Genomic DNA, 288,358 nt, shown 5'->3' with positions numbered 1-288,358 from the left:
GGGCGGCGGCTTCACTGCGCCCTCGCACTCGCACATAAGTGCTAAAAAAAAACTTCACCACCCTGAACCTTTTGCCCTCAATGCGTAGGCGCAAGTCTGTACATCATTTTTATAAAATAAAACCAGCGAAATATTCGCGCGTGTAACGAGGAAAATTGGTGAAATTTTTCCGACCTCACGGTTGGTTTGACGTCAAACCCGCGGCTTCCAGAGTAATAAGATTTACAAAAAATATTTTAAATTGAAGCTTATAATTCATTTTATGCGGATAGTGCATAAAAAGTTACATTTCTTTACAGAAATGGAGAATAAAGTAAATTATAAAAATCGGGATCATGCGTAATGACGTATTGGTAGAGGCGCTGTGCGTTGACTGATATTAAAAAAATATTGATGTACTATAATCGTTCGAAATATATGTGAAAAGATAGAGGATCTAATGTTCTTCTAGTAGAGTGCATAAATGTGCAATTCATTGCGCGCGTGTCCTGAGCGCAGCAGATCTGAACCCCAAAAACGTTTGCCCAAAACGCACTTTTTGTGACAATCCGTGTATTTTTGGAGTCTACTCTATTTTATGTTCTATTTTTATTTACTTTAAAGATAGATTATAAATTATTAACAAATCCATAAGAATTAAAGAAAAACCTTATTAGAAAAAAATGCAAAAACCTGCTATCCAATGGAAAAAGGTCTCCATTGTTTTGACGAAATGGTCGACTTTTTAGAAATCCCTCCTTTAATGTTTTATGGTAGGGTTTATTACAATTAATATAATTTTAATTAATTAATATAAACAATAGATGATTTAATAAATAATTATTTATTATGTAATGGCATGTAATAGCAAATTAAAGAAAAGAAAAATTAAACCCACAAGGCGACAAAAATGATAGAGGCAAATATTTTTGCATTAGGTTAAATTAATTTAAGAAACATAAACTAAGTTAAAGAATAGAACTTGAACAAGATGTACTCAAGAGTTGTTGAAAGGAATTTCGTTGGAAACCTCAGTTATTATGATGAGGTATTCTGAACAGGAGAATATCTCTACGGTATTTCAGGGTCAGAGTTTACAAGAATGAATGAGAGAAAAATTCAAGAATGAATCAGTAGCAAGTCTTGTCTTTTGATGGTTATCACAAGATATTTTATTGTACCTAAGTAAGTACTACACACAGCTGTCATTAGATATAGATTTGGATAATGCACCTAATTGACACCTTTTAAAAGAAAATAATTTATTTCGAACAAACTGGAATAATTCTGAATCAAATAACATTAGAATAGTTTTGTTTTAAGGCACGTGTATGGGCCAAGGAATTTTATCAGCGGCAGAGCGGTGTGGGTGAGATTCCCGGAATGCCGGGAACTAATCCTAGAGGCGCGAACACACACCGCCTCCCTGACGCCTGTGCAAGCGCACCGCACAACACACAACTACCAGGAATTTTTGTTCTTCACTGATAAAAAAAATATAACAGTAGATGTCGGGAACATTTCCAATATTTTTTGTGAAAAAAGTTGTCTTCCTCGACAATTTTGTAGATGATTATTTTTAGGTTTTCTTAAAGCCTGTTTTGCAGGAAAAATTGTTCAGCAATTATTTTTGTTGATTTAAAAATGAATTTCTAAAATATATCTATTTATCTTATGTTTACACTTTGGCGCCAGTGAAAATGTAAGTAGCCCTTGTGTTATTAAGAATTCTAAATAAAGAAGGGTGAACATAGATTCACAGAAATGCAGTGACATCGATAACATTCGCAGTTAGCAGCGCTACCCTATTCGCATACCATTAGAATTTACACTAGAGTTGCAAGAATATCAGGAAAAGCAAACAGATAACTGAAGAATTTATTAGAAAAGCTTGAAATGTTTGTTTTGAGACCACTTCATATTAGAAATGTGTTTTTACTGTTGAATTACAAATTGTTAATAAGAATTGAAGGCAGGCTTTACAATATCAAAAGAGATCGCTTAATAATTAGACTGGTATCCACTTGTCCTTTGATCTGTTCTCTTCAAACAACAATTAAAATCGCATAGAAGAATTAAGTACATCCGCGCACATTCCTGCAAGATTGTTAGCGCATAATGCTGGCATGCTTGGTGAAACATCACAGGTTGGCGCTATAGATTAGCCGGCTGCCGAACAAATGAACACAAACGTGATGCAGATTACACGTACTACAAGTGTCTATTTATACGATGTGGATAAAATTAATTATCATACAGTGGGGAGAAGGAAGGGGTGGAGTGCGTTGACCCCGGAACGGGAGCCTCTGCCTTAGCAATTGTTATTTTTTAATTTATCATGTGCAGGTGCTGAGTGGAATTTTGACGGCATTTTATTTTACAGAATAATAAATTAAATTGAGTCTGGTAAACAGGCCAGGTGGCGCTTTTTTATGTTTGATGAAGAAATTAGCCTTCGATGGGTATTGTAGGATTGTGCGCACGCGCGTAGCTTCGGTTTATAGAGTTGCACGTTGCACCTTTGCACGTGGCTCCAAGGTGTCATAGGTATAGACGTCCCGTCAAGTAACGCGACGTGCGTGTCTATGTGTTTAATTATTATAATATTTTAGCTTACTTTATCGCCAACAGATCACTATCGTATCATATTTTTCCATCGGTAATAACGCAATAATTGCTATTAAATATTTTAGAAGCCACCTATTGGTTTGGTAGCAAAATATGTTCGACTAATAATAAAATGAATTAGTTAGTTTTAATATCCAATAGGTAATTAAAGTTGGAACTTGCCAGTCCACCTGGAAATCTAAACCGGCTGTTGCGGTTCATCTTTTCCAAATGATATTTTATTTAATAAAAATAAATGACCAGAAAATGACATAGGTACCTACATGAGTACTTAAGAATTCATAGGTCATAAATATTGTTTTACACCTACTGTCACACTTGATGTTTAATTTCAGCTTTTTAATGAAGTGGCAGTTACTTCTGTTTCACAGTTTTCTGTATGACTGTATGCATCAAAGGTTTGTTTAAAGAACAAAGGTCCCTCTCAGTTAATTAAACGTGGTTTTCAACTTTATAGACGTTATTAATGTTTACGGTAGCTCCTTGTTTCCACAACTTTGCCCAAAAACTAACGAAAGTTTGTATTAATTCATAGCTAACCTCCAAATAGGAAAATGAGCTTTCTCTATTGGCATTTAAGGTTTAAATTCGATAGCCGATCAGCTAAAGCAAATAGGACCTCTTCGTTAATTATAACGTCAGTAATTAAGTAAGACTTTTATTGCTGTCCTTGGCTTACCCAAGGGAAGCGAAGGGCGGAAATAGAGTTTAGACACACGTGTTCCACATGCGACGATAACGATGCTTTATACTACTGCTGCCAAATATTTCCCACGAAACAAATAAGAATGTACCTTACACCGTGATGATAGAGTTAGAATTTCTTTAAATTGGCGTACATTCGATAACAGAATGCACTGACAAAGGGAAAATATATTTGTCGTTGTAAGCGGGTAAGTAGAGGAAAATGATACCGCCTCGTGGCTAGGTACCTACATAGGTGATGCACGTGGAACCACTTCCAAGTATTGGTGCACGGGAGCTAAGTATGCACGTATCTATAGCGCGAAATAGCTGACGTTGGCGATGGCCGTGCGAACTATAGCTACCTAATAATACTGAACTAGCATGTTTTCCTTGTTATAGTCAGTACCTACATTTTTCGATTTTTAATCACTGGAGTTCTTTATGTATGACATCATGTAAATAACCTTTTCCAACGCATCTTTTCAGGGAGGCATTAGTCAGGTTATGAGTATTTGTAAATTTACAACTCGAAGATGGCTGAATATGAGAAATAGGTTGTCAGCATCCATTTGGATACTTTAGCAATAGATCAAAGTTAGTCCAACCATGGATGGCATGTAAAAGATGCCAAGAAAGACATGGATGGTGTGCTATTTTCATGATAATATAGCCTGCATATTTTTGGCATACAAAATTTAACTGTTCATTAATTTCTAAACAGTGTCATTATGGTAAGCGCTAAGCCACTGAAAACAACGCAGGTCACACAACAACCACTTAATCGATAATATAATTAATTTAGTAAAAACTGATGAAATACCCACATCTACCTACTTTCAACTCTTGACGCTTTCAGATTAGGAAAACGGAAAAATATTAGCCAAGAACAGACCACATTTTCGCCACAAAGGGAGCCTGAAAGAGCGTAGATCTGCCAAATACCTAATTGGGATAGGCTCAGTTGTATGATGATGAAACATGCTAAAAAAACTGTGTTGCGGTGGAGAAGGAGAAAACCGGAAGAATGGATAGTTTGCCTTAAAGGGGACAGATTTTAAAAGGAAGATATTGCACCGACCTCGAATAAAAAAGGAACAGGGCATAAAGAAGAAGAAGCTCATCATCACCTCCGAGCCTGGGGTCGACTTCCAGTCTAACCGGATTCAGTTGAGTACCAGTGCTTTACAAGAAGCGACTGCCTATCTGACCTCCTCAACCCAGTTACCCGGGCAACCCAATACCCCTTGGTTAGACTGGTGTCAGACTTATTGGCTTCTGACTGCCCGTAACGACACAGTCATTGGTGTCTAAGATATACTTAGAAAAAGAAGCAATTGTATCACATATAAGCTGACTTGGTCTTGTATACCTACTAGGTGATTACAAAGAAACAATAAGTAATTCAGTTAGAAAACTATTGACTATACCCCAGGTTAAACCAGCAAATGAGTTTGAGGTACAGATTCGGTTTTCCTTGCTTGCTGGCTTACATTTCTGTCATAAACTGTCGTGTTTCAATTTATTGTGAGAACAGACAAAGATACATCAGAAATTAGTGGTAAGGCTTATTCTCCTAATAGAAGATGAAGATAAAAGCCATTCATTCAAAGCAGGTAGGCTGAAAATCAGCAGTTTTTGGAGGTTAATTTTACAAAAGGCAGTCCCCAAAAGCGCCCTCCCTTTAACACTTCCTATGTGTCTTTGGTGAAAAGAAGAAATGGAAAAGAATAAGAAAGAAGTGTGTATGTCAGCAGATTTGACGTCTTTTCCCCTATAGGAGTTTAAAATGTGCCATGAGTAATTTCAATTCTGGTGGGAAAAGTGCTTGTTTTCAGGCATACTTACTACAAGTTATGATATTATTTAAATGGGTGTTTCGGTGTTAAATGTGTGTAATGTGAAATATGGTAAAGTTACACATAGATATTGCGCCTACAATAAAATAAAAAGATCCCGACGAATTGAGAACCTCCTCCTTTTTGAGAAATCGGTTAAAAATATTATGGAGATGGTAACCAGATCATGATAGACACATGGTTCTATTTTATTATGGTTCTTAATGTACTCTGTTTAAAGCAGCTGAACGTTTACTTAATTTTCAAAAGCTTGAGGTTTTACAAGAACTTAGAAGGACTGGGCTACTAAATTAATGACAATTTACCATAAGTGTTTGATAGAATTTCGCTGAAACATTTTAACGCCACTTATCCACAGGTAAAACTTGACATGTAGAATTTATTGGATCTAGAGATTCTCTAAAAAAATCTAGTCAAACGATTAAATCACATTAAGCGAGAAAATTTTAAAAATATTGAAACAGACGTTTTAAGATCTTTTATACTTATTTATTTTAGATTAAATACTTATCTTTATCGTAGGTTAAGATTAGATGTAGATCACTTACGCACACAATATCAACAATAGGTAGGTACATATTGATTGGTCGGGCATCGATATCTTTGTTATCTATGCAAAGATGTAAATGATACAGGTTGGCGAATTTTGCGACATATCTGTATATATTCGATAAAACAAAGATACTGGGTAAATAAGCTAGTGCTTATAACAATACCTAGGCATGTAATCACTAATCACCCGCCTACCTATGTGTTTATCATATTTTATATACTAGCAATACCTATAGTGTATTTTATCGTCAGGTGTAATAATTTTGACGGTTGCTGTAACTGTTGCATCCTACAATGTTGCCAGTTCGTTACGATACGCAACTATTTTCATATTTTTTCTTGTTTCTTTATGTTTTCTTGATTTATTACTGAAAGAACATGTTGTTTTAATTGTTCGCATTTATATTGCAACATTGAGAATGTTAAATTTCGTGTTTTTGCGATGTTTTAGCCGTGCACTACGTGTAACGTGGTGTCAATGTTAAGCTGAACGCAAACTTAGTTAGGTTAGATTTTTTTATGTTTTTAATTGATGTATAGGCAGAGCTAGCAAATATTAAGGTACATTGGCAGAATTGTTTTGATAAAAGCATCTTACAATACCTAGAAGACTAAACGTAGAAGTAGACATTATTGAAATAATGAGCAACCAATTAGTTTTGTGGGTTATTCAATTTGATTTTTAAGAGATACAAGCAAGAATGTTGGATATTTTGTAATTTAATTAGAAAATGCATTAAAAATATATTCGTTCATAAGAAGTTACCAAGTCACGAATGTTAATAGAAGGCTTGATATAAGTTAATCTAAAAAGTCGTACTGTGTTGCACATTAAAATTGTTTCTCTAATGGTGTATTGGTATGTAAAATATTTAAACAAGTAGTATATTGCGACGAATCAATGGAATAAAACTCACAAATGAATATGGCCGGTGTGACCTCAAATAATATTTAGTGTTTCCTGGTTATATTCAACGGTAGTTTAGGTATTCACAATGTGTGCGGAAAATTAGATTGGTAACTCATTAAAACAAAACTCTTTACATTTGCGTGGTGGTTCCAATTAAAACAATAGATTGCGAGTAGGTGCGTAGTCAATTTCCCTAATCGGTCGGCAATGTGCGCGTGCGCCGGCTACCTACTTGGGGCCGCGAGGGTGCCGTTACACACGCTGACACGCCTCCTAACGCACACCACACATTTATAAACCGAATATTAATTCATAATCGTATTAATTCTCATCTCAAACAAGTGTAATTCTCATCTTATTACAATCTTATTTGATACAACTAAGCTTGCTTGCATATTTTTCAGCGAGCCACAGCGAGAAGCACTGAAAACTTTTCTCGGAAAGTTCGGCCTCCTTACGCACACGCCGCTGCGTGAACCAATGGTTGCACATATATATTACTCACATATAGTCAGTTACGCACACATGTACACATTCGCCCCGTAGGTAGTTATATTTCTGCCATAGCGAGGATCGCGCAGAGGCCTCAGCAATATTAGTTACATTGAGTGGAATGTTCAAACCTTTGCGACAACGGTCGTTCATAACCGTTCGTGTATGAATTTCAATTGTAGAAAATATGGATTATGGCAGTGAGCAGCGCTCGGGAGGCGGTGTGAGTATGATCTATTAGAGCGCGCTTGTGTGAGTGAGGCCCACCAACTGCCACCGCCGAGGTTATCAATTTATGAATCGTAAAGTAAAAAAATGCGCATAAATGCGTACTGCGATCATGAATAGTGTCTGATCACGATCATCTAAGTATTATTTACAAGCCGTTACGTGTCAATGCTTGAGCTGAGCCGATATCACCGACCGACGGTTTTGTGTAAAGGACACGCCACCGTAAAGATAAAGTAATCACGAGGGCCTCGCATTGTAGGTACTTGCCGTCGTTATTTTTAAATAAATAAAACTGAAACTTGCGGTACTTAGGATTTCCTAGAGTAGGAACAACTCTTTAAATTACTTTAGAGAGTGTACAGTCGGTGTCACAACTGTACATATTTTATTTGCATTGCTTAACACATAACGGATTGAGCGTACCTATTTGAATAAAATTAGAGTAAGTACATATTCATAGAGAATTCTTCTAAGTAGTTTAGAATCATTGTTTTAATGATGTGGAGAATTTTGAAGTTTTATAGCAGCGCAGATTTTGATCTCAAAGCCGCATTAATGGGCAGTGTAGCTAGGTCATCATATTTAAAATATATTTTGTGAAAACATAACCGAAAATGTTCTTTCTATTCTGAAACCTAGTGTAACTGTTTTTTCTTAATGTGTAAACAATTCTTCAGCATGACTAAATCTAGGAGCCATACCTACAATTATATTCAAAAGTAAAACTTTAAGCTGAGCTTGGTTTATTGAATTGTCTATAAATAGAACATAGCGCAAATTCCATAAAGTTGTCGTGTTATCGCAAAGGACGTGTGACAAAGTCGAATGTGTTGCAGGAACGCGAGCACGATTAGAGGTTGCATCGCTATGCAGGCGGTGGGGGCGCGGGGCGCGGGGCGCGGCGGCGGGGCGCGGTGCGACTGCGACGACCGCCGGAGGAATGCGACAGGTAACCAATTCCAGGAAGGCCGCGGCCCGTTACCGCGCCGAATATCTCCGGCAGTCAAACGCGCCGACAAGTGCGGCGGCCACTTGCGACAACACCGTCCGATGCGCCCGCGCCGCCCCGCCCCGCGCCCCCGCGCCGCCTGCCACCTGCATTCCACACGACATTGAGTTAGAAACCAGTCGAACGGACTCAGCGCATTCTATCTGCAGTACCTGGTGCACGCACCCGGACCTCCTTTACCTAATATCGCTTTACTATCTGTACTTCGGCCCCGACGGTCACTGTGAACCTGACACCACGCACCAGCTATGATGACTCACATCTGAGACCTACAGGGACGTAGTCGACTGTTGGCACTCGATATCGAAATGAGTTCAAATGCACCCCGGACGGAAACGGATGCCTATTTTGTTATTGCTTTTTTTAATTCTCCAAACTGATAATAAACTCTTGTGAACCCATTAAAGGAATGGTTGGCGTGCAATAATGACATTGATACCCACTAAACGGGGGTACTTAGGCGTTTGCGCAGTTTGTTTGTTTTAGCAAAGTCGTCGCGCGCACATTTGCCACGGTCTCGATACCTACGTAAAGCACTTTAAGCACCCATTAAGGAAACATCTTTACGATGCTAACTTCGTACTTCTATTTATAAACAGTTTTACATTGTATACAAACTAGAAAGCGGAGCGCGTCTTTAACATTTCAATAAAAATGTCACTAAAGAATTGATCGTACACTTTTATCGGTAGTAAAATCAACCAAAAAGTATATTGAGAAGTTAAACGTACATGTCTGGGACGACATCGAGAGGGCCCCGGACGCACCCGAACAAATTCATTCACATAATAATCATTCATAAGTCACAAGGACACGTCCAAGGGTCGTTCATTCATAAACGACCTACGTTTTCTATTTTGATGAAACAAAAAATGTAATGAAGCTTGTGAGCCAAATGTGTGGGGAGTAGCTCGGAGGTGGTGAGTGGTGTCGTGACATGGCTGCTAGTTATCGGCTAGTGACAGATGTAGCCTCAGTTCCGAGTCCAGATGTGTGGGTACGTCACCAGCGAGGGAACTGCACATGTGGCGCCCAGCTCGCAGGAAACGTCTATTTGTTTCCTGATTACATTATCACATTGTAATTATGAGAGAGGAAATTGGAGAGCCACGATTGACTCGCTGGGAGAATTTTGTACCATTGAAACTATTTAATGAGTGGCTAGAGCATGAGATATGGGTCCAATTGTGAGATCCTCAGTAGAGAAATATTTCATGGTTTTCAACTCAGTTCAATTCCGAATAGTACAGCTTCCTACTAATCAAAGAAAAGGAATATAATATTGATTCTGTGTCCACCCTTACCTTCAATAGGATGATTCAATAAACATGGACAGAATAAGAGCACCTACTAACTCTGGTTAGTGATGTTGATTAATTAAATTTTAGTTTGACTGTCTCTGACGTTTGGTTTTCATTTGTTTTAGGGTTATTTTCAGCGATTAGAAATCCATATGGATGCTAAATCCCGAAACAAGGTGTACCTATAACAATATCCTTATTCTTGTACATATTTTAAGGAGGTACCCGAATGATGCAGGTAGGTATGCAGCAGCTAGCATATGAATCTTTGTTTAACTACATAGAGTTAAGTGAGAGACGTCACTGATTTGAAGACTTAGTTCTAAAATATTATTTGCTTAATCTTATAGGTAACTAATTAGATTTTATAATTATAATTTGAGGACTTTATGTAGTAAGTTGTCGCTACCATCATAGCATGTGTTATGAGAAGAGGCATTCACAAAATTACTTCAACTTAAGATTCAATTAACTAATCCTGATCTTTTAGGGTTTTCTAAAGTAACGTGGTCAAAGACAAATATTATTTTTGAATAAGCTTCAGCACATTCTTCAAATTCACATTCATGTCATTTAATGTTCTTGAAATTAGATGAGAAATAGTTTCACAATCATCACCGTCCTCCCTCCTTTATTAAAATGTTATCCATACTTCTTTGTCTGATCTTAACTGATACAGAAACATAGTCTAAAGATATTATTATGACTCCTAAATATTTGTTGTTTTTTAGTTAACTTTAGTCTTCTGACTCTTTATTTTTAATTTCCAATGAAACAAAAGACCAAAGGCACCCAAAATCCTAAAGGATTATTCTCAGTAAGAAGACCGCTACGGTTACTTCATTCGTAAGTACCTACAAAAGTTGTTTACAACGGATTGTTTTTCTCCGACACTAAGTTATTTAACCTCTTTAAGTGAAAGCGTCACAGTGCGTAAACAAGGGACGTCATATCGACGCATTTAAGACCATTTGAGATAGTGACAGACTCGACAAAAAAAATATGGCGCTGTGTTAATGAACTAACAATCGCACCAAATATGGTCACTTTAGAAAACGCACCTTCTACTCATTTGTCTCTGCCGTCAATTAATTTACGCCAATTAGAAATTGTAATTTAATTTTAAGGTAGCAATTATAGCGGAGTGGTTGTATTACAAAGTAACGCAGTACGTTACGACGATTAGCCGTGCTATTGTGTTGTTATGTAAGTTAACTGCCCTAACAGAAAACGTAACGACAACGCTAAACAGAGATGGTGAACTTTTGGTGTAATTTTTTAATATTTTTTGCATGGAGAAAGGTTGGCCATCTCTGGTCGATTGTCAAACTGTCTAGACCTATTTACCGACGGAATCCCTAATATAGTATTAGAGCAACAATAGCCCATTCACATTAAAAGTTTATTTTGTTAGCTGTGTGATCCATTTACGGTTTATTGAAAACGAAGCATAATCTCACACAAATACTTCCCCGTCGATTAGTCACCACACATGGCGCGTCGGAGCTAAGTTTAAAGGAGCAAGCTATTTTGATAGTAGGGAGGAACCACCCCTGATTTATAAATATTATAATGACAAAAGCGAGCAACGGCACGGCTGCCACGTGGTCGCTGGGACCGACACACCGGATATATCATCGCGATATATTTTGAGAAGAGCGCCCCCTGCGACGCATCTCAATCATCCACTAATAAGCAGACGGAAGGAAAGTAATATAGACAAAAGTTTAAAAATAAGACGTCCAGGAATAGATCGAAAGGTGAGCTTGAGCGCGCCGGCCCCACGGGTTAAAAATACGTGCGTGTGGCGACGCCGAGCGGCCTACGCGCCCTACCGCCCCGCAGCACCGCCGCAAGCACCGGCCCATAGACTCGTGCTTTATTTAAATAACTGTTCCCGATTCTATTCATTATTACTATTCTACTATTTTCTATTACCCTTAGAATAGGTAGGTACACAAGAACGAAATGGGAAGAAAAATCGGTGCACGTGCGTAGCGTGTAGCATCAACTGTCAAAAATTTAAACCATCTTAATTTATGGAGATGTAACGTCTAGTAGCCGCCCAAAGTTTAACTTATCAATTTAACTTAATTAGAACTATATGTCCTGAAGAAAAGAAGTGATCTTCATGAATTCTGGAGGCTCTGACATAAATAGTGAGAAAGAAGCCCTCTGAATACTTCTGTTACAAAACTTCAGGGCGCAACTTTATTGGATACCAAAGCGTGTTTTATCTTCCAAAAATGAACAGCGCCAATTATATCCACCCATTCGAATTGAACCCTACATAGGACTTACATACTTGGGTCTCCTATGTTCAGAACAATGTAAGAAAAAATTACATGAGAGATACAAAAGTTCAAAAATTACCAACAAAACAAAAATTGAAGATGCCATGTGTTTTTAACCATACTAGAGCATTGTTGTAGCGTTGTCATTAAGAAATTAGGCAATCATACGTATGTATATACGTAGTATGTACCCGCGTGCCATATCTACGCGAACTCATTTCGTATGAAATTAGGACAACGCGTACGTATCGAACGCACCAAGATAGTTTTATAGGTCGAGTTTAGTTTTATATTTATAAATGGATAATAACACGCATCTTGATATGTTTATTATGTTTTATAAACGTTTTTACATGATTGAGAAATGTTATTTTGATACAGAAACGTAAAACTGGCACAATCCCACTTCGATCCTTTTTCAAAATCGTTTTTTGACGAATACATATAGCAAAATTCGAGGAAATTATATCAATTTCGAATTCTTATTGAGCAGTGTTAATGATTTCTGAAGGGATCGGTAACTATAATTTCAATATAAAACCTTGACTTTGGCAGAAAATAGATCCATTTCTATTTCAGCACCTATTCATATTTGACCTGAAAACATGGAAACTAGATTCTAATTTTAGTGTAGTACGGATAAATCTTTTTATAAACGAGAAATGAAGAAAATAATTTGACATTGAAATGGTTTCTAAAGCCATTTCGCGTATAAAACATGAAATTACAAAGTTATATGCATTTAGTATTCAGTTAACGATATTTCAGAACTGCGGAATGAGCAAAACATTTAGAGTAGTATTGAGAACATTTCAATGGTTACAGGAACTGCCTTGATCAGGGTCTCAATAAACTATGTGAAATAGTTTTAATGCATGCTCAGAATGGTGTTAACATTTCTGTAATTCCACAAACTGTAAGAGCAACCTGATTTATATAGTTGTGGCAATAATGGTCTTTAAAGGTTTCCTCAAAGTTAATCAAGAGTTTTAACCCCGTAGGTTTTACAGTGAAATTGACCTGAAATGAACGAAACTGTGTATCTGAAAGTTCAGCAAGGTAATTTGTCTCTCAGAAGTCTCTTGTTTATGTCTTTCAGTTTTACACTTAAATTATGTCTAGAAGATTGTTGGTGGAAAACACGCACATCTCCGATTGTTGACGATTTCCACTACTTTTCTTAATATAAATTGAAAGTAGTTATAACTGTTATGGAAGGATATCAGCAGGCAATGCTCAACAGTTCAATATTATACTGCGTGACGTACACCTGTCCTGGGCAGCCTACGATGTTTCTGCCTGTTTATTATTTTTGACCAAAAAGTCAGAAGTAGGTACGTAAGCTCCATTGCGCGCTATGATCGTAGTTTGGAGATGGAGATTGAAATATTTTTTTTTGCAATTTCATGCATTTTATGAAGTGTGTAACTTTGTGTTATGATAGCTCTTGCAGTTAGTGCAGTTGGAGGGAGTGTTAGACACCTTTATTAACTATTTGTTCCTTCTGAATCCCCTTTAGTACGAGGGCCGCGGACACGTTTTCGGACAATCTCGTATCCCCGGCGGGGTGTTCACTTAATGGTCTTGCCTTCTATTTAAAGGATTCTAGGCTTTGAGGATCAGTCTTGGGAATTCATAGACGGATCCTCGCATTCGCATTTAAACCTCTGTTTTATTATTTGATGTTCGTATACGAAAGAAGTGATTAGTGTGTCGTACTTATGGGCCAGTGGGATGGTCGCGGCGGTTCGCGGAAGCCATGGTGTCGCCTTCCGTGTTGGATAGCTACGCGCATTTGACACGAGTGCATACGTCACGACTCGAGCCACATTGTTGAGATACTTCGCATTTTAACTGTTCTCCTTGTGTATATCACTCAACAAAGGAGAGGAAGAAATTGAGAGAAGCAGTTATTCTGGTGGCCAGTTGATTCGGCACTATTTAATTTTGGCGCCCCAGTGAGCCTTCCACATTCAGCGACAGACACATCCTAAATACTGTTAACCAATACTTAAATCATTGTTAGATGATTTACAATTTGCTTTCGGCAACAAAACAATTTATTATTTTCATTGCATTGAAAACCCTTAAGAACCCTGTTTACATTTTCCGTAAATGAAACGTTAGTAAATCAAGAAATAATGCTAGCAAAGAATGCAATTGGCTTGAATGCAAGCAATCCCACCCTCTGTTTAATCAATTTGTCGCTACGCTCTAACGCTCGACCGAAGGGTGATTTTATCAATCTATGACCATTACGTATTGCTTCCTCAGCTTTGAAGGAATTTCATTGTAATTATTGTGGCTTAATAACCCTTACCTTTGTACAATGTTGTGCAAAATAAGGGCACATACTTTCTTGATTGTAATAGTATTTCAGCGGCATTGCCACACAAGCGTTGAAGTATTGAATGCAGCTTTGTTAACATGGTGTTACAGTAATTAATAAAAAGGTGAAGTTATATCTGTACTTTATCAGATACGACTGAAGTCTAAAGATTTGTGTCCTTTTTAGGTAGAATCATCAATTTCTGTGCCAACCAAAAAAACTGCAGTATTTAATACTCCTAAGTAATTTCCATTTCTTTCATCACTACTCATAATAGGTCGTTTATTTTCCAGTACACTCCATTTTCTATTCATAATAATACTAGCATCCGCTAGTTAATTCCTTTTTACACAGGACACAGTTTCATAGGTTTTAGATTGTATACATATTGTTTACTAATTGTTGACCGTGCGATTATGGGCGCGCTTCGTGCGGTCTCGTGGGAGCATAGATTTTCCCATATTTTTATGTAGCTGTGAGACAAAACAAACTATTCGGTATTTTGGCGGAAGAACGCTCATTCATCGGACGTTTAATTAGGCAATGTGTTTATTTAAATTTCAGCTGTAGTAATTGGATGATTGATTGCTAAGCGGTTAATTTAGAGTTTGTGAGGGTGGCGCTGTAAAGCTATTGAAGAATTGGTTACTTCTCGCCTTTTCTAGAACAATAAAGACAAAGCGTACAAATTGCCGTTAAACTTGGTTTGCTTATTGAAATGGGCCATTTGTTATATTCTACTTCATCAATTATTATTAGTAGAACGCTGGCAAATATATAACGAATCCCTAGCCGAATAAAGTATAATATAGCGTGTCAAGTGTTGAGTTGTTATAGTTTCAAAATTCAAACGAACTAATCAGAGAAGGCGGTTTCATACTTAGTGATATTTATATTTATTCCAAATACCTATATTTTAACAGGCATCTAATAAAAACTGAATTTATATAGAATACTTAATTATTCTTATTTCTCATGGATATACCACAGTTTTATAACATTTACAATACATTTAAATATTTTGGATATAAATCAGGTACCTACTATTCATTAGTATTGATGTCTATGTGCTTCAGAATGAACCGGATTTTCCACAAGTATGGAATACATCCTTTTGTTCTGAACAGCACATTAATCTTGCAGGCTGCCGCGTGAAATTCAAAGTATTCAGTTCTCACGGAAACTGAGTCCCACACAAAAGGTACGATTTTCAAAATGTAAGTCAAGGATGATTAGTGTTACGATGTGTCTAAGAACCGTGGGAGAGTTAGTCATCCCGCACGCCGCCGTACGTGACTAATACCTACTCAGCTGCTAGAAAAATTGTTGTCAATAATAATTGTGAACTCTGAAAGGAAGAAAAATAATGAGTAGTAGTAGGTCGCATGGGAAAGCGAGCTCGCCCCGCCCCGCTCGCTCCCACTAATATCATTATACGTGTTTCATTCATCTTGTCTTACAACAACGACATTTTATCTGGCTTTGTTTATGCGCGGCTCTCCGCATTTTGATGTCTTTTTTCTATTTAGGTATCTAGTATTTAATTATATTAGCTCCGTTTTGTGAACAAGTTTTGGCGTCGAGTTACGAGTTTTGAACGGAGCACTAGAAACAAGTAGCAGATATTGCGCACTCCGTTACACTCATAGTTTCGAAACTGTAGAGATAAGAAAATTAACACATATCTCCTAATATTCCTATCTATAGCATTGAGATTCAGTTTTATGTTAAAATGAACCGAAGCAATCTGTAGATACGCTCAGCTTGTGCGCAGTAAGTTGTCACCCATTGTGGCGGCAGCATTGAATGTAGACGAAGGAGAGCGCGCGGATGTAAACAGACTTAGTGAGGTTCATTCAATTAGAGTCAGGACACTCGGGAGTGGGAGTCAGGGGACGTCATTGAAGGGCCGATGGTGGCGCGGGGCGCGGGCGGCGCGGGGGCAGCCGGGAGCAGGAATATTCAAAGCGTGAGAACGCCGCGCGACCCGCATGCCGCGACTTCACATATCTCACGCGCAACCTCCACGCCCGCGAGCCACGCTAATACCAACTCTACGAGCCACATGTAAGGCTGTAATTCGGTTCGAGCCAGATTGTGGTTATCGCTTGGAACATCGAGGACAATACTTTTCTAGTTTAGGTACGGCGGTGTCGGCTGGCATTGGCCTGGATACTGCCGATGAGTGCGCACGTCCATTCGCTACTTACTGCCAACGAGAAGGATTCCTAATACCGCATTGGAATGTCTTACAGATGTCGTTACGGAATTGCAATAACTTATCTCATTCTACTTTAACCTAGTCTACTTTAAAATGTTCTAAAGTTTATTAGTCACGGCGGCGTTGAATGTCACGATATCCTAAAATAGTCCTCTAGATGCCTGATCTACCACAAATTATGTGGGCAAGGTCTACGTCAAAAACTGCGAGCCGACAATAACTATTGTTTTATTGGTTGAACGTCGTGTTTATGTGTTCGTACACAGTAGGCGTGTCATAAAACATTTTCTTTCGGCCTCAACAACCGACCGGGATAATCTTATTTTTGCGGTGAACTCAACGATCAACGTTCCTGGAAAGACAATATCTGGGAGGGTCACGGGGCGGCTGCGTGCCTGTGCGCGTTGCAGTCAGCTCCACTCACCTTGAGACGGAGACGCACGGCTCCTAAATATAGGCAGGGGAAGCAGCGCCGGCGGGTGAGCTGCTGCAGCAGACGTTGGCGAAATGGGGGAATTTGTCAGGGGGTCAGGGGTGCGGCACGGCGCAGGGCTGCGGGGGCCGGGGTCGGTTTCGGCGGGCCCCCGGCGGGCGTCGACCTCGTGAAAGGCGCGCGGCGGATCCGCGCGCGCGCCGGCCGCTCGCCTTTTTACGCGCTCTTTCCCGCGCCGCGCGCCGCCGCCGCCGCCAACCCCGCGGGCCCCCGGCGCGGTCGCCGCCCGCAGATAGCGAGCCAGCCGCGACCAACCGATTCACTGTCTGCACCGCTTGCATTTATTTTATACTGACTGATGGTATAATTTTCGAGAAAATTTACAGTTTGACTTTTCAGCGGCCAATTAATTAGCAGTATATTAAGATTGGCAAGTTTTAAAGAAAATTTTCCTGTTACGGTGAGGGCTTAACAAGTTTTTAAGATCTCTTTAGGCAGGGCCTATTTTTATCAAGTGGATCGATCGATATCAACAAAATTAAACATGGCGCCTGGCCGTAGTACCGACGGGAACCTAATTACAAAATTATAGGAAATCTGAAAATCACTATTTGTACCATTTTGTACGTCATTCGTATTGAAGCAGCGAATATTGTCTCCGTGTATTATGAAATAAAGCAAAATATAAATGAAAGTAATATTTACATGTAGGTTCATGTAGCGGGCCGCACGTGGGTACCCCCTGGCCGCCGCTCCGCCGCCGCTTCGCCCTAATTAAACAATAATCGAAAAACTACAATGAACGGGCGCGCGGCTCCGCGTCCTCGGTGTCCCGCGCCCCCCCTCGCCGCACTGTGGCGTGACGTCACTATTGCACTCCTCATTATCGCCTCTCGACTCGAAGACACACTCACTAATAGATCCGACCGAAATATTCAGACTGGTTTTTTGTCAGATTTGTCTGCGAATTCGCGATGTATCGATGAGAACGCGCTGTGTGCGCCCGCGCACCGCACGCTCACGCTCGCGCGCTGCAGCTGATGCGAACAGCTGTACGCGACGCTTACAATTTCTGATGATTTATATTTCTTTAAATATTACATAATAAACGAAATTAATCAATAATATGCCTGTAATAAATGTAAGAGACTTTTTGAAGAAATAATTTTCGCGAATTGTCTTACAAATTTCCTTTCTTACTTCGATAGTACAATTGAAACATAATGCTCATAACATTTCGTTAGAAACAATAAGAAACTTGCAATGAACTGAAAATTTGGTTAATAGCGAAGAGGGATCCCATAACGACAATGAATTATTTTATTAAGATTTCATAAACTCACAAAAGAAAATGTGGATTATTTAAAAAATGCTTGAAAGATACATCATTATGGGGAATTAATCAAATCATTATCAAAATGCTTGTTCCGTCACGGGAGTGCGTCGAGAGTCGATAGAGCGACTATTGTTTGACATCTATTCCGTCAATCAATCCGTTACGTCACATCACGGCTGTGAAAACCTTACACCTTAATTAATAAGCATGTACATAGAGATTATGTGAAAAGCGGTGTGTTTGTCGACGCTGGGATTTACGCAGTGTCGTCACACACACAACGGTGACGCAATCCCAGCTGTAATGTATTCCTTCACTGCTACACGCATTAGTATGCCCAGTACGATGCCTCACTTATAATGATTTAATTACACTAACAATACAATATACCATAATGCCATTGTAACCGCCACAATAACTCAACGTAACGAAGGGTGTGAATTTTAACTAATTACACATCAGTTCGTGCACGTACATGATTCGAATTGGCTTGAGAAATGTTTGTGACATAAATACATAGAAAATTTTTGAAGGCATGATGTCATCACGCTCCAAATAGATGCAAATGAATCGATTTAATTATAATTAAATAATTAATGGAAACCATGACCATTCTAAATTATTTTTGGGTTTGATTCATTTATTTATAAATATCCTACACTTCTAGTATTGATAATGCCGAAGTAAGAAAGAGGAACAGTATGTGTTTCCATTGTAGTCGGACACATAGCTATTTAAATGTTGTCAGCGCAGTATTTGTCTTAGCTTACTTACTTGTCTGGGAATTTAGCATATACTACGTTCAAACGAAAATAGCTCTTAAGTTTCTAGCAATAAAGTTCATAATCAATATTTAGATTTTGTCTGAACAGTGATAAAGCTTCAACAGATTGAAAAGATGACGGCTGGTACTTATCAGCATTGTAATCACTTTTCACGACTTTGATTATTTTCCAATAAACATATTAATTGTACAGGAAATCATTATATAGTCGGATTAATACAATTTCTATAAAGTACGTAGTATCAAAATTATGTTGGCTCTAGTTAAATAATTTTAATGATATTTAAATATTTTCTTTTACGATGGAAATTCTAATTTCTGATAAAAGTCAATGATTTACATAACAATTTTCTTTCAGCATTTTTCTTATTCAATTTTGATTCACTAGTTTATCTTACTGAAAAGAAAGGAAAGGGAAAACATGCAAATAAATATATTTACGTCAAAAATGATTATTAAAAACTATTTCTAATAGTATTAAGGTCTCATTTCTCATGTAGTTGTCCGGTATGCGGTCGCACGACAAGGGTACTGCTATCATCGATGACGTCACAAGATATATTGTTCGCCGTTCATAACCTCGGCTAGGCCGTTGATCTACATCTAATACGTTTCTAGACGATATGTACGCTGAGTAGGAATTAGACAACGTGCCGGTTTGTTGATGGCGCTGTTGCTACGAAAGTGGAAAGTAAGATGTGATTTTTTTTAGGGCTACGGCTATATCTTACGGTTGTTAATTTAGTTATTCTCTTGACTAAATGAAATAATGTTTTTCAATTTTAAGCAGAAAAAAGGAGAAAATAAAATAGAGATTACCTAATAAAAAAAAAACTAAAAAATACATGAAAATATGACGGAATGACATGGAAATAGACAGAATGCTATTTTAAATGTGTTATTTCTGAAAAAAATTTCTTGCGCACTATCCTAAATCAGAGGCACATCATTCTGATTCTGATTTGACCAATGATCTATACATTGACGTTCGTCTGATTCATACTCAGAGGTATCATAAGTACCTCAGCACAGACGGTGGGGGTTCGCGAGTGTGACGCACTGGCTGCGTCCGCGCAACAGCGTTAGACCATTGCTTATTCTGTACTAGTCACTGTCCGCGGCGTCGCACCACTTTTTGTATGGGAAAACATATTTTTTCCTATGTAATTTTCAGCAAGGGAAAAGGTTGCGGCATCTCTGTTTTTAATGTCTGCTGAAATCTCATAGTGAGTTTAACAGACGTTTCAGAAATATGATAAGTATAAAATGCACTGAATTAAGGAACCAAAAATATACACATATTTTTTTGTATGTGTATTTTTGTCTTATATAAAAAATATATATGTGAATCTATTATTAGAACAGCAAAACAGACAATTTAACTTTATATGTTTCTTTCTATTTACCTATTTACCACATAACTAACCTTACATCATAAGTTTTGGAAATGTTTTACCGCGATAATGTATTTCGGATGAAATGAGACTGTAGTCTGCAGTGCAACGTGACGTTTCGTGATTTCTTTTTTTCTTAAATCGTAAATTATAATACCTCAATTACAAGCACCTAATGCTTGGGTAGTTTCAGAAGGATCTATGTATTCATTGTTCTCGCAAAACTAAAGAAAGGATTTAGATGAACAGTGGCAAAAAATACTTTTTTGAATACGATGGTTGTCATTTTGGGTATCTATACCTATAGCTGGCGTCCCCGATCTGGTCCAATGGCAGTCATTATTAAAATTCCACGTCAGAATCCGTCAAGAGTTTAGAAAACTCTAACAATGGAGTTTGGGGATTAAATCCTGCAGTTCACTCAATAAGAAGAAGACAGAGAGGAGGTTGAAACCAAGAACTAAACTGTACTTGGAAGTGAAGAAGGAATAGGCTAAACAAATCAAGGTACTCCAGTCTGTAAATCCCAATCAACATTGAATCTTATTCTTTGGGGATAAAGTTGAAAATCTACTAAAAATGTCTGATTGTAGCTTGAAGACAAACCATACCTAGGTACATCTGATCGTGATTGAAAGAGGATCGTCGTCGCCATCAACTTGTAAATTAGAGGAGACGTCTGTCTGTGGTACATAGGTACAGTGATCTATGTGAATCTCATTATCACCTCAGATAGTTTTTGCGCGGAGGCCCCGACCGAATATTCAGTCGATTTTGACGTCACAATGTACCTACAATTACATGTTACATGATGTCTGTGAATTTTGTCACGATGCCGTCTAGAACCTGACGAATTTGAAAATTTAAATATTCATTAATTTTTGCATGTTCGAGGCATACGAATCATGTGTCTCTGTGCAAGAAATGTCAGGCAACTTAGATGGTAAATGAGAGACCGAAATTCATCCCCAAGGTAAGTATCTCTAGGGTTTCACAATATCAAGCGTTTTTTTACTGGTTTCTAAATATGTGTACGTAACCGAAGCAGTAAGCAATAGCTTTAATCCCAGGAAAATTAATTTCATAGACGCAAAAGTTGGATGAATGCGACAGGGCAACAATTCTAGACTAGTTTAGATTAGGTGCAGTATCGGAGATAAAGCAACACAAACACACAAAGTTGAAGGCTAGCGTTTACGTCCTAAGTTATAATTAGTTATGATTTTAATAAAATATATTCAGAAATATATCACAGTGTACATATTCATAGAGACACTGCCATGCTGACACTGACATGCTCTTCAAAGGAAAAGTTCTCTGCAGGCCCGCGTCCCGAGGTAACTACGTCCTCATCAGGATAAATAGTACCTACCTTTCTCGAACTCTAGAATATATTTAGGAACCAAATTCAGTTCTTATGTAATAAATATACAAGTAGGCATACTACTTCAGCTCGCATCCCAGAATCTTGATTCAGAACCCAAGCCAGTTTCACCAAGAATGGGCTCAGTTTAACAATATACGGAAAACAAAAAAATGCGTTGATGTCTTTTGTTTTAATATAAATTTTTGCACCCTTATTTTGAGGTAATTTTGGACCAATTTAGATTTTTCATGAAATGTTTATCCATGTGTAGAATGTTTAGTAATGCACCTGATTGGCGTAAAGCATGGAGTGGAAGCCCGTTCCGATGCGAGTTTTTAAGAAAATTGTACCATGTCCGATGGAAAAATGTAATTAATCTAGCTTGAGCTTAGAGACTAGCATTCATGTCAGTCATTCATGTAAGTCAATGTTCGGCTACTGAACCAATGATTTTCTTTTGTTTCCTCGACTTTACTAAAAAGACTAAAGGGTTGTCATAAGGAGTTGTAGTTCGGCCTCGCGTTTGAGGACAACATGCTTATCTTGCGATTTCTCACTTACATCATTTGATGTAATTACCTACATCGCTCAAAAAAACTGACGATCTGTTCATACATTCTTCGCAAGCTCTTACCCTCAAGTTTTGAGTAAAACAAGGGTCGATTAGAAACCTCATAAGTCATAAAATAGGTATGTTTATTGGTTGAAGTGTGTGTTTTTTAGTTTGAATTTGTCTTTGCAACATAGGCGCAGCAGAACTGCACTGATCGTTCACATCTATGTATGTATTTGACTATCTGTTACCAACAGTTGTGGTCGTTTAATATATTTTAATATCCAAGAATAAGCTACTGTTCTTTAGTAACTTTTTAACTTTCGTTATGTAAATAAATGTGGAATGTATTGTTTCTACAACGTCAATGAACAATCAGATACAGCGACTGATTACAGTATTATTTTAAGTGTTGTGTTGAAGTATGAACGTGTAGCGTAAACGTTGGTCGTCCATGCCAAATGATTTCCATAAATGGAGATGAACATTATGGCGATGTGAATTTGTATCTATTTACATAGTCAAGCGAGATGCTATCTGCTGATACGTATCTTTTGAACATTCCCACGATGATTTCCTATCAGACGTAACATCTAACATGTTGTAGTTGCACTGAAAAATGGCCTTTAAAACCATACGAAGTAGACAGGAATGTCTCAGCGTTGCTATTTATGTTCGTATTTCCCCGTGACGCAAACGATGCATCTGTTGCAACAGATAGCGCTTAATGCACAATATAAACGAAACAATCCACGTTATAACGCAAATATGGCGGGACGGGCAGGTGTGTGCGCCGGCGCAGCCCCTCAGGGTAGCCCCTGCCTGCTTCGGCGACCACTTCCGACGACGACTGCAACGCAAATTGCGGTTCACTCGCACAGCCGAGCAACTCGAAATACGACCTTCATCCCCACACACAAGGCCCATTATCGAACGAACATCGCACCGCGTGTATTCATTATGTTAACGGTTTTTGATTTAATTTTAATGAAGCTACTAACGTTTAATTGATCCCAAAACAGACTAGCATAAGAATCCTGACCACATTAAAAATTGAACACCAAATATAAGTGAAGACAAGAACTGATGTGACGTGGAGCGACGCGACGCAGTATGTAAACAAACAAACAAGTCACGCATCGAATCGAGCGCATTGTGAAATGCACACACGGGACATGTAACACATGCATAACTTACGTGTTTGTGCGCAGGCGACGGTACGTAAACAAAGCTGTAATAGTCCATCGATCGCTGAGTGCAGGGAACCTAGTGATCGATGGTGGCGCTGGCGCTGTGGCGAGGCAGGCGTGCGCCGTGCGGCCGCGCTCACCTCTATCCCGCACTACGTAAGGGTGAATTTAGTTAGAATGGTGGTTGCGTGAAGTTGGTCGGGATTTAAACGGGTGTAGAACGCGTGCGCGGTGCATAGGCCCGCGGTGCAGCGTGCAGCGTGCGCGGGGCGCGGGCGCGCGTCGCTGACTGCACGCGGCACCCCGCGCCGCCGCGCCCTCTGACCGCCACCACCATACATTGTCAACAAATGAATGGAAATCACTTTAATGGGCTTCTTCACGTTACATCGCCCATCAATGTTTCCGTACCATCTCGCAGTGCGCGCTCTTACATGCATATTTGAATTCCTCAAGTTTGATGTTTGAGAAAGTGTTTTGAATTTAAATGTGGAATACCTATTTATTAGGTAGATATGATGTGTACATGTAAGATAATTGCAATTTTGGTTATGAGGAAAATATTTACCCAGGGATGAAATGTAAAACTTTTAGGTATCGAGACAGATAACAGTGCGGGGAAATGACGAAAAATCCGTAACTCATTTTATGAATACCAATTTAGAGTTGCATTATTTGAAAATTGAAGGGGGAAGATGCATGTGTGTATTGAGTCGGTAGGAGCAGCTTGATGCGGGCGTGATCCTCCAAAACAAATGCGTGAGCGCGCGTGCCTGGCCGGTGCTGAGCCACATGTAGGCATGCCTCAGATTCCATTCAGAGGGTTTTATCGGTGGCGGCGGAGAGAGGAGCTGCGTACGCGCAAGTATTCGGGTGTTTGGGTGCGCGCGGAGGGGTCGGCGACCGCGTAGCGCCGCGCGCCCTTTGAGCGATTTTTCTAATGCGTAGCCGACGATGCACGCCTGAAGCGTACGGACTTCAGTTATCGCTTCACGTACGATAAACTTGATAAAGTTTGTTTTAGAGCTATTCGTTAAGTTCATGTTCCGTTACTTTCTTTTTGTTGATGAGCTTTTTCGGATTGTTTACTTTTTACTTATAATGACTTGGTTATTAAACTTTGATAGCATGGTGGTTTTTTTTTCAGTAACTGATTTTAAAAAATGCTTGGCTTGATTGGTCCTGTCGTTTTGCAAATAATATTTCAGCCCTCCCTTAACTTTACTGAAAGTAATTAATATTATTAGCACCATATACTTTTCCAAGAGTATAAGTGCCTGCAGATTGCTTCTAATAGATTGGTTCTGCTTTCTTTTTACGAACTGAAAATCATAAACTGCTCATCATTTTCTTGGGAACATGACTTCTTTAAATAATTTTATAGCAGCTAAACAACTGTGGCCTTACTACAAAAACTTTAACCACTGTTTTACACTTGTCTATAAAAAATTTAGCTCCAAAATGAACCATATGTCAACGTCATAATTTGACATTTTTTTAGACAAGTCTTAAACTGACGTTAAAAAGTTTTTGTGGTAAGACGGCTGGTGTTTGTAGGTACTACAGTTGTTCACATTCAAGTCTGCCTACCTTTTTGTAACAAAATATGGTCCAACATATAAATTAAAATGATTCAGGATAATATCAACAAAATCCCTAACAAAATATTGAAATAGATCTTATTTTATTTGAAGTAGTTAAAGCTAAATAAATGGAGTCGTCACATGAGAACGGTCTCAGTAATGTTGTTTCCTGTTATAGATTACTCGATTCTCGGAACACTGATAAAATATCCAATAAAACAGTAAGGTTGACTCGGATCACTGTGCTGTTCTAACTATACAGTATTTTAAACCATGTTTAACCAAAATAATAAAATATAAGTTTGTAGGTATATATAGGGACAAACGTTCAACACACACTGATGATTGAGAAGGCAAACGGTATACCTACAGAATTTTGTTTGCGGAATACACATAAGCAATGCTCCGCAGGCAGACAATACCACGGACAGAATCAAGTAAAGACCCCCTTAGCACGGTTCATCTTAAGTTTGGGTCGCTTAAAATCCAGGTTGGGAAGTTGTCCTACGATTTCAGCCAGGCACCCAAAATCATAACTACTTACTGAAATTATCGTCATGCTTTCTATCTTAAAATGTAAACAGTGTTATTTCGAGGGAGAAAAAAAACTCACTTTTATCTTCCTTTATTCTGTTAACTGATAGTTGTGAAAGTTTGTGAGCAGCAAAATAAAATGACGGTAGAATGAAATGTAATTTCGATACAAGTTGGCATCCTTCGGTAAAGTTTAAGTAGCATAACGAACGTTAAATGGACAATCATTGGACATGTGGGTACCTACTTAAAAATATAGCAAAAATGTGTAACATAAAATAAGCTACAGGCATAATAAGCCCAGGTTGACTTGCTAAAAACAAGACAACTTTACACTCTTAGAAATAAAGTCGATATTATCTTGACTTAAGCGAGTCTTACTGAACCGGTGCAACATTGTTGCGTACTGAAAAGTTCATCGTCCCAAACAATTCAATTTGATTTTCAATTGTTTATTGTTTCTATCACCTAGTCACATGTGTCAGAATTTCTCTTGTTCTTCCAAGTCGTGTCTTCAACTTGAAGCAACAGCAAAATCTTGAGTTAAATGATTTCTCTGACCGTCCCCGGTAAAATTAAGATCATAATGGTCCATTTTCTAGTTGCAAGCCGCTTTTATTTATGGATTTAATTGATTTCTATAAAGTTTCGAAGTATATAATTTTACCGGTTTATTAGCTGAGCGCTTGATTCTTCTACATACATTCTTATGTCTAACACAGCCGAAGACAATCAAAGTACTTAGCAAACGGATATGCTCAGTGAAGTTTAATGTCAATCATTAATTATTACTATTAAACGAATACGTACTTACCAATGATGGCTCTTATTTACCGATGCTCCATACAGGTGTCCAAAACTCAAACAAAAATGTAGATTTTTTTATCGCGGTTTGGTATATTAATAATATTCAATCCCGACGTTACGGATCACTTTACAGTATCTATGGTCACGGGCAGACTAAGTTGTTGGTCGTCTTGACATTTTAGTTACATACAGCTACCCTACATTTTGTTGATTATTGTTGATAATCCGATACACGCAGAACGAGCTCACTGTATCCTTAGGTCAAACAGATTTAGGCTTGGATTTGGATTTAATAGTTTCTATGACGGGGTTCCGAGCAGGTACACTCTAGCCATCTCTTCTATTGAAATGGCAACGTCGGGATACAATAATCGATACTAATATTATAAAGCTGAAGAGTGTGTTTGTTTGTTTGAACGCGCTAATCTCAGGAACTACTGGTCTGATTTGAACAATTCTTTCGGTGTTAGATAGCCCATTTATCGAGGAAGGCTATCGGCTACTGCAGGTTCGTGCAGAGGTTCCCACGGGATGCGGGTGAAACCGCTGGCAGAAGCTAGTATAAATATAACCGCGATAAAATCCGTATTAGTAGTTTTATTTAAACTCAAACAAAAATGTTGAAATTCGCCTTAATTAGGTGGTTGTATCGCGATGCGTTTACGTAACTGCGATAATGACGAGCGAATTCCTTCTCTCATTCGTGTTGTTATCTCAAGCTCTTCAAAAGAGCTTTGTGCATCTGCCACGTGTAACTTGATGTATTATTGACTTTTTACTTTCCGTACCTACCAGGATAAAATATATCACTCGATATAGTCTATGTCACTCGGGGTAGCTTCTCCCTACAGTGAAATAATTTTTCAAATATATACAGTAGTTTAAGTTCTATAAATCTATAAAAAAAATCTTCTTTATAATACTTATATGAAGACTACAATTATTGTGGTTTTTAGCAGTTTTAGTTTTTCAGGTCCGCTGACTGACTTGTTGTTATCTTGCGAAAAAGCTGAAATCTGGTCTGTTTATAACAATTTGTTCAAGTAATACAACTTCAACAAATGAATAGGTCCAGATGTTTTGGAAACTGCAAACAAATGTACGCAATTTGAGTTCTTCATGCGAAGGGCGAGGTAGTTTTCGTTCCTCATGAAATGAATCTTCATTGAAACTAAATTATTAAACAGAATGGTCGCTGCTGACGAAGACTGAAAATTATTCACAGTCCTCTTTAGGATACCTACCTACATGACTACCATCAATGGGTTTCTTGAAGAACCTGGCAGGCACTTTAGATATTACCTGTTTTAGTCACCTCTTGACCAAAGTACTTATGTATGTTAGGCTTAGAACTAGATTCTTCCCAACATTATCCACTTGATATGTGACAGCAAATACAAGAGGAAGTGTCGCTGGTACATATCTACAGCCAGGTTTATTAACGACCCAGCCGGGCCCCGTTTATCGGTCCCGTTCCATTTAAATACACTCGATAAGGAAAACTTTTGTTACGAGGTAAAATCACATTCCGTCCGTGGTTCATACATGTTCGGATATTGATGGTGTTTTTTAAGTTATGTAATTTAGAGTTTAATAGTTAGGTATTAAGGATCATAAGAAAACTTACTTACGTCATAGGGTTTTCTATCAAACAAAAGGTTGAGAATTATTGAATATCGATTTACCTAAATAATAAGCGGCGATCATAGATACCCACTGAATTACTTTAGCTGAAATCAGTCTGTTAAGATAATTGAAATTTTGAAATCAAAAGGGTATAAAACCCCTTTAACTCGACTGGTAACCTATGGAAAAGAGAGGAGGTTTTCAAATAAGACCACACAATGACACTGCATTTTGTATTATATAAAAACAAAAGTAATCTTAAGTAACAATGAATTCGGTCTAAAATTGTGCTATTGTGACAAGGTAACCTGACGATGAATGAATAAATGCAAAATAAACACTTTAAATTCACATAAAAACTACGTATACTTTGGAAGCACATAAATATAAATTCAGTAATTAAAATCTAAAAATAATTCAAAAATTCATAATCTTTTTTTGGAATAATCTATGGCCTAATTACATGCGCTAAGGTACTGAGCTCCGTCATAGCTAAATATAAGAAGTGCGTGCATATTTTGATTGAAGGCTAATTTACAGTTATGATTGTTCAAGAGTTTAGTATGAATTTTTACATATTTATACTACGCGTCTGAATAATTTAAAGTGTAAATTATCTTCGAACAAAACCAGAGGAGCTCACCCCTCACTATTTACCCAGTTCTGTAAAATGTGGTGTTATGTACAATTTCAAATTCTGAATATAAATTAGGCTTTTTCATGTCTTATAATAAATTCATATTGTCTTTTATTTTTTATACTATAGGTATCATTAAAATTTCAAATAAGGCCTGTGTCTGTCACCGTCCATTCGGATAGTTTTACGAAATCGTATCTGGAATGCAATCGTCTAGCTCGTTCATAAAACAAGCGTTGTTTTCGAAGAATCCCGCACAGACATAGTTTAAGGAATTGTTAAGTTCTGTGAATAGAAAGGTCTGTCACAGCTATTTTGAACAGTGAAATCATTGACTTAATTGACTTAACTGGGAACATGCATATTTATGCGTTCGCGTTACTGCGTCGGCGACTAGCTGACATGCACAGGCCTTAAAACGTTGGCTTACAATCAATAAAATACTCCTGAATAATGTAATCGCAGTAAAATGTGACTAAATTAAAGTGAAACTAATAAATAGTGCGACAGCACCCGGGCGCAGGAACAGGTGGAATTCGTAACTACTCAATAAATTTATCTACGCTAACCAAAATAACCGGAATACCACAAATATCTTACAGATACTTAAACAATACTTTGATATATAACACGTTAATATCATTTTTGGAATTATACATTTGACCACCTAGCGTGGGATAAAGCTTTCATTTATTTAATCATAAATGTATGTCCCTATGTATTACTTATACGTTCTCAGATATTTTGAACAGACCATTAATCTAATAGGAGCGGCGTAGGTCCATGAATATATTGTTTATGTATCGGGAAAATAAACGAACAGAAGTCAGACTTTCAGTTATTTTTTTATATATCTATTTGCTGAATACAGTGTTATGTAGCTAGCTACATACGGATTTCTCTAATTGGTAAGTTCGAGACGCAATCGATGATTCTAAATTCTGATAGACACTTTCTGGTATTTACAGTTGTCAAAATATACTATTGAAACCTGTTGTGAATGTACAAATACAGGAATTGTATTTCATTAAGTCAATATTATTTTTATACATACAGCGATTATGATTAGGTATATATTGTATATTTCAAAAGAAATATTCACTTGTGAAACTTGTAACCAATGGATGCGACTTACAAGGTTTGTTCATAACATTCAGTAGCTGCTTCGAGAAGAAACTATGCACATGCACCACTACATATCATACACTTTACATATTTACAACGAATTCCACCTTTTAGTAAATAAACATTGCCACAGATATATTACACATCTTTTTTCTTATTTCAAAGTTGAGATAAAGGTTCATATCGATTCTGATATAGGAGTTGCTGAACAGAAGTTATTTAAAACATTTCGATATAGGTATAGTATGTAGGAAGGTAAGTAGGAATGATCCACATTATATAACAAACTTTACTCAATAATTAATTAGTAACGTATTACTAAGTTCGGGAGTCGACATAAGTATCTAAGCCTAAAAATTTCACTTATAATCTGTATAATAATGTACACAAATGATTTTGGATACTATTGACATTCACGTCATCAATAGAACAACATTTACACGGAGACTTTCCTTCTAATATACAAGGCATAGTTTATTAAGTATCATCGGCGTTTGTCCAGTGCCGCTACCTGTAGCGAGCCAATTAGACGACTGAATACAACCAATTATAGAAAACGTACAAAATCAGAGACACGTACACACTAGCCTGTAGTCTGTGCCGCGCAACTATTTCGACCAATGGATTCTTAACCTTTTAATGACCGGCTAAAACTTGAGATCGCTTCATTATGCAATTAAATTATTGAAACATTCCGATTTCAAAGTTTTGATTTGATTGTTTTAAGAACACATTTTGTGATTATATAATTTTTCAGTCAATTGACACATGTGATAATAAATACATTCCTATTATGTATCCAAAATCGAACGCTGATGAGCACATTTGAGTTAATACAAAAATATCTACATCTTAACTTAGAAGGGATACCTCATTTCGTTAATACTAGTCAGCATGTAGTCGGGTGACGAAGGCACGGCGTGAGGGGACGGGGTGCGCTTAGCCGAGCCCCACGTCCAGGCACATCATGACCACGAAGCCGATGATGCAGCCCCAGGTCGCCAGCTTGCCGTTACCACTGAGAACAAACCACAGGCTTACTAAAAAGCTAACGGTAGGACGTTTTGTTATAAAATTGGACCTTCGACCTTCATACATCATCGTTCTGCTGTGAAGTTTTAACCTTATGCTGATCATATAAAATCTAAGATTACAGAATTATGAGTCATACTAAAGAAGGCTGTGGCAAAAGGCTATATTTGAAAGGGCAATAAACGTCAAGAGTTAAATACATATTGTTATTTCCATTCCCGCAGTTGCAAGTATTGCAACACGACATATTTATTATTTGCTGAATTAAGTTATGGCTAATTAAATTTTCCATTCGCGATTCCCTGCTTCCAGATTACGGATTACCAAAACGTGAAGGTTTGTAGGTGTTGATTTGGACAGCCGGAAACTTATATTACAATGTAAACGGACACATCATAAACACATTAAAATGTATGGCTCGTGTTAAGGAGGCAGTAATACGTTTACTGACGCACTTTGACTGTGATATACATAATGGTATGTACATAATAACATATAGGGGTCCGTTATAAAATTCTGTCGTCATACAATGCCGGCCATTGAGAAATAACGAGTAAACGATATTTGAATATCAAATAGGTAGCAAAATTACGATATCGGAAAGGCCGCCGATGGCGCTTGCGTCTCACGCACTCGGATTTACAGAACCCGCCGGCCGGAATACGCTAACTGGAATTACGGGCCATTACATTAAAACGATTCCTAGTACTTAGGTGCCATACCACGGTGTGTACATACACAATTTATTGGAAAATTGAACTCTCTTTAAACTTTACACCGCGCCTTATTAATAATCTAGGAACGAATAATGTTATACATGTTCATCTTTAATATTCACAAGTTTCTTAAGTATCGCGGAATACAAATTTCCCAATCGAAATAGACTGATTTAGTATGAAACCGAGGTATTAGATAGGTACCTACGTTATGCAAAACAGAAGAAGTATGCATGATGTAACTCAGTATACGTAATTCAATCATTTAGTTTATATCTGTATATTTCGGATATATTTTGCCTCAATGTTGTTTTACTTGATGCGCTAGCTCAGGACGTTCATTTTAATTCATAATATTCTAGAAGCGTCTGTTTATCAATGTTTGTAGGTGACCTAATGCCAAGTAAGAATATTAACAGCACCTTAGGTAAGGTGGGTAATTCCCATCGTAACGCTATACCCAATCGTTGTATTACCTAATAGGGAATACAAGGGTCGTTGCAAGAGAGAATTGCCCAATGTGCACAACAGATACGTTTGGCAGTGTATAGTTGAGACATCCGGCTCGTGACGAGGAGTACCGCCGGAGTATGCCATGCTAACGAGTATGACAGCTCGGCGCACATTCCGCTCACGTGCCGTGGGGAACCCCGACTGGACACATGACAAGCACCTAAAAACCGCGGCTGACATCACGCCCAAAAATTGAGGAATTTTCAACAGAAACCCGAAGCTGATGTGAAAACTAATCAAGTGCTATCGTCGGAATGTATATTGTCATTAAATAATTAAGCATTGCACGCACGCCTGAATACGCAATCAGCTTTATTAGTCGAGTATGTAAATGATGAGTGGAATTATCTGAAAACCAACATTCCAGGGTTTTCTTGCGCTAGGTATATCAATTCTGAATGCATCGTAGAGACTTCTAAGAGTGTTTTTATAACTGAGGAGCGATCATTACAATATTCGATCGATAAAGAATATACGTTTTGCGTTAGGTGGGGCTACATCTATTTTTGAAATGGACTTGACCCTTTGATAGTCATAACACAATGTTAATATAGATAAAGCCAAATCCTGCGTAGGTTTTCGACCGAAGAAGTGACGTTGCAGCAATTTGAATGTACAAACTTGAATGGGGAGGTCATATTGATGGTGCAGTACACACGGGGTATGTGCGGTGCGATGTCTGGAGGTAGGTCAGGGAGTGTCGGACGGTAGCGCACTGGATTCCCAGACAGTGACGTCAGCGCATAGACAAACTAGAGCGTCGTCACCGACTTTATCCCGGCAACAAACGCGTTATTTCTTATATTTATTGTTATTGACAGTGGCGAGACGGTGACAAGCCCACGCATGGCGGCGGCGCACCGAATTTACTTCATAATGCGCGAGGCTGCGCCGGCCGCCCTGCGCGCGCGCCGCCCGCCCGGTGCAAATAGACGCGACGCCGCATCCACCGCCACCACGCAGACGACCTCTATCATCACGTCTACGTTATGTTACATGCGGAATTGTCTACGATATTATTTTAAGACCAAGAACGAATCTGATTTTATTATGTTTCAGTTTCAACAGACAACAGATGATCTTTACTAAATTAAAAGTTATTCGTTTAAAGAAGACATTGAAATAAAAACAATACTTAGTATTTATCGAACGTTGACTGAAAGCCTTCGTAAAAGGTTTCTAGCTCCATTTAAACGAGTACACTAGTAATTTCCGCGAATAAAGTTGTCATTTTCTTTCATTTCTCTAAAATAAGTCCCATATGAATACATCCCATATGAATACGTCCAATAATATGAATACATAGCCATAATTTCTTAGAAGTATGTCTTTCAAAAGGATTATCTATTGTACTGAGAACTAATAGTTTTAATACCGTTCTGTCTGTCGAAGCGGTTTTATCTAGTTAGCACTGGTTTTTTCTCAACTTCAACCGTGTTACTGTGACACTATTCTGAAATTTACTGAACTTTGAAAATATGTCCGTGGGATCATTTCAGCAGTTCCTAGAATCATCCCTAAGTATGTTAGTTCCTTATTTACTATGCCTTCGACGTTTCTTAGGCAAATGAGAATCATTCAATCATAGAGCTATTCGAATCCTACAATTTCAGCATCAGTGATATCGAGATTGCTCTGCAATAATGTTTTTATGTTTAACCAAAAATATCTGAAATTACAGGTGTTTTATACAATAGGGATCTTACACCCTTGAAAATATGATTCTGACATCCGACTTCGTTAACAGTCCTATCTTTGATAAAACTAACACTACAGAATTCGCGTTACTTTCAAAACACCCGACTTGCGAACAAGCAGTAAATCAAAAGCAACGCTTTCATATGCACTATAACAAATTACGAGTGGACTCATGAAAAATTGTGTCGTCTGGCGATTTAGTCGTAATTTAAATTTTATATTGTGGAGTAACAAATAGTGGGACGAGTTGGTAGGCAATAAACTTCGGGCTATGTTGTCGCGTCGGCCGAGCGTCCGGGGTGTTAGACGGCGCGCCGCTATTTCGGGAAAGGGTATTTGCGTCCCGACGCCCGTCGCTGCGATTACACTTCACGTGCCGCTTGCAATGCAAAACGCTATTGTCTCACTTGCTATTATTGCAAGCTGGTATACTGCACACTGTATTCAAAGGTTCCACAGTTCATCGCACAAGATAAACGCATTTTCTTTTCGCTGCTGTCTGACTGAAAAACTCAATTTTCAAGGCTGAATTTAAAACTATTGCCTACATCGCCTGCACCCCTCTTTCAGTTTATTGGATACCTCACTATTGTGTTTTGATATTTTAGGTCAAAAACATAAGAGACATAAAAGAAAACTACGGAGACCCTCATGTTTTTATGTCGAGCTTTCGGAAACAGGTAGATAAATACATATATCACGAAATAGAACTGCGTAAAAAAGGGAAATGACAGTATATTCGTAAACGTGCTATAAATATGATTTGGTTAAAGCATTCTCCGTGGACAAGAGGCTCGGAAGAGCACTCTTGGCGAGCAAACAGTTGTCATCTTCTACGACAATGCTAATCAGGCTGAGAGATGCGCGCGCGTGCTTCGCGGGGGAGTGTCAGGTGCTGCGCGCGCGCACGCTCTCTATACACTTATTTATTATTTATTTCCCTTCTTTGACATTTCCAGTGCACGAGTATTGGTCTGACTTTTATTTTGGATAGGTATGATAAACCTTTTAAAGTGTTTTTTAAGAACAATAAACAGTCAATAAATTCTAATGTTATAACGAATCAATTCGGTACTTATCTTTATAAATTACAGACAATCCAGGCCACACAATTTGCTAGATTTCTTGAATTTAATTTGTCTTAACAATCATAATATACTTATTCCACGTTTCATCAAGGATCTGAAACTTCATATGAGAATCGCGAGATCCGTTGAAAGCTTTAATGAAAATATCTTTAGTAAGCTCTCATCATTATGTATTTGTAAATTGTACGTCTAGACGTCGAGACAGTGTATTCAGCAGACCGCAGACATAATAAGGCGAGCGACAATAGCCAGCGTTCATTAAAATCACACGACTTTATCGAAAGCCCATTGGCATCTGTATCTGTCATTCATCTTCAAGCTTTTCCTCGTCGGGGTAAACAGTTAAGATTATTGTCAAAATTTTACAATTGTCGCTACACTTCCTTCTAGCCCAAACTCGTTGTATAAAACAACTTGTATTCATACACAACGTTGTACGCGGTTACCACGCTTTGAAAGCTGTTGTTGCTTGGTCCCAGGACTAAACAATTAGTCAATAACGGGCCTCGACAGACAGGCTAGTCCGGAAGGGAGTCGCGACCGGTCTGCAACAATACTTAGATGGGCAACAATGCTGTCGCTAAGGGGAAGCATGTTCTTCGCTCGCACCCCACCGAACCTCTACATATTGACGGTTAACAATCTATATCGGCCGAAATACTGACATGAATCAGAACAATCAAACACAGACGACCCTCGTCACTCCAATTATGTCAAGAGCCCGGAGATTCAATACTGTACTTTTATATCGATATGTGTAACGCCACCCATGTGTACGTATTTCGTCCTTATGTAGGAAGTTCTCTAACTAAATTAAGTCTCTTATATTCAGCACAACAATGTCGACAGACACTCGCGTGATATCTATTTATGACTAACCCGAAGAAAATAATGCATTTCGTTGCTTTCAAAAGAGAGGCGCACACATTTTTTGGAATTTATCGGCAATATATGCAGGCTAGACTTGCGAAAATGCTTGACGCAGAAAAACTGCCAAAGGGACGTATTGCGGACTCAAAACACAAATGTATCATTTGTTTAACCTATCCACAATCAACAAAACAATCCATTAGAAGTATATGTGTGATTTCGATCAGAATATTTGAACATGAATAGTAAAGAGATGCTAAATAAAAAGCGGTATTATACTAAGCTCAGGTTAGGGGGCAGCGGCTGTCTCACAAGGGGTCTACAACAAAGGTGGACTCGTACTCAAAATCTTTTTGGGTCATCTTCAAGGACAAATCCTTTAATTCGGCATCTGGAGGGGAAACACTGAGATCGCACATCATCTGTGCTAATCATTATGAACGTCTAGTCTGAGGTTTTATTTGGAATTCAAAGAAGTTGGTAGTTTGGCAAATTATTTAATACAGGTTTTGTTCTTTTGTGTGGGGTTCCAGTGAGTTTCTGGTTGTATTGTGTTAGGTGGTACATGTTGCTTAGAATAGCCTACCACCGAATTGTCATCATTAGGGTTCTTCGTAAGTAGTCCTAATTGATACAGATGCAGCATTTAAGGGAATGAAGTATCTTTTCATACGAATGTACATACCATACTACCGAACGCGATGAATGGAGAGGCCAATAGGTACATATATCATTTGCTTTAAGGCGATGCTTATTTAGAGTAATAAGGCTTTTTAAATATTTTGCTAAGTTGGCATTATGTAGGTACGATTGAACCGTAACAAATAACTAGCTAATACTTTAGTGACAACACAATTATGGTAATCCTACCCTTCAGATATGTGTGCTAGAAAGTCGTAACTACTATCCTGCGGAAAACTCTGGATGAGCTCAGATGAGAAGTCTCCACCATTGTTGAATCTTGAGACAAATCTATCTATATAAAAACATAAAAAGTATTATAAAACGTCACTCACGATGCATTAGCTTCTGGTATGATGTCGTCCGCCACGACGTATATCATGGCACCGGCAGCGAAGGCCAGCGCGTACGGCAGTGCCGGCTGTGCCGCGGCCACCGCAACGGCACCCAGCACGCCGAACACCGGCTCCACCATGCCGGAGAGCTGGCCGTACCTGTACCACAAAAATATACTGAAATTATGTAAATGTAATGAAATCGGTAAAATTGGTAAAACATGTGTCAATACTACTTAATTGTATCGCAAATCTAATAACGGACAACATGAGAAATAAGTTTAATGATAATCCAGTAAAAGTTAAATCATTGTAAGGGGATGCCCGATTTTGTAATAGAAAACAATTTAGTTAATTTTAATATACGTTTCCACTACAATATTGATTTGAGAACCACGTCGTTTTGGGCGGGAGTTGCTTTCGATTTATAATGAATACAGATAGATTATTTAAGAGTTTGCCTTAGAGTAGGCATACAAGTAACTATTAGTAATCAAAACTGAACGCATAGCAAAGTAAAATACGAGTAAACAAGGAAAAACAATCCATCATATTTTTCTATCACCTTTGACTGGCTGCGCTCTACTAAATGCTAAGTAAGTACTAAATGCCTTGCCAATGATAGGTTACGGCTCAAAGCCGAAGCCTAGTTGTAACTGTTAAAGCTAGGTGTAGCCAGCTAGAACCAGAGCCATCCCTAACATTAGGGCGGGCCCGGCTCGATAGGTTGACATGACAACGGGAAATGAAAGTCCGCGATGCGGAGCGAGGCGCCATCAACTAGGAAAATTGATTGTTATACAGTTTAGGATGCGTTCCAAGTCTACGTGAACAATTTTCACCTACAATGATTTTCAATGTATGGGCGCATGTGCGCTTGTGTAAGAATTATGAGTTGTTTCGGAGATTTATTTGTAATTGATGGATAATAAAATATTTTCCGATTGCTTTTCCGACTATTTCAGTTCAATGTGATTAATTTACTAACATTAGTCTCCCTGTTGGTACAATTAAACAGTAATTTCAGTCACTATAGTTCGGCCATTCAGAGAATGCGTTCCTGACACGTCGCGATTGAACTGACGACGTAATAACATTCATTGATTATTGATATAATAATGTTGTTTTAATGCTCCTCAATTGTTAAAACGGTAAACAACCAGCAAAAATATTTTTATCGTAACTGCAACGCCATTGCAAAGTTACGTCGTCAGTTCAATCGCGACGTGTCAGGAACGCATTCTCTGAATGGCCGAACTATATCAAAGCAATAAGTTGTCTGTTCTAAAAGCATACGTAGGTATTATATAAACAGATGGAATTTCCAAAAGACCTTTTTAAATCAAACGTTCATACTTAGTACAGAATCGGGTCGGAATCGTGTACACTTTGCTCCATCTGATGCATTCTTAACGGTTAGATTGTAAGCTCTCATTTCAACTTTCTCAACATCCTGTCGGCGCGTCTCAACGCACATTCTTTTATAATATCAATTAATTTGTTATTAAACGAAATATGTAACTAGATGGACGATCTTACGAACGATCGACTGAAAATTACTTTCTGAACGTAATATCGTCACCTACAAATCATACATCTACGGTACAATTTTGTTCAGGATACAAATACTCTCCGGCATGTCACTTTTCTCGTTTTTCATTGTCTAAGATGTATTTAAATCTGTTGCAAATTAAGAGCCAAGGTAACTTCTAAGGAATTCGCTCATATGTATGCCGTTGCAGAGCCGCGTCACGTTTTTGTTCAAAGCAATAACGTGAGCTTTGAATTCTTTCGATGAATGGTTGCAATTTCTATAATTTAATCGTATCGATAACTTTTTAAACATAAACACATTCATAGATCTCGTACCTAATAGATTCGATTCAAAAGCTGTATCTCCCGAAAAAAGCTTTCAATGGTAAACGAACTCAAATAAGCATTATAATGTAGAATATCGACTATCAGACTTTCAGAATTTTGTTTTTGAAGTACACGTCCATGTAAAAGTGCGGCTTGTTTCAGGAACCTAACAAACACAAATATTTAGAAATGCTATAAAATAAAATACTGAAACTGAAGAGCTTCAATATCAAGTATTGAAGATCTTTCAAACTGAAAGCATCGTATAGGTATTGGAAAGCATCCACCTCCATGCTTAATATGTCTGTGTAGTAGATAACGTAACAAACTACTTGATCGTAATGTCGTAGGTATCTAGGGAGCCGGAACTGCAAAGGGCCGTATTCAAAATACTGATCACGACGTCATGTATCAGTAAGTTGTTAATTTTCACGTGTGCGGGTGGCGGGGTAGCGGGGTGGAGGGGTAGAGGCAAGCGCGCGGTGCGATGCCGAAAGAGGCCGCTAACGAATTGTTTTGGTGAAAGTGCGGGCCAGTGCCGCGACCACATTCCGACGAACTGGTCGAGGAGCCGCTGCTGTGGGAAACGCCGCCAGGGCCACCCCACACGACGACCAGCCTATATCTGCCTGCCAGCGATGCCTACCACGCCAACCGACAACTCACTGCTTTCGTACACGGGTACGCCCTTCGGTATTAAACCGAACAGGCTCAGCTACTCTTTTGGGCACCGCCTAGATATTAAAGTTTATCCGTCTCTGTTTGACCATGAATTGGAACTTTAGCAGAAAACCATTCACGGCTGAATAGAAAGTAGCTCAAAAAGAAATGCTTGAACATTTGAAAGTTCGGCTGGTTGTGTAAGGATATGATAACACGCACATAGGGAAGTTTAATTTGCATTAGATAACGAGTAGTGTAGCGGCAGTGCTAGGCGGAATGCGACGAGGAACGAGTTTGATGGAGTGGCGCGGTGCGGGGCGGCGCTGGGCGGCGAGCGCGCTGCGGCGGCGCGGCGGGTGCGCGACGTGATGTTATGTTATCGCATGCATTATTCAGCGGGTGGCGAAAGCGGCAATTTGCGACAATATCCACTGATTCGCAGAATCGCCGACTGTTGAGCCGCCGCCGAGCCATAAAACAGGATACCCGTCACTCAATAACTACGTTGAATTTAAATAAAAGCTCACGAATAAAAGACATACTTTGTACATTTTTACGAAATTGACCATTGTTTATAATGATACTTGGCAGAGATTTTTTGGTGGTGTGGGTAAAATATTACTTTTACATAATATTTTTCATATTTATAACGAGTGAAGACAGAATGTTTATAAAAGTCAGTTCTGAAAGTCTTGGGACTCATTTATTTAGGCAAAGTATGTGGGCTTTGAAGACAGTTATGTTACGTATGAATACCTACTACAACTAACTGTAACTCGAAAACACTGATATTCAAAATATTTGTTTTTGTCTTGTTGATGGTAGAGGTTCTATTATTTTTTTATAGATTATGAAGTTTTCAGCGGTCACGGCTGTTATTATTTAAGAACAAGGAAGTCAGCGGCATTGCAACGCTAAATTCCTGTGCGTGTGGCATGTAGTAGCCAAGGTAAAGCCGTTAGAGATGACTGTATGGGAGAGATGGCTTATCGAATCTTTTTGTCAGTACCTACTGATCATTATTTAAAGTTGAATTACAATTGGTCCGCTTCGAGCAGTGCTCGGGAGCAGCAAACGACTTTTATGAAGGTGAGTTTTTGGTACTCTGTATAAAAATATGTTTGGTTTAATATCGTAGTATAGTATAGTAGCGGTTACTTTGTTAAAGTTACTTAAATATTCGGTATCTCTCTTAGGAAAACGAGGAGAAGCTAAATCTACAACGAGGCATATATTCCATTCTACAATGGCCAAGTCTCCCCAGTTGTGCCAGGAGGGATGGCCAATTGCTTCTCTATTCATTGAGTCGTTTTCACTATAAAAATGTATAGCTCATGTTGTTTATTACAATTGCTGATTATTGTAGAAACAAAGACTTGTATATAAAATAAATATTCTTAATTTTATGGCACTTTGAAAAAACTATGGCCGTCTCTAACGTGTTTGCCCTAGACAATTGAGCATCACCGCATTCCTCCATGTTAAGGCCATATTAGTCATGATGGGTACGATGTCATCGTTAAAGTTAAAACATTGGTGTTGGAGGTTTTCAGGAAGGTGTTCGAGAAGATTAGGCGCGGCAACAACGCAATATGCGGCCGACAAACCGGCCTCGATTGCGCAGAACAGCGCCACCAAGGCTGGCAGCGCCTTCCGCGACGACTTCTTCGGGGCCCGCAGCGGCCGCGCCGGTGCCAGTGGTCGGCGTCGCTCTCTCGATTTAATTATTTAACTGTGAAGGCCGATCGCCCGAGGCGGGCAGCGGGCGGTGCGCTGCGACTGGTCGGACGGGTGCGGTCCGGAAGAACGCGCAGACAGCGCGCCGCCGTCCGCTTGCCGCGCAACGCACCAGACTCCACGGCACCGCAGCGACACATCGCACACCGAGCTCACGCAACACTCAAATTTCGAAATAGACGACTTTCTCGGGTCCAGTTAGCAATGACCATCTGACCAAATAGCGTCGCTTGCGTCGAGAGCGGCCTCCAGACACGCGGACTCGGGCCCGTGCCGGCGACGGTTAGCCGCCGTCCAGCGCGCCGCCCGACCGCTACTCACCGACCGCACTTACGAAAACTTTCGATAGGTAAATGTAATCGGTGTAACATTTTGGATATTTGTAAATCGATTTCATATCGATTGCACAAACCGAAGTCGATAAAAGAATGAACAAAGTCTCTTTCAATGTCTCAACTCTAACAATTTGGTCTAAATAAGAAAAAAGCCGACTAAGCCATTAACAGTGATTTAATTGATTAGGTTTTCTAACGGATGAGGCACCTACTTGGTGCGTAAGCATGATGTTTGCTACGTCACTATGAGTCATATGCGCATGCGGTGAGAAATGTTGACTAGACGCATTGTCTATAACAATGGATCACTACACTGGTTAGACTTATATCTTGCCACAAAAAAATACCTCAAGTTGGTGCGACTAAAAGACAGTTTTTTTTACTAACTATGCAAAGCTACGTTTGTATTAAGTCTCTTTAAATCTCAATTATTGTATTAATATATAAATCTTATAATTATATCGTTCTTGTGTGCTAAATAGATCAGACATCAACAAAGCGAGTGACACAGTAGTCACTTTGCATAGTTTGGTGTCCACGTTACACTATGAAAAGTCCTGTTGGATATAGCAGGGAATAACTAATAAGCTGCGATTCGATTCCAACACAGGATCGCTTAAAATGCCTTGCGTTTTGTAGCTGAATGCTTCTAAACGAATAAGAAGCAGGAGATTTTTTTAAAGCCAGGTAAAGAAGATAACTCAAATCGAAACTTGAATTTCTTACTTTACTTTTTATCTAGATCCGATCTATCATATTAGCAATGAATCGGATTTTTGAAGCCGACAACCAGATTCTAGCCCTTCGTTCATGTTTTCGGTAACATAAGCCAACTCGACGGCTTACGAACCACAATTTTGGTTACACCTTGTTCCAACTTCTTCCCCAATATCAAAAGAGACAACAAAGGCAATTTACATTGTAATATGTCTTAATCCTGGTATTACGCTGTGTAAGTTTTAAAAAATGCGTTTATGCTAACTTTATAAGGAGCATAAGCAAAACAAGCCATCAATTCATTCTGATTGTGACACCGTAGATCGTTCAAAATGTCAATACCGATTTCGAAAGGTGCCTAACGTATAGGTACGGAACGGTGGCAAATGCGATCCCGTATCGGGCATGCGAGTTGGCCAGAGCACTTCTTGCTCAGGCCGCATTCCTCGCCCCTTGAATTCCATACCGCAGACCCTATCGTACACGGCTCTACGTATGCTGTACGTACTAACATGCACACTTTCATTGAAATCAGTTTTAGATTCCGAATAATAAGCAGACATATGTTAAATGTTTTAGGAACATTAAACATTTCGTAAATCTATAGATTTACATAATTTGCCCCTTAGTGATATCTTGATACTCAATATTGAGATCCTAAAGAAGCGCAGTTTCGTATATAGATCGGTTGTGTTCGTGTAGCAGGTCGTCATAAGTGTCCAATTCTCATAACTGTTTCCGACGATGATAGATAAAAATGTATGTTTGACGTCAGCAACATTCACCACATTTTATGCTGCGTCTGCAAATATGTACTGACAAACATTTTTTAGACGGACAATTTTCAGTTATTTATCGTAATGTTGTATACTTAATCGTTTTCAGAAAGGATTAGTAATTCTTGAGTACATGAAAACTCATAGTACCCCACTGATGGAAAACCGTAGGCTAGGATTTAGTTTTACTCTCCCGTGTCCAATAAAAGTCCTCCTCATGTACAAAAAAAGTAATGTTCAAGTTACTTTTTTAGGCGATGTATCATCCCCTTCTAATAGATGGCGATAGAATCTTACCATAGTCGACAGCGTCTCTACACCAAGCACGCTGCTTAGCTACGCAGTTAGATGTAATTAGCAGCCAAGAATTCTATAAATTGCAGAGTAATTGCGTTTCATCGAGTAAATGCTTAGTTGTAAAAACGTATGATCGTTTAATTTTCCGCGGTCGCGTGCAACGTGTCTTAAGGTTGGGGTACACGGCACGAGCGCCCGGCCGGGGTCGTCGCTCGGCGCACATTCCCGGCCTACTCCGCGGCCAGGATTCCCACTCGAGCACATTCTTACAGCCACTGCCAGCTAAGGAGCTACGAAGTAACCACACAGGACTCCGATTTTCTCCTCATTTTGGATGTGCTACTTTGTATTTTACTGAGTTTGCGCCACATATCTACCAATCTTTGTTATTTACTGGTAAGGAATGATGAGACGTAGGACTTCAGGATCTTTTAAGTGCGATATTTTCAGTCTTCAGACCACCTTCATTTCTTTAAACAGAAACCTTCATTTCCGAGATGTTCTCATCAGACATTTTAATTCAACGTTTTGACAGTGTCATCGTCCAGTTGTTACCAAAATGAGCTCTCTTTACAAGTTGGTAGTCTACCAGTTCACAAGTTACAAAACGTAAACAGCAAATCGTCTTTGAAAAGACAATTCGTCATAAACATAACGTATCTCTCTTGAAGGCAGACGGCGAATCCGTTTCCGCGTTCCTCAATAAAAGATTTTTAGCATTCTTTAAAGGCATAACGATTATGTACCGCGTTAGTTTATAAAAGTTTGTTAGCATTCTTCAAAGGCATATCCATTACCGTGTTTCGTAGCTCGTTAGTCGCGGGCTGTGCACCGGCGAAGCGGCGCCAGGGCAGCGGTTCCGAGAACACGACGGAATGCGACTATTTACAACTTTTACCTATTTGGTAACGTTTACAATGCGTGCACGTACCACAATGCCTAAGTAACCTTTTGCTCTGACAATTTAAATTTATTTAGAGTGTGTTCGCTTCATGACAAACGTTTTAGGATAAATCTTACTATATATAATACAGCTTTCGAGTAGATTGTTATACGTAATTAGCAATATTAAAGATAAATTGCTTTTCCCACTTTAGACTTACACAGGTTAAGGAAAATGTGGTAGGTTAAAACAATCTGCATAAGTGTACAAATTTCTAGTTGCCGGAGGGACATCAGAAATCTGTGCGTGTTGAGCTGAGTTGGTCGGGCCGGCAACAGTCGCTAAATGAATTAGCCTGAACAGGAATGGGGTCGTCCAGTCTGGTTGCGTTGGCATCCGGCCTAACGACGAGCGGGCGCATTCTCTAACCGCGCGCCGTGCTCTAACTGCCGCCCGGCAAACTTGCTGCCACCATGTGAACCCTATTCCACAAACCAGTACGTGGAATCTTGTCAAACATTCATATATCATGACTTTGACAATTCGCTAAGTGACCTCTGAAATGTGGTCCTACGTATAACGACAATATGAAACATGAAAGTGAGTAAGAAAGCTTTATCAGAATTATGTTCTTTTTGTATAAACTGAAATGTTTCTACATTTACATAAATATGCAAATCGCGCCAAGACAATTTGAAAGTATTCTCTTTGTTTAAATGTCGTATTCGTGGTACGTCGCTCGCCTAATATGTTTAACTTTTCTTTTAGGGGTTGGGGACATTGACCTCCGTAGCTGTACAGGTCGTGGATAATATTTGCAACTGTTCCTTACCAGAATGCTCTCCAGACGGAGAAGCCAGCAGCTTGTAGCGGCAAGCTGACAGCCAGCCCCTCAGGGAAGTTCTGGATGCCGATGCCTAGCGCCAGATTTCTGAGAACAAACAAATAAATTCAATTACAATAAACACTTTTTGTGACCCCTTTAGTTACCATACCTCAAGAAATGTAACCTATATGCCAATTGTTTTATGCGGACCTTCCGTGAGATCAACTATTCACATATAATGTGTAACTACAAAATAGAATAGTCTGCTGACACCGTTACAAGGCATAAGCTTGACGTTTTCAAGGGAGAAATCGTCGATGATTGCGAAAATGTTTGAGAAATAAAGCGGCGACCTTGTGCGAATGTGATTATTTTATTGCTTTTCTTAGAATCAATGACATGAAATGTTTAGACACTGATTAATTACATGAAACGTCATAATTAGGGAAAAGTTATTTAAAATCATGCCATTAGTAATTATTTTTAATGACATCCTGAAACTGCGTACAAATATAAATGACAGTGTTGGTTTAGTAATAAGTTAACATTAAGTAAACGTAGCACGAATACAGAATAAGATCATAATCAGGAGAACATAAAATGTGTACGATGTTAACATTAAGTAGCATGTATATCGTAACAAATAGAAGCAATAGCGGATATGTGCTGACACTGGCACATTCCTCTGCGCCGCGTCCCCCCTGCACCTGCCACCCTGGCCGCGAACCGCTCTAGGAATGCGACTAACTGTACTCCGCAGCCTCGGTCACCGTTAAACTCAACTGTTCCCGCGATGCAGCTAAAACTTAGCTCTCGTCATGTGTTACGTAATGACGTAATAATATGCTATTCGCTGATTTCGATCGCCTTACTTAAAACGACCGTTGACTATGTCGGGGTACCAATCAAAGGTTCCTTTGTACTCGCTAACGTAACTGTATTACAGTAAGTATTTCAGACCGCCTCGTCTGAATGACGACATAAGGAAAACTGTTTTCTGGGGATTGATTTCAGTGGAAGCGTTAAGTAGCGCGAGTGTTTGTGGAATCAGTCGGATCAAAAGGGTTTATTGTGTGTTTTATTAGGACTCATTTCCGACTACGAAATCTTCGCAGGTTAGCAGTTAGATTATGTAGCTAGCTACTTACATTCGAATGCTTACGCAAGAAAGAGAAGGCCACAAAGCTTTTCATTTAATATGACTTTAACGGGACACATTGAAGTACCATGACAACTAAAAGTACTAATAGCGACGTAAACGGAAGCCTCGGGAATTCCTGTTAAAATGGTTAAGTTAATAAACATGCACGGCGGCGCGAGCCTTTGAGCTCGGTGAAAGCTGCCTCGTGCGCGTGCGACACACCGCACACGGTACAACACTCATCAATTGAGTTTAAACTTCATCGGAACCAAACAGGACAGATGTACTTCAACTATTTATTTAGAAAATCACTTCGAGAAGTCATTTGTAACTGTATTAAATAGGAAGATGGCTAAACATATGAAATGGGAACCTGTGGTATTATGACGACCAACAATGAGCAATATAGGGAAGAAGTCTATTGCAGCGACTCCAAATTTTGGGAACGGGACGAAGAAGATTGGTGATGGATATGGACACCCTTTGTTTCTTAAGTATAAATAGAAACAGTAAATGCATCATCGACATAAAACCTCATAGATTGCTCGTGGCAGATGATACCTAATAGTAGTGAACAAGGTGATGGTACCCGTATTATTGATACCTAGATAGTAGGTACCTTGTACACTTAGCACCGATACCCTTAGGACTGAAGTAGTCCAGAATATGTAAATTAAGTATTCATTTACGCGCACATTAAGATTCTTAGGAAAGAAGCGGAAAGAGGAAGACAAGCCAATATGCTGAAGTCCCCAAAGTTTCAATACCTATGTACTTAGTAAATGCTTCCTACGCCTACAAGGCTACAAGTACCTAAATGGTTATGACTTCATTGGGCTCAACAGGATAAACATCAAAGATCACCCAATTTCAATAAACATGCAATAGTGCTCCTAGTTCTCTCTAGGTGCCTAAGTATCTGGATCTCGTTGTTAGCTTGTTCAAAAAAACTAACGTCACTGAGAGCATTTAGTTGCGTTGATGCTATTATTGATGTTATATCAAAAGATTTCTGGCAGAAGTTCTGCAAGAGTATTCGCTAGGTATAGGTTATAAAGATTCTTTCGATTTGATGAATTGGATACGACTAGTTTAGAGTTCCCAGATTTTATTTAGTTTCAGTCCTTCTAAATCACTTAGCTTATTGAAAATTTAAAGAATTTACCTAAACGACAATCATATTAATGCTTATAAAACAAATTGGTCTGAAGTTATAATGGATTTTTGCACTTTAGGTATATTTTGTGTTATGTAAACTCATGTAACCCCATGTAAACTTATCTTCTTGTAAGATTCATATTTTTCATTCGGTAATTGCAGCAAGTATTTTCCGATCGTGAAGAGATATTATTTATGATACAATTACGAAGCTTCGACTATGAATTACCAATGACTAACTGGCCTGAAGTCAATTGTAAATTCAAATTGGCTTTGTACCGGGGCTACGTCTGACTAAGCTGTTCAGAGAGATATGTAAACTACAAGTTATAACTTATGCAGTAGCGGCAGAAAAAAGTCATCTTACGCTTCATCGCTTCAACTGTTTACTGTGTCACGGAAACGGCTGCGATGTGCGGCCTATTATGTCAACCAATACCTATAGAATTTTATAAGTGAATGGAGTAACGCTGACTCCGGATACATCCGAATTCCAATTACATCACAGACGGGTCCATTTCACTTTCCGACCTACCCGGAAGTGAATTCCTAAGCACGAGCATACGGCGCGGCCGAATTTTCAGCGACGCGAGCGAAACTAGACTTTGTGCTCGTAATCATAGAGCTCTCATAGCAAGCTGCGGCAAAAAGTTTTCGAGGCACGCACGAAACGACGAAGCGGATGTGAACGTTAGCAGACGCCGCTCCAAAAGTGACTCAGTTGTGTTGCACTAAAGTGCAAATTGTGATGGTGGTGAGAGCGACAGTCGCGAAAGTAGTGGCAACTTTCACGGCACGATGGGGGCGCATGAGGCGGCTGCGCGGGGCCCTGCCGACGGCCCATTGACGACACCGTGACCTACATACCGCAGCTCCATTCATACCGTGGCCTCGCCAAGCGCGCACGCACAGGACTCTAGCCCGCACACTTGCCGCTGTTACAGCGACACCGGAATTTCCATCGGCCACTTACACAACTCGTGTCAGTCGCTGTCGCAATCGGACCTGCGCACTGGGCCGAGGTCGCACCACCATCACCACACTTGTTCAATTAGAGCCTCCAATAATATCTTCAATCGACCAAAATGTATTATGAGAAAACTAAAGCCACTCCAAATTATAAATAAAACATTAGGTAATAGCTATTAAAATAGCAATTAGCTGGACCATATAATGATAATTACATAATATTGTTTCAATGTGAAACTGAAACATCTGGCGTGCTAATTGATCATCTAACGAGTAGGTAACGACGAGACAGTCTGTGTCAGCAAAGGTTTGACGTGACAAGTCAATATCGTGTCTCTCACGTCCTAATTATATACAATTTATGTATGAAATTCGCACGTTTTATAATACATGACTGTTAATTATACAACATTGACCTGGCTCATACCTTCGTAAAACTACAATAATCCTAGTAATCTGCAATTGCAGATTGCGTAATTAGGCAAGCATTCATCGCCATCTTCGATTGTAAAATCTGTCTGAGATGCATATTGCATGATTCTGTCGCAATTTCCTGATATTTATAGCAAAAGGGGGCCATTACTAGCAGACCTAGACAAAAACAAAACGATAACGTTAGGATGTTTACAAACTTTCCATAACGAATGTCTCAATTTATGAATGCCGTCGCGCTGCGAAGACTAGAACTAGTTTCATCTATTTCTTGTAAAAGCTCTCCAAGAACAAAGCATTCGCGTCAATGAGTTATCTAAGCAATTAGATTAGGTCGTAAGACGCGAAATATTCTGATTTAAAATAATATTATGATGTATCTATCTAGTCAACCTTGGGAGGTGGCAATGAGTGAATTGTCGACGAGTATTTACTGTACCTAGCGAATATAAGGTGGTAGATGAATTAGCAATACGAGGTGGTTGCGCTAGGTATCGAGGCGCGCGGGGGGCGCAGGGGCGGCGGGGCGGCGCGTGGCTGCCAGACAGCGGGGCTCCGCATGGGAGGCTAGCACCAGCCTCTTGCATCGCTCGCTGCTCAACGTAGCGACAGCTTCACGCGCTGCTCCACTTTGATTCAAATTGCATATTAAGCCACGTTTACACGACACTTTAGCGAACATCATGTTAACTAGCTTGTGAGAACATTTCTGTTGACTAGCCGAATGAAATAGGTACTTTAACACATCATGTCCGGCATAGCAACGCGCCACAAGTACCTATAATTCAAGTGCTTGAGCAAAGATAAAACGTACCTAATACAAATATTGTGGGAATTAATAAAGGAACTAACTATCATTATTGAATTTACAAACCCATCAGCCAACGGCCGAAAGAAGCATTTAGTCTAAACAAGTTCAATACTAAGTCTGTCTATGTATGCCTTTGTTGCCGTATTACATGCTTTGAATATCAAACAAAGAACATAAATATTGAAATTGGGTAATTAAGATTAATCACATGAAAAACTCTATAACTCTACACTATAACTCTACACAAGGAAGGCACTTCGTTAAAAGTCATTTAATGACAGTATGATATTCATATCAATATAAGTTGGCGCCACAGTCTACTTGCATAAACAAAGAATGTGCGATTGTAACGCAATGTAGATCACTGAAACGCGCTTAGAATACAATCCTAAACGAAAACATTCAGTGCATTTGAATACTGCCATCTGTTATTATGATTCTACTCACGAATGCAAATCTGCTTCTAATGACTTTATGAGCAAAAACTTTTTGGATTTCTTTAAACCCTTTATTGTGAGAGATGTATATGGAGAACTGGTAGTCCAACAACCAGTTTAACCTAGGGGTATTGGGTTGCCCAGGTAACAGTACTGAGGAGATCAGATAGGCAGACGCTCCTTGTAAAACACTGGTACTCAGCTGCATCCGGTTAGACAAAGCCAAGGAAGCCAAGCCCAAAATGTTGGGAAAAAGGCTAGGCATATGGAATTGATGGAGAACTATAGGACAGATGAACAGAACCAGCGCCTTGTCTGCTATACACGTACCACACAGGAATGACTAAATGGTGCCAGAACATCAAAAAACAAATGATGTCTTCAACAGCAGATTGTCTTAACAATAACAAAGAAGATTAACCTGAATACTTAAGACTCAGAACGTACATGTGTTGAAGTACATGTGTGTGTATTGTAACAAGCACTCATGAACATTCCGAATGATACCAAACCAAACTTGCCTACTTAACCATACTATTTCCATATGGAGATATGTATGGAATGGTTGGAATGTAATATCTATTGAATGAGAGAGCAATTAATAATCAACATTGGAAAGCGTAAAAGATTACACGAGAGCCGACGAATTCCTTTGCAGCGCGCAGTCGGTTGCGGCGTTCATCAATAGCAGGACATTAACCAACTTCACCGCGGGACAGATGAGAAGCATCAATAACGACAAACCGATTGCCAAACAAAATTTACACCGCATTCAGTTCACTAACTGTAAAAAGGCATCATTAAAATGACTAATCAAACGATCGACGCTCAGGAATCTAGTAAATGTTAATTATATGTCGGAATTTATTGAAATTATTCGAAATAAAATTAATTCTTGTTGTGATATTTAGTAAAAGAGAGGTTTGGGTTGATTTTGGAGAAGTGGAAGGCTCCCACGGACCGGTTGAGGTAAGTGGTCCATCAACCTCTGCGGTTAGACGAACGCTTCGCTCGCCGCCGCCGCCGCCGCTGCCGCCGGTGCTTGGGACCTGAGCCCGCGCGCACAGCCCGTCAGAAGCCCTTCACTATGCGCGCACTTCTAACCGTACACTCATTAGGAAAAACAACAAGCGCATTATGTATGAGCACATTCATAGACACCTGGACAGTTCTTGATTTTACCTCTTTATCGTCTAAAATATTAAGAATGTTGAAATACCAACTAAATTAGCAGAGTTTGCCAACAGGAAAACATCAAGAGAAGGAAATATATTTTTTTAAACATTCTTAAAGCTATCAATATTTTACACAAGATTCATGGCATTTGCTTCTAATTCAATGATGAGCAAACAAAGATAAAACAGTTGCAATGTATAAAATTATCTACCTACTAACTCCAAACTTTTCCCGAAATATAGAAAACCCAAATAGAAGCGCAAAACTGAAGAGACTAATGAGGGTATCAGAATCAGTAACATCAAAAGTTTCAGATCTTTAAAACGAATGTGTCGGTAATGAATGCCACTTTTCATAGACTATCACTAAAGTTGTCTGAAAAGTCGTGGTGGCCTAGTGGGTAAAGGACCAATCTCTCAAGTATGAGGGCGCGGGTTCGATCCCAGGTCAGGCAAGTACCAATGCAACTTTTCTAAGTCTGTATGTACTTTCTAAGTATATCTTAGACACCATTGGCTGTGTTTCGGATGGCACGTTAAACTGTAGGTCCCGGCTGTCATTGAACATCCTTGGCAGTCGTTACGGGTAGTCAGAAGCCAGTAAGTCTGACACCAGTCTAACCAAGGGGTATCGGGTTGCCCGGGTAACTGGGTTGAGGAGGTCAGATAGGCAGTCGCTTCTTGTAAAGCACTGGTACTCAGCTGAATCCGGTTAGACTGGAAGCCGACCCCAACATGATTGGGAAAAAGGCTCGGAGGATGATGATCACTAAAGTTGTCTGAACATAAAAAGGTGAAAAATCAAAATCATTGCCTAGGCTCAAAATCAGAACGTTTTGAACGTTAAAGAACCAGTCCATACTTCAAGGGCCCTAACGCTTTACAACACCCTAAGGTAGCAAAAATCATGATTATGATCTATAGTTTACTGAAGATTAGACATTTGAAACTAAAGATAAATACGACCATGGTAATGTACAGGAGATGTCAGTAAAATACAAAAGGCAGTTGTTGTTCAATCAAGTCAAAACTACACACAGCGAGAAGGACTTGGGAAAACGTTTCATTAAGTACCTAGAAGAACGACACCAAAGATGGCATTTAAATGTTTATACACCAAAATTCATGATTTAATATGAAGAAGAAACAGTCTAAAGAGCTATGTAGACCAATATAAATACCGCTGAACAATCCATTTAGCCAAATACCTCGACTTGCAATGCTTTTCTCTTAGTTAACGGAACAAAACGGACCACTTTCGAAGAGTTCCGTTTAAGTTATAGCTTCAAGTGAAATCGTTACTATGCATCAAACTTGAAGGCACACGCAGGAATGTGGCCGCAAAGTATTATGTTCTCCGACAGTGACAATTGTACCAAAGTATAGTACCGTTTGATGTCGCTGATAAACCGGGAAGGTAAACCAGAAGCAGTTATTTCAGTGTTTTAAAAATATCAACACATAAGGCGCACCTTGATTTGTAACTTTCCCAAAAGTTGAAGAAAATACCGTTTAGGCTGCTATGAGGAACCCAATATCCAGGCGCCATGATGGGATAATGATTTATTTATTTATTTATTCATCTCAAAGTTACTATGCCTTTACAGACTTAATCTAATTCGACATAGTACCTACTTACAATTAATATTTCCTTAACTAAAACTTAAATATACAAAACAACTACTGGTCCTTACAAACTACACAGTAAGTGATTTGAGGCTTTAGACTCAGAAGAACGATTGTATTGCAAATAGTAATGACTTTGACGTAGACCTGTGTACTCACACTTATTATAGTAATAGGGACTATATAGACTAAAAAATAAGTTAATGTTTAAATTGCAGTCAAACTTTTGAAGCAAGTGAGTTAAACAATACGTCTGTTGTCCCTACTTGTATCAAAGACTTCAGAATAGCAAGGATAGGAGGGATTTTTCCTGTATGCACTCACATTGTGAGCAATATATCAGGCCAGCGAACTAAGAACCTATCGATACTTTAAACTTCCGCCCATGTTTTCAGCTGCTAAATAAGCTGTGGCGTTAAAACGAAGTAAGTCAAGGTACCTAATCGTAATAACGCGGTAGAACTGTTTGTGTTAAAGCAAACCCTTCGGTGAAGTGCATCGAGATCGGCGTCGGCGCCGCTCGCGTCACGCGACCGCATTCCATTGCGCGGGCGCCTTCATTCATGTCGTGATACTAGGGCTGTCAGTAATCCAACTTGAATCCCGGAATTCTAATGGCAATGAATAAGTTCCTTGAAGTTATTTGAATTTACATAAATACCGAGAGAACTAGTATGATAAACATCATAAGGTTATTCTGCTCTATTTGTTACTTGTTAGTATTTTTTTCTTTTGCATATTTTCCTTGGATTCCGACTAGTTTGTCAGACTTAGTTGTTGCTCACTTAGGCACCCATTAGAAAGTAAAACAAGCACCTATATTGAGATTGCCAGCAAAAGAGTAGCAGTGATTCCTCTTACCTACTAAATATCGATGAAGCCGTTTACTAAATGGTTAAAGAAAAGTTGAAGTTATGAGAAACAATCAGTTCTATCTGATACTGCGTTTACTTAAGATCACATCTTAAGATTGACATATTTATAACTGTAAAAATAAGTTTATTATTAAATTAGCGCTTTTCAAAATATGCAAATTCCGCGGGACTAGGCTAGGTGTCGGAATGCAAGCCCTATGCACGAGCGAGAGGTCGCAGCGAGACCTTTGGACGGAACGAGAAAGGCGACGTGCGCCATTACCCAGTATGGGAACGCAATTCGTAGACGCACGCGCACGTATTTGATGCCGGACTTGCTGCGTTCCATCTCGCGCCCGTTTCCCGGCATAGCCGCGTCCCTGTCACTCATTAGGAGAATTTCCTTTCGGCGCAGTATCTACTGATGCGTCTGTTTGCATACTAGCGGTGTGATTTGATCGATCCCCGGTTTCCTGTGAGAAAAACAGGTTGTTTGTCAAGTCAGGTGGTGCGGTGTCTTACCGTTAATTCTTTGTGTGTGTCCGGACCGCACGCAATGCGTCTAGCCTATGTGGACTTGTACGGTTTATACGCAATAAAGTTTGTAACGTAAACAATAGTTGGCAGCCAAACAATATTAACTTGCCTTATCTACATCGTGGCTTTTGCGTTCTTATTGTTGTACTATAAAACAATGACCAAAATTGAATCCAATGTAGCTATCCCTTACAAGTGTTCATAGCGAATCATAGCGCAAACTCCAAACCTCATAAACAAGAACAATGCAATAAGTGAGTCCCACTGTAGGTACATCCACACTAAGTATGTGAATGTGAAGCGGTAGACATGCAATATGCAGGTACATAAATAGCGACTGTTACAAAAAGAACCTGACTTCAAATTTTTAGCAGCTCCACGTAACTAGAAACATGAAACGTTTCACGAGCAATACAAGAATAGAGTATTGTCGCCCCGATACAGTTACGCTTAGTCACATCCGCCTATAAACATAGGTACACAATACAATAGCGACAATTCTAAAAATAGGAGCAAAATGAACAATGAGACTTTCTTCTAAGAAACTGTTGCCGCTTAGCGCCTCTCTTATCCATATTTATATATTTATTTAAAGTTTTTCGAAACGTCAGTATAAGCAAAAAACAACAACCTTCCGCGCGCTAGTCATCTCTGTAAAAGCAAGCAACTATTATCTTACATAATTGATTCAAAAGGATCTTCTATTTGGAAATCTCAGGTAGATTAATAATTTATCAAAACCTACTCAAGATCCACATGTACCTATAACTTAATAAGTAGTGACTGACTGCACCCGAAGACAAATCAAATGTAGAAGAAACTAGACAGACAATTTCGTAGCTTCTGTCTAGCTACTCTAAATAAACACCATCTAAAGCAACACAGACACAACAGAATGTGAGATGAATTACTAAAGCGAAAGATACAAAACCAGCACCAACTTAGTACACGAAGGAGGCTTCAATAGCAGCCAGACATTGATAATGAAGGATCATTCGAGATAATAACCGTTTCATATAAAAGCCTGTTACATACCGAACTGTCTGTCGATTGCACTTTCAAGTATGCGACGGACAGTTTATTTTATATCACAACCTGGATTGTTGCCAAAAATGTCACAATAAGGAGAAAAATGTAAACACAGCCGCATTCTAATTCAAAAATAAGGTCGTCTCGTCTCCCTGTCCGTGAACGAGCCGAGGATGTCTCGCCAAAACAAAACTCGTGTTACCTACGAGTGCAGGGATTATTTCTGTGCAGACTCATTTATAAATACTTTAATGCTCTCAGACGACAAGACTAATGCTCTACAATATATTGAGACTAGTGCATGCCGCAACACTATACTCACATATTTATTAAAAGCTTTCTTTCGTAAGTTCCAAAGAGTCGTCACGCAAATATCGCAGTCTGCGCTCAGATCTTAAATAAAACGTCTGCGCCCATGTTTACTTACATACAAAGCATGTGCATGAGTCCTTTCAGGCCACATTTCATTAGCATGTAAACGATGAACATCAGATATGCACCATTTAGCTAGTGTTTAACCTTTCTAATGCTAAGTCTTCAGACCTTTTTGAGCATTTTGCTTCAGCGTGAGGTTGAAACAATTCGGAAACCTAATTTCGTAATATTCATGTTCAAGCCCTTTGTCAATCGCGTCAGCTATGCAAACGAATATGATGTCATGGCTGAGCAATACGCATAGGTACCTATCTGGCAAGTAGTTAAACAGATTATGTAGGTACGAGCGAAGGCGCCATTGCGGATTTCCTTCGGCGGTGCAGCATTCCTCGCGAGCCTCCGTCGTTAGTCAGCATCGCGTTTTACCGATAATCGCGCGAAGGTAATCGTTCGCATGTTGAACAGGTGAATTATGAATGGGACACGTCATTACACCCACGTGCGTGTCCGTGAAACCGCGGGCCCGGTGACACAGCAGGCGCCACCGACTGCTCACTGCACCAACAGAAGTCGATGATACACACGATACTACTTTATAACACGAGGGTAAAAAATTAAAAGCTTTTCACAAGTTAAATTGGCTTATTCAAATTCCCAGAAGCAAATTTCAGCATAACAAATCAACTGCACAACACTTTTGATAGACGATTACATTGACATTTCCTTAAACTTTCATTAGGAATATTGCAAAGTCTTTACGACAGTGATTGTTAATAGCAAGACATTTTCCCTTGGCTCCTACTTAGTATTTAGTCCAACTAGTACAAAAGGCAAGGCGTCGAACCGCTGCTGTTATGGCATATTGATGACAAGGTGTATAATGTGCGAACTGAGTCATTCATTCATATCACCAAAAAAGGTAAGCGGCAACATCGTTTTGGAATGTATAGGTAGATTTACTCACCAATAAGTCTTAATAATCACACAACTTATTCATGCTATACTTGGAAAAACAGTGCATATGAAGAGAACCGGTCCGAGATGGTAAACAATCATGAGTCATGGATATCTGCAGTAAATAATTACTTATTCATATTATAAAAATAGTTGCGGATTTTCCTGTTGCAGGCTGTACGCGAGTGAGACACGAGAACATCAGTGCTGCATTCAGTCGCGTCGTGACTTATTGATTTGGTTCTGTTTGGCTGGCAAAGTACGGCCTTTTCATTTTATTTGGAATGGTTGAATAACATAACAAGAGTGTATCTATAAAAATAAATGAATTGTTTGCTAACGTCATGTCTGAAGTGCAACAATATAAATTGTTTGTTACCGGTGTGTTTAATAGGCAATTAGATGGTGGTGTGACGCGGGCAGCATAACGCATGCGCGTGCGCAGCTGACGTGTGGCGCGCACCCACCACGCACTAATTGATTCAGTTAAACAACGCCGTGTAAGAAACTGCAATGAATTTATGTAACTCATGATCAAGAGCACATGTTAGATGCGCTAACTCAAGTAAATAGTTTGCAAACGCTATGGCACTTCACACATCTATCTGTACACCCACACTAGTCTGCGCAAATGGCCCAGTGCACTATGTTCTATTGGTTCTCAAAAGCTGTTGTTTTGTAAGATTAATAAAAATAGTTTGAATTCTAAAGCCCGTCGATAAAAATCTGTCATTCCCACAAATATATTTGGGTAGTTTCATTTATCCTACGGTGTGAACAAGCTCATATTACTTAAAGCGTTTTGAATAAAAACAAAGCGAACATCGTCCGGCCGTGAGCAGTTTTAGTTCAGGAGCCCAATGTCCGGCGCGCAACGATGCGCAGGAAATCGTAAAAGCTCATATGGAGCATCATCGGCGCGAGCGCATCTTCCGGTAAGGCGCTTTCCGACGTCTCGCGCGCACACTTCCGCCTTCCATCGCACTTTACGATTGAGTCCGACGTTTACTGAACTCCTCTATTTCAGGAAATTATGTTATACGCATTAGTGGGTAACTCGGACCTAAAAGAAGCATTCCTAATTGAAAGGACACTGATAAGCGTTACTTTGTGATAGTTGGAACTGGATTTGAAATAAGCTAGGACCTTAGACCTCTTTATGTAGGTAATTACATACCTAGGTATATCACTTGAATTGGCACTAGCAGTAGGAGTCATATAAAATATCTGCATTACTATCGAAGACCCCTTTTTCGGGAACAGTGTTACAGATTACAATTTTACGGTGAATTCTTAGCGCAGCCATAAAGAGCGCCAATTGAACAAGGCGAAATATTTTAACTGCAATACGAAACTAACCGAGGCCAATCAATATAATTCTAATAGCAAATGCCTCAGATTCTACGGTAGGTTACTTTAACTATCCGTTCAGGATTTAAATGTTGCGAAAAGAATTTAAATTGGTGGAATGTAGGTATTAAGTTTATCGTATTCTAAAGTTGATTCCCTATCTACAAGGTGAAATTAATATTCAAAATGCATACTTTATCGAACAGTCTAAACGAAGTCTCCTTTCTCGAAAACACATTTCAAACAAAGCAAAAAATGTCAATACGTACAAGCGAACACTGTTTTAGAAAGTATCACGTTAGTAAAGAATTCGTTATGAAATAGTATGAAAAGGTATTGTTTGTGGCGGCAAAGAAAAAATGAAAAAGCAAACAGTTGCGCATTCCATTGGCTAGTGCACGTGGTACATTCCAATGGGGTCATGCACCACACGGTGCGCGCGTGCGTAAAACAAGTGCAACGTTCTCAACCAATCCGGCCCTCTGCCTTCGCACATTTCACCCAAACGAGCCACGGCCTAACCGACGTCTCAGTATCAAATCACATCACTAAACGCGAAACTTTACAACATTCGTTTTATTTGCAGATGCACGCCGCAATGTCTCAACAGTTTTCAATGAACATGTGTGCTCTCTACCAATCCTTCAAACTAAGTTTTACTTTGCGTTATTTGATTAACATTAGATTCGATTTTGCGGATGTACTGTCAACTAGTGTGCCAATACATATATGTCCATCAATATAAATACAGCAACGCTCAATAGAGAGGTGTCATTCCGTTACATTTGCATATTTACTCCTACACACAAATTCTGAACTTTTTGCGGCAACACTGCAAACTGTAATGACTAACGCAAACAATGCCATGATTCAATCATGCCAAATATTGATGCAATGCATGCTTGTTCGCATCCATGTGAAGTGGTGGTCGAGCGGTGTTTTAACGCAGGTATCGAAACTTAAAACATAAAGATGGAAAATGAAGAATTACTACATGAATATCTATCATTACTTACTCTTATCTCATCAAATCAGTGACTTTTACTTCATTTTCTAAAACGATAGCATATTAAGAGCCCGATTCTCAATCTACGGATAGAAATGTTTTAAGTCATCGGGATGAAAATTATGAGTGTAAATCAATTTCCAAAACTAGAGCAGGAAAGCTTTAGGATTCCATGTTTATTCAAAGCTTATGTCATCTTCTACCGTTTGCCGTCGTATATTAAACCTATCAACTACTTGACCGTAGACATTTGCGGAGCCTCTTATATTTTTTGCAGGCTCAGGTTACATAACAATGTCCACATAGACTCGTGATACGTATTTCGCTTTCATTCTATTAATACTCTATTTGTTACGCCGATGCGTTGAAAGACACACCTAATGAGATCTCAAAAAGCTCGAACGATTCCGAAGAGTTCCGAGAATGAGACTTATGCCCGTTTTCACCAACGAATACCTAAATTTAGGGAGCATTTACGGAACACTTAATAAGAATTTCATTTTCACCAAAGCCTAGGTGTCAATTTTAACCTAAAAATTTCACTTAAACTTGGGAGCCCGATTGATTCCTGCTTAAACAACCCCTATCATTATCATTACAGAATACAAACATATTTTGAACCGTTTCGTGAAATGTACCTTTATATGTTATGTAACACCAAAAATACCATGTTTAAAAAGCAAAAAAAAAATGAAACGTAAACTTTTAGTAAGTTTAGAAGCTGTGGAGGTTGTGGATATGTAAAATAATAATCATTAGAAGACCACGTACCTATCTTACGTGAAAGAGCAGATGTCTGAGAAAAAAGTACGATGATCATGACTTTTTTATAAGATTATAGGTTATCACTTGCTATGAATGCACTTGCTAGGTCGTGATGTCGCTGAATTATTCAAAAATAGGAAGTCCTGCATGTCCATAAATATACAGACCATAACAGATGCAAATCTGGTAATCACTGATGTAGTTTCGCGGTGGCCGGGATGCATGCCGCTGCTGCCGCGCGGTATGTACTTCTACCCACAGTGGCAGTGGATATCGCTCAGGTCGCTCTAGCCGCGGTATAGTTATCGGCACGGATATTGAGCCCTGACCTTCACCTGCGCAGAAGCCATTTATTGGTTTATTGCCTTGTGTACAGTGCGCAAAGCGATCCCCACTCTTCCGCCGAGAGCTCAATATCCGTGCCGGTAACTATACTTGATACTAAATACCTGAGCGAAACCGGCGCGGTATCTACCTCTACCCACAGCGGCAGCGAATATCGCTCAGGTTTGAATAGGCCTTAAATACCAAAACTGCAGTAGATACCAATGATTCGAAAATGGTGAATATGGAGGAGCCTATCTCCTAGGTGATAGGGGATACCCTCTGGAGGTAAGAAGTAGGCTAACATTGAACATAATAAAACAAAGATAGTAAACAAATATTTTAATATTAGTCCTCATATGATGTACCAAACATTATCATCATCCTCCTGCACCAATTCAATTTGAGGTGGGCTGGGCGCAGCATGTTTTTACACGTCTTTCCAATTTCTCGCACCACCTGAAACTAAATAAATATATAATTTTAACCCCATACTTAAATACATCAACTCATGGAGAACAAAAATACAATGAAGCCGACAGTAAAACAAGGAACACAGTTGTACGGCAATATCTTAATACACTATATTATTATACACAGATATTATTCACATTTACCTGTAAAGGGTTCCTGTCGCATTAAAACTATTTGTGACTGGATCCAAGCTTTGTTTTTGGCTTCGTTCGTGGTCCCATCCGTTTTTTGTTTAATATTGTGTCTCTATGAGACGTCAGCAATTTCCCTAGCTTGTCTTTTTCTTCTGTAAGAAAGGTTTATCCTCGTTTTCTCTTCTCTGCCAAAATAAACATATCTATTCAACAATAATAAACCCAAAATTAACCTCACTCTATGTACACATACACATCAGTCAATTTGACAAACGCGCGAATGACATAGGTAAAAATTCACCTATAGAAAACCTCTTTATTGTTTTATTGCATAAAACATAGCGTAATGTAGTTTAAGTTAAATTAAAATAACATCACAAGAAAAAAAACTCACAGGCTTTAGTAATATATACTCGATAGACGTTTATTTCTTAAGAAGTACAGAAAAATCATTTTATCGATAAAATATCGACTTTGCATTATCGTTTGTAGAACTAGTAATCTGTCACTTACTTAAGGGATCCATGTACAAGTGTGGTGAAAATGAATTTAGGTAGGTGTCAAATTGGGAGGGGTCCTTATTAAAAGTAGCATTTAGATAGGGAAACGGTAAGAGGTTGTTGGTGAAAACGGGCATTAATCTCCAAGACGTCCACAGAGTCAAAATGTATGGGGAAAGAATATATTTTTATGAAATTACCGAAAATATTCAGGCTTTCGCCTATGAAGCACAACTCAATTCAGAAGAGTCTGTTCAAAATTATGTTTGGCAAATATCCTAGTACAATGTGAGTTCAGTATAAGAAATGTATGCAATGCTTAGATAGCATTGGGTATAGAGGGAAAGCGGCGGTCGGCAGAAGCTGGGACATGCGCACAGGGCGGTGGGTCGGAGGCTTCGCAGGAATGCGGCCGCTCCCCCCGCATCACCCTCCAGCGACCGCCCGCCCGCCCGCCGCGCCAATCATTATTTATGGACTTTGTAAACTTTAATCACAACTTTCAGATTCCTTTTCAAGTTATAGAAAAGCTCTTTTATGACACGTGAAAGCAGGATTAGTGGTGGTTGGTTAGTGCTACTTAGTTATTTCAAATCGATTCTAGTGTTCGCAGTTTAGCAGCGTCTTCTAAGGGTTACTGAATTCTTCTCCATTTAGCAACCAAATTCATTATATTCTCATCCAGTTTTAATCTGTACCTCAAATAATGGTTTTCCTCAGTCAATTTATCAATTCGATAAATTACTGGTGTTGCATTCATTTAATTTTCAAATGATATTTCCAACGACTGATCTAACAGATCGTCGTTTTTTCCAACCAACAAGAATTTTAATCGCCGAAAGGTACAAATTAAAATAAACCATAATCAGATATGATGCGTGTTAAGGCGTTTTCTGGCAAGGAGGAGGTAATATAAAATCGACAAAACGGCTCTGCGTCCATGGAAGGAGCGAACGCCGACACATTCCCGAGGCTTGAATCGTAAATTACGGCAGCGCGAGCGGCGCCGGCGCCGGGAGGAGCGCTTGTTACGATATTTGAACAAATTCCCGGCGGTGTTAATCTGCATAATAACAGCGGCGGATACAAAGCGGTTGCCGACTCCCATTATGCGCGGGCGCCACCCCCTCCCGCGCGCTCCCCGCTCCTCCGGGCACACTGCGCCCGAATACCTATACGTGATTACCCACACCAACTACGGTGTTAAATCCACCGCCTTATCGCTTGCCATCGTAATGAACGACCGCTACGAGTTTTCATACGGATTATTTATGAAAAATATGAAGTGATGGATAACGTGTAATTTGTGAAATCGTAGCATGAGTAGCACTTTAATGTAAGCGAACTGAATTGTTGTTCCGGTGGTTAATAATAATTATGCTATCATCTTATTGGTAGCTTTAACTTTTGTTACACCTTTTCACATTCACATGCATACCTAATGGTTAATTTCATTCAAAGAATTAGCGGTTAACGTTTTAGCGATTCTAATCGTATTCATGTAACAATACAAGAGAAGAAAGGTTATCGACGTTGCAAATGTATGCAGGGCTCTCAGTGCTACAAAAATAATTAAACAAACGTTAGCTCGTTAAAGAAGGTCCAATTATGAGTGTAATAAGCGGGAGGGCGATCTGCATAACAAGCGGGAACAAAGGAAACGCCGAGTGCTATCTCGTAGCCTCGTTACCTGCCATTACGCGGGGCGGCCCGACTCGAGCGAACCTACCCGCTGCGCCGGCTCTCACAAAACGCAATCGCTAAATCTACACCTCAATATCAAACTTAATTCCTTTGTATTATGTGTGTTTTAATTAGGTCATGTATTTAGAGCAACAATTTTCTTTAACTTGAATTAGTTTATTAACATTGCAATCAGTTTTAGTACTTCAATAGTGTATTTCTAGATATATCTATGATTTTGCACGAGCGTAGTTTTATTGCATAGTCGACTGTTCTTGTAAGGTAGATCCGTGTGACTATACCAACACGTGTACTAGAGCGCTATATTGCAGTAGTATAAGTTTTGTTTAAATAAGTACATTTCGCTATGATGATAAAAACTATAACGAAGATAGTAAAAGATCTCGTTATAGACACAACAACGGTGAGATTTCGAAAACATTCTGGGAAACTGTAACAAATGAGAAGAGTTGGAATCTTTCGAAAAGATCGGTAACGTCGCGTACATTTAAGTAGTGAGAGGTGCCAATATTTAACAGTTATGAATATGCTCGGAGGCACCCACGCGTCAGTATAGACGACGCGACAAATCGCCAAGGTTGACTTCAATGATACGGCGCGCGCCGCCGGATTTTTCAGTGAAATAGTTTCATCGGGCGGTTTCGGCGGCGGTGACGGCAACGTCTGCGCCGGCGCGCCGGTCGATGCCCCCGTGGCCACGCGATTTGGCTCCACTCGACGCAACTACTAATGAAACGCCGCTGCCAATACTCTCGCTGTGCCACTCGGCCGCGCTTCTACCACCTTTACCAACAGTCTACACTTGCAGTACCTATCACACCGACTCCTAGCGACTACTCCGCTTTCATGCTGGACAAACCAAAGGCATCCAAAATCTGCGAACAACTCGCTTTGGTACATAATCGAAAGTAAAAGCTCATATCTAAACGACCATCAGGCTTCACGAAAATCGGACGGTAGAAGAAAAAAAGCACTAAATGTTTCATAATGAATTGGCAAAATGAACTCTTAATCTGTATCGCAATCCCCATGCCAAACGGCAAGTAGGCGTGTGACGACTCATGCCAAACACTCGATGAGACGAGACGAGACAATTCTCGACACTGCTTATCTTAAACGAAATTATACATTTATTTTTAGTTTGTGGAAACTAAAAACGAATCGTTGACAAACGACGAATATAAGCCCCGAACTATATACTTAATATGTTTGGATATCGATATAAATTAGTCAAGTTGGCGCAAGCAGCTATTGTTAACGTCGAGTAGCGGGTCCGATGCACAAGGCATAGTGCAGCCGTAGATAGCTAGCTGCATCCTGCTCGCGCCCGCAACTTATCAATGAAATGCCTGCGCAGCCGCCGCCGCAACGGTGCCTCGCGTTCCTTCTTCTGACGTAACAAAATGGCGGACAACACATTTACGTATGTACTTATCCTATTTTAGTATTTATAGAGAATTTGCTAGCAGAATTAACAATGCTTACGTTATACGCCATTAAATAAACATAATTCCCGAGAAGTACTGAATTTGAAGTGTCATGACTACGAAATTATGCTGGAAAGCACAGTTACACAACACAATAGATTTTTAAGAAACGACGATGTATTGGTATTGTGCTCTTTTACGTGGATATTGCTTTTAATTTTACATTACGAATCATGCAACGGTGCGAGTATTTACGCCTTCTAACACGAGTTTACATTAAACTTCCTCAAATTATTCTAATTTAGAACCGTTATCACAGATATATAGTACTTTTTCTGTATTTTTTTCAATGCATAAAATGTGTTTAGTAACGCCATCTACACATAAACCATGGTATCTGCAAAGTGATTGAAAATCACGACTCGCATTCTAGTACCCGCGAACACAACAGAAGACACAAGTTTCTATAGATCCCGCTAGGTGGCATTGAGTTCAAACGCCGTTGATTTCAAGCATCATTTTATTGTGAAGCTAGATGGCGCTGCTAACACCTACTGATGTTGATATCAATCTACCTAAACTGTTGAAACCTTTCGTTTGATACTTTTTGCTCCTTTCGTCTGGCTTGAATGATATCATAGGAGTTTTTTCCTTACCTGGCTGTGTGAAAGTTCGCCTCGTCGGATGAGCCGGCTGCGGCGAACGACACGCCAACGGCGAGCCCCTCGGGAATATTATGTACGGTGATCGCAACTACGAGAAGCATGATTCGCTTCCATTGCGACTGGCGCGCTTCTAGCGACCTCGTGACGCTGTCTCGCCGGTCACCTTCGCCATTCTCACCAGCTTTCTGAAATGGACAACAAAAGCTTTTTAAAAATATATTCTGGATATGTTTTTGTCGTTTTAATTGAAAAAATAATCATCTTTCCATAATTTTTTTCCCGATTTAGTTGATATGATGACACAATTTCCATAGAATAAAATTGAAGCAGACCTTAACTTGAATATAAAAATGCAAATAAAATGATGATCGATGGTGTAAAATATTATTAGAGTTCAATTAGTTTAAGTAGCTCTACAGATACGGAATGATGAATATGATGCGGGCTGTTGTAGTATTTGGTTCATCTTGTTAAAGATAAATTCAAATACATTGTGAACCACAAACATACAAATCAGCAACAAGGAAAAAAACTAAAATTACAAAACCGCTAACATCGTAACATTTATTTTAAAATGTATTATCGAATTTATGGGGCATTTTGAAGCGCCAAATAATTGGCAAAACGAGTTTTGTCATTTTTTGTGTTCATTTATTATGCATGGGATTGATTTAAAATTAAAATTTTGGCTTTTGGTGACGAATGAACCTTGCTATCTGAAGGTTTCGAATACCTACGACCGGGGTTACAGAATCTTTTACATCATTTTGATAAACATTTATGTACCGATAAAAATACATGATGATGTTTGTAGGGAATTGGCGGTTAATATCGTTCAATCATTTACAAAATTACAAAAGGGGTTAAAGAACCGATAACATATACAAGGGCATGGTCTTAGGCAGTGTCAATGCGCTGCTGAATAAATACAACTTTAAGTACTTAATCATCAGTCCATTAAGGATAACGAATGTGATTTTAAGTTTATTTAAGAATTCTTAGTTTATTCATTCACACATTTACACGGATTACTTATTCAAGTTTTGTAAATATCTGACGACTTGTAAGCGCCCGCGGTTTGGGTTAATAATACTTTCGAATAAAAAAGGTAAATAAACCGCGTCCATAGAAACAGAACAAAGGTTAAGGTGAATGTAACTACTATATAATTATAAAACTAGTTTCTATAACATTGACGTTGTAGAAGATCACTGATCGTGAGTTATATGTCATCAATGTCACCTAGTGGTTATACGGACATTGTTTTAAACCGATCAATAATAACAACTACAGTTAAAAGACTACAAATGTTTATGCAAACTTCTGTAGATAGGAAGTAACAATGCAATATACCAAAGCCAAAGCCTGTTTTTTGTTTGGATACGAAGTTTTGGTCCGCATCCTTAAATACTTAAAAGGACAGATTGTAGTAACAGCCTTTTCCGAACCTAGTTAGGGTCGGCTTCCGTCTGCAGGCAGTTTTACCAATATTTTACTTGGAGAGACTGCATATATATCCTCCTTAACCCAACAACCCGGGCAACCCTATACGCGTTGGTAAGACTGGTTGTCAGACTTTCTGGCTTATGACAACCCGCAACGACTGAAAAAGATGTCAGTCAATATGAAAGCCGGGACCCGTCAACTAAAATTCCGGAACATTATTAGTCACTCAAACATAATACGTAACCAAATATTGAAATCGCTTATTTTTACTAAGTCTCGGTAAATATTTGACACGTAAAAACAATGAATTTTAAAGCGTTTCTCGATTTTCTGATGGACTTATTCATAAGACGGGTACAGTACGCGCAATAAAACTCGTAGAATTTTTAGTAAGCTTTGGCTGCGCAGAAAAAAAATAAGGAACACAATTGCTTACTCCTCGACGGTCTATAAGCTAATATCATGGCTTATTTTGGTAGTGGTACTGACGTGACGTGAAAGTTAGTCAATATTTATATTTTTTTATATGAATGAGTAAGTAACGGACCAGCGAGTGGTGCGAGTGGTGATGTCCTCTTCTCCGCTGCGCCGTGTGCTGGTTGCTGATGCAGTCGGCGAAGTCTGCCGGCTGCGGGTCCATGGTCACGACACTCGTGTTGTTCGACGGCCGCCGGTTCAACGCCGTCATCATCTCTAGGTCCTCCAACTTCTCCTTTGAGTCTTTACTCTTTGTTATAGCTGCAATGTTTAACATACTTCGTAAATACGCTGTAAATTATTCAAGTGTTACGCTACTTTGAAATAGTTCATGGGCGATAATTATTGCGCGCTTAAATAATAGCGATAGGCTCTTTCCTCATCATATTATTAACAAGTACGCTAATGCCTAAATATGGGCTCAAACTAACTTCATAAAACTTAACGATACTCAGTGTGGGACTAAAAGATCATGACCAGCAAATTGCTCTCTAATAATAGCCGTAAGACATTACGCTTCTCGTAAAGAAAATGTTTTGCTTGGGCGCTAGAATACCGATTATAGTGATCATTGCGAACAACTGTATAATAACAATGAATCTATGTAATACTTTGTTGACATGCTCATTCTCATTCAAGTTATCTGCACTGGAGTACAAATCCACGAGTAGGTATTGTGATTTGGTTTAATTTGTTAGCAATGCAGTACAAAACTGCAGCGTCACGCCCAAATACGATGATCGATATTACCTACTTGTGCATTTGTGCAGGTACCGATTCGGCTGAGCTTGAAGGACAACCTGGCTTTATTGCTCGAGCAACTGATGAAGTTTCAATTTGTTTATTTAAAAATCATGTTTAAAATTTATGTTCAAAACTTAGCAATATGTTATCGCTTTCTTCTATTTTATCTTCACGCGATCGTGGTTTTCATCACGTTTCGCCTAGGTATACAATCATAAATATCCGAGTCACAAGCATTATATTTGTTCGTGTGCATATAAATAATTAAGTCAATTTGTTACCATTCTATTATGGCTGTTTATTACTAACTCCTGTAATTTAATCTTATGTAATTAAAGTAAATAGACGCATGTTTGTTTATTGTGATAAGAAACTACCATTTGGTTTAGATATAAGTATAATAACTTAAGTAGCTAGGTCTCGCAGATAACATAGAAATTCTTCATTCTTAGTTTAAAATTAAAAAGGATACACTGGAATAAAATATATAGAATATAATAAAGATAAGAGACACAAGAATTTAAACAAGGTAATCTTTGAATAAATACTCGGTACTTCCTTGAGCGCTAACTTTTGTCAGAAAACAAAAAAAAAGTACTTAATTTATGCCCTGCATTTTTCAATAAAAATATACCTATGAAGAAAATCATTAACACTGCACTGATAGGTACGAACTGTTTGGAAGAATTTTCGCCGCCTGTTTATTTTATCATTTCTTAAAAACGCGTGTCTATTAATCTATTACGTCCTCATTGACATTTATTAAGCAAGTCAGAAAGTTTGGATTGTTTTTATTTTTTGTGTTGGTTTAATCCATTTCTACATTCAGATACATTCAACACGAGACTCAAGAGCGGAAAATTATTTAAATGCTCAAAAGCATTTGACTTTTGAAAGTCTAAAAATAATTCAACTTCTAAAAGATCTTAACGTACGTAATAATGTGTTTACATTCACACTACCTGATTTACCAACTTTTTTATCATTAACCTGCATTTATTTATAGTGTACCTTTATTTATACCTCTGTACTGCGAAGTTAATGAAAATGCGAGACTATCATAGTCTCTAATTTATGAATGCATCTTACATTTCTCCTCGTCTCAAAGAAACCTTCAGTATCAGATATCAAACGTAAATTAATGGACGACTAACTGAACTGCATTGAGAACTGAACTGCCCATTAAAATTAATTGTAATGCCATTCGGAATTTATATCAAACTATTAAATACATATATCTATACTTACTTTTATATAAATATAATATTTAACAGAACACAAAGAAAGATATGATGTGAAATACCCTAAGGCATTAAGTCCGCCGTTGTACATTGTGCAAAAAGTATAAATAAGTCAAATAATTGTATTATCGACTATCACAGTTATGTTTCAAAGTTATCTACCTCTAATAAATAGGCAAACGATAGTTTGCAATCTTTCTGCAAACCATATTTTCGATTTGAATATTATCTTCTAGTTCTACTTTGTAAATTTGACACTCATCGACATTTCCTACACGTGCGATCCACGTAGGTAACATCAGCAGTTCTTACATTATACGAGGTAAAAATAATATTTAATTAAACTGCACAGGCACTTGTTGTTCGGGGGTTACCCGAAAGCGACATAATGAAGTATGCAATCGATTTTAAAAACATGTTGTTATTTCATTACAGAATTACCAGAATTACCTGATTGTCTGCTGAAGGTCAACTAGGTGCACTATGCACTAACCGTAATATTTAAATTATGAATAATACGAATAAATTTAATAATAGTCTGGGACATGAATGAATTAGTTACTGCAGCATTTAGCAAATGTCACTAGATGACGAAATATTTTTTTTGGGGGAGAATATTTTTGAATTTTCATTACATCATTTCAACATCCATTGAAAATAGTTGCTGTGTTAATGTGCTCAACTCCCAATAAAACAAATGAAATCGTTAGGGTGCGTCCACATCTGGCGAATGCGCCGCGAATGCGCAGCACGCGAGCCGATCGCGAGCTGTCCGCGAGCTGCGCGCGTGCATTTTTGTTCGTGCGCCGCTTCTGCGCCGCCCGCGCGCAGCTCGCGCGCGACCTAAGCGCCGCACGCGAGCGGCGCGCAGGCGGCGCGCGACGTCTGCCATCTTCGATAGTACTGAGCCAATATACGGAACTGTAAGGGCGAGAACTGATTGCGCGCAGATCGCGCGCTCTATACGAGCCTTGCGTGAGTTGCGCTAAAGAGGCGCACCAAACTATTGCAGTGACTGCACGCGCGCAGCTCGCGGACAGCTCGCGATCGGCTCACGTGCTGCGCATTCGCGGCGCATTCGCCAGATGTGGACGCACCCTTAGAATTTTAAAAACTATAGCATTCACTTATTTGTTGTGTACAAGTACAACTTAAATTATTCACTATGTCACAAATTTTAATTCATCTGTTTTTTATGCTTTTTGGAATGTATAAATAAGCCAAATATAATGCAAAGGTTATTGGGTGCAGTCCAAAAACTGGTTTAACTTTTTTTAAACTTATTAAAATGAGAGTGGAATACTTTGCAGTTTTGGTATTTATATATCGGGTGTGTCGTTCATAATCAATAGAATTAATATCATAATAATAAATAGAATTGTTATAATATAAGTATTTGAGTACATACATATTGTCAATGTTTATTGGGTACCTAGGTGCTATACATTGACTTTTATATTTTCATAAAGTGTATATTGTCATCAAATATTATAAACAAAACGTTGCTTTTTTTAATGAAAAATTAAGATAGATTAAAAAAATACACTTTATAATATTGAAGCCAAGTGAACTTATTTACTCACTTGAATGGTTCTGGGAAATATTAAAGCAATATCAATATTGGTGTGTTTGTTTACCAAAAAATTAAGCTAGGTTTGTCCCAACTTTTGATCGATATCAAATAACTCTCCTCTACATAGGTATATTCAGATTTTCCTTATATTTTCAACTAGCTTTGTGAAGCAGGTTTTGCCTGCATTCGATCCACAGAAACTGAGATATTTTCCTCAAATCAGATAGGAATTAAGGTCAAATGGCAAATGAACCTTAAATATTTAAATTGCCCACTTCAGTCAGAGCTTCAACCAATTCTAGCCAGGTATAGTTAATATGGTTTGATATAATAGCATTTAATGTCAATATTAACTAAAAAAAAATCATTCTAACATAAATAAATAACATAAATTATAATATATCAAATTGCAAAACTAGCGATTTCTCTACCTCCTTAGTTCAAGAAGGAAAAGATAGGGAATATCCATTAAGTTTATTTAAAATCAAATGTGAACCTTGTTAAACTAATGCAATACTTAACTTGAGACTGTAAATACTGATAATCTTTATCAATGTCTTCTGATCAAAACGATTAACATAATTCGTATTTTATAGCACAATTCAATATTTTACTACTGAGAACTGAACTAAGTCGCAATCGTCACTTCCTGAAAAAAATATGTAGCAGAGAAAAAATCTTGTGATCTTGTTTCATTCATTAATTGATAAATGAAAATTAAATAATTGACATAAACATTAAATTACAACATTTTACCAAGGAGTTTGCATTAACCCATAACTAAAAACGGGAAGTTTTTGGTCAGTGGGTCATCTTAAGGAATAAGCCATTACCAAAATTTGTAAACATACCTAACTAATGAACTTTGTGCCTATTGAAATAAATCTATTTTATTTATCAATAAAATGTTAGCAGTGCCGAAACATAAATAAAAAGAAAAACACTAAACTAAAATCATTGAATACTTACTGATCATCATGCCAGTGGAGTTGATTCCTAAGTAATCCAGGAACTTATCAGTTCCAAAAACAAACACTGCTCCAAACAGGAATCCAAATGCAACTGGTAGGAAGGCATACTGTCCCTCTGATCCATATTTATTTGACTTTTTACACATATTGATGGCTGGCTCCAGCAGAGACCAATATGACGCTGCGGTCATCACCCCCGCCGCGAAACCCAGTGACACGTCAAGTAATTTCCTCTAAAAAATAAAAACAAATCGATGATGCCCAATTTTGTCACTTGTTAGATAACTGTTTACGTATTTTAGGTAATCTGAATAACTTACATGTTTTCCCCTTATAAAGAATACACAACCGGCCCCCACAGCAGTTAATCCCCACGTCAGAAGGGTCCCTAGAAGGGCCTGGGTCACGGCTCCGTACCCTTCTATCATTTTGTACAATTTATTTCTAAGTAAACAATTTCAAGTTAAGTACACCTTATCACATAAACATTTTATGTGCACGAATGTTTCTTAAATTACGCGAACTTAACCATCATATTATCGACGAGAGTCACGACTTAAATCTTTTTATACATTCCACATGTTTTTATCGTAGTTTTGACCTTGTGTTGTGTCAGATTTTGTTCACAGATAATTTTACCACGTATATGTCACTGTCAAAATCTACTAAGTGTTACCAGCACCAACAGAGAAACCTTGTTTTAGAATATAGAATGTGTAAGTAAAAACACTTGTAATAGATACGCACTACCTATTGTAATAGTTTATGTTTAAAATCAAAGAAAACGCTGAATAATCACTGAAAATTTATGTATTATTGCTGAAATATTTCGATGGAATTTACAAGAATTTACTCCTGTCACATCCGTTATGTCAATGTCTCAAATGACGTATACTGTATAGTTCAGAAATGTATACTGTGTGTATAGATGGATGAAAAGAGTTTTATGTAAACGTGTGCAAATGAGTACAACTAACGAAAATGATGTTAAAATTATCGAGAACACTGAATTACATAAAAATAGGACACAAGAGCTTGAAAAACGATGCGTGGTGCAGCATTCAGTATCAGGTCAAAATGCACCTTCTACAGCCTATCATTTTTTTCCGCAGGTCTTTTTTCAAATATTGGTTTACATTACCAAATCCAGGCGGGGTTTTCAACTAGACACGGTGAAATCAATCAATTTATTTACTCGCTACTATTAGTGGCTTGATAATTTCGGACTTGGCACAGGATCGGTACGAGGCTCCCGAATGAAATGTCTGTTTTTTAATACGCTTTCATTTGATTTTGAGTATTTTGGAGACGGTAGGTAGAAATCCCCTATTTCTTATATGAAAAGTGTGCCTCTTTATCTAGTAGGTAACCCTATCTAGTGTCAGATTTTTACTGACAAAAGCCCAAGAGTAGGTATTATGTAGCATATGTATTTTGGTTCTTCAGCTAACAGGGCCCGATATCTCTTTCGAGTCATCCCGGAGCCCTGACCTAGTAACCCTGACTTCTAAAAATATTGTTTCTGTTTCATATTTATTCAGACTTTGTCATTCTGTAGTAATTATTTGCTGGGATTAGGTACGTTACTGTAAGCCTCCAAGTTAATCATACTCAGAAGCCAAGACCATTTTCATCTAACATTGAATGGGTACCTAAACATTGTGTAAATATTTTCTTTTTTTATTGTTCGCACGTAGCTACATAAAATAAAGTCAAGTGAGATAATATCATTAACATACTGTGAACGAAGCATTTAATAAAGAGCATGTTTTACTTAAATAGTGTATGCGCAAATTTCGTCCATATCTGTTTAACCGACTTTACAGTTAAATTAAATGAGTCAGTTGCAGCAAACGCCGTTATAATGAGATGGCATTAATTAATAAAAACACGCAGTTTCGTACAAGTCCTTAGACAAACTATTTATTTTATCGCATGAGATATCAGTCACGTCGACGGCCCACTGACGAAAACTCGGTGTAAAAGTAAACAGCTTTTATGGCCCTTCTAAATTGCGTTAAGAAACAATTAAATAAGTATTTTTAATTGCCGTGAAAATGTACACGTTCCTGATTCTGGCAAGTAGGTAGTACCTACAACTAAATTACAGGCAAACAATAAGCCTAGTAAGTGGTAATAAAGTAGCACATCATTATAATTATATGTGAATCATTATTGTAATTATTATACTTTTGCTTGTCATGAATACTTTCGATGAATAATTTTGATACACTAACCGTTACAATAAAGATTTATGTATTGTAATGTCTTTGGACATATTGTCCTCATTAGAATACTTGCAAGAAACGTCCATGAGACAGTTAGAACACATCGATGTAATTACCGGCCCTGTTATTAGCGACAACCGCATACTTTACCTGTAATATATAGGTAGTACATTTTCCTAAGCAAACAATGACTCTACTCTAGTCTTTGACAGCTGCATCTAATTAATTTTACCGATATTGTAATTACGTAGTAATTTTACAGATTTTATTAGCGTATCGTTGCGACCTCGTCTCAACCCGTCTCTACCGCGTTTTGATCAGCGTAAACGTGTCACTGGACCGTTACATTTTTCACTGATACAAATACAAAGGTAAAATAAAAATAACAGCTTGTAGATTATGTGTCATAAAACTGGGTTTAAGAAAAATCAAACCAATCGTACCGATGTGATTAGAATTTTAAGACAAAGCTTAGATAATAATGTGCTACTCCTAGGTGCCAGTATTAGGGAGGTACAGCTACTTATTTATCTACCAAAGAACATGAAAAAACAAATCCTTCCTTATGTCAGTGATTGCGTGAATTTGCTTTATCATTAAAGTCAATAGGCATGATGACAGTAATCAAAAATCATTAAACTAATATATTTATTAAATTAAACTTGAAGCTTGGAATATAAAACGCGCATTGTTTTCTTTATTAATAATGTGATTAATATGTATTTTTATAAAATAAAATTACGAAATAAGGCAATCCGCCATGATATCTTGAACACCAATCAGAGCTCGTGACGTCATCTCTCAAAACAACTCGCGCGAAAGCGCGCGAACGTCACATTTCGTAAAGGCGCGTACGCACGTACGAACACGAACATAGCGAACACAAACACCAGACCCGAACATTTGGTTCGTACGTATGGACGGCATATTCGAACACGAACGCAAACATAGTTCGAGTCGAGTTCGCGAACAACAGTCGTGAACTCTATCTTAGTAGCCATGACGGCGCCGTTGTAAGTAGTCGATTGTGAAGTAGCGGAGAATTTTTTGATGTTCGCAGTTTTGTTGCGTAACATTTATTAAAGCTCTTCGAACACCGTCCATACAGAACACACTACAAGGATCGCCGCGAACATGTTTGACGAACAGAGTGTTCGATGTTCGATAGTGGTACGCACGTGCGAACCAAGTTGTTGCATATCATGTAACGCAACAAATTTGTTCGTACGTGCGTACGCGGCTTTATTGTGAACTTCCACTGCGATCTTTGTTTTTAATTAATTAATTGTTTATAACACGAGTTATGGAGCCCGGATTTATCAAGGCAAACAGCGCTAATTTGCCTAGAATTGATATCATAATGCTGGGAAAGTTTTTGGCATCAAATAAAGATTTTTGTTCAGCTGAATTTAGAAATGTTAAAACTTCCATGTAAGTATACTAGTTTAATTAAAAAACAATGAGAGATGAAATAGTTATTTACATTATAAACTATGCTAGAATCTAGAGAACCATGTAATAACTTACATCAAAGTGATCTTCACAAAAATAAAGTTGTACCCCCTGGGCAATATTGCTTTTGAATCTCGCCTTGCAAGTTTAAGCCACTTGTTTCGTATTTTTTTATTGTGAGGAACGTACACAAATAACTTTTCATGAGTTGTTTTGGATGTGTTCTTACACTGGGGGACCCCACAACACCTATGCCCTTTCGAATTCATATTTAATAACACCAAAAAACTTAATTATTGCACGAGCGTTGTTTACTTGCGTCTTGTAATTTCAGTCGTGACGTCACAAGTGACGACATGACACTGACAAGCGTTTTCGCGCCGGATTCAAAGTGGACACAGAAAAATGCAATTATTTGATAAAAAAACTTCGCATTTTCTTAAAATTAATAATTTTTCATATAAAATAGACGTATACCTACATCATACAAAGGAATTTAAAAATTTGTCATCATGCCTATTTCCGCACACAATGTATGTCAAAATACTTGACAACATGCACTTGACCAACATTTTCGACTTGCACTTGACTAGTTTTTTATGTCACCTACAGCCTAATGATGAATAACATGTAGTGCGTGCCGACTACTTAAGGCTTGAATGGCGAAATATGCACGCAGAGCCGTCGGCCACAGGCATTACATTAAGCACCGTGCGCTAGCGCAGCAATCGCTGGGCGGTCCTGTCGCGGTGTAGCATTATGTCCCGCATGCTCCACATTCACCACAATTAGCGGGGAGGTACCTTGATACCTCATACAGCCGGCAAACTATATTGCCTCTTTGCCTTCAAACGGCTCTTGATAGCGAACCAGCTATCAAGCAAATAGACACAGCCAAGCAATTACGTCTGAAACTGAAGTGTTGCGCAATTATGCCCTTAGCAGGTACAGCCAAGTAGGTAGGTGTTGTTCACTCAAATAAAGTAATAATTCTCAAATAAAACAAACAAGACTCATGAGGCGCCTTAATTCGGTGATCTAAATCACACAACAAGGGAGCCATATAATTTGATGTTCAAAGCTACGCAACTGTTACAAATTCCCATAAGCGAGTGACGTGGTCTGCGTAGACGCAGCCACCGTAGCGTTAAACGAACAAAACATTCCGCTAGATCGTCATTATTCAAATTTTCGCTGAACTAGTTGCCCGCTTGTTCCGGCCTCTGCTTTTTGTCCTATTTCGTACTAGTCTGAAATTACGATTAGTCCGGTCAAAATGAGATGCGGTCATCCGTGGTGGATGGCCGTGTGAACGGTCCGTTATCCAAACAGCTTAAGCGGTTGATGCTCATTGTCTTGAAGGTTCCTATGGAACGGAAGTAAGCATTTTCTCAATTTTCTTAAGATATGCGAGAAAACACATGCTAAAAGCATTAAAGCAAAGTGTTTTCTCGCATTTCTGGTCAAAACTGGACCAGCAACGAAAATATACCTACCTATTACAATTTTTTTGTATGGTGCTATAGGTACTCTATAGACAGTTGAGTTTGAATTTCGGAAAAAACTGGAACAAACTAAGTATCTATTTATTATTGTATGCCTCTTTTCAGGTCCCTATAGTTACCGGCACGGATATTGAGCTCTCGGCGGAAGAGTAGGGATCGCTTTGCGCACCGTACGCATAAGGCAATAAGGCAGTAAATCGCTTCTGCGCAGGTGAAGGTCAGGGCTCAATATCCGTGCCGATAACTATACATTAGGTAAAAAATGGCTACTAAGTAGGTGAAATGTGTGTGGTCCAGGGACTGTTCTGCTGTCGTTTCGGGTCTTCATAATCAATACACCTTCTATGTTCGACTCACCAAAACATACTTGAAAAGTTCGCCAACATCTTGTGGAAGTGTCAGTTTGTTGCCCTCATTCAGTATCGGTAATCTTTTATACAGTAGCAAACTAAAAACTCTGCTAAGTACACAGACAAAAACTATACTTACGATCAAATAAAAAAGTACCTAATCGGAACTCCACCGTAGCAATTAAAAATTAGTAAGTAGGCTTTATAAATTTTCACGGACGGGCAAAAACGCGAGTTGTTTTATAAATCCAAGAAATCGATTTTTACCTCAATAATTAGTAAGCATTTGTTCCTTTTTCCAATCAGTTTATTGACACCTGGCACGGCTGCCCTTTACCTTACCGTTATGAAAGATCAACTAAAACGCAAGTACTTCGGTATAAAGTATGCGGTTTTACTGATTTCCATGTACGCTACCGCACGCTGTTACATAACGGGGCCACATACCTACTGTTGGGATCAATTTCGGTGCGTCGGCGGATGATCTTTATACAATAATAGGTGTCACTGCAGCATGCGGAAGACCGTAAATCATAAATCATAGAATTGGATTCGCAGCGCACGTCTGCAGGTAATGGAGGCAAAAACAAGCGGCAGCAATAGTCGCGTGCCTGGCATTTCCCGGCTGTAGGCGTGATTGTCACATCACATTGTAACAATTTACTGTTTCAATGCGCTTACATTGCTATTGCTTTATCGCTGCATTGTTTACTTTAATGTATGATTTTCTGAAACATCTGTTTTTATTACATAGCCAGCAATAACTTGAAGATGTAGTTTTTGTTCGGTAAGGAATCTTTAAACCTTTGAACATGTTTACTTCATGCATTGAAAAGGGAGCTGGCCTATTTTTCAAATGCTTTTTTAAAATGTCGACCAGTATGTACTTAACTAACTTGGAGTGGAATCTAAGGTACCTAACTAATCTAACCATCCCAAGTTTAACCATCTTCCAAGGATCGCATCGTCAAGAAAATTGGCAGCTGCATCTGCCTGTGCAGCTCTGATGACAATACAATAATATGGTAGGTACTGAAGATTTGATCTGATGATAGAGAAGGAAGATATGAACTGGAACTTCATGATGGGTCATTGTTTCGAAGGTGTGTTTGGACTTGTTAAAAAAGTCTTTACGTGCATTTATAAGAGCGTTTTTTAAAACTATTAATCGGTATATGTATGTATAAACTTCGTAGGTATATGGTAAAATATTAAAGCCCGCTTTTTAGATTTAATATTAAGACCGAGTTCTATCCGCAAATTAATGAAAAAGTCGTAACACCTGTCAAAAGCCCACTGAACAATGAACATCCATTCGAGAAAATAGCAATTAAAGTGTTAATCAAAGATATTAGCGAAGACTTATCATTTTCTGGTCGACTGAATTCTTTATAATTAGCACGTCTTGTAACTCTTTACAATTTACGAGTAAGAAGTTAACTGCGCTCGGTGTCTATGAACATTTAGGAATTTTACAGCTTTTATTTACAACCTTCTTTGTATCTAAATAATTTTCCCACCCACAATAAAATTAATGATTACCAATGTAGGTAAAACGTTATTTACTTTTAATCAAATATGTAGATATCTACACTATACCTCTATACTTATACAAAAATAAAACATATAGGTATTTATAAAAGAACATGTAGGTAAGTAATTCAAATGCATTTTAATAAGCTAGCAATCTTAGAAATAAGTAGCAACACTATTGCACTACCTGCTGTAATAATGGTCGTTAATTTGACATTTATATGTAAATTAATTTTATTGACTTTCTTGTAGTTTCGAATTTTCTTTGTCATACTTACCTAACAATTCATTTGAAAAAACTAAGTAGGTAGACGCAGGCTAGCCTACCTATTATAACAACAATATTATAACAACTAGGTACCAACAAAACTTTTTGTTCAAACCTAAATATTTCGCAACGGACTCTCCGTTAGATACAACTGGATTATTCATTTTCTTTTAAAAGCAAGTGTACTTTTAAAAGAAAACGTTATGCGAATTACCTACTGGTTTGGAGCTAGACACAGCCATTAGTAAAATAGTTTTATTATACCTCTGTAACTGTTGATGTGACCATGAAACATATTTTAGTTTCAATAAAAATAAGTAAAACATTACTCCGTATTCTTAAGATGGCTTTTACCGTAACAACTTACAAGCTTTTACGGTAAACGTTAATATATGATGTTAATACCTAACAGAAAACCGATATTAAAACTGATTTTGCTATCTGTTTTATTAGCAAACAATAATTAGGTAGGTGCATTTCTTGCGCAACTCGGGCCGAATGGGTCGATTTATTTAACAAAACATGTGCGCATCAAACTTTATATCAAAACGCAATTCAAGTGTAAGAAAGCACGTCACTCAAGCTCGTACTGTGTATGTAAACACAATCGGTGGAGGTTGACAGGCACTGCGTGTGCGCAAGCTTACTACTGACTACTAAATTGACCATCTGTCGGCGCGTCTACGCCACGGTCCTACGTCGTTAGCATAAAAGACACAAACATGGCCAGTGACAGGTTGTGCTGCGATGGAAAACCTTTCAGTTGTGCATCTTCTTCCTTGTTTCATTGTGAGAGCTAGTTCCAGATCGCTTGCCGGTTACAGCCGGCTGTTCTCAGGAGATCAGCCAGCTACGCAGGACATACCTACTTATTATATGGAATTAATTATTTATAGTATTCGAACACAACACAACAGCCGCGGTGGGCAACTTTGATTTGATTTTGTTATCAAATAATTTGCTTCCAATTATACACACTTTAATTTACACATGGTGGAGTTGCAGAATCTGATAACGATCTTGTAATACCAAATAATCGCAAGTTGTTAGTTTGTAAAGTTATGTATGTTAAAGAAACACCCTATTAGTCGGTTGGTAATTACAGCAAATACACGATAAACAGAGAAAAGTTCTCATAAAATATAAATTGTGCATTTCATTACACGATACAGTTACTTTAACTTTCCATAGGGGATCTTATCTCTTGGTTTACGACATGCGCACACTTGTCAATTAGGAAATGAATAAAAGAGAAACTTTAATAATATCATTTTATTAGTAAAGTTGTTGGTTCAATACACTGGTTGTTATTAAGCGAAGTTCAAGTTACTGTAACCACGGCTAATGCATTTCTTTTTACTGCAGCAAAAACTCCCAGCGCCAGTCAAGGGAATGACCCATTAGATAAACTATCAATACGAAGCTTACCACCATGGAATAGATTATTATAATAAGTTAGAAAAACTGAACAATGATTCTGGTTGGAAGTTAATTAATAAGTTCATTCTTTTTATCAACTAACACGTTCATATACTTAGGTAGGTACATGATTACGGAAAATCAAATTTAATTTTAAACTTCTACACTTTTATTTGCTAGAAACATGGTATGGTATTGGTAATACAAGATGTTACAAGATGTTACAATTATTGTTATTTTCATGCGTGCAGTAGTTACAGAAAATCTTACATGAAAAAAATGAGTAAGACCGTCGTAGTGTAACTAGAAACACGTGTTGACATTGCAAGGCTACATAAACTTAATGGTAAAGATACGCACTTGCCGGCACGAGCAGCTGCGGAAATATGCGCGTAAACCTAGATTAGCAAAGCAAGCAGCAAAGCATATTTAATAGGCTATCTAGACATAGATAGCTCCAGCACTTCACTATCACCACGACGTGGAAAGTAGGATAATTTCCCGAGTTCATGTCTCAACAGACGGATGATTGATTCAAATTACTATTGAAGACGACGATGTCTACTGTGTTTATCTACGCAGAATGATAAAGTAGGACTTTTTGATTATTGTTTAAATGTGAAGTGGAGCGTCGTCAATTGCGGTTTACTTGGTCACTCACTGAATAATTCTGTCGAAAAAATACCAAAATCCGTTCCGTGTATTGCACCGCATCTGTTGATAATAATTGGAAACTATCCAGCTGTTTGTTTACTTTGGATTTACAATCGAAACAATTTGCTGCTGACCGCTTTCATTCAATAGTTCACTAAAGAAAAGAACCTATTACTTGGCCCAAATAGATTATTTTGAGACTTGATACAATTTCTGAATATTTCTTATCTGCATCAGTGTTTTGATAACTCCTTCTTAAGTTGGTAAGATCTTAGATACGTAAGTACAACTGCAAATGACCATTGGATTGGTGAAATAAAAAGTTATCTTTTGCTTATCTGCAACTTTGATTGACTTTCTATAGCGGTTTAATTTCATATCGTTTAGATAGGCCCGTGCCCACGGTGCTCACTCGGTCAGATATGAAGCTATTTAGTTATCTTATCTGCCAATCATCTTTAGCAGTCGGAGTCATCTTCAGAGATGGCGACCCAAACATAACAACGATGACCCGATACCGGCCGCAACACCGAAATGCCACTCAATCATTAGGCAGGTACGCCGCAATTTCTCCACGCGAATGTCACGGTAATGAACGCGTCGCGGCGCTCGACGGAGCCCAATTCTCCCAATAATCCGACGCCAATCAACTATATAGATCACGAGATAGTTCGAGGCGGTTCGGTGATCGTGTCGTGAGAACGATAAGACACAGGCGAGCAGGTGGTTCCCTCCCCGGCCATGGCTAACTGTTCCACCATCATCAACGGAGCGAGCCGAGCGCGCCACCGCGCAGTCCCGAGACACCGGCGCAGCACGCGGGCCGCACTCGACTCCACCACCGCTACCGAATTGTTTGCAACTTGCGCGGGAACTTACCGGCGACTGTTGTGTTGCGCTATAGGACTTATGCAGTGCCAGTGAAGATACTTATACTTGACGCATAAAATATCAGTGTTTATTTGTTTGATCGGATAGCTAATCCGAATTGTTGGGCGTATTTTTTTTGTATTTGAACGAGTAAGGTAATCGGGGCAGATAGCATTAACGGTTGGCTCCGCGCTCGAGTGTGGCAGACCGCAAGCATGACGAGCGCCGGCGATTGCGCTCTCGTGCTCCTCCTATTGGTATGTTAAAGAGCTTTAACTACTCACTTATACTTTTGTCAATGAACATATAAATAAACGATACATAGCTCTTTCATTATGTTTTGAAAAATATCACGAATTACGGATACCTACTATTAATCGGAGTGCTTAGAAAGTTAAGTGCATGCTAATATATAATGTATCGACTACACTATTTCCATTTAGCTATAAATCGTTTGATCGCTCGCGGTGTGCTAAAATCTCAATGTTTCGTCCCCATTCTAGAGTATTGAAGACAAGTTTATATTTGAATCCGGTTTGGTTGTAGGAGAGTATAATCATAAACACAGTGTTTGTAATAAGCTCTAAGCTATATCTGCAACTGAACGCTGTCGACTGACCTACAATCGCATAGTTTACAATGTCGCGATCACCTACTCTACTGATCTGCATGCTGAAGTTTTTGTGGAAATCAGGAAGTTTCACTATTTATCACTCAAGTTCATAAGAGAGTAATATCTTTATAATATTGAATTGAGCTGGGTTTTACACCACTTTGTAAGAACTGGTATGATAATGTACCTATTCACATACTCCGTGCCTGGTATCGTGTTTCTGCGTAGAAGAAGCGAACCCTCTATTCAACTATGAATTATCTAACAATGGTAAACAAAAAAGCAAATGTTTTCAACTGTCAGTAAGCCTAGATTATCAAGAGGTACGATTAACAAAATTTTGAGCTTTTCTTCATACAACAGATGAACCGAAGACCCGAATCGACTGTTTGTTCAGGACTTAAAAACTGGGAATTCATGTAGGTACTTAACAAGTTGGATTGACTTTTTGATACTTATTACCTAATTATTTGACGTAGCTCCTACCTAATGCCTGGCTAACAATGCATAATGAAAATGCTCAACAATAAATCAATGCCTGATTTTTCACCTTTCGAACTTTTCGTTGCTTTCTTGTTCTCAGTCGTGAACTAAAACTTGATTCAATAAATTAAGTACATATATCTATACTTCTATACCTACTAATATTAAAAAGAGGAAAACTTTGTTTGTTTGTTTGGTTGTAATGGATAAACTCAAAAACTACTGGACTGATTTTAAATATTCTTTCATCATTAGAAAGCTATATTATCTGCGAGTAACATAGGCTATATTTTATACCGGTGCGGGCAGTAGCTCCCACGGAACGCGGGTGAAACCGCGGGAAAACGGCTAGAAATGAATTGCTGTTCGTTAGTCTCGCTAAAACTCGAGAACGGCTGGGCCGATTGAGCTGATTTTGGTTTAAAAATGTTTGTCGTAGTCCAGGGTAGGTCTAAACGGTGAGCAAATAAGGAAAAAAAATGCGAGTAAGATTCCCGGGACGGGAGTGATTAGACAAAAACCAACTTACGGAATGCCGCAGAACAACAAAAGTAAAGTACTAGGACAGCACAATTCACCTTAGTAAAGTATACCAATAACGAAATTTCGATGCAACTGCTCACCATGTACCAGGGTAGCATAACTTATATGAGTATACCAATACCAAGTGTAGGTAGACGCTACTGCTCACCATGTACCAGAGTGGCAAAAAATACACCGGGCGCGGGTAATACCGCGGGGAACGGCTAGTGTTTAAGAAATTAATTAATTTCCATAAATGCAAAATATTACCCATTAAAATTTAGTTGTCCTACTTGAAACAACGAACAACGGGCAAGCTACCAAAGGGTCAATATTACCTTACAGCTTTTCTTTTTATAACAACTGAATTAACAGTTCCGTCTTAATTATTACTTTACCCTCATTTTATCTGGTAAATATGAGCGATTAAAATGAAACGAATTTTCATAAACTTCGCATCATTTTCTACTTTCTCGCTACGATTCTAATAATGTGTTTCTGATGTATTTAGCTTCCGCATCGATACCGATCTCGGTTTCCGAACGTTAGCAAATTGCTTCTCATCGGCAAGATCTCTCGTTGCAATATATTGGGTATGAATTTCAGATAAAATATAGCCTCAAGTCCCATTATAGAAATTGTTCGTAAATTCGGTGTTCATGGACGGTAACTTTCACACGAACGTTTCAGAATCTGAGCTTTTCTCCGAGTATTGCACACGCTCTAGATTTTTTCATGCTCCTACACGAAGCTATCAATCCTTGCAATTAACTGCGTTTACGCTCTTTGACGTTTTATTGTATTGTATGCATATTCGATTACATGAAATACGAGCCTGTTTAATACTTTGATAAGAAACAGTTTATTGGACTCAATGTTTTTTTCAAATGTATGTAAGTTTAAAAAGCAGGCATACAAGAGGTGGAGGTGCTGACTGAAATTTTTCTTATGTAGAAAGCGAGCCATAAGCATGTGTCATAAAATTAACATACTTAGTTAAAGTCGCTGCTTATGGACATTCGGATTGTGGATTAATGTACCTATGTGCAGAACTTTTTCCTTAAATCGAATCTATTCTTACAAGTACTCAGTCAGAAATCGCGTGGCGCCCAAAATTTGGCGCGGAACGTTTTTTTTCTTAATCGTGCGTAGGTCAAGTTCAAGGCACGCGTAAGTATGAACCCATGTGGAATTCAAGAACCTGTATATAAAAACTCTTTTCCGCAAAGCATACGATTTACGGGTATAAATTATTTTTTTCTTATTATACTAAAATATATATATACATATAATAAATCTGTAAAAAAACTGTGTCTGTACATTAAATATATTAAAAAAATAATAATTGGGTGGGGTTTAGAAACAGTAATGGAGCACAAATCTAAAAAAAAAATTCTGTCTGTATGTCTGTATGTCTGTATGTCTGTATGTCTGTATGTCTGTTTGTTTGTACACGCTAATCTTCCGAACTACTGAACGGATTTCAATGATTTTTTCTTTGTTGTATCAGTATTAAGCCTGGTCAACATATAGGCTATAATTTATCTTCGAAACTTGAAGACCTGATGCAGAACTCCAACAGACCAATAAAACTATAAGAGATACAAATATGGTGCCGTGGCAAAAATTGTTTCATTTGATGAGCATTTTCAGCTGAGATAATGAATTTTAAGATCTGGAACACCTGATGTGGAACCCCAAGAGCCCAGCTTCTCTGTACTATACAGGGTTACTGGTAAGTAGACCGCATCCTTTCAGGAGGTGATAGTATAGGTCAATACGGACAAATTTGACCCTGGGATACACTGGGCAAAAGTTAACCCGTTTCAAGATAATCAAGTTTCAAGATCAGTCGTCTAGGTACACGTATAAATTTTCATTATTAGTCAAAAGTCTCGTTTTTGTGGATTTTTGTGTGTTTTTGGATAGAAGATGAATCATTACATAATAACAAACCATAAAACTGCACAAATCACAGAGGAAATTATAGCGAACAGCAATTACTTTTTTAGTAGATATTTTCTCAAAAATATTACTCTTCATTTTTTTGTGCAGAATACTTAAAAAACATCTACATTTATCTAGCTATCCAAACAGCCACAAAACACACAAAAATCTGCAAAAACAAGACTTTTAACTAGTAATAAAAATGTATACATGTACCTAGACGACTTGTAAAGAAAAGATCTTAAAATTCGATTATCTTGAAATGGGTTAACTTTTGCCCAGTGTATCCCAGGGTCAAATTTGTCCGTATTGACCTATACTATCACCTCCTGAAAGGATGCGGTCTACTTACCAGTAACCCTGTATACAGGTATGACGTTTTAGCAAAAGTTGTTCAATTTGATAAGCACTTACTATTGACTTATACAAATTGAAGATCTAAAACATCTGATGTGGAACTCCAGGAGTCCAGCTAGACTATAGGATATAGAGGTATGACGTTTTAGCAAAAGTTGTTCAATCTGATAAGCACTCTCTGTTGACTTATAAAAATTGAAGATGTAAAACACCTGATGTGGAACTCCAGGAGCCCTGCTAGACTATATGAAGCATATGAAGATATGACGTTTTAGCAAAAGTGGTTCAATCTGATAAGCACTCTCTATTGACGCATTTTTCTATTCTCTCTCACACAAACAAATAATAACGAAGATACAATAACGCTTTAATTTCGTGTTAAGTCACTGCTTAGTACAAATTTTACATACCTAAACGTGGCGTCACGAGCCCCCACTCTCTAACTTTGTTGCGTTATATCTCATTATTATTTTGTATGTCTCTTCCAGACCTCGGGACTACAGAGTTCCGAATTTTTGGGAGGCAAACGTGGGGCCGAAGCCAACACGCTGAAGTCCTTTTGAGACAACTTTAATGAAATGGTGACACAAAACCGACGATTATCCCTTTATACACTATAGAAATCAATCCAAGGACAATCCCCGGTTCTGTGCTAAACTATTGCTAACTACTTGGGCTATTGTGATGGGATGTTAGTGGATGACAATTTATTAGGTACATGTAAAAACGGCAGGTGGAGACTCGCCACCTCACTTACTGGGCCCCCGGGAACCAGTCACTGAATAGCAACAAGAGGGCAACAGGGACATGAGCGGCTGAAGGGTGAGGATACCTCGGCGGACTTTAAACGCAGATTACGCGCTCCCTGTGCTTACCATGAGGCACTTACCCTCCGAGCAGGGCTACTAATCCTGCTCTAGCGACTCCACTCTGGACGGCCAAGCCAAGCCAGAGGCGTGAGACCTACCCCCGTCATGGTTCACTCCGACCGGCCGGAGATGGGGGACAGTATACACTCCCTGGAGAACTCAGTATATATAGCCCCGCGGGGTCGCTACTCCCCGTCATCAGCCTCAGATGTCCTGCGGTACCTATATCTCATTATTATTGTCGTTATTATCTCAAGAGCCTTTGTCCCAATTATGTTAGGGTCGACTTCCAGTCACGATGCAACTGAGTACCAGAGTTTTACAAGGAGCGACTGCCTATCTGACCTCCACAACCCGGTTACCCGCTCAACCCAACACCCCTTGGTAAGACTTACTGGCTTCTGACTACCCATAACGACTGCCAAGAATGGAATGTTCAATGACAGTCGGAACCTACAGTTTAACATCCCCTCCAAATAACGGTCTTTGGTATCCAAAATATACGTAGAAAGTACATACGAACTTAGAAAAGTTGCATTGGCAGGCACTTGCCAGACCTGGAATCAAAGACTCACGCTCATTCTTAAGAGATTGATTCTCTACCCACTAAACCACCACGAATTCCACTAAGTCACCACGACTTTGTCATCTATTTAATGTTTTTTTACGTAATATTTTTGCCACACACAACTTAAATGCGGACGAATTTGTCACTACTTTTATCCCTATGGTCACGTCTATTGCGACTATTCAGATCTTTGATTTTGCTGACCCCGTAGTCGCTGGCATAAGGGACAGGATCCGCGTACGAAGTCGCGGGCAGAAGCTAGTACTAAAATAAATCGTTTAAGAAATCTAGGTTACGTCTACGTGACGTCCTCTAAACTTTCACTGTTCGCTGAAAATGTTTTAATTTAATTTAGCTTTGTTATTTTATTACTTTTTTGGGAAACTAATCCAATTCGCTTTCTTCTTTGTTTGAGGTTCGTAAAAACTAATCGTTTTGTAATCGGTATGGGAAAGGCTGATCATTGTTTTTTGTAATAGATTTAGAAAATAATAACAAAATAATGTGAAATAGAGTGATTGATGAGTCGTGAAAGGCTTGGTTTTTTTGAACAGAACATTAAAAGCCACAACTTGGTAAATAGGTACCATAGGTAATAATGAAATGCAAGAAATTGAGAATTTAAAATAACTAACTCGAACAGATACAATTAAGTTTTATTTTCAGGTTTCTAGAAAACATCAAATTCTGAGTAATAAGGTAAACCCACTGGCCTACTAGCGAGTAGACCACACGGGCCATAAAATATTTACATCTAAAGGAGCAACTATCTAGTGGCACTTATAAAAATAAAATAACAATGCATTTAATGGCGCTTTACAACTGTTAAAACCGTTTAACCTCTTAATAATTTCCATAAAAACTATTTGAAAGAACAAAATTACACGCAGATCGGACATTTACAAGATATTATTATGACGGAAGGTAAAATATACCAGACACAGCTTTCATGCTTAAATTAACTGCTAAGCCGGAGATTAGAAAGTATTTTCTAAATGCTCTATCTTCCTCGACCTACTTATTGTAATACACACAATAATAACTATATCTACAATACAACGATGTACCTAAATTATATTGCAAAAACAATAACTTGGTATGAGAAAAACAATAGGGGCCACCCGGGCCACCACACTCTTCCGTAACAAAACAAGGGCTACCCATCATTAAACTGCCTTCTTAAAAAAATAAATTCTGTTTGTACGCTATGCCCCAATAACATAATAACTAAATCAAGCCAACAAAGCAGTACAGATCAAATCAAATCAAATTAGTATACAATTGTAACAAGTTGCTCACGGCGGTTACTCACCTCACGATCGATCGATCGATGATGATGGGTGTTACAGATCTTGCGCATGCGTGCTTCGCTCGAATTAGCCTGCGCACGCTTTCAATGTCCGCGCCAACCAGACGTAACTGCATACTGCACTAACATTCGCATAAAAATGTCTTACTTTAATTTATGATGCATTAAACCTGATAGATTAAATTGATTCAAACTGATCAACGGTGAATTTATGAGATGTCTGCGAACAAAACCGTTTACGACAAGGTAGCATTAGGAGTTGAAAATATGAGTAATCAATATCACAATTTATATTTTATTTATAGACACATTAAACAGTATACTTAAATTTTCATTTTTGTGCAAGTGGGTCGCATTCCGTCTCCGTGAGCAATGCATCACAGTTTGAATATAATAAGCGTTGAATATGCATTAGGAGTGATTTTTGTGTTAACGAATTCAGCAGATTATTAGATATCTATGATAAGCCTAGAATCTGCTTGAATATGGTATTTTAAAGGAGTTCTACTTACATTTTAGAAAAAGCCTCGCCACCCTACCCAATGTATTTGCGGACAAATTGTTTTTCATACACCTCTACTAGGTACTTACATAAAAAACTGGCTCTTGTTGTGCTATTTTGAGATCTTCGAGTAACCACATAAGTTTAACTTTGTGAACAGGTTTGCAGACAAATAAGTAAATTACGCCAAATATTTTAAATTTTATTTGACAAGGTTTTTTGAACAGTTTGTTTATAAGGAACCTCAAATAAAGCGAGTTACGTTAGTAGGTATAGCTGGTATAGACAAAATATCTTTCAAAATAATTAAGTATACAAGAAAATTTTATAATATCACAAACCGAGCAAACCTAATGAAGAAATAAAACGTAATAAAAATTAAAACGGCATAAAATGCCCAGCCTAAATGGGTAGCCATTACATATAAACAGTTCAGCACGGTAATTATACTTGTACAATAAAAGCAATGCCCTGGGAATATGATAAGGTACCGTGGGACTGTGAGACTGCGTAATCTCTAAATGAAGGAAGTGTTAATTTGTTGCTAGATAGTGCAAACGACTTGATTAGACATATTATGAGAAGATAGTTCTGCGCTTTACTGTAATTACGGCGCGATACTAAATAGATAACTAATGGACATGAATATGGACTTCATTTAGCTGAGCACATAGAAACTGTAATTATGTAGATTGTCGGCGTCTGTAGTACTTGCTTACGGATAGGAGAACTTCTTATGTGATAGATGTTACTTGTAGTTATACTCACCACAGACAGGAGTATGAATGAATCCTAGGTAGGTAATACTTACATTTATTTACATCTAGGCAGGGTTTACCTACTATTTGTCAATTTGTGTCATATAGTCTAAATTTCCACCTTACATAAATCTTATCCAGCATTCTACCCTTATTAATAAGCAGGTTGAATGAGAAAGTGGGTTTGTATGTTTGTTATATTTTCAAGCTATAACAGCTGGTACTGGAACCTATCGAAATAAAATTTGCCACAGATCGGCTACCTCCTTTTAATCCGGGTACTATGCCGGACGAAGTCGGGCCCGAAATCTAGGAATAAAATAATCATGTTTCTAAATAACCTTAAGATTTGATTGAATGCACTACTTACTGGTAAGTAAACTCTAGGTCTGTCCTATACTTTATTTCCTCGACACATACGATATAGACACAATGCGATATAGACACGTAACGTATCTCATCTCGATTCTCGGGGAGGAAATCCGTCAAATCATCCCGATGGGAATTATTTTTCCCAGTGTAGATGAGCTTAATGTCTACTCGTACGTTCAGTGGCACTTGCGCCTGTAAGTAAGTTTCCGATCAAACTGGAATGTTGAGAATAAAAGAACAATTTTACGTTCCGAGTCCAGTGCGTATTGTTTAATTACATTTGTCATAAGTTAAGAACTAGATAGATCATACATTGAATAAAGTACCTAGGTATATAAGTTCCTATGTAAACAGAAAACTAAAACCTTGGTTAATCCATGTGGATCATTTGAATAAATAATGAAATGCTAAAGTGCAATACACTTACTTATATCCAATCCAAGCAGACAACAACGTAACGAAACCGTTTGAAACGCAGAATCAATTAGTTCCCCGAAACAACTCTTCACGCCCAATAATCAGAGTAAAACCGTTTTAGAAAAAAAAAATAACCGTTTAACAGTCTGTTCAAAAATTTACATACAAGCAAGTAAGAGCGATTATCTTACCGGACGTCGTTTCCGCACGAATTTCTGTGCCAACGGTCATCTGAATGACCCGCGTACGTTACCGAAAATGATTCTCAATCGGCACACTTTTATACTAAGCATCTATTGCGTAGACATAAGGCGTGGAAATATTAGTGTTTCATATTGATTCAGCAATGTATATTGCACGATTCGCTATATACCGAAGCAGTTGGAGCATGAACCGTGATAAAGTGTATTAAATCGACTTACTTTCAACGACGCCGCATCAGTCGACCTCACGTTCACGGACCAAATGATGTGGTATGGTTCGCTTCATTTGCAGAACCGCAACCACACTCGTGGCTCTCCTCAACGGCTCACGTTTATGCGATATCTTTATAAAACTGCGCCAGAAAAACAAAGTCAGTAAAAAAACCACGGAGAATAGACAAAGAAGAATATTCTTCTCCGTTCCTATTATTTGTAATTCAATAATTTTGAAGCTTTGCATCTTTGATCTAACTTCTGAAGTGCATCAGTCATCTTTCACGTATTTCTTGAATTTTCTTCGAGTTTGAAATACTGGTCGCAAGAATTGCTCTGATAAAATGCGTAGGCAGGAGCTCTAGGATAATCTACCAATCAGAATCATTATCTATAAACAAAATAAACTTCTAACCAATAACGGCCACTGTCACAAAAACTCTAACAGTAAACATAATCACGTAAAGCATTAAAAATAAAATAATATAGTCGAGTCGACATTCAATCAGCTTTTCCGTAAGATAATCGCAAACATTTTCTTTGTGGTCAGTGTGATCGCTCCTAAGCTACCATTACACTGATTTCTGGAATTATCAACGCTTAAGCGATATCCACTACCGATATATTTTCTTAGAACATCAACATTGGTTTATAAAAAGTTGTGGCCGTGCGTAATGCCACCATTCACGATATGGCTTTCATGAAAAGCAAAACATGCCAGTGAAGCATAGACGGTCTTTTTTGTAGTTTTATTTCTGAAAAGAAGATAATAAAACACATAATAAATGAATGGCTTAAAAATAGTAAGCCTTTTAGGCTTTCAGGCTTACTATTTTTAAAGTCATTCATGATTCCATTTGCATTATTAAGTTAACGTAAAGGTTGATTATTTTTTAACTGTTCTAAACATCAATCTGATAAGCATATATAGATATATTTAACAATGGCACAGGATCAACTAAGATAACCATCAGATAAACTGAAGAATGCTTCTTCTACTGTAAGTCCCAAATAGATCTAGTCGTGATTAGCCTCAGAGTGTTTGTGAACACAATGTGAAAGGAAATTTGTGTATATGTGTGTAACAATACTTACATTCAATTAACCTCCTAATTGTTTGATGGCGTGTTAGTGTTCCTTCCTACAAATTGAATGCTCATTGTTACAGTTGCGGACTGCATTCGCACAAGACTACGATGGTACGTATTCACCGTTATTCATTCTTTTAAACGAGTATATTAGTTAACTACCTCGCTTCGATATCTGTGCCGAGCCTTCAGTTTGATTAAGAGGTCAAAGTTGGAAATCAATCCGAAAGAATACGGAGTCGATCTCTTTTTGATAACCGGAAAGCTATGTATGAAAAATACTTCTTACCTACGTAAGATAGCAATGAAACCCTAAATTAGGTCAATAAACTAAACATGATTTCCACTAACTATTACCGTCGTTAATTCTCATGTTTTACTGAAATTGAAATCTATTTATGATCATAAAACATAACAAATTAAGCGTGGCGTTAATTACTGTGATTAATAAACGACCTAAACACACAGGACCTAAAACTCATTAACTTGGGGTCATGGAAATTGGTAAGCAGCTAATGAGTTCAGATAAATTACAGCTACTATTTGTTTTAGTGACGGATATCCAGTGCACATTTGCGAGCGGAGGAACCGGTTTGCGGGATTCCGTCGCAGCCTTGCTGAGGAAGCCAGAGGGGTTCAGGGGTGCTCCACTGTTCGCCGATGACAGGGCCACGGACCCTGTGGCCGACCCTGTCTGCCAAATCCGACCTGAGCCTGAAGACCCCACTGGTCTCCTGTACAGGCTACGGATCACTGATTTCTCGAGATGCGGCGTTCTCAAACGAAACGTAAGTTGAAAGGTCAATGTTTAGCAACCTTGTATGATAGGTATGACGTTATACTGTGATTGTCTTACACTAGGTTATGGTTTCGCCTTTTATTTATAGTTCGTAGGAACGTACTGCTTTTTGCATGTCACAATTTGCTACGTTTCTGTACCAATCCAAATAGTTTTGGTCGTTAGTGATCGAGATACTCCTATTTTTACGAGGCCTTTGTTTTTTGTTCACACATTAAATTAAAGTGTCGTTAGCAATATATCTGACAGACTATGTTCTGGACCACTTTATTTCGGTGTCGTACCGTGCGAAATACGACTATTGTTTGTCGAGTTAGCGTTAAGTTTCGTGCGGCAGGCGCAGGCGCTTAATGATAACACAGACACCGGGTGTTGTGTCATCAGCAGATAATAACGTATTCCGTTACTAACAGTAGAGGTTCACAAGTGGCCTACACAAGGAGCCCCTCAGCTGATATATTATTAACCGCCGAGACCGGTACACTATTGAGGTAAAGAGAAATCTAAAACACGTGCGTCAATACGGGAATGTTGCATCGATTGAATACAATGCACAGCACTTATCTCGATGCCTACATTCTCGATAATTGTGTCAATCGATCTAGTTCTAGGTTACGGTGATCAGAAATCTGTTTAATGTCGCATAACATTAAGTCGTAACTGTTGTAAAGTACTTAGCTGTAAAAAGGGTTGTAATAATTAAGCATGATCTGAAACTACGTTCTTAGCTACATCTACGTTCCTAAATACTTAGTATCATAGCGTACAGTACAGTAGCTATAGTTTATATTGGGTATCTCTGAAATTATATTCACATCATCCTTGCACAAAATCAACTCAATGCAAAAATAAGTGCAGAATAAGGAAATCAACAGATTAAAGTGGAAAGAATGTAATTATACTGATATATTAAACACTCCCATTGAAAAGGCGAGATAATTGGAAACTGAGGCACTTTAATAAAGTACTTTAATCCTTAATAAAATTAATTAGCCGTAATTAATTTTACCATCGCGATTTGCAAAACATTTTCCTGCACGTTGACAAATAAGTACGAGTACCTAACAAATGTGGGTCCGGGGAAGTACCTAGATACATAAGCAGGTAGTATCGAACTGGTTAACCCGTTTGCCTATAAATACCACGATAATTCACTTCTCGGTTTCTCTCAGGCAACCGGCAACTGGCTGGACAATGATATGCATCATTTGTTAGCAATAGAATCTAGGTACTCCCTAGTTATTATATTAAATGCAAATGTGAGTTTGTTGGTTGTGCTTTTGCTGTTGAAACGAGCCGATTGAAACCATATTCGGTATGGGGATCGGTGTTAACAATCCAAGAGTGGTTAAAGAATTTCATTTCGATGTAGGACGGTCTTAATTTTCAGTTAGTTCGTATTATATTTTGTTAGTTTGATATTAGGTATGCAACATCATCGTACCATGATGTAGGATTTAATACAGGCCTACGTCAGGGTTTTAATTAATTCATATATGGAGGTTAAACATTTCATAATCTCCGGAACTGAAATAGATGTTATGACGTAGGAATAGAAGGATTACAAAATAAATATTACAATAAGGTCGCCTAATTTAATATTTCAACTAGACTAACCGCATCTGGTACAGGATATCGGATCAGAGAGAATCAGTCGGGAAATGCATAATCTGAAAACAAAGCCTAAATGCTTAACTGAACTGGAAACCTAGTTCTAGCCGATGAGAAATAGGATACATCTAACTTAAAATAATGGTCATCAGAGAAATTGAAGCTGGAGACGGTGGAGTATTCCACTAATTTCTTCGACAAATCTTTTACTGTTCTGGCTGTTCGGCTATGGAATGCATTGCCCGTTACTATAAAACAGGCTCAATCATTAGCGGTTTTCAAGAGTTTGATAAAAAGCCACTTTTCTGAGGACTGTAGGATGCTATTTGAACAAAATATCTATATCTAACATTGACATTATTTATAAGTATATATACGTATTTATTGTTAATATTTTATTTACTGCACCAAGATATATACTTGCCCGGCTAGAGCCGCACTACGGGGTTTAGCCGTAACATACCTATGTATAAATGTATGTGTATATGAATAAAATCAAGTAATTTCTTTGCTAGTTCTATAGTTAATTATTCAGCGATTTCAAAGCGGAAAGTTATTACCTCCATTTTATTGCAAGTGAAACCAATTATATAATAATGTTCGCATCTCGTTGTTGAGTGAATTCAGTCATTAGTCATGTTGTTCCTGGTAGTCCATTTTACCTGCAGGCAAAAATAATATTTTTTCTTCTTCTAAAACCTACCTCTTTGTTTCAATATAGGGCTTCGTCCACGTGCGAGTATGGTTTCCGCAATTCCCGGGCGTGGTGATGCAGTCTGACCAGGAGCTGATCATCATGTGCAAGCCGCCAGAACCCACCATCATTGAAAACAAAGCGGCAGGCTTCGCTGGAAGTTTGTAAGTCAATAAAAATATTATTCAGTACATATATCACTGCAAATTAATCGTTCCATTTAGCTTACTAACTAAAACGATCCCTGAGAAGACACACAAAAAGCATATCTTGCCTCTGCCGTCATATAACGCTGTGTATATGATTTTATCGCGTTAATATTTCTTCATCCATGCATTTTTCAATGCAGTAGGTACTTACCCCGATTCTATTTTTAAGTCGTAGGTATTCTCTCCTCTATCTTAATGTATTTTTTCCGCAGTCCCCACGGAGCCCGAGTATCCGGCGTGGTTGAAGAGACGCCAGGCCGCTTGGAGTACGAGGTGGCACTGTACAAGGAGGCGCCTCCCGTGACCAGGCACAACAACCATTCCGTTGACTTGCCTGTCGATCAGGTAACTGGTGTACGTTCCTTTGTTCTCTCTATCTTCGTTTAAGTCCTAGTAACATCCCCAGCGGGGCCCAGCAGGGCCAAGGCCTGCCGGGGCTGCGGGATTGTTCTAAAGAGTTACCGCGGCCCCAATACATAAAAGGCCTACGAAGGAACACGACGTTTTAGTCAGTAAGCGTCTGACACTCCCTCACCACAGTCACCACAGCTTACCCACAGCGGGAGGAGCCATTGGATGATAATAAAAAAAGTCCTAGTAACATTTTAGGACACAAAAATCTGAGCCACGTTTGTTGTGAACAACGTCAGTACCATATTTTATTTTATTTATTATTTATTTATTTATTTATAGTTAATTAAAACGGTGCAACACCAATTACAATAATTAACATGGAAATATTAAACCAAAACAAAACAAAAGTAAAAACATATTATAGTCGACAGCATTTCAATGATTATCTAACTAACAAGGAACAGTGGACGCTCTTGCATACTTTCTCTCACAGAACCCCAAACACACACGCTTCACTTTACTCCACTCATCCACAAACACATCAAATTCAGGGTTGGCAGTCAGAAGGGCGTTGAGCGTCTTAAGAGTACGACATATAGGAGATTCAGCTCTGGCGACTGTTTTGCATGTCGGTGGGGCGAAGAGATTGTGCCTGCAGCTCTGACGGCGACCGATGTATTTGTCGGGGGTGAATAGGCGGCAGAAAAGGCTGTGGAGCTCTGGGCAGTCGATTTGGCCCCGTAAGGTTTTACAAGCTACCATGAGCTGATCAAAGCCTCGTCTTACCTCCAAGGAGTTAAAGCCTAACATCCCTAGCAGATAGTTAGTTGGGTACATGAAGGGAAAAAAGTTGTATAACCTTTTGAAAAAGTACCTCAGAAAGGTTTTTTGCACCTTTTCAATCATGAGTGTTTGAGTAGCGGTGTAGGGGTGCCAGACACAGGCACTTGACTCAAGCTTGCTTCGAACCAGAGTGGTATAGAGTAATCGGATGACATTGGGACTGCAAAAGTCGCGAGCATTGCGCAAAACAAAGCCCAGGCGCCTGAAGGATTCCTTCGCGAGGGAAGAAATGTGGTCTTTAAATGTCAAACATCTATCGAAAGTCACGCCCAGATCCTTTACGTTGGTGACTCGAGATAATACTTCACCACCCAATCTGTAATTGTAATGGATCGGTCGCAACCCTCTGCCGTATGTCATGACGTGGCACTTACCAATATTAAAAGGTAGGTTGTTTACCATGCTCCACACATTAGCGTCATAATAACAAAAATATGGAAAATATGAAGAAATAAAAGACGATCCTGGTCGTAAACCACTCTGTTGCTACATTTATTGCAAATAATAAAACCGTTTAAATTCAGGCGGTGCCAATCGGCACGAAGCTGCAGCTGCGTGCGCGCATCAACCCTGACTCGGCGTGGCGGCATATCAAACTACTGGAGGTGGCCGTGTCACCTGACCCGGATCGCCCGCACGCGCCCGGAGCCGTGCTCCTCGTCAAAGACGGGTAAATTCGCCAAGACATTCACATTTTTAGTTCCTTTTGTGACTCCAATTGGCAACGGCCGAGATATGCGTAAACGTTATGGTTTAGCTTGAAATTGCAAAAAAAAGTAGCTACCTCAACGTGCAAGTTAGAGGCTAGCAAGTCTGTATTCATTTTGAACATAGAAAATTGGAGGAAGCTTTATACCTAATATGATGTTCACCTTCATTTATGGGTTATGAAAAAGCAACAGTAAAAATAACAAAAATGAATTTGAAAATAACGTCTTTATATCGCACTTATTTTGATGGTAATTTCACAGATGTAGGAACCGTGACTTCGCGTCTATCATACCGCACCAGCCGGCCCGCTACCGGGAGCGGCACAACGAGGTGTTCCTAGACTTCGAGGCTTTCCTGCTCGCCTCCATGAAGGAGAGGTCCACACTCTGGATACACTCGCAGATCAAGGCGTGTATGGACGCTGCCGACTGCCAACCGGACTACTGTTTAGACTTGTTCGAACCTTCAGGTAAAACCATCGGTAAAAATACAATATAGAACTATAAATATTACCTATAAATGCGAATGTGTTTGCATGTGGGCATTTTCTATTCTATTTCACGAAAACTACCGGATGGATTTTGATGAATTTTGGTAGTTTTACGTCAGAATAACTTACAGGCTACATTTCGTCCATATGCGGGAAGTACCTAGTTCCTTCGAGATGAAGGAAAAACCGCGTGTGCAAGTTAGAATAAGTAATATAGTGTGTTGCATCCGAAAAAATATATTTTTAAATCAAAACAACATGACATCATTTTCTAAAATTGTCAAGACAATAACACTTGGCACATTACATGTATGTAATTAAGTATTCTTTATTAAATAGGACACGGTCGCCGTCGGAGATCGCTGCCGGATGTTTCCCACAGCCACAACATCACGAGTTCGGCATTAACAGCTGACAACTCCACGACTCCATTCACACGGTTCAAAGAGAACTTGGAGTACTCTGTCGTGATGCCGGGCGAACTGTTCCATAGGACTCCTATAGAAGCTACTTGTGCAACCTCCATGATGGTAGCGGTGGCTTTGGGAGCGCTACTCTTCATGTCTGCTTTGCTAGTAAGTTTTAAATGGGGTTTTGAGCTACGCGTTTGAGCTATGATCTTCTTGGGAAAGATTTTTTGGGGCTTTCCCGCTAATAGAGGATCATCGTAGGTTGATCATCATAGTGATCTTCAGTCTCTAAAATGCAACGTCTTTAGAAGTCGTTCAGCCATTTTCTCATTATAATAAATTTTGAAATAACTTGAACTGTTATCATTTTCAGATGTGCTACTTAGCAACGAAACTCAACTCCACGATGCTGAAGGCCAGTAATCTCCAGTCACCGTCTGGGAAGGGTTTTGAACAGATTCTAAGAGAGCTAGCGCATCACTCATTACCAGACACGGGCTACACCGGTCGTCCAACAGTGCAGTGATATTAGCTCTTCGTACCTAATATTTAGAAAATGTGCTCATTATCTTATTTTAAATCTATTTTCCTGAATAATTACTTCGAACGTTTTCTATTTATCAAAGGCTCTCGAAATAAATTTTACGAAAAAACTAATCTCAAAGAATATGCAAGACTTGAATGAACAAAACTTGATCCAATAAGTACCTACACAATTCGCATTCGCAATTCGCACAAGTCGCATTGGTCAAAACTGCTAGCTAGGACAGCTTTTAGTGCCCTTGGATAGCTTCTGTCGTCTGATATTGTACTCCTCTAAAGATTTAACTAGGTTACCTTCAAAGGCCTTTAAATTAAATCGTAATTTAAAAATAATTTATGTTAGGGGAGATGTTCCTAAAACGGGTACCCCTCCTAAAACGGGTAGGCCTTGCCATTCGAATATTATAGATCTTAGTGTGAACCTGTGAGTGTAGAGTGGCGCACTACCCCCCTGCCGATCACGGTCAGTCGGCTCGCGCACCTGGAGCGAGCGTGTTCGAGGTAAGACGTAAAAAAAGTTTTCTGCTGAACTTATTAAAAAAAATCGAATTATGCTAGTGCTAACTACTCAAATATGGTGTAAGATATGGTTTTCGTAGTTTTGTATTATCATTTTGCATGTTATATGCTTATTAATTGTGAATAATTAGTGGTCTCCTTGTTTACTATTTTATGGTTAAGGTAGTTGAAATTTAAAACGTGCTTTTGGGCAAAACGGGTAGGGGCATAACGGGTGACTATCCGATTTGCCCTGGAATAATGTATGATATGTATTAAGCTGACCAGTGCCATTATTTATCTAATTTGTTTTTTTTTTTTGTTTTTTTTAATTGGGTGAATAAATATAAAAGAAAAACTTTAAATGCTTCGTGGGATGTGGAAGTTATGAAACTGGACCGCAACCTCTTGACGAAGCTATAAGTCCACCTCATACTCCAACACCAGTAGGCCAGTATATTGAAGAACTTCCAACACCATGCAAGACTATAACGGCAGAAACACAAATTCTTAAGGATTTTATAACACCATGCAAGACTCCATCACAAACTACAATCCTTCTTCAACCTGAGGATCATCATGTAACACCAATAAAATAAGGGCCACTTCCTCAATTGATCCCACAGAAAGCTAATCGAAGACAAAGAAAGCCACAGAGAGCTGAAGAACAGGAACAGCGTGAAAAAGTTTTTTTTTTTTTTTTTTTCTTTGATTTTTAACAAAATTATCTGTTGGTAGCATTATAATTTCAAATGTAACATTTAATGACGTAAAAGAGTAATCTAGACTGATCAAAATAAGACAACTGTTTAACATAATTAAGGAGACTAATTAACAATAAAGATTTCCTGGATAATAGGAGGCTAAGATATTTTTTTTAAATGTTTTTTAATTCATTTATCACATATATTCATTCATTACCTGCTTTGCCCAAAGGCTTTACCCGTTTTAGGACCCCCACTAGGGCAAAGCGGGTATTTCGAAGGGGTTTATCTTTTTTGATTTTTTTCAGAATATTGAAGAAGATTACTAAGACTATCTTATGTTTTCCAAAGTTTATTATATAAACAAGTCTATGAGTACAAATACAAGTTGCATGTAATGTTCTTGGTTATTTTATTTAACATCTTTCGTTAGCTTACCCGTTTTGGGAACATCTCCCCTAATTTAATTTATAAATACATTTAATTAAACTTATGACTGAAAAATCGCAAGTTTAACTTCATGCGAATTGCTTGGTAATTTTTTCAGTCATGACTGTCACATGAATAGTATTAATTATTAATTGAATATCTAGTATTTAAGAAATAATTTATTTGGTACTTAAGTTATGAATAGAATAAAGAAAATTAAATGAATTGTTTTTTGGATGTAACATTATTTTCACCCATCTTTGACGAGAAAGTGATCCCCACAAAAAGGAAAACCATTAAATCTTAAATCATCCGGAAAATATACCGACTTGAGAACCACCTTTTTTGCTACACATCTCTATATTTCTGTGTTCATGCACTTGAAACGGTGCTATATCTAAGGGTGAGTTTCACCATTTAACTATAACGGTAACCAACCCATAATCACCAATGAAATTGGCACCCAATGGTCAAATCAGTGATTTGTTACCGTCAGTTGCACAAAGCGCCATAAAAATAAAGCTTTATTAAATCTCTATCTTACTGCTAAAATCCTTCGAGAATTACCTGGAAAAGCAATACACTTCTTGACGCAACTATTTAATTGCATACTGACCAGAGGCATCTTCCAACCGCAGTGGAAGATAGCTGAAATCAAAATGGTTCTGAAACCAGGCAAAGCGCCCGAAGAAACATCATCCTATAGACCGATTAGTTTACTGCCTGTATTGTCAAAAGCTATGGAAATACTTTTCTTAAAGCGATTAACCACAGTAATCGAAGAAAATAAGATCATGCCTGACCACCAATTTGGTTTTAGAAAAAAACATGGTACTATTGAACAGGTCCATAAATTTAGTGGAACTAATACACAGGGCCTTCGAAAACAAAAAATATTGCTGTGCAACATTTCTCGACATATCCCAGGCATTTGATAAAGTTTGGCACAAAGGTTTATTATACAAACTAAAAAAACAACTCCCAGCAAATTATTACATTTTTCTAAAATCGTATCTAGCTGACAGATTTTTTTGTATTAAGCTAGGAGAAGCGATTACTGGGCTGCATAGAATTAACGCGGGAGTACCGCAAGGGAGTGTGCTTGGCCCGATCCTCTACTTGATCTTTACTGCAGACCTACCGACCATGGATGGCGTCGAAATTGGTACCTTTGCTGATGACACCGCGGCTTTAACAGTTCATGATGAACCAACCCATGCAAGTCACATGTTACAGCGTTCTCTAAACAGCATCACGGAATGGCTAATTACCTGGTGAATAAAGGCAAACGAAGCAAAGTCGGTACAGGTGACCTTTACGACTAGACGCGATACGTGCCCGCCTGTAAAGCTTAATGGAGTCCAAATACCCCAAGCAAATGAAGTCAGATACCTTGGGATTTATCTTGATCGGCGTCTCACCTGGAGGAAACACATTTTCACCAAGCGAAAGGCACTAGGGATCCAACTGAGAAAGATATACTGGATGCTTGAAAAAAGATCACAGCTGTCCATGGAGAACAAGCTCCTGTTATACAAGTGTATACTTAAACCAATCTGGACTTACGGAATCCAACTATGGGGCACAGCTGCCAATTCGAACGTGGAAATACTCCAGAGGTTTCAGTCCAAAATCCTGAGGATAATCGTAGACGCTCCATGGTTTGTAACAAATCAGCAAATACACCACGACCTTGAGATCAGGACAGTCCAAGAAGAGATCAAACACTCAATGAAGTCCTACAGGAATAGACTGAAAAACCATCCAAACATTCTGACTACGCAGTTGATGAGCCTTCCATTCGGGAGACTAAAGAGAAAGACTCCTAGAGATTTATAGGGATCTATTTAACATAAAGGGAGCTGTCGCTGGACTGATTGCCCTACAAGACACAGTTTTTAAGTCCTTAACCCTATGCTGAATGTTCACATGAAACAGATTGCAATTAATAAATACAAAAAAAAAATAATAATAATAAATCTATTGCTAACACTTTTTATTTTGTTGACAAAGAAATATTGAGCAATAGATTTAAAGAAGCTTTAACTTTAATGGAGTTTTGCAACTGACTGATAATGTTGCAGTTAAATGGTCTGACGCACCGTTTCGATAAAATAATTAAATACTCGAAACAAAAGAAAGAAAGGCGGTATAATCGAAAGATTTTGACCTGGCGCATTGGCGTATAAAAAAATCAAGACAAACGTCATTAGTGTCACTTGCTGACTTGACAGTGACACTTACAAAAATAAACAAGAATTTACCGATCAGTGACCAGTGAATTCGGTAGAAGTAAATAATTAAATTCTTCATTATTTAAGAAAATACAAATCAAATATGAGTAAAAGAAGTGCGCCTATCGCGTCTGTGAACATGCACTCAAAGAAATCAAATCATTGGTCTTTAGGGCTAGTGGAATCAATGAAGGATCCCGAATGTATTGTGAAAAAAACTAAACAAGCTGTTGTTATTAAAGATAAATATCCTAAAGCTAAGATTCACTACTTAGTACTACCTGATGAAGATATAAACAGTATCTTTAAGTTAGATAAGTCCCACATAGGACTTTTGGAAGAATTTGGAGATGTTTACAACGAAATACAAAATGAAGTAGAATTACCAGTGAAGGCGGGTTTTCACGCTGTCCCGAGCATGCAGAGGCTTCATATGCATATAATTAGTACGGACATGGTGTCACCTAGTTTAAAAACAAAAATTCATTGGAATAGTTTCACTACAGAATATTTTAAACCTTATGCAGGTAAGAACAATTGGGACACTGAATAAGATATTCAGCTATATTATTTCATATTTTACTAATCAAAATACAAAAAAAAAACAATTAATTTAAAAGTTCATTTATTTAAAATTGATTATTTTCAAGGATAAAATAATAATAACTACACCCTTATTTTGTTTCAGAGGTCCTCGAAGAATTAAAAAAGAATGGCTGCATCAATAAAATGTCACCAGAGTTGCACAAAAGTCTCATGGCTACTGAACTGAAATGTAACCAATGCTCATACAAGCCTAAAAACATGCCACAACTAAAAGAACATTTACTTTCACATATTATGAAGTAGGAATTCATTAAATCTCATTGCTCATCACATGTCTTAAAATAATATAATAAAACTACTGTTAATTATGAACCAATCTTTTTTTGTTACCTAACCCTGACTAGACTTGTAAGCGGTTTCTAAAAAAATTGCATAAGTAACTAATGTGGGTTTTAAAATTTAAAATTGAAATTACTGCATACAATTTAAAAAAGGATTATACATTTGTGCATTTATTTTAAGATAATTACATAAGCTACATTAACTACATGAGCAAAGCTAACAACTGTCGAGCCGGACTTACACCTATGTCTGACTGATCTAATGATAATGCAACATTAGAGTATTTTCAGTATATAATAAATTAATGTTAAGATTCATAAATGTTGTATATTATAAAAAGGATCAGGATATGTTACAGCACAATTATATTAAATTCTATGGATAAAATGAATTATTCTAATGGTTGAGATACATTATAAAGAAATTGCCAGGAATCTATGCAATCTTGTGACATGATCATGATTCTAGCTTAAATCTAAATGAAGAGTCTATAGAAAAGGTTAAATCCATGTATAACCCTAATTTTATTATTTATCTATAATTTTTAATACATTGCACTTCATTATTTGCCTAAATTCGCATACATTTTCACTACATACATTATAACATAGAGTTGAGCTGAAATTATATTGCTAGGTAGATCCACACAGGGCCAATAACACCAGGAATGCATTGTCGGCGTGTAGGGCTGCCGTCCGTCCAGGTTCATCCCTATCTGCGTGAAGCATCTTCAGATATGGTGTTCTGAAACCATGAAACAAATATCATTTTCTGCACTGAACAGCTAAAATATTAAATGTCAAGCCAGGTACAGGATTATATTGTAACAAATTTTAGAGCTTACCTGAGAGAGAGAGAGTATCTATGAATACTTGTTAGTTGTATAGAAGAGAGTTACAAGCATCAATCTATCTTTACTATAATAAAGATATATATGTTTGTTTGCATTGATTATGCTGAAGCTGAAGATACTGAAGCAATTTGAAAAAGTCTTTCACTGGGAAGCAGCACTTTCTCCTGTCATAGGAAGCCTCTTTATCCTGTACCCAAACAAGATTTCTAAGGGTCCGTTTACACAGACCGGCTCGGAGAGCATCCGCGCGTTTTTCTTTTCACACAGACCGGAATCGGCTCCGATCGGCTGAAAGAGCATGTAATCGGGGACAAAGGTATGCGATCGGAGCCGGTCGGCTCCTCTTATTAGTTCACACCGAGCGCCTTCAAGCATTCTTAATGACAATAGCAGTGCACATGCAAAAATAAACCTTACTACATACTAAGTGCTTGATTTTCAGCATGTTAAGAATTTGCTCTCCCAGCCGGTCTGTCTGAACGGACCCTTAGAAATCCTGTTTGGGTACAGGATGAAATTCTCCTTGAATGCAGAAAGGGTAAAATTGTGAACAACAGCTAGAGTCATAATAATAGGCATGATACAAATGTTATGAAAATAGTGACCAGTATGCTAAATCAACTTACATGTGTACTATATTTATACTTTCATTGGTATCCTCTGTACGGTAATTTACTAGATCGCGGACTATCATCTAATGAAGAACTAGATTTAGTGCTAACACTCTCATCAGGATCTGGAGTGTAATTAGACATGTTACGTCTTTTAAAGGTTTTCTTTGGACCTGTAGACATGGGGGTCTTACATTCATAAAACATTGTGCTTTCTGGAGTATCTGGTACTGTAGTAGTTTCTGGAGATGTAGCTTGTAGTGACTTCTCATTACTGGGAGTGACTGGTGCGGGGAGAAGTAATGACAGCCTTGATGATTTCATAGGGGTCTGAGATGGACTTTGAGATACAACTTCAGAGACGTTCTCTTCTGAACTAGTAGGCCTTGTTCCTTCTCTGGGAGCTGCAGCATGTGGTTGTTTCATTGCGCGACCAGATCGCGCCATTACTACCTGTACAGGATCATCAATACCCAATTTTTCACACAGAGCTACTGTTTGTGGATTCAATATTGGTACAGTAGGAACCACTTTCCTAGCATTTGGATCGTGAATTGGAGCAGTCCTCACGAAACTTTCTTCCTTTATAACAAGGCTTCCAAGTAATCTGACTACATTTTCTTTTTCTTCGTCAGTAGGTGAAAAATCAAACCTGGAGAAACACATTTGAACATAAGAGTTATTTAAAATAATATGACTCTACTATTATTTTATTTCTTTATTTATTATTACACAGAGTAGGTGATACAAACCTTCCATGTCCACCAGGCCCAGGCATGTGACAATTCATATTCCTTACAGTCAGCAAATGATTAGTATTCTTCAATATTGCTAGCCATTCCACGTCATGTCTTAGGCACAACTCCCCATCATACTCTGAAGGTATATCCAGTATTTGCAAATGCTTGCGTTTTGGCAAACATTTGTCCAAAGCCAAGAACTTAGTCTCTGTTTCTGTATCCTCATGTTTGACGAGGGCTGCATATTGACAATGCAGATGTGCTGCAAACCAATAGTCTGGCTTCAGAGTGCGAAGTACTTGCATAGCTGGGACACTGCCTAATCGATTAGACTCTATATCTTCCCTAAAATGATTTAGTTTTTAAATAAGCTTACTGTCTATGAGTAACACAAGACATGCCAAGTAATTGGATGAAAAAAATATTTTAGTACAAAAAATTCAAACTATTTTGTATTAACATGCATTCATGAGTAATATGACAGTATTCCATCGGTGATTCTGATTTAATTCCATAGCCAAAGCCAATATTTTCTCTGCCTAGTCAATAAAATAAATAGAATTACCTACCTCAAGAAAGTTTTCCATTTTAACAATTTGTTTGTATCACCATAATCTGTGATACCTCTTGGCCAGTCATGCGATAACATAACATGGATTTTATTTCTCAGCTGACACAATCTGAACACTTCTAGAGACCTGACATGATAAACTGTTCTAAGAGAACTTTGATTATAAGGTAAACATTCCCAGTGTCCTTGTAGGTAGTCCTGTGGTTTGTATATTCCAGACATTCCTGGAAAAATATTTCAATAGTCACATAAATAAACAGGCTTGCAAATTATATTACAACAATAAAATATGCTTGGATTTCTGGATTGCATCCAAAATATTGCTGCACATGATACAAACCTCCTATTCTTATATCTCCAAACATCACAACTCCAGCTCGGCCCAAGTAATATATGTTAGGAGCCACCCAACCCCCATAGGGGAGCTCTTGCAAATAGTTGGATGCTTCATGATTACCACCAATAAACAGTGTTAATATCGGAGCTCTTTTCTCACCACTGTAATACCTGTAAACGTTTGAAGATATATAAAGTCAATACGTTAATTTTTCGATAAATTTAGGTAGTTAAGTACAGAATATTGATGACTGCAAATTACTTGTAAAAAGAGCACATATGCTGGTATTTCTCTGGTACAGCCATTGTCCCAAGATCTTCATGATTGCGAACAGATTGGAAGTCACCACAACATATCAATAAGTCAATTTTTATACGTTCTCTTCTCTGTATTGTTTCAATACATTCATATATTTTTTCTAATTGGCCATGGGCGCATCCTTCTACAGCGATTTTCATTTTCAATCAATTAAGTTTAAGTCACTAAAGCTTAAAATATATTATAGATTTTTAACCATTTATTATGTTTAAACCTAATTAAAATTACATTACTGTAAGTACAACAAAAAGCTAACCTAATAAAACTGAGTGAACGCAGAACCACAAACAACAATATTTTGACATTGACAAAAGAGAACTGTCATGGAGTATACAGATTATATATTATATGTTACCGGCCAAACTCGATTTCAGACTATGCCACATTAGTTTATCTCAGAGTGTGCCTATAAATATCAGGATCAACTAGTTTGGACTAGCCTAAACTGGTTTATCATATCGGTTTTAGGACAAATTAGATTGAACAAGGCTATACTACTTAATACTATCGCGTGTAGGAAGAACTAGTTTAGCTAGGCAAAACTAGTTTGTCCTGAAATCGGGTTTGAAAGGTAACATGTATACTCTGTGATTTTAAAAAGGGCAAATGTTTCCATATTTTTTATTGCTAATATTATTCCTTGTTTTAGTTGCCATGAAAATCGGATTAAATACTTAAAGTCGATATATATGTACTACGCAGTACTACGTACTAGATAGAACGTTCCGAACAAAAACCTTGCCACACTGAAATGCACTGCAGATTTTGCATAGCCCAAAATAGCAAATCAGAGCGATTTTGACACCCGCGTCAGATGGATGTCTATGACTATGAAACGACAATAATTGTAAAATAGAAAATAACATATTAAGGTATAAACTTACACATATTAACTATTCGAGAGTCAAGTTAGTAAAATTACACGCTGTTCATGCTATTACAGCGTTTGTATATCATACTTTTCATTTATAATTCAATTTTACAAATATACATTAATTTGTTTCCCGCCATCTTGAATTATTATAGATTAAGAAAATCCTGCAGAAACAGATGTGCCATAAAACTGGTAGTAGGTAAATATCAATGAAAACATACATCTATATTTTATCCCGGTGCGGGCTTCCCCACATTCTTAAAAACTCTGAATATGTTCTGACATATAAGCCATACCTCTCACAAACATCGATATCCATATATTTCATCCAATAACCAACATGCATCACACTGGAAGTGCATTTCAAGTCTAAGATTTATTATTTTTAAGAAAAAAACATCCTAATTAATATTTAAAAATCCTTAAAAATAAGTTCCTGGTTTTAATACATATATTACATGATTTTGAATTTACTTAGATATAAAATGATCTTTGTCAGCCACTCTATGTCGAGTCACTCTATGCTCTAAATCGAGTCTCTAATCGCTAGTGTGAAAGAGCTCTAATAAACGAAAAGCCTTATTTAACCCCTCTGCTCGACAAGATTTTGACATATGACTTTACCGTTGATTCGGCGGGATATTTTGAATTGCGACATGGAAGTCAAAAATTTGTACTAACTTTCAACACATGAATTCTAAGTCCGTAATGCCTGATCAGAAGTATTTTAACTATAACTTTAGAGCTCACTTATTTGACAACAGCGTGCAAAGGTCAAATGGGGTCAGTTAATTCAGAAAAAGATAATAATAACGGTGTTTTTAAGTCTCTCGAAAAGTTAGGCATTTCAAATTTGGTGAAAACTTACCAATAAATAATCGCATCACTTTCTCAAACACAACACAAACGTCATATATATAACATTTTCAATCCGTTGCAATACATTTCGTGCACTTATTTATGTTCAATAACTAAAAAATCAGCACATAAAATACACAATAAAAATGAACAATTTACAAGATCAAAGTCACAGACGAAGTAGATTTTGGAATAGAGTATTTTTTTTTTTTTCAATCAGCGGTGTGCATTCGATACCTAAATCGGATATTTATTATAAATAATCGAATACCAATTTTATATATACCTATTTTTTAAAAGCAACTTATTTCAATTTTATTTATTAATTTTAAATTATAGGTTCAATTTGTTTTTGTTGTTAAGAAAAAAGATATTTAAGTTTTATGAAAGTTTTTAGCATTAAATTTTTATATGTATTACTTATTTTGGTGTTGCGTCATTCGTAATAATTTTTACCTTTAATTGAATTTTTATTACCTATTACGGAATTTTAATTTATTCTTATAATATTATTTCTCAACAATTCTAAGATTTTTGTTTCGGCGGAAGGTAAGCCTGGTGTTCTGAAATATAATGCAATTTGTAACTACCAAAGTAATGTACTTATTTGATGATGAGAAACAATAATAATAATTGATTGATTTTAAAGTCACCAAATATTTTTAACCGAATCCCAAAAAGGAGGTGGTTCTCAATTTGGATGTTTGTTTTTGGTCGAAAGGGTATATTCCCCATATTTGTTATTAGGTCCAGGATCTGATGATGGAAACCTTGAGAAATCGAGGGCAACTCTCGAAAATTGTAAGCATAGATAAGGTTATAACTTGACACTCAGATGTATGTCTGATAACACTACGAAACAGTAAAGGTTTGGAGCTGACCTGATGATGGAGACCAGAGAAGGTCGAGGGAACTCGACATCCGAACTTCTCTCGTCTCCATCTCCTTCACTGTTGCAGAGGCCTCGTAAATACGAATAATCTAAGCACAAACACGAGAAAGTTTAAATATTCAGTTGTCGAGTTCCCTCGACCTTCACTGGTCTCCATCATCAGGTCAGCTCAAAGCCTTCACTGTTGAATAGTGCTACCAGGCAAACACCTGAGTGATAAGATTTCAACCTATGTATTTCTGCAACTTTCGAAAGTCACCCTCGATTTCTCAAGGTTCCATCATCAGATCCTGACCTGATGATAATGGGACCACCTCGGAAGTATACGCTATCAAACAATAAAAGAATCATCAAAATCGATAAATAAATGGCTGAGTAATCGCGTAACAAACATACAAAAAAAAAGGTCGAATTGAGAACCTCCGCTTTTTGGGAAGTCGGTTAAAAATAAGTCGGCGGCGGCCATCTTTCCACCTTGGACCAGCTTTCGATGAACGGCGAAATATTTGCCCTTTCAAACAATAAAATCGTCATAAAATTTTGCTATAACTACACCTAACTACGGCTCTCGTCAAATAGCTTTGCCGCTCAGTTAAAAAGTTGGAAGTAACGAATCGCCATTAAGTTTGGCAGGTCTACAGGAATCCTGCACATAAAACACCCGAAGAAATAAATAAGTCTTCATTTGCCGTCTTTAGAAACCCTAAAAACCGAAGATTTTTTTATTCCGGCTACAACGTATTTTCTACCACTGATTTTCTAGCATTTTTTTTTTTCAAAATAAATTAAGTCATTTTACTTTTCCTAATTTATTTTCAGATTATGGTAAGTATACAAAAGCGCAATTTAGTAATATTATAATATCAAATAATATAAAATTATTAAATCGATTCTTTATTTTAACGATTCGGATCATTCGATGCAAAACTCTATCACCGTCGCCATCTTGTCTATGCGTCTTCAAATTTAAAAAAACAACTAATGTAAACAAACATGGCGAGTTCGATCAGAATTCCCGGTAATTACGATTGGATTTTAAAAAGGTATATTTCTAACGGGATGCTAAATATGAAAGGTTTGAATGCGTAAAAATAATTTAAATTTATTTAGTTATTTTATTTAGTACTCACAAATGTGGTTTGATTGGAAAGAAAATAAATATGAGCGTAAATAATTAGGAAAGTGTATGACTGATTCGCAGACCCCAATTGGGGTCTAAACCGAGCTTACGGTGACATTGATGTTCAGACCCCGATTGGGGTCCGCTACGGATTTGACGGTTAAAAGTAATGGAAATCAAAGATCAAGAAAAATACCTATATATTATGGTGGAGCTGCCATTCAATTTAGAATTGCATTTTTGAACTAAAAAAAAAATTCAGACAAACCGTGCAACAACATCCCTAATATGAACCAATTGCCTAATAGATAAAAAACAAGTTTTTCAAATATTCCGCGTATATCACGGACATTTAGGGTCATGGCACATTATACCGGCACCGCAACAGCACCGCTCCACACCAGCATTTAACTTGTCATTCAATTTAGAGTATTAAATCGTGTATAGTATAATATATTTCATAATGTCAATATGAAAAGCCAACGGCGGGCAATCAGCGCGCTTGCCGCTACCACACAACTCGACTCGCAGCCCGCGTGCTGCAAGCGAGCGGAGCTTATGCGTACAGCGCGCCGACGGCATGCTCATTACGCGCCGACTCCGAGTCGGCAACGAAGCAATCAATAATAACAGTCTTAAAACAATATTGAGTTTGTGGTGACAGCCGCGCGGCCGGCGCGCGTACGGCGAGCTTGCACCTTGCGGACAACGCGTAGTTAGCGCGCTGGCAGCTAGCCGTAGTCTAAATTCGAGGCGACGCCGTGCTGCAGCTGTGCTGTTGCGGTGCCGGTATAATGTGCCATGACCCTTATTGAGATGTTTGTTATATCTGCAAAAATATTTAAAAAAGAAAGAAAATACAATAAAGTTTATACTCCCAGAACACCTCATTGATGAGACAAGAAGAAAAAGAAAAAGAGAACCATCAAGCTGAAACCTAATATTTCTTATTTTTAACAGGTTCTCTGCTTATTGTTTAAGAAATCTTTTCAAACAGACCCATTTACTGCCAAAGGTGTTCAAAGGGACAGTCGAGACCCACCAGATTATCCTGTCTCCCGAAACACGGAAGAAGTTATTAATTATTATATACAAGTAGATATGTACAATGTACATATAAGGTACTAGCTGTTTACCCGTGCCCTGTGAGAACTTCCGACCTATGCTACCCGGGGATAGCTAGCATCCACAATTTTTAAAATCAGTTCATTAGTTTCGGAGCCTTTTACAAACAAACAAAAACTACGACTAAATTCAGTTTCTATTTCCTGTAAAAAAATAAGAATATAAGAATAAGTATTATTATTTGCCAAGAATGTAGGTATGTAGGTATACAGATATGATGGTAACAATATTTTACTAACAGTCCCGATACATTTTACCTTACGGCGTGCAAAATTGTTTATAAGTATAGGTGGTACACTTCAATTCATACAAAATTGCTCAAACAATACGAAAAAGCCAAAACTCTACTTTCCAAATTATGTACAATGTTAACTTGAGTGTTAACAATGTCAACTTAAGTGTTGGAAAATTAAACTATATATGCATTATGCATATTTCAACAAATCAAACAAATGATGATTTTGTTTTAAATAAAGAAATGTTCATCCTTTTATTAGCACTAGCACTTTCGTAGCAAGTAGTAGCAATCGTAGCACTTCGTTATGATGAAGTTTTTCTGAAAATCCCATTCTTCTCATAAAATTATTTGTCCGAAAAACACTAGTTCTGAAAGCAGTCATAATATCCAATACCATTATATACCTATATCAAATTCTTTATTTTAATAGTTTATGTACACAGTTACACAGACAAGAACAAGAAGAAAAATGGAATAAATAGTATTATACAAAGGCTCAGCTTATTTCTGAAGAAATCTCTTCCAGTAGGCCCTTTATGGGAGAGTTAGAATAAAAAGAAAATAATAACTGAATCTTGTAGTTCTACATGACCTAAAATCATTATATCCTAAGTAGGTACATATGATGTTTTCTGCTGTAACCTACCAAGGGGTACGTAGTCTTCTTCTTTCGAGCCTTTCCCCAACTCTGTTGGGGTCGGGTTCCAGTCTAACCGGATACAGCTGAGTAGGGGTAGTGAAATACAAAATCACGGAGGCGCAAAGGGGCAGGAAGCCCGCGAGTTGAGGAGCAGGTGGTTGTAACACTTACCACGCAGTCGTGTCTGCTTCCCAGGCCAGGCTTTCATGCTAAACCAACTATATATAACTGCTGAATCGATTAACATGTTTAGCATAAAGATAGAAGAGGTGGTGGGGATCCTATATCGTAAATACCTCGGGACTTGGGACGCAGTCAAAATTGCGTTAAAAAACCTAACCTAACCTACCTACTTGTGAATTGCACTTAAGTATTACAAACCAGTAGCCAGAAAAATATAGATGGCTCTTTCGTAGGTAGGTACTACAAGACCTACCCAAACATACGTCAGTACATAGATTATTTAGGTATGTGTTGGTAGATTTATTTTACAAAATAGAATTACTTGATTGCAAGTGCAACGTATCCGTGACATCACGAGCCATCCGATTAAATTGGACGCCGACCTCAACATAATTGTTAAAGGGAAAGGAAATGCTAAAGAGTTTATTTTAGTAAGGTACTCTGTGGCAAAACCAAGAATAGAAAATTTTGTATGTGTCTAATGTGGGTTCACTTGTACACAAAAGCATGGCTGATTAAGCTGATTTCCTTCGAGAAAAGACTATAGCATATTTAATGTTATGCCTGGATGTTAAGGACTATAGGTACTTTCGCACTTTATAATGAAGTAGCCGTTTTGCCGAAGAGCGAAGCTTCCAACAGTGAAATCATTTTTCAAATCGGTTCAGAATTTCCGGAGCCTTTAGGGCAAGCAAACAAACAAAGGAATGTTTCTTCATATTATCTACATTAGTATAGATGAGGAGCTCACCAGTTGCCTGTGTAGATAAATTAATTATTAAAAACAATACGATAAGTTTAAGTACTTAGGTATCTAAGTAGGTACATGTTTTGCTAACTCGCTGAGGATAGCTCGCCTTCCTACCGCATATCTTGACAACTCAATTAGCGGTTACATTGCGTGAAGTGGGCACAAAATTAGATCGTGCTAATTGCTACGAAGTGGAAGGTTTAATAAAAAGCAACTAATTGCGTGTGTTAGTGGACCGTCGATCATGTAACGTGGCCGTAACGCGTACCTGATGTTAACACTTGATCTAAAGGTGTTATTATGCCCTACATAGTACCTACGTACTTAAGTTATTGTTTTTTAATCAATCCGCAATTGGAGTTAAGGATTTGTAACATAATTCCTGCTATAACGAGATGTAAGCGATTCGTAGGTGGCCAGGGAGATATCTCGATACTGAAAATGAACCTCGCTATCAGAGGTCGGACTAGCTTCTCCAGTAGTCACGAGATAAAGACCCGGGCGGTGTGACGTCAGAGCGGTCGCCGCGGCCGCGCGCGCCAATGACGAGGCGAGGCGGTGCTACAGGCGCGTGCGCACCGCCCACTTCACCGCTGCTGAAGGGAAAACTTGGAAAACTTGTAGCGCTCTCACGTTAACACATAAGCAATAGATTTACGAAGTAACTTGCAAATCTGCATTACATTTGGAAATATGTTTGAGATTTTGTTTACAAATAATTAAAAATAATCCTTTGCTCAAATTAATAAATTAATACCTATAGTTTCACTTACCACTGTATAAATAATTTTAATGTAGTTATGGACCGCGCTATCCAGCTAAGTAAAACATACTGAAAACTGTTGAATGTCATTCTATCAAGATGTTTACTTAAAACCATCTTTATAACTAGGTATATTTACTTTATAAAGCAATATTATAATGAGTAATCGATAAGTAAACAAATACGAGACCGACGTATCAGCGGCCGGCGCGCGCGCCCCTTCTGTCAAACATTTTTATAGTTATGAGCAGAGCATAAGGAACTCTTTATAGTCTATGCGCGCGAGTCGGCCGCACGCGCGTTCATCTGGCGACTTTATAAAAAAAATCCTCGCGTTATTTGAATATTTTACGAGTTTTTTTTAACGAAGTTTGTGTTGACAATGAGTTGGGATCAAGATCGCAATCGGCCCTGTGACAAGCTCGAAATTAATGAAGCAGTCGGAAAACTTTTGGAAAGCTTCAACTATGACAGCATTGTGCCCCAACCGACAAGGTAAGTTTGTTTACAATGTTTGCAATAATTTTCTTTTCACGTTTGAGCTATGTTAATCAACAATTTTAAGAAAAATAATATAGCTCCGTTTATAGATATTATTAATTACGGAAAAACGGTTTTGGCGTGCGGAGGTTAGGGTACATAAGATTTTCAATTTTCCTCGAATATCTACTATAAATTATTACTCTTCCTTAAGAAAAAATAATTTCATTCAAGGAAGAGATTAATGTTCTTGATGTGCTTTTCTTCTAAATAGAGGCCAACATTTAATCGCGAAAGAGCTATGAAAACATTTGAACATGGGCATTAGCTAGGATTATGTACTAATTAATACCTACCTATTTTTATGATAGACGAAATAAATATTATTATTTAAAAAAGGCCGGTTTTGTTTAATCTGTGATTTCCTCCAATACTTATGTTTTTTTTTTTATAACGTAGATGTGCTTAGGGTTGATAAGCTCGTACAAGTAAGTTGTATAAATTCCTTGTACAACAAATAAATTGCGGTCACGCCTGGAAGCCTATATCTACAAGCGCTGATCAAAATCGTAATTTAGCCGATTTCCAAAAGGAGGTTTTATTTGGCCTTTTATTTTATATCTAGTTGTGTAACCTTCTTTTAAACTCAATCTTCTAAAAGGCGGACTTAATTCCAAAAAAATATTTAGGTAGGTACATCGGAGGTTCATAGGTCGACAGCTTGTGGCTTTCAGACCTCATAGTAAAAATTAAATTATGGTGCCAAATCTAAAATATGGTGCCAAAAAACTTCTCCTGATCCCTTTTAACCGGGAGTGTACCAATTAGGCTGGTGGTATTGCCTGGTTGTACTGCAATCCTTAATCTTTGGCAAAAATAAAGGCCAGCCTTTGGGTCTTCGCTAAATCCTTGAAGTAGAGGTGTGCACTGGGCTCCCATCCAGGACTATGCTTTTTAAGGTTTGACATGGACTACTTTTGACAAAATTACCTGTAAGCCTTTATATAAATGAGGGAATTCCTCAAAGCTCTAAAGAGTTCCCTCGACTGTTACTGTGCAGCTACTTACATTGTGACAAAACACGACCCCAAGCTAATTTTATTCCCCAATTGGCAAAAGGTTATGTTTTTCGCACTATCTTGTATGCTAATTCGAAACGCCTTTCTTAATTACGACATTAGGGTTTGTACTTTCTTTATGTAGGTACATAGAAAATTACAAACGTTGACTAAAATAAATTATAAAATAATATGTATTTAAAAACATATAATTCACCTGTTTATGTTATGGTTTTTTAGTAATTACGAGTATTTTGCACCGAGACTCGCATTTTATCATTTATTTGTAAACTATAAACTGAACATCGTCTTCTACTCTAAATTTAAGAAAACAGCGAATATAAATAAAAATCAACCCTAGCCAGAGAGACGATATCGGTTCCCCACCATTGAGAATTCCTGGCGTTTGAGACAGGATTTAAGCTTCTTCGAGTAACATACCAAATGGCCAATGTGCTTTGGCCAACGTCCCATACTTATTTCATTTCTACGCAAATATGATTTCACAAGATAGGTATTCCCAGTAATTTTCCCAAGATAGAGATTACCTCCGCTCAAATTAATAGTGGTTGAAGGTCTATAAGTAATTAAAGAACAATAAATTCACTTTAAACGCCCATTTGTTTATCGTAATATTATTTATTGCTGAAGTGACCCCGTACAACATGAATTATTCCGTAATTAGTTATACCTAAATAGATAGAGTAACTATCTAGCTAATGTCGACCCGGGGTCAGCGGGGCGGTGTACATGAAAACGGCACACGATTACCGCCTCTAATTGAATAGGCACTATGTTATCTGTTCCTTGTTTATTAATTCCGTATCCACTGCGTCGGCTCTTCACATCAGCCCCTTTCGGGACTTCAAGAATACGTTACATACTCTGTATCTCTAGTTTTTTTTGGTAAAGCATATTTTGTAAGATGTAATAATTGATACGTTATATGTACCCATACCAGCTACTGAAAATTCCGATCCGAGTACTGAAAATTACCTAATTTTGTATCGAAACCAAAACAACATTATGGACGGCGGTTTGGCGATTTTAAGTGGTTACATCCAGTAATGTAGTGGTATTGGTGTTTGCATTGTTTTTAAACAGCTTTTAATAGTTTTTCCTCAGATTAGTTGTAGGTATTGTGAGGAGAAGCAAATTTCGAACTATGCTCCTAACTCTTAAAGAATTACCTTATAAGAGGACACTCCCGTCTGTAATATGAAAATTTTCATAGAAACTGAATATCGGTGTATTAAAAGGAAGTGGTTCAAATAAAGTTTACACGATTGCTCCTCACTAATTTAATAGACCAGGGGCCTGATTCTCCTAAGTTAATAATGTCAACATTGAATAGAAATCGAATCGCAATATGATCGCAATAACAGTTTTAACCATATCTGGCATTCTGCTACTAATATAAGGCCAATCGTATTCCAACGAGATTCGATTGGTTTGCTATTGGTCTGCTATTTTGATGATTTTGGTCTATACGGTAGTTTGCTCTACAATCATATATTAAATTATTTGCAGATAAAATGATTCATTATTGAATGACAGAAAAGGATAAAAACGTTTATTTCAAAGAAAAAATAGCGGAATGCCACATACGCTTCAATCTTTGCTTTAATCGTAATCGAGTCGGGATTCGCAGTCGAATGTGAATCGTATGTTGCTTAAGTAAAATTAGGAGAATCGGGCCCCTGTAAAGCAAGTGAATAAAAGCTTATGTAATTAATGTAAATGTTCAATTTCATTTCGTAACAGCGTAGTATTATGTATTTCTTGAATGTTATTGTGATGATACGGAAGTAGAGAGCTAACTACTACTCTTCCACCCTACACAGTCTCAAGGTTTTCGACACTAGGCCAACTAGCGGTGTGTGATAATATTTGTAGTGTTCCCTTCCTGCCTGGCACCCAATTATTTCCGCGAGGCGTAGCGATAAATACGCCTGTGCAAACATTCTCAGTGTGGGGAGCTTATCTCCGCCGCCGTCGGCAGGGAGTCCCCGGACCTACTCCATGCCATTCCTGCTAAACATTGACGAACATTAGAATCGGATACACTGGTATAAACTACAAATTAGACTACGCATGCAAAAGAGTCATTTTCGACATCACAATCACAATTTCCGGGTATTACTAGTTTCACAAGTCTCTAGTTGCTTCATTAGTTTTACCTGCCTTTCAAATTAGTTGAGAAAAGTTTTGAAAAGGTTGTCTGAATATATTGACGGGTAAGAATTTCTTAATTAGTCCTAATTTATTATATGAAGATCCTAGAGACTGTGAAAGTTTTCAGTGCCCCAGTGAAATCAATACCGGCAACAACAAACATGATGTATCAAATACTTCGATCAATTAGTTGATCTTTTCGAACACATTTAGTGAGTTCAAAGAAAGCTCCGCGTCAGATTAAGATTTCCTCGCCTGCGTTGATCTCACCGGTGCGAGCAAACATCCCGTGGGTTTGCGCAGTGATTGTAGCCTGGCGTGTAAGTGTGTGCGCAAACAGGCACACAGGTGCCGCGCCGCCGGAACACAACCCCTGTTTGAACAGACCACTTCGCGCCCTCCGCTCACTTGTTACATCTTGACATTTGAACTTATAATCAAACTGTGGCCGCGGCTTCATTCATGCATTTAGGATAAGTGTTTATTGCTTTCAATCCCTTTCGGCTTGTAGTCACTGTAGCGCTCGATAAGCAAAGTCCGTTGTTTACTCTAAGTTAATTACCAGTTTTCTTGGAACCAGAATTTGAAATTAAAAAGAATACAGTTTGGATCGATCTGTTCTTTCAGAATTAGCATTTCACTCGCCGATTAATTCTTGGTCTGCAAGCTTGACAACAAGCATCATTTATTTTTTACGCCTATCTAACTCTTCGGAATGACTTCATCGCATCGCGTGTACCGGGAGTGGCGGGATAGTTTCAAATATTGACAGAGTGTAATCTGGCCGGCACCGTATGTTGTTTAGCGGGGGCCCGGTAATGTGGCGAGTTAGCACTGCGCCTGCGCCGGGCACCGTCTCATTACCGCGACCCTACTATCTGGTACAGCGCGCTAAACGTTATTCGCGATGCCTTCCACGGACTGCGCAACATTTGTGCTTATAATTGGATGAAGTTATGAACATAATGTACCTGCATGTACTGAAATTGCTAGGCGGCTTTGAATTCATAAACTGACCAAGAGATATTTAGCTCTTCTCGGAAACCTTTATGTCGGTAGAGGCTCGCCGTGTGATAACCAAATTCAGCACATTACAAATTAGATTCATATGTTCATCAGCAGCCATGCGATTCTGTAACAAACACATCATCGATGCTAACAACGACGAGTTCACAGATGTCGCATCGTAGACATCGCTTTTAAAAACAACGTTGATAAAAACCGTATTCGCTAAGCAAAAAAACTCGTCGACGATCTGACGAACAACGATGACGGCTAAGATGTTTACAGTGTTGCCAAAATTCCATTTAAAGTATAATCGAGAAAATCTCGACTAACGTTTTTTGGCGTTATTTCGACATTTTAAATCAATGTAAATGCATAATATGTATGTTTAAAACACATTCTATTCGTTATGCAACGAATAATTAATTAATTATATCATTTTCGATATAGAAAATAATGACTCAAATCTTTGACATTTGTTATAAGGTTATGTAGTATAATATATAGTCTGTGTCATTTCAAAACTTCAAAACCACAAAACCAAAACAAACATTTTGCTCATAAGTTTATTTATTTAAATACGAGAATCGAGATTTCAAAGCTCCAAATGGCTTTAAGCGGTCAAGTGGACTTTAAAAAAAGTTGTACCCATAGCCAACGGCATTCTACTTGTCCTGTGTTTCAGTTTGGTTCCAAAACTATCGAAAGTAAGTACACAATACGTAACATTTATATTTTAATATACAATACAGTCTTTGTGAACTACGTCTATTAACTAAAATATTTATCTTTTAGTATCTCGCAACGCACTGCCTTCGTTGAGTCAGCTGGAAGAGCTAGTAAGCTTTTTGGAAAGCAAACCATGTTTGATTATGATGGGCCATGCTCGTACTGCGAATGCGAGCATGCATGCATGATTCGAAAACAACAGCCCTAAACAGTGAAGTAGTGGGTGTATGAAAATATTGGAGCAGTGGTGTGAGGTTAGTAAACAATAATCATTTATGAACCTATATAGTGTGTGTTTACCGTTGCATTGAATCATGGTAAGTATAGTAGGTACTCTTTTACATTATGTTTTGTATGTATTAGGTACTAAATTAGTATTGACAGCAGGCAAATACAATGACTTTACTCTATCCTTCAAATTCAATCATAAAGGCATTTGAAATTGCAACTGAAAGTTAAACCACACCAAGCAAATAGTTGTTCTATTTATTTTATATATTAGGTACACCATATAATTTTTGCTTGTGTTACAGTACTGGAAGGACAAAAAGGAGCAGTTCAGAGGAAGTCCAGTTCTATTGCAGCTGCGAGCCAACATGAAGAATTTGCCAGAACTCGGTGTAATCAAGTTTAAAATACATTCTATTATGCAAGGAGAATGTTTTGGAATCTGAATTTAGAAATAAATGCATATTCATTATAAAATACAAAATAATAAAAAGACATGATGGATTAAAATATTGTTTTATTAATTCATGATTACAGAAAAGTTCAGTATTTTTATAAAAATTACTTTGATACCTGCACACTATTGTGTAATGTTAAAAATGTTTATATTACTATTTAACATACACAGGTAAAATACATATGTATTGTTAGAAGGTGTCTACATAGTATTGTTTATTAAATAACTTCTAGCATGACATCCACTGACCAAGTCACTGCTAGAGTCCGGCTTGCTTATCAACCGGGTCACAGTTGCTTCTTACCTACCTCGTACTTATCAATAATATCTGGATGGTTGATGGCATCTAATGTATATTGTTGAGTCCTTGAGGCAGATGCTTGTGAGACATTGTTCTTGCAATGTCACATAGCATTATTTGGTACTTAAATCCCACTAACAAAAAATTTGACAGTACCTGCAAAAGGTGGATGGACGGTAAGTTTTAGGCATCTATCCACTGTACTGTATGATGATTTATATTATATTGATTAAGTGTAATATATTGGTGCGGTTGCTAATTCCTCCTCGACGATTCGCCTTTGTTAGGAAAGGGGAAATCTCAGGAAATCTTCTTTCAACTGTCGAATCTGTTCTTCAGTCAATCTTATTATAGTTTCTATCAGTAGTTAGTGTTAGTAAATCCATAATACGTATCACGGAGGCCTGACTTCTTATTTATTTAATTATCATGATGTTTAGTTTCTTCCAACGAAAAATCATACAGGAAAGACGAACTGCCATCTAAAACATTAAAAATAGGCGCAAATGTTTCAGGGATTAAAGTACGATAAACAAATCATCATAAAAACATATTTTCACATTGCAATTTATTAAATAACTTGTTTTACTTACATTTTAATCGCCTTCATCCAAGAAAACATCCACAATTTACAAGCTTTTCGGTTTGACAGATAAAATCGACGGCGAAGGCGAGGTTGTCGTTGCAGGCGAGGATGTTTCGTGTTGCTGAATACCGATTTTCATACATTTGGCAACAAATGTTAGTTCTATGTCACGCCGTCAACATCGTTGAGGCGCTACGATCGCGCAATTTTAACTAATGAATACCGCCAAGTTTTCATCTGATGTTACAACGATGATTTCTTGGTTGTAAAGATGTTTTGCCTTAGTGAATCGCACCCCAGACTCAATTGCAATCATAACATTTACTTATTCACAAAAGAATTCTTCAACCTACGCGGTTATTGAGATTTGATAAGAAAAAAACATATTATGTGGTCACATGACCACAATGTATTTTCTTAATGAAAGCCTTATGATATCACTTTGTATTTGAACGTCTTTTAATTAGCAAAAAAACTTTTAATTAAAAGACTTGGACTTTTTTTCCAAGAGGGTGAGTACCAAAACTAAAACTAATGATTTTATTTTGCCAATAGCAAGAAAAATATGGTTAAAACTTAGCGTACATGCCGATATAAGTTGCTACGTACTTACTTCCCTATTACATCGTAGTTAGGTGGCCTCGCAGGGCTCGTATTGACAAAGGTATCGAGTACATGTTATCAGTGTTTTGTGGACACAGATGTGGTCTGCGAGTTCCCATGCATTACCACCCTTTCTTAGTGGCCGGTAATTGATCGCCCTAATGTAAGTCAAGGACTATTGGAAAATATTTCTATAACTAATGATTTGTTTCTTGCCTTTAATGGATAGTTTTCGATTTCTCAAGATAACATTTGTCTATAAGATTTTTTGAGAAGAATTCTCGACTAGAAAAGGTTGTGTTGTTGTCCTAAATTATTTGTTGAAGTTTTATGCATATTCTATTTTGTAGCAAAAAGCTTTCTCAAAGTTCAAACTACGAGCTCTGAAGATTTTCATTACAATCCATTAATTTCATAGAAAATCTATAATGTAAAGCAAATTATAGAATTGTAGGAGTTCCGGGATGTGAAGCCAATCAGCTGATTCGCGGAACTCCGCCGGCTTATCTGTTAAACAGTAAACAGGGCGCATCTGTAGGTGGGCGCGCCCTGTCTCGACTGCATTTGGTTTTTAACAAACAGATTTCAGAATCAAACACTTGAAAATCGAATACGGTACAAAGTTAAAGCTAAAACAAAAGCAATTTACTTTTAAATTAAGACTAGATTTTGTTCATATATGCACTTCTTGTCACGAAAACTTTAGAGAAATTGTTTTTCACCAGTCACAGTTTTCTAGTTGGCAAGGAAACAAACAAAAAAAGGCGCCTTTTTGTATAATTTACGAGACTGTAGAAGTATTTTGACATCATTTTTATCTTATCCTTAAAAATATCATGTTAGATTTCCCCACTTCAGATATTACTGCGATATATTAAAAGCCCTCACCCTTCATTGGAATTCAATTCAGGGTGTGTTAACTTTACAAAACGTCATGTTTACTCTACAGGGAATTCTGTGAGAAAATTTTCCCCTTTTTCAATCGAACGAATGAATTCCGATACGAGGAATGAACCCCGATTGAACCCTTACAAATTGATACGAATTTTCCCACCAACACTTGAGGCAGGTGCTCCATAATCTAATCAATAGGTAATTATTCGTTTGAACGCTGATAAAACTTACTCGAGTGGTAAAATAATGATTTTAAAAGTCATCTTTCAGCTACCGTCGGGTTTTACAGCGTCATTTTGTTTTATAGCCGTTGTTACATCCACTGTAAAGATAACTGCGGTCGTGGGGATGTTTATAAAATGCTGAAGGGGAGACTTTTAGTGCACTTTCAATGTAAACATCTCGGTCTCGGTTTTGACATTGATTTGCTAATACGTGACTGGTTTAATAGTTTTTTTTTTTTTTTAATTAAAAATCAAACGGTAACAAAAATTAATCGAAATTATCATTCGGTCGATATGCACCTCTTACCTATATATTTACCTACAGAAATCCTAATGAGCTACAAAATTATTATGTGATGAAATAATCTTAGAAAATATATTTTCTTTTGGACAGAATACTTTAATTGATTTATTGCGACCTTTACCATAAAACTTGTTACAAACTTTCAAAAAATATTTGGACTTTACAATATTTATCCATACAGAATAATCCATTATTATTTCTCCCAGAAAAATCTTCGTATCAAGTCAGCACAAATTAAGTTAACTGTGCCAAAGATCATTTTGACTGTGATAAACTAATTTCAGTTTTTGAAAGTTCTCGAGTCGAAGGACAACTTGGTTTTAGTTACCAGGATTTCCGTATGGTGTTCGTATTATTGCAGGCGTAAATGGGTGCTACGTCTTAGTAAACACAATACATTAATTGAAAATATTCACGAGATTCAGCCTGCTAACAGAGGGATGAAGTCGTAGTAGTAGAATCCTTTGTTACCCGTTGAGTAGGCCCAGGAGACTGAATATCAAACCTCTTTTCTCTGAAACTTAATCTGAAAATAAAACTGCCTCATATGATAGATAGGTATCTTCTCACGTTCTTCGAACAGCATGTGTTATTAATTTTCCATATGCATCTAGATCAGACTAGCGACCCCGCCCAGCTTCGCACGGATATAAATGATAGGTAAGTATAGGTACTTACTAGGTATGATGTGCTAAAGTTTCATCATCATCATCATATTCATCTCTCTATCTTATGATGTATGACATAGAACATCGTTTAGTAATTTTATTTTCGCAGCTGAAGTAGTTTTTTTCTTTTGTAGACTTTATCAATAGATATAGTTACCAACCTAGATTCATATAGTTACACAAATAGTGTTTACCAAATAGTGTAGACCATTTCTCGCAGACCGTAACTAGTTATCAATGGGTAAATATGGTCGTAAGTCAGAAACGGCAACAAGAATGCTGCAACTAATGCACTTTGGCGGCAACACTGTCAAACGCCAGTTCCCTTGGCAAATTTATGCGCAATAACACAATAATACCTAAGTACGGTGGGCGTCTGCGTCGGCGCAACTCTGAAAAGCAGAAATAGCGTGGGCGGGCTCTTCACAGATGACAGCTATCTGTTCTGTTTATGACTTCCTCAGCCAATGGCCTCAGAGCGAGCGTTTGCTTAGCCTAGACTAATTTGGCTTATTAATAAACAGCAAACTTTTACATTTTATATTTACACTAGCTTTCGCCCGCGGTTTCAACCACGTCCCGTAGCCGGTGACAAAAACTATCCTATGTCCTTCTCCCTGAAAACTACCTCCCTGAAAATTTTCAGCCAAATCGGTCAAGCCGTTTTCATGTTATGTCGGGACAACGGAAAAAGGGTTTCATTTTTATATAGGTATATAGATTTACCAAAAACCTATTATACTTATGGGTGAATTTCCCGGGACCAAAAATTGCGTGGCATCGATGAAATCGGTACTAAAAATCATTGTTATAATATTCTAATATTTTTTTCTAAGTAGGTGAAATAGTAATCTATGTGTAGCACTAAATATTTTGTTAATAGGATTAATTGGTTCTCCAAAAAAAAAAAATAAACCTCAAAATCTTTCATTGCCGTGTTTGTCCACACGTCACCTTGATGTGTACTAGACCTTATTGATAAAAATGTATTAGTTATTTATATTAAAACCTTCTTTTATTTGATTCGTGAATAGTTAAAGTATTATTACGGACTACATTTGTTGAAATATTTAAACAATACAACAAATGGTAAATAAAAAATAGTTTGTCCCAGAACCACCATTCATCGCCATGTCCTAAACATATTTAAGAATATTCCTTTTTCTAACGGTTTGCGTCCCTCCCGCTGTGCGCTAAATGTTGCATATTAGTGGACATCAAGTGTTCGACGTGGAATGACGTGTGCACGTGCCTGCGTTTTCGCGCCATAAATGCAAGTATGCAATTTTTTTATCACTGGACATTTTTTCTATCATCGCCGTGGATAGGTCTTACTTCTGTTTGAATAAGTTTGTCCTCTTAATTGATCATTCGGTACAATGCCATCTATCTTATGTTTATTTGTGACGTGTTAATTACTGTGAATTATTAACAGATTTTTAGTTTTTTGATGTTTTTGCCTTGATATTCATTGCCGTGCTCTCATTTCCGTGGTTTCCGTGGTCAAAATTTGCTATGGAAATGAAAAAAAATACACAGCAATGAAAAAATTTTCATTGCCATGCCTTGTAAAACAATTTCGTTTCATTGCCGTGGCCGCATGTTTCATTACCGTGACTTATGTTTTCATCGCCACGGCATCATTAAGAAAAAAAAAACAATTTGTACTATATAGTCAACTACAAAAAGATATTTCCACGTTCACCTCACTAAATGATAAACTTACACACACCACTTCAGGTTCAGGTTCACTTAGGTTGTTTTACTAGAGGAGTATTTAAGAAAAGAAAGAGAAAGATATGTCAAAACGATGGCTGCAGGAATAGTTTTCATTGCCATGGACGCATGTTTCATTGCCGTGCATGCATGTTTCACCGCCGTGGCATGAAAATTTTAGTCTTGTATATCTCGTTAGTTTTTTAAGCTATCTACTAGATATTAAGGAAGAATACATATCTTATCAAAAACTTTAGTAAACACTATTTTTTCTTGTTCTAAAGTTGAAGTATAAAAAATCCACGGAAATGAAGATTTTATTGGACCTGTTGAAATTCACCCTTATGTATTATCAAACCTAAAACTAAAAAACGAAAACTAAAAGGAATCAAAAAATTCGTCCTCATTGCTGTCGACTGGGAACGTGCCCAAGAGTCAGGCAGCATATATTAATAAACATATTTCATAAAAAGTACGTTTTACATCTACGTAGAAATCAGGTATATTTCGTAATTCGTGAGAAAAGGGTTACGCGTGAAAATAGGTTGGTGGATACCTAACCTACTTGAAAACATAATAGGTATTACCAACTACTTACGTGTAAATAGTTAATTGTAAACACATACCTGGTACGTGTTCAAAAGTCAGCAAAGTATTAAACAATAGTTTTTAACTAGGCAATAGTTCTTCAAATGTAACTGTATCTTTGTTTTGGCACATCGATCACCGAAACTACCAGCTGCCAACATTGGGCTGCTGAGCTTTTCTAAACAATGGCTAATAACACATACGCATACCTACCTTAGGACCACGTAATGTAGTTGCTCGCCGAAAATCAACGCGTGTAACCTTGAAAGAAGTCAGTTCAATTGTTTTCGAACTACTTACTTAACGCTTTGTATGGAGTTTTCAGTTGCTAGTCGTTTTATGACCTGGTTTTATCGGCTTTGTCAGAGTCTTACTTGCGATGACGAACCGAGATAGGTTGCTTTCATTCCTGAACAAATAACATTTTACTTTCATCTGTCTACTATATCAGTAACTTCAGAACACAATTTTGTGACTTAATCTAAATACGAAACCGAAACGCTACTTAGAGCTTTTTATTAGAACTTATTCATCAACACCAACTTTGAAACAAAACCGACTGGAGTCCATAACAAAAACATACTTGAATAAGATTAAGTAACGCGGATATAATAAACACGTGCCCTCTATGCCTAAAACTGAAACACTTGTAGATAAAAGGTGCGTACAGTTAACTAATACTTATGGCACTTATATATCCTTAACATATACAGATGTACGGCAGACGGATGACTGTGAAATCTGGCCGTAAATCATTGCACGCGCGACTATAAAACTTTTTGTCAATGACACGACGTTCTATTATGTTTTTTAAATTAAACTTTAATTGCGTAATGCTTGGTGAAGGGAACAAAGAATATTATGAACTTTAGGTATAGCCTAAAAAATGTTGCACTCTCAACATTAAATGCAGCTTTCACGAACATTCACCAGTTTCATGAACTTTATTTTCACTCTCAACTTATTTATAACATTCAGTAACTCATTTTTTTTTCAAAAAAAAAAAATATTTTGCCTTATGCAAGGTGTACCTAATGGTTTATCAGATGTAAAATATTTTGGATAATTAGCAAACTCACCTATACCGACAAGATATTGGCAGTTTTGGTGACACGTCTACAGCAATAAATCAAAAGAGCAAAACGCCAAGAACCGACATAAATATTGCATCGATGCATCTTCAAGTGCCTAGTTTCATATAGCGATGAGATTTCTATAATTTCTAAATGACAACGGTGCCATATAAATCAGAGAGATCGCTGTGTAGGTACCACTTTGAGCACATAATGTTTGTTGTGGCAATTAAAGCAGGAGCTCCTATCAGTGATTGTCAGGAGCGCGATGTTACTAACCAGATGTCGGCGCGCGGAGGGTCTGTCGCAGCAAAAACTAGTACTCAATCTCTAATACAAAAGGAAGCGCCCATATGTACAACTACGCACTTTAATTTGTCATTCTTTGAGTATTGTGTCTGTCATGGAAAATTGTGTGAAGTTTCCAGTATGGATTCGTTATGGAGCATAGCTTCTACCAGATACGGAGCTAGGTAGGAAACCATAGAAATATTTAAAATAAGCAACCAAAGTCTACTCATTTCTCAGTTTAGTATTAGTGTAATAAAAATGTTTTACATTAGGAGAACTCGTTCTGAGTAATAAACAAGGAAACCGCTGAAGTTCGCCGAAGCGGTAGGTGATTATTTCTCCTCATATTACTTCCCGAGAGTAATCCGTTAGAAATCGATCGACTTTTAGTGGCGTGTCAGTGTTTGAAGAAAAAAACATAATTTATTGTCAGCATTCAGATCGCAAGGAAACCCGAACGGGCATTAGAAAATAAAAAAGTAATAAAATAAGAGATGTTTACGAGCGTAAAATGACGTGAGTCGTGAGGCCGCGCCACTTGGGCTGTTTACAGCAGTCAGCAGCGCAGGCGCACCACTGTTCACTGCGACCGTACATAAAGGGTAAATCGTAATTTATTTTCTTTATAGTCGTTGGTCGTCGACGCTTGATGGGTTTGGTTACCTAGTAATTATCGGGAGCACGCCGAAAGCTAAACCAATTTGAGTAGCGGGGCCGCGCCCGCTCAAGTGCGCATTTCATATTGTTTATGTCAATACCAGCTTTTTGTTCGGATATGGAAACTCAAACTATTTATAGCTCTGTTACCAAACAAAACAGCACGTTTTTATTACGTTTTTTGTCTTATACGGTTTATGAGTCTGACTGAGCAGAGGAGCTTAGATACAAATCCATACCATACCTATGTGTACTGTATGTGTAGGTTTTAGCCTAAAGAGCATTAACGTGGATACTAGATTTGCTTTTCACTAGAAGATGTTGCCTGAATCAGTGGGGTTCCTTTGTTGAGTAAATAAACTTTTACTTTCACCATCGTTTACCTACCGCATCCTGTATAAGTAGGTACATTTCTCTGATGGAAACCATAGTTGGAAAATGGATCATCGTGAAGCTTACATGACATTATTAAGTTTAAGTTAAAGATTAAGTTTAAGAAAATTATTAACTGTATCAAAAAATAAGGGTTTTCGATTAAACAAATCTACGTTAATTTAAGTTCAGCATCTGAAAACTAAAGTTATTTGAGACCTGTTTTATCATTTGTGTTTCCTTTATTCCAAAGCTTTATCATTCTCCTGCCCTGTTTTCTCCTTTGATATTCTTCTACGAGTATCAGATATCTGTCGTCATCTCACTAGCCATATCGACTTTTACCGAAAGTAAAACACCAAAGATTCTCTGTTTTTTTTTTCGCCTATGATAACTCCTGAGGTATCCAGCTTAACTTACTCAACCTTTTGTCAACAGGGGTGGTGGCTGCATGCGGCGCGCGCACGTCAAGAGACCCATGAACGCGTTCATGGTGTTCGCCCAGGCGATGCGCCGGCGCCTCTCAGAGCAGCGGCCTGCGCTACACAACGCCGAGCTCAGCAAATCATTAGGATCCATGTGGAAGTAAGTTCAACTTCACAGCATTGCACTACTTTGCGTAAAAGTTAAGTATCGTAAGGTTCCAAATAGGCACGCAGGTCATCATCAATCATATTATTCACTAAGTTAGAATTGTCACTTAGGCTCTAGCTAGACAGACGGACTGCATTTCAACTGCAATCCAATCAAAATGCGGTCGTGTCAACTGCATTCAAACTGCCCTGGAACTGCAATTTGCAGTTGGATTGCAGTTGCAGAGCCTTAGGATTGTTAAATACTTCAATTGTGTGATTGGGTATGTTATCAATATGTACCTACACCTGGCATACGTAAGTATATCAAATGGCCCTCTGGATTTTTTATGTTCCCTCTTAGTTTCTACAAGTTCACCATGAATTTTGGCCAGTTTTACGAAGACGTATCGCATTCCTCAAGTCATATCCAAGTGAAATTGACCGGAGTCGACCGCGGAGCCGGGCGCTGCGCGTGCGGCATCCAACAGCGCGGCGTGCATCGATTGTTTACTCATTAAAATGCTATCGCCGCTAACTGACGCGATAACATCTCTAACTGTTTCCACTTCGGCTCGCTCAAATAGAAAATTGTGGAACAAATTCGCACGGAGATCTATCGGCGATCGAGTTGTCTTTGTTTGGGTGTACTCAATAACTCGGAAATGACAAGAAATAAATCTATTTCCTGTGCCAAAAAGGTTTAGGAAAAGTTATAATATAAAAACAAGGTATATTGAAGTGAAATATTTATGGAGTGTTTTAAAACACTACGCGCCTCCGAAAAGCTCATATATAATTGACTACGCGACATTTTCGTAGCAAATGTAGCGTATTTATTCATTCAGATACTCACTCACGGGCAAGTATGTCTTCGATTTCGATAGGAATTCTTTGAAATGAGTATACTATTTCCGAGCATGGGATCAAATAAGCACTAAGTACTGCTGAGCGATCGTAAAAGCAACTTGTCGTAGGCCACCCGCGCACTCGCGCTCTCAAAGACACGATGACGAGAATGACATGACCACTACACTACAAGTATGAATAAACGTTATAGAGCCCTGATAACATTAAAAGGGTTTGTGGGCAATGGTTTGAGCACTTAATTTATAGGCTTGTTTTACATTTTCGGTTATGTTGTTTTAACATTGTTTGAGTTTTTAACTTGTTATCTGTTTGTGGTTTTGAGTCATTCCAGACTTATTTTTCTAGTCTCATTGTAAGATTGTATTTTTCCATATTTTCTATGCGCATAGCATCCATTGATCCGTACTTATACTAACATACTTATCACATATTACTCAAAATATTTTAGCCATTTTGACCCACCCAACGATCAAGCCCGCTTAGCGAAGGGCCGCTCTATATATTTTTTATACGCTCCGCCATGGCACAAACTCTCGAATCATCAAAGAAAACAGTCGGTGAAGTGAGCCTGATTGCCGTGTTGTGATTGGTGGGCTCTCTTACATTGTCATCGCGCTCACCTCTCCATGCTGATCTCGATCAAGTAGATTAGCAAGGTCGCAGGTCAGATGTAAGATTGGCTTCAAATATTTTACGTAATTGAATGTCAGATCAACAAAATGTGAAGTCCCAGACTTTTACCCTTGCTCCAATTCAATTAAGTTGTCTTCGGTATGAAATGACATTTGCTGGTCGGATTCTGAGATTTAACAGATCACAAATAAAACATTGTCAAAGCTCATAAATTATCTGTTGCATTTTTATTCTGCAAGTAGTGTAAGTAGTGTCGAGCAATTTAAGTGGCGCAGTGGAAGGGCTTACGGTACATTAGCAGAGCCGCCGGCATCTGGAAATAGTTCAGAAAAAACCGCTCTGACTCAGCAATTCACATCGATATCAAAAGTCATGGAGGCAAATTGAGCAGAGATTCTGAATCTAGCTAAGCCTTACGTATATGTACTTTAAGAAATATAAATTACTATTTCTATTTGTAGTAACTGGTGGCTCGGTCAATAATGATGAAGTAGGTATGACTATCGGTCGCCTCCTTCTTAGGGAGAAGACTTTACTTAGGTAGTTAAAAAAAATCGAAGTCATTGTGTGTCATGTTTCCCTGATTTGAAGATGAACTTTCCCAATGTCGGCTAAGTATTGTTTAAAAAATAACCTACTATTTCCTTTACAGGAGTCTAAGTGAAGAGGAGAAGAAACCCTTCATCAATGAGGCAGATAAGCTGAGAACACAACATAAGAAGGAGTATCCTGACTACAAATATCAGCCGCGGCGTCGCAAGCCTCAGCCGACGTCGGCGGTTCGGCCGAAGAGAGAGCCATCCCCTGAGAGGGATCAGATCGACTTCGCTGGCATGCCGGACATCTCACCAGCGCTCCTGGCGGACGGCGCCCCTGACACGGCGGAGCTGGAGCAGTACCTGCCGCCAGGCTCTGTGCCAGACTACCACGAGCTGCAGCCACGGTACGCCGCCCACAGCCTGCACCATCCCCCGCCGCCCCTCTACGCCCCCGTGCCCCCTCGCCTTCACCCCGCGTGCGACTGGCAACACTACGCATCACACCCTTAAAATATAAAAAATTTAAAACATACGTGTCGTGATTACATGATGCACGTTGGTGCCTCAAAGACATTAAGTAATATCAACAAGCTTTATCAAAAAAATCTAAATATTTTTATCGCCGCTCATGACTTTTTTTGTAACTTATAAAATAGGTCAACCATTTGTAAATATAATTGGGTAGACGAAGTGCTACGCAAAACGACGCGCACGTGCGTTTAATTTGTGTAAGCTGAATAAATATTTATTAGGTTAAAAACTTTATGTAAATTATTATTTTTGTTAACTATCGGGCCAAAATGTTTAAATGTTGTCCACGTGGGTTTACTTTATAAGTTTAATATGTAGTTGTACCAGACAAATTATTCCATAACTTTCATATTTTAATCAGGGAGTGTCCACTCCTGAATTATTTCAGGACACATAGGTACTATGGTTACAATAAAAATATGGGGTAAAATAAAAGCATCCTATAATTCAACTTGATCACTTCTCTACTTACTTGGTAGGTACATTAGTTTGGTACTTTACGAAATTCCTCAAGTACCAAAGCTTAAGGTTAGTTAAGTGTAGTTAGGTTAAGTTATACATAGCTAGTGACTATAATATCTGATAAGTTATTGTTGTGATTAATTAGTTTTATTTCTTTTAATAACAATCATGTTGTTCATTAAATATATTTTTCTATGTTCTGCACTATGCTCTGGGTTTGTCTGCATCCTTAACTGCCTTCTATTTCTCTTTGTCTGTTCGGTCCAGGATTCTTTTGCCTAGAACTACTTAAGTACAATTTCGAGGTACAATCCAAGAGGGCAAGAGATATTTCCTGTTTTTTCTATTGTTATCTTTATGTTATTTATTATTGACATATTTGGATAACATACTTTTTGGTACTTAAATCGTATGGGGCGGTACAACATCACATATTGCTAACTTTGTAGCCTAATCAAAAAGTATATATCTCTTTGACACTAATTCGTCCCGCAGTTGACATTTCTGAGAAGAGGCAGTGGAGTACCTACGGATCGTCGGCTGATGCGCGATAGGGCGACCCCTGGCCGCCGCCGCTTCCGGCGCTCGCCCGCCCCGGCGCGGACGCACAACGCCTCTCTTGTTCTCACCCCTATCTTATCACTCTCACATTTTTCGCGACCGCCACTAATGAGGCCAATAAACATATCGGCAAATTATGTAATTATGATACTTTAAGAGAATTTATGAGATATAAGGCTGATTTATCGCAGGCGGAGTCTAAGATGTTACCGACCACCGATAAGCTCGGTACGAATCATCGATGAGCTTGCATCCGTTTGCTTTGTCTCAGGATAATGTTACTATATAGGATTGCGAGACATACGGTATGGGTACTTATTCAATAAGTACTTAATTATTTCATTGTAGCAACATGTCAACGCGCCCTAATCGATTAACATTGTTAATTTATCATCGCATGACTAATGTTACAATTCCGAGATTTCAAACTTCCAGAGAAATAAAAACATTGTACAAAAAGGTTGTTATGAATTAGTAATGGTGCATCGTGGCTGCAATATTAAGATTGAGTGCAAATGAAGCGCGAGGCGCGTGCGCCGGCGGCGGCTCGCGTTACACACTCGCTACACATGCACCGACTGACGGACGAGCGATATCCTATACTTTGACTAACACAGTTTTTGTGCGCCAACACATAAGATATTAATTACAGAGGCGGAGAACAGCATGCTCAATTTTACGCTTTAATCTCATGTGTTTTGCTCTTATTCGACGGATAAATACTTCATTAATATAAAACAATGATCTTAGGGACTGGCAAAAAGTGGAACTGACCTAAAAATTTTGTTAAATATTACTACTCAACCAGAACTAATAACGGACTGGGGATAAGGGCAGACATTTAGGCAAGTTTGTTAAATGATAAAAATGAAGCCTACGAAACTGCGGTCTTATAATTATTTAACTGAACATTCTCAAGACCTAATACATAGATAGAAGCACATCTTAAGTTGGAAAGCAGTATTCTCGCAATGCAAGTAAGTATAAAACTAAACAGTGCAACTCAAGTGGAGTGATCGAGCGACATTTCGTGTGAACATAGTCCATCTGTGGCACGCTCAGTGTAAGGCGATACCGCGGCGTCTGGTGAGCATCGAGGAATCAAATCCTTCACTACAATAAGTACCCGCTGATACTAACACATATGGAATCAGTCCGTTCAATTATTTACACTAGATGATCCTCGTGTATGGATTTCTTTGTGACGTATCTGCATACTCGCATTCTGTTGATTTTTCCCAGTGGCCACAATTTACCTGTGACGTCATACCTACTTCTTATTATTTATTTTTATGTACTTCCACCAAAGGGTGCGTCCACATCTGGCGAATGTGCCGCGAATGCGCAGCTCGCGAGCCGTTTGCGACCTGACGCAGAAGCGGCGCAGAAGCGGCGCACGAACAAAAATGCACGCGCGCAGCTCGCGGGCAGGTCGCAAACGGCTCGCGAGCTGCACATTCGCGGCACATTCGCCAGATGTGGACGCACCCTTATACTTCTCAACTCCCTTAATTATACTCTCCCATTAAACTTCCTTATGTAATACTTACCTCGTATACTCCATTACGTACCTATGTACTTAAGAACTTCCCTATGTACCAACTCCGTACCCCTATTTAGGTACTCACTTGTATACTAGCCCTGTATGTACATCCTTATGTACTCCTTACATAGCTCTATGTACCTAAATTTGAATGTCGATATGTGAATTTTCAGCCATAGGTATCTGAAGAATGCGCTCACAACCTTTTCTGAGGGCTGGGTCCGCCGCCTGCCGGGGCTGCGGGTTGTTCGAAAGAGATACCGCGGCCCTGGTACATAAAAGGCCTATGACGGAACACGACGGTTTTTAGTCAGTAAGAGTCTGACACTCCCTCACCGCTGCTAACCGAGACCCCTCCCGCTGTGGGTTGATTTAGACATTTAGACATTTGATGATTTTTAACGTCGGAAAAAAAAAAAAAAGGGGGAGGTAATCAGCTAAGATTTATAAATAGGCCCTCCTAATACATCTTCAGTAGAACAGTACAGTAGAGGAACTGCAGCATATTTGGAATACTGCAGGTAACTTGGAATACTTCGATATCTAAATATATATAAACGCCATCTGAGTTTTTATGCCGTAAACATAACGTCAAACGATACACAAAGCCATACAGCATTAAAAACAGGACGCTATCTTGACATTTCGGCTACCAGCCCCCAGCGAACGAGAAGCCTGATTTGAAAACTTTTTCGGTAAGAATGCAATCAGTGGTAATCATTTGCTGTAATACTCTAAATCTTTATTGTAATTATTTTAATTGCGGAGTGACCTTGTTAGTTTAAGATATTACTATGATTTTGTGAATATTTCTAGAATTAAAAATTTGACATGCAACTTTAAGTTAAGTTGGCGTGTTGTTAATTTGGAATACCGTGTTTTTTTTTGCTTTTCAGTTTTTTGGGAGTCGGTTTTATTTTTTTGTAAAAGTTTCTTTTTTTGTAAAGAGCCAATGACTATAAAACATTTAGAATTCTATTAGTTTCTAAGAAAAAGTGTTAGCAATTTTCAAAGAAAAAAAAATGAATATAATTTGGAATACTATATTCCAAATTATCTGCACCCTAAGTCAAATCACGTTTTTGGAGTATTTTTAGTTTGATAGGCATTTTGATAATATATCTGGTATTTTTTATATTTGATTGTTCTCATTATTAAAGTTTAATATTTTGACAATAATTTAATGTATTTTTTATTGAGCTATCCCGTTTCTCCTTCAATTTATTTTCAAAAAACAAACTGGTATTCCAAATATGCTTCACTTCCTCTACCTATCAATGTTATAGTATCAAGTCATATGCCTTATGAGATTGTGAGATTTTTTGGATTTTAGAATGATAATGATAAAATAACCATTATTATAGAATCACTCCGATTTCCTTCCTTTTGACGAAGCCCATTTCTCAGGAACGCATAGAATTGAGTTACATTTTTAACAAGTTGAAATGAATATGTTATGGACCATGTGATTAATTCGGGCATTATTTATAATGCCCGAGCATTATGAATAATGTCTAGCTTTGTCGGGCCAAGTGATTAATAACTATCTTAACTTCATTATTTATCACATTGCACGGGCATTATTATATTGCTACATGATAGTTGGTCAATTTGATAATAAAGCTATATTTGGTGGCAGTTGTTCTAATAAATAAATCCTGTTACTTGCTACATATTTTATGATTATTGTTTTAAATTATATGTTCTATTTTAATGGGAAATTATAAGTACACAAAATTATTAATTGGACAATTGTCATCTAATTTACTAACTCGGCCTCGTTTTTCTTGATCTCATTTTTCTAGGCTCGTTTTTTTTATGGTAGAATTTAATTTGGATTCAAAACATTGTATTAAAAACTGAACTTAATGACGAAAACGAATCGCTGCAAAACTGACTCCACGTAGTTTTGTCTGCCCTACCCCTAGAGTGCAATTCAAAACCGCGTAGGCACGGAGGGGCGAGGCGGCCTCGCATGGGACCGCCGGAGCCCCGCAGCGCCGGAGCCGTGACAGAAGCCATGCTTGCTGCATGTTGCATGCTTACTTCTATGCTCTGTCAATTGATATGCGATGTGTTATATTTAGTTTATTTTAAGTTAAATGTCAATAACAACAAAAAAAATGAAATTAAATATGTTTGTATTACTTTGCCCAAAAGGTCACGTGCAATATGTATAGTGCCCGGTCAATTTGATTGTTTGAATAATTATTATCAAATTGCACTCTCATATTGGGCATTATTCATAATGACCGGGCATTATGTATACTGCCCAATTTATCACTTGGTCCATAACAAATACACCTTAAGGCCCGAACAAAAATAATAAAAAAAAAACAACTACAAAATAATTGCATTTTCAATTTATTTTCAATATGAAATAAATACCTAAGACTAGCTTCCTTGCTTAGAATTATGACGAAAACAAGATCCTGTAGCACATTACGTTCTTTGTAAAATAAAATGTATCAAAATACCTAAACATAAATGAAAAAACTACGGGTTCATAAGTGTATAACACAGTGGATTCTTGAGAAAAGAGAACTTAGACAGAGGTAAACCAAGGAAGGGCTGGCCAGTAAACTTTCTTGATCTAGGTATTTAAAAAGGTAAAGGCCCTTTTTCTGTAGCCGGTTTTTTTTTTAATTTATTTATGACCATAGATACAAGGCTTTCAGTCAGAGACATAAATGCGAGATTGTAATCCTCTTTAGCCGCTTTTCCACAAAAGTTGCCAAAACAATTTTTTTTTATATATTGTCAACCAGTGTTGTCAACTGATGTCACGTTCCAAGCCGGGGTTTAGCAATAACGACATATGAAGCATACTGTTTAGTAAGTTTAATATTTCAACAGTGCTGTTAATTGATTATTACTGTCTAATAAATTATTTCATTTTATCTACTCGTTAGCTAAACGTACTCTACTCTTTAAAATCGACTATCAAAGCAATATTGAAAAACTTGCAGAATGATGCACTAGGCACTATTCTGTCAAATAATGTTTATGTCATAGTTGTCAATTGGTGATTAGGATTTGACAAATCGAATTTATTTAACTATAGTCAAAAGGAAAATGTTATCGGATTTGCGCTTATAGTTCTCACTAATGCAATAGTATGAAAGTTTTTGGATGTGATAACATGTTTACTCGTAAAGATTATTGAGTGACAGTATTAATGGCCGATTTACCGAATGGCTGGGTTCAGCTGGTGAGTTCTTTTGCGTGTCCCTATTTATTTGTCGGGATTCAATCGACTGTGTTTCTCGCTTGTTTGTGTGCCTGCACTGTCTTCCTTGAACTCTATAATTGGATAAATTGATCAATTGAGCGGGCAAGGTACTCTATATTTGTTTTGAGTTTCAAATGCAACCTTTGTGTACAGTTGCTTTAGGCGTGTTTATTTGCACTCTAAGCTGATTTTTAATTGTGTGAGAAAATATCATTTGTTACCAATGCTAATTCCCAATACAACAAAAGCTCATAACATAAAGACAATGACATCATACAGTTTAGAATTATTTCAGTTCTGTAATAGTGTTTACTATAATAATGGTTTTATTTCAGGTACCTTTCTGAAGGCTTCCAAGTAATAATTGAGAAGTCGAAGGACGCAAAATGCTCTCTAAAAGATATTCAGTTGCGTTTCTTGTGCCCTGATGACCTAGAGGAGGTTAGTGCTCATTATCACTATATCTGACATGACCTAATGAATGACCCTTTAATATATGAACTCAACCTATAATAGGTCATAGCACCTATTTGATATTTATCTTACTTATTAACCTTCATATAAAAAAATAATAACTATCGTAAAATTTAAGTTAAAATATACATAAAATTTCATGATAGTTAAATCGGTTTCATAAGCTACAGGTTAGGCTGTGAATTCATGTCTAAAAATAAATCCAAACACTGCAAAATTCCATATGAGTAATAAATATTTTACAGGTGGAAAAACATTTCCATAAATTAGGTGAGCAAGAATTATGACTCATTAAGTTGTGTAATAAATACACTATTTAATCAACTTCATACAATTTATTGCCTCTGTTGAAAATCTCAGGAATAGCCAATACTTTGGGTTTCCTCATTAAATGATAGTAGGCAAAAGGTCACAGTTCAATATTGATTTAAATTGCAGTTTGTCAATAATTTTATGAACAATACACATAAAATAATGGCATTATTCATATTTCAACGGCCACTAACAATCACAGGGTTTTGCAACATTAGGGATTGTAACCTTTCAAAAATAACATTGCATTGGTGTATGTTTATATGATTTCATGATAATGCTGCAGATCTGAGATTATATTTAATGTAATAATTGAACTTTTTTTAGGCTCTGTCAAACATTGTATTATTTTTTCAATATTTCAGGTGAGATCTCTATGCAGAGATTGGTTTCCTATAGAATACCCTCAGTCATGGTATGAGGACATTACTTCTTCAGAAAGGTTTTTTGCCCTGGCAGCGGTGCACAAAAGTGAGATTATAGGCCTTATTGTGGCTGAAATAAAGCCTTACTTGAAACTGAATGCAGAAGATCGGGGAATACTGTCAAGATGGTTCGCCTCAAAGGATACACTTGTTGCTTACATACTGTCTTTAGGTATGTTTACTTTATTTACTCTTTTTATAATGCATAACAAGAAAGGCTAATGATTTTTAAGTGATTAAGTTACTGTAAACAACACTAATTGCATTAGCACAGAGCGTAATTAGTTGTTGTTTCACAAACATCTAATTTGATGAGCTCAATATTTGCCTGCTTGACCATTGCTTTGTTAGGTCTACTGTGTAAATAAGTTATAAAATATTACTAAAATAATTACTTGGGGATATTGTAGCATTCTATGTGTGATATAATATTTAAAAGCCATCATTTTCAGAATAAACCAATAATGTAGGTACATACTAATACATATGTAAATCTTTCCTCTTTGTAATTGAAACTTATGACCGTTCCCAATACATCGATCTTTTATGTTGTTTTGCTTATTTGTCATTACTTGTATGTGTGTCTAGTAAAAACATCAAGATGGATTGAATATTGGGATTGCAGTAAATATGTAACTTGTATTGTCTGCAGGGGTAGCTCGTTCATTCCGTCGGTCGGGCGTGGCGACGATGCTACTGGACGTGCTCATCAACCACCTGGCGGGCCCCGTGCCGCAGCCGCCGCATGAGCACCGCGTCAAGGCCATATTCCTGCACGTGCTCACCACCAACACAGAAGCTATACTTTTTTATGAACACAGAAGGTGAGTTGGTTTTTTAATTATCAGCTGGTTTATTTCTTTGATAATACATTTAATTATCAGCTGGTGTATATTGTTCTTTAAGCCCATTTCTTTCATCAATAAGATAAACGTTATTTTAAGGAAAACTGCTGTTAAATTAGAACGCCCATTTGACTTTTTTTTTCGGATTTGGGTTCCTAATACAATTGATTCCAAAGGCAACGTTATTCAAAGCAAACCTCTAGGGGTCTAAAACTGTTTTAAAGAAAGCTGTACGGGCTACACTTAACAAATTCTCTGTTATGTTGCTATGCGTAGATTACATTCGTTTTTAGTAGGTACATTGTTCGACATCTGTACTCAATGATAGGTGCGCCAATCGACGAAATGCGTGTCACGCTCATTCTTCGAAAATACATTTTTTATCAATAAGATATCGGTAGAGATAAATCGGTGTTTTCCTCTTACGTACTACCGATATAGTAAGTAGTTGAAAGTCACGGCAAAGCGGCGTGGGACTTTACGATACTTTACAAGGTCCTTTTTGTAATGATTCACGTTTTATCTTTCATTTCTGTTTTGAAGATTTTTGACTACTTATGTGAATGTACCGAATTTTTCGTGCGAATGTACTGAGCGAAATATCTGAACAAAAAGTTTACTTAAACGTTATATGAATCGCGAATTCATTTTCTCTTATCTGCCTGTATTCAGATGGATCAAAATATTTTACAATAAAGATATACTTATTCCGATATTATCGGTAGATATCTCACTAACTACTAACTTGATATTATATCAATTCGACGAAAACATAGGTATGCTTATATTTAATCTTATGTGATGTAATTTATGAAAATGCTCAATCCTTCTGCGTGTGAGAGGAGGCATGTGCCCAGCAGTGGGACGATAAAAAAGGCTGTAACGATATAAATTATATAATTCAGTAAATAAAATATTAAAACGCGTTGAATTACACAAAATATTTATGATTAAAGATCAATAATACTTACCTTATAGTGCTTAAAAACTTTCTACTCTTATGACCTTTGATCCTCCACGTTATGTGGAATTTGACCAAGGCACCGCTAGACAAAGTACAAAGTCTGATATTATTTACTACTAGACTTTGCCAGCGATTCGCCACGCCTCGTGGGAACTACTTTCGACTTCGCATATCCGAATAAACAGTTTAAAAGTGGGCTAGAGCGCGTTCAAGCAAAGATGCAAACAAACTCTTCAGTTTTGTTATATAAGTACAGATCATTAGTTGAGTAACTTTTTTATTAACTAGAAATCTACTAAGTATGTAACTAAAAGGACATTTAACTGTAGGTGCTCTAATATTCTTGTTTTCTCGGTAACAAAATTGCAGTGCACTTATAACGTTGATTCGGAAGATTATAGTATTAACTTGATGATTTAAATAAGATCCTATTGAATTAATTTATGCATAATTTTGATTGCATATTAATTGACCGGCAATAAATATCCGATTAATTACAAGATCGTAGTTTCTGATTCTAATATAAGAAGTATGAGGAAGGTAGCTTCCTTCCCTTCCAGTAATTTATAAAATACGATTTTACAAAGTTTCACTTATTTCTAAAATGGCAACAAGTGTAGCCAGGTTTACCAAAACCATTTTTTGTGACTCTAGTGTTCTTTTTAACTTTCTGTCTGTCGTCTGTCTCATAGCTTTATTGAACCCATTGAAAATACCGATCATAATCCGTCCTGATGTAGTGACTAGCTGTTATCACTAATAGAAAGGTTTTTATCATCATACAATACCCAATATGTCATACCTACTTGTAATAATATCTAGTTTTTAACATTTACGATGGAAGTACGTATTTACGTAAACTATCTTATCAGCAATCTTAGATTGGATTTCCTTGACCTGCATTAGGTATAGGTAAAGTTACATGAAAACTATTTGTGAATGTAAAATAAAATACATACTATTTCAGCGAAAGATGTACAATGGTTACTATACACGCAAAGGATTAGGTACTTGAGCGTGCATAGCATTCATTAGGTTCTAAACTGAAATAAAATTTAGGACATAACAAAACACCAACCTTTTGTAATAGAACTTTTGTATAAAATAGATAATTATCAAAATCTAAATTAAATTTAAAACCACGAGACCGTGACACAGTTAGGGCATGCAATACCGGTTAACCGGTTTCGTTTTTACCGGTAAATCGCCCATTTTTGCGAGTTTAAAATTACCGGTAAAAATAATATGAAACCGGTAATTTACCGGTTTTTACGTTTTTTTTTGATAAAATATAGCAATATTGATTTCTCACACTTACGCGAATATTAGACATTTAAATAAAACTACTTTTACGGATTTTATCGCGTTATATTAATATTATTTAATCCCCTACAACTGCTCGACCTATGGAACAGTGAGCTCGTTTTGCGTGAATCGGATTGTCAATAATAATCAACAAAATGTAGGGTAGCTGTTTGTAACTAATGTATCAAGACGACCAACACCTTAGTCTGCCCGTGACCATGGATGCTGTAAAGGATCCGAAACGTCGGGATTAAATAATATTAATATAACGCGATAAAATCCGTAAAAGTAGTTTTATTTAAAAATATAGCAATTGTTCATTTAACGTCAAATCTTTGTTATGTAGCCTGAATATAATGTTGCATACATTACGTATTGTAAGTGTTAAAGTTGCTGTTTTTTAGGAAAGTAAACTTGTGTGTCGTTAACTATCTCTAGGTTAGATACAAATCTTTCTCATCTTAATTTATAAAATCTAAACAAATTGTATTCATCCGGTTATTCTGTTTTTCCTGATAGCTGTCAGCTCATACTAGGTACAAATGTAGCTAATGCTTATTTTACCTACTCTATGACCTTACTGAGCAAGGGCTTTTACTTCACCACCATGCGGACAGCTCTGAGGACACGGCGGAGCACACAGTCCAGGTGTGCACTGCCTGGGAAGGGTACCGCCGTGTTGTCGTCGAGGCAATAGGCAGCGGCGACCTTTCGCGTCCTTCCCTGGTTCAAGCCATGGTCCGGAGCTAGAGGGAATGGGAAGCCGTCGCCTCCTTCTGCGAAGCAGTCATGCTCGAGAAGGAGACGGCGGAGCGACTGCGAGTAGCACCTCTCATCCCAGCCGCTGTGGTGGACCAGGAAGACACCATGGGCGCCAAGGGTCGAGAGACGACTCCCGGCCACCGTAGGCGTCGGTCTGTGGGCGGTGAGTTCGGGTGGCTCATCGTTCCACCGTCTGCATAGACAACAGACCCGTGTCAGCGGCGCGCGTTGTTCCACGGGCTCCTCAGGGAGATGTCAGCAAACCTAGTGGGGCCCAGCAGGGCCAAGGTCTGCCGGGGCCGCGGGATTGTTCGAAAGAGTTACCGCAACCCTGGTCCATAAAACGTCTACTAAAAAACCATGGGTTTTAGACAGAAAGAGTCTGTCATTTGATGATTTATCATAAAAAAGGGCTTTCACTTCAATGAAAAATATATTTTTTTACGGTAATTCTTAGCGTTTATCCCGTCTTGTGACGGGGTCCGCTTTCCGTATCTTCTTTCTTCCACTTCGCTCTATCCTCCTGAATAGACATCTTCCTCTTCGAGTGCGCAGATTTTCATGACATTCATTACGACACTCAACCACCACGGTTTCTGCCTGCCTTTGCGCCTTTGACCGGGTATATTGAGATTGAGTATTACATACACACTGCCGATGTCCTCAGGTGTCACTCCATTTTACATGTCTGTACCATCGCAGCCGTTTCTCTTGCATTTTGTAGGCGACATCGCGTACGGATGGTACTGACATGTTTTTTTTTGTTACGGCCCACGTCACAAAAAACGTTTACCACCTTATACTTTGCATATTTATTTAGTTTTTGCTTTAAGACTACCCAATCTTATTGTTATAATAACATATTTTTTAAAAATTACAAAAATTACCGTTTTACCGGTTTACCGGTAAAAATATTTTTAATACCGAATTTTTACCGGTAATTTTTGTTTTACCGAAATTGCATGCCCTAGACACAGTGAGCGTCCTGCCTTCTATCAAAACGACACCCAGTTGACTATTTCGCTAAGTCACTTTTATTTTAAAAACCTGTAGATATAAAACATGTAGGACAAGAAATCCCATTGGATCTTAATAAATAATTATTGTGTTTTGTAGATTCCGGCTGCACTCTTTTCTGCCGTACTACTACTCGATCAAGGGGCGGTGTAAAGACGGCTTCACGTACGTGTACTACGTGAACGGCGGGCACGCGCCGTGGGGGCTGTACGACTACGTGAAGTACGTGGCGCGCGCGGCGTGGCGCGGCGGCGGCCTGTACCCCTGGCTCTGGGGCAAGCTGCGCACCGCGCTCACCATCGCCTGGCACAGGTAGTGCCGCGACCCCAGTGTGTGCTACACGAACAGTGCCGACTAACCTGCTAATATTACGCAACATTTTCGCTAGTTTTTAAACTAGTTTTACTTTTGTCATTCTTCTGCAAAGCATGTTTTTGTGATTGAATAAGTCCGTCGAACAAATATTGTGACTCACCCGATGTTTTTCCTTAGATGTAACAGGTAAAATCTGGCACTTCGTCAAAGGAATTGTTATTATTTTTACAAATTTAGTATTTAAGTTAAAATATTTTGCATTGTGTTTCTAAGGCGTTTCTCCAGCTCGACGACGCGGGTGGGCGCGGTTCGCTCTGATGGGGAAGCGATCTAACTCTACGCATTCCTGACATTCTCTCACCATGAGAATCGGAACACTTTATGGATTTCGTTTACAACTTTGCTACGTTTTCAGAAAATTCCACAAAACGTAGATGTGCAGTGTGTAAGCAGTGATTGAACGAGAGAATTTATTAATATCACTAAGTTATGAATAATTTATAGAGAGCACTGTTTATTGTTTTTATACATTGACGTGAAGCCAAATTTGATAGTAGTATATTAGCACAACAAGAACAACACCAACCCTGTGCTGTGGACATATTTTTATATTATTACGTAATTAGACTAGAAGGGGAAACACCAACACGAACAAACTCAAACAAACATTGCTCCCGCGAGGGACCATCAATTTGGCTTCATATATCAAACTGACAAAGTTATTTGTGATATTTTTATTACTCAAAGCTTTAAATTTAATAATTCATTGTATTTTCATATAAAACGAAAGAAGGATGATCATTTTGTACACGAAAATACAATTTGGTTTAAAATAGTTGCGTTTGTTTGAGTAAGAGGGACGGCATCGATTGCTACAGAAATATAACAAAGTGTCACGTGCCATGATATACTGCCAAGATTACTAAAGTAAGGTGCCTGTGTGTTCAATGTAAGACATAATGTACGGATAAACAATAATGTTGTAACAATAAAACTATTATTTATGAGCAATACCTGTATCGGCTGCATGAGCAATGTACGCGTGAGCGGAGAGATGGCCAATGAGGGCGAGACAGCTGTCAGCGTTAGTCTGATACCTACCAATCACTGCACAGACAAGACGGACCATCTATTTCGGGTCAAAACAGACTATCTACCTATCATAAGACTGTGGAACTACGAAACACCAAATAACCCGAATGCATCTAATATCTTACGTATACGTATTGTATATGTAACAAGCCTATTATGACCTTAAAGCTCCTTTAAAATTAATAGTAAAGTTACATCAGATTTTGAAAAAGCTCTTTGACTATAATTCAGCAATTTACGCAACTGATGAGATTAAAAGACCTGTGTTTGATTAATGTACATAATAATTATTATTTTTGCTGATTGCAGGAAATACCAATTTTAATATGGTTCTAAATGAGACATAATGCTGATATCTGTTTCAAGCTCTGTGAGTACGTCCATTAGTAAACGCTTTTAGTGTATAATATAATACTCTAATACTACACAATACCGTAGAATCTTCTCTAGGTAAATGTAAATTATTCGATTAGTAATTTATGTAAATAGTTTTTTAACGTGTATTTAAATAGGCATGTACAGATTACGAATAAGACGAATTTACAATTAATATTATCAAAAGAAGGCTGTTGTATTGTTTATTTCACGTGCCTAAACGTCTTCGAAGTTTTGTGAAGTATTAAAGTAAGATATGTACATTGTGTTCAGTTTGTAAAGTTTTTTAGTAGGTAATACACCTATAAAACTGAACAGTCTCTCCGATGCATGCATTTGTTACGATAAATTAATGTTCAAAGCCTCAGAGAGCTTTTCTCTCTTAGTGCTTTTAATTAAATGTACACTATCTAGCCGATAAATGGTTTAATTCACTTTCTGTGTTTCGTGTATATTTTGGGCACTTCAGAACAATTTATTTCTGCATCCAGTCAATCCAGTGTACGTAGAATTATTAATGTACTCACTTGAACCAAAGTATTTTAATGTGTTAGTTTTGTTATCACTCATACAATCGATGTTTAATTCTTTTTGAGTTAGTATTAATTAAATTAATGTTTATCATTAATTTGAACATTGAGTATTATTATTCGGACCATTATTAAATTATTTGTATAAATTCCAAAAGCAGTCATGATAGTTGTATTACGTTTTGTAATTTGTGATATTGTCATCACTCGACTTGTAAAGTTTTGCAACATTGTAATATTAAGGTCGACATTTGTGTGTTAAATTGTCCTTTTCTATATAGCACGTTCCTAATGTTAAATGGAAATTTTACGTTATAATTCTATGTTTAATACTCTAAAATAGGAAAAGATTTTAGCTTCCAAATAAATATCATTGTTGACAATGCCTGTCTGTTATTGCTGTACCTGCCCAGCATCGAACACGTATAAAGGTTTAAAGGAAACAGTTGATAACAATTTCAGAAAATGTTTAATTTTAATAATTGCTTCATTTTTCATCAACTATGCTGTACAAACTATATCGCTTACATTAAAATTAGCAATTAATAATTGCACGTAAAAAAACTTAACAAATAGGTTTCTTCAACTTTTCGATTGGAATGAACGATTATTACAATAAGTAATATTTTTTACAATATTTATAATTCTACGAAATGAAAATCTATTCAACAAGCAGTCACAATCGCCCAATGATATGTTAAAATTATTTGTATATAATTTTATGTTATTGCATTCTAAGTATTAATGTTCGCGTCGTGTGTGGGGCGAGGCAAGTCAAGCGAGAAGCGCCCTCTACACACTAACTACGTGACTAGGTTGTCTCTCTCCGCGGCGCCGCCCTTGTGGTTCTGCCCCTTGAAGTCTTTCAATCTAATCGGCGACGACTCGCTGCCAGAATCGCCCTGAAACATCGCCCCCATATAATCAATCTATCGAGCCTATCCCGTACAAGCTTCCAAAAAGCTGCTACTTAACAACTGTAAGGAACTCGTTTTCAAATGCATCATTTGCAAGGCAAATAGGATTTCCTTATTTAGCACATAACAATAAGGGTGAGTTGCACCATTTAACTTTAAGGATACCCAAACCATTACCAGTCGTGAAATTGTCGTCCATTGGTCACATCGGCTATTTCACAGCTGAAAATGGTTAAATGGTGCATCCCACCGTAATAGCTTAGTCCCTTGTTTGAATTAGGAACAGTTTATAATGCGCAGTCTTATATAATTTGCGAATAAGCCGTAGATAATGTTGGTCCTTTACTTTTTTTTGTATGCTCTGTAGCAAAAAGTTCTTATATTAGCATAGTAAAGTGTCTATGGTGCACTCACGTTGGCACCGAGCGAGGTGGTCTCCTGGAGTAGCAGCTCGCTGTCAGTGCCCCTCGACTCCTTGTTCTTGAGTATGGAGCGCGAGCGAGAGTCGCCCTCTAGCGGCCAGCCGCCGCCGCGCTTGTTGCCATTCTTACCTGTGTAGGTTCACAAAATATCAAATTATGCCACAAATCATTTCTTTTTATAGACTTATGTGATCATTTTATTAGATACAAGTAAAGCTCTAAACGAAAATAGATTTTTCAAGTCAATGTAAAAGCCAGCCTGGATGTATCTAAAACACAGGTAATGTGTGTGTTTTCTAGTCTTGTAAATTATATTATAATTCTCCTATAACTGTTTGTTACTGGACAAATCAAACCACACTGCAAAATCAATATTAACAGAACTCAGTTAAATGACAAAGGCATTTTAATAAGCCATTCAATCGTTTTCATTCTCAGACGTAGAAAATCACCTGTCGTAAATTATATATTATAGGCAGGCAAAGCTGGGATCGCAATCCGTATTACAGAATGATCTTGAGGCATGTTTTTTTTATAGCATTTGTCTTTTATAGTCAATTCCAGTCTAGTCGTAATTTTTGCAATTCCCATCGAATTATAGTTTGCCGTGTAGCTAAGCTTACGTATATGGTTGTAAGTATGTATACGTAATTAAATAAAAACAAACCAAACAGGATGTGGTGATTAATGATCCTCGTGGCTATCCCTCTCGGCGGCTTCCTCTCTTCCTCCGTCCAGTCCTGTGGGACAAACGATCATGTTCGCGTTACCCACATGACCTTTGAAAGAAGCATCGTTATAATATGAAGGCAGTGACAGCACATGCATTCCAAACACAAGTAATATCTATTAGTCAAAATGTGCATTAGCATGCAACCATCACGTCGGACAAGGTAGGGAAGACGAGGGCACTCGGACACACTACCGAACAATTTGTATGAAGCTTGATATCGGTGAGCGGCGCTGCGGGTCGCGACAGCTCACCTGTTGGAAGCGAGCCTTTCTGTGTTTGGGCTTGGCGTCGTCGGCGGCGGCGGGCGCTTCGTCCAGCGGCTGCGGCAGACTCGTGCGCGACGCGTCCAGCGGCCGGGCCACCGCCCCCGCCCCCGGCGCCGCGCCCGCGCCCGTCAGGCTGACGCGCGAGCCGAGCGGCGACACTTCGCCCTGTGAACCTTTGGCACACAACACGCTTCCATCCCCAGATGCACTCCTGCGCACTCCATTATACTCTGCGGACACCCCGCCCCCACCCCCACCCGCGCCGCCACCGCCGCTACCGTCCAGAGGATTCACATACAAGTTTGAAGAGTCGTTCTCGCATGCGATGTCGCCCTCTGAAGGAAAAGGGTGCGTAAGGCATGATGCAAATGTATCTGTAATGTAAGACATAATACGCACATGGAGCCGCACACGACAACATACGGCGTATGCTGCTCTTATACACATATCATAGGATACACGTGGTTAGAGAACAATAAAAGGAACATATAAGTGCCGAAAGGACATCGACATCACAACAGTGAACGAATAAGGACAAAATACTAAATAGTGACAATTATTCATAGATCAAAATATTCTACGCCTACGGGATTATTGCACATTTAAGGAATACTAAGAACACAATCTAAGTAATTTAAATTGTAACAAAAGGTATGAACACGCCTTGTACACAACAGAATGGTTCGTACGACTTTTGCGACTTTATAGTTTACTTTATTAGACGTGTAAAAAACTTCTGTAGTCTACGGCAGTGTCGTGGCAGTGTTATATGTACATGTGCTTACGCACCTGGGCTGTCGAGACTGTTGGGCGTGGCTTCGGGCAGCGCCTTGGGCGCGGGGTGTCGCTGCAGACACGCCAGCTCCACGCACACGGGCTGTCGCAGGTCCGACGTCGACATGGGCATCAGCTGCTCCGCATCAATGAACTCCTTATAACCCTACATCAAGTGTTACGTTGACTGTTATTCATCTCAGAAAAAAGCTACTAGGAATTTGTAGAAAATCGTTCTGAAATTAGGTACTACCGTAAACTTTTGAAACAATCACAGTGTCAGAGATAGAGAGAAGGAACTTCAGAGGAGAGAAAGTTGGAAATATACAATTTTGGGCGCTATCAAGTGAAGGCTAGTAAGGTATATGTTTGATAAATATTACCTTTAAGAATCCTATGTTAATTAAATGATTAGCTGCAAACATTTCAACCGAAAGAAATCATACAAACCTACGGATGGGTAATTATTGTTCTAAACCTAAAATATTAATTATGTAAATACTTACAGGTTAATGCTAGATGGAAATATTATTATTAGTCAAATACACCAAATAATAATAAAATAAAATCACATAATTAGGTAATTAATAATGAGGCAGCTACAGTATCATGAAGGCGTTAGTATCTTAGTACCTTGAACGTGCAAAAACAACATTCAAACTCAGAAGGCAGCTGATCCAAGTCAAGCTGTTTGTCAGCCATCTTCTTTTCCTAGAAAAAGAGAAATCATTAGTAAGTAGTTAACCTCACCGCTAGCCTAAGGTTAGAGAATAAGTAGTAAATAAGTCCAAACCGCCGACGAGGTGCTGTTCGCTTTGAAGAATTAGAAATGCAATCGGTGATCGCCGACGGTTCATACAAGCTTAAATCTGTGTGCGTTTTAAATTCGGCTTTGACAAACAGGCAACTAGTGTGACAGTTCTACAATGATTATTGTCGAATCGGCAACGACTGTTAGCAAAGGTGTAAACATAGATGATATCTTACTGGTGTAGGTTCAGGATTTATGAGCAAGCGTTTCTCCGGTGAACCGAGCCCCTCGTTCGAGTAACGACGCTCTTTCTGAGGGCTGCTCTGAAACTGTTACCTACAGTGTTAGCGGAAAGCCTATTGCTGCATTGTAACTACAGCTTCAAAAGGGTCCGTCCAAAGCTTAAAGCAGAAATATAAACGTTTTTAAGATGGTTAAAACGCGGTCTTCTCTAGTGTACTGCTGATATCTGCTGAAGCAAAAACAGATTGTGAAGTGGAATTGCAAGAAAATTGAAGACATTGTTTTAAATTGCTGTTTAAATATCTACGTAAAGGCTTGTTAGGACTCACCCTACTATAGCCAAGATGAATGTTGGACGTACCCAATACAGTTGAGAGCAAGTGTTTTACCTGGCTGGGGTCAGTACTCTGAGGCAGCTTACTGGTGATAGAGTGTTCGTACTGTTTGTAGCAGCCCGTGGTGGCCGGGGCCTCGCCCTCCAGGCTAGTGGCGTCCGCCTGCGACAAGTTGTGTCCTGAAGACACATACCACTGTGAGTAGCGACGTATTCCATATGGTTCACTATTATCCCCGTAATATTTACTGGTTTAATATAATTATAGTACGAAGAAACATTTAAAACATGACAAAAAACGGCGGTAACTACACAACACACATTCCACACGAACAGTACAGTACACAGAATCCAGCGTCCTCCGGATACACACATCAGACAGTCCACAGAAGATGAGTGTTATTCTAAGAAGCGTTAGGCTTACGCTGACAACGTAATCGACCTTATATTATAGTCTTCGTCGCACATCGCTAGCTACACGCGACGCGACTCGACCCCAAGTAACAGACTTAATATAAAGGGGTCGAGCGTGACCACTGTGACAGTGGCAAGATGCTCATCTGGCGTCGTCTCTCGCCTCAATGAGGACGCACTTGTCACCTGAAGACAAGGAATAAAACACTCTGAGTGCACCTCGCCGCAACCAACGAGCGAACATAGCGGTAGCTGCGATGTATCGTGAACTGTTTGGTTTGATTTGAGATGTCTGCGAGTCCGGAGAGCCATCGATGCGACGTGCACACATTCAACATTCATTGCATCCAATAAACACAGACACTGTTTGAGCACGGAAGGCATGCGTGCACAGTGATAGAGAGAGTTAACGTGCATTCCGAGCGAGAGACATGACATGGACAAGCGGCAAAGCGAGTGGTCTGCGCAGTACTGACCTGTGTCCACGATGACGTCGATGAGGTCCATGCTCTTGGCGAACGCGTCTCGCAAGTTAATGTGGTGGAAGGATACGATGGAGCCCTCGCGCTTGGCACGTTCGAGCGCCTCTCGTCGTTTGAGCGCCTTTTCGCGCCGCATCTGGTTCTTGTAAAACTCGGCGAAATTGTTGACGATAATAGGGATGGGTAACGCAATTACCAACACGCCGCAAATACAGCAAACTGAGCCGATGACCTTGCCCAACGGGGTCGTGGGGTAAATGTCACCGTATCCGACTGTGGTCATGGTGATGCCGGCCCACCAAAACGTTTCCGGAATGGAAATAAATTTAGTTCCCGGCTCTTCTTTCTCAGCGAAATATGCCAATGAGGAGAATATGAGTACTCCCATCGCAAGGAACAACATGAGCAATCCAAGCTCCTTATAGGAGTTTCTGAGCGTAAACCCGAGCGACTGTAGCCCGGTCGAGTGTCGGGCAAGTTTAAGAATGCGCAATATTCGCATAATACGGAAAATTTGCACAACACGACGCACGTCTTGAAACTGATCAGTGGCGTTCTTATTGGTTTCGAGCAGGAAAAGAGATACAAAATAAGGCAATATAGCCAGTAAGTCTATCACGTTGAGTCCACCCTTGAAGAACTTCCATTTATCCGGTGAAGCACTGAACCGCAGCACGTACTCGAGTGTGAACCACGTGATGCACACCGCCTCGACCATGGCCAGCTGCGGGTTATCCATGGGCGCGCCCTTGTCGTCGTACACTTGCATCTGGGGTATCGTGTTGAGAGTGAGCCCTATCGTGGACAGCACGATGAAGAGGATCGAGATGACCGCGATCACCTGCAAGCATGCACCAGTGAGCGGCGAGCGCGGGCGACTCGCTCGCCGCCACCGCGCTGCCACACTGCGCAACTAAGCCTCGGTACCTAGGCGTATGCCACATGTGTCAGATCGGTCAGTTATATGCCAGTGTCTATACAGAGCTACTCTTCCTACATGTTTGTACATCGGTAGTAATGCTACTTAAATATTCCTAAGTTATATGTCATAGGTATATGTATTTACAGACAAACGGTTAAAGCCAATATCGTATGTAACAAAAACAATGTCTTAATAGTAATTGTAAATTTTGGTGTAGAAATAACATCTATTCGTGTGACTATGTTAGTAGTGTTGTGTGATTTCGGTGTAAATAAGTAGGTAATTTATAGGTACTAAAAGTGTGGGTGAACGGACGCGCGTCCGAGTTCGAAGTGAAATGCGTCTAGAGCAGAGGCGGAACGAAGTAGACGCTCGTCCGTCCATCGGCCGCATCGCTCGGTTAGTCGGATCAGTATCACGAAGCGGAAGCGCTGGTGGAGGAAGGTCGGAGCGGGAGGCGAGCGGGAGCAGGGAGCGGCGGGGCGGGGGCGGGTGGGGACGCCGGCGGGCGGCGCCTCGCCGTGGTGGGAGGCGGCGCGGGCGCAGCGCGGCGCCCGGCGCACGCGCGTGCCTCGGGCGCCCGCGCTGTCCCGTGCCACCCCGCACGCCGGCCACTGTGCGCCGCCCCGGCGGCGGCTGGTCACATCGCGTAAGCCCATCCCATCTTTGCAAATTTGCGACAACAATTAAGCTTTGTTTTTATTAAGTTCTCCCTATTGAGAACAATCGACGCGGCTGTGAACATTTATAAAAATTTACTGTAAACAAATATTATATACAATTCTGAAGGTTGCTGTGAGTCGAAACTAAATTTTTTACTTGACAATAAGCATAGTTTTATATAATCTTAAAGCAACTTTGAAAAGAAGTTAAGAATGTCAATCAGTCGATAAATATTTAAAAATATTTTTTAAAGCCTTAATTTCATATACAATACATGTCTACTGTCTAGGTATAATCAATAAACTCCTTTTCAATATTGATCAATGTAGCAAAGAACGCCCTCTGTAGACTACAACACAACTTGGTTGCACAATAAGTGTTACCAACAATGTTAGTACATACACAACCACTACTATATACTATTACTACAGAAGGTACTACGGTGGGTCAATCCGTATCTTGTGTTGTAGAATACGGTTCTATCTCACAATAAAAAAAATCATAACTTAGTAGAAGGCGTAGAATCTTATAGTTACAGTAGGTACACATACATAACTCTAAAATAAGTAAAGTAAGATATAATATAATATGTAGATAAATAGTAAAGATATGCAATATAAGCAGTGTTCTGCTGAATAGTCACGTGAAATAAATTTTATAGAATAGAAAGAACAAAGGTGTTCGAATTTATACTTAAACAAATAGAAAAAAATAAATAAATAATGTATTATTTTAAGTTATACTTACATACGCAAAGGTTGCACCGCTGTTGTCGAAAATTAAAATGAAAAGTAGAAAAGTACACAAGGAAATAAGCTGAAAGGTGCTCAAACATAACAGTATACACAACACAATATCGATTCGACAAAAGCGATCAAATATTACGATCACAGATCACGATACAACATACAAAGGGAACACAACACCACATTCCATTACACGACAAGGAGGAAGTGACTTGCAACACCGAAGGAGCCAGCGATAGATGTTATTCATGCACCACAACACAACACATAGATATAAACTGTTGTACCAAGCTTGTTTCCTAAATGCATTCATTCACCAAAGCTCAGTACTGACAATCAAGTCCTTGACAACGTGTGCTAATGTGAAATGTGTACGGATTACGAAACAAGCCCTTCATGTACATTTAGGAAATAGGTGTTTGTTGACCAGTTACTTAAAAGTTTTATCATAGTTTATGTGTCACAGAATGTATTACAGTAGAGAAATGAAAAAAAATATTACATATAGAGTGTTTCAGATTTATGTTCATGGAATTTCAGTAAACAGTCTTTAGTGAGGTGCTTACAGTGCTTAGTGTACCTAAACTTAAATGAGTAGTATTTGAGAACTGTGCCCTTAATGGTATGTTTAAAGATTGTACAAAAACTACATCTGCAAATATCTACCAGTGACATTACAAATCTTGCACACATGGACATCTCAAGAGCCTTAAAACTCACAATTCACAAAAGCGTCTATCTAAAATTTAACTAGATTTAGAAAAAAAACTAAGAAACCCTTGGATACCTCTCCCTTACATAAACTATCCTTGGCAGCTTTGCTAGAGTGGCAGGGTTAATAATTTCGGTAACTGGTTACTGTTTCGGTTGAATACGCCGCGATACTTTACCCTGGCTGCTATACTGGTGGTGGGCTTCTCAAGGAGGTCCCAGAGCCACTTCTGGTACTGAGCACACGTGCCCTGACCGAACTCCTCTTCCTCGCGCTGCCGCAAGCTCTCGGCTTCCTTCCTCATCTCCTCGTGCACGTGCTCCTTGCGCTGATGGTACTTGTGCTGACAACACGACTCCAGGTACAGTTCGTCCACGCCCCAATACTCGAGATCGTCGCTAAACGCCAACACACACATTTCATCCACTAAATGTAACTTTCCAGTCCGATAGAAATTGAGTATTGAACTGAAACTCTTCGGGTGCCTGAAACAGTAAAAAAGTTTATCACAAACACATAGGTACATCTATAATCTTTTTGAACTTACTTAACTTAAAGCAAAAATAAGTCCTACCTATCAAAAAAATACTCGTTGTCTTGTAACGAGTAGTCGTCGCAGATTTCCGTGATGGCCTCGTGAGTGTTGCAGTCCCGGAGCCGGCCGAGCCTGGTGTGCGGCAGCCGCTCCAGCGTGCGCCAGAGCACCTCGTGCCGCACGCCGCCCACGTTGATGATCACTCGCTTGCTCAGCGCCTTCGCGCGGAGCATCATAAACGGCTCCGGTGGTAGCGACGACATCGACCTGCAAACGTCAGTTGTTTGCTCTCATTTATGCTAGAAAGACCCCACATCACAGGCATACAAGTTTTACATGTGAGTAACCAGAACACCTTTTGATCAATTTGAATTTGAATGATAACTGTAACATAATATAAAATGAAACCGGACTCAAACCATAAAAGGGTTGGCATTCATACCGAATCCCTCGAACGCGTCGGGAAAATCAATCCGAGGCGGGGAACAGCAAGGGTCCGGTATTTTGCTTACATGGAAAATAACGTTACGAAGTAGAACACTTCCCGGAAAGGACAATGGGCAAGTTGTTTGGGATTTGATACCCGGTCCAACGGTAACGTATTTACGTGAAGAATAATAAAAAAATAAGTCGGTCATCCATATACACAAATACATTAAGAGAAATATGTCAGTGTAATAATTTTAAATTCAGTTATTAGACATCTTACATTGTTTGAGATACATTATATTAACTGCCTCGTTGGTCTAGCTGTCGCAAGTGCGGCTGCTAAGCACGAGGTCTCGGGTTCGATTCCCGAGTCGGGCCGAAATCGCCTTGTGGGTTTTAGAAGACTTTCACAAAGCAGCCCGGAGCCTGGAAGCTGGTGATTGATACACTCGTGCATCGGAGAGCACGTACATGTCGGTCCTGCGCCTGATCTCTCTCCGGTCGTGTCGGATTACCGTCCCATCGGGCTATGAGAGTTAAGGAATAGTGAGTGCACCTGTGTCTGCGCAAATGCTCGTGCACTATAATATGTCCTGCGTAGTTGGCTAATCTCCTTATATGAGAACAGCCGCCGTAGCCGATAATCGGCTAGGAGGACATCATATTATAATGGGGAAAGAACATAAAGGAGTTTATGAGGGAGTATATGGGTAAGTACATAAGGGAGCATATGGGGTAAGTATATAAGGGAGTCTAGGGGGTTAGTACATAACGGAATATAGGGGGTAAGTATACAAGGGAGTATATGGAGTAAGTACATAACGGAGCATATGGGGTAAGTATATAAGGGAGTCTAGGGGGTAAGTACACGTCTAGGGAGTATATAATACAAGTCTAGGGAGTATATGAGGACAGTACATAAGGGAGTATATGGGGTAAGTACATTAGAGAGTACATGGGGTAAGCACATAAGGGAGTCTTTATAGTAAATGCATAAGGAAGTGTAAATGTAACATTGGGGGTGAAAATTGAGAGGAATAAAAACCTTGCCCGCCTGTACTTCTGCAACTGCAGAGATCTGCAGTCCTGTTCAATTAAATAGCAAATAAGAGCCCACTTTACCCAATGCATAAGTAGGGTTTGGTGCGCCATGTAGTGTATGTACCTGGAGTGTGTCCGCTGGAGCACGGCATTGCCGGCGGGCGCGGGCGCGGGCGCCGGCGCCAGCCCGCGGTCCAGCGGCGCATCCTGCGCGGGCGCCGCGAAGCCCATGGGCGCGCGCGGGGGCGAGTCGCCCACGTGCCAGCGCGCGGCGCCGCGGCCCGCCCCCTCGCCCCCCATCCCCGCTAGCTCATGGCGCCAAGCGCCGCCGCCTCATCGGCTCCAGACAATGCGCACGCGTGCCCCACCAATCTGGAACCAATAACATTTAACGGTTACTGAACTGCAGCCAACATTGTATCATTCTGATAGATCATCCATATATTTCAGACTATTCTTGATCGGAGGGATTTGCCTCTTTTAACTTCACCTCACATCCATGGTTACTTTCAAAAGATTTATTGATTTGTTGATCCCAACAAAATATAAACGTAAATGATGAGACATGACTGACCAAATAAAACCGTTTAAAAACGCAACTCCCTACCCTATCGCCTGTCTTTGCCCTCATGAATTCATAACTATAGTAGGTACTTATACATGTCTAAACAATCAGGGGTGACCAAGCTGACACAAACGACATTGTACAACGACCACAGACATTTGTGTCGAGCGGTGAACAACATCCCTTTTGAAATTTACTACCCTTGACCTCCCTAATTCATTTTTAGTAGATACCGAACGTCCCCTAGCATCGTTACCGTCTATTCTTTTGACATGAATTTGATGAAAATAATTTCACGATGATACCTACCTACCTACTGTCGCGAGATTGTGGAAACCTGATACTTATATAATCAGCACAAAGAATGGATTATGATAAAATCCCGAATAAGATTAATGGAGCAATACAATTTGCGGAATTGTGAAAAGGAAGCCTTCTAAAAACTATTGTTGATTGTTATAATAGAACTGAAAACTATGCGAGCATAGCGAACATTAGAAAAGCATATCCTAACATTTTCCCCTGCTGAAATTTTAGGGGTTTTAACTTAAGTAGTTCCTTATCAAAAGATCTCGTATGCCGTTCTTGTAAGTGAAAATATGAAGAAATACATGAAATCGCGAGCGACAAGCTTAAGTAAATGTCTTTTTTTTCATTTTGGAAGGCTGTTTTAATTCCGTTTGTTTAAATCTTTATTTATATAACTTTGTTTTTAGATGAACATTTTTCAAAGAGATGGCTGCCTTTTTGAAGAAATGAATATCTTCAGCCGTGATTCATCCTGTAGGGACGAACATATTATATAAGGTCAGTGGAAAGGAAGGAGGTCTCACGAAACACAAGAGGTTATTCACCCTTGTAACGATATTACGAGTTCAGTCGACCGATAATAATATTTATATGATATCTTCTTGGACTTCTTTTTATAAACAATAAGTTATCTTTGATGTGAATAGCAACTATCACTGCAAATAATAATGAACATTAAATTTTTTATCAAACGAATCGAGTAAGACCCAAGTTCACGACAATTTTCAAAGCAAACCATGGTTTAAAAAAACGGTTGTCAGTGAACTTGGGCCTTAATGTACATCAATCAAGGTTATTATTCCTATTTCAACCATATCGTGCTAACGACTTGATTACAAAACCGTAAGACTCCAGCAGCTCTTGTGAAAAGAACGTACCCACAGTTATAAAGCGAGCTTATAAAACTGTCAACTCACTGAGGCACGAACGACTATGTAAAAGGCAAAGCACTTCAACGGCGATGGTATTAAATAATAAATTTGTGGCAGTCCAGCTGGATCGATCGGCTGGAACTTTACGGCAGCTATTCCTCGAAATATCACGTCTGTGCCGTACCAAATACATCAATATACATTCTAAGATACACTCCAGCCAGGCTGCCGGCAACAACTCCAACTGAATTGAAAATTAAATTAAAAATGTAGCTTCAACTTTGCCTTTAGACATTACGTGGGTACACCTACACCTGGGTATAATGTTTGCTTTAGTATCTATTTAAATCGCTACACCCACGTAGTGAAGATTCTCAGGAATAGAAAATAGATATAATATTTCTTAATTAATTAATTCAGTGGCACATATGGCGTAGTGTGACGCCTGTTAAGAGCTCAACAAGTTTCTCATAACATTCCCACCTGGGCATATGGGCTGAACACATTATTATTCATAATGTTAACTTTAAAGGAAAAAACGCTAATACAAATTCAAACTTCGAATCAAATAATTATTTCATGAAAATGTCTCACAAAATAACCTCGTTTCAATCTGAAACCGATCCTTGGATCACAAAAACAATATTCATTATGGGTCGCATAGCAAAGAGGCAGGCGCAGGATAAACAAGTCTATGCTAATTTACTATTCAATCGAATCCTTCATAAAACTACCGAAGTAAAATAAATAGAAGTCGCGTGGGTATATATTTGTCGGAGACGAGGAGAGCATTGAGAGCCAGTGGGTGGTCAGCAATCGATTACTGGGTCGCGTGGCGCGCCCCGCGACCCGAGCTTATCAAGCCTTCTGACCGACCCTAATCTAATAATAGACATCATGGTAACGTCCTCCACGCACCTATTATTTTGTCTACCCTTTGTTTGCATTTCAGTTTACAAAACATTGATACAAGTTACACCAGGTATAGTTCGGCCATTCAGAGAATGCGTTCCTGACACGTCGCGATTGAACTGACGACGTAACTTTGCAATGGCGTTGCAGTTACGATAAAAATATTTTTGCTGGTTGTTTACCGTTTTAACAATTGAGGAGCATTAAAACAACATTATTATATCAATAATCAATGAATGTTATAATTTTGTGCCAAACTGAGTGTCAAATAACTTGGTAAACAATATTTTTCTAAATCTATACTGCGCTATTACAAGGTTATGTCAGCGGTTTATATTTTGTAGTGCTGTGCTAAAAATAACAGGCAAGTATCGTAATCTGTTCTTATACAGTTATAATATAAAATAATACGTTTTGATTTTCTTTTTAAGAATTGGAAAATAATGGACTATAAGACTTAATTATAACTTTTATGAAATATAAAAATAAAACTATGACCAAACCGCATTTTTATACTTAGATTAAAAATGGTAACCCCCAAATGGCGTTATGGGCCGCCATTTTGTGACGCTAAAACAGTCGTCCGTTGTCGTTTCGTGCGCATAGACCACGTTTTTCAAGTGTTTTCGATCTGTTTTTATTTGATTACCCGGCTTTTGTTAGACCGAGATATCAGGATTGATTCTGTTATTGATAATAATATAATTATACATGTAGGCGAAGATGATGATGAAGACACCACCTCCTCAAGCAAATCGGAGTCTGATTAATATTCTGTTCGCACATTCAATTCAATGTACTTGTAACAAAGAATAAATAAAACAATTTTATTATATGAATATTACCTTTTTTTGGTTTCCACTTAAATAACTAAAATATAAAACAAATGATTCCGCCAATTTAAAACGAAAATAATCTTAAAATAATGCGGCGGTTCATTTTGAAGGAACGGTAACGAACTCAGTGTTATGTTGTGCCCATCACTAGTCGTGACTAACTGATAGGTGTCAGGAACGCATTCTCTGAACGGCCGAAGTTATAATCGATATTCGACGACTTATGTACCTATTGACGCTGCCAACAATTTTCAGTTTTAGAATTTCGTGTTAGTTCGCGCTATTTCTCCCTGTATACATAAATTGCAATGCCTATCCGGGAACTCGTAAAACTGGCAATAAAACGCGCGCATAGTACAAACACGAAGAATTTATACAATTTTTGCTATTTGAAGAAATGTTTCCGGTTCCGCTATTTCCGCGCAAACTGTGAGAGGAAAATACGTAACCCAGTTTAAGGCTCGCGTAATAACGTTACTCGCCTACCGCCTGCATTCAATCGCAGCTTTTTAAAACATTTAATGATCCGTCCGCCTTACGAATTTCCAGTTTAAATACTGGAATTACCACAAAAGTCTCCGTCATGAGATGGAAAAAATTAATAGCGATATAACAACCGTAATGTCCTAAATTGTCCGAATTAAATTGTTAACAATAGACTCACAAGAATTGTATAAGCATGAAAGTGGGTGCAATTGCAAGTAAAGCAATGCATTCAAGTTATGGCTCACTCATTGAATGAAAAGTTCATCTGGTACGTAAACCTCGGTATTTACTTTTAGTGGTCAAAAGAGGAAATCGAAACTACTTTTAAATCAAGACTATTAAAGTTTGTAAAAACTACTTCGTATGCTCGGAGCGTCGTATGTAGACTGGCAGTGACAGCCGACAAATGAACTGAACATTCCGTCTGCCAACTGTGCCTTCCACTTGCTTAAGCTTATCGCTCGAACACATTTTGTGGGTTAATCCTTTTTCTAAAGCACCAGTATTTACTTTTTAATCGACTTCCCAAAAAGGATGTTTATATTTTTTTATTCAAAAACTTAAAACCATAATGAACTTTGAGAATCAGGAGATTGCAGCAATATAAGGAGTATCCGATTTAAAACGATCATGTCTTGTCACAAATAACAACAATTTTATTTTCAATCAAGTCTATAACGCTTCAAAAAATCTAAAAACTTTGAGTCCGAGGCACGGACGGAACCCTACAACAAATGAATGGATTTCAAGGAATTCCGTCCTTGAAAATACTAGTTATCCTTTTGAAAACTTTATATTTTCTAGTCTATTATAAAGTCACTAAAGTGACTTTATGATATTCCTCTTTATTAAATAATGAAATATGTAATATGGCTTTAAATTACTACGCATGAATTCCACAACTATAATATTAACTGAAACACTGCGGGCTCCAATGCGGGAATCGTAAATATGATTTTATGAGAATACATATGTGTATAACATTGCATATGAGTTTCTCCTTTTATGTAACTACAAATACAGTTACAATACCTATATAAAAGTAACCCAGTCCCTTTATATCTCATTGAAGCCGGAAGACTGGAGTATGTGACAGTGAACAGACGTCGAAACTCCATAATGGACAAGGTTCTCCCTCGTCAATCAATGAAAAGAAAGAAATGTCTGTCGCAACCCGTCGCCGGATAAAGGCCTTTTACGAGTTACGTCACAATAGCCCATTTTTTCCTTATTCGACATAAGGAAATACACAAAAAACTGACAAGATTGCTCTAATTGTAGCAACAAAGACGGACGGTTAGAGACGATGTGCGCAGCGCCGTAGCTCATGTTACAACTCACCCCCATCCCTTAATAGCTCTAATGGGAACTGATGTGACAACCTCTTTCAAGCTCCAGACGTTCGCCTTATAAAAATACGTTTTATAAATATCCTCATAAATACAATAAGTAAGAGAAAATTCATGTGAGCGTGTGGCACCACAATAGCGTGCTCCAATAAGAACAAAGTAGTATCTTGTAGTGGTAATGGTCTCGGCTGCGGCGAAAGTTCTTATTGGCCTATATACGTACAACTAGAATATAGGTCACGTGACGTTTATATCCGGAGCCAGCCATTATCTCGACGCCACTCCGTCTGCGAGGCCTACTCGTCGCACAGACCTACTTAAAACCGTACCCACAGCGAGTATACATACCTGACTTACAAATAAACTGTTCGGAATATATTATGACTTGTATATTCTGTTACTTTCTATATTTTGTGTCGGCAAGAGCGGGACGGAACTACGTAACTGCTTAATAGGCTTGCTTGGGACGAGGGTGGAGACTGGCTCCGTATTGATCTCAAGTCGTGAACGGGACAGCCGCCGCCACTAGTAAATAAGGCAAAGCTTCGCAAACTTTTATCATCGCCTTACTAGTTCTGTTTGCACGAGTCAACATCGCTACACCCTCCATCAATACACGCGACGCTATGTTTATGTGGAGCGGCGCTTCTGCACAGACACATTCAAACACACCAAGAATCCTTTGCCAAGTGTACGAAGGGCGAGGGTGGGAATTTATAAGCCTTTGAGCAGATTAAGTCTTCGGAGCAGAATAAACCCCACTGGAAGACATTAACACGATTTATTTCCATACAGATAGGACATGTTTTGCTCATATCGCGAACAAAAACAATATTACAGAGGTTCGCACTCAAAGAACTTGTTTAAATGACTGTTACATATCACATTGGCAGCAATCATACTGACCAAAGATTATGTAATCATAAAAGCTCCCATAAGCGCGATGATTAGTCTGTAGCATGGTCGTAACAGGGGCTGCTACGAGGCGTAGCGCGCAACCGATTCGTAGCAGGGTGCTACGCGCTCTGGTAACCTCTGACCTTTATCGACGCGCCCGCGCCGCCCACCGGCCCGTTCCGGTTAATGTAGCCTCCACAACCCCTCTACACTGAGCTTCCAGTAATTGAATCCAGAGCACGTGTGCATGAATAAACCATTTTTTAATACCAGCCTTTGAACGACACCCGCATTATACCTGACTACTACGACTAATACCCTTTTACCGTCTACCATAACAGTAAAAGATCACCCAATAAATGTTACTTCTCCGATGATTAGCCATTCACGTTGTAAGTGGGACAATCACGCAAAATGTTGGAACCTATTAAAACCTCCGGCGGGTAATGTGAATATAATGAAAAACGATGTAGCGCCAATTACAGGCCTATGTATCATGTTTTAAATTAGTGGCAATTCCGCTTTTATCCTGTCCACGGATGCTATTATTATGTCGTTACACGTATATGGTTGCAAACTGTATATTATACTGACGCGTTCACCGACAAATTGTATTCGTTTTACGGTTTACCTAAATAGTTTGCTATCTATAACGGCGCAATAAATATTATATGAACCTTATATTTAACATTACAATAATGATAAGATAATGGTTATTAGATAGCGCAGCATGAATACAGAGGAAAGCTTTCAGGATGATTCGCGGCTATCAGATCGATGTGCAGTCACGTGCAGGCCCCGCCACGTCTGCCATTGTCGTCCGCGGCATTACTTTACGCTTGTTTTATTTTGTGTAGTTCCGACGGCGATAGAATACATTTTCTAGTCCATTAAATTGATTCGAATTACACCGAGTGGCTGAAGGACTAACGACGCCAATTACAACATTGTTTATCTGTCCCTCAGCTTATTCCAATGGCGCTGAGTTATACGCAAACAATAATAGTTAGCATTCATATGCAGTAAGCCAATGAATTTATTCAGTTATTTTCATTGAATACTTAACAAAATAAAGTTGAATGATTACCCTGTCTTATTTGTGAATGATTGTTTTGTTTTTCTTTGTATAAAATCTATTTTTGAACCACTTTCATTTAGATTCAATTTTCACTCCATTCTTGAATGTCACACTGAAGTTCAGAAGTCTTTGAGACTGTATGATGTAGTATACTTATGTGCATAGGACATTCGAAGGTTTTGCTTTGACAAATAAGAGTTAAACTAAAAGCCTTATTTTTATAAAGAAAACTTTTTGTATATAATAAACAAGTATTTCGTTATCCATAAATGACAAGGCGGATATGGACGTCAGCAAACTAAATATGGAGTTCAAACCGAGCAATTTAATTCGGTATTTCATAACATGATTGCTCAAAATGCAAGCATTATAATGTGAGATATTATATTATAAAAGAATCTTTACGTAAATAAAATTAAGCTATAATAGAGTGGTAACACTGAGTTTCATAAAATCGGCCCGAATATTAGTTATAATCCCTAAAAAGCTTTTAGTGAGCAAAGCATGAAATAATAATCATGCTTACTCAACAAAAATACTTTTGTGGAAAGAACCACTCCTAGCACAATTTATTAGAAGGAGGGTCTGGTGAAAACATTAGCAATCCATTGGCTGAATAAAATTACAGTTATTTTAATAAAAAGTCAAAATAACAAATGCCAAAACTTAACAAGCTGAATATTTGTGATATAAGTCGGCGGCTATATTAGTAGAGACGTCATAATGTCGTCCGTTAATAGATGATCTACCTACAACAGTTATTTACAACACTCGTATTTTTAGCATAATAAGATGTTCTTCCAATACAAATAAATACTCATCACAAGCGCATCGCAACCACAGAATTTGGTGCTGTCAATATGTTTTAGAAACACTGAAACACCCTTACATTTCTCGTTAAGGAAAAAATCGACGTTTTATGTGGGAAATAAAAAATGTCGGCGTACAATTTTCAGTCCATTTAGGGGTGACACGCATGTAAAGTGGCAGCGGCCGACACAATAATATGTATGTATAGCCGTGTTATTGACACGCGCACGCACCTACAAACCATTTAAAAAATGTATGTGATGTGGAAAAGCTCCAATAGATTTCATGATAAAGTTCACTCAGCGTCGTCAAACATGTATAACAAATTGGAGCTTTTTACGAATTCTGACTTTGAACTGAAATTACATTCACACTGTCGCTCGCATGTACATAATGTTCCAAGCTCACGTTAATTGAATTAAAATTACTATCTTAATTGCTTGACTCATTACTTTACGACTAATAATCCATTGAATACTTCGGGGAATACATTAATATTGAGCTAGATTTTGGCACTAAATAGACATGTTCCATAGAATATGACAAGGATAAACACGTAGGTAATTACGAAATGGACAGAAAGAAGTGCGCGGTGCGGTGGCGACGCGTGACAGTTCGCGCGCGACTCTCGCGTGACGTGGCCGCCACATTTAGCACGACCAGTGTTTTTGGCACAACGCACGATGTTCTTCCCGTTTGTCTCCCGCTACTCAGCCCACCACGCTCCAGAACGTTTACTACGCAAGATGACAACGAAAACAATCATAACATCATTAGAGGATCTTCAACTGAGTGACTAAGACTAACCGACTCAGTCTTCTGGGAGTTCTGTCATAAACATAGCTTCACATATTTCACGATTCTTTGTTTTGCACGTGCCACTTAAATGTGCGTGTATCCTCCTTTCGTAATGTAGCTGTTGTTTCAGTGTACATAAAATTCAGGCGGCTGTATACATTAATTTTGTAAAAATAAGTTTAATCTGCAAAATGTCAACCCTTACCTATAACGATCCAGGCGGAGATCGTACCCTTCCCAGGGGTGGAATTTACGATTGCATGAAACTACGTTGCGTGCTCGAATGAGGGGAACTTTTTACAGTCCAACAGAACCGTCACAAAAGAAACAGACAAATAGGCGATAGTTCATGGGCAGCTAGGTCCGACCGTCGCCGTCACTAGCTCCAACAGGTTATTGTGTTTATCACACCCTAATGAGGTGGCTGCCTTCTTATTAAATGCCTTACAAGCAAACTGTTGATTCGCGTCTAAAATAACTTAAAAGAGTAATAAGGTTTCGTGGCGATAAGAAGCAGAATGTAGATTATAAATTAGTTACTTCACCTAAAAAGAGCTACAATATTGAGGTTTCTATATTATAGAAGTGGTCGCATAGAGTGAACTACACTCGTTAGTCAAAGTTACCAGGAATATGTACCTATGAGTAGCATATGAATGCCTAATTAGCCGAGGTATGTTAAAGTCCATCGACACCGTCAGTTACGACATGTTGGTCTCCGAAATAACATGGATACGTGTGGCGCCGCGACGTAGGTCAAGACGAGTATTTTCGTCCTCGCCTTGATACAGGGCTACCGCATATCATACGCGGCAGTTTAATATTAACTACGCCGTCATTCGCAGAGCATGCCGATATTCCGATTCCTATTCAAACTCCAATCCCACTGACAACTTCCAGACAAGTAATGCCCACTTATAAAAAGCATCGAGTCACGTTGAACGCGGCGCCGATGTTTTATGTCTTATATCATCCAATATTAATCTTCGAAATAGATGTTAGTTTTCTTGTGAGATCGTTTGAAAACTTTCCGTGATTAAAAGATTAAGCTTTGTCATAGATAACGGCAAGGGTATGCGCTCGATCCGGCTCGAGACATTGACCTATCTATTTGCCCGACTATCGGCATTAGGAACGCGTACAGAGCTATAGATACGCAGTGCTATTACGAATATATGCCGAGTGGAGATATTTTTGCCGGAGCAGCTGTAGCACGCGACCGCGGCTCATCTGGCACATCCACACGTCCATCGACAGGCCGCCACTACATCTGTACCGAACTCGCAAACTTTCCGCGTAAACAATACCCATTTACATTTAATGTCACTGATATCACCCTTATTTTTATCAAAAGAAGCGCGCCCCGGTTTCATTTCACAAACATCGAACAAAAGAAATACCTACCTATACCTAAAGTTCAGTAAAAAAGAAATTGGCACCCAATAAAAAGCTTTTAGACTTAGCTAGACCCCGATAGTTAAAATGGCTCTACTACTTCGTTTGATAAGAATAAAAATAAAACGAGTAAGAATACTATTTAGTCTTTTAGCAAGTCGGCATTCGAGTGGATCGCCAGACCGACAAGCTCATTATTTGCTAACTTTTTCTCGGTCACTGTTTCGAGATAATTTACTATGTGCAATTCTGCAATACAGAGTTCACTTTTGGTTCCATGTTATAATTATGAAGCACAAAGTAATGAAAATTTTACCAAAATTACATTTGGATTAAAATTACTCTCACATTTTCTAAGAAGTTGCAGCTTTGGAACATTTTTATTCTGATTACCTAAATGTTTATTAATGAGTGCGAATCCGAGTGCAAATGAACGCACCAATGTAAATATTGAGGCGCTAAGGTATAAACGCATTCAAATATAATTAAATTCCGATAAATCGTGGTGATTGAATGCATTCTTAATTTCTTAAATACTCGTAATTTCCACTCATTTTGGTATTGAGGTCATACAGATATCAGAAAGTACAAAGACACTTTATTTAACAGCATCTGGTGTGTGCAGATATTCTTGAAAATATGTTCTTTATATAATTTAATTTATTTAATTTGTTAAATGTAATAAATAATAATGTAGCTGCCCGCATGGGCTTTAATTATTGTATGCTCAAACGGGCTGATTGTTGTACTGTAACTATGTACCTAACACTTGTAACCAACACAAAAACAACAACATAAAAACAACAAAATAAAAAATAAAAATAAATACAATAAAGATTACTTTACATTACTTTACTTTACTTTACTTCTCATTTGCGAAAAAAACGCGCACTCTTGTAATCCTTTGTTTGTTTTAGTTCTTGATCATGAGTTCTCTTACAAGACCAAAATATACGAATTAATTAACCATATTTCTACAGTTATTGTATTAAATACAGAAAAAAATAGAGGTTTGATGTGTTCCCTCGCAAATGTAATTTAGCAATCAAACTCATTAACACTCAATTTTACTATTAAGACAAAAGGGAAAAGGACAAGTTCATTATTAGATATATACGCTGTGCAGCCCGTTAGCAATTTACTTGTAAACATAGCCATTGTTAATCCATCAATAGACACTAAAGCACGTCCAACATCGACCAATATGTACGAACACGACCCTTAAGCGATCGACGTGTAACCACTATATATATGTCTACAAGCATATGTATGTACGTCTAGTGTCTATACGATATAATATTATACGACGGAGGCGGATAGGCGTAACGTTAAAGTAATGCCGAGCGACCGCTTTGTGCTATATTTCAAAGAAATGAACACAAATGTAACTCTTTTAGACTTTTATCTCCGAGGTACGCTTTACGCGCGCTTCAACGCTAATTCAAACGACTCAATCTCATATTCAGGTTAGCTTTTAAATTCTCAACTACTTTTATTATCCAGATACATATTATTCTATGTTTAGACACACAACATTATGTACACAATGTAAATAATTTAGTTATAAACATTTCGTGGTTGCCGAATATGATTTTCCAATAAATTACAACTGTATTTATAACACTATAAAATAGATTTTACACCGTCCGGTCGTAAACAATTGTATGACCGTAATTGAATACGTTTATAGGAAAATATCTAATTAAATACGTTTAGTAGGAGCAGTGATGGATGGAAACTTTGTCTGGTACAGAAATAAAGAGTTCCCCGCAATAGTTTGGGTGTAACCACTTGGACAAGTTTAAATAAGCAAATCGATGCATACGCAAAACATCGTATTGACCAGACGTGTATGTTTTGTATACATTTGTTTCCCCTACGTGAACGGTTGGAAAACAGCAACAAACATAATGACGTACTAATACTGAGTGCAGCGGGATGTTTCTCGCCTGTAGCGCCGTCGGTGCCGTGTCTCCAGACTTTATGGCGGAGTTGTTCACACAGCACTGACCTATGAACTGCGACTGTACCTTTATATAGGATAGGTACATAGTTCGTTTAAAAATAAATGTACGAAAAAAGTCATCATTAATTAATTTTAAACCTCCAAATCAAGATATGAAAATTAGCTAGTATTTTTTCATTACGTTAGCTGGAAAATGTAAAGAAAAACAAAAAATATTTTGTGCGCGCTAGCTGATTTCTTATAGTTTTTTATCTCGAGCCATCAGAAAATACTTAATTCAAGTTAATCAGCAAACAAAATCCATTTCGTAAAAAGGCTTCCGGCCATTTTCATTCTCGTTCGTGTTCGGTTCCAAAAATTACATAAAATAGGAGTTTGTTTTTGTAGCTTTTCGTTATTAGCATCGTTCTTGAAAAACAGCGTGTCATAATTTGTTTACCATTTACACGGTACGCCTTTGACATAGACGCAATGAACAAGGATAGTTATTAATTCTCTTATTTGAAAGTCCTGCTACTTCACGGAACGCTTACTGGCCAGCATCATTGTCATCACGATATGAATCCCTTTTCAAGTTCAAGCAGACGGTAACATTGAAATTGAGCTATTTTGTAACCCGTGGTGCGTCGCGACCCATGGGCAGCCGTCACCGCGAGTCTCATAAAGACTCCAATTTAATGGCTGTCAATAATGGCCAAGTTTATGAGCCATCCTACCAATTTACGGTATATTGGCAAGCAGCCGATATAGTGCGTGTTCATTGTCTTACGACAAACGATAGCTTCATATTAATTGTTAGCGAACACCAACAACTGAGGGCGCAGTTATACACTCCATTCAATTTATTGGAAACAAAACGTTATTGCCAATTGCACTTACTATATAACTGATGATATTTATAATAGCTGTTTATGTATCGAATCGATAAATAGCTAAACACCTACTTTATTTCATCGCATTCGATTTACAAACTACTAAATATCTGCAGAATTACAGATTAAAATCTAGTTAATGAACATCTTCACTTCAGAAGTGGAGTGATTCTACAGTTTACCTACAAAATTATATACAAACGCTATGTACGGCGAGTTCGTTCATGTAAACATTCAAATCCATTTGTGATTATATTATAGACTGGTGTTGGTAAAATATCGATCGATGATCTGTATGGTAAAAAGGTCGCTTTCAAACAATTGGCTCGGCTACCTTTTTGTAAAGCATAGCCTTATTCCGAGTTCGACAATGGCTACAATAACACGCAAAATTACGCTCTGCCTACTAATATAAAAAAATAACAACCATCACAATACACAATAACTTTCAGAAAACTAAAAAGCAGCGACACAAAAAACCAACTACGAAATAAAAAATCGTAGCACTACTCGTAGCGTCTAGTCGTAGCACCTATGCTACGCCGGTCCGTCTACGAAAACTTCGTAGGTCTCGTAGGCCTATGGTCATAATTCTTCCGTTAATTTTTTAGGTTCCTCAATTAGTAACCGGTCGTTTACAAAAGATGAAGGCGGTCGCCACATGTTGTGTTGGACGCGTAATTTATGCTCTACTCTCTCTAAACATCTTTACGGCTATTCAATTGTCAGACTTGTATATTACCTCAGTAAACCTAGTAAATTATATAGGAGCTGAACTTTTGCCTAGCACGTTGTGCCAGATTAAAGTAAGCCATAAATTATATGCAGTTAAATGATACAGCACGACTCGTATCTTTTATTGACGGGTGTTCGAAGCTTCGAGCAGCTCGAGCACATAATTGATGAATGACCGACCCGGACGAGCGGCCGTCTGACACGATGTGCAAAACGGAACGGGGATAACCTCAGTTTGGAGTTCACTGCAGGGCACGCTTTGTACCAAATTACTGTAATGTTACTAAATACTGCAATGTATGCAATGGGTACCGAAATGTACAGTATGCATTAGTGGTGAGAATACCGGCCGACGACAGTATACGTCAGTGTGTATCTCACAAAACGTATCACGCGCGCACTCTACTGTGTTTGCTTACGCTCACGTCGAATCATCTGCATCTAATGTACCGAAGCTCTCAACTCAATAAAATACAGCTTCACTAAACTTGTTCAAATGTTAACGAGCCCCACGAGGCAACTTTAACTACAAGCAAATATTGGTAATCAAGGAAACGCTATCGTTAATTGTATTCCGAAAAAAAATGAAGATTCTTTATCCGCTGTGTAATTGTTTATTTTGTATGTTTGCCAACAATTACAGCCTAATTGACAGCTATAAAGCTAACGTAAAAAACAAAATCTTTGCACATTTCCATTTAACTACAGCTTGGCGTCAGCCTCCATCCATTCACTGTCACTGACGTCCCCGGGAAATGTATGTGCGGATGATGCCGATATTTTAATAAACGGACATACATTTTCATGATTTATATTACGCACGTAATATTAAAATGAACTACAGCTGTATAAAGAAATAAAACACTGGGAAAAAGTGACGTCAGACTCCGAAAGGTCATCGGACCCAACCTTTTCGTGGCGAACAACAACAAAATAAATCTTAGAACTAATACTAACTCGTTAAACCAAATATTTATGAAGGCCAAGTTAAATTTGGTTTAAGTTTATCACGGGTATTGTAAGATCAACGATCCTCGCATGTTACAAACGTCTGCGATATAGTTTAATTATAATGCATCCTGTATTATAAAGTGCGCTATATTCGCCTCTTGAACATCAAAGAAACTCGATCAGTCCGACATAGTAAACACAACATCGGCAACCCACAGCGAGTGCGACACGGACCACCTTTTCTCAGAATATGAACCGGCCAGTTCCCTGTTCCGTTCTACGGAATGAACCGTCGCACTGTTAATCCGACGCTAATAGAGCCGACCTTGACAGTCGTAAATATTTATATCAGGGTTTACGATGGTCAGTGTGAATGTCTTCTAATTTTAAGATGAGATGGGACTGGAAGATATGTAAATAGTGGTGACAGACGTGCTTGAATAATATCAGGGTTCCGGGTCCGTGTCCAAAGTTCATATTTTTACTTACTGGTCGTTATATTTAGATCTATCATCATATAATATGTTTAATTATTAGATACAAAGTCTTAATAAAGTCGCAAGTATTGGTTTTAACTTATATTTGCATCTTAAGAAAACATATACATATCTACAGTCATCGTTAATAGTCACTATCGATCTATCATTTCTGTTGTAATTAAAAGCCAACGATTATTCATAATCATACTTCAATGCTTTTAATTACTACGATCAATACATCCTTAAAGGTTTATAAATCTCCATACAAACTCGATGTTTTCAAACTGATGAGAATGTAAAAAATTACCATGGTGTTCATGGTACGGAATTTAACCTAAATGGGGGCTCGGAGCCAACCAATCGTTAATTAAGTGTCACGGTGTTTGATGAGCTTCGACTCGATCGTTAGTCAAATGAGAACAATGCTTTGCTTACAATTTGGGTTCTGTATTCATTAAATAACAAACAAAACTCACAATTTTAAGAACGTTTTAGATATACGATATAAAAAAATGTGTCTAGGTCTAGGAAATAACTGCAACGAATTAGGTTAACCGTCATTACTTTTTCATTCACGTATTTGCGTTCGTCGGCAGCTCCTAACGAATAGTTAAATATTAACATAAGCCCGGAATCGTGAGTAGTGTGGCGCCGAATTGCGTCGCTCATGTAGTTTCGATTAGAACCATAAAGCTTGTTCCTGACCTCATTACTTGATGAATGGATACTGTGTTCAAACATTCGAACACATTTGCCTGTAAAAGGTAAGTTCTAGTTTCGATCATTTATTATTATACCTCTAGAAGGAAAAAAATAAATGTGAGATTTGTATCCAGTAGTTGTAGTTCAGCTAGAAAGTTTCAACAAATCGGGGTACTTCTTTACTTACTTAGGTAGAGCTTTGCAGACACAGATTGAAAGCAGCATAATAATGCGTGTTGATTTGTTTTATTAATTCTTCTCATTCGTATTTTAAAAGTGTTTTTGCAGAATACGCATAACCCGAAAATGTTAAGTGGATTGAATTCTTGGCATTTCACAACAAACAACGAAACATTTTTTGGACTGTAAAAACATGTGTTTGCGCTCTGTGGTATTAATAGCTGACCCACCCAAGTAATTGCGTTCTTACATAAGTAAAATTTCATATGAATTTATTTTGCATTTTTTTTTTTATCTATTGCTTTATTAAGAAAAAGAACTGAATTCGAAAAACATTTATTGTGCTACAAACAGTCTTTTATTTTTTCTAATTTTCAGTGTGGTATTGTGGTGGTATGTTGTTATAGAACACGGTGTCTATGTGTGTGTCAAGGGAGCATAAAAGTATAACATCCAATCGACGATTACTAACTGGAATTAAAAACGTTTACTAGAGTAAACATTGTAAGAATGGCGTGTTTTACAAATGAGTGAGGGCTTTAACCAGTCTGCCGATGTTTGTGTTCATATGTTTTATTGTTTCTTAATTTTCTCGATGTTTCGTCGGTTCTCTGCCAGGCTCTTTAATTTAATGTGTATATTTACTGTATACTTTATTATTTTGAGTTGCATTCGCACATACCTATTTCGTTTCAGTAGTTGCAGTATTGGATCATCAGGCAGTATTTACCTTCAACAATTGCAAGCTGGTACGCTTCAATGCAAAGTAATAAAACCTAGTGCAATACATCAATCGTTATTGAGTTCAGTGTGACGGAGAGCCGGTTCATCGTCATCTATCAGGCACGGCTCCAATCCCGATCTATGGCCGAAAACCGTCTATGAGAAAGCCCCAATTACACTTTGTCCGTGCCCGCCCGAATCGAAGCCAAGACCTTTAAAGCGTTTGCGATTGAAACTAGGCTTACCGTAGTAGGTACCAGTATTACGTAACAGGAATCATTGACGTTCTATTTATAAACAAGTATCTATCGACGAAAGTATATTTTTTTTATCAACTGAAAAAATATCTCAGACATAAATATATTTTTAAATCAATGTTTCAATGTTTTCAATACAGGTCCGGATATTCCTTGAATAAATATAATATCGGCAGAAAATACATATCAATACTTAAAACATCAGTTTCTGCAGGCTAAATTTAATTTTATTGCGAATGAATCACTATTTGTATATCCGCGGTGTGAAATGAAAAGTTGGAAATAAAACAACCAAATCAACAAATATTTGAAACGCAAAAGTGATGAGTTCACATTGAATTTTGTAACATCTCTTGGGTGGATGAAAGATCTAGTTTATCTTTATGTCATTGGGAACATAAATTAAAATAAATCAACTACACAATTAATGGAGGAAGTTGTGGTCAATATTATTTCGCATTTTCATAAACCTCAATAGCTAAGAACAAAATAATAGTTCCATATTTTTCTCTTAAGCACAATGTTTTCAAAGAACGTGCCGTTTTCAATTATATTAACGACATAATATAACCCCAACTTTTAATAACAGCAGGAAATTGAAGTGGTATGCAATTAAAAAGTACGCCAGCAAAAAACGAACAACTGCGAACAAAAAGACATTGTTATTGAATTAATTCATTTGTTCAGCAACACGGTAAACAATAAGGTACCGGCATTTATTTATTTTCAGCTGAATATGAATAAAGCTTACGTTTATTTTTACAATTATTGAAGCGTTGGTGATTCGAATGAAAAATATTAGGGAAATATCATCGGAAATGAACTGGGTCCGGTTGGCTGCAAGCCAGTTCTGGCACTGTTCCTGTCACACACTTCCCAATCCACTTTCACAGTTTAACATTTCATAAAACTTCAGACAAGTACTCCTCGAAACTTCTAACGAAATTAAATGAAGTTCGACCGAAAAACTACATACTTTTGGAGTGGTTTACTACTTGCAAAGTACGGTCTGGTTTCATAAAGAGAATTGTACAGGAATAAAGTATGTAAGTTACGTGCAAGTGTTGATTTATTCAACAACTTAGTAATGCCATCTAGCGAGGATAAACCTAAGAGAAAATTGTACAGAGAATAGGACTTCTAAATAACTTTCATCTAGGTAGGGTCGCCCAAGCCATCAATTACTCAATATCAAAAATCGTGGTACGAAAGCTAAGAAAGCTCATACCAGCTCTTCGTACTCGTACAATAAATAATCTTTAACTAAATGCTGCATTAAACCTTAATTACTCCCTACTCCACCTCGTTTGAGCTTTACAAAACCTACCTTTTAATCAGGAGGTAGTCAATAAATAAGATACATTTTTTGTTTGTACCCTTAGGACTCCGAAACGACTGAAATGAAATTCTTCCACTACACTATCCCGAGTAACATAAGGTATATTTTTATATTTTATCATGGTACGAGAATAACGCGAGTGAAGCTGCGGGAAAACAGCCAGTATATAAGTAGTGTTTTACAATTATACGCTATACTTTTAAAGCTGCGCACTTTTCTTTGTTCTGTGTGGCGCGACCCACAAGAGAGGCATGCAGGACGCTTTCCGCTCGAGTTAACGTCGCCTTCCATTTGTGACGGACCGCGGCGGGAAAGAGGAATTCCTTCTCATAAACCCCTAGCTCAAAGGGCTATTTGAAAGTTAAATTAAGTGGTGGTTGGTTTTTAGTCTCACTTTGTAGGTCAGTTCTACGATTTTAGTCTTTATGCACTGAAGAAAAGTGAAAGTCACGGCTGAATTAAGTTGTTGAACTATTTCGATCGATTAATTGATATTTACTGAAAAGGACGTAATGACTCGTGAAAGTTTAGCGTGATTTTCCCTAAATTATCGTCACGTATATTGCAAAGGTTTGATTGTAATAAAATAAAATATATTTTAACTGTATGTGTTTTTAACGATTCTCAGTCACTACCTACAGGCAGGGCACACACGAATAACAATGAAATGTTTCAATCAACAATACACACTTAATCACCAGCTAATGATGACTGTAGAGTATAAATCTCACGAGATAGTTCGCCGTAATCATTACGAAATAACGTGTGACGATACACTACTGACATAATATTAATATAATTACCTATGGGTACATGTATATCGATGTCGGTTCACTTGGCTCACGCAGCTTTTGTGTCGTATAAATTCGAGTTCAGTGACTCATGTACTTGTTATGAAAATATGAACCTAGCAACTACACCTCGGCTAATTTCATATTAATGTAATGTACAAATCTAAATTTTTCGGCGTGATACATACTAAGGACGCTAATAATTAGGCGGTATTACTATCAGGTAATTAATTTAGTGGGCTTATAAATTGTATTATACAAGGTGTTGATTTGCATTTGTGCCATTGTTCAGGAGGAGGACATACAATACGTAAATAATCGATTGGAATTACAGTAGATGGGAAATAACTAATATGCACTGCTTTTTTTGTCATTGTAATGTCGTGGTATTTTCGAAGTAATCCAATTTTATGAATGAAATTTATGAGTGATCGTTGCGTATGCTTTGTGTTTGCGTTTGTGTGAGGGTGCAGCACGGTTTTAACGCCAGTAACATACGCGACAAGTTTAAATAAGGCTAGATGACATTTACGGAATTCCGAAAAAAAATTAAAGAAAAAAAAATACGTACCAATTTTTTTATTGATTTGGGTCGAGAATCATTAGCATAATTACGTCCTTGAATATGGCACGGATGCAAATCAACAGCTTGTATTAATGAATCATTTAACATTTTGGATTCAAGTTTATTTTAGTTTCAGTTCAGTATGATCGTTTACTGACACTTTTTACTGTTCTATAGCTTATTCCTCTATGTATATTAAAAGCATGTACACGGTTCTTCGATAATATTCCATATTTCTCATAAATAGCTAACTAATGACTCAATTAAAACAATATTTGTCAGTTTATAGTAAACTTGCACTAAACATGAGATTGAACTAGATAATACGACTACGTCAACTACTTACTATGCTAGTCATGACTCTAATTAATGGTGTGACAGGCGCATATGACGCAACAAACGCATCACAGCGGCCAAATGTGAGGCCGTAATGCAGCGCGTGCCCCAACGTAACCGCAGTATAGTTAGCGGTGACGCGGCCCAACAGAAATACACCGTCAGCATGTGCAGCCACCCCGGCCGCTGGGCCCGCCTGGTCACCTGCCAGCCCCCCCTGCCAACTGGGTGACCAGCCACTCCACGACCGCTCATACCATAACCAATGCCAAAACTGTGTACACAGCTCCAAACTAACATAATCTTCCAAAAGTTCAGCGAATAAAACGAAACTCATAAATCTTCTTTAGGAAGCTCTCCTGACGTTTCATAATATTTGCATACATATGCGATGTTTACAATCGTAAAACTTTTTAAGCTTACTGTGTGTTTTAATGTTATTTAGTATGCCGAGTAACTGTGCCTACATAAATAATAAACTACTAGAGCAGCTTTTAAAGCTGACGAGATGTCGCCAGCCATCCGCGCTATTGCCACCCCTTCCGCGGGTAGCGTGAAATGTCAACACCACAGCTGACGTGTTCCGACATTCCACTATAAATTGAATAGAAAACTGAACTACATAGTGTTGTTAACTCTGTTACATTAAGATAACATTGGCATTACATCAATATACACAAAGATGCATCATAAGCTAACAGAATGCGTTCCGCCGATTGAAATTTTGCATGTCTAAACGTGAAAGATGATCTTTTAGCGATGGTGAACTCAAGCAGAAACGGAAAAGGGTAATAAATTGTTTGGCTCGGCTCGTATCTGAAGTGAAACATCACCGAAGGCTTTCTGAAATAGGTCACGGACTGAGGGGCTGGCGTATGGCGCCAGCGAAATAACAAATATCTTACCTTACCAACTGTAGGTACAAAGAAATACCTTGGCTTGTGGAGCGAGGCCTTCCTTTAATAAAACTAATTAAGTGGAAGTTCACTCTCTTTATAAGTTCCTTGAAGTGACATTTACACGGCGCGCGTGTATATCCCAAACTTAAATTAGCTTAGGGCTCCACTGACACTCGTATCGGGAAGAGAGGGGCTTATTTACTTTTTACCTCGAAAATATACCTGGCATTATGTCCTAGTGTCCACTAAGTGCTTTACCAATTAAAGACTGACTTAGTGTTCAAATGTTAAGCTGTATCGTCATTTGCAGAAGGACAATATTGACTGTTCATCATAACCGTTAATCAATCATTGGGACATAAGCAAATAGCACTTGTGTAGAATACCTAATCCCATCGATTAATTAGGTGTGTACTCTGTTATCAGTAGTTAATGATGTGATAACAAAACGCTGGTTATTTACACAGGCAATCCTCTGTTATCAACTGCTCTATCGAAATCTGATGAACATGTATGTATGGGAACGGTGCAGGTTATTTCTCATTTACTAAGTTGATATATCTAAAGATATCTTACGATACAACCGAGCCGTGTATAATGTGGCAATTTCGATCGTTGCGTAGCAGAAATGATTTTCTGATATGCATATCGAAATAAACTAAAACGAGAAACGTTAAATTATGCGCTCCACTTTAGAGCAACATGTACGAGTATGTTTCACGAACAAGGTTATCACGGAACTGAAATTTATTAAGGGGCTTTGTAGGTAAAACTGAAAACAACTCTGTGTTGATGGTTGCTTTCTCCAAAACCTCTACCTTGTGGAACAGCTTTACCTTGCAAAGTTGCAATGAGACATCAATGATGGGCTTATAAAAAATTGTATTACATATTCTGTATGAAATCCCAGAATTTGTCACAGATTTTTCTTGTCATAAAAATGCACTTCATAGAAATCTGTGAGGTTTTCCTGAGCTTTAGTATATAAAACCAGGTGGAAAGCTTTTCCGAGTTACGTGATTTTATAAAATGAAAAGCGTTTGAATGGAACCAACAGCCGGGTGGATTTTCTCGCTCCATTAATATGAGAATCCTTATTCCTTTCACGGTATTGTTTACGAGTCAAACCTCCGCCTTCAACCCACAAGTAGGTAGGTAGTATTATGTTCTCCAAATACCTATGTATTTATTTAAACCACAAATAAGTTGTGCAAACAATGATCTCACCCACTCCCATCAATCTGGACTCAGTATTATCGAAGACTCACATGATGCTAGCTTTATTTATGGACATTTTGTTTCTTGTTTTCATCAAACATATTGATAACTGTAGTTACGGGAGTACTACCTGGAACCTACCTCAATTACATAAGTACTAAGTATAAATGATAAAATACACCTGGCCACATGACCGTGGGTGACGAAAGTCAGTGAAACAAATGACAGTTATTTATACGGCCATAGTGATAAACATGTACCTGAATCAAATACTCTTAAAAATCCTTGATGATTATGTATAAACAACTATTTGGCACTGGTCTCGGTGGAATATTAACAAGAATACCCTCACTCAACACTCATCGGCAATTAACTCGGTATTAGAGCTTGTTTGATGAAGTCATTAATAGCCGCGAATAACATTCTATACTATTAAACATATTTTAAAATACTTTCTAAAGAAGTTGATTACAAAATTTCAATCTATATGGGTAAAAATATTGATTGTAAGTCATTTCCATCTCATTTTACCTCGAATTTTAAAATGTCTTAAACTCATTTTTGTTCGGAGAAATTATGAAATTGTCAAAGCTTTTGAGAAGACGGAGAGGTGTTATAACATTGGTATGCAAGACTGTGACCCCATTATGTGCGAAGCGTGCTGTGCACAAAGATGAACAAGCTCCTCTTCTTGAGGGTAACTCTTTAAGGAAGATAAATACTTTTCAATTTTATATGGGTCAAAAAATGTGGCAGTAGACACTTATTTAATAGAGCTTTTACTTTTTAAAAACCTTAAAGTAGACTTACAGAGCACAAAAAGTGGAAAATAATTTTCTTTCAGTTGCAACCTTTACACCTTTAGCTCTAGATAACTGATGGAGGTTACCTACTTTGGAACAAAGTAACATTAAGTATTAACCCTATTACCCTTAATTACATTGCCAGGCAGTATACTTTAAGGTTTTCTCATGAAGTCTCGTAAAACCGTCAATCCGTATAATTGTTACGGCTTGAGTGGCGATCGAACAAAAGTTTGAAAAACAAACACTGCTCCCTCACGATAAACAATTGGCGCGCATGCGAGCGGCGCCGACAGCTTGATGTGACTGTGTGAGTGGCAGCCTGGCCGGCCGGCCGACGTAGCTGGTGGAGCGCCTTATGAACTTTGTAGATCGTATCACATCATATTCTGTATTCAAACAAATGTAATTTACGTTTGTATAAAACACTTTCTTTCGTGACTTATTATAATGCAATTTTGTACTCACTTTCTATTTAGGCGAGGTAATAACGTATATCTATTGTGAAAACTTTGACGATATGACTATTCTCAGGCACGATTTAGTAAGTCTCTTTATCGACCCTCTATAATCTTTTTTAAAATGTTAATTTTTATGCACACTAAGCCTGAGCAAACGAATGTAAGTGTGAACAACATTGAACAAAACATTGTTATGTTCGTCCAATGAGATCGTAGTCCCTAGTTCCTTATGAAACCGTTTGACCGGTGCACAGGGAGCCGTCTGTTTTATCTCCACCGATCTAGCCATAAATTATTGGCAATCGATTTTATGGCTTTACATTGTCTTAGAACACTTCGTTTCTAACAGGTTCCCCGCCTCACTATAATATATTTTATTGCAAATTTAATGGTTTGGTTTAAATATTTTTAGATTAGTGTTATTTTTGTAAACATGCAATAGCAACCTAGTTATTTAATTTTATTATTTGTTGATTGGGACTTCTTCAAAGTAGAGCATTAACGTAAATCTTGGTTTTCAAGATAATGTGTGTTCTAGGGTATTCGTGTGTGGCTAGGCAGTGGTCGGCCAGTGGGTGCCAGGCGCGGGTGAGCGTGGGCCGCACGTAGCCGCCCGCCCTTTGTTCTCACCGCTCACAACCGGCACGCGATCAATATTCACGCTAAGTCCAAGATATACACTTTTGTCCGGCCTAACCGCACTAATCTACCTGTCCAACTGTCTAGATAAATGCCCCCCTTATTTACTTTGTGTAACTAATTTAAGCAACGTAACACGGGTTGCATTCAAACAAAAAAACTAACATTGTCTCAAGTTTCTGAATTTATTTCCACAGCTTTCAATTAGCTAAAGTGATTGTTATTGATTCTCTCCGAACACAGTTGATAGATCTATACTCATTTCAATGTTAAAAGGGCTCATTTTAATCAACTTCTATCAATAGATATACCTACGTACTTACTTTTATCTAAGTTTTGGTCTGCATATTACAGTAATTTTCCGTTTTAATTCAGTGAATTCGAATAATTCATACGCCTATTTATCGTTACAAGAACGCGGATAGGTTGGTAGGTTACACGAAATATATTTCATAACAAATCAGTCAAACCGTTAAGTATGTTTACCTTACCCATAAAAAATAACGAACAAATATTTTCTAAAAGCCGAAACAATGGCATTCTGAGAGTTACACTGACACCTTGTATTACACTGACGGTTGTTTTTGTAGTAACTAATTTACACATGTCTACATTTGTGTGGGGGCCCGAATTCTTGAAAGCCCTTTTACTTCGCATTCCTGTAATTCCATATTAATATTTCTATGCGAAGTAATAAAGTAGAGTGGCTTTCCCGCAGATAACATCTACATAGACTAGACGTAGAAACACTCAACACATTTCCATTTAAGACAGACATCCGAAATGTACAAATATTCGACTATTTTTCTACGACCTATATCTAGAAGTAAGAGCTTATTTTCAGTTCTACCTGCAGGGTAGATAATACCACTCAGATACTGCACCTGCTCCCGCCTCTAAATCCCCATACAAAACTTTTTACATTCCCTATAACAAGATGAGTCGTTTATCGGAGGTAAATAAGGATTAAAAATCCGTCCTTCATTTTCCGACGTGATAGAATGAACACACGTATAATTTAGCCAGTCAAGAAAAATATGGTAACAAATTCAAAGTGCGATAAACTATACCTTTAAAGTGCTTTTTAAATACCTACTCGTTATGGTGTTCTAACAGGCTGTTGTAAGTTTTTCAATCCCAATAAACAAGCATGCAAAATGAAACAATTCGCAAAGCAATTCGCCTACAGAGCTTTAACCGTATTTGCCTGTGAGAGAGCACACTAACCAAACCGACGATTAAATTACCTAACAGTAAGTTCCGTGGGTTTGTCATTAAAGTCCGGATCGGCGCCGGATTGGTCACGTCACTACTACATAGTTGGCTGGAAAATAGCCAAATGTGGCACAAGCCCCGATGTGTACTGGCTTCGGACTAGATACATACTACCTTGACATTTGGGCCAATTTGGACATGAATCAGTTTTGAACTTTTGACATGAGAAGATTATACGCGTATCTCTATTTTATTTCGGTAATAAAGATATTTTTTGGCAAAGATATAAATGCATTGGCATATATACGTAGAATAAATCTTTATTTCAAATTCGTACAACTATCATCTTGAACTCATAGTTTCATGTCTTTGAAATATTAAGGAGATTGAGTTTATTAGAGAGAGATTTAAAAGGAAATAGAAACAAATTTTTTATAAATAATTTTCCTGATGTTTCTATTATGCTAAAATCAAATACATTATCGTAGGTGGGTATAGATTGCGTGAATGCAGTACAATGTTCCCATTCTCCTCCAGGTAATCCGATTACTAGTCTATAGAACGGGAATGATGCGTCAGGTCACAAAGCCGACTCCGCAGAGTTCCAACTGCAAACAGATATTATTTACGTACAGCTACATTAACACGGCAGTATTTTAATGAGGACGTATTATTACCTATATACAGATACGTCAATTACTGCATTCTATGGCTATCCGCCTTTAAAGCGGATATTTCTGAAGTCCCATTACATATGTTGATAACACCTAACGACGACGCCATTAGCCGGAGTGAATTTATCTGGAAATCGTTTGTCATGCTATGAAGATATGTATACAAATATTACATAAACGATTTCATCCCTATCACATGTTGTGGAAGAATGAATCGGGAAAAATTTCACACAAGAAAAGCTCTTTTCACGAAAATAGATACGGACAATTAACCAGAATGGGAAAAGGTTTTTTTCTACGATTTTTCATGGTAAAACATTATAAAAGGGTTTGATAATTTAATAAAACTCCCAAAAACCAGTAAACGTGATCACAACTGAATCTATTTAAACAGACCTTAGAACCATGTTAGAGCATACACTTCTCCAAAGCTTTGTCAGTTTCACCAGACCAAGAGTGGAATCACAAGCTGTCCACTATTAAATTGAGGTATGGACATCACGTGCAACAAACCTGTATATTTTCATTATGACAGCTAAACCCCGATACAATAATAGCAATAAATCCTTCAGTAAAGTAAACAGAGCAAAGGAAGTACCTACGTAGGTACACATTTTTTTGTTCCAATGATTAATAGGTGTTTCTCCAATACTAAACCGTGAAACATCCTCTTGAAATTATACAATTTAAAAGCGCGCTAATGTTCACATTTTCCACGAACTTTTTACGATACATTTTATTGTTTCAATACAGCTTTTATTGCAAGAGAGTTGTAGAGAATCTGCGTTTTTTATTTGATTATATCTATCGTAGCGTTTCGGGTGAAACTAATTCATAAATAACGCTAACCCATACAAAGTTAAAGCAGCATATCAATTAGTTGACTAAACATGTCTATAGTACGTAGATTAGCTATAGCGTTATGTAGTCGTAAAACGTTGTAGTTGATGTTAACACGTGACATACATCTATAAACATCGCCGTGGGTGGTTATTACAATGAAGTGTGAACTGATGTATTTATTACTTCACTACTATTGGGCAGACTATATTTCGCAATATTTTCGTAGACTATTTCAACCAATGATAAATGTAACGTGAATCATAGGACATAATATACCACGTAACCTCGCAGTCACTTCAGTTTATGACTGAGTACAACTGTTCTGCCCATTTGATCCCCACATATATTTATTTTTAATGCATGCACATACGATATAGAAAGTTACAGTTAGAACACAATAATGCCGTGCCTGTCCGAAAAATGAGACAATTAAGTTACAACTTTTGCAATACTTTCCACTTGCAAAGTTGCAATGAATCCACAAACCAAATTGATGGCAATATTTAGGCATAGATTCTTTGTCGCCGAAACGAATCTAGTCTGGAAAACAACGATAATACTTAGGTAGATACTAAGATATATTTAAGCACTAGCTAGCTTTTTTATGCTACATAGGAGACCTACTAGCACAAATAAACAAGAAGTTATTTCATATAGACTCGGAAAATAAAGCCTTTTGGCAAATAAGATATTATGTCATGGCTGACTTGCTGGATATTTGCCAGCCGAAGCCTCCCCGAGAACTTCTAGCAGAAAATTACACATGATATCATAGAGATGTTGGATTGAACTTTGAAGTATACCTATCACTTATAATTTGGGATAAATGTAAATAACATCAACTTATCAACGGAACCAATAGGATTACACAGGATTAGCTGTCTTAAGGAGAATTAGGGTCGCCGCGTAAACGCAAATTATGTATTAGCTCTTATGTAAGTAATATCTAATCCCGTAAACCATTATGAAAATATCATTCGATAAGTAATGTGTATTCTAAGATTTACCTATTCAGTTACTTCGGTTAACAATGCACATCATTAACTGGTAAAGGTAGACCTTAAGCAACTAGCAATATGTACCTAAATCTAAGTATAATAATATATAAGTAAGTACTTCAAAATCTGTTATGAGAGCAGTCACATCATAACGATGATCGCTCATCCCGTCTACAAGAGGTCTGTTGACGCAGTTAGCAATAGATAATGGACGTTCAAGTGCGCTCAATAGGTACCTACACGTTGTCATATATAAACAGAAAACAGACATATAACTGCTACGTAGATATGTAAGTATAAATGCTTCATCCGCACACACGCATAACCGTTCCGGATTCCAATATTATGATCATACCGCTAAGTATGGCATCATTTTGTTTTACGGCAGAGCCTGCCGCCAAAACTATTGAATTTTGCAGTTTCAATGAACTATTTTCTGTGAAGCCCTAGGCGAATTCAGGCTTTGTGTTGAACTTTCGAGGTTGACGTGGAACTTGAACGGACTATTCCGTTATTGTACGAACTAGTTTTCCGAACTACGAAAGTTCGGAAAACTGTTCAATGTTTCGCTACACTTTCTTCAGCAGGAGTTCTTACCGAACTCCAATAAGGTTTAAATAGTTGAATAGTTTAAACTTACGGACCTACATAGTCAACACCATCCTCCGAGCCTTTTTTCCCAATCATGTTGGGGTCGGCTTCCAGCCTCACCGGATTCAGCTGGGTACCAGTGCTTTACAAGAAGCGACTGCCTATCTGACCTCCTCAACCCAGTTACCCGGGCAATCCGATACCCCTTGGTTAGACTGGTGTCAGACTTACTGGCTTCTGACTACCCTTAACGACTGCCAAGGATGTTCAATGACAGTCGGGACCTACAGTTTAACGTGCCATCCGAAACACAGTCAATGGTGTCTAAGATATACTTAGAAAGTACATACAAACTTAGTACGTTAAACGTACGCATTGGTACTTGCCTGACCTGGGATCGAACCCGCGCCCTTATACTTGAGAGGTTGGTCCTTCACCCACTAGGCAACCACGACTCTTAACTACATAGTCAACACCAAATGCTCCATATCAAGATACCGGCTAGTCTCATTATTGAAAAATATATTATACCACATACCAATAAAAGTTGACAGTCGACTAAAAAAGCGGTTAAATGAATTGATAAAAGCGATTTTCTTTGATAGTAATCAGATAACGTTTTCAAAGCGTTTGCGGCAAATTCCGACATAGGTAAAATAAATAAATGATTGAGAGCGCCGTGTGCGGAACGATGAGATGCCAATAATACAGCGCGTCCGCGTGGAAGCACGCTGACTATGTCACACACATCGCCTTCATCTCACACGATTAATTCAACCGGCACCGTGTTTCCCAAGGCTTTTTTGTGCTAGAAACTTGGTCAACTTATGTTATGTATGAAAATGCTAATTATACTGATTGAAGTTAGAAACAGGTCGCTGGCGACACATGAAATTCTATAAATCGATTATACCCATTAAAATCGTAATCGTAGGTATTTCAATTTACCTACAGTAAGTAAACTAGGTATGTTCATCAAATTGATGATTGCTATATTTTAAGTAAAATTAATATGTTTAAAACTATCAATCAATTTAAATAGGTATCTGCACTCGTGCGAGCTTTTAAATGATCTTTTCATCAATTTCTGAAATTTAGAAATTTCAGCGAAGCTTCATGTGTTTTTATTATTACCTAATTGTAAACGACTAATATACATATGTGTACTGTAATGTACTAGAAGATGAGTCAATATTTCAATGTCCAGACTGGACTCAAACTTGTAGAATATCAGCTAGCAAAGCTATTAGCATCAGTTACGATAACTTAGGTATTAAGTTCATCCACTTGCATAAAACAGCAGGTACTTTCAGCGATAACACTGTTAAATTGTAGAAGGCGTTTTAGCTCCACGGTATACCAAGCTAAGTGTTTACTAATGAAACTAATCAATAATAGATAGCACGCCAGCAGCGTCGTAAGACGTTGGATCAATATTGGTTTACGTTGTATTCATGTAAGTTGCACGGGCGCGGTAACGCCGCACGGGATCCGGAGCTTTTTTATCATAAGCATATTCAATAAAATTGTTTTGATAGTAGTAACAAGTAATAGTAAAGTAACGCAAACTAAAATGTACCTCCGTATTTACTCATTTAAATACAATATTGGGATAATAAAATGTAGGTACCTCCGTATTTACTCATTTAAATACAATATTGGGATAATAAAAATGTATTTAGGTTACTAAAATTGGAAAAATTATGTCAGTTTTCCACCACTCAATCCAACATTCCAGATTAGGCAGATCAATACATGCATGACTAGATTATTCAAGACGCTAACTTACATAAATACATTTAGATTATGTAAATACGATCCCTTGTAATGTTGGTTGAAAAAAGGCAAACGATTTCCTCATTGTGTTTGTAAAAACTTCGCCGATGCGGTCGCTACAGGGGCGAAAAGCTTCCATTACTACTAAATGCACAGGAACATCATAATTTTAGATAGCTACCGATTGCGATATCGTATTATTGTACCGTTTTACATTCGCATGTAGCTGCATATTTCTGCATGCTTACTGTTCATAGGTTCTTTGAAAAGAGTACATACATAGGCACTTCAAAATGGCCAGATTTGATAGATATAAGTTCTTTTTAATAAATGTATGACTATGCATGACTCAGCCTAATAGCGCTGATTCTATACCTATGGTATGTACAATTCACATAGATAGCTCGCAAATTGGTTTCCTTTCCTGTATTGAAAGTGTATCGACTAACTAAATTCTATTAAATCGTGTGCTAGCTCTAAAGTGTACGTCTATTGTAACGAACATTGCTACTATGCTTTCAATGTAAAACGTCTGGATCGATTTACATAAAATCTGTTGGAGCCTAGTTTTTTTTTCAGTGTTTTAAGTTGGTCCCTCATACGTGATTCGAAGTACACCTCATACATAAAACCACACCAAGATTAAATATCTGAGACTGCAATGAGCACTTTTGGAAGTACAGTTCCTTTATTGTACATATAATTCAGACTCGTCCGTTCAGGCCCGCTCCATTCCAGTCTTTGTTTATGATAAAGCTTTCATGTGGGATCAGCCATTCAATAAATTAGATAATACTCCCGTTAAGTGTTTAGTAGGTAATCTTTTCCTAAGACAAAGTTCCCTCGTCTATGGCTACACAAGCTGTGATGGCGGTGTGTTTACAGCACTAAGCATATAATTCCGTGCACGCAACCGCCTAGCAAACAATGGGGAGCTCCGATAGACCGATGGTATGTATTTATTCAAAGGAATTAGTTGGTAGAGCGAACACTTACTAACTGATAGGTAGGTGCTACTCATCCACCCGGTAAATAATAGTTCCGAGTACTGAAGAGACGTAGAAAAATTACGTACAAACAGCAAATTCGGGCCTCTACGTAATTTTGATACCATGTGCGAGTGAAATGAATGTCGCTCATTTCTCATCGGTTTGATGAACTCTGTAAAGCTAAAGAGTACGTATTAAGGACGTACGTATTTTTAAATGGTACACAAAACCCTGTTTACAATTGGTAATTGCTCGAGGAAATTCAAATGTAAATGAAAAAAATATCTAAGGGATAGCTATTGACACTTTTCTTCCTTTCATAAATACATAGATAGATACTATAGTTGTAAAGCTAAATCATTTACACCTATGTACCTATTTAAATGGTTATAATGCTGGATTAACTGAAACAAATGCTAACTTTAACTGTTCTAAATACTTTATTTACAAAGGTTTAATTTGGGAAACGTCAACCAACTGCGTAAAATTTTTTAAGGCATAAAATATCACACTTAAAGACATAAAATATCCAATTTTCTACAAGACTTGTTACTGAATAAGTAATAAAGATTACAATCATTTAAAATGTAATAAAGGTTAAGCCTTTAAATCCCAAAATTGCCACGTCTGCACAAATCATTAAATAGTTGACATCAGCCTGAAACTCTGAATTACCATCATTCATAAGCTTTGCCAATCTTTTGAGCCCGGTGTCTTGTAAAAGTTGCACGCGTTATTTCTCGAAATATCTAAGACAACAGTAGAAAATAAAATTGTCCCATCTACCTATTGCCAAACGGTTGTTACCGAATGTCAAAGTTGCGAAAATGGGTCACCGGATGGAATACATGCCATGCAATGTAATGTACCACAATCGATGCAATTTCACATTTGTGTTGCTCAAACGACGCCAGAATCTGCCAACGAGATGCGAATATTTTTATCTCAGTATCATTCTAAATTAGTCCGCACATTCTTATCTTCGAAATTGTTCAATAATAAACATTAAAGGCATTTGATTTTAAAACATTACATTTATACATTACCGAATAACAATTCCCATTCATTACGATCACTGAAACTATTTTTGATGAATGAAAGTGAAGTGTTTACCTGCCGTGGTGACCTTGATGTGTGATAGACAATGAAGAGGATAGTATCCGCTATCGATCCTGGAGCCACGTGCTCGCCAAGACTTGAATCACCAGCGCTGATGAGGCCAGGATTGCATAAAAGGATCACAATTGCACAAAGGTTTAACGGTTTAGCTCACTATTGGTAAGGAAGTTAAGCCGGGGTACGTACGTAGTGTTAAGGCATAGGGTGGTTCACATTTATGTTAGGGTTCGCGCGCGATCGGTGGTGTCGGTGCGTGAGGTCGCGGGCTCGGAGTCGCGAGGCGCTGGGCGTGCGGAGCGCTCGGGCGTCGGGCGTCGGGCGCGGACTGGCGACCGTCGAGCCGAGTGTTCGGCCGCCTCGGCGACGCGCGCTGCCGCTATTTGCGCCCACTGCGCCCGCTTGCCGCCCGCCCCGCCCGCCCTGAGCTTTCTCTGCGCAGCGCAACAACAAACATTTCTTTATTCCACCTGTAACTGTTTTCTGATTGCTTGCACTCAAGACATACTGATAGGAACTTCGTGTTAACGAGGTCTCATGTACCTACTTTATGATTGCATTAGCTAGAACCTACCTATGCCATACATGAAACTAACCATAAAACTAAACCTGAAAGCCGGTTAATGAAACTATTATGGCTGAAAGGGGCTGCTGAACCAATTTGGATAATCTTTTTCAGTAATTATAACGAAAAGGAAGAACATGATAGGAACCTAACGTAGGTAATAGGAGAGTTTAGCTTGGTGTCGTTTTTATCGCCGTCAGAAAGAAGTGAATTATAAAAAATAAAGGATTTCAGTAGGTACTACTTCCTGTAACAGTTGTCGGTCGTCGGTAACGTGGGCTGCTATGCTAAGTGCCGCGGTTTCCATATGCAATTTAAGTTTTACCAGGCTTCCAGTCGTGAGAATCGGTGTTTTAGTCAATGTTTTTCACAAATGTAAACTTTTTACACAAATGTAAAACAAACTCGTGCTGAAAACAAGGATTCGAGTGATTAGGTACCTAAGTAGGTAACTGTTATGATTGTGTTTGCATCGAATTTTAGCCATATTTTATTTTTAAACTGAGTTTTAATAAAAAGTCTTAGAACAAAGAAATATTTCTTTTGTCATTTATCATAACTCATATCAATTATGTTTAGATAGGTTTACAGGCTACTCAAATGGATTGTAGCTTCCGGTTTCCCATCCTCCAGTTTAATACAAAAAGTAAGTAAAAAACGTTTTATACAAAAAAAGTAACACTTCAATAATGGGCATACCTACTTAAGTCTACACTGTGCTAAAAACCGCATCAAAATCGATTCAGCCAAAAGTGCGACTTTCGCGCTCATACGTCATATGCAGGTAAAACTAAGAACCTTCTTTTTTATAGTCGTTTATAAACAAAGCGGCTTTGGGACTAACACAGTAAACAGTTCCCTTAAAAGTTTGAAAAAACGCGTTTATTTTGAAATTATACGACCGACTTTCGAGTGCTCGCTATTTTTTTATCGTCTGGTGCCCAAGACCTGATACCCTCAGCAATTACTTAGTATAACGGGCTAGTACAAAACTGTCCCTCACGGTAGTGGGCCCTCCGGACGCAGATGGATAAAAAATAGCCAATATTTCACAAACTTGCATTTATATTATGATGGTGGACAATATTGTGGGGTAGCCGGCAACTTTGATCAAGTTAGTAGGCTCTAGGAATTTGACCAAACTTGCCCGGCTTCGGCTCTAGGTCCCTTTACAGCCTTTGCATATAGCAATTTGATTTTAAACTATGCAAACACCAATTATAAGCAGTGCTGCCAATTACAGAAAATCCCCTATTGCCTGGAAATTGAGGGTAGAAACAGGGAAAGTTCGTTCTCACACATAATCACAATGCAGAGTTAAAGTGTCGAATTAAAAGCCGTAGCAATAATAAGTTAATTTTGTATAAAACATTATTTTCATTCGGCAATTTCATTGCTGTTAATTTACATGGAATTATTCGCAAAAAAGCGGAGAATTCACTTCACGTGACCGACTCGGGAAATCAAGAATACTTTATTGGCAACACTTACAATGAGACAATATTGCGCTTTGTCAAACCTTACACTGTCAAAAATTGAAGTAAGGTTGACTGTTGGTTGAAGCAAGAAACTTAAAAAGTTCGTTTGATTCGATAAAAACTTTGTTTTTGATGGCGGTTTATATTTATAACATGTGTTCTTGTTCTAGTGTTGTTGCAATAAGCCGAAGAGAATACGTACATATTTAGTTACTAATATAAAACATAAACGTGTTTAACATGGCTAAATGGAAATTAACTCGACAAAATTTTGGAACTGAAGAGTTCACGGTCTCGGAAGGCGATAATGTAACCGTAGGCAGGGGAATAAATAATATTATAACTCTTTCAAGCGCAGTTATATCCAGGAATCACTGCGTTATACAAGTTCAAAATAATCGCGGAATCATTACAGACTTAAAGGTACTGACTTATAATTATGTTTATGTCTATAGGTTCTTCCAATGTTGAACTTACTCAGCGTTTTTAGGACGAACTTATGTCTTACACTAAAGATCCTGCCTGTCTCCACATATTTTATTTAGGGTATGATTTAAGCTGTCACCAATTTAATTCATTTTGTGTTTCTTAAATAATAGGGTTTGCCCTCAAAATAGTAGATTTGTCACCAAATGTAGTCACCAAACAATATAAAATCATTTCCACAATAAATTACCGAAAATCATGGAGATATGGGGTCAAGTACCAAATAAATGATTTTGTATGTATTATAATAGGTTTGTCCTAATAGTATTTAAGCAAACTAATTTAAAGAGATCACCAATAAATCATATATTATATCACTAGAAAATTTCATGAAGGTCTAAAAATGTAGGGTGGTCGTCATCATCATTTCAACCAAAAGAGTCTACTACTTAACTGGCCATGTGCCTCCCCCCAAGGGCTTTAGTTTCCACAGGTAGTATAAATATATTTAAATTAAATTTCTAGCTGAATAGTAAATAAAACAATTAATCAAAGTCAAAATAATCAATATTTATTGTTAAAAATCTCACTGCCCGCGCCCCGCATCGTATGATCGTACCTACAACCAACCTACAACCCATTCGTTGAGGCCCGAAAGCGCGCCAATTTGTCTCCCTTCCCTTCCTCTTCCCTTTGAACATATTTTTATTAAAATTATAAACTGATGTATTAAATTGGTAACGAATACATTATTTTAATAACTGAACGAAATAAAATGTAACTACTGTATTGGTGACAAAATAACAAATAAAAAGGAGTCGCAGTCAGGGATCGATTAATCGATTTATTTGGTGACAGATCTACCATTTTGAGCACCAAGCTATTATTTAAGTAATAAAACTATTATTATAAGAACGAAGTTTATATTCATGTAATGCACTACAATTTTATTGGTAATCCATCTCATATTTTACACATTATATTAACAATAATTTGCTAATTCATACCTGGGAACACTCTTTGTTTATCTGAGAACGAAAATATTTCGTGGCGATAGATCTATTTATTAGGTGATACAACTTGATGACAAATATAAATTTTGGTGACAAAAAATATAGTTCCCTTTTATTTAGGTCTCACTATAACATCCCATTTAATTACAGTCATGCTTTATTATCATATGAAAATAGTGTGTACTTAAATGGTTAAAACTGCTCATGGAAATGTTTTAAAACAAATAATGTGTCTCATACTTTTATTGGAAACCATAAATTTGTACATAATCTTGGTTAGTACAGATCAAAATGTTCAAAATTGATGAATGTGTGGTTATGTTCTCTTGAATTATGCCAATTTCATTATTTCAATGAATAAATTAGTATTAATACATGTAGAAAACTAAGAAAATGATATCACTTTTTTCTAAAAGGAGTAAATACATAATTATGACTGAAACACAAAAACAGGGTTATTATTTTGATCTGTTGTTTTGATTAAAATATTTACAAAGACAGCAGCAAATAAATAGATAAAATATATTTGTAATTGATTTAATGTTATCTCTAAAACCATGCACAATTTTTAAATTCAACCATACAGTTTCAAAAGACTGAAAAATTGATTATAACTTAGTAACTTTATTTTCTAGAGTTCAAATGGAGTATATGTTGGAACCACTAAGATACCGCCGAATACTCCATATGTCATACAAGATTCAGATATCATTGGTTTGGGCTGGACCGTTGGAGCTCCCCTTGTTAACATAAATGACAGTGAGAAATATGTCTTCAAATTTATCAAAGAAACTTGTTCATTACCTATTACAAATAAATTGAAATTTCAAAGTGAGAATGAACTTGATGAAATTGAATCTAAAATTGCAAAATTAGATGGAAATGAGAACAATATTCAGACTGCTCAGTCTAAAAACAATAAATCTCCGGTTCTAAATGCTAAAGCACCACTAAAGAGAAAGATAGATCAAATAAACGTGAAAGAAGAGCCCAAAAGTGGTGATGATAATATCGTGCATATTGTTTTATCTGACAGTGATAGTGAAACTCGTGCCAAACCACTTGAAACTGGGGCTAAGAAAACAAAACTTGAACCTATAAGTGAAGAACAGCTGAAACCATTACTAAAAGATATAGATATCAAGCATGAAAATGAAATGGAATTTGATGCATTTAATGTAAAACAAGAATATCTGGGATATGAAGAACCAATTTCAATTGATAGCGACAGTGATAGTGAATCTGAACAATGGTTGATGCGTCTTTCACAGAGCAGTCCTGGAAAGCCTTTCATGAAAATGGCAAAAAGCCCTAAAGTAGAAAATACTCAAGAAGACAGCTCTTACAGCCAACTGGATGATTTTGTTTGTATGAGTAATTTGGATTTTGAAGAAAATGATGATAAAGATGATGATGATTTCGTTGATGATTTAATTTCATTAAATTTGCGACCACCTGATGATGAAATTCATAAAGTACCTGATATAACAAAAGGTCGACAGGCTGAGGATAATGAATCTGAAGAATTGTTTGAAGATATAGTTTCTAACAAACAACCAGTAAAAGATAAGGATGAAATAGATGGATACAGTATGGAAGAGGTATTGAAAGAAGCAGATATGCTTTTAAAATCACCCACACGAGATTCAGTGAAGAAGGCACAATTAATAGAACCCATTGCTCATGGAACAAAACATAAATCAAACCAGATCAAAATAATAGAAAGTAAGTTATTTTAATTACATATTTTTTTCTTTTACACTATGTATAATGTACACCACTAATATTTTTTGGTATCTCCATCAGTCTGTTTTACAATTAAAATATCATATCTGGATGGTAATCCCATTATTTATAGTATATTAAAATACATTTCATAAGATCAAAATAAAATATTTTTTATTTAATTTTCAGTCAAACCAAAAAGTTCTTCTTCATCAAGGCATCATAAAGACAAATCTTCATCAAAACGACACATTTCCAACTCCCAAAAGGAAGAGCGTAAGAGAAAGCTGAAGGAAATAGCTTGCAAGGAGAAAGAAACTGAATCAATAGAGAATAGAGATTCTTCAACAAACAACAAACCAATCTCCACTAATGTGAAGATTACTACCACCAACCGTGGAGCATTCCTAACAGATGTCGCACAAGCTATTGTAAATCCAATAAAAAGAAAAGAACATGTTCCCAAAGGTAAACAAAAAGATGGAGAAACCTCGCCGCAATCAAAAGAGGTAAAAGGCAAAGAAGGTGATGTAAATGAAGATCTTGAAAACAAGAGAAAAGCGCCAGAGAAAACAATCAAAGACAAGGGTGAAAGTTCAAAGCATAAAAATCATAGTAAAGCCGAAAACATACAAGATAAAGTTACTCCAAAGCCTATGGAAACGGAAAAAAGGTTGCCCTTGAAAATTATAAAACCATTAACAGATGGTGAATATTTTTCTGGCAAGCCAGTGTCCAAAGTAGGTCCTCTGAAAAACGAACAACAGAAGAAGGTGGTGCGATTTTCAGAAGTACCACCGCAAGTCTTAGTGTTTGAAATAGAACCTGGCAACAGAATGAAGAAGACAAGTTTGGTGAAAACAATGGTCGACGTGCGTCAGGCGCCAGTGTTTTCATTAGAAAAATTGACGCTAATGAAAATATTACGATGGAATCCTCAGTGGTTTGAGGAACAATTAAATAATACTGAGCCTCCTCCCATACTAGGACATAATAATCCGCCGATGTCTGTTTTCCACTCGTTCGTGAATCATAATCAATATGTACAGTAAGTAATGATTCTATCTTATAAACTAGGAAGTGTGTAATACACTTAGTGAGTACTGTTACACCAACTAGTACCACTCTTTCCATATTCATCAGTATACACAAAACCTCTGACGCGTGAAACTTTGTTGGCCCCATAAATAATGTACATTAAAAACATTTCCCACTCAATAAGTCAAGATAAATTTGGCTCATTTTGCACAGTATCTTAAATGACATGTACTACGTGCTCCTACGCATTTGAAACATCCGATTTCATCACGATTGTATATAAACATACGATAAACTAAGCTAATACCGTCAATGGTAATCACTATGCACACTATATTGCTTAAACCATTTATTTAAGTACTAATAAAATTACATATTTCAGATTGATAGGAGATTTACTGCTAATGGAGATTTGGGAATACTTAACGTTAGCATATATGAAGATACGTAATCAGAACAACGGAATAGAATTGAGAATAGAGTCGCTGCCGCCTATACCTTCACACGAAAGATGCCTTGAATTATTTAGCCTTAGTGTTAATGGTAAGAAAAAATATATATCTTGATAAATGTTTAACACATTGTCAAGATATAGATATTTTTGACCAGAATCTCAGATAACAACTAACGTTGTATGAGTTAAAATCACATACAACAACATATCTACTATTCAATAAACGCAATGCCTTTATATTTAATACTTGAAAATGTTAACTAGTATTTTTCCATCACAATGTTTCATGGTTCAAATCTATTGCATTCAAATTTCATCTTTATTACCATACAATTAAGTTGCATTTCTACTATTCACCTAAAAATTCCATGTCGTATTTTTTGACTGCACTCAAAACACCTTTAGTCGTTTAAGAGTCTCTATAGATAGATTTCTCTTTTCAGTCTCTGTCCCTGAAAGGGGATCCAAAATGCTTCCTAGAGTAGGAGAAGTACTTCTGGTAAGTTTTGGTCCGGAACATGCCAAAAATCAACGGTTTTTCTACGTACACAATGTCAGATGTCTTCCATCACCTCCAAGTAAGTATATATTTCAAACTCAACTCAACTCAACTCAAAATCGTTTATTCAAATTAGGCTGATAAATCAGCACTTTTCGAACGTCAAAAACAAAAGACAGCCCCCAAAACGCCCGCCCTTCACCACTTCCTATGTGTTTTGCTGGGAAGAAGAAGTGGCGCAACAAACTCCCCAGCAACACACGTCTGTCTGTAAGGTTTGAAGAACCAGAATGTATACAAAACAAGTCAAATAAAAATATCATTATCACATGATAACCATTATATAAAATTAAGAAAGAAAAAAACAATACAAACTTAACACAAATAGGCTAGCACACAGATTTACTATTAAGTGTATCTAAAGCCTCCTGTTAATAAAATAAAAATGTATTTTTAATATAAGCATAAAATCGGCGTGCCCACCCACATGCGCAGATGGTTATGTTGTAGCTGTACAACACAAACAAGGTGTATACCTGCTAGGACTACAGTATTATTATTTTCTCCAAAATAAGCTAATAGAAAATCATACTATTATTAATAGTGTCAATAGCCACCAACACGACCTGGTACCGCCAGCAGCACCCGTTCACGAGTATAACGCGAGGATCAGCCATCGCCCCCTTCGCACATTTTTGAGGGAAGGGGACAACCCGACCCCCAACGCTACCGCTGGCCATACCGTCTAAGGGAGCATGACGTGCTTGCAGCTATTCAACGAAAGTAGAACATGTAAGAAGTACTGCAGTACTAGCAAGCCATAAAGCAACAACGCTAAGCAAAATTTAAATCTAACACAAGTTCCCAAAGTAAATAATAAAAAATAAAAAAAAAACAGAATTAATGTCTGAAGTAATGTCAATCAATGTAAAAAAAATAATAATAATAAGTTAATAATTTAGTTACAGTGATAACAAGAATGAGCTGCCTTGCGTTCAACTTAGCGACCAACTATTCCTATCATTTAAATAATCATTAATGCTATATTAAGCCTTCTTTGAAAGAATAGACTTTACTTGTAATTTAAATGCATGAAACGGTAAATGTAGTATAGTAAGTTCAACTCAGTCTTGCGCGCGGCCTTATGTGTGGGTAACCCTTGTACATATACAGTGACTTTGTGTGCGTGACAAGAGGTACAGTCGGGTACAAATACAGTTATTTAGGGGTTGTATACGGCTGTTTAAAGAAAAACAGTTATTACGTAATTTAATGTTTATATATTTATAATGATTCCGAATCGCTACTTGAAAAATCAAATGATGAATTTTCGGATTCGCTACTCTCCAAGGTGAATTATAAATTCTGACTCCATGTCAAAATGTCTATAGTATACTTCTTTTTTCTTTTGTACATGTCGACAAGTATTATACCACATCCCTTCATCAATTTGACTTAAACGTTCATTTATGAGTTTCATTATTTCCGTCTTATTTTGGTCGACATTATGCGAAGCAATATAATTTTTTAAAATTCCGCACACATTTTGTTTACATTATTATACTAGATTATACGTTTTTTTACATTCTTAGTCCACACTTTTATTTATTGTCCGCGTACCCCGAGCTAGAAAATATGTAAGGAGTATTTAATTCATCTTAGATATTTCACCTCATTTATTTCTTAGATACTGTCAATGTCAATTTGAAAAAACGTATGAGAAAATAATGAAAAACTGTAAAATGTAATAATAAAAAGCTTTGAATGTTGTTTCATTTTTTGAAACGCTACCTGACTCCTTAAACGTTTTCTCCGTGAAGAACTATAGTTCGGCCATTCAGAGAATGCGTTCCTGACACGTCGCGATTGAACTGACGACGTAATAACATTCATTGATTATTGATATAATAATGTTGTTTTAATGCTCCTCAATTGTTAAAACGGTAAACAACCAGCAAAAATATTTTTATCGTAACTGCAACGCCATTGCAAAGTTACGTCGTCAGTTCAATCGCGACGTGTCAGGAACGCATTCTCTGAATGGCCGAACTATAGACATTTTCGTAAACGACTGTACCCATAACAAAAGCGATAAGAACACGTCATGCTCGGACGACGTCACTGTCATACAAATGAAAGTTGTATATTTACAAGCCGACGCACACATAGGGCCGCGCGCAAATCTGAGTTGAACTATCTATAAAGTTAGAGGTAGTTTATTGTAAAAGCGGATAACGAGCCCCAAAAATGATCCATGAACCTTATGAAGTCTGTGGGTGGGTACACACAGTTTGTGCTTGTTTCTAGTGTCAATACTGTGAACATCGCTTTTTTTGGTGTACAAATGAATATTTTGCCTAATGTAAAGTATATTGGCATAGATAAATTGTGATGCCACAGTAAGAATGCCTATTTCTTTAAAGAGCTCTCTTAGCGAATGTCTACTACCTAACCGGTATATAGCACGAACAGCTCGTTTTTGTAATATAAATATGTTTTGAATATCAGCAGCTTTGCCCCACAGAAGAATACCGTAGGACATAACGCTGTGAAAGTAGCTAAAATAGACTACTCGAGCTGTTTCTACGTCAGTGAATTGTCTCACTTTTCTGACGGCGTACGCAGCTGAGCTAAGCCTTCCCGCGAGGCTAGCTATATGCGAGCCCCACTGAAGTCTGCTATCGACTGATATACCAAGAAATACTGTGGATTCGACAGTTTCTAGAACCTCGTTACTTAATATAATATTCGGGCCTAAGTTTTTCACGTTCGGTAGAGTAAATTTAAGGCATTTTGTTTTCTTCGCATTTAAGACCAAGTTATTAGTACTAAACCAGTGTGTAACCTACGAAAGTGCACTGTTTACGTCGTTAAATTGATCCCTATTTCTGTCGACTTTAAAAATAAGTGAAGTGTCATCTGCAAACAGTACAACGTCACAGATATTCTTCAGATGGTATGGTAGATCATTAATATATACCAGGAATAAGAACGGACCTAATATTGAGCCCTGTGGCACACCTAATTGGACTGATAAACCTGATGATTTGACGCCATTGACATCTACGCATTGCACTCTGTTATTTAAATATAAGTCTATTACGGTAAGAGCTTCATTTTGGACTCCGTAATAACGTAATTTACGTAGAAGCGTATCGTGGTGCACACAATAGAATGCTTTGGAGAGATCACAGAATACTCCAATGGCATTCTGAGAGTTTTCCCACGCATTAAAAATGTGTTTTAAAAGAGCTACACCAGCATCTGTTGTTGAACGACCTTTTGTAAAGCCATACTGTTCACTATGAAGGAGGCTATTAACATTGAAATATCTTTGTAACTGCTTGAGTACAAATTTTTCGAATATTTTACTAAAAGCGGGTAAGATGGATATGGGTCTAAAATTATTTACATCCTTCTTATCGCCTGATTTAAATAAGGGAATGACTTTACTTAGTTTCATTAGGTCAGGAAAAACTCCGGTTTCAATACATTTATTAAATGTGATAGCAAGATAAGGGGCAACAATGTCGATAATATTCTTTAATAGTTTAATGGAAATGCCCCAACCAAACCTTAGATAATAATCATCCAACCATTCCTAGGTCTATATTTGGATTCCTCTTGCATTGCCTGCTAAATAAGGGAGCTTTTAGAATAATATTCCAATAATATTTAATTGTTATTACTTAGCAATACAGCCTTATTCACCTGCTACTATCAATGACAATATTGCAATCATGAGATCCTTGTCAATCTCTACGTGTAAATAATTTCCTTTGTTTGTATCCTAACGGCTTCGGAACTACTGAATCGATATGAAAAATTCTTTCACTGTTGGGAAGCTATGTGTGATAATGATCACCGATTAACATTAACATTTTATCCGGTGGGTATGGGCAGTAGTTACCATGGGACTCGAGTGAAACCGTTGGTAAACAGCCAGTCTTTTATGTACCGCTATTTTGATAGCCCATGTTACTCGGGATAGTTGAGCCTTTAGGCTACAAAGAAACAAACACACCAAAATGTTTTCTCTTTTCTATATCAGTATAGATATAATAAAAGGTAATTGTTTTTCAGGTAACAGGCACGCATTTTACAGTATATCTCTACACGCTACCTACACTGATAAAATGCGTACATTAAAACCGGGAGAGTTAATGATAGGTAGAAACTTAGCTTACATCAATAAGGAGTTGCAGTTATTTGAAGCCATGGAATATCTGGCGGGATCGCCGCTCAGTGATGCTATACTCAGACCGGAGCCACACCATTTTGTAATGAGTCAGCAAGTTCAGTCTTTTGATATGCAATCGCAGGTTTGTGCTTTTTAATAGACAAATATAGGCAATGTGGAAATCACCCACTTTCTGATTGAACTACTTCCCATAACCGAATAAAAGCAGCTTATGTTTTATTCTGATGTATAAGCTATACTTACTGCAAAATTTCATCGAAATCCCTGAAGCAGTTTGCGCGTAAAGAAGTACAAACATACACCACACTGTAAAATTTTTGCCTTCATTCAGCGGCCTTTTCGTCTATTGCAGATGATTTATGTGGTGGTGTCTGTGATACACCGCCGTTCGTGACTGAACAGACCGACTACTACGATTATAAACTATGTATTAGAGTGTGATAAGAACGTAATACATATAACTGATTATTTCATATATTGCAGTGGACAAGAACGCTGAACCCTAGTCAGTTGACGGCGGTGAGTTCCTCCGTAGCGGCGGCATTGGGCGACAAACCCTCTATACAAATGGTTCAAGGCCCACCTGGCACCGGTATGTATTATATTGCACTTTTGATTGCAACCTATAACCACGAAACTCTGATTATTTTGAACTGGCTGTACTGTGTGAACCCCGCCAATAAATAGGCTATAGGTATTCTATTCTGATACTGTATGTTATGTAGTTCTATGAAAATAAGAAGTTTTTTCTTGAAAAATACAAACTTTCACGTTCATCATTATAATCGATTAGTGACATCGATTCTTTCTAATGTCCTCTATAGCACAAAATTATGTTAAAAAGTAACACTTATATTTTTGTACCCACAGGGAAATCAAGTGTGATATGCGCAATCGTGATGACTTACTTCTACAACGCGCAAGTGAAGAAACAACAGAACAGGGGTAAAATATTAATATGTGCGACGAGCAACGCCGCTGTCGACGGACTAGTCATTAGATTACTGAATCTCAGACAAAGTTTACCAAAGTGTAAGTAAATTTAATTATAAGGCACCATAGATGAACCTTAAATACTGATATTTTTCGTCGATTCAGGTTACTTATCTGTCAGCGCATCTTTATTACTTTTCTGTATAAAACTGCCGTATAACCAGGGCCTTAGAAAAACCTTTCATAGAACTTAGGCCCACCAAGTCAGCTTTCACTTACTACACAACAACCAAAAAGTAACGAAAAAACAAAACACGACCGCGAATGTGCGAATCAACAAATGACTGACTTCTGACGTGAGCATAAAATATTATTGTTTGTGTTACCAGCGGAAAGGTTCCGCATGGTCCGCGTGGGTCGAGAGGAAGCGATGCATCCCGAAGCCGCCAACATCAGCTCGCAACAACTGGCCAAGCGAGACCTTGGCAGAATCAACTCCGACCAGCCTCCCGCGCCCGCAGGACTTAACGAAGAGGTACCATACATTATTTAAAAAATGGAAATACTATTTACATCTCGAAATTTGAATAAGCTTCTAAAAGTAAAAAAAAAACTTGAAAACGACGAGAAAATTATCTCACTTAACACGTAATTATCAAGTCATAGAACCTTAACATATCACGAGGTACAACAGGAAATTATAATAGCCAAAATCAGCTACTTATCACCAAAAACTATATAGGAGAAAACTAAATATTCATAGTGACTTGAAAAATTCTTAAGTTGCAATTGTATTATTATTCTTACAGATTCTACACATAGAGGCAAAAATAAACATGTGGAAGACCCAAGCCCAGGACGCGAAGGACCAATCAAGAGTGGCGTACTGCCAGGGTCGGGTCGACGACCTCATGAAGAGAATGGCATTGGTACGTATATTTATTTGTATTTTGTTGCTTTATCTGTGTCAATAATTTCGTTAAAATGTTTTGCTCTTCTGTTCAGTATGCAAATCATGTAACCTACAGGCACTGTAGCTATACTGCAGGTTTTATGCACAACCTTCTATGCAAGTGCAATGGTTGAATTACAATTTAACATAAAGCTTTTTTGTACGTTAAAATAAGTGCGACCAATTGAAAGTAACTTCAGTGTGAATCATAATTTGCTCCATTGTCCTTCCTTTTCCCAAATACATAATTACCACTAGGTACAATAGTTAGTAGTACCAGGTTTAGATGTAGCTTTTGTCTTTCTGACTTATACAAGCCAGTTGGCTAGTAGGTAACAACACTTATTTGTTCATTGACTCGTGTGGGAAGAGCTGAATGTATAAGTTTCACGAAGTTGTTATAAGTTTGTAGGAGAAAACATAAGCAGTAACAAAACACACGTGTCTCAAATTTTTGCTGAACTAAAACACGATAAAAAAGTAATTACAGTGTAAACTCCATGTAACACCCCTCGATTTAATTACAAACACCCTAAAGCGTCGAAATCAAATGCCTTTTTGTTGGTTTAGCTTGTTTTCCATACACTGATACACTCTCGCCATTTTACGCCAACTCTTAGTAACGCTATAAAATGCACAGTCTCTTCATTGTAGTTATATAGAGTTCACACTTTATTTATATTTTTAATGACTATCATATGTATGTTTGTTTGTCCCAGCTCCGCACGGGCCCGGGCCGGGCGGGCGGCGCGGACGCGCTGCGGCCGGAGCAGCTGGCGCACACGGAGCGGCGCATCATCGAGGGCGCCGACATCGTCGTCACCACGCTCGCCAGCGCACAGAACTATAAGATGAAAGGGTCAGTACATGTTTAAAATTCCGACGAAATCCGTCGCCTAACGGGCCTCGAGCTAAAGGGGCCCCGAACCTAGGCTACCCTTTACACCTAAATTGAAAGCATTATTCGTTGTCTCTGGAATTTTGAAAGAAGTTTATCATTTTGTGGCCTCAAATGTCGTCGTCCCCCCTCCTCCTACCAAGACCCCGCTTTTCCCGCTGTCAAAGTATCTGCTGCTGTTATATGATCACCGATATGTTCTGTAAGCTTTGTATATGTACTGTAGGCTGAAGCGTCGCATAGCGCTGTGCATCATCGACGAGGCGGGGCAGGTGATGGAGCCGGAGACGCTGGTGCCGCTCACGCTGGACGTCACGCGCCTCACGCTCATCGGCGACCCGCAGCAGCTGCCCGGCTTCATCTGCTCACAGGTTAACTTACTAAAAAGACCGTTAACTTATGATCTAACTAATTAATGAATATTTATTTGCATAAGATTTGATACATAACTCTGTCTTTAACCAACTGATTACCTATTTTGTTTGAAATGGTATATTTCCCCATATAGTTTGTCATCCATATGATTCACGATATGATGATGAAAACCCTTAGAAAACAACTCTATATACTGTAGGAAAGCGGCATTACATTGATATTGATAATTTCCGTTGATAATTTAAAACCTCCTTTATATAAAGTAAGTGTTAAAACAGGAATAAATCACTTCAGAAATAGCATAACATTTCATTCATAATTTTACAAACATTTTTGTTCCAGCGAGCGAAAAGGCACGGTCTCAACGAGAGCCTGTTTTCTCGTCTAAGCTCATGTACTGAGCAGTGGCCTAGCGGTAGTCCTGTGGTACTACTGAATCAACAATATCGTATGCAGCCTGATATTGCCGACTATCCTAGTCGAGCCTTCTACGATGGCAGGATAATCAGTGTACCGCCAACTAGGCCGGATATCGATATACCTGCATACAATATTATTAGTATATCCAGTGGAGATAAAGGACAAGGTAAGAATAGCTGTTCTATTGATATAACATTGACTTAAGTTTTGTTTTCTTTCGCAGCTTGAACTTTCCCACTATTAGAGGGAAATGGGGAGTGTTTTGAAAAGTTGAAGCTGAAGTTAATTGTTTTAAATGACACATTTTGAAGTAGGCGTTCCGAGTTTCTCAGACTGGTATGAGTTGAAGGGTTATTTTAAAATAAACTAGTGTTCGTTATGTTCTCTATTTTGAAGTCCACCAACAATATGATCGTCAGTATTCTTAAAATTACTATTTACCTGAATTTTCACATCATACTTTAAAAGTTTATGTTGTCTGGACGTTTATGTGACCGGTGAAAATGAGCGCTAGTGTTAATTTAAGTACACGTGTCGTATGCGCAGGCTTGTCGGGCGCGAACGAGCTGGAGGCGTGGGGCGTGTCGCGGCTGGTGGCGGCGCTGCTGCCGCGCCTGCGCCCGCGCCGCCTGCGCCTCGCCGTCATCACGCCCTACAACGCGCACAAGGACCTCATCAAGAGACATCTGCGGACGCTGCAGCTGTCAGTTACACTCATACCCTAGTTATTTTATTTATTTAATTCGGGGTTTTTATCGGGTTATTCCCGTTCGGTAACACCCTTTCATCAACACTGTTGACGATCGGGAAAAAAAAGTTTCGTTCGTTCACAGAGTTGACGAACGCTGCTTATTATTTTAAGACTGCGTCGTGCAAAATAATACAAAACGGCCGTCACAGTTAAAGGGATATCACCAATACTATTATCAAAATTACCATAAAAAATATGTATTGAGCACCACAATGACTGTGTTTACAATTCATCGTTGGCAAAAATTATAATTATTGTCTAGTTAAAATAACAAAAATGTGTAAACATGGACAAAAATCTTAAAATAGCACGTTCGTATTTAGTTGAATTTTGATAGTAAACTGTTACATTTTTTCACAAACTTTAATGCATATCAATCTATAATAATCATACTACAATTTGTCGTTTTAAAATTTTCGAAAATGTAGCTTGGTTATTTTAGACATTATTTTGTTTAAAATTGGGCCGCTGCGCGCCCTGTTTTGAATCATACGCAACGTACACCGGCCGAAAGTTCAGTCGTCCACGAGAGCTCGGAGAGTGGTCACGTCTCATCGGGAAGCGACGCGCCGATAACGATACTTCGCGATCTATTGTGTACTTATACCTTGCCAAACGCAAACGCAAACTGTTGAATAAGGTAAGTCATATTTTTTGTTTTTTGAGTTGTTATTATATTGTGCATATCTATGTTTTATTTATACTATTCAAAGCATATTTTTGTAACATTTTTTAAAATGTTGTTTTAGTAAAATGGGAAAGCTTAAGGAAAAAAATTATAAGAAGAAAGTTGGCGCTAATTTACGAAAAAAAAAATGTTCTCGGAAAAAGTACGTATTTCTTTTTTTTTATAACGGATATAATCTTTTCTTCATTTTTTGTCAAATATTCGATATGGGTATCGTGTAATAGGTTTTTGGGGGTGGCGATTGCAAATCTGACATCAATTTTAAAATTCAAGATGGCGGATGCTAGTTTTTGTCAAATATTCGATATGGGTATCGTGTAATAGGTTCTTGGGGGCTATCAGGGAACCTAAATATATTCTTGATGCAATCAATCAAAAAGATAAACGAAAATTATCGTCATAAATCACATGAACACATTCTTAAATTATGCACCAACATTCGTAAGTTAAGTTCAGTCTTCAGTCCGAGATGCAAATGTGCATTTTTTTTGTATAACCTATCTTTGTGGTTGGAAATAACTATTATATTTTTTGAATGAGGTTGATACATTCTTGTGTCTTTTACAGTTTCTTTTTATGTATTCTCACACAAATTTTGGTCAGCTGATGACAAATTTGGAAAATCAACATTATTTTTTCTGAAATTTATTAATGCCTTTGATTTCTCAATTTTTATTAAAAAAAACTACAACTCTTCGGTACAACCTGTATAATAAATTAACCACGTTTCTGCGCTTTAAGTATGTTTTTGTAAAATTCTTATCAAGTTGTTTTACGTCAGGTTAAATTAAAGATTTTTTTATTACAGATTGGTTTTATTACAACAACCTACCCATATATCTTACCTACTTACTCACCTACCAAACCGTTCGTTCGTACGTTCAGCGGTTAAAGATCTACCCTTTTAAACTTGAATATAGTTATCGGCACGGCACGGTTCTCGGCGGAAGAGTGGGGATCGCTTTGCGCACTGTACACATAAGGCAATAAACCAATAAATCGCTTCTGCGCAGGTGAAGGTCATAGCCCAATATCCGTGCCGATAACTGTATCCTATTACAGTAACTTGGGAGGTGATTTTCGAAAAATCCAAAAACTTCGTCTTTTTTTCATCATATCATTCAAATCCGTTCAGTAGTTTTCGTGTGAAAGAGCAACAAAAATTCATCCAAACAAACTTTCACGTTCATAATATTAACAGGATTAGTTTTATTAATCGGATTTATGTACCTACACAGAACCGTCAAAATATTCATTATTCGTCTTTTCAATTCACTCAATACACTCAAAATTTAAAAACTAAGTTACACTCAGTCACTCAAATTCTAAAAATTCTGACTTACTCACTTCTGCCATGCAACGCAAGCGGCCACCGAGCGAACTTGTCGTTGTGTGCGTAACGACGCACACAACTAGTGCGCCGCAGTAAATACCTATTTTCCGCGCGCTGTGTTCGCTCGGCGCAGTCTTAATGTAAAATGGTTATTATGCACATGATAAGGCCACTTTTATTTTCTAGTTAATTGTGTTTTAAAAGATTATTATTTGAATAATGATAATTGATTTTGCTAATTTGCTTAGTCCTCATACTCTAGTTATCTGTCACAGTTTTACCCAAACTCTCGTGTAGCCAAATATGCCTCAATATCAGTGATAAAAAAAAAACGGTTGTCTGTAAAGTCGGTTTACTGACGATAGTCGAATGTGACAACGTCATAAGAAATTGATCGTCAGATGTCGAACGTTGCCGAACGTGGAGGCCGATCGTGCCTCTTTGTTGCTCGTTGCGTGCTCTCGCTTGCACTTCAAGCCTTAAACGGAACGCCTCAGAGCGAGGTAACGCCGCATGAGTCATGCTTTTTCGTGCGTGCAGCCGGCTTATATAGCCGGCGATTTATAAGACGTTGTCACGTCAAAAAGCAGTAATTGTTTACTACTATTTATTTATTCATTATTGTAATCTGCTGTTGTAGAGAGCCAGTTTCAAATCAATGTTTACCATGACTGAACGCGTTTTCTGGGAAATAAGACACTTCGCCACTACATATCATTTCAATTTATTCCGTATATTTCCCATGAAAGCTTTAGTCTTTGTTTTTCATTAACCAATAGAGTATTCTTTATTGCATAATATGGGATTAACTGGAACAGAAATTAAAATAATGGTGTTCTTATTGCTAAAATTATTTATTTGGATAGAATCTAACTAAAGATTCACTAAAGATTGAAACCATTTATTTATTTATGTTTACTTTTGTTGCAGCGGCGACAATCAGGTGGAGGTGAACACGGTGGACAGCTTCCAGGGGCAGGAGCGCGACGTGGTGGTGGTGTCGCTGGCGCGGAGCCAGGGCGTGGGCTTCCTGACGGACGCGGGCCGCATGAACGTCATGCTCACCCGCGCCAAGCACGCGCTGCTCGTCTGCCTCAACCCGCATGCGCTCATTGTGAGTCATCAATTATATTCTATACCAGCTTCCGCTCGCGCCTTCGCCCGCGTGGTGTATTGTTAAAAATAACCTATGTGTTAAGCCAAAGTATTACCAATCTACATACCAAATTTCAACCATATCGGTCCAGTCGTTTTTGCGTGAAAGAATAACAAACATACATCCATACATTTTCACCATAGACCAATCTTCTTACCAACTTTCACATTTTTAATATTAGTAGGATCTATAGTCTGCCATCTATACTTTTATTCTAATATTAAAAAGAGGAAACATGTTTTTTGTTTGTACGGTACCAGGATTAGCTAGCTAAACTACTAATCCGAATTGAAAACTATGCTCTTCCCGCGTAACATAAGCTGTATTTTATCCTGGTACTGGCAGTAATTCCCACGGGGCGTGGGTGAAATTGCGGGAAAACGGCTAGTAGGCTTTATTTTTTTTCCGGTTGCGGGAAGTGTAAAACCGCGAGATACAGCTAGGGGTTAAACGATGTAGCAAATCAACTGCTGTCCAATATATTATGCGATACGTCTTGTCTATGCTATATATTATTTTGGCTTAATTTCCTCAGTGTCACAATCCCAATGTGATAATACGATTACTATAGACAGCTTCAGCCCCAGATTCACTAAGAAGTAGTCTTTCTATGTCAAGAATTGCCAGTCCATTTATTACGATATTTTGACAAAGAAATTTTTTGTTATTTCAGAAAAACCATCAGTGGAGAACTCTAGTCGAAGATGCTCAACGAAGAAACCTGTATAGAGAACTACCAAATAAAATGTGCCAGCCAATAACAGCGGCACAGTTGCCCAGTGATAATATTTTGAGTTATATAACACATAAAACTCACCGTTAAATGTTTATCGTAAAAAATATAGCTTCATCAGTGATAAACTAAATTTTTAAGCAGCTGAATTTTTCCTGGACATGGTGAAACTTTTGTAGAAATATTCGCAAAATGCTTGTAACCAATGGTGAGCCTTTTCTGTAGTTTGTCGAATATGCTTTTTCAAAAGTAATCTGTAAAAGCAACCTAAAGTAGAAATAGATCAACAGTCACAGGAATACATTATGATGATGTTGGGGAAATAATGGGAAAAGCGATCATTGTAGCTTTTTTTTAACATTCTTTGTAAGCAAGTTGACACTGCCACGATCCTAGTTACTCTGCAAACAATGAATTATGTTGACGTGTTGTACAGTTTTATACTCTTGTATGTTTATGTATTGTTAAAGATTATTCATTATAGGATGGTATTTTTCTATAATACTATTAGTTAATAAGTTTGCGTATATGGATTATCTAATAGAAATTGAAAATTACCAATGGAATGAAATCATAAGCAGTGATTTCATTCGATTTCGTAAGACTGATACCTGGGAGGCCCAGTGTTTGTTATAATTTAAGTGTTGATTGGCAGTGCAAGTAATATATGAGCTTGGCATTTTATTAAACCGTATTTTTGCTATTGAAATGGTAGACGTAAAAATTTATATACCTACGTAAACGTTCAATCGAAAAGCCGTAAACATAAACCAACGCAACAAAGTTGCTCTAGCTAGACGCTTCATGTACGCGTCGCTTCTCATTGAACCAGCTCTAATATAAATCCGTATAAGCTGTTTATCCGGTCTAAATTCGAACAACCATTTGACGACCATATTAATAGGAGTTAAAGTATGAAATTGCCGATTTGTACTGAAAATCTAAATTGTATTTTTTTTTTAATTTTTAACAAACTTATTTAATCAAAATAGTTGCCATTATTATCTATACATTGTTGCCATCTAAAAGGAAGGTCATTTATGCCTTTACGATAGAACTCTGAGGATCTAGAATGCACAAACTGTGTGAAAGAATTCTGTTCTGCCTCCTGGGAAGTAAACTTCTTGTCATGCAGATAATTGTCCAAATCCCAAAAAAAAAAATGGTAGTCCGTTAGAGCAAGGTCTGGCGAATATGGAGGACGAATAGTTTCCAACTGCAGTTCCTGAAGAGTTAAAACGGTTTCCCTTGCTGTAAGAGGTCTCGCGTTATCATGGAGCAATAACGGTGAAGGTCGATTCATGAGTCGTGGCTGTTTTACTGCTAATTTTTTCAACATTATTTGATGTTCGGCTGGGTATCTGGGTAGTTTGACTAAGATCGGCTTTCACCGTCTCTCTTAATTCTTCGTTAATCATTTGTCAGGCGGTCTTCCTCGTGGCTCGTTCTTCAAGCCGAAGTTTCCACCAAGAAAGCGTTTCATCCAAAATCGCACGGTGCGTTCATTAGCAGACAGATCTTCAAATGCAGCATTGATATTGCGGGCTGTTTCTGGCGTTTACTTCCGCGTCGGAATTCATATTCAAAAATTACTCAAATTTTCGCAGTATCCATATTTCTTGTTTAATTTGAATAACAAAAAAATTAAAAAAAACCCCGACCCAAAAAAAGCACGCAATTATTATGACAAAAGGTTAAAAACGCTAAACCCTATAAAAAGCAAAAAATAACTTTTAACACTACGTAAGTACCAACTAAAGCATGTCAGACTAAACTAAATTTTGTCGTGTCGGGGGACCGCTCTAATTTATTAGCCTAACGTTAGAAGTAATTATATACTACTACATTACATATACTTCTTATAACTTTTTATATAATTTTGTTTAGATACGTGTTTTTTTTTATACGAATGTTGTAATTAGGTAGGTATCATTTGATTTATGTAAGTATTTTTAAAGGTAAAAAGCGGTCCCCCGACACGTCAAAATTTAGTTTAGTCTGACATGCTTTAGTTGCTACTTACGTAGTGTTAAAAGTTATTTTTTGCTTTTTATAGGGTTTAGCGTTTTTAACCTTTTGTCTTAATAATTGCGTGCTTTTTTTGGGTCGGGGGTTTTTTTAATTTATAATTTTATTTTATTTCATGCTTTTTGAAGGAGCTCCTTAATTTTTCCTTCTTTCATTTAATTTATTTTATTTTAAGATGGGGTCGCTATATGCGATCTCGGCCAAAAGAAGCTGTTTAACAATCCTCATGACAAACTGGCTCTGGGAGAATTGCACAGATTGAGAAACAACAAAGATTAACCTTTGGTCATTCTAGATTTTCAGCAAAAATATAAATCGGTTTATCCGTTTCATTCCGGCATTCCAGGGTTTCATCCGCCACATCCCATTTCCAGCATCAGGTTCTCGTCAATCAGAAACATGAAGAGAACTCGTCAAGACAAATTCAACGAGCCCAAACTCGATGGGTTTACTAAGAGGCAGTTCAGGGTTACGTCTCCTATCTTCGTGTCCTAACAGCAGACCAGCTCAGTGGTTCCAGAAGACATTAGTATTTCAAATTTCAGATCCCACATATGCTTGCAAGTAAACTGAGCGTGTAACATTCCTATCACACCTAACAAACGAGCTGATGACCTTGAAGACCTGAACCGATTTCCACCAAACATAGCTAAGAACACTCCCGAATGACATTCCTTTCAAACAAAAAAACCGCATTACAATCGGATCATCCGTTTGGGAGCTACGATGCCACATACACACACACACACACAGAGATACGTCAAACTTATAACACCCCGTCGTTTTTGCGTCGGGGGTTAAAAACAATTGAACTTCAAATGTTTCACATGTTTTAAAAGAAGAACATCACAGAAACCATGTGAAAAAAGTTTTATTCGAAAACCTGAAACCATGAAGTCTTCATGGTTTTTTTGCAATTCAAAAATACTACTAGAATAAAACGGCAATTTCATACTTTAACCCCTAATATTTGAATAATCACCTTGTGCCACAGTTGCCATCATGCAATTTAAAGACAAATTTTTTGAAAGCCCTTCGACTTTTTAACACCCATGAACAACCAAGTTGGTGGCTTCATATTACGGACATACTTTGTTCTGGATAGTCGTCAAGACGAGCAAGGCTCTTATGTGTTTTGTCTTAGCCTGTGCGCTTCAGTTCACATTGCATCTCATCTTTCAGTTGTGGTATTCTTTAGTTCAGCGGAATGTATCTCGCGCAGCACAACCGTGACAACTGAACAAACAAACCAACAAGTCCAATGAAATTAGGGTAGCAAACATGCAAAGTGCACCGGTGTAGATATAACACTCATAATTAACGTGGGAATAGACTTTTAAGTTTATTTTAATTACTTATCTTTTTTATCTGTATTTTCAATCATTTTTTTATTTGATACCCATAATTTCTGTAATGCTGGGACTATCTTAGCCCTAAGACGAATATTCGTGATATGGTGCAAAGTTACCTAGATGGTCCTAGCGGGGCAATGGAACAAGACTTAAATGAATAAAAGATTTTGTCGCAAAAAAGACGAATTATTTTATGTGGCCACCCACCTCATTGAACATAAGCTTCATGATGAATCTTCGTCTGCTAGTGTAGCCCCGGCATAAGGAACAACTATTTACCCTTACTAATTTTATAGTAGTCAGTCACAGAATTAAGAATTTTCGTCAGTAAGTCATGGTAGTCTCTAAGCTCGCTAATTTTGTGGTACCGACTTTGCACTTGTAAGTTGTAACAAGTTCTAAGAAATTACGAAAAGCGACTCACGAAGGAGTTTTATATTTAAAAATGTATCGTAAATTAATAACGTAAGCTACTTTCGTGAACGGAATTTACAAGTGTTAAGGCGAATTTACTACAAAAAGCTAAAACATTTACTCTCTCAATGAACATACATAATTTACTTAAATAAGTGACAAACTATATTTACTTTTTGGTAGTAACACTAACGGACCAATGGTGTTTAGTGCTCATTTATCTCCCAGTTACTGCGCAAAGCGATGCTTTGGTAGAGAATTAGTCATGACATCATTTTATATTGAATATTGTTTTCTACTACATTTATCCTACATACATACATACCTACCTTCACTCAAAAAATTAAAACGTTATGGATATTAATTATTATTTTATTATTCAGATTTCGCACAGTTTTAATAAATAATGAAATAAAAGGACAATGCCAGGGTGTGGGCTCAAAGTTTGCCCAGCAGTGGGAGTAGTTTCAGCTGGTTCCATAGTGCACTCTGAACACGAAATCCAAATATTTTTGAAATCGGTCCCAGAGGTCCCGAGAAAAACCGGTTCAAATGGTCTCCATAGATAGTCACTTAACAAAGCCTGAGCCATTTGCCCAGTAGTGAAAGTGGTGGAAATTCGTTCTTTACTGCACTGTTAACACGAAATCCAAATATTTTTGAAATCGGTCCCAGAGGTCCCGAGAAAAACCGGTTCAAATGTTAAACTTGATCAGTCACTTTATAAAGTCCAAGCCATTTGCCCAGTAGTGGGAATGGTTAGAATAGGTTCTTTACTTCACTCTTAAGACGGAATCCAAATATTTTTGAAATCGGTCCCAGAGGTCCCGAGAAAAACCGGTTCAAATGTTAAACTTGAACAGTCACTTTATAAAGCCCAAGCCATTTGCCCAGTAGTGGGAATGGTTAGAATAGGTTCTTTACTTCACTGTTATCACGAAATCCAAATATTTTGGAAATCGGTCCCAGAAGTCCCGAGAAAAACTGGTTCAAATGTTAAACTTGAACAGTCACTTTATAAAGCCCAAGCCATTTGCCCAGTAGTGGGAATGGTTAGAATAGGTTCTTTACTTCACTCTTAAGACGGAATCCAAATATTTTTGAAATCGGTCCCAGAGGTCCCGAGAAAACCCGGTTCTAATGTCCAACTTGAACAGTCAGTTTATGAAGCCCAAGCCATTTGCCCAGTAGTGGGAATGATTAAAATAGGTTTTTTACTTCACTCTTAAGACGGAATCCAAATATTTTTGAAATCGGTCCCAGAGGTCCCGAGAAAAACCAGTTCTAATGTTAGCCAGCCATTGTTAGCAAGCCATTTTAAGCAGCCACAAACCTAACAACCTCTTTTCTTGATAGATAGAGATATATATATATCAGATAGATAGTGGTTTCACTGTTAACAGGATAAAAAAAAAAAAAAAAAAAAAACAGAAATAGACGTTTAAAGGTAATTGTTGTTTCTCTTGCTTTTCAGTCTCTATCTACCACAATCAGTCCTAAGTTCGAGTAGCGTCATGCAATTAATATCCTTAATGGCAATGGAAAAATCTTATCAAGACGAATAAAATAAGCTCAAACACGAGGTAGTAAATAGATACCGTTGAGGAGTTCCCTCGTCTCACTGTCGTCTCCATCGTCAGGTCAGGTCTTAACCTCCACAGTTTTGTGGTGTCGGAGACATATACCCGATTGACAAGTTTTTATTCGATATGTGCTTACAATTTCCGAGAGTTCCATAATGTTTTAAGGTTTCTATCACCAGACCCTGGACCCTGGAACTATTTGGAAAGTAAATCCTTTTAAACAATAAAATGATTGTTTAAATCGGTTGGTAAACGACGGAGTTATGCACGTACTTACGTAAAAAGAATACAAACGAACTGAGAAACTCCTCCATTTTTTGAAGTCGGTAAAAAAAAATCTCGTTCAATACCTCGTATTTGTCGATTAATATTATAATGCATTTCAATTAAGGTAATAAAAGTGGAATAGTTAAGAGTTCGTAAGCATATTTTTCGTAGTATTGAATAAGAGTCAAACCAGTTTTTCTCAGCACTCCTGGGATAGATTTCGAAATATTTCGGTCTGGGACCTATTATAAGCCTATGGAACATAATACACTATGCAGTTACTGTGGGCAACTCTTGAGCCCAACTTCCATACAAAGAATAGCATTGTCCTTTGACGTTTATTTTGGCATCTTGAAATTGAGCTAATATAGCCCGGTCAAAATAGACATAGACGTAGTGGTCAAATAACAAAAATTCCCACAAAGCTGATTTTTGGTGGACAGCTAGATTTGATAATTATGAATAAAATACTAAAAGTCCCCATCGATCCCAAGTGTGCGTCAACAGTTATTCGAGGTTAAATGTCAAAGGACAATGCCAGGGTCTGGGCTCAAAGTTTGCCCAGCAGTGGGAGTAGTTCCAGCTGGTTCCATAGTGCACTCTGAACACGAAATCCAAATATTTTTGAAATCGGTCCCAGAGGTCCCGAAAAAAACCGGTTCAAATGTTCTTCATAGATAGTCACTTAACAAAGCCTGAGCCATTTGCCCAGTAGTGAAAGTGGTCGAAATAGGTTCTTTACTGCACTGTTTACACGAAATCCAAATATTTTGGAAATCGGTGCCAGAGGTCCCGAGAAAAACCGGTTCTAATGTTAAACTTGAACAGTCACTTTATGAAGCCCAAGCCATTTGCCCAGTAGTGGGAATGGTTAGAATAGGTTCTTTACTTCACTGTTAATACGGAAACCAAATATTTTTGAAATCGGTGCCAGAGGTCCCGAGAAAAACTGGTTCTAATGTCAAACTTGAACAGTCACTTTATAAAGCCCAAGCCATTTGCCCAGAAGTGGGAATGGTTAGAATAGGTTCTTTACTTCACTGTTAATACGAAATCCAAATATTTTGGAAATCGGTCCCAGAGGTCCCGAGAAAAACCGGTCCTAATGTTCAACTTGAACAGTCACTTTATAAAGCCCAAGCCATTTGCCCAGTAGTGGGAATGGTTAAAATAGGTTCTTTACTTCACTCTTAAGACGGAATCCAAATATTTTTGAAATCGGTCCCAGAGGTCCCGAGAAAACCCGATTCTAATGTTAGCCAGCCATTGTTAGCAAGCCGTTTTAAGCAGCCACAAACCTAACAACCTCTTTTCTTGAAATAACATTCAGATAGTTAGTGGTTTCTTTCACTGTTAACAGGATAAAAAAACAGAAATAGACGTTTAAAGGTAATTGCTGTTTCTCTTGCTTTTCAGTCTCTATCTACCACAATCAGTCCTAAGTTCGTGTAGCGTCATGCAATTAATATCCGTAATGGCAATGGAAAAATCTTATCAAGACGAATAAAATAAGCTCGAACACGAGGTAGTAAATAGATACCGTTGAGGAGTTCCCTCGTCTCACTGTCGTCTCCATCGTCAGGTCAGGTCTTAACCTCCACTGTTTTGTGGTGTCGGAGACATATACCCGAATGACAAGTTTTTATTCGATATGTGCTTACAATTTCCGAGAGTTCCCTATTGTTTTAAGGTTTCTATCACCAGACCCTGGACCGAATAACAAAGGAACCATTTGGAAAGTAAATCCTTTCAAACAATAAAATTATTGTTTAACACGTTCGTGGACAGTACTATCTCATAGGTTGCAGCTACTGAGACACTACTTTTTTTCATACATTGCCCACGGGCGTAGTGTCACAACGCATGGTTAAAAAAACCATATGATGTGACAGAACGGATGTAGGCGTAAACGTCGTAAGGCGTTCTGTCACATAGAATATTATTATTTCGTAGGGATATGACAGTACGGTCTTAGGCGTATACGCTTATACCCGTAGTGTCATATTTACGTTGCAAAAAAGCATGCGTGGTGCACTTACGCCTTCAGGCGTCAGTGTTGTGTATGATAGAAAGGTAATAAAAAGAAGATTTAATTAATCAAAACGTAGTTTTATTTAGGAAACAACATAATCACTTCCTATTACTTCTATGTAATTAACAAACAAAACAAACTGCAAACTGAAAATAAACTAAACGCAAAACAAATCTTTTTAAAATTAACATTATTATAATTATAATATCAGTCTTACAATTTGTACGTTAGGAACCTGGATATCAAAACCAGTTACATTGAAATCAGTTTTATTGTTATAATCTAAACAACTTACATATCCATCTAACAATAAGATTATAATGAATAAAAAATATTCTGAAATCTTTATTCATCAGTCCTTATACTTTCATGGTAAATTTCGAAGCAAGATGGGCATAATGGAGGTTTATCTGGACACCCTTTACAGCGATAGCTCGTTTCTTTACGAATTTTGTTTTTACTACAAACTTTGCACTTTAGGAAGGCAAACTTTTTCGTTGTTCCAGGTCGAGATGGTACTTGCTCTGGCCAGTGGCCACTCATTAAATTTTCAGTTACAGAACTATTTTCCGGTTGAGGAGCAGATGAAATACTGGGTCGGAAACGCCTGCTATCATGAATACTGTTTTTATTGATTATGTCTCTTCCTTTTATTTTCAGATTACTGATCCCAATCATTACCTTAATCAATTCTTCTCGGTAGTTTACGTAATTATATGAGTTGGCATTGTTTTTCTTATATTTTTTGAATAAGAAGTATGCATTCCAAACTCCAATATCCAAGAAGTGAAACAGCACCTTTTTATACCACCTTATTGTTTTCCGAGGGCATGAGTAGTAGGATACCATTTGATCGGACCTATCTACACCGGACATATGTCGGTTATAAAGATCAACTTCTGCAGGTTTCAATTTGGTCTTGCCATATCTGTTTCTCACTTCAACAAGAGAGGGATGAACCTTAGTGGTAATCATCAAGACTGGACGTTTGTCCTTCCACTTTGAAACATACACCTTGCCCTTGCGTGCCCACACGTGCTCACCTTTCTTCACCTTTTTATTTGCAATATTCTTAGGATTTTCTTTACGATTTGAACGCAAGGTACCGGTAGAATGAGTTTTCAAGTCAAGCAATTTCAGTGATAATTTCACAGAATTATAGAAATTGTCCATGAAAAGATGATGTCCACGTAGCAAGTATGGACGCATTAACCTCATGACAAGTTTTTCTGTCTTAGATTCAGATTCGCCTGTATTTGATGTTGTCGCTTCCTTTCCCGAATACATCTTTACATTTAGCACATAACCATCGTAAGTAGTAAGCTCATAGAATTTGATGCCGTAGCGAGCTTTTTTCGACTTGATGTACTGGCGAAAACTCAATCGACCTCGAAACAGAAGAAGCGACTCATCCAGCGACAGCTCTTCACCAGCATTGTAAATTTTACGAAAGTTTAGTGTCAACATATCAATGAATTTTGCAATCTTATTTTCTCCTTTAGCATCTAATTCCGATGCACAGATGCAGCGCAAAATTTGCTCATATCGTCGTCCTGACATTATAAAGCTAAATATGGGATGATAATATAGTACATCCGATAATGAAAAGAGACTTCTTTGTTTAGGACATTTAATGTGACCTTTGAAGCGTAATCCCAAGAAATTTCATCATTTCTTCACAGGTGGTCTCACGATATACTATTTTGCGGCTATATCTGGTATGAGGCCTATTCGTGTTGCATAGAGCGTTTCCATAATTATTAGTACAGTTTACCAGATATTCGATGGCACTTTGCGGGAATGCAAGATGGAAAAAGTCAATTACTTGGTTCATGCTATCAACATTCACGGTTATACCACATTGAGAGTTATCAAAATGAAAATCGGGTATATCAGTTATCGTCTGAGACCATAATTCCTCTCTGATTGGTGTGTTTGATCTTCTAGGACCAACACTGACAGAGTTTAGCTGATCAGAGGGGTCTAGTGGTGACAGGTTAGGGTATTCTTCGTCATTCAAAGGCAGATCAGTTATCACTGGGACAGGTTCTTGTATTAGGTCTACAGGGCAATCAGTATTTCGTGTGACTTCAATATTTTCACCATTTCCGTCGAGGGTCGAGTCAATATTATATGATGATTTGTCAGCATCATCATCTGCATCACTAGACAAAGAGGATATTGACTCACCAGATGATGTAGTAGCTGTAACCTGTCGTATGCGTCTTGATTTTGAGGCTTGAGTTTCGTCCTCTGAACTCGTGGATTCAACACGGGATGGTAAGTACTCATCATCAGATCCATAGTCACCATCATCAGCAAATGGGTCTTGACTCGATTCAGGGGTAGAAGCTGCATCAAATAGGTCTTGGAGTCGTTTTTGTTCTTTTTCGAACGAGTCTCGAGACGCCATCTGCAAAAATATCCGTTACAAATTTAGTACAACAAAATCGTGTTCACAACAAACAATAGCAACATAAATACGTTATTGACATAAGCAACTAGACTTGAATTAGTATATTTAGTATGTATAAAACAATAAAATTACGTTGAAAACAAACTACTCACTTTCTAAACAACAGTTGCGCGCGAAAACATGTAGCGACACGCAGGATCACCGCAGCGGCGCAGTACGCGACTGATCGTATGTAAACACGACGCTCACGGGCGTAGTGTGAGTGGGGAGGGGAGTATAAAAATACGAATGTGTGCGTGGTAGTACTTTCTTTGACATTTTTTTTTAAATAATGCAGTGACAGTACAAAAGTCGTAATTATACCTGTGGTGACAGTACAACATGCCGTTCCTTCTGATAGTATGAAAAATCGGTCGTCGTGCGGCGTACTGATTTTATCCAAGTAAAAAATGATACGTCGACAGGCGTACTGTCGTATCATTTGTAGCTGTCTAGATGCCTGTGGTCGTTACTGTCCACGAACGTGTTAAATCGGTTGGTAAACGACGGTGTTATGCACGTACTTACGTAAAAAGAATACAAACGAACTGAAAAACTCCTCCATTTTTTGAAGTCGGTAAAAAAAAATCTCGTTCAATACCTCGTATTTGTCGATTAATATTATAATGCATTTCAATTAAGGCAATAAAAGTGGAATAGTTAAGAGTTCGTAAGCATATTTTTCGTAACATTGAATAAGAGTCAAACCAGTTTTTCTCAGGACTCCTGGGATAGATTTCGAAATATTTTGGTCTGGGACCTAATTATAAGCCTATGGAACATAATACACTATGCAGTTACTGTGGGCAACTCTTGAGCCCAACTTCCATACAAAGAATAGCATTGTCCTTTTAGGTTTTTTGATTTTTTTTCGAAAACGGTAAGTTTTATCAAAAAAAGACATCAGATCAAAGTTGTAGATCTTTAAATTTTCTACAAAAATGGCATTAACAGTTTTCTCCTAAATCTTACCATTCCTGAGATATCGCGCTTCAAAGAGTCACACTACACATGATATGCACATATAAGCCACGTATATACGACGGCTGCCTTTAAGTTGTGTCGTTTGAAATAAGTATAGACAATCTAATAGGTTAATACCATTTATTGTTTTTCTAAGAATTCTCCGCGATATTTAATGCACTTTTGCATGCATTAAACCCAGTTCTTGAAATATTTATTCCATTCTTAAGTGGGGGTAGTCTAATAGGCCGATTTGTATGAGTCTACAGCTTTTTCAGGTGTGCTGAAACGTTTACTACGGAGACTCCTTAATTTTGGGGAATGTAAAACAATCGTAATGCTCACGGATCCATGTCACGGTATGTTACATGTTGGTCTGCGACAATTAACTGCCGCATAGCCTCGATACTATCATGGGTCATATCGGGTTTTGAATTACCTTCACGTGGCTTGTCGCTAAGGCTAGATTGCCCACTTTTAAATCCTAAATATCAGCGTACTGCAGTCCTAAGGCATGGTTCTGCATCACTAAACACAGAATAAAATTTTTTAAACCGTTGAAGTCGCGACAATCCGCTTTTAAAGTTGTAGAAAATTATCGCACGCTAATTTTCCTTCGACATTTCCATTTTTATCCAGAAGACTGGAGTTGGAAATTGATTCATAATATCTGGACCCTATTAAAACTTTACTCCCACCTGCTCCAGAAAAACTCCATTTTTCATTATTTTTTGCAATTGCAAAAATGATTGTAGTATGAAATCATCCTCCGAGCCCTTTTCCCGACTATGTTGGGGTCGGCTTCCAGTTTAACCGGATGTAGCTAAGTACCAGTGCTTTACAAGGAGCGACTGCCCTATCTGACCCCCTTAACCCAGTTACCCGGGCAACCCAATACCCCTTGGTTAGACTGGTGTCAGACTTACTGGCTTCTGACTACCCATAACGACTGCCAAGGATGTTCAATGACAGCCAGAACCTACAGTTTAACGTGCCATCAGAAACACAGTAATAGGTGTCCAAGATATGCTTAGAAAGTACATACAAACTTAGAAAAGTTGCATTGGTACTTGTCTGACCTGGAATCGAACCCACTCATACTTGAGAGGTTGGTTCTTTACCCACTAGGCCACCACGAGTTTTTGTATGAATCTGATAAATCTAAAACAATCACAATAATAGTTAACCCAATAGTTAATATCAATAATGACATCATATTAGAACTTGACGGCAATTATTTCCTTAAACTATCCTAAAATTGTCATGACAGCTGGTGGAGTAGGCCTACAGGGGAAACCACGATAAAAAAACGCGCAGAGTACACTACCTCACAGGTGGCGTGGAAATGTGTGCATGTCATGTATGGAGTATACTTTGAAGCGCGATATCTCAGGAATGGTAACATTTAGGAGAAAACTGTTAATGTCATTTTTGTAGAAAATTTTATAATCTACAATTTTGGTCTGATGTATTTTTTTGATAAAACTTACCGTTTTCGAAAAAAACACAAAAAAAAACAAAAATTTTGACATTTGACCTCGAATAACTTTTGACGCACACATGGGATCGATGGGGACTTTTAGTATTTTATTTATAATGATCAAATCTAGCTCTGCACCAAAAATCAGCTCTGTGGGAATTTTTGTTATTTCAAATGTCTATTTTGACCGGGCTAATAGTGAAGGTATAAGCTATGAGTTTAAAGTTTGTATGTACGAGTATGTACATTGTATACAAAACTTGATTTACTGCATTCACAGTCAATAAAATGGTTATTATATTTGTGTGTTATCGTTTATTAAGAATATTTTATATTTAAGCATTTCACATTAATCAAACACTTCACTGGAAATAATAATAATGACTTCCTAGCCAATTGTCCACGTCGGCTGTTCTCAAGTAAGTTCAGCCAATTCCACGGGACATATCAGTGCACAAACATTTCAGGTGGTGTGCGTTCGCGCAGCGGAATGTTGTTGAATTGAAAGATTTTAATTATGCAGATAATTAGTGTAAGAAGTCCTATAATTGTATATGGTAAAAAAAAATGGTGTATGCAGCCATTGTGGAGAAATTCACCAAAAACTGATTCCGCTGGGCGAACGTTGTCTTGGCGGAACTTTTTTTATACCATAGACTTTAGAAGAAAAGAGATGTGTCCAAAAATTTGTGTGTATTTGTGTATAATTACACTAGTCAACAAAATTTTCCTTTTTTATTGTATCCAAGGTGAAACATATAAATTTTTGCAGATTATCTATCACAGAATCGAAGTCTAGAACACAGGACTGCTCTAGCAGTTCTAGTTTTGGAGAAAAACCAATCTGAAAATGCCTAAAAACGCTTTTTTAACGATATTTAAAGCCATTTTTCTACAGACACTATTTTTTTTCGTATTTTCTAACTAAAGAATCATTTAGTACTGCTCTTCTCAATTCAAATCCAGTTTACTTTACATCAGTACGAGTTTCCATTCTCGTGATATTTTTTTTCAGCTACGTCGTACGATTTTCCTTACATTACTAATTGACATTTTAGTATGGACAAAATACACCGTTAATGTAAAATGGTATATCTTGAGAAAGAAAACTCGTAATGATGTAATGTAACTGGATTTGAATTGAGAAGAGCAGTACTAAATGATTCTTTAGTTAGAAAATACGAAAAATAAATAGTGTCTGTAGAAAAATGGCTTTAAATATCGTTAAAAAAGCCTTTTTAGACATTTTCAGATTGGTTTTTCTCTAAAACTAGACGTGCTAGAGCAGTCCGGTGTTCTAGACTTCGATTCTGTGATAGATAATCTGCAAAAATTCATATGTTTCACCTTGGATACGAAAATGCTGTTGACTAGTGTTATTTATGTATGAATGAAATCAGTGCATGCTTAAACTCCGGAGAAATCCAAGTTTCCGCTACGCGAACGTTTGGTCATTTGCTAGTTTTCATATAAAGCGCTTACATAGAGAGCTGTAGATTTTTACATACGTTGTTTTGAATTTGTTTATATTTGTTTAAAAAACAGATTTAGAAAAAGTCGTAGGGTTTAAAAGATAAAAATATAAACGTAAAATAGAATTGAAAGATTTTAATTATCTGCATAATTAAAATTTCAATTCAACAACATTCCGCTGCACGAACGCACACTTTCAGGTGCCCTCCCCATTCCTACACTTTCATAGCCCGATGGGATGGAAAATCCAACACGACCAGAGAGAGATCAGGCGCAGGTTTACGTGCTCTCCGATGCAGGGGTGTAGCGATCACCAACTTCCTTACTGGGCTGCCTTCTGAAAGTTTCTTAAACTCAACTTAAACAAAGCGATTTCAGCCCGACCCGGGAATCGAAACCGAGATCTCATGCACAACAGTCGCACTATGCGACAACTGCACCAACGAAGCAATATAGTAGTAGAGCCAACATTCACTTCAGTCTGATATCAGTTATTTTTCATTAGGTATAACATTTTGTCCCGCAACATGTCAACACGCAGCAGGAATTACGACATTGTATGTGACGCGGGACACGTAGCTTGCTCCCGGCTCAAGTCGTGTTCCGCGTCAAAATCGACGAGTATCGAAGATTGCGTGTAGTCTTGTATTCTGGACCTCCCTCCGAGTCTCCAATCGGGGTATGTTCATGAGATTTTCCCCTCATGAAAAAAGCTTGATAAGGAATTAAACATTAACTTGGGGCGTCAGGGTTCAATAAATAAAACATATAATTCTGTGATAATGTTTTGTTTGTTCACTTTAAATTGCGTCACTGCCATAATTTGCTAGTCAATTTAAATGGAAGTAATGCTTCTATATAATGTTGTCTGTCACCATCTTGGAATCCTAGACTTCTTCAAACGTTAAACATTTTCCCACTAACTTTCGTACAAACAGATCCAGACATCTTCACAACCACGACACTCTTCTAAGAAACAATACCTTCTAATATATATACAACGTATATTGAAGTCAAATTAATATTACATATTTTCATTTCAATCGGGACAAATAAAACGCATTGTTTCATAGAATCGTCATTATTTTAGATACAAGACAAATATATTTAAATGTGTGAAGGAAACCTATTTAAGGATCGTTATCTTTAACAATTAACAATGTGTGAAAATATATTATAATTTATTGCTTAACTATTCCCTGAACGGAATCCATTTTAGAGATCAATTTCTCTATTACATTCTTAATAGTGTGTCTAAATAAAAAATTGCAGCCTATATTGAAATTGAAACTGTGTTGGCAGTATATTACAGACAATTAAAACAGTTTTTTTTTGTTTTCAATTTAAATTATTTCTTTTAGGTATATGTCACAAGCGTTATTATTTGTATATAAAACTAAACAATTACAATTACCCTTCAAACAAAGCAACATTCTCCATTAACAATATATGAGTTGAGAAGAAGATGAAATAAAAACTTTTACAGAACTGTAAGCATATTCAATACTTTCGTATTACGTTACATTATAGATGAAAGTGTATATTTTTTAGTATATAAGGAATTAGGAGGAAAGGTTCTTAATTAAATGATATTACATATATTAGGTAATATGAATTACAATGAATACCAGCATAATGTTTGTCTATTACGGAAATATAAATACATATTAAAAGGTAACAGTAATTTACTAAAACATAATTACTCTCAGTCATATTTTTATTTGATATTTACTACTTCTATATGGGGTCAACAAAAAGAAACTGTAATAACAATTTGAGCAGTGTTTAAAACTCATTTCATAACAGCTGCCCTAAATAGATAAAAATCTACAATGTATGTAAATGATACATATAATAAAATTAATTATGTAAGATCACACTATCTGTAGCTAATGGGTATAGCTAAGCAGTTTCGTAACTTTTCGTTTACATTAAAATTTAACTATTCAGAACTAAGTTGGGCATAAATGTAAAAACAATTAAAATGCACTAAAAGTATCAGGCAGAAAACCCATTGCATATCTCCTAGTACAACAATGACACCACTGGGTAGTTATCACACCCGCGCGGTAAGCAACTGAAGCAATACTTTATTTTGCTTCTACTTCAAAATGAACAATTTAAAGACCGCTTGGAATAGTACTCTATACTTTACAAAAGGCTTGTTATAAATAAGTATATAAGTCCTTATTTCTAGCTATTACTTTTGTTTACGCCAATCACGATCATATTACTCTTAGTACAATGGAACTTAACATTTCATTAACTACACAATTAACCTTCGACTGCCGTAGAAAAACATGCAAGCTAACGTCGGTATGGCTTAGATATAATTTAGCTTTAACTATTTAATAACTTCTTATGAGGTCACTATTTGCGGTTACGGGCAAAGGCTGAATTTGGCAGTAATTAATCTTATTTATCTTAATTTTTAAATATCTGTCAACTACAAATAATAATAATACTAGTGTTAACAAATTGCTCAGTTTTTGATAGTATGGCAGCAAACCATAGACTCCTGGAGAACTGTTTCTATTTTCCGTATCCGTGAATACTTAATTAACTATGAATTTAAGTCCATATGCTATCTATTTACACAAACAAGTAGGCACATACCAGCCGCGGGTCAATGGTGCCTGGGGTAGTGGTGACCGTTACTGTACCTGAAATGTAATAAGTGTGCATCATATTTGGGAAGGAAAATGTGCTGTGTTATTTTATTTAAAATTCGCAGTTTCAACTGCGTTCCGAGACATTACTGAATGAAATTTAGTCTATGTTACTAAGGCGGTAGGGAAGATAGATTACCTGTTGTTAAATCGTTTGTACTTGTTGCTATGATGTTTATTGAAGTGGTGCGAGGGGCGTCGTTCATTGCGATATTTGTTGAAATTACCGCCCCAATGTGGCTTGTTCTGCTTTTCCTGTAAATTATGTTTATACATAACAACTGCTATTTACCTTAACCTGTATCTCGGTATAAATAGATACATTATAATTCGCTCTATTCAGGGAAAATAATAGAAGTCAACAGTAAAAATTATCTTAGCGAATAATAACTTTGCTTATATAAATAAAACTATTTTATAGTCAGATAGGTTTAATTACCTGGAAGGGATTGTAACCATTTCTATTGTTGTTGAAGCGATTGTAGTGATGAAACTTTTTCACTTTCTTGTTACGTCCTCGATCCATTTCATCTGTGGCTTCGAGAGCTCGCTTGCGCTCTTCACGACGCTCTTCGAATACCTGGTTTTAATTAAAACAAAAATACTTTTGAATCAATCAAAATTATGGTGAAGTCCACACGATTTGACTTGCTTCAGGTACTTTTAGGTACTGATATTTTATCTTGAGTCATCGCACTTGACGGCTTACTTCGGTCAGATAGGTCCCGTCCCGCGTACATACCGCGCATAACCACCCCCGCTGTCTGCGTGCCTGTCACGCGAACTCTGGGAGTCAGTATGTGTGCAGACTGCCAGGTGATAAATGTTATAATGTACCTGTCGCGAGAGTGCGCTGTGCGTGCCATTCCACGTCGCCACCGCCGCGCCGTAGCCGCGGTGCGAGCCCGCCTGCAGCGCCCGCGCCGTGTCGGCGCCCGCCAGCACACCACCCGCCGCCGCCCCGTTGGTCCCGGCGCCGCCACCCGTGCCCGACCCATTCGCCCCCGCCGCGCCACCCGAACCACTCCGATCGCTCAGCGGAGACATGCTGCTGACGCTCGTGTTAGGACTTTCATCATTTTCGGTTCGACGCTCTTCTTTTTCTTTAACCCTGAAATTGTTTCACGAATATTGTTAAAAGGTAAGAGTTCCCGGAAGGTCTTCATGCACTAGGCGACATAAATCTTCAAACATTTGATTTAACTATAGTTCGGCCATTCAGAGAATGCGTTCCTGACACGTCGCGATTGAACTGACGACGTAACTACATTCATTGATTATTGATATAATAATGTTGTTTTAATGCTCCTCAATTGTTAAAACGGTAAACAACCAGCAAAAATATTTTTATCGTAACTGCAACGCAAGTAAATCGCTGTTAGTATCGTTCAATCGCGACGTGTCAGGAACGCATTCTCTGAATGGCCGAACTATACCAGAATGTATCCGATAGAGAGCTCCTAACAGAGATGCAGTTTTTACCCTCAGGCAATATTTATCATCATAAATAGGCAGCTAACGAGCCGAGCGAGCGCACCGCAAATCGTGTTATAGTTGTCGCCAAAGTCAATGGTGGCTCGCAACTAACCTCCGAGCGGAGGCAAGCCCATGCGGCCCTCAACCCCCGCGCGCCTTGGCCGTCCGCTGATACTTTAAAATGGTTTCTGTGCACACGCAACATGCTCAAATGTATTTGATAGGCGATCGTACGATCAATATGATGCGACAACGGTCGCACGACGAAAACTAAACAATTTCATCATATGGCATGATCGCGCGACTTTCAATAGGACATTCGGCATTGGGTAGTATGTTTGACCGCACGGTCGCGCTATCGCCTGAAGGGCGGAGGAGGTCGCGACGTACTTGGTGCTGGTGACGCCGTGCAGGCTGGGGCTGAGCAGCGGGCGCTGGCTGCGCACGGTCCAGGCGCGGGCGGGGCCCAGCGTGGACACCACGAGCCCGCGCGGCGACGAGCAGCGGCTCGGCGCCGCCAGCGACCGCTCGGTGCGCTCGTCTCCGCTCGACTCGGAATCATACGGGACCAACCTCGATCCCGTGCAGCCGTTCCTGGGCGACACGCCTGAAGAATCGCTCCTGTTCATCTGCTCTTCCAATTTCTCTAGCGGCGATTTAGGCGTCTTCATTAACTTGCTAGTTGACGCAGATTTTTCCATATTCTTTGAGTTAATGACGGATCTGAGGTCTGACTCGCTCTTTGAAAGCTTGGGTTTAACTTGGCAGTCGTCACCATTCTGACGCTTGATTACGAAACTTATCTTCTTATCGTCGTCCACTTTATTGCCATTCTTTTCTATGCCATTCAGAATTTTTGGAGGCTGCACAATTTTCTCTACTTCACCATTTTGTTTTACAACCCAAGGTTCAGAATTGGAGTTACTGGACTCTGATGACTTTCCCAGTGTACTATTTAGAATTATGGGTTTGTTTTCTTGTTTAGAAACTTCCACTGAAGTGCTATTAAGGAGAACTGGCTTTCTCTCATCATTTCTATAGAAAGTTAGTTTCAAAGGACTTTTTTCTCTATTAAGGATATTATCTGGTAGCTGTGGGCCATACACCACACTCGAGGAAGAGGCCGCCGAGGTGGATGTTTCCTCTGTGGTGTTGTCTTTTTCAAAGAACATAATATAAGCATTTGTGCCCAGCACAGCGGACAGGGGTAAGGGTCGAACACAACTGTCATCAAATTGGTAATAATTCCCATTTGGTGCTTGCCCTATAGCAGTGTAATGGCCACAATTTTGTGAAGGTCCAAGGTGAGTGACTAAACTTACTAGTTTATATGACTGAAACAATAGAAAAATCTATTATATCAACTTGTTTAAATCCCTAGTATTGCATTTAAAATAAATCAAGTTATTTATATTTATAGATCTATGTCTTATTCAATCCAGATTTAGTATGATAGATATTGACCATCCAAACTTACCAACTGTTGATGACTTTTGTTGTACATATATTTGTTTAAGGTAATCTTCTTTCTAAATTGCACATGTTTGGAGAGCTTCCCGCCAGCCAGTGAGAACCGTTTTAATGCTATACAGAGCACCATAGGAGCGCGCTCAATAAAAAACTGTTTAGTGGCTGATACCTGAAATTAATTTTGAAATAATGCTTTACAAATAAATATATTAACCTTTATTTAAAGCAATGGTTTTATGTAAAGGGCAAAAGTAACTGACCTTTTTATTGCATGCCTCACATTTGTAACCTAAATCTTCTAACCTTTCTCGAGAAAAAAAGGAATCTAATGCTTCATCTAATGTTGAGTGTTTTCTTATATCTAATAGTAAGTCCTGAAACAAATAAAATTAATTATGAAATCTGTAGAACAATATAAATAAATGGTGAATTGTTTTGAGCAAGCAGTAGTTCTTACCTCAAAATGCTGGTAGGTGGTTGATAAATGGTGGCATGCAAGACACCTGACTGTGGATCTCAAGTATCCACCCAGAATTTGATTCAATGGAGTTGTCTCCTTGCTATATTGTTCCAATTTGTCATGGTTAACAAACCGATTCAAATAGCATTTTTCCATAGCTTCCACCAGGTACCTAAAAAAACACAATTCTTTTTTAAGAAAAATATTAGACACACACATCAATTATGTCACATTCTTACATTACATGATAATCAACTATAAGATATAGTTATGAAAGCATTTATTACCTTAAAAACTCATGTGCATCCTCTTGCCTGCCTGGAGTGAGGTGTCTACAAATGAGGCGTAACTTGGAGTAAACCTGCCAGGGCTTAATTGGTGCTCCACCGCTCTTCTGTGTAGCCATCAGAGTGGCGCGCATTCCGCATATCACACAGGCTTCTGAAATACCACAATACATATTCTGATAACACATTTTTTTATGTTATATTATATAAAATCATCAACAACCAACAATCTCATGATTTAGGTGGTCTACACATTATTTTGACCTATACATACTGATTTACCTAAATTAATGAAGCATTAATAAATTTTCCATCATTAATTGGAAAGGCTTCCATTAGCATTGTGTTTTGACATCAGATAGTAGGTTCTGTATCATTAGCTTTTAGAAGATAACTCATTCATTGTATAATTATGTCTGTTTATTTATAGCAAGGATAAAGGAAACTAAGCACATTAAGCTTACCTTGTTGATTACATTTCTCAGCATGGGTCACTTCCATAACCAGCCAGTTTGCAAAAGCAGGCACATGGAACAGAGCCTGCAGGGTAGAATTCAAATAGCATGTGTTACCCACATTTTGCATGCCGGCACCAGCCGCCCATGCATTTTGCCATCCCAAGTGTACTTTTTCAACAGGAAATAAAACCCTTTTGGGTTTAGGTAATCCATCTTCCACATTTTTGTTGTTTTCTGAAACACAACAAATTCAGCATTATTTATGAGGAAAATGTCATATTCATATTAAGTAATAGTGTCTTACTAATTGATCAACTTTATATTTTAATTCAGAAAACAAAAACCTATAAATTCTTTAAAAAACAGCTTCTTCTCCTGTGAACCATATGATAGGCCTACTTTCTCACTGTACAGAGTTTGTTAGCTTGCATCAGTCATGCGTCACTAAGCAAATAAATACAATAAAATCAAATACATACAACCTCAGAGTGTAAATAGTAATATTTTATTACTTGCAAGACTAATGAAATAAGAATAGAGAGTTCAATGTACTGGAGATGTTTTCATCCTTAATATCAACATCACAATTATTTCACTTATGTAATACAAAATTCACTAATTGCTTAAAAATTACCAGTGCATTTATTTACTGAATGAAGACAAGTTTACTCAAAAAGGAATAGATTAGAATGCGATAAATGATTCCATGACGTTTATTGACAAGTGACCACAAGATATTATAACCTCTAAACTGATCTTATCGCGCATGTAGATAACAAACAAACCTACATTATTTTTAGTATCATAATCATAAAAGTAATTACCTGAAGCTTGGCCGGCAGAATTACACTCTTTTTTCAGTAGTTTATTATCATGCACTGTTTTTTTAGGTCGGATCACCACGTACTTAGATTTCAGTCCGTCGAGAACATTACTTTGATAATCACCAGATTCTTCAAACTCAATCTTAGACAGAAGCACGCTTTTAGCTGATGAGTAGAGTCTACTATCCAACAATGAAGAACTTTGGGATTCGTCTGGGGTAAGAGACAAACGCAATGCGCTTGTTACTGGGTCGCAAATGGAAGCGGGCATTTTACCTCCAAAATTGCAATATCACGATATCAAAGCACAGAGCACTTCATATTTCAGTTAACTAGTCCATGTATAGCACTAAAAGATTTTAACGGAACCTCATAAAATAGTTCTGTAAACATGTGTATTTTAAATTATATAAATGCTGCAAAAGGAAAACGAAAGGAATCAAACACGACTGATCCTGGGATCCACGCACGACAACCGGACAATGTTGCCAAGCATCAAACCAAAGAAATAAAAAAAAGGTGCTCAGTGTTTTAAAAATGAGAATCCATATACACCGTAGGGATAGCCATGACGATCAACTAAATTGTGCGTGCAATATTGCTTCATTCATAATGTTGCGCAATTTATTTGATTTTCTTTATATTACTTAACATAGAAATGTTGAAAAGTAATTATGCAATTAGTATAGCATTTAAAAGAACATAATCTGCTAAAAAATGTGCCACTATATTATAAATTAAAATGCATAGCGGCTGTTTATAAAGTCATTATCAATTTAGATTATGACATCATCTGTTTGCTCTGCCTTTTTCCAAACTATGTTGGGGTCGATTTACATTCTTAACTGTATGTAGCTGTGTACCAGTGTTTCAGACGGAATTAAGTTCAATCCAGTTATCTGGGTGCAGGGTGTCTTACTACCCGTAACCACTGCAAAAGATTTTCAGCCCACAGTTTAACGTGACTTGTGCAACAGTGGTAATAACTCGCCATGACAAGATGATCGCATTGATCACCGATCCAAGGACCGACCGCACCAAGCATTGGTTGACGTCGTTACTTACAAGACATGGGCTATAAGTCTGTAGGAAATTAAGGAGAAGTAGTGGATCACAGACGAGCCCATCTACGGGGTGGGTGGTAGGAGCTTATTAATATTTCTTTGGGGTAGAAGTAAACTCGAAAATACTGGCAACTTGAAGCTTGTCTGTTCTGTCCTGTCAAGCAGCCAAATGTCAAATCAAAATTTCTGCTTATCGATTTGGTTGGGATTCTGTGTTCTGTTGTGTAAATTCGGCATTTTAAATTATGTCATGATATATTTCTAATTAGTTTTAGAGTAGGTAAATTACAGTAAAGATGAATTTATTAACTGGCCAATGTTTCATGATTTTATCAGGTGAGCATGTTGTAAGCACGAACTCCTACTTATGTTAAAACTGTTTGTAATATCTTTCATTTCGAACCCGATTTGCATTACAATTACAAATTTAAATAAAGTTTGGAATATTAAACTAGTACAAAATTTTGTAGTAACTCATTAATATATTATGTGTAATGAATCTTATGAATTGCATGGGAGTTAACCAGAGTAAATGTTTACGCGCTTATTTTGTTGCAGCACTTTGCGTTGTTTCTTCGTCCAGAGTTCTAGAATTAAGTGACAAATTTATCGATATAAGTAACGATGGCATGTGGTTCGTGAAGTTCTATGCGCCATGGTGTGCCCATTGCCGCAGGATAGAGCCTATCTGGGCGCATGTCGCTCAGTCGCTGTACAACAGCCCTATAAAGGTTGCGAAGGTTGACTGTACTAGGTTTATGGCCGTAGCTACTCATTTTAAAGTCAGGGCATACCCTACAATTATGTTGTAAGTTATCATTCAAATTAATGTTTATTTGTGTAGTGTAAGGTATGCACTATTCTTTATTTACTTTATTTGTTCAACAGTATTAAAGGCCCCTATCGCCATGAGTATGTAGGTGAAAGAGTGAAAGATGAGATGGTCAACTATGCCCTTCGCATGTCACAACCGGCTGTTCAGAGACTGTCACAAGCTGACAGCCTTGGGTACCTGAAGGAGACACACCCAGTCTTCTTTGGATATGTGGGAAAACAACAAGGAGCATTATGGGTACAAGAAAGTCACATTTATAAACAATGTTTGTACTCTTAACACACTAATATAGAACTTAATGATTCTGATTTTATTTTCCTTATAGGATATGTTTACACTTCATGCTGAAAAGTATCAACCACATACATGGTTTTATGCTATGTCACATGATCTTTTGAAAAATGATGTTAAAATTCCTAATGAAACTGCCATATTTGTGTACAAAGAGGATGAAGCCTACTTTTTTGAAGGTATCTAACAGGAAAATATAAGAATATTAGATTGGTTGCTTGAATTACAGTCATGATTGATTATAACTCAATTATACAGCTCCGTGCTACATTCACAACAACTTTAACCTTGATTTACAGCAAATCCATTACTACTCCAAGATAGAGAAGCCTTAAATGTAACATTAGACAAATGGATCAATTCCGAGAGATTTGGATTATTCCCAAAAGTCACTCGATCAAATATCAATGAACTAATGGATATAGAAAAATACATTGTCATTGCTATTGTCTCTGAAAATAAGTTGAATGAAATCACTCAAACAGAGAGGGACTTTAAGGACATGATTGAGAGTATCATTAAGTAAGTAATTTAATCAGTCATGAAAAAAATATATATGTGTCTTAATTTTAAACAAACTTATTGGCTGTGTGTTCTTACAGGAAAAGAAAACGCCACCTTCATGAAAGATTCCAATTTGGGTGGATGGGAACTCCTGAACTAGCGAACTCAATAGCCATGTCTGAACTGACAGTTCCTCATCTGTTGGTTCTCAACTCTACTACAGGCCACCACCACATGCCTGATGATGACCCTGTCCTCATGACACCTGAAGCAGTTTCAATCTTCCTTGACCAAATAAATAACCAAATGGCACCGGTACAGTATTATTCTTGCTGGCATCAGTTTAGCTTACAGAATCTAATTATAATCTAGATATATATACCTACTTGTTTATATTGAACACATGCATTAGTGCGTAAAATAAATAAGTGAATGTAATGTGTGAAAATATACAATATTTTTCCACTCCCTGTAATAAACTTATTTTCGCATTCAGTTATAACGATTTTTGTATCTAAGTGCGCTTTCAGACGGGCGGATTTATCACGATATTGTGCGCAATCAAAAATCTGTCGCACGACTCCAAGGATTTATCGTTTGGATTAGTGCTTTTTAATATTGTTTATTGTCAACGAAGCAAACATGTTACCGCCCGGAAAGTCGATAGTTTGAAAGCGGGCTTAAACTATTTTAATATCCAAATCAGGAGTGTTAGCCTATATAAACCTTCTAATTTATAATCTTGAACCTGTTACTTTGTCTTCAGACGTATGGTGGGAACAGTTGGCCGGTACGTTTTTACCGAGGCTTCTTTGAAGCAAGGACCACTCTGACGAATATGTGGCGTGGAAACCCAGTATTAACGGCGCTCGTTTTTGGGTTGCCTCTCGGCTTCTTGTCTCTCATATGTTACTCTGTGTGCTGCGCTGATATACTTGATGCAGAGGAAGAGGAAACACCAGGTAAGGATTTTCGGATTGTTTTATATTATTCGCGCACCACAGAGATCGCAAACATACCGTCAAAAATTTTGTGTCTGTTACACTACATTTTTACGTGCGTGCTCTAAAGATTAAACATATTATTTAATTGACGACAATATCAATCTGATAACTTTTGGCTTCTACTACTGTGCCACAAAGACGCGTGATTATCACGAATTTGAAATGAAAATAGAGGTAAATCGATTTCCTGTTTTTTTTTTTTAATCGTTTTTGCGAATTCTGGGTCTGATTCGGATTGGATATTCGTGTACCTGTGTCAAAAAGTCCTGTCAAGATTATTTATATTTATTTAAGTGGTGATTGAAAATTGAAAAATCGATTTTGGGGTATTGAAAGAAATACTTTTGTTCCAGAAACACACGAGAAGAAGGACTAGACATCCAAACCGTCGAATATTATAATAATTATAATTAACCATTTTTAGTATTTTTACAATATTGGATGTTAGCAATTAAGCTGTTTTTGTTTGCTAGAACTGTATCTTTTGCATTTAAAACGTATTGTTTGGACTGTCTCAGTCAGTGACACATTTATCAGTGCACTGCTCATTTTAGTTAAATACCCATTATTATTTTGGAAATCAGTCTGATCGGAGTGGAAGTCACGCTGAATTATGTCAGTCAGATCTCACGATATCTAAATTTTACCTGCTGATTTGACTGGGTTTAACTCTGTAGCATACACTTTTAAGTACCTACCTGATGATTCAATTACATGAGATCAAACTCATAATCGGTATAACATTCATTCATGTCTGGATACCTATATTATAATGAAGATATTGGGGAACCAGGGCCTGTCGCGCCGGATGATGGTGTGTTAAAGCTTTCTTCCTTTAAACTATCAATTGTCGATATAAATACTGACTTCAATAGGTATCGATATGACGAATGTCTCCGATGCGATCGATAGTATTGCGAGTAAAATGCAATACCTTCATAATGTTAAGTTTCCTCATGTCCATTGTCATGAAATATAAATTGCAACAAATAGTTAAAAGGGATTCCCACATCAGACATTATTTTCATCTTTTTTATTCCCTTTATATTTCTTATTTACGTTATTTATTGCATAGAATCATGGAGTCTTTATAAAATAAACGTGGTTTTTTCAATGGCTAGTCTATTTATTACCAATTAGAAAGTAAGACTTATAGGCACCTACCAAAGATTGATCAAAATACAAACTTGAATGTAAACAGGGGCCCGATTCTGCTATGTCAAAATTGCAGTTTTAACCTTAGCGGGCATTCTGCTACTAATATAAAACCAATCGCATTCCAATGACATTCGTTTGATTTGCGATTGGTATATACGGTAGTTTGCTCTACAATCATAAATAATTTGCAGACAATATGATTCATTATTGAATCACAGACATGGATTAAAACGTTTATATAAAAGAAAAAAATTGCGGAATGCCACATACGCTTCAATGGTAATTGAGTCGTGATTGAATCTCAGTCAGATGTGAATCGTATGTCGCTTAAGTAAAATTTGTAGAATCGCGCCCCAGAACTACATAAGGTTTAAAATTGAATTTTGTCAGCCACTTGAACTCTATATTGAGAATGGTATGGTAATGGTTTATATTTTGGATAACCCACGATACCTTCCACTGGAACAAAAGTTAAGCTCTTTGTCCCTTTATTTCTTAGAATATTGCAAGCCAAAGCCTTTTTAAATGTACCTCTCTTAAAACTTAACTGGCAATTGTGGGTCTCAATAAAAAAATTAAAACATTTTGATATGTTTTATTTACATCAACTGGTTTTTATTTATACAAATTTACAATATCTCATTCTATATCTTGGATAACTCTTCAATATACAAGGACATTCGAACTTGTTCTACATGCATTTTTAAGTTCTTATACCAATTCACATATCTTAAATTAGCAAACTGATCTATTTCTTGATTATACAATGGCGACACATTTTTGGTATCGCGACTATATTGATTCTCAATCTCATTATCTATTGTTTCATCGGAGCATGTTGACTTAAATGAGACTTTTCGATGTTTTTCTCGGCCAGAAGTTACTAATTCCCTTCCAGCCAAACATTTGTCAGTTTCTTCACTAATGCTTGTTTTTCTTTGTTTATGCGTAGTTCTTTTCTTATTTACCACTTTTGTAACTTTTTTTGTAGTATGCTTTTGTGAAGTATTTTTAATTTCATTTCCATAATCATGGTGCTGTGGGGGATGACTTTTCTTTGTTTTGTACTTTCTGGATTGAAAAGATGTTGGAAGCCCTGCTTCCAACAACGGTTTCAAAGATTCGTTATATTCTAAATCAGATAATTCATGAGTGTGTAACGATGTATCTGGGGCATCTGAATGGGTTTCCAGAGGTGCCTCATGTTTTATGTTAGTTTTACATATTTCTTTTATACATTCCTTTACATTCTGATTCTTTGAATGTTTAATATCAATGCTTTCTATATTTTCATTTGTATTCAAATTTAAAGATTCCTTGGTTTGCATACTTAAGTTTAGAGCACATTCATTATTGCTAACTTCAGTTAAACTTTCTTTGTGTGACTTAAAACAAGTTAGTAAATCATCAAATGATTCAATTTCAATTTCTTTTGTTTCTTGATATGACTTGCATAATGCCTCAAAACTTTCTGTTTCTTCATCATTTTTAGAATTTCTATTTGTTAATTTGTCTATGACTTTAGCATACACTTCATTTTTTTCAATGCCCTTATAGCATAATGTATCGATGCAATCATCACAATTGTCAAGATCTATGTTTTCTTCGTCCCAAAAATTCTTAAACACCAAACCATTAATAGATCTAATCATTTTTTTAAATGTTGACTCTTCTTGTCCTTCACTAAGGATAGTGACAGCAGTACCATAAGATCCAAATCTTCCAGCCCTTCCAATTCTATGCAAGTATGTTTGCCAATCATAAGGAGGCTCAAAATTTATAACTAAATCTACATTGGACGCATCAATACCTCTAGCTGCTAAGTCGGTAGATATTAATATTCTACACTTATAATCTTGCAGCATTTTTAGAGCATCTAGACGATCAGTTTGTTCCTGTTGACCATGTAATTTCTCTGCAGGCCACTTTTCACGCAACAACATCTGACATAAACCTCTTACTCTTACTTGGTAATTGCAAAAGATCAAACATTGTTTGAAATTCTTTTTTGATAATATTTTAAGCAGTTCATCAAATCGGTTTTTAGTTTGTCTTACAATATTTGAGTTACTTTTAACTGTTAGTATTAGTTGTTTGATTCCTATGAGTACTGTTGTGCTGTCAGGGCAAATGTGTTGAGCATTCTGAACATATTTAGTCATAACAGATTTTAATACTTGAGGATAAGTGGCACTACTCATTATGACTTGCTTTTCTTTAGGTAATACTGAAAATATATAGTTAATGTCTGCTTGAAAATTCTTATCCATTAATTTATCTGCTTCATCAAGAACCAATAATCGAACAGCTGATATATCCATGTGATTTGCTTGGATCAAATGCCTTAGTCGCCCAGGGCTTCCGACAACAACATGCACTTTGTTCTTTAATTTAGCTATGTCTTCATGAACAGGCAATCCACCTATTACTACTTCAACATTCAAATCTGTAACAATGTGAGAAATTATAAATACATAAGCTTACATAATTATTAATTATACATTTTGAAATTCACAACATAATTATGAGAAAATAAAATACATTGGTACATTCTTTAATGAGTTTGTATCACATATAAGTATGTAACAGATGACCAGCACTTACTTTTGTAATGTGATCCAATTTGTGTGATGACATTGGATATTTGTGATGCAATCTCTCTAGTTGGTGCTAAGATAATAGTCTGCAAGCCTTTCTTCAAGTCCAGTTTTTCCAGGGCTATTACTGTAAAAACTGCTGTTTTACCAGTGCCTGACTTAGCTTCAAGTATTAGATCTGAAAGTTTTTAATTTCTTTTGTAATTACCATAATTATCTTGTCATCATATTATTTAAGCAAATAAAAATTATAGAAGAAGAAACTAACTCAATCATATCAGTCAAAGCAGCTAGCAACTATTCTATCTGTACTAATATTGTAAAGAGGAAACTTTTTTTGTATGGAAAGGGTTTGAAACTGCTGAATCTGAAATTTAAAAAATTCTTAGACTGTTGAGAAGATGCCTTGTCCCCAGTGAGACACGCTGTTTTTTTGGGGGTCCAAGCAGAACTTTCCCCAGTATGGAGGTGAAAGCGCGGAAAGCAACTATTTACATATAAATATAAATAAAAAAAACACAGGCACCACTTACCGAAACCACATTTTCCTAATGGTATAGCGTGTAGCTGAATAGGAGAAGGTTTATAAAAACCGCAATTAGTCAAACCATCTAAAGTATTTGGCGAAAGCAGCATCGTTTCAAAGGTAACATCTTCCGAAATTTGAACGTCTTGAGTTCTCAACCCTTCATTAATATTATGAGCGAGAACCATTGTAATTTATTTTGATTATCAACAAGATTGTGAAGACAGAGCACACCTCAGTCACGTAAGAAAATCTACACTATAATATTATGAATAGGAAAACTTTGATTTATTATGTATAGGATAAAGTAAGTTTTATACGAGAATACGTTTAATTCGAGCTCAATTTACACTAGCAAAATATCAAATTAGAACCGGAGACAATTATCCCATTTAATTTTGATATTGTAAACCGGTGCTCTCTTCGTTTCAATAAACTATTCGATTTGTCATTGTCAAAAATATGAAAATGTCAAAACTTATTGCGTAAAGTAGAATAACGACCATAGACATAATATTAGTAAACAGGACTGCGCATATAAACCCAAAAAACGAGCCGAGTGAAACAGTTAGTACGGAGGCTGTCTGTCCCTTTCTAATAGGGTGACTATGAGATTAAGCTATGTGAGACAAATCCGAATTTGCTAAGATTATTAAACACAGATTGGTATTGAAGTTTTAACTTACGCAGTTTGTGCCCTTAAGATACTAATAAAGGCTTTTAATAATTAGCGGGAATTAGCAGTATAAAAGCAGGAAGATTCGAAGTGAAGACTGTTTTTTTTGTATTTCTACTTCATATATAGACTGCTGAGCCATTTATGTCGCCTTTTTTCTTTTTTTGGGAAGCTATAACAATAGTACAACAGTTTTAAAATCCATTACCCATATTTTGACTCGTTACAAGAATTCATGGGCACCCTAGTTGTTTGGTTTACGAAAATGTTATTATTAGCTTACCTGTGGAACGATATATTGCAACCACCATAGGATTCACTTTTACAAGTATAAACGCAACACTTTTTCACCATTTAAATAGTTTAAATTGATTTAATACAAAAAATATAAACAAAATTTTAAATGCTGATTACGCGCCAAGAATGTTCAGGGTTACCGCTAGAAAAAAAATAAAAATTTATGTTGTTTATGTTTTAATAATAAATACGAATAAATTAATGCGATTGTTATTAATATGTTGACTTACAATTGTTAAAATAAGATAAAAATTTTATGTGATTCAATTGTTTTTTGGGAAGACAAAACTTTTGATCACAACATTTTTTTATGCTGGCAAGGTGTTAGAAAGAGACAAACAGCCTCCGTTCGAACTATCCCTCTCGGCTCGGATTTGCCTCTGTGTATTATGCAACCAATTTAGTACCTTATTGCGTTAGAATAGAGTTCATTTTCGTAAATATATATTTTGAGCGTGCGCAATCTTGTTTAGTAATATTATATCTATGATAACGACAAACGATCATTGACATATAACTATAGGGACAGGAAATGTCACGAAAAAAACGTGCACACCTACAGTCTGCAGTAGTAACTAAAATGGCTGCCATTACTAGGGTTGTACCACTACCGGATTCAACAAATATCGATATTGTATTCTAGTTAGAAGTACGTACGAGTCTTACTGGGTGCATAAAAATAAGCGAGTATAAATAATTTCTTCGTCATAGAACTAACTATCACATTAACTTCACTGATACTAATAACCTCAACAACATCAACCAAATGGGAGGAGTCATTTCAGTAGGGTGATACCTATGAAAAAAAACAAAACACAGGCAAAGTAATTATTTATTATTTCAAATAGGCTTTCGTCAAACGAAACAAACTCCTATGCTTTGGTTTTATATTTTCATAGGATAATGGCAATGGGAACACATCAGTTGATGTGGCAGTATCATTATGCTTTCTGATGTTAGTAATATCATGTAAAACCAACGACTCCTGGGGGCCTTCTTTGGGTGTCTGAAAAAAACAATATTCCTTTAATAACGATTGAACGGAGAGATCATCATCCTCCGAGCCTTTCTCCCAAACTATGTTGGGGTCGGCTCCAGTCTAACCGGATGTAGCTGAGTACTAGTGCTTTACAAGGAGCGACTGCCCTGCCTGACCTCCTCAACCCAGTTACCCGGGCAACCCAATACCCCTTGGTTAGACTGGTGTCAGACTTACTGGCTTCTGACTACCCGTAACGACTGCCAAGGATGTTCTATGACAGCCGGGACCTACAGTTTAACGTGCCATCCGAAACACAGTCATTGGTGTCTAAGATATACTTAGAAAGTACATACAAACTTAGAAAAGTTGCATTGGTACTTGCCTGACCTGGAATCGAACCCGCGCCCTCATACTCGAGAGGTTGGTTCTTTGCCCACTAGGCCACCACGACTTTTTTTTCGATTGAACGGAGAGATATACTGTACTAATAATGTAATTACATAGGATTTGTCTAACAAAAAAAAAAACTATCTTAAGACTTACCAAAAATAATGTGGGAACAGAGTTGTCACGTAATCTTAAGATATCCAGTGTTCTATTAAAACAACTATCTTCAAAGTGAAGCGAACAGACATACCAATATTTATGTCTGGGATTAATATTTTCCTCACCAATAGCTTCTAACCATTTTGTCCTTAAATCATTTCGTATAGGAAACCTGCAAAAAATGTTTTTTAATTAAAGAACATCAAAACTTGAACTTATCTATACTTTGATTATTTGTTTGGATTGCATAGGCTCCGAAACAAGTTGACCGATTTGAAAGCTACACTTTACCCGGTGGGCATAGGCTATTACTGTTCGGGTACGGGAATTAGATCCGTCGGAACGCGAGTAATACCGCGATGAAAAGATAGTACTTAACCACTCTAACGTCCGGGCCGCGCGACCGTTTCTCTCTCTAACGTCCAGCCGCGCGCGGCACCCGAACCACGCGCGACTCGCAACTTCGTCGTAACAAAAAACCTATACAGCTACTGAACCGTAATGGCTAAAATAAAGAAAAAAATACGAAAAAAATGGTTAAAGAATACAGATCAAAGTTAATGATATTTTAAAATCGTTAGTTATAATCTTTGATACTAAAATCCGGGTTAAACATGATTTTAAGGAGAAAAAAACACATTTATTTCTACCATTTTAAAATATAAGGGACAACTGTTGCATATTTTATCAATAAAATATTTTCAGAACAAACTAGGCTTATTACCCTTTCTTCTGATGTATATTTGATTATATTCGGTTAACTCTAAGTATTTTAATTAAATCGAAACAAAACACTACTCTTCGTAATTTTACCGCGATGTCTCCCGCGCTCGAGAAGGCTATTACGAAATTTTCAATGAATTTAGTATATTTCTGTTTGAAAAATGTATTATTTTGCTTATTACGATATTAAATATAATATTTTAATGCAAAATTTGTAAAATATGTATAAACAAAACTAAGATTGGCATATGACCTTGACCGGACTTTTTTCGAAACAACAATCGTTTGAAGTTAAAATTAGACTAGATTTATCAGCTAAAACTGTGATATTTAAACATCATCGTAAAGCCCAAATCTTCTAGTTTATTTTGATGTATAACACTTGTAAAATAAATAAAACAAAACGACATAATAGTTGACACTTATAAAAACACTTAACGAAACGAACGTCGAAACGCGTCAACTGAACTTAATTTTTTTTTTTTTTTGTCAAAAGCTTGTTACACTACCATCTCTTATTTTTTCGTCGAACTATTTCATCAGCTATATAGATAATCTGTCAAAACTCAACAAATAATACCGTATTTTAAAATAGATGGAGTTAAACACAACTCGTCGCTTTGGATACTATAGTATCCATGGGCGTATGACGCTACTTTTTTCTTGGATACTGTACTATCCACGGACGTTAGAGTGGTTAAGTAAATAACAAAATAGAGATGTTCTATTCAACATAATACACAACTCTGAGGGCTCAGTGTCTTAGGAACAGTAACTTCTGTTGTTCAAATTAGTAAAAGCTGAATTATAAAAGTGGATATTATATCGATACAGTTATGACAACTGTACAGCACTATGCCAATATGACATGTTATTGTAAACAACATTTATTTCTAAATATAGCTTTTTATACAGAAATAAACTTAAATATAAGTACTTTCACCATCAATTCATGTTTCCGTGACATATTTTTTATCCAATGTGAATTAGTTTATGTAGAATCTAGCAAAAACTGGTTACTAACCTGTGTAAAGACAATCCAGCTTGATTTTTGTGCTTACTTGCACCACACTTCACGATACAACACGTAGGCATACTCGTTGATAAATTCACTATTGAAATAGTAAAGTCTTAAAAGTAAACACAAGTGATTTTCTATAAAATAGCAAAAATAAGTCACGAAGAGCACCTATTTGACAGCACAACTACCATGACATATGTACAGCTTGGCAAAAAAGAGTGTGGAATAAATGAGGGCAGCAGTATCGCACCTGTGGCAACCCGAAATACTACGACTCACAGATTTTGATATTTGTTATTTTTTAACTGACTTCCCAAAAAGGAGGAGGTTCTCAATTCGTCGGGATCTTTTTTATTTTTTATGTATGTTCACCGATTACTCGGAGATGCCTGGACCGATTTGCAAAATTTTTTTTTTGTTTGATAGGGTTTACCTCCCAGGTGGTCCCATAATCACCAGGTCAGGATCTGATGATGGAAACCCTGAGATATCGAGGGTAACTTTCGAAAATTGTAGGCATATGCAGGGTAAAAACTAGGCACTAAGGCGTATGTCTGATAACACTATGCAATGGTGAAGGTTTGAAGCTGATCTGATGATGGAGACCAGAGAAGGTCGAGGGAACTTGGCAACTGAATATGCAAACTACCTCGTGTTTGGGCTTATATTGTTTGTATTGACGAGACCTTTGCAACAGTGAAGGTTTGGAGCTAACCTGATGATGGAGACCAGAGAAGGTCGAGGGAACTCGACAACTGAATATGTAAACTACCTCGTGTTTGGGCTTATATTATTCGTATTGATGAGAACTTTCCACTTATGCGGATAGTGACAAGTATGCTTGTCACTGAAAAGCTAAAAATAAAAAACTTTTTACAAAAAAATAAAACCGACTCCTAAAAACACTGAAAACCAAAAAAAAAAACTATTCTTAGGTGCATCGGCCTAGAAGTCGGTGGCGTATACACTCAGGTACATCCATTATACACTGACTTCTAGGCCGATGCACGTAAGAATAGTTTTATTTTGCTTTTCAGTGTTTTTTGGAGATATTCAATCCTAAGTAGGCGATGTCCCTTGGACACTTCAATGTCCAGTATTAACGATGTTAACAAGGGATGCTGAAGCCTGTGTAATAAGTACCTACCTACAGACAGATAATCATGCCCCGAAGGCAGTTTTAACAATGAGATTGTTAGGCATTGACAAATAGTTTGGTTACAGGGATAATGAATGAACACATTTTGTTTGAAGTTTTATTTTAATATCAATCAATTCAATCAGATGAATCAAAAACACTTTCATCTAAATATTCAATGCCAGAAAAGCTCACATTTTGGCTTGAGCTTCCTGCACCTTCAGAATCGCTGGAATATTCTAATTCTGAATCACTACTACTGTCATCTCTTAGATTTATGACTAGTTGTTCCATCTGTTCGTACATAATGGCACCTCTGTCATAATATTCTTTTTCTATTTTCATTACATGCTTGCATGAGTTCTTCCAGTCTTCGGCAGTAATGTCTGAAAATGCTTGTTCAGCAGCCACCTTTAAAAAAGAAATAATCATTAACAATCGTTCTTACATTGCAATATTAAATAATTATGCATAGGAATGTGTGGAAGAAAAAGACATGCTGCGCCGACCCCAAATGAAATTGGGATAAGGGCAGGGGAATGAATGATGAAACTAGGCTACATACCTTTATATCACTGGATCCAACATTGACCGAAGCAATTTTATGCTTTGCAATTCCCCATATCAACTCTATAGGATTCAGGTCACAGTGATAAGGTGGAAGGCGTACCACAGTGTGACCATGATCTCCTAAAATATGGTCAATTTCATAAATAGGCTCTGGTTTATGCTGCTTCACAAGCATTAATAATTGAGGTTTACGGAGAGAGTCCTCAAAAGTTATATTGTTTTCCAATAACCATAACTTTATCTCAGCAACCTTTGAAATACTAGTTGGTGCCTTGTTCAAGACAACCGAATGGTATGGAGCATTGTCCATCACAATGATGGAAGGTTCCCTTAGGTTGGGGATTAATTTTTCAGTGACCCATTTTGTAAAGTTATATTTATTCATTTCTGAGTGATAGTCATCATTTTTGTTTGTGCCACTGAAAATCAAAAGGGCATTTGGAACAAATCCTTTCTCACTCCCCGCATGTACGATTATATATCTCTTGCCTTTTGATATGTTGTGTTTCACTCCGCTGACATCAACTGATTGCCAACATTTTTTCAGCTTGTATGATGAATGAATATAGCTTTCATCTAAATATATTATTTCTTTTTGTAGTTCTAGAGGCAGGTTTCTGTTCTCCATAATAATTTTCAAATATTGCTCCCGCTTTGCTGCTATGTTTGGTTTCTCTATTAGAGCAGATCTGTCTGTTTTACATTTCTTATATGAAAAACCCAGAGAGTGTAATATTTTTCTGAGATGTTCACGGCTTCCATCATAACCCAAGTCCTCTCTCACTACCGGCAGTAAATTTCTCAGTGTAGGCACCTGAAACATTGTATTTTGTATTTAATCTGCTTTTTTTAATTCATGAAATGTGTGTGTAAGAATGAAACGTACCTGCTTTTTCACTGAGTAAAAGAAGTGAACCTTTTGTCTAATTGCACATAAATCGAAATTATCTAAATCTTTCTTCGGGCGACCTTTGCGATTTTTTCCCGGTGTTGAAAAAATGCCATTATTTTTTTCACCTTCCTCAACAATTTTTCTTACTGTGTTGACAGATTTACCTAAAACAAGAAACAATAACAGTACTTTATTATTAATTCCATGTCCATTATCTTCAAGTATCTAATCTTAGAGATTAGCGTATACGAGACTTGTCAAACTACAAAACATAACCTCAATTTTTAATTTCTATAAACAAGACTAAAAGTTACGTAAATCTGGATATCCACAAAACTACGCATTGAAAACATTTATAAAAACTTATTTATGGTATAATGACTTATTTTGGATACATAAATACCTGTCATATCAGCAGTTCTTTGATAAACATCCTCGATATCGGACAAAACTTGTCCCGCTTGCGATTCGGCCAAACACCGCAAAAAGACGTGATAAATCACTACTCTGCCACTACTACGAATAGTTTTATTCATTTTAAATCGTATAATATGCAATGAAAGTTGTTCTATTCTATTCTATTTTTATTTATGGCAATCCATGTCGATGCAAACGTCGACGATTCTGCCAATGACAAGTGGAAGGAGAAGCAAGTAGTGCTTGTGATTGACAAAAAGACAAAATTAAGTTGATGTTGTAGTCAAACTTGTGTAACTTATCGTGTTAGTAGGACGGCACTGAAACAAACAGAAATACATTTACATATATAAATAATAACAAAATGTTAGTAACATAAAACAAGTAACATATATACCACATTTATACAAACAGTGGTCTAAATAGATAGGCCAGAGTTTATAATTTAATATTATTACGATGGATGGACATCAATAGCGCCTGGAGCAGTTCTGGACAGGAGTAAGTTAAGAGGGAACGGAAATTAGTAGGGAGAGGAATCTTCAGTTTTTGGAGACGACCATATAAATCAAAAGATGAGTTATTGGGACAATTAAAAAATATATGGTCCAGGGAACCCTCATCCAGTCCACACTCGCAGAGAGATGAGTCCTGCACCCGAATTTTGCGCAAGAAGACCGGAGTACAACAATGTCCTAAACGTATCCTGCATAGAACCGAAATAACTTGTTTAGGGTATTTTTTAAAACGAGTAAACCACGGTTTCGATTTTACTGCCGGTTGGATAGCGTAGTACGAACTACCCTTCTTTCTGCTGGAGATATTCCACCATTCCTGCCACGAGGTCTCAAGACTCAATTTAGGTACGTTTAGTAGGTCATGCCCTTGAAGGGAGAAGTGTGCAAGGTCCGCTGATTCAGATGTGCATGCATCTTTAGCCAATGCGTCGGCACATTCATTTCCCGTTATACCGCAATGACTGGGAATCCAAACTAGGTGGACAACTTTCTCTTGCCGAGTGCAAGAGAAAAGGGACTTTTTGATATCTAGGACAATAGGACAATGGAGTTTAGATCTAAAGGGATTCTGGGATAGGGCTTGGAGGCAACTAAGGGAGTCAGTAAAGATAACTCCGAAGTTGATCTCATGGGACTCTATAAAGTGACAAGCTTCCAATAATGCCACGCACTCGCCTGTAAATATAGAAGACTCCTTTGGGCATCTGAATTTCATAATAATTTTCGAGTTCTGGTAATAAACCGCGGCTCCAGTATAACCGTCATTGAATTTGGAAGCATCCGTGAAGAACCTTTGAAACCCAGACCATCGTTCACCCAAAACCGCATTAAAGGTCGAATTTGCCGATGGGGAGTTTTTAGATATGCCAATATTATAAAATATATTAGGAGTGAAGCAAAGTACATCATAGGGATAATTAAATAAAGGAAGCCTGGGATGTGATGCAATAGGAGATTCTAAATTTTGAAAAAATCGGAATGCTTTAAGGAATAAGGGGATTTCTTTATGTTCCCAATATTTTGAGCTGTGACAAAGAGTGTCAAGCTCTCTGAGTTTTGGGATGAGAGGATGGGATGATTTAGGAATAACCCTGGACAAAAAACGGGAAGCAAGGTACTGACGTCTCAGGGCTAAAGGAGGTTCAGCGCATTCGACCTGTAAGGCGTTAATAGGCGACGACTTCATGCAACCTGTGATGATCCGGAGGCATTGAGATTGGATCCTATCTAAGCCGGCCAAGGCACCCTTGTTACCAGGAATCACCAAGTGTGACCCATAATCCAGAATGCTACGGACTAAAGCATTATAAATTAATTTCATAGTGAAGGGGTGTGCCCCCCACCAGACCCCAGAAAGAGCTTTCAAAATGGAGATGACTCGTTCGCATCTTTTGATTAGATAATTTATGTGGTGAATACCGGATAATTTTGAATCTAAATAAACCCCTAAAAATTTTGCCTTTTTGGCTATGGGGATGCCTTGACCTTGGATGTTCACTGAGACCTGAGGGATCAGTCGTTTTCGGGAGAAGATCACTACCGAGCTTTTTGGGGCGGATAATGAGAGACCATGGTCCAGAAGCCATGTGTGCAGAGAGTCCAGGGAGAGACAGAGAGATGTGGCAGCATCCTCGATGGATGGATTGACAACATACAACGCCAGATCATCAGCGTATTGCAGTAAATGACAATTAGAATTAAGGCTGGAGCCAATGTCTGCCGTGTAAAGATTGTAGAGTAAAGGGCTTAGAACAGAGCCTTGAGGAAGGCCCTTCCACGTCTGCCTCACCTCGAATACCTCCCCCTGCACTCTGAGCATTAATGAGCGAGACATAAGAAGTGCGCATATACATTGTACCATCTTACCCGGAATCCTCAGCTGTTGCAGTTTCTGCCTGAGAACTGGAAGAAGAACGCTGTCGTATGCGGAAGATATGTCAAGGAATGCGGCTACAGCAGATTCATTTTTGGAAAAGGCTGTACGGATGTCGGTTACCAAAATTGCCACACTATCCATGGTACTAAGCCCCTTTCTAAAGCCAAACTGGTGGCTCGGCAGTAAATCCCTAGACTCAACCAACCACTCAAGCCTATTTTTAATTAAGTGTTCCAGTAACTTGGCCAACACTGAGGACAAAGCAATTGGTCTAAGGCCATTCGGATCATCAGCAGTCTTGCCAGGTTTCAAGAGCGGAATAACTATTTGGACTTTCCACTGGTCAGGAACCCAACCATATTGATAGCAATAATTGATAATTTCCAGGAAGTATTGCTTAGCTTGAGAACCGGAATGAGCTACAAATGAGTACGGTATGCCGTCTATGCCTGGGGCGGAATCCCTAACATGACGTAACACCGCATCAAGTTCCTCCAACGAAAATGGTTCATTCATAGGATCGTCCAAAATATTTACAGGCGGTAGCAGAAGTTCTGGAAATGAAGGAACATAGGCTGGAGCAATTTTGTCGAAGAAGGATTCAGCAGTTTCTCTCGTGATGGGGGAGGAGATAGATGGGGAGCAGCCTCGCCTAAAACGGTTAATGCTCTTCCATACTGCTGATATGGGAGTGGAAGGGGATAGAGAAGTGCAAAACTTAACCCAACCACGACGTTTCTTCTTATGAAGAAGCCGCCGAGATTGAGCAAACACTCGTCTGTACCGTAGGAGATTGTCGCTATTCATCGCTTCATTGTACTGTTTTTCGGCCTCTTTCCTTTCTTTGACAGCCGATGTGCATTCTTGATCCCACCACGGCGGTGACGGGATTTTATTTCTGGCAGAGTTACGCAATGAAAAGGAAGTGTCTGCACTTGAAGTAATGGCCGAGATAAAGCCATCGTAACAACTCTTAGCATGGCAGTGACCAGAAGAAACTTGGGAACTCGAAGTTAAATTTGGAAGCAAACTGATTTTCTCCTCCAGTAAAGATGAAAACTTCGACCAATCAGGTTTGGTCAGGTTGTACTTCAATAGTGGAGGAGAAGTTTTCTCTAAATAGGTTTTATTAAGAAAAGTTATAACAATAGGGTAATGGTCGCTACCATGCGTAAGGCTAGTACATTCCCAATGAATTGATGCCGCCAACTCTACTGAACAGAATGTGAGGTCTACACAACTCTTTTGCTGACCGGGGAGGGATCTACGAGTAGGACTACCATCATTTAGGATGCAAAGGTCTAGGTCATCCAAGATTTCTACTAAACCTTCCCCAAAAGAATCACAGCGATTGGAACCCCATCTAAAATGGTGACAGTTGAAATCACCCATAACAAGGACGGGTCCTACAATATTGTTTAGGATGTCTCTAATAGTACCTAAGAACCTGTGCTGTGGGTGGGAGATATAGACAGATAAAACTGTGATACCTTCAACTCTACCTGCGACTACATTCATGTCACCATCCAGAGCAGAAAGGCTTAGGGTTGAGAGTGGAACACGATTATTAACAAGGAGAGCCGACCCTCCATAGCCATCAGATCTGTCACATCTGAGAATATTAAAAAGTGGTATATTAAAACTGAGACTCGGGGTAAGCCAAGTCTCAGCAATTGAGCAAGCCAAAGGCTTGAATTTATTGAGAAGGAATATGAGGTCGTGTTTCTTATGCCACACGCTCCTCACATTCCATTGTAGGAATATTTGACGGGACGCCATTTTTAATATTTGAGAGCAAGTTAACTAGTTGATAGGCAACGTTGGACGGTATTTGTGCATTATTAGAAGATAAAATTGTACTTAAAAGTTTAACAAGAATTTCTATCAGTGATGAAGTATTATTATCGACGAATGGGTTATTTAAAGCGCAGCCATCAGGCTGTGAAGATGCAGGGGAGTTAATGATTTGCTGATGAGCAGCTTTATCGTAAGAGGGAGATAGAGGGGCATGGGTCTTCGGCTTAAGAAAAACGGTTTTGCGATATGACTGAGTGGGGGCAGGAACTGCTTTTGTAGCATTCGCGTAGTTGCGAGAAACAATTGGGATAGTTTTGCTGGCCTCAGCATATGAGAGGGACTTCTCAGCCATAACGGTCTTAATGGCCTTCTGTCTGCCCAGCTCCGGGCAAGATTTGCTATTCGCAAAATGATTCCCCGAGCAGAGCACACAAAATGCCTCCGCCTCAGAAATGCTGCAACCATCACCAGGGTGATCATGGCCGCATTTACTGCAGCGGGGTTTAGACCGGCAAACAAGTTCCACATGACCGAACCTACAGCACTTACGGCACTGGATGGTGGGGTAGACATACTGTTGGACTGGGAGGGAAGTATAACAACAGAAAACTCTTTGTGGTAATACCTGACCGTCAAATGTTAGAACACATGTTTCTGTTGCCTTAAATTGTGTCACTCCATCAATCACCACTTTCCTATTTATGCGTCGCACTTTTAGAATTTCACCACAACCTGAGGGGACTTGTAGATACCTTTGAGCTTCCTCTTCATTTAGATCAGTGGGCACACCGGTAACAACACCCATGCGAGTAATGTTGAAAGTAGGGATAGACGCAACAAAACTATTTTTAGGAAGGATGTTATTAATAATAAATGAATTCGCATCCTGAGGGGATTTGAATTCTACCGACACACGGTTCCTGCCAACTTTTTTAACGCCATCGCGGACAATGCAGGTTATGTTGTGTTTTTGAAGGAATATGCCAAAAGTAACTGGATGCAGAGAGGTACCGGTGTTAGGCTGGGGTTCCAATCGAGAGACGTGTACAATGAACGGAGCCTTATCAGTAGCAGAGTACCTGCTGCGGCCAATTAAATTCTTTAGTTGTTTCGGTGGCGGGGTTGACACGGCAATGTTTGCATCATCTCCGGAGCGTTTCCTGGCATTCGAGGGTGATGAGGTGAGGGAGTCCGCGATGCTGCAGGCAACATCGGCGAATTGGGAGAGTGGGTAATTGGGGGAAAGAGGAGCAAATGCAGAGATGTCGGGAGGATCGGGGTCGGGGGGTTTATTGAGTTCCATAGTGCTTGTTAAGCCTAGTTAATTACCTAAATAACACTACACTACTGGTAACAAACACAAGGACAACACACAATCACAAAAATAAGTCACAGAAGATCACTAAAACACTGAAAACAGCTGAAAATTCTAGGCACACGTGCTTACCAAAGACACTCTGTGGCGAGAATCCAATGAAAGTTGTTATTTTTCTAAATAATTAGGAATAAACGCACTCTGTTGACACTGGTTGACACAGAATGTACTAGCAGTTGACAAGTGAAGCAATGTTGCCACAATCATCGATTTTTAGTTCCAACTGTCACCGCGTCAGACTCTTTTTTGCCAAGCTGTACCAGATATGGCATGCACCTACAAACAGGAGGATATCAAAAGTAAATGTCACCATTTTACGCAACCACAAAAATATTGTTGCCCCTGTTTTCAAATATATTTATCTGCTTAGAAAGAGTGAGACAGAACTATGTTGCATAGTTTGTTTCATATTTCGCCCATATTTATATAACTATAGATACGTCAATAACAACACGGCGTCTCCTTATAATTCTAAGCTCGATGCAAACGATCCATTTCACAGATAAAATACGGCTCGAGCTCCCATCTCTAATATTAAAAAGGCCCAAGGTGGCAGACAATAGCTAAACGCAAATGGTTTTTATAAAAAGGATCCCTACTATTTGGTAGATCACTTCGACCAAATAGTAGGGATCCTTTTTATTTACTGGATAGTCTAAAACTTTGATTTCTTAGGCGCTCGCTAGGCGGTCAATGAAATTACGCAATTGTGGGAATCGTCTTTTCGGAGTGTAGAATTAATATTCAAAATTGCACTCAAAACAATAACTTGAATTTCACTGTATTTACGGTAAATTCTGTACAATACATCATACTTTCAGCCAAAAGATGTCAACCGCTGGACAAAGGACTCCGCGACGAAGGTTCACTGTTTTGCACAATATACTTTGCCCAATTTCATTGATCGTCTAGGGAGCAACTAACAAGGACCGAGTAGTGCTCACTGCTTTTGGTTTTCTGTTTTTTTTTATTACATCTGTGGAAGACGTTATGTATGTGGATTGTGCTAGGGTGGTTTCAGAACGGATTTTTGTGAAATGGCGAATTTGTGATTCTTGTGGATCAATTTATATTTTATTTGAATAACAATTTTATATGGAAAATATGCAGTATTGTGAACTATATCATTCTGTGAATTGTATTTAAAATAAACCATATCTGTTAGTAACTCTGTTCATAATATGATACACGGAACCAGTTGATTGCATTTTTGTCAAGTGTTAGGTTTCCTCGTGAAACAAAATCTACATAGGTAGGCACCGTTTTCAATCATTATTATAAGTATTGCGTTGTAGTTTGTCTACTATGTTAGAATTATACATAAATCGATACTTCCCACTACTTTATCTATATATAAGACCCACATACATTCATTCCAATTCATATGTAGGTCATAAAAATAATACACAAAGTATTATACCTGATATTGGTCTAACTTTTACAAACCATCTCAGAAACAGGAAAGTCAGTGCAGCTTCTGTTATTTTCTATTGATAATGATTAAATTCCAGTGAGTCTTATAATTGTACAGTTAGTATTTTAGAGATACAATTTGTATTGAAAATTCAACTTTGCTAAGTTTAGTTTAGCAATGAAAGCAAGCTACAAAATTTTCCTAAGTGAAATGCAAGAAAGAATATAGATGAGAGCAAATACACTTTATTTTAGGATATAACTATGAATAATAATTGTGGTGGAGTTGGGGCTGGAGCTGTTGGCGGAGGAGGTGGTGCTTATGATGCTAAGATAGCTGGCTTGTACGACCTGCTCGACACTCTCGGCTCAGGGCACTTTGCAGTGGTCAAACTAGCCCGCCATGTCTTCACTGGGGAAAAAGTTGCTGTTAAAGTTATTGATAAAAGTAAACTGGATGATGTTTCCAAATCACATTTATTCCAAGAGGTAAGGCAAATAATATTAACTGTTCTGGTAATTAATGATTGTTAAATTGATTTATCAGACGAGGAGATAACATTACTTATATTATATGGTTCTGTGGCAGATATGGTTCACTGTAGTGCGCATCTCCACAATACCCTAATTTACTTCTGGTACCACAGTTATTTCTTCTTTTTATTTACCACTCCCATTTATTCTCCTCATGAACTATATACTTCCTTATGTACTACCCCCTATAAGTACTTAGGGTACTCCCCTTATACACATAGTACCTTATCGTCATGGCTGGATCAGCAGATTTTGGCATTTGGAATTGTTATACTGCATGTTGTCCCTGTGGGAAGCCGACTCCAACATAGTTGGGAAAAAAGGCTTGGAGGATGATGTTATCCCTGTTTTTGTTGCAGGTTCGCTGTATGAAGTTAGTCCAGCACCCTAATGTAGTGCGTCTGTATGAAGTTATAGACACACAAACTAAACTATATTTAATACTAGAGTTAGGCGATGGTGGTGACTTATATGATTATATTATGAGACATGAATCTGGTTTGTCTGAATCTCTTGCTCGTGATTACTTCCGTCAAATTGTTCGTGCAATTTCATACTGTCATAGGTAATAAGCTTTTTATATATATACAATAAACATATTTTGTAACCGGACTGTACATAATATACTTACAATTGTTTTGTTTCTCAGGTTACATGTTGTGCATCGAGATTTGAAACCAGAAAATGTAGTATTCTTTGAAAAACTAGGTGTAGTAAAATTAACTGATTTTGGATTTAGTAATAAGTTTTGTCCTGGTCAGAAATTGGAAACTTCATGTGGCTCTTTAGCTTATTCAGCCCCAGAAATTCTTCTTGGTGACTCGTATGATGCCCCTGCAGTTGATGTGTGGTCACTGGGAGTGATACTATACATGCTTGTGTGTGGCCAGGCTCCCTTTCAAGAAGCTAATGACAGTGAAACATTGACTATGATTATGGATTGTAAATACACTATTCCTCAACACATATCCAATTCATGTAAAAGGTATGATTACAGTTGGTTAATAGTTTAATGTGTTTTTAAGAACAGTTAGTTTTTTCTAGTTTAGTTGTCACGTTAAGAACAGTTATGCTGATTTATGTTCTGTTGGTATCTGTGATTGCAACATGTAGTTTTTAAAGAACAATTTTGCTATTTCTAATCAAGTAAATTAATAAAGTTTAAATTTCAAATTCAGTGTACTGTACACAACCACATAAATTCATACATACAAAGCTCTTTAATCTATTTTAGAAATAAAACAAATATTATCAAGTAAATATCAATTGCTTTACATTGATGACCTTCCAGAGCTAGGAGGTCAACCAACATTAATGAATATGTACATTTGAATGACATACACTATATTCATGTTTCATTAATTTAAATAAACATCTGAATTATTTATTTGAAATTCCAGGCTTATAGGTAGAATGTTAGTAAGGGAACCAGAAAAACGAGCGACTTTGTCGGAGATAGCCACTGATCCGTGGGTTACTGCTGGTGAAGGGGTCACAGTTGAGGACTTTGACACTCCTTTAGTGGCTAAGGAACAGCTTTCTGAAGATGATCGCTCAGCTATAGTTCAAAGAATGGTGAATGGCACCATTGCATCCAAAGAGCAGATCTTGGAGGCTCTAGAGAAAAATGAATACAATCACATTACAGCTACCTATTATCTTTTGGCTGAAAGAAAACTAAGATCTAAAAGGTAACATTATTTGTAAAAATAACTAATTATAAATTAAAATAGTGTAAGGATAACCCATAAAATAAGAATACCACCTGTTTCAATGTCTTTATTACAATAAAGTATAACTATGTTGAAACTGCTTGATGTGCTGTGAAGGCGACAGGATGGCACAATACGGCACTTGACATCCAGTGGTTTTTATAAGTCAGGATTTCTGTTCTCTCACGTTTCCACCCGCGTCCCGCCCCTGTATTTAAAGAGTCCATTCTCTAACTCTAGATTATCCTGTGAACCAAATATGGTATACTTTAAATTGGATCATGTAGTTTGGTTTCTTCACATTTATATTATTACTATGGTAATATTTTTCGGTCATTGCAACCTACAGCCTATGTTTACCGGGTATAGGTTTAGGTGAAGTCGATTTGTTATTATTGAGTAAATGTAAAATTTTTAAGTGTCTGCTTTATATTTCTGTTAGATACTTTAAAAAAAATACACAATTTCAGAATCAGGTTTAAAAATAAATTATTGTTTTCCGCAGACAAGAGGCGACACTGCGAGCTCGGCGGCCCGAAGCGCTGAGCGTGGCCCGCGCCAGCCCCGCTGCCGCGCCCGCGCCCGCGCCGCAGCGCTGCCTGCTGGCGCCGCCGCTGTCCGCCGCGCCGCGCACCCCGCAGGACGTGCCGCCGGTCAGTGTCCGCCGCCGCGCGCGTGGGCGCAACCGAGCGCTCACGCTCACACAGCATTATGTCATTGATATGTTCACAGCGCTCCCGGAAGTGCAGTATCGTCCGCGAAGAAGAAGATGACGAGGAGGGCGCCGTCGCCGGCGGGTGCGGCGGGCGCGTGGTGGACGCGCGGCGCGGCTCGCGCTCCGAGGGCCGCCTGCACCTCGCCGCCCGCGCCGCGCACCCCGCGCCGCCCGCGCAGCCCGCGCCGCGCTCCGCCCACCTCGCCGACAACCTCACCAAGGTCAGAACTCTGTCGCGACTCCCGGCTCTGTCACCCGACGCCCGGAAAATGCGACCGACCGAATTATGCCTTGCCGTAGGTGAACTTGGATGACGAAGGCAGTGCGGAATCGACGACACGCGGCGCTCCGCCGCCGGCGCCCCCGCCCGCTCGGCGACAGCGGCTCGAGTGCCGCCGGCGCCGCGCTCGCGCCGGCTCCTGTTCCTCCTCAGATCTGTCCGACGACGATTCCGAAAAAAAGAAGCGCGCCGCGGAACACGCTGACGGACCGCCGGAGCGCGCTCGCCGCGACTCTCACGACGACTCCAGCGACAGCCAGGAGCGCGGCGGCGGCGCCGGGGCGCTGGGCGGCGGCCGGGCGGCGGCGCGCGCCCCGGCCGCGGCGCCGGCGGCGGCGGAGCGCGGCGGCGGCGGCGCGGCGGGCGACGGGCGCGCGGGCGGGGCGGCGGGCGCGGCGGGCGGGCGGCGGCGGCGCGCGGCGCGCAAGGAGTCGCGGCTGCGGGAGTCGCGCTCGCTGAACCGCATCGCGGAGGTGGAGGAGGCGAGCGGCGGCGCGCGGTGGGCGGGCGGCGGGCTGGTGGCGCTGTGCGGGCGGCCGCTGCTGCGCCTGCTGGCGGCGGCGCGGCCCCCGCCGGCCACGCGGCGGCTGCACGGCCTGTGCTAGCCGCGTGCTCGCGACCGCGCTGCTTAGGGCCGACGCCTCATGTTCCCGCCGACCGTCGTCTTTTTGGGCAGTTTTGGAGATTATTTATTCCGCCGGCGGTCCCTGCGATATCACCACCGCTCGATCGACGGTGATCGATTTCCGGATATTTATTTGAAGTACCATTGATGGACATTTTGTGCCCTAGTCGTCGCTACTTTAATCGCGTCTAGAGGAAAAAGTATTATCGTCCGAGTTATCATCGAAGTGAATAAGAATTAAAAGCTGTAAACGGAATTCTACTATCTCAAAATAAGAGACCGTCGTTATCGGTTTTATGCTGTCTGGTATTTGAAATGTTTTTACTCATTGTATTTTTATAAAGAAAATCCTAACAGGTAAACAGGGTTTCAAATGGTTCAGTTTAAGCGTAAATTCAAATTCATGAGCGATAATGGTAACACGATAACGAAGGATAACAAACTGTTTTACTTCTAGTAGTACATTATCTATTGACTGATTCACTTTCATTATCATGATTATTCTTGACTATTCGAAATATGTAACAGGGTTTTAAACATTTGTTTGATCAACCAAAAAGTTTTATCTCATCACTCACTTCACTACTGTTTTACACCTTGAAATGACTGCCGGAGTTTATATAATACTGGTTTTGTTTGTACCATATTTATGACAGATACAAGTAATCAAATACCACCAACACAACTTGTAGCTATATCATTGTACCTACATCTCTTTTCGCCCATCAAAACTCACTTGACTCACATTCAAAAGTACACCCTCCTTGTTTCTAAAACATATGATTACAATAGCTTAAAGCCTTTTCAAAATTTAATGATAACATCGCGTCTTCATGTCATCGAATAAGTACTTATTTCGATTGCTACCATTTTTACTAATAAGACCATTGTACAGCTTGAGACAAACAATTAGAAAGAGTTGCTGTTGCTGAGGACACGCGCTTAAGTCTTATTAGAGCCTGGCAAGCTCCTCGTTTAGAACTCTCACACGGTCCACGCGGGGAGCGAGACTTTTTATTTTTAGGGTTCTGTGGCCAACTATTTTAAATATGCCATGTCTGTCGGTCTGTATGCGGCTTAGCACAGGGACTCTACGTATTAGGATGCTTAAATATGGAATACACAATATTTAACGACAAAAATAAACTTAATTACCTATGGCACTTTGTGCTAAGTCCCCACGGCTACAAATCATCCTGCATAAAACTAGTTTAAGCTGACCGTTCAATTTATAGAAAGATCATAATATAAATCAAATCCAAGACAAACAGATTTTTATAGCTTGATGTTTAGCCGTGTGTACATGATTCGGAGTAGCTCATTGGAAATAGAAAGTAAAACCCGTTTTGATGGTGATATTAATTTTTATACGGAGAGTTATTTAATTAATTCCTCCAAAAATAATATTTTCACTTAACTGTAGATCTTGTGTTTACTTTGTTATTTATATTATTTACCTTCATCAAAAGAACAAAATATTTTGACTTCATTATTTTAGACACAAATCGGTTTCTGTCGTGCATGCTTCTTATGTTTGACAGGTTTCACGTTTCTCAATCAATTGAAAGTTTTACGGAACCACACACTTACTAACAACTGGCTTTGCATCCTTAATTGACTCTCATAATTAAAATATAATATAATCTAATTGTAAAGGGTTACTATTTGGCTTACCTTCATTATACAAGGTTTTAATTGCCAATATAGCTATTTCATAACCAGAAAAAAAAAAAGAAATATAAATATACATTGTATCTTTCTCGTACTAATTAGAAGATCCCTTCTTTAATACTTAGATTTTTGTAATATTTATACGCAAACTGGTAAAAAATTGAGCTCTTAGGTCATTAGAGGTTTTTGTTATAATAATCGTTAGGTTTTGTCGCCAAAAATTATAAGCAGCGCAAGAGCTTAGGATTTTATCCAACACTGTGTATTTTAAGCACATAAATGTATGTTTTAAATTTGACTTACGAAATGTTTTTTACATAATTTTCTTAAGACTTCCTGTATCTGTATATTTTACTACCTCGTGTATTCCAGAATGTTATTTATTTCTATGTAGGTATAGATGGACCTTTAAAAAGGATAAAAAATAAAATTAAATTAAAACATAGAAAAAGATCCTGAAACATAACAAAAACATGCTCAAAAATCTTTCATAAATCTCGCTGACTGTACCACAATGAGAATAACATTCTGGAAGATAATATTGCCATGATGAATACTTTACATAAGTGTTGTTGTGATTGTAAAACTTTTATCCTACAACAGTAGCCTGTAGTTGTGTCAGTAAACCTCGAAATTTTATTTAAGGTGAATGCTTCGACTGCTACTGTTATGTGTCATAGAACACTGTGTAGCGGATGGTTTTTTTAAGCACGAATTATACCGCATGTAAACCGAAGCGAGCTGCAAAATAGGTACACGCGTGGTAAACAGCTCCAAGCCTGTGTCCAAGCGTGGGTCTTCCAGAGTAATTGGCCCACCAAAACTGTGATTGCGAGTTTCTCTCTTTTCGCATGAATCTATCCTCCGCGTGAACATTAATTAAATTCCATATTCCTCAAAATCAATGAATAAGCGCTTTGTATTCTTTAGTCATCCTAAATGTATGTCTCAGGTACCTTTAATATAGACAAAATACGCGCTGCGCCCAAGTAATGCAAATAAAAAGATCTATGAATAGCTTCACAGACTCACCTGTACCTAACTCTCAAAAAGTTGACGCATTTCATAAATGTTTAGCTATATTAGATTGTGCAAATAAAAATGTTTATAATTTGTAGAGTATAAATATGCATCTAGAGAATGTTTTTTTTTAAGTAAGTTAATGTTGTGTATTTAAAAATCTATGTACATATTTAAATTGTTGTAAATAAATAGTCTATTTCAAATATAACATAATTAAGTAACTTTTAGTTATCATAAAAAAGCAATGTCGCATACAATATTTTACTAGGTTGACGTTGTGAAAATAACTACACTATAAAGTTGGTTCATTTGGCACTTTTGATAGTGGTGCTCTAAGTTTGCAATAATTATACCCAGACCAAAGATTTAAAGAAATTGTGTGTTAATGCATTTCCTATTCTTGTGCTGTTCGGTGCCAACTTAAATATAAATTGTATAATTATGGTAAAATTCAGATGTGTGTGAACCACTGTTTTCCTAGTATATTTTGTGTCGGTGCTTGTTATTTAAATAATGGTCGAGATTAATTAATATTTGGAGATATTATTAAAAGTATAAAAGTAAAAATCAATAAAATCCTTATTTATTTATTATCATGTCATTCACCTAATCCAAAGGGTGACAGAAGAGGGATTATCTGTCGTATATTTTTCATTTCAGAAATTGACTTGTGGAAACCATCGCTATTAGTCTCCAGGCCGGCGAACAATTTTTTTTTTTATACAAATACATTTAAGACTTTGTGAGTGCCTTCCTTACGATAAGTCCGACAAAGTTTTCGAATGCGCAAATTTTGGTGCCGCTGCGTTTTTTAATGCTTGACTCCTGGAATTGTCGATATGACGTCACTATGACTCTTCGTACATACCTGTTTCATTTTTTGAGATTCGTTTAATAAAGTTAACTAGAAAATGGTGGTCAACTTGTCCGATAAAGATCGTGCTGCGTTTGGAGTGTCCACCATCCTGAAAATGTCGATATGACGTCACTATGACTCTTCGTACATACCTGTTTCATTTTTTGAGATTTGTTTAATAAAGTTAACTAGAAAATTGTGGTCAACTTGTCCGATAAAGATCATGCTGCGTTTAGAGTGTCCACCATCCGAAAAATGTCGATATGACGTCACTGTGTCTCCCCATACATACATGTCGGACAAGAATAACAATGATAGATAACATTATTCTAAATGCAAATATGGACTTGTCCGACAAATACATTGAGTTAAATAGTCAGTTCGACAAGAAAATGAGAAAGAAATATTACAATTGGAAGAAATTTATTCTTTTTGTCAATTTCTGACTTAAATATTCACGTGCATTATTTAAGTATAATTGGCATACTACTTACCAATTTTAATTACTATTTTAGAAAAAGTAGCCTGACTAAGACGTATTGTTGATAGTTTATATTATGTTAAGGAATAATATCCAACATCTATTAATGGACTATATATCAATCAAAAGGTCTTTTTAAGCGCAACATTTTGTCTCAACATATCACTTATCAATTCTTAGTATTTTAGAAGATATAGCCCAAATAAGGCGTATTATCGATAGGTTTTACTATGTTAGGGAATAATGTCCCACCTCTAGGTATGAACCATATGTCAATCGAAAGATCGTTTTAAGCGCTATATTCCGTCTTAACATACCACTTACCGATTCTTAGTATTTTGGAAGACATAACTGACCTAAGTAAGGCATATTATTGATACTTTACATTGTGTTAAGGAATAACATCTCACTTGAAGTTATGAGCCATATTTCAATCAAAAGATCTTTTTAAGCGCAAGGTTGTATTAGCATAACTCCGACAAATTGTTAGTACTTTAAAAGCTAGAGCTTTTCTAAGATTATATTATCGGTAGGTTCTGTCAAGCTAATCCATTACTTCTTTAGTAAAAAAATATATATTATTTAAAAAACCTTTGCAAATGAAACATTTCGTGTTAACATACTTCCGACAAATAATTGTTAGTAGTTTAGAAGCTAGAGCTTATTTAAAATTATAATTATTGATAGATGTTTTCAATTAAATAAATCCCATCTCTAGTAATGAGTTATACATAATTCAAAAGACGTTTTTAAATGCAACATTTCATATTAAAAAAACTTCGGCGAATTGTTAGTATTTCAGAAGCTAGAGCTTATATAAGATTTTTTTATCGATAGGTGTTTTCGAGTTAATAAATCCCTCCTGTAGTAATGATACATATATCATTCGAAACGACTTTCTAAATGCAACATTTACTATTAACATACTTCACACCAATTGTCAGTACTTTATACCAAATCTTAAAATATATCTATATTTTCCGGACGGTGGACACTCCATATGCAGCATGATCTTTGTCGGACAAGCTTACCACAATTTTCTAGTTAACTTTATTAAACAATTCTCAAAAAATGAAACTTGTAGGTATGTACGAAGAGTCGTAGTGACGTCATACCGACATTTTCAGGATGGTGGACACTCCAATCGCAGCACGATCTTTATCGGACAAGTTGACCACCATTTTCTAGTTAACTTTATAAAACGAATCTCAAAAAATGAAACAGGTATGTACGAAGAGTTATAGTGACGTAATATCGACATTTTCAGGATGGTGGACACTCCAAACGCAGCACGATCTTTATCGGACAAGTTGACCACCATTTTCTAGTTAACTTTATTAAACGAATCTCAAAAAATGAAACAGGTATGTACGAAGAGTCATAGTGACGTCATATCGACAATTCCAAGAGTCAAGCATTAAAAAACGCAGCGGCACCAAAATTTGCGCATTCGAAAACTTTGTCGGACTCATCGTAAGGAAGGCACTCACAAAGTCTTAAATGTATATGTATCAAAAAAAATTTGTTCGCCGGCCTGGGGAATATATAGTTCGACTAGAAAAAAAGACTAGTTTAGTGTACATTTGTGAACAGTTAACTTTGCATTTAAAATGCTTTGTATTTTTAAATAATTTTCTTAACTTTTGTAATTTTATAATGTAGCCGCCTTTGGACAAGCAAAGCTTTTTATTGACTTGACAAGATCTGTAGAAAAAGTGCTCGAGCTCGAGCTCGAAGTATGTTGACTACTTACTTCAGAAATGCAAAGTTGTCCCGAACTCTATCGTCGTGCCATCGACATATTTATAACACCCGTATACATTGAAACGAATAAAATAAGCCTAAACGCGAGGTATCTGCTACACAGTCAAGGACTTCCCTCAACTGTATTTTGAATGTATCATCGAACTCTGGTCGGCTCCGTTATCTCATCATCATCATCGTCAGTGACCTTTTTACATCTACAAAAGATGCTTTAAGCTATCTCGTTATCTCATCAAGTCATTAATAAATCGATAATTTAGTGAGGAAAACACTTCTTCTTGTAGGAAGATTGGACACTATTCGTACCCCCAATTTTCTATTTTATTCTTATTTTTTTAACCGACTTCCCAAAAAGGAGGAGGTTATCAATTCGGCCGGTATGTTTTTTTTTTTTTTTTTTTTTTTCTATGTATGTACATCGATTACTCCGAGGTTTATAGACCGATTTACGTGATTCTTTTTTTGTTCGACTCGGAATAGCTGCCAGTTGGTCCCATAGTCATCAGGTCAGGATCTGATGATGGAAACCCTGAGAAATCGAGGGCAACCTTCGAAAGTTGTAGGCATACATAGGGTAAAAACTTGACACTCAGGTGTACGCCTAAAAGCACTATTCAACTGTGAAGATTTGGAGCTGATCTGATGATGGAAACCAGAGAGGGTCGAGGGAACTCGACAACTGAATATGTGAACTACCTCGTGTTTGGGCTTAAATTATTTGTATTGACAAGACCTTTGCAACAGTGAAGGTTTGGAGCTGACCTGATGATGGAGACCAGAGAAAGTAAGTCGAGGGAACTCGACAACTGAATATGTAAAATACCTCGTATTTGGACTTATATTCTTTGTATTGATGAGAACTTCTCACTTGTATGGATAGTGACAACTATTCGTATCACTGAAAAGCTTTAAATAAAAAACTTTTTTACAAAAAAATTAAACCGACTTCCCAAAACACTAACCGTCTTACCACAAAAACTTTTAAACGTCAGTTTATGCCTTGTCTAAAAAAATGACAAATTATGACGTTGACATATGGTTCATTTTGCAGCCAAATTTTTTTTAGACAAGTGTAAAACAGGGGTTTAAGTTTTTGTAGTAAGGCCATAAAAAGCAAAAAAAAATCTATTTTTAGGTGCATCGGCCTAGAAGTCGGTGGCAAAATTAACTTAGTAACATCCATTAGACACCGACTTCTAGGCCGATGCACCTAAAAATAGATTTTTTTTTGCTTTTTATGGCCTTACTACAAAAACTTAAACCCCTGTTTTACACTTGTCTAAAAAAAATTTGGCTGCAAAATGAACCATATGTCAACGTCATAATTTGTCATTTTTTTAGACAAGGCATAAACTGACGTTTAAAAGTTTTTGTGGTAAGACGGTTAGTGTTTTGGGAAGTCGGTTTAATTTTTTTGTAAAAAAGTTTTTTATATGAAAGAGTACCTACTATAATTTCCAAATGATCCCATTATCATGTCTAAGATCTGACGATTAAAACCATTACAAATTGAGGGCAACTGTCGTTGGGACCACAAAAAGTGAAGGTGTCGAGCAGGGGCCCGATTCTCCTAATTTAATATTTTCAAAATCGAATAGAAATCGAATCGCAATATGATCGCAATAGCAGTTTTAACCATATCGTGCATTCTGCTACTAATAAAAGACCAATCGTATTCGATTGACATTTGATTGGTGTGCGATTGGTCTGCTATTTTGGTAATTTTGGTCTATACGGTAGTTTGCTGTACAATCATTTTGCAATCGTAAATCATTTGCAGACAAAATGATTCATTATTGAATCACAGAAAAGGATAAAAACGTTTATTTCAAAGAAAAAATAGCGGAATGCCACATACGTTTCAATCGTAATCGAGTCGGGATTGGATCGCAGTCGAATCGAGTCGAACGTCAATCGAATGTTGCTTAAGTAAAATTAGGAGAATCGGGCCCCAGATGATTATGGAGACGACAGAGTCGAGAAAACTCTTCAACAATAGGTACCTATTTTCTTGTGTTTGAGCTATTTTATTCGCATTGACGAGAACATTTAACACAGATCATCTCTGAGATGATTTTCGACTGCCATTGCGGGTTCGACATTGGAGACAAATGAGGATATTTGGTGGATTTCAGGGAACTCTTCCCTTCTTCCATCGCCCCATAATTCGTCGGCGAAATAAACTCAGCAGCAACCTCTAGACACTGACCTTCAGAGCGATCTATTGGTCTGTACTACAGACGATCGTACGATGGAACTTCTTCTGTCTGCTTTCCAGGCTTCAGGAAGAGATCATGCATACCTGAGTAAGCTTATACCACTAAAATGGGTAAGAGAACCTTAGGCCAGTGGCCAGATCTTTCTCAGTGGGCATACCCACCGCAACCACTTTGTAGGTACCTACTCCCTAAAGCACTCCACTTATGTATATACTCTCTTGCGAACTTCTATGTATCCCTATATCTAATATTTATCTATTCCCAATATGCTCATAGGTATATACTCCCCCTTTGTGTTCCCTTACGTACCTACTCCAATGTACTGTGTCCTTGTGTACATACCTATATTCTCTCCCTATACTCCCTCCCTGTACCTGAATATCGGATGGTGTGCCCACATCCCTTTTAGAGGGCTGGGTCTGCTCCCGCCAAAGGCATGAGTTGAAAGTCAATAACAAGTAGTAAATGACGGAGATTTTTTTCGATGTCTGTAAATCAATCAAGCTAAATGGCATTATGGAAGAGAATGCCCTCTTCTGTGGCCTCATCCCGCTAGCGTTTACGATCGGCGACGCTTTTCTGGAGTGCGCAGCGCTAAAGTTGCGCAACCGTGATGTTAGCGTCGCGATTTTCTTGTTCTAGAGGTAATAATGGTGGTGGGGGTGGCTAAAATTAACCGACTGAAGCTGTAAAACAGTGTTTTTAGGGCGCCAATTACACACCTCGCATCACCTAAATAATAATAGTAGCAGTAAACTTGCTATTGAGATTCAGTAGCTATCCAATTGTCACATGATTAACTTAACAGAATCATGCCCCCAGTCTATTACAAACAACGGAATATCAGTTAATATCTAACAGTTGTTCAGATACAGTCAGGTTAAGCAAGAAGAGACAATTTATGACAGTGTTATTTGATTTATTTATTTTTGCTAGTTATACATTGGTAAAAATATTTAATGCTATGAAACAATTTGACTTAGCATTTGGTTTGTAACAATAAATTCACGCATAACAGATGCAGGGGAACTAATGTAAGATTTATGTAGTTCCCAAATGATAAGCTACTTGATAGTTTGTAGCTAAAAAAATTGCATTACATGCATTAGTTATGTGTTTGAGAGAAACAGTTAACCTGATGCAAAGCTTGGAAATGAACCAGTAGTACTTTATCTTATGTTCCTAAGAAATAAAAATTTCCTACAATATTTTACACTTGATCAAGTTAAACTATGTAGTAAAAAATTAAGCAATTTTCTGTCATATGAATTCAGTAGATGACTAATTACATAGAAATAAAAACTTTAACCTTTACATTTCAGACAAGGGATACAGGTTTAAAAAAAAATACATTATGCCCAGAAATATAAACAACGAAAATGCATATAAATTTCGCCAAGAAGTCAAAATTAAATGATTAGTTGTATTATAAGATGGGCATAAACCACTTACCTAAACCAAGACAATCAGTAAAACTAGCCTTAATAATACCAAAAGCAAGTTTAACTTTTTAAAGGCCACAATAATTTAGGTAATATGATAAATAAATGGGTGTTACCCTCTAAATGGGTAATTTGAAGAGCTATATAAAATGAATTCTTACTTATTCACCCAATCTACAATTATTAAATCAAAGTAGCACTTAGCACAAAAGACTGACTCAGACAACAATAAATGCAATTATACATATCTAAGATACACACTAGCATAATATTACTTAAATTGAAGTCAAATAAATTTTGATGCAGGTTGTCATAGCTTATTATATAGGAGGAAATAAAGTGAAATACATTACAATTATAGTGTTGAATTCAAAGTGAGAAATAGGTAGATTGGGTCTATGGAGAAAAGTTTTGTGGGAGAGAAACTAGAAAGTGCTTCCCTCTGGGGGCTGTGACAGCTTCATGTTTTCCTTCAATGTCATGAGACGTCTCAGTTCCTGCAGGACTGTCTTGATAGTGTAATCACGTTGCCATCTAGCAAGAATTGGAACTTGTCTGTTATCCACCTACAACATAAACAGAAACTGTAGCACTTGTGTTATGCTATCAATATCTAATATTTTATAACTCAACATTAGTACTTACAAGTCCAGTCTGACTGTTAACACAGTTCATGTTGATTCTAGAAATAAAGCGAGCAGTTGGAGGTTCATCAGGGTATCTAGTACCACACTCAATTTTAAGTGAATACATCCTATTTTCATAAGGCGTCTGGAAAAGAATGTATAATTTAATGCTCAATAATATTTACAACAAATAACACTAATTTACAACATTCGATTTTTACCCTAGGGGGGCCAATTATCATTCCAGTCCAATGGGTGAGGGTCATGTCATCATCACTCTCGAGGCCCCATGATATGGTTCCATCGCCCACTCCCTTTTGGCCTTGTTCAAGTTCTTCTAGAAGACGAAAGTTTCGAGGAACCACTGCGCAAAAATAAGTTTCATTAAAATAATGCAAGACATGTAGAACTTAAGTGCAAAGTAGTTACAGACAGCTGTCAACAAAATAATGAAATGTTTTTTACAAAAACTTACCAACGCCTGATGACGGATTCGCCATGATCACAATTTCACCGGCGCGCACTACCTAGCGAAAAAAGCGTATAGTTTAAGATTTATTAAGCAGGCATTTACCATACAAATCGTTTATTCGCTTTTTATAGCTGAGCCTCCAACAACTAATAACGATAAATGATGAAATTTATTCGCTTAAAATACTTAATTTTTTCACTCAAAGAGAAAAAAAGGAAGGTTAGCAATTTTTTGTTGACTTTGACAAATGTCATTGCTCTCTCTCTTCCTACTCTATGGCAAATATGGAAATCAATTTTATTTTGTATGAATTAAATAAATATACTCATCGATTAGGCTTTTTATTCTAACTTAAAGCACGAACTTAGAAAAATTTGCTAGTTTCTCATTATTGCAAACCTTGGGCTTGCAGACGAGACAGGTAAAATTGAACACAGGAACTAGGGGAACACAGGTATCCTCTTAGATTGTAAATCGAATCGACCCAAGTGGTTGATTGTAAGTGATTTATGAGAAACAATAGAATGTTATATTTAATTCAGGAAAAATAAGCGTTAAATAATCCACTAAAATCTACAATTCTTCTGAAGTTGTGCTCTTCTGAATCGACGAATAGGTATGTACAATTTTATTATCAGAAACAAAATCCTAATCGTGATAGCATGAATTAATCATGACATGGTATTAACCAGAATAATATAATAAAAGCGTCATTTTAATTTTATTGTCTAAAAAAACAGAAATAATTTTAGTATTAATTACTTTTTTGGTTTTAAAAATATATTAGATTTTTTACTAATGGTAGCACAGGCCGAAAATTGACATTTCATTTGCACATAACCTCAAATTTTGATTGAAATTTGTTGCATGGATAAAAAACTAAGCGTAACTTTCACTTATTCAAAGATCGATTTGACTGGTTTCCATGACGCTGCAATTACTACGCGTCATACGTAATTCATTTGCATTACCAACTGAAAATTGTTCACTTTATTTCGGCCGCCATTGCAGGTTCTTACGTAGCGAATACCGTTATACGGATAGTGGATTGAGACGCGCGAGGGGGGTACGAATCAGCAGCGCCGTTGGAGCGCGAGTTCACTCTGTCACTCGGTCATTACGGTATTTCTGTACAGCGCGTCCTACATTCACTATCGTGAAAGAAAGAGTGACAATGCCCGAAAACAAACAGTTTCAGCGTCTTCCTCGATTTGTGGTGCCCAAACATTATGATTTGCAATTGGTGCCGAATCTTGAAAAATTTACGTTCACGGGAAAAACAGCAGTGAAAGTATCGGTAAGGGGAAATTTCATCATCGACGATGCAAAAAAATCGTTCCATGTGTCTTACTAATCTGATTTTGATTGTTTTAGATTCTAAGTGCTACAAATGAAATAGTATTAAATTGTTTGGATTTGGAACTGAATGATGTCAAGCTGCAGTACGAGGATGGAGGACCGGAGTTTATCAGACCAACTGACGTCCGTATCAGCGCAGCAGATGAGACCGCGACTATTGTGTTTGATAAAGCCCTCGTGGAAGGCGACGCTACGTTGCATTGCGAATTCAAAGGCGAGATCAACGATAAGATGAAGGGTCTCTACCGCAGCAAGTATCTGACGCCCAGTGGCGAGGAGCGTTACGCAGCAGTCACGCAGTTTGAAGCGACAGACGCTCGGCGCTGTTTCCCTTGCTGGGATGAACCTGCCATCAAAGCCACGTTTGATATTACCCTTGAGGTCCCTGCTGACAGGGTGGCTTTATCTAATATGCCTGTTAAAGAAGAGAAACCCCATGGTGATAAGAAGATAATTCACTATGACACTACACCTATAATGTCTACTTATCTTGTAGCTTTTGTTGTGGGTGAATATGACTATGTAGAAAAGAAGTCTCGAGATGGAGTTTTGGTGAGAGTTTACACTCCTGTTGGGAAAAGCAAACAAGGTATGTTTGCTCTGGAAGTGGCAGCTCGAGTCCTTCCTTACTACAAAGAGTATTTTGATATAGCTTACCCTTTGCCAAAGATTGATTTGATTGCAATAGCTGATTTCTCTGCTGGTGCCATGGAGAACTGGGGATTAGTGACATACAGAGAGACTTGTCTCTTGGTAGACGAGGAACACACATCAGCTGTCAGGAGACAATGGATAGCGTTGGTAGTAGGACATGAGCTGGCTCACCAGTGGTTTGGTAACCTGGTCACTATGGAGTGGTGGACTCATCTGTGGTTAAATGAAGGCTATGCATCTTTTGTTGAGTTCCTGTGTGTCAATCATCTCTTCCCAGAATATGATATATGGACACAATTTGTCACTGAAAATTATATCAGGTATGGTGCACAATAACTACTTATAAAATATATCTAGAAGTATAATTTGATAATATTTTTATAAAAAAACAAATGATAGGATAATGCAGACCCTGCTGCAAAATTGTTAATTCCTAGAATAAAATTAAATATTGACTGTGAATATTATGAAATTAACCAGAACAAATAGTATTTATAGTATTTATAATAAGATGTGATATATCTTTGTTGTATGCTTGTGAGCTTGTTTATGATTGGTATCCTTTGAATGTTTGCCAGAATGCAAATTGTTAAGTCATTCACCCTGTAAACACCGTACAATGGAATTCGTTGAAATGACCTACATCAATTCAGCATTTATTTAGATTTCATTTATTATTCATTTTACTTTTCTTTGTTCAGTGTAATGAAAATAATGAACTTTTTTGTTACAGAGCATTAGAATTGGATTGTTTGAAGAACTCCCATCCTATAGAAGTTCCTGTAGGTCATCCTTCTGAAATTGATGAAATATTTGATGACATATCATACAACAAAGGAGCATCCGTTATCCGTATGCTGCATAAATACATTGGAGATGATGACTTCCGTAAAGGCATGAACATTTATCTTACTAGACACCAGGTATGTTGACTAATTTCTGTATTTACTACATTTTTTGTTAATTTAAGTTATCACAATTTTTTTACCGGTCCAACCCAAAAGTGTTTGTGTATGATTTGTAACTGCTTTAAAATTAAGCAAAACAAACTTAAAACATTATGATGGTATTATTACTCAAGTGTTTTAATAAATATAAATATCAACTCATCAACATATCTTTTTGACAATGCTGTCAACATAATCTAGGTTATTTCACTAGACATTGAGCTAAGTAATTTGATATCATCTGATTTATACATACATATAATTATGCTATTTGTTTTGGGTATACTTCAACTCTTCTATATCATATAACTGGCAATTGAGATAAAAGCATTATGAACAATGCAACATTGTTATCAGAAAATTATAATCATAAAGTAAAGAGACATTTTAGGAGCATAGAGAAATAAAAATTTCCTTTTTATTTTAGATGAATAGAAAAATAAAGCTTTTATTATATTTCCAGTACAAAAATACCTTCACAGAGGACTTATGGGCTGCCCTGGAGGAGGCTTCCAACAAACCTGTAGGAGCAGTTATGTCCACATGGACCAAACAGATGGGATTTCCTGTTGTGGAGGTTTGTATAAAAATTTACTATTGAGAGTGAGAGTGCTAATAAACCAGTAAGTGCATACATGTGAAAAATGCATGCGTATTTAGTAGTTTATTGCGAAAATGCAATTACTCTATATAAATTGTTTGACATGATACTAATTGCTGTTGAACTACAGTTAATATCATGATGATATATTATTTAATTATAGGTGAGCTCAGAGCAACAGGGACCAGACAGGGTTCTAAAGCTGACCCAGCAGAAATTCTGTGCTGATGGCAGCCAAGGCGGAGATGTTCTCTGGATGGTCCCCATAACAATCTCCACTCAAGAACAACCTTCAAAGGTAAATCAATATTGACAGTCATGCTTTCTAAAAAAAATATTATGATTAAAGATGTTATCAACAATAATATTGATAACTGAACAGCCTTGATACCAGTTTGATAAAAGTGATACTTGACCTACTTAAAACAGATTTCAGATTTTATTATCTAGTACAATTGTTAGTCAAAAACTATTCCAGAGTTGCATGATTTGTAAACAAATCTGCATATAAAATTTATTTTTGCTCTCTGGTCTTGGCTGAACTAAAGCCGGTGAAATTAAATAAATAAATGTCTTACAAAAATCTATAAAATATTGAAAAAAGTGATGCAAAATATTTATTGAAATGAGTGTGAGCTACACTGTTTTTCCAATGAGGCTAATTCTTTTATAGACTTTTTAAGATACAACAAAATGAGTACCACTAACAAGGTTTCAAGATACTAGATAGTTCATATCTATAGTTCATGTATGTTGCATATTTCAGGTTGCATTATCAACTGTATTAGAGAAGAGATCACAGGAGGTAGTGTTGAAAGATGTCTCCGAGAGTTCATGGGTCAAGCTTAATCCTGGCACTGTAAGTTCTTTTTTGTATTAAACAAAATCAATGTATTGATATTCATTTATACTCATTATTCTTTGCTTTTATATTTAATTTGTTTTCTCTTGACAGCTATATGATAAGTAATCACAAGAACTGTCCTTCTATTCTGTAACAGTTTACCTGGAACTAAGTTTATTTTTATCTGCAAATTGTCTGATAACTTTCAGGTGGGATATTACCGCACTCGCTACCCAGCGTCTATGTTGTCGCAGCTAGTGACAGCTATCCGCGACGGCTCTCTGCCGCCGCTCGACCGGCTCGGACTTCTCGACGACTGCTTCGCGCTGGTACAGGCCGGACACACACAAACTGCTGAGGTAGTTATTCTTACATTACATAGAGATTTTGACTTGAAAAACAAATTAAAAATGAATCATCATGACAAAGAATTCCCACAACTTCAGAATTCTATAACTTGCTTATTTAAGAGTCATACTGATCGCTTTTTGTACATTTTTCTTTTGTGTTGCCAGTCAATAATAATTTCCATTTTCTTTTTCAGTCTCTAAAACTTATTGAAGCATTTACCAACGAAACCAATTTCACAGTATGGTCTTCTATCTCAAACTGCCTATCGAAATTGAGTGCCTTGTTTTCGCATACTCCTCTCGACAAGCCCTTGAAAAACTATGGCCGTAAACTGTTTTCGAACATTACTCGGAAATTGGGTTGGGACGCTGAGGAAAAGGAAAGCCATCTGGACACCCTGCTCAGAAGCTTAGTTCTCAATAAAATGATCAGCTTTGAAGACCCAGATACAATTAAAGAAGCAAAGAGTCGGTAATTATAACATTGAATTATATATTATATAGTTAACAATTTAAGTAACGACGTGAGCTGTACGTTTATGTCAGGTATCGCACCGCACGATGTTGTCACTAACATGTATACATGCAACCTTGCAGTTTCGAGAAGCACATATCGGGCGCGTGCACGCTGCCGGCGGACCTGCGCTCGGCGTGCTACCGCGCGGTGCTGGCGGACGCGGACGACGCCACGTTCCAGCGCTTCCTGGCGCTGTACCGCGCCGCCGACCTGCACGAGGAGAAGGACCGCATCAGCCGCGCGCTCGGCGCCGTCAACGACGTCGCGCTGCTCAACAAAGTGCTCGACTTCGCTATATCGGTAAATATTTCAATATAGATACGTTTATAGTTTTTCGGTCGCTGTAAACTCGGTCATAATTTGGTCATAATTTCGGTTTGAGCGCATGCACTATAACTGTCTTCTTCCGATAATTTATGACTGATTTATATTCATATACCTAGGTACATTTATTAACAGTTAAAAAACTTTATTAATTTGTCCTTACAGGATGAAGTGCGATCCCAAGACACCGTCTTCGTAATTGTTTCCGTAGCCGTCAGTAAAAATGGTCGCGATCTCGCTTGGCAATTCTTCAAGGACCATTGGCAACAGTTTATGGATAGATATCAGGTAAATAATAAATATTTAACATGTTTCTGCAAAATGACTAATAAGCTATTGTGTATCCGATTTTAAAGAAATTGCAATTTATGCGTTATTTTATTTGATAACAGGGTGGATTCTTACTGGCCCGCCTGGTGAAGTCGACGACGGAGAACTTCGCGTCGGAGACGTGTGCGCAGGAGATCGAGCAGTTCTTCCGCACGCACGCGTCGCCGGGCACGGAGCGGTCGGTGCAGCAGGCGCTGGAGACCGTGCGCCTCAACGCCGCCTGGCTGCGCCGCGACCTCGCCTCCACCACCGCCTACCTGCACTCCTACCACTGACGCCCGCAGCCCGCAGCCCTACCGTCCTAAGCTTACTTATACGTTAACTATCTGCCGCCGAATATATTACTATTTTGTTATTACCGATAGTAAATTATTTGCAGGACCAAATGATACAAGACTGAAAACTACAACGAAATCTACAGTAATGTTTTATCTAGCATTATCATTTTCATGATACTTTACTTTGCATATTTATTTTCGTTTCCTTTTACTTAATACTGTAATGAACAGAAGTTGAGTATCTTCTTTTACATTATATTTTTTTAGTTTACTTTTAAATAGTTATTATTTGATAATTGGTGATAGCTGATTTGTTCGGTTTTGACATTATCATGTTAATATTTCGCTAGTGAAACCGCAGTCCAGCTAAGAATACTGAGTTATTATTTTACCCCCAGAAAAATGGTAAAGCAAAGCTAAAATTATATTGTAACTGTAGTTTTGTCAAACTTTATTGTCCGGTCAGACAGATAATTTAAATGATACAAAATATATACAATCTACACATATTCCGAAATTCTGTTACTAATAGTACAAGTGGAAGTTCGAAACCTAGATTGATTTCTAGTACGTATTTTATTGCTAGAAGGTATAGTGCATAGAGTTGTTACACTCAATGTTGTTGCAAAAGAACTATTCTTATATACATAGATCTAGCATACATGTCTTTATACAGCTGTAGTTTAATTTAACATTAATATTAATTAGGGTCTTTTTACAAAGCTTTCGATTTATTTGTATATTTAATATGGGGCTATAGCACTCTCTGAAGATGCAAGTTACTAACGCTAGCGTGTCAATCTCCTTTCTAGATGTGTTCTTGAACTTAAAAAAGTTGTAATATGTGCATCTAAAATACGCGAATTTGATCTTGTCACGAGGTCAACAATTTACACAACACAGGTATAGTAAGTTCAACTCAGTCGTGCGCGCGGCCCTATGTGTGGGTAACCCTTGTACATATACAGTGACTTTGTGTGCGTGACAAGAGGTACAGTCGGGTACAAATACAGTTATTTAGGGGTTGTATACGGCTGTTTAAAGTACAGTTATTACGTAATTTAGTTTATTTATTTATAATGATTCTGTATCGCTACTTGAAAAATCAAATGATGAATTTTCGGATTCGCTACTTTCACCAATGTTAATTATAAATTCTGACTCCATGTCAAAATGTCTATAGTATTCTTCTTTTTTCTTTTGTACATGTCGACAAGTATTACCCAACATCCCTTCATCAATTTGACTTAAACGTTCATTTATGAGTTTCATTATTTCCGTCTTATTTTGGTCGACATTATGCGAAGCAATATAATTTTTTAAAATTCCCCACACATTTTGTTTCCATTATTATACTAAATTATAGGTCTTTTACATTCTTAGTCCACACATTTATTTATTGTCCGCGTACCCCGAGCTAGAAAATATGTAAGGAGTATTTAATTCATCTTAGATATTTCACTTCATTTATTTCTTAGATACTGTCAATGTCAATTTGAAAAGCCGTATGAGAAAATAATGATAAACTGTAAAATGTAATAATAAAAAGCTTTGAATGTTGTTTCATTTTTTTGAAACGCTACCTGACTCCTTAAAACATTTTCTCCGTGAAGAACTAGATATTTTCGTAAACGACTGTACCCATAACAAAAAGCGATGAGAACACGTCATGCTCGGACGACGTCACTGTCACACGAATGAAAGTTGTATATTTACAAGCCGACGCACACATAGGGCCGCGCGCAAATCTGAGTTGAACTATCTATAAATCTGAGTTACATTAAATTAATAAAATTTCAACAGCATTTCAATGTAAGATTGGGCATAAAATATTATCCAATTTCTTATTAGAATAGATGATATGCAAAGATCTATTAGGCTTTGAGACAAGATCAAATACACTGAGTATAGTTCTAAAAGGTTTGGGCCTAAGTCCTACGTCGTATTTTGTAAATGTGTATAAATATTATTTAATTTTTGTTAAACATGTTAAGTGTTTTACTATGTATTGGTGCTGAGTGCATTTTTGTTTTCTTTCAGTTCTGTAGGACTGAGTAATTTTGGTATGTTGTAATAGTTGCCAGGAAGCTACTTATTTGATGCATTTTACATACCTATATGTAATTTATTGGTGGTTTATAAAGACATTGTTATTTCTAAAGAAGAAAATATATAAGTGAATCTAATTTGCATAGATAAAAACTTATTGTATTTGCTCGTACGTAAATAATGTGTGTTCAAATCATTCTCTTTATTTATTTGTTGACATGCAAGCTTAGTCAAAATTGTGATTTTGGGGCTATAACAATTTAAAGTTACCATTAGCGTCGCATTTGTTGTCATCATTGATTTTTTTGTAAGACTGTGTTATTGCAATAAATCGTACAAAATAATAAAATGACTTTTCTATTATCACATGTAACTGTGATGTTATTTGTGTCTACAAGGTACAACGGTTAAGAAAGCTCTTGGCGAGCACTTTAATTTCATTCTATGGTAGCCAAGTTGGAGTCGGGCGCGATCTAGTGTATTCGACAGCATAGAATACCTACATGAAGTAAAATCCTCAGGACGTGGGTGAAACTGTGGAACAGCATAACCAAAATTTTTGTGTTGACGGCTTTATTCGTCTGTTATTTGAGTGTTTCAATTCATCTCTATGCCACATCTATATTTTTTATTTACTGAATCTATACTAATATTATAAAGCTGGAGAGTTTTTGAACGCGCTAATCTCAGGAACTACTGGTCCGATTTGAAAAATTCTTTCAGTCCATAGGCTATACATAATATATCAGCACGCTAAGACTAGCAGAGTAGTAATGAATCCTTACGTACACTCTATGAACTCTATGTATTTCCTTATGTACACTCTTTGAACTCTGTATTTCCTTATGTACACACTATGATCTGCCCTATGTATTTCCTTATGCACTGATTGATTATGAAATCTCAGAAACTATAAACTCTACAAACTTGAAGGGAGGTAGGTTCTTTATAGAGGGAAGACATGCATTAAGGAGGGATTTTACCAAAATCTATTCCTTATGGGGTTGATAGTTCACATGGAAGACCTGTTTTAGAAGTGAGGGTCTTAAAATTTGTAGTTAGCCCGCTTACGATAAAAAAAAATTGTACGCGGACGAAGTCGCGAGCGACCGCTAGTTACTTATAATAAAGCAAGAAATGAAACAAATGTATAAAACAGTACATCTATATTGCACTATAACATCTCACTGAGTATTGTACAAATTGTGTATCATTATTACGAAAATGGATTATACTAAAATACAATCATTACACAGTGATGCCAATGAAATAGCTAGCGGGTGCATTATCACAACACAAACTAAGAGGTACACAAGTACATAGGGCACAAGCACTCCTTGCAACATCGGTTTATGAAAAAAAACTTATATTCGTCTGACAAACCCCTTGGCATAAGGGCACGATGGCGATGACTTTATATTTTATTAAATTATAATAACTAGTAATAATTCGTCTTCATAAGTCACACAATGTGAATATTATTGCGTCTTGTTAAACTTGATCAAATAGCTAAGATTAGACGAGTCGCTTGTTCCAACTTTTACGTCACGAGTATGTTTAAATAGGCTTTAATCTATAATCTATTGCTTGTACGTAATATACATATAATTTTAATTACAACCTTTTATAATGCAGAAGTCAGATCTTTCAACAACATTTAAACTTCATTATTACATTTAATAGACTTCTTACTCATTAATTATAATTATTATGTACAAAAAAACAGATTTATACATTAAAGGTTCAGGTAAATACACGAATCCACGAAGGTAAAGGTACTATAGAGATGTTCAAACAGATGAGTGTTACCTGTATCCATATATCTATACGTACATAGACTTAATACTACCTAGTGTCCATAATATTTACTATCTAAGATGATACTGAATATTTGGTAATATCTCTATGAAATCTGTTTACTATGCAGATTTGAAAGTTAGTTAAAAAAAATTACAACCATTTTTTATAAATCAAAAGAAGTAGCAGCTTATTAGAAGCAGAAGATATTTTCCAAACATTCCGTATGATCTCTAGTTAGGCATGTTATACACTTATGAGGGTTAGAATATTCAATCTGTAATATGCAAAACTTTTACGTTATCAGATATTATATGCCTGTCTGAAGCAATGTTGTGCAGACCCACACAAGCGTATAGTACGCCTCAACCACGGTGAAACTTATTATGTATGATTAATATCATGTAGCTTTGCGAAAATTGACAACATTAGCATTATTACCATAGATCCCGTATTTAATGCAAGTTAAACTATTGTAACAGGTAAACTGTTAGCTTTATTTGAAACATTGCTTTTTGAACGACCGAGGACGTTGCCTTATGAATTGCTTTAAAACTTAGGCGCTATTGTAGGAAAAGTACAAACGCAGGTTTTCGCAGAAATCAGGATATGTCTACTAGAAACCGGAGATGATTTTCATAAATTGAATATACTTTTTAATGCATGAATTACCTACTACTGTATGTAGTATGTGATGTTATTCTCTATTTTCTTTTTATATTGCAAAATGTTCTAATCCTAAATCCACGCACTTAATATAAATACTTTTCGTACAGGCACAGAGAAAAGAGAGCATTTTTAAAGCAAATTGATGAGCCAACGTTCAGACAGTGCTGACAATTATTTTTTTCTTTATCTGTGTTTGTATAGTACCATCAGCATTAAATACATGCAAAAATATTCAACTCTCTTATCTTCTAGCTTACCCAATTATAATTGTATAGTTATTTATATTTAGCCGTTTTTAACGGTCGCAAAGAAGTAAACACTTACAGGAGAGTCAGCCAGTTGGAATATTAAAATCGTTTAATGCTGACTGTACTAAATATATTTTGTAAAAATACAGTAAAAGATCGTCTGCTTACTTGTAGTACCAGTCAAATACATTAATATAATTTCGGACGGTATTTAAGTAGTGGTGTTTATTTGGTACAGCTCAGTGTACGTTCATGTGTTGTCCGAGTTGCGGCTTGCGTCCCTAACGTTTGCGGAACACGTCACTGTCACTTACATAAATAAATTAATATCAAAAACAATTGAAGTTCATTAGCACTGCTCACGTGATATCTCAAAACATCAACGTTCATAGCAATATTATTCAGTAAGTAGAACTTTATAAAATTTGTATTAATTCAACTTATTGCATGCAGTTGTATAAAATAATAGCTGCACTTACAGGTTATTCATAATGAAATTTCCTTTGTAAAGTATGTAACCAATAAATTCAAAATAAATTCTTTACTTTGAATAGCTTTTGTACACTATAGAACAACAGTTAGGTTTCATATCTGTGAGCGATTACATACTGTCTCTTCTGTACTATACACTATTCTTCTACATACAACTTTTGTTGAATTATAATTACACTATAGCTAGTCTAGGTTTAATAAAATAGCAAAATTAAAAATAGTTGTTAAAATAAAGAATGACTAGAGTGAGAGATAGAAAAACTGAAATATGATAAGAAATTAATAGCTGCTAAAAAGAATCCAGTTCTTCTCTTTCTGGATATCACGATTTTATTCCGGAGGAAATTAATGATTATTGATTCTATATACTTGATTCAAATAAGAAATAAAATGTGAATTTACTTACTCACAATACACAAGAGGTACAAGGGTACAATAATACTGCATTTCTTTGAAAAACGTTTAAAAAACAGAATAGTTTGTGAGACATACAGTACAAAAGCTGTCGAGTTTAAGTCATAAGTTTCAAATATCGTCCTGTCGCATTTTAATATCAGAAGTCATATTTGTAGTATGCACAACAGTTCAGTAATGTATTATTATAGGATTTCTTATATTATTTATATTAGTATGTATATAAATTGCCATTCCAGAGAAGAAGTTGTTTAAGTTAAATGTACATAGCAGACATTTATTTACATATGAAACATCTGATAACTGACATTTAATAAAAATAAAATATATTTCTATGTGTGAATAATATTATTAGCAATCTATAAATTACACTTTAACTAATGGACATCACCAAATCTCATGATTCGATTTCAAATGAATTACACTATACATAAAACCACACGTATTACCTATTCTAAGATGTCTCCTAATTGTCCCAAGTGTGAACACTGTTGTCGCATCTTTTGTACGAACTATATTTTAACAAGCAGATTTATATTTCTCTTATGAAGCAATATAGTGCAGTTTGCGTACAAATTATGAACAAGACTGATTACACTGAGACTGATGTATAAGAAAACGGATAGTTATGCTTTCTCTTATAATATATAATACACATATGATTCACATCATTTTTGTAGGTTTTAAATATTGTTACTTGTTAGGCATTATCAATAAAATAAACACATATAAAAAGTAATAAAAACACTTAGAGTGCTATGTGTGTGGAAAAATTTGCTAGATAAATTATCTTAGTTTAAACAAGGTTTATTACATTTTATCTTAACTCAGATATAATGTTAGTCACGTCGGTACATACTTTTTAGTGCTTTAGTATTTTTGTTACAGGTTATACATATAGGCAGATTAGAAATTCCTTCACCAGACCCCTTTAGTTCAGGTGATCTGAGAGTGAGAAGTAATTGTTCACGACATCCACCACAACATGACATCACACAATTTGAGCAATTGCTTAGGAATAAGATCATTCGAAAAGTAAACAATATCTACAATAATTGAGATCAAGAACGCACTTAGGTAAACTATAAAGGAGAATGTTAGACTTTTGAATAATACTACAATGTACTAGCTATAGTTACTATTCAAGCGTAGTTGAAAAAGTTAATTTTAACAAGGTGTATAATTGGTGGGTTACCTCACTTATATAACTACGATTCCTTCATTAGTTTGAAAACTAGGACTAGAAGCGTGAAGTCTTACAAACAATAAAAATGCACATGATTCGCATCCGTATGACTAAAATAAAAGATACAACACAAGAGTATTAATAACTACCTTGACGTTACTTAACTGTGTACACCACAAGATCATGAGTTTATGGACGATTCCTCTTTCGATTTATTTCTATTGTATTTTTAAGTACATCAACATTTCACGTAAGACAGCATGTCTCCCGGAAGTAGTGGTAGGCGAAGCAGACTCTACGTGTCGTTAACATATTTATGGTTACAGACTGTTAAAACTGTAGCGCAAACCTCGTAACATAATATGCTATTCATACCCCTAGAAATTCAACAATTTAATATTCTGAGAGTCGGAAATCTACATAAAACAGGGAACATCTAGATATCAAAAGAAAATATTTCCACAGATTTGTACTGCGAAATTAGTGTAAGGTGCAACAACGACCTAACGTCTTGTGGCTAATATAAAATATGTAGCTCATAATGTATGTAATGTGTTTGTGACTGGTGGTGTAAATGCGGATTACAAGGTACATAAAGAATAGCTTACTCTATGATGAGGCATCTCGGTAAGTGTTCGTGGAGATAGTCGAAGAGTTCAGGCGAGGCGCCGGGGCAGTTCGTCAGCTCCAGCTCGCGCAGCTGTCGCAGCTGTATGAGGCTCGACAGCCCGCCTGACGTCAACAAAGGACATCCTGCAAAGAGGTCGGTACATGTAGCTAATACCGCAGTTAAACATAAAAAGGGTTCGTTTTATGTCGTGCCGATCAATAAATTAGCAAGGTTAAGTTTACTGCGGTGAGTTCATCAATGGGTGCCTACTTTATTAGTTAATATACTGAGACCTATTTTGTTATCTGCACTCAATTTTTCCTCCGTGTGATGGATTAGTGTGCATAATTGTAAACTATTTTAAAAGTTGGCTTACCATTTTTTTTTTTAATTGTGTTGCCCGGTAATTGGGTTGTGGAGGTCAAATAGGCAGTCGCTTCTTTTAAAACACTGGTACTCCGCATCCAGTTAGACTGGAAGCCGACCCCAACAAAAAGCTCGGAAGATCATAATTTTTTAAAGTTTTCCTTTTTAAAATTTCCTTTGAGATTGGTGGCTTACCGGCGAGAGACAGCAGCTGCAGCGAGCGCATGCCGCAGAGGTGCTGCACGCCGAAGTCGCGCACCTGCGAGCACCAGCGCAGGAACAGCGCCACCAGCGACTGCATCGTGCTGATGTAGCCCACGCCGATGTCCGTTATGTGCACACATCTGACGACAATATATATTTATTTCTGGCTCGCGAATATTTTATATTTATTTCATTTCTTTCTTTCGTTATATTTTAATCCCGACATTTCGGATCCTTTACATTACAGAATCAATGGTCACGGGCTAACTACTTTTACAGCAGACTTGCTGTACTGTACTGTACTGTAGTAGTTTTATTCAAACGATTCATATGGCGATGCCTATGATATATGAGCTTTTGTAGTTGCGAAATCAAATCAAATGACGTACAATAAAATCACGTTGCAGTTCACCATGTTCCTTTTAGGGCTCTTGTTGTACCAGGGTCTCGATAACTCTTTGGAACTATCTCGTAGCACATGGCTTATGAGCTAACAATGATACACAGTGCTGAAAGAAGTGATATTACATTTGGAGCCATCAGTGACTGTATTGTGCTTTCCTTTGAACGTAAGCTCATCAAATACAAAATAACAAAACTCCTAATCCCAAATAAGAAAAAATATCAAAACAAATAATGGCGTCCACGGCCGGTTTCGGCCACGGCGGCTGTTCTCATATAACGAGATCAGCCAGCTGCGCAGGACATATTATAGTGCACGAGCCTTTGCGCGGACACGGGTGCACTTCTTATTCTTTCACTCTCATAACCCGATGGGACGGCAATCCGACACGACCGGAAAGAGATCAGGCGCAAGACCGACATTTACGTGCTCTCCGATGCACGGGTGAATCAATCACCAACTTCCAGACTACGGGCTGCTTTGTGAAAGTTTAAGAAAACCCACAAAGCGATTTCGGCCTGACCCGGGAATCGAACCCGAGACCTCGAGCCTAGCAGCCGCGCTTGCGACCACTAGACCAACGAGGCAGTCATCATCATACAATATCAAACAAATATACTTAATGGAATCAGTCCCCAAAAAGATACAAAGAAGGTATATTCACCTGTCCAACGTAAGCTCTTCAAGATGATTGAGATCGCAGGCGATGTACTCGAGCGCGTTGTCAGTGACGCGCGGACACCAGCTGAGGTCGAGACTGCGCAGACGCGGCAAGTTCTCCGCTAGCAGTTCCACGCCTTCGTCCGTCACCTTGCTGCAGCCGCTCAGGGATAGCACCGTCAGGTTTGGTAGAGAATGCACTGGAATATTATATAACCTATATTATGTATCCGCCGCTGACAGACTACATAGGTCACGGGTTCGGATTCGATTGAAATCCCGTGCATTGGAGGATACGTTGTCCTGTCGTATTGTCATCCCATCGGACTATGAGAGTGAGGGAATAGAGTACCTGCACACAGCTGTCTGATCTCCTTTCGACCATTATTATTTATACTATGTAGCCTCCCATAATTGTAAGCGCCTACCTTCTTATCATAACCATAAATTGAACAACATATTTGGTTATATGAGTGGAATTAAGTCACTTTACACTGTTCACTTTAAAAAAATTGCCATGACATAAGTTAACTGTGAAGAATTGCACATTTGTATCACCGTATCTAATAAATAAAATAAATAATTGCAATGAATTATTCTACTTTCATGAGTAAATAATAAATTGTGATTTTAGTTGCAATTTTGCTAATTTTGATTTTTGTGCCTGAATCATTAAATATCATAAATTATAAGTAGATATGTAACTAAAGAAAATATCAATACTTCTTCGACCCTTTCACCAATCATATCTAGTAATCTTTTTACGGCAACTACTTAATTATATTATATTCATTTATTCATCACATAATGTATAGTTACGCAAAGTACTAAAAGCAGGGAGGCTCAGCCTACGTCGAGCCCTTTCTCGAGCTAACTCGCTAGATGACTCTTGACCTGAATACATATGGAAGTCGGCCGGGATCGACTCGCAGTAATTGGGTGCCTATTGTTCGGCTTAGAAAAGAAGCTATAGATATTCCTTTCATCTATTTCTACTTTAGCCCTCGCGTCTCCGAAAGCCTACTTGGAATTGAAAAAATATAGCATTAGCAACTATCGTTATATATGTTTCATTGCATATCCGTAATCTCATCATAGTAATTTAAAAAATGAAATACAAAAAATGATAAACTAAACATTATTAAAAAAAAAAAATGTATGCATGGATGTTTCTTGTTCCGCTTTTACTTGAAAACTAATTTTACTCGATTTTTAATTACAATTGGCAGTAATAAAGTTTATACAATGTATATCAGAATAACAAATAAGCCACTTATTCCCATGTGCTGGAAGTAGTTCCCTCAGGACCCTAATTTTCTCACAATCTTTATTTCTGTTTGTTTAAATGCTCCGAACCGGTTTGAAAAATTCTTTCACTGTTGGCAAGCTACACGCGTCCCAAGTGACATAGGCCGTATTTCGTAAACGGGCGAAACTGCGGGAAATCGGCTATGACAAAATATGAATTAAAGCACAAAACTGACCTATATTCACAACGCCATGGTTAGTGAGCTCCCAGCAACTGTGTAAGCGCAACACACTGAGGGAAGCGCTCTGCTTCGGCGAGAAGTACCCTAGTGCGGCATCCGTCACGTGGTACGCTTGAAGAGAAAACTCATACAGTGATGGTAGCAGCTGGGCCACTGCCCCGACCTGTGGATAAAATTAATTATTAGTTTCAACTACAGAAAAAAAAAAACATTGAAAGATTCAGATGAATTGAGAAGGAACCTCCCTTTTATGAAGTTGGTTTAAAAATTGAGGAATTAACTGTGTGTGATTGCTACGTTATACGAGTGAGTAAAATTGTGATTGATCCACGAAATGTGATCAATAGAATAATGATGACAACATCGAAACATTTCGTTAAACTTATATACCAAGACACATTTTTTTAATACCTTGTATATTTTTTGGAAGACTACCTGGAAAGATTTTTAGGAGATATGTAATTGCAAATGTTATGTAACTTTATACTTACAGCCTCGTCAGCAATGTTAATGCAATCAGTGAGTGTGAGAGAGACAATTCGTGGAGTTAGGCATGCCCACAAACCAGCCTCGGTTATTTCATTGCATCCGGTTAGTTCTAGCTCAAAGAGGACCTAAAAAGATATGTTAATCTTATTAGAATTTTATATATTTTTTTTGTATGTGGTAATTATCTGAATTGCAGATGCTAATGGTATGCACCTATTAAGCAGTTCTCAGGATAAATAGCAATTAAAAATATTTTTTTTACCTGAAGATGATCCAAAACTGCTTCCAGCCCTCTGTCAGTTATTGTGCATCCTTTTAAGCCAATTGCATGAATATGATGGGCTGACAAAGGAAACTGTCTTATAAATTCATTGATATCATCATCAGAAGCAGATACTAAGACTACTCCACGTATGCCTCTCCTTATCAGAGAGTTGTAAAATCTTTGCATACAGCATCCTGTGGCTGAACGTAACTCTCGACAGTCGAGAACGGCAACGAGGCCAGTCCACCAGCGCGGTGAAGAGTACAGTATATCACGCCATCTGGTACACACTTGTGCAAGTGACCTTCTATCGTTTGCATTGAAGTATAGAAAAAACTTTTCTAGAAACCTCTCTTCTAAAATAAATTGATTCCAAGACAATGGTCTGGGTGATGGTCGGCGGCGACGCGGCACTCGTGGCGCGGCGGCTGCGGCAGTGGCCGGGCCGCACAACGCATTGGCGACCCGTTCGACGACGCCGGGCGAACGCTTGCGGCCACGCAGGCCCAGGCCAGTGATGCGTCGCGACAGTTCAGCCGAGGCTCGCTCCACGACTCCTTGCGCCGACACTGATGACATCTTCACCTTGACGCGGCGTATAGTGTCAGCCGCCGGCCGCCCGCCGCCCGACCCTGCGCCTCCCGCGCCGTGCTCACAACCCGCCACCGCGCTACTGTACAACAATATCTTACATTGAAATTTAAGTAAAGAATAAACATTTATACTAGTATAGCTACAGGTAATACTCAGCTCAGAAACTACTGCTTTGATTGAAAGAAAACTTTCCATACCTATTTGATGGACATTTATTGAGAAGAGTTACTTTATAGTTTCACAAGTAGCTCCTCTAAATTGGCAATGGTCACGGACAAGTATGTCATCATTATTCCCATGTGTGTAGTAAAATAAAACTAACATCATAATATAGCACATTTATGATTGTATTGTACCCCTACATTTTGGGCATTTATTTTGCATTGTAGAATTGAAATCTTTCCAGTGCCAATATGCAGTTTCATGCATTTGAAATTAGCTCTTTTAACCCCTTGTATGCCGGTGGTGCAGATCCTTGCGAGACACAATTGATTTTCTATTGTTCTCTAATTAGCAGAATTAAGCAGTTAATTATTTAATAATTTTCTTGTGTAAAATAGGAAAGTTTGATGACAGTATTGATATCTCTTACATTTTTCTATAACCAGTGGACTAGAATGGATCAACAAACCAATTTTTAGCATTTGCCTTTAGAACATGTATAATATTTAAAAACAAAATTATGTATTCATTTAGCCCTGTGTAATGCCAGTTGAACTAAAAAGCATATAAACATGTATCCTACTAATATTATAAACGCGAAAGTTTGTATGTATGGATGTATGGATGTTTGTTACTCTTTCACGCAAAAACTACTGAATGGATTTTAATGAAACTACAATAATATAGCTTATACATCAGAATAACACATAGGCTACAATTTGTAAACATATTGTTCGAAATACTAAACCTGCGCAGACGAAGTCGCGGGCACTAGCTAGTTTTAAAATAATTTCTGAGTACAGTGGACATTCATAAAATACCTTTCTCATTCTTCCTGAGTGACAACAAATCAAATGTTTATAAAAATCTAGATGTTTTATCGCTAACGATAGAACAGTTAGTTTGTACAGCGTTACTCGTTAGCGTTACCGTATGAATATGTTGTGGAGATCAACAAGGATTATACAAGGCACCTAGGACTAGGTCCCGAGTTTGCTCACATTAAAATCCGCAGGAAGCTCAAACAATCTCAACATTAATATTATTTGTGACTACTAAAACTTACCCTGATATCGAGGTTTATTTAGGAAATCATTTCAAACATTCGAAAATAAATAAAAAATCGATTTACTTCAAAATTTACCTTTAACTTCTTTTCTGGAAAAATATAAACCATCGTATGATATCTGCAGCTGCACTGAATATAAAACTTTGTTATGGTTAATTCAACATTGGATTTATAATGTTGAAAATAATTTTTCACGAAATTTTTACGGCTACAAGAAAATACACTTGAATTCACTCACTACTAGTGTTGTCAGGCGACTAAAATTACTAAATATTGCGTTACGTCATTGGATCACAGACAAACTGATATAATATCGATTGAAACTGTACTTACTACTGATTTTGCAAAGAAAAAAATAATCGTTCGATAAAATTATCTGGAAAATCCGTAAAACTTAGACTTAAAATAATACCGGTAACTACAAATAGTACCCAAAGATATCGGGCAAACGGGCAAGAGTGTTTTTTAGACAGACGCAGACGGTACAACACCTGTGGAATCATCGATATATATGTACTACGTACTAGATAGAACGTTCCGAACAAAAAGCTTACCACACTGAACTGCAGTGCAGACTATGCAGTGCCCAAAATGGCAAATCAGAGCGATTTTGACACCTGCGTCAGATGGATGTCTATGAAACGACAATTATAAAATAGAAAATACATATCAAGGTGACAGAGTGTCTTTGGTTAGCACGTGTGCCTAGAATTTTCAGCTGTTTTAAGTGTTTTGGTGAACTTTTGTGACTTAGTTTTGTGTTTGTGTGTTGTCTTTTTGTTTGTTACCAGTGGTGTGTTGTTATTTCGGTAACTAACCAGTTTTTTACAAGCATAATGGATCAAAATAAACCCCCCGATCCCGATCCTCCCGACATCTCTGCATATGCTCCACTTTCCCCCAACTATCCGCTTTCCCAACTCGCTGATGTTGCTTGCAGCATCGCGGACTCCCAGACCCTATCAACCTCGAATACCAGGAAACGCTCCGGAGATGATGCCAACATTGGCGTGTCAACCCCGCCATCAAAACAACAAAGAAACCTAGTTGGCCGCAGCAGGTACTCTGCTACTGATAAGGCACCTTTTATCGTTCATGTCTCTCGATTGGAGCCCCAGCCTAACGCCGGTACCTCTCTACACCCTGTTACTTTCGGAATATTCCTACAAAAACATAACATTACCAATGTTGTCCGTGATGGTGTTAAAAAAGTTGGTAGGAACCGTGTGTCTGTAGAGTTTAAATTCCCTCAGGATGCAAACTCATTTATTATCAACAGCATTTTACATAAGAACTGCTATGTTGCCTCTATCCCCACTTTTAATATAACTAGGATGGGTGTTGTGACTGGTGTTCCCACAGATTTAAATGAAGAGGAAGCCCAAAAATACTTGCAGGTCCCTTCAGGTTGTGGTGAAATCCTGAAAGTTCGTCGCATAAGCAGGAAAGTAGTTATTGATGGAGTGACTGTATTCAAGGCAACAGAGACATGTGTGCTTACCTTTGATGGCCAAGTATTACCTCAAAGAGTATTTTGTTGTTACACCTCCCTTCCGGTTCAGCAATATGTTTATCCCACCATCCAGTGCCGTAAGTGCTGCAGGTTTGGTCATGTGGAACTAGTGTGTCGGTCCAAGCCTCGCTGCAGTAAGTGCGGCCATGATCACCCTGGTGATGGTTGCAGCACTTCTGAGGCGGAGGCATTCTGTGTGCTCTGCTCGGGGAATCATTTTGCAAATAGCAAATCATGCCCCGAGTTGGGTAGACAGAAGGCCATTAAGACGGTTATGGCTGAGAAGTCCCTTTCATATGCTGAAGCTAGCAAATCTGTCCCACTTACTTCTCGCAATTATGCTAATGCTGCAAAAGCTATTCCCGTCCCCACTCAGTCATACCGCAAAACTGTTTTCCTTAAGCCAAAGACCCATGCCCCTCTATCTCCCTCTTATGATAAAGCTGCCCATCAGCAGATTATTAACTCCCCTGCACCTTCACAGCCTGATGGCTGCGCTCTGAATAACCCCTTCATTGATAGTAATGTTTCCTCAATAATAGATATACTTATTAAACTTCTTTCTACAATTCTATCCACCAATAATACCCAATTACCGTCCAACGTTGCCTACCAACTAACTAACCTTTTATCAAATATTAGAAATGGCGCCTCGCCAAGTATTCCTTCAATGGAATGTGAGGAGCGTGTGGCATAAAAAGCACGACCTCATATTCCTCCTCAATAAATTCAAGCCTCTGGCTTGCTCTGTAGCTGAGACTTGGCTCACCCCGAGTCTCAGTTTTAATATACCACTATTTAATATTCTCAGATGTGACAGATCTGATGGCTATGGAGGGTCGGCTCTCCTTGTTAATAATCGTGTCCCCCTCTCCACCTTGACTCTTCCGGTTCTGGATGGTGATATGAATATAGTTGCGTGTAGAATTGAGGGTATCACTGTTTTATCCGTGT

The 288,358-nt window shown here is 37.7% G+C and overlaps 17 protein-coding genes and 3 long non-coding RNA genes across 30 annotated transcripts; 9 read left to right on the top strand and 11 right to left on the bottom strand.

The window, feature by feature from the left end:
* Positions 1 to 28,314: 28,314 nt before the first annotated feature.
* Positions 28,315 to 71,809, bottom strand: LOC124635010 (zinc transporter ZIP11). 2 transcript variants are annotated; one of them, XR_006984954.1, is made up of 8 exons: positions 71,504 to 71,809; positions 71,182 to 71,416; positions 66,725 to 66,915; positions 64,723 to 64,916; positions 44,891 to 44,989; positions 36,791 to 36,949; positions 28,710 to 30,875; positions 28,315 to 28,672 (listed from the first exon to the last, which is right to left on the bottom strand). XR_006984954.1 is itself a non-coding variant. In XM_047170744.1 (7 exons), the coding sequence occupies exons 1-7, from the start codon at positions 71,609 to 71,611 to the stop codon at positions 30,797 to 30,799; spliced, it is 1,065 nt and encodes a 354-aa protein (XP_047026700.1). In that variant the 5' UTR covers positions 71,612 to 71,809; the 3' UTR covers positions 28,315 to 30,796. The 2 variants fall into 2 exon arrangements, 1 of the variants encoding a protein (XP_047026700.1); XM_047170744.1 differs by having other exon boundaries at positions 28,315 to 30,875.
* Positions 71,810 to 80,972: 9,163 nt separating this feature from the next.
* On the top strand, positions 80,973 to 99,440 carry LOC124635320. 3 transcript variants are annotated; one of them, XM_047171193.1, is made up of 10 exons: positions 80,973 to 81,719; positions 91,764 to 91,794; positions 92,236 to 92,471; positions 94,815 to 94,951; positions 95,209 to 95,350; positions 96,718 to 96,863; positions 97,165 to 97,373; positions 97,734 to 97,969; positions 98,178 to 98,848; positions 99,199 to 99,440. In XM_047171193.1, exons 1-9 carry the CDS (start codon positions 81,678 to 81,680, stop codon positions 98,328 to 98,330), a joined length of 1,332 nt encoding a protein of 443 aa, XP_047027149.1. In that variant the 5' UTR covers positions 80,973 to 81,677; the 3' UTR covers positions 98,331 to 98,848; positions 99,199 to 99,440. The 3 variants fall into 3 exon arrangements, with proteins under 3 accessions (XP_047027149.1, XP_047027150.1, XP_047027151.1); XM_047171195.1 differs by having other exon boundaries at positions 80,976 to 81,719; positions 95,209 to 95,341; XM_047171194.1 differs by lacking the exon at positions 99,199 to 99,440 and having other exon boundaries at positions 98,178 to 99,167.
* A 2,762-nt stretch (positions 99,441 to 102,202) lies between these two features.
* Positions 102,203 to 103,130, top strand: LOC124635171 (aprataxin). Its single transcript, XM_047170977.1, has 2 exons — positions 102,203 to 102,739; positions 102,901 to 103,130. Exons 1-2 carry the CDS (start codon positions 102,316 to 102,318, stop codon positions 103,059 to 103,061), a joined length of 585 nt encoding a protein of 194 aa, XP_047026933.1. The 5' UTR covers positions 102,203 to 102,315; the 3' UTR covers positions 103,062 to 103,130.
* On the bottom strand, positions 102,821 to 106,829 carry LOC124635170 (lariat debranching enzyme-like). The gene is made up of 6 exons (XM_047170976.1): positions 106,474 to 106,829; positions 106,216 to 106,382; positions 105,874 to 106,099; positions 105,317 to 105,649; positions 104,580 to 105,216; positions 102,821 to 103,844 (listed from the first exon to the last, which is right to left on the bottom strand). Exons 1-5 carry the CDS (start codon positions 106,668 to 106,670, stop codon positions 104,601 to 104,603), a joined length of 1,539 nt encoding a protein of 512 aa, XP_047026932.1. The 5' UTR covers positions 106,671 to 106,829; the 3' UTR covers positions 102,821 to 103,844; positions 104,580 to 104,600.
* A 6,339-nt stretch (positions 106,830 to 113,168) lies between these two features.
* On the bottom strand, positions 113,169 to 114,191 carry LOC124635125. The gene is made up of 2 exons (XR_006984970.1): positions 113,985 to 114,191; positions 113,169 to 113,807 (listed from the first exon to the last, which is right to left on the bottom strand). It is a non-coding gene; the product is annotated as an uncharacterized LOC124635125 (long non-coding RNA).
* A 15-nt stretch (positions 114,192 to 114,206) lies between these two features.
* Positions 114,207 to 132,197, top strand: LOC124635122 (transcription factor Sox-9-B-like). 2 transcript variants are annotated; one of them, XM_047170918.1, is made up of 3 exons: positions 114,207 to 114,469; positions 128,822 to 128,968; positions 131,111 to 132,197. In XM_047170918.1, the coding sequence occupies exons 1-3, from the start codon at positions 114,357 to 114,359 to the stop codon at positions 131,505 to 131,507; spliced, it is 657 nt and encodes a 218-aa protein (XP_047026874.1). In that variant the 5' UTR covers positions 114,207 to 114,356; the 3' UTR covers positions 131,508 to 132,197. The 2 variants fall into 2 exon arrangements, with proteins under 2 accessions (XP_047026874.1, XP_047026875.1); XM_047170919.1 differs by lacking the exon at positions 114,207 to 114,469 and adding an exon at positions 117,619 to 117,749.
* On the top strand, positions 119,238 to 120,159 carry LOC124635123. The gene is made up of 3 exons (XR_006984968.1): positions 119,238 to 119,399; positions 119,488 to 119,675; positions 119,955 to 120,159. It is a non-coding gene; the product is annotated as an uncharacterized LOC124635123 (long non-coding RNA).
* LOC124635124 lies at positions 120,446 to 121,289 on the bottom strand. Its single transcript, XR_006984969.1, has 2 exons — positions 121,001 to 121,289; positions 120,446 to 120,889 (listed from the first exon to the last, which is right to left on the bottom strand). It is a non-coding gene; the product is annotated as an uncharacterized LOC124635124 (long non-coding RNA).
* Positions 132,198 to 137,113: 4,916 nt separating the features above from the next.
* On the top strand, positions 137,114 to 146,125 carry LOC124634873 (N-alpha-acetyltransferase 60). Of its 2 annotated transcripts, none has more exons than XM_047170537.1 (6): positions 137,114 to 137,305; positions 137,662 to 137,767; positions 138,478 to 138,709; positions 139,190 to 139,361; positions 143,530 to 143,742; positions 144,019 to 146,125. In XM_047170537.1, exons 1-6 carry the CDS (start codon positions 137,289 to 137,291, stop codon positions 144,077 to 144,079), a joined length of 801 nt encoding a protein of 266 aa, XP_047026493.1. In that variant the 5' UTR covers positions 137,114 to 137,288; the 3' UTR covers positions 144,080 to 146,125. The 2 variants fall into 2 exon arrangements, 1 of the variants encoding a protein (XP_047026493.1); XR_006984938.1 differs by having other exon boundaries at positions 137,115 to 137,305; positions 143,530 to 143,931.
* Positions 146,126 to 146,192: 67 nt separating this feature from the next.
* LOC124634872 (potassium voltage-gated channel protein Shab) lies at positions 146,193 to 188,889 on the bottom strand. Of its 5 annotated transcripts, none has more exons than XM_047170533.1 (13): positions 188,549 to 188,888; positions 156,251 to 156,498; positions 154,696 to 154,923; positions 154,300 to 154,606; positions 151,073 to 151,919; positions 150,238 to 150,362; positions 149,842 to 149,934; positions 149,488 to 149,565; positions 148,870 to 149,020; positions 148,066 to 148,454; positions 147,749 to 147,821; positions 147,074 to 147,210; positions 146,193 to 146,644 (listed from the first exon to the last, which is right to left on the bottom strand). In XM_047170533.1, exons 2-13 carry the CDS (start codon positions 156,424 to 156,426, stop codon positions 146,546 to 146,548), a joined length of 2,703 nt encoding a protein of 900 aa, XP_047026489.1. In that variant the 5' UTR covers positions 156,427 to 156,498; positions 188,549 to 188,888; the 3' UTR covers positions 146,193 to 146,545. The 5 variants fall into 5 exon arrangements, 4 of the variants coding, with proteins under 4 accessions (XP_047026489.1, XP_047026490.1, XP_047026491.1 ...); XM_047170534.1 differs by having other exon boundaries at positions 148,066 to 148,415; XR_006984937.1 differs by lacking the exon at positions 147,749 to 147,821 and having other exon boundaries at positions 188,549 to 188,889.
* A 1,754-nt stretch (positions 188,890 to 190,643) lies between these two features.
* On the top strand, positions 190,644 to 209,339 carry LOC124634921 (probable helicase senataxin). The gene is made up of 17 exons (XM_047170606.1): positions 190,644 to 190,694; positions 190,765 to 191,017; positions 192,669 to 193,758; positions 193,948 to 194,806; positions 195,179 to 195,339; positions 195,694 to 195,828; positions 199,833 to 200,071; positions 200,434 to 200,542; positions 200,821 to 200,982; positions 201,273 to 201,418; positions 201,693 to 201,812; positions 202,555 to 202,694; positions 202,960 to 203,104; positions 203,451 to 203,694; positions 204,075 to 204,231; positions 207,231 to 207,414; positions 208,130 to 209,339. The coding sequence occupies exons 2-17, from the start codon at positions 190,835 to 190,837 to the stop codon at positions 208,277 to 208,279; spliced, it is 4,224 nt and encodes a 1,407-aa protein (XP_047026562.1). The 5' UTR covers positions 190,644 to 190,694; positions 190,765 to 190,834; the 3' UTR covers positions 208,280 to 209,339.
* An 8,156-nt stretch (positions 209,340 to 217,495) lies between these two features.
* Positions 217,496 to 218,696, bottom strand: LOC124635352. The gene is made up of 2 exons (XM_047171231.1): positions 218,434 to 218,696; positions 217,496 to 218,278 (listed from the first exon to the last, which is right to left on the bottom strand). The coding sequence occupies exon 2, from the start codon at positions 218,276 to 218,278 to the stop codon at positions 217,496 to 217,498; it is 783 nt and encodes a 260-aa protein (XP_047027187.1). The 5' UTR covers positions 218,434 to 218,696.
* Positions 218,697 to 223,008: 4,312 nt separating this feature from the next.
* On the bottom strand, positions 223,009 to 230,375 carry LOC124635056 (ubiquitin carboxyl-terminal hydrolase 36). Of its 2 annotated transcripts, none has more exons than XM_047170834.1 (11): positions 229,881 to 230,375; positions 229,063 to 229,290; positions 228,599 to 228,752; positions 228,309 to 228,483; positions 228,112 to 228,225; positions 227,859 to 228,020; positions 226,772 to 227,715; positions 225,743 to 226,016; positions 225,345 to 225,485; positions 225,045 to 225,160; positions 223,009 to 224,899 (listed from the first exon to the last, which is right to left on the bottom strand). In XM_047170834.1, the coding sequence occupies exons 1-11, from the start codon at positions 230,149 to 230,151 to the stop codon at positions 224,863 to 224,865; spliced, it is 2,616 nt and encodes an 871-aa protein (XP_047026790.1). In that variant the 5' UTR covers positions 230,152 to 230,375; the 3' UTR covers positions 223,009 to 224,862. The 2 variants fall into 2 exon arrangements, with proteins under 2 accessions (XP_047026790.1, XP_047026791.1); XM_047170835.1 differs by having other exon boundaries at positions 226,955 to 227,715; positions 229,881 to 230,374.
* Positions 230,376 to 231,104: 729 nt separating this feature from the next.
* Positions 231,105 to 234,692, top strand: LOC124635068 (protein disulfide-isomerase TMX3). The gene is made up of 8 exons (XM_047170850.1): positions 231,105 to 231,280; positions 231,503 to 231,752; positions 231,833 to 232,016; positions 232,105 to 232,249; positions 232,370 to 232,592; positions 232,673 to 232,889; positions 233,341 to 233,536; positions 233,932 to 234,692. Exons 1-8 carry the CDS (start codon positions 231,241 to 231,243, stop codon positions 233,952 to 233,954), a joined length of 1,278 nt encoding a protein of 425 aa, XP_047026806.1. The 5' UTR covers positions 231,105 to 231,240; the 3' UTR covers positions 233,955 to 234,692.
* Positions 234,693 to 235,315: 623 nt separating this feature from the next.
* On the bottom strand, positions 235,316 to 238,309 carry LOC124635067 (probable ATP-dependent RNA helicase DDX20). The gene is made up of 3 exons (XM_047170849.1): positions 237,867 to 238,309; positions 237,341 to 237,511; positions 235,316 to 237,182 (listed from the first exon to the last, which is right to left on the bottom strand). The coding sequence occupies exons 1-3, from the start codon at positions 238,045 to 238,047 to the stop codon at positions 235,381 to 235,383; spliced, it is 2,154 nt and encodes a 717-aa protein (XP_047026805.1). The 5' UTR covers positions 238,048 to 238,309; the 3' UTR covers positions 235,316 to 235,380.
* A 5,037-nt stretch (positions 238,310 to 243,346) lies between these two features.
* LOC124635198 lies at positions 243,347 to 245,264 on the bottom strand. Its single transcript, XM_047171019.1, has 4 exons — positions 245,108 to 245,264; positions 244,699 to 244,868; positions 243,808 to 244,626; positions 243,347 to 243,653 (listed from the first exon to the last, which is right to left on the bottom strand). Exons 1-4 carry the CDS (start codon positions 245,238 to 245,240, stop codon positions 243,381 to 243,383), a joined length of 1,395 nt encoding a protein of 464 aa, XP_047026975.1. The 5' UTR covers positions 245,241 to 245,264; the 3' UTR covers positions 243,347 to 243,380.
* A 6,419-nt stretch (positions 245,265 to 251,683) lies between these two features.
* Positions 251,684 to 259,231, top strand: LOC124635066 (SNF-related serine/threonine-protein kinase-like). Its single transcript, XM_047170848.1, has 8 exons — positions 251,684 to 251,939; positions 252,356 to 252,589; positions 252,994 to 253,199; positions 253,284 to 253,619; positions 254,035 to 254,325; positions 254,852 to 254,999; positions 255,079 to 255,282; positions 255,362 to 259,231. The coding sequence occupies exons 2-8, from the start codon at positions 252,365 to 252,367 to the stop codon at positions 255,944 to 255,946; spliced, it is 1,995 nt and encodes a 664-aa protein (XP_047026804.1). The 5' UTR covers positions 251,684 to 251,939; positions 252,356 to 252,364; the 3' UTR covers positions 255,947 to 259,231.
* A 5,647-nt stretch (positions 259,232 to 264,878) lies between these two features.
* On the bottom strand, positions 264,879 to 266,767 carry LOC124635241 (ubiquitin-conjugating enzyme E2 variant 2). The gene is made up of 4 exons (XM_047171096.1): positions 266,524 to 266,767; positions 266,270 to 266,412; positions 266,068 to 266,193; positions 264,879 to 265,988 (listed from the first exon to the last, which is right to left on the bottom strand). The coding sequence occupies exons 1-4, from the start codon at positions 266,546 to 266,548 to the stop codon at positions 265,848 to 265,850; spliced, it is 435 nt and encodes a 144-aa protein (XP_047027052.1). The 5' UTR covers positions 266,549 to 266,767; the 3' UTR covers positions 264,879 to 265,847.
* A 563-nt stretch (positions 266,768 to 267,330) lies between these two features.
* On the top strand, positions 267,331 to 275,122 carry LOC124635057 (puromycin-sensitive aminopeptidase). Its single transcript, XM_047170837.1, has 12 exons — positions 267,331 to 267,817; positions 267,895 to 268,853; positions 269,267 to 269,456; positions 269,944 to 270,057; positions 270,245 to 270,379; positions 270,848 to 270,940; positions 271,135 to 271,284; positions 271,470 to 271,747; positions 271,873 to 272,092; positions 272,282 to 272,404; positions 272,509 to 273,629; positions 274,491 to 275,122. The coding sequence occupies exons 1-11, from the start codon at positions 267,446 to 267,448 to the stop codon at positions 272,719 to 272,721; spliced, it is 2,847 nt and encodes a 948-aa protein (XP_047026793.1). The 5' UTR covers positions 267,331 to 267,445; the 3' UTR covers positions 272,722 to 273,629; positions 274,491 to 275,122.
* Positions 275,123 to 275,924: 802 nt separating this feature from the next.
* On the bottom strand, positions 275,925 to 286,144 carry LOC124635143 (F-box/LRR-repeat protein 16). Its single transcript, XM_047170946.1, has 7 exons — positions 285,967 to 286,144; positions 284,064 to 284,739; positions 283,804 to 283,926; positions 283,307 to 283,475; positions 281,827 to 282,022; positions 280,751 to 280,899; positions 275,925 to 280,332 (listed from the first exon to the last, which is right to left on the bottom strand). The coding sequence occupies exons 2-7, from the start codon at positions 284,643 to 284,645 to the stop codon at positions 280,184 to 280,186; spliced, it is 1,368 nt and encodes a 455-aa protein (XP_047026902.1). The 5' UTR covers positions 284,646 to 284,739; positions 285,967 to 286,144; the 3' UTR covers positions 275,925 to 280,183.
* Between the last annotated feature and the right edge of the window lie 2,214 nt (positions 286,145 to 288,358).

The sequence above is a fragment of the Helicoverpa zea genome, chromosome 12 (genome assembly GCF_022581195.2).
Source record: "Helicoverpa zea isolate HzStark_Cry1AcR chromosome 12, ilHelZeax1.1, whole genome shotgun sequence".
Classification (NCBI taxonomy): Eukaryota; Metazoa; Arthropoda; class Insecta; order Lepidoptera; family Noctuidae; genus Helicoverpa; species Helicoverpa zea.
Note: the sequence above shows the minus strand (reverse complement) of the source record. Positions and strands in the feature narration are given on the sequence as shown.

Coding starts and splice junctions, on each gene's coding strand:
- LOC124634873 (XM_047170537.1), top strand. Junction 138,710..139,189: donor TGCTTACATACTGTCTTTAG/GTATGTTTACTT, acceptor TATTGTCTGCAG/GGGTAGCTCGTTCATTCCGT. Junction 143,743..144,018: donor CTCACCATCGCCTGGCACAG/GTAGTGCCGCGA, acceptor TGTGTTTCTAAG/GCGTTTCTCCAGCTCGACGA.
- LOC124635352 (XM_047171231.1), bottom strand. CDS start 218,278: ATGGCGTCTCGAGACTCGTTCGAAAAAGAACAAAAACGACTCCAAGAC.
- LOC124635067 (XM_047170849.1), bottom strand. CDS start 238,047: ATGGTTCTCGCTCATAATATTAATGAAGGGTTGAGAACTCAAGACGTT. Junction 237,512..237,866: donor ATTAGGAAAATGTGGTTTCG/GTAAGTGGTGCC, acceptor AAAAACTTTCAG/ATCTAATACTTGAAGCTAAG. Junction 237,183..237,340: donor AATTGGATCACATTACAAAA/GTAAGTGCTGGT, acceptor ACATTGTTACAG/ATTTGAATGTTGAAGTAGTA.
- LOC124634921 (XM_047170606.1), top strand. CDS start 190,835: ATGGCTAAATGGAAATTAACTCGACAAAATTTTGGAACTGAAGAGTTC. Junction 201,419..201,692: donor CCGCAGGACTTAACGAAGAG/GTACCATACATT, acceptor TTATTCTTACAG/ATTCTACACATAGAGGCAAA. Junction 202,695..202,959: donor CAGAACTATAAGATGAAAGG/GTCAGTACATGT, acceptor TATGTACTGTAG/GCTGAAGCGTCGCATAGCGC.
- LOC124635171 (XM_047170977.1), top strand. CDS start 102,316: ATGAGTAAAAGAAGTGCGCCTATCGCGTCTGTGAACATGCACTCAAAG. Junction 102,740..102,900: donor ATATTTTAAACCTTATGCAG/GTAAGAACAATT, acceptor ATTTTGTTTCAG/AGGTCCTCGAAGAATTAAAA.
- LOC124635320 (XM_047171193.1), top strand. CDS start 81,678: ATGACGAGCGCCGGCGATTGCGCTCTCGTGCTCCTCCTATTG. Junction 95,351..96,717: donor CTGTCGATCAGGTAACTGGT/GTACGTTCCTTT, acceptor GTTTAAATTCAG/GCGGTGCCAATCGGCACGAA. Junction 97,374..97,733: donor AGACTTGTTCGAACCTTCAG/GTAAAACCATCG, acceptor TTTATTAAATAG/GACACGGTCGCCGTCGGAGA.
- LOC124635066 (XM_047170848.1), top strand. CDS start 252,365: ATGAATAATAATTGTGGTGGAGTTGGGGCTGGAGCTGTTGGCGGAGGA. Junction 253,200..253,283: donor GCAATTTCATACTGTCATAG/GTAATAAGCTTT, acceptor TTTGTTTCTCAG/GTTACATGTTGTGCATCGAG. Junction 253,620..254,034: donor ATATCCAATTCATGTAAAAG/GTATGATTACAG, acceptor TTGAAATTCCAG/GCTTATAGGTAGAATGTTAG.
- LOC124635057 (XM_047170837.1), top strand. CDS start 267,446: ATGACGCTGCAATTACTACGCGTCATACGTAATTCATTTGCATTACCA. Junction 268,854..269,266: donor GTCACTGAAAATTATATCAG/GTATGGTGCACA, acceptor TTTTTGTTACAG/AGCATTAGAATTGGATTGTT. Junction 272,093..272,281: donor TGCTCGACTTCGCTATATCG/GTAAATATTTCA, acceptor TTGTCCTTACAG/GATGAAGTGCGATCCCAAGA.
- LOC124635143 (XM_047170946.1), bottom strand. CDS start 284,645: ATGTCATCAGTGTCGGCGCAAGGAGTCGTGGAGCGAGCCTCGGCTGAA. Junction 283,476..283,803: donor TTAACATTGCTGACGAGGCT/GTAAGTATAAAG, acceptor TTTTATCCACAG/GTCGGGGCAGTGGCCCAGCT. Junction 282,023..283,306: donor CCATGGCGTTGTGAATATAG/GTCAGTTTTGTG, acceptor ATAATATTCCAG/TGCATTCTCTACCAAACCTG.
- LOC124635068 (XM_047170850.1), top strand. CDS start 231,241: ATGAATTTATTAACTGGCCAATGTTTCATGATTTTATCAG. Junction 231,281..231,502: donor ATGTTTCATGATTTTATCAG/GTGAGCATGTTG, acceptor ATTTTGTTGCAG/CACTTTGCGTTGTTTCTTCG. Junction 232,890..233,340: donor TAAATAACCAAATGGCACCG/GTACAGTATTAT, acceptor CTTTGTCTTCAG/ACGTATGGTGGGAACAGTTG.
- LOC124635010 (XM_047170744.1), bottom strand. CDS start 71,611: ATGATAGAAGGGTACGGAGCCGTGACCCAGGCCCTTCTAGGGACCCTT. Junction 66,916..71,181: donor CTCCACTGGCATGATGATCA/GTAAGTATTCAA, acceptor TAAACATTGCAG/CTATAACAAAGAGTAAAGAC. Junction 44,990..64,722: donor GCGAACTTTCACACAGCCAG/GTAAGGAAAAAA, acceptor GTTTGTTCTCAG/AAATCTGGCGCTAGGCATCG.
- LOC124635122 (XM_047170918.1), top strand. CDS start 114,357: ATGAGTTGGGATCAAGATCGCAATCGGCCCTGTGACAAGCTCGAAATT. Junction 114,470..128,821: donor ATTGTGCCCCAACCGACAAG/GTAAGTTTGTTT, acceptor TTTTGTCAACAG/GGGTGGTGGCTGCATGCGGC. Junction 128,969..131,110: donor TCATTAGGATCCATGTGGAA/GTAAGTTCAACT, acceptor TTTCCTTTACAG/GAGTCTAAGTGAAGAGGAGA.
- LOC124635170 (XM_047170976.1), bottom strand. CDS start 106,670: ATGAAAATCGCTGTAGAAGGATGCGCCCATGGCCAATTAGAAAAAATA. Junction 106,383..106,473: donor CATATGTGCTCTTTTTACAA/GTAATTTGCAGT, acceptor AAACGTTTACAG/GTATTACAGTGGTGAGAAAA. Junction 105,650..105,873: donor AAATGGAAAACTTTCTTGAG/GTAGGTAATTCT, acceptor AAATCATTTTAG/GGAAGATATAGAGTCTAATC.
- LOC124635198 (XM_047171019.1), bottom strand. CDS start 245,240: ATGAATAAAACTATTCGTAGTAGTGGCAGAGTAGTGATTTATCACGTC. Junction 244,869..245,107: donor AAGAACTGCTGATATGACAG/GTATTTATGTAT, acceptor TTCTTGTTTTAG/GTAAATCTGTCAACACAGTA. Junction 243,654..243,807: donor TTGGATCCAGTGATATAAAG/GTATGTAGCCTA, acceptor TCTTTTTTAAAG/GTGGCTGCTGAACAAGCATT.
- LOC124634872 (XM_047170533.1), bottom strand. CDS start 156,426: ATGGGGGGCGAGGGGGCGGGCCGCGGCGCCGCGCGCTGGCACGTGGGC. Junction 151,920..154,299: donor CCACCAGTATAGCAGCCAGG/GTAAAGTATCGC, acceptor GCATGCTTGCAG/GTGATCGCGGTCATCTCGAT. Junction 148,455..148,869: donor CAACAGTCTCGACAGCCCAG/GTGCGTAAGCAC, acceptor CTTACATTACAG/ATACATTTGCATCATGCCTT.
- LOC124635056 (XM_047170834.1), bottom strand. CDS start 230,151: ATGCCCGCTTCCATTTGCGACCCAGTAACAAGCGCATTGCGTTTGTCT. Junction 228,753..229,062: donor TGAGAAATGTAATCAACAAG/GTAAGCTTAATG, acceptor GTGGTATTTCAG/AAGCCTGTGTGATATGCGGA. Junction 226,017..226,771: donor CACGGCGTCACCAGCACCAA/GTACGTCGCGAC, acceptor AAACAATTTCAG/GGTTAAAGAAAAAGAAGAGC.
- LOC124635241 (XM_047171096.1), bottom strand. CDS start 266,548: ATGGCGAATCCGTCATCAGGCGTTG. Junction 266,194..266,269: donor TGATAATTGGCCCCCCTAGG/GTAAAAATCGAA, acceptor ATTCTTTTCCAG/ACGCCTTATGAAAATAGGAT. Junction 265,989..266,067: donor TTAACAGTCAGACTGGACTT/GTAAGTACTAAT, acceptor TTTATGTTGTAG/GTGGATAACAGACAAGTTCC.